General features: G+C 31.6%; 6 protein-coding genes and 1 long non-coding RNA gene across 11 annotated transcripts in view; 4 read left to right on the forward strand and 3 right to left on the reverse strand.

Moving 5' to 3' along the window:
* The window catches only part of LOC115879029, a 5,413-nt gene extending 4,074 nt beyond the window's left edge, over window positions 1-1,339 (forward strand). The window contains exon 3 of the mRNA XM_030895658.1: window positions 214-1,339. Within this exon, the coding sequence (XP_030751518.1) occupies window positions 214-315 (102 nt within the window). The 3' untranslated portion in view covers window positions 316-1,339. The remainder of the gene's footprint in view (window positions 1-213) is intronic.
* Window positions 1,340-87,020: 85,681 nt separating this feature from the next.
* On the reverse strand, window positions 87,021-88,474 carry LOC115879030 (TATA-box-binding protein 2). The gene is made up of 5 exons (XM_030895659.1): window positions 88,188-88,474; window positions 87,835-87,920; window positions 87,537-87,780; window positions 87,367-87,470; window positions 87,021-87,308 (listed from the first exon to the last, which is right to left on the reverse strand). Exons 1-5 carry the CDS (start codon window positions 88,320-88,322, stop codon window positions 87,137-87,139), a joined length of 741 nt encoding a protein of 246 aa, XP_030751519.1. The 5' UTR covers window positions 88,323-88,474; the 3' UTR covers window positions 87,021-87,136.
* A 2,856-nt stretch (window positions 88,475-91,330) lies between these two features.
* Window positions 91,331-92,065, forward strand: LOC115879028 (electron transfer flavoprotein regulatory factor 1). The gene is made up of 2 exons (XM_030895657.1): window positions 91,331-91,669; window positions 91,728-92,065. Exons 1-2 carry the CDS (start codon window positions 91,631-91,633, stop codon window positions 91,932-91,934), a joined length of 246 nt encoding a protein of 81 aa, XP_030751517.1. The 5' UTR covers window positions 91,331-91,630; the 3' UTR covers window positions 91,935-92,065.
* A 4,208-nt stretch (window positions 92,066-96,273) lies between these two features.
* LOC115879032 (synaptotagmin 1-like) lies at window positions 96,274-195,473 on the reverse strand. Of its 4 annotated transcripts, none has more exons than XM_030895663.1 (11): window positions 195,346-195,473; window positions 156,228-156,444; window positions 145,976-146,086; window positions 138,886-139,025; window positions 133,178-133,273; window positions 129,777-129,971; window positions 128,778-128,954; window positions 103,365-103,482; window positions 100,617-100,750; window positions 98,859-99,095; window positions 96,274-97,239 (listed from the first exon to the last, which is right to left on the reverse strand). In XM_030895663.1, exons 2-10 carry the CDS (start codon window positions 156,436-156,438, stop codon window positions 98,904-98,906), a joined length of 1,374 nt encoding a protein of 457 aa, XP_030751523.1. In that variant the 5' UTR covers window positions 156,439-156,444; window positions 195,346-195,473; the 3' UTR covers window positions 96,274-97,239; window positions 98,859-98,903. The 4 variants fall into 4 exon arrangements, with proteins under 4 accessions (XP_030751523.1, XP_030751525.1, XP_030751524.1 ...); XM_030895665.1 differs by lacking the exon at window positions 195,346-195,473 and adding an exon at window positions 184,265-184,411 and having other exon boundaries at window positions 156,303-156,444; XM_030895664.1 differs by lacking the exon at window positions 195,346-195,473 and adding an exon at window positions 184,265-184,411 and having other exon boundaries at window positions 103,365-103,473.
* LOC115879022 lies at window positions 156,791-157,651 on the forward strand. The gene has a single exon (XM_030895650.1). The coding sequence runs from the start codon at window positions 156,791-156,793 to the stop codon at window positions 157,649-157,651; it is 861 nt and encodes a 286-aa protein (XP_030751510.1).
* LOC115879034 lies at window positions 189,247-229,246 on the forward strand. Of its 2 annotated transcripts, XM_030895667.1 has the most exons (3): window positions 189,247-189,293; window positions 227,000-227,104; window positions 228,767-229,246. In XM_030895667.1, the coding sequence occupies exons 2-3, from the start codon at window positions 227,090-227,092 to the stop codon at window positions 229,235-229,237; spliced, it is 486 nt and encodes a 161-aa protein (XP_030751527.1). In that variant the 5' UTR covers window positions 189,247-189,293; window positions 227,000-227,089; the 3' UTR covers window positions 229,238-229,246. The 2 variants fall into 2 exon arrangements, with proteins under 2 accessions (XP_030751527.1, XP_030751526.1); XM_030895666.1 differs by lacking the exon at window positions 189,247-189,293 and having other exon boundaries at window positions 226,964-227,104.
* LOC115879035 lies at window positions 199,658-201,346 on the reverse strand. The gene is made up of 3 exons (XR_004049654.1): window positions 200,546-201,346; window positions 200,064-200,387; window positions 199,658-200,006 (listed from the first exon to the last, which is right to left on the reverse strand). It is a non-coding gene; the product is annotated as an uncharacterized LOC115879035 (long non-coding RNA).
* Window positions 229,247-288,358: the final 59,112 nt, after the last annotated feature.

The raw sequence follows: 288,358 nt of genomic DNA on the forward strand, positions 1-288,358 counted from the left end.
TGATGTAATAGACTGGCGAAAATTTGGCGCGGAGCCAAGTTTTGTCGACGCCAGTCTCCACTTATAGCGCAGTGCAGTAGGCATGAATGAAAAGGAGATGAAAAGCCTCCAGCGGTTGCAGCTACAAAACTAAAATCAATAAAAACTTTTTTTTATCTAAATCTAACATTATAATTCTCTTATTTTATTAAAACATTGCATATTATCTTCCAGGAACATCCTGACGAGGAACTTCAGGAACCAATGAAAAAGCGCATCGTTTCGAGCGAGGACAGCTTGACCAGACAATTATCCGTTTTGAAAAAAGCACAGTAAACATGCCAAATTCTTTCAAAATTCTTTAAAATTTATACTGTACAAATAGATAGGTATATTATAAAATTAGAGCGATGTTTACACTTGCAGAATTTGGAAACTTCTATATATTACTAAATATACACAAATTTAACGCTCTATTTTACTAATCAGAACGAGTTTCCAAAAATTGTAACAGAAAACATACGAGTGAATTGACTTAGATGGTTCAAAGACTGACAGAAATGAGTATTATTAATTTCTAAATTAGACAAAGAACTTTTGCCGTTCTTCTCTGCTTTTAACAGATCCTTCCATTTTAGGTAGAAACGATTGTACATAATTAGAATAGAAAGCACTTTATAGATTTAAATACAAATCATCAATAGCATAATTTGACATGTTACAATTTTATCAAATAAGATACTATTAAAGTAAATAGAGTTAGTATACTAGATAATGTCTATTTAAATGCAAAGTACCTAGAATGTGCTAAGATAGTTTTCTTGTTTATGATGTCACAGGGTATTTGGGAATGAATGGACGTGTTATGCAATTTTATTTTTATATGACGTGGATTAGAGAATCAAAATCTTACCAAGAGCTTTGTATTTAACAAATGAAGATAAGCTTTATTGAGCTCTCGAAAATTGCAGATTTAACCTGTGATATAGAGAAAAATGGACTGTGCTTGTTAGTATACATATTGGAAGTTTAACTAACTAGTTGAAACATATTAATAGAAATGTATAATGTAATTTAAAGGAACCACATCTTAATTCAAATTTAATTGTAAAATTACAGTGATTCAGTGTTACGAAATAAGATATTTATTTTCTTTATTATCATTGCAAAACTATTTAAACTAAATTTCTTTATATTTTTACATACCTATATCTTACAATCAAAATAATGGACGGTTGGCTTAAAAATAAACTATACTTCCATTTTATGTGTAAAATTACAACGTGGATGGCATCGATCGTTATTTCCAAACCAACTTAAGCCTTTTTATATATACAGGGTGTCAGAAATAAGTGCAAGCATTTTAACTGGTAGTATAGTTCAACCCCAGAAACACGCCTAGGAGGTTTTTTTCGCGATTTTTTTTAATTCAGTTTTTTTTTTGGAAATGTCTTTCAGTTTTTATTTAAAATTCATAATTTCTTGATAACATGGCAACATAGGTAGTAGATTAAATTTACAAGAAAGAAAATCCAGAAAAGATCCATTGGTTCTCAAAATTTTAGCAAAAAATCTTTTTTTTTTGAAAATTTTCAATGTAAAATAACTCTGTTATTTTGGACTTATTTGAAAAACGATAAAGAGAAAATATATTTCTTTTATTGAGATCTACAACCACTTAAAATACTTGCACTTATTTCTGAGACACCCTGTATAAGTATTAATAATAATTACTGAGACAAATATGCATCTTTTTTAATGAAATATAATAATTACACCTGTGGGTTTATTTAAATTTTACTAATACTTGTTAACCCTTTTTATACCGTATTAGTAAAATATAAATAAGCTTACAGCTATAATTATTACATTTCATTAAAAAAAGATGTATATTTGTCTCAGTAATTATAATTAGTACATATCAACGTAGATATATAGGTTTCAGAAAATGTCACCTATATGTTACTATATTTTAACTTTACTTAAAATTATGTTTTTTTAAGTTTAACTATACCAATATTTTATGTATATGTTTTCCAGAAATATATGCATTTTGCTAAATACAAAATATAAAAGTAAATAATTAAACATGCCAACTATGTAAAATTGTTATATAAATGTGCAACTTGGAAAAATATCTTGAAGCTGAAAATGTCTGCTTTAATTTAACTGACAATAAGTTGAATATAATGTATATAATTAGATTTCACCTCTATTTTGCCAATATACAATATAGAGCTGCTGCTAGCCTTTAAGAAATTGTTAAATTTTAGTGCAACACAGGAAAATACAGCACATGTGTATTTTTGTAGGTAGAAACTTAGAAGTAAGATCTTGTGCCTCTCTATTTTTTTCGTGCAGCAATTATAGAATTCTTTAGTTAACTAGGGCTGCTTTAAATTCAATTTATATTTCTTATGTGGTTTGATCTGTTATGTATTTAATAGGAAAGCAATGGTGCTTCTCTATATATCCTGAGAACTTACCATCTAACAACTGAAAGACATCGTTGCTTTCTTAGAATTCAAAATCGGTCAATTGTATTTTATCTTATTTCAAAGGGATTTTTGTAATACTGCCTATCAAATCAATGTAGAGATAAATGAGAGATATTGAAATTTATTACAAAAATCCTTTATTCTCCAGAATATAGTTTTAGCCCACATATTTATTTATTTTTGAAGTGGTTTGAACGATCAGGTAATTAACAGGAAAGCAATATTTTTCAACCAATCCTGAGCTTTATCGTAACATCTTTCAAAATTGAACAATATTGCTTTCTTAAAATTCAAAATCGTTCAAATTTAACTATTCACAACTAAGCATGGTATAGACTATTAATTTTGATTTAATAAAAGTGATATTTGTAATTTCGTCGATCATAAATATGTATAGTTAAAGTAAAGATATCGAAATTTGTTACAAAAATCACTTAATACAATTATATATCGTTTCGGCGCAAACACTATTGTACATATCTCTTCATATTTTTTTACAACAAATGTATATATTAAATATATTTTGGTAATATATTAAAAAACACTACTGAATGTAGCTGGCGTACTATAATACAATTAAGAGAAATTATTCTGTTTAAAAGAAAATGATAAAAACTCACAGTGAATCCGTGTGTATTGTATCTTACTGACTGATAATAAATGTCAATATTAACATGATCTTGTGTGTTTTATTACCTTCATATTACTTCTTCTTACAAGTTCACGGGACCTACAGTTTATCACCGAATCCGAATGGCACTATTTGAGAGGCTGTAAAAGGCAAATATACTCAAGGTGGTTTGCCATTGCCTACCTTGAGGTGCCGGTTCATTGGTTGCTTTATTTAGATAAATAAATATTTTTATTTAAATAAATAAAGCGACAGTACTGGCTGGTGATCGAACCCAGTACCTACCGACACATTACCGCTGGAGCTACGGCCGGCTACAATTCATATTACTGCTGCTACGTTAATGTGAAGTAAAAAAAGAATAAATTTTATTCAAATAGATTCTACATCTTAAAAAATATACAGAGTGAGTTTTAAATAAGTGCAAATATTTTCACTAAAATAATAAGTTTTTTATTTCTCTAAGTATTGCCTCTGTTTCCATATCATAAAAATTTTATGTTTTTGAACTTAAAATTAGAAAGAAAATTCTCACACTCACCGTCTGTAATTCAAATATAAAATTATTTTCTAAAATGAAAAAGTCAAAACTTTTTTTAATAAAATTTTTCCATTTACAGTCCAATAACTCAAATTATATCAAATTGAAGTAACCTTTCCAAACCTAATATAAACTTGGTGATAATATTTGATTTTAGTATTTTTTTAGTATAAGAGGAATTTTAGATAAATAATACATTATATCAAATTTTCAGGTCTGGTAGATCTCGATAAAAGAAACATATTTTCTTTTTACCGTTTTTCAATCAATCAAAAAAAATAATCGAGTTATTTTACCTTGAAAATTAAAAAAAATATTTTTCGGTTAAATTTTCAGAACGACTAGGTTTACTTTTTTGAACATTCCACACCTGTAATTTTTAATCAATCAAAACGTGTTTTTTTGACAAATCACCATGGCAACGGATAAATTTTAGTGAAATTTTTTTCCTTGTGGGCACCTAACAGGGAATTATACTGGAAATTTTTTGACGTTTATAATGACAGAATATCTTTTTGAGAGTCTGGTTTTTATTTGTTTACATGATAATTTTGATACATTTTAATTTCAAAGCTGAGATGAAAGTTTGTAAACTGCTTCCATACGCTTGACTTCGATTTCCCAGTATTCGCGGGTGTCAACTGCTTCATCTCCTGACGAATATTTTCTTTGCTTTCATGACCGAAGCGAAACATTTTTTTTAAGCCGTGCCGCTTGACAGCTTCAGAACTGAAATAGTTTTTAGGTTTGGGTGTCACTTAGTTGTCATAGTAACTAACTAATCAATTCGACCAAAAATCGAAAAATACATTTTAATTATTTGATTTTCAAACACAATTTGGTGTGGAATTTTCTTACCGAATACCACACGAGGTCTTCGATTCGGGATAATTTTCGAAATATTCATGAGCTCGAAAAAATTTCCGGAAATAATTTGACCTCTAGGGGTATTACTAGTGAAAATTTAATCTGCTACACATGTTGCCATATTATAAATATATTATGTTTTTTTAAGTAAATATTAAAAAAATATCCAGAATTTTTTTCAAAAATTTTTTCGCAGAAAGAAAAAATTTCATAGGCATGTTCCAGGGGTCGAAATACAGGGTGTCCCAGGCTGAGCGTGCATTAGAAGTTTTTAGAGAACTAGGTACAACATCTAGCTTGGAGATTTTTTGCACATCATTGTTTTACAACGAGATCTATCGATTAAAAATATTTTCAATATGGCGGCACTTCCGGAAATACCGGAAGTTGACAGCAACTTTCTTATTTTAAATGGGGCCACAATTTTTTATTACATACTTAAATTTTCTGTAAAATTCTATGAATATTGATGTTAAACACTCTATATCTAACATTAACCGTTTTTGAGAAAAAAATTATTTAAAATTTTTTAACGAAAAAAACTACCTGTGAAGAAAATCTGTATAGCCTAAAAGTCAAATTTAGTGATTACCACAGCCACTGTGACATAAAATGAAGACCTGAACATCTATTTCAAAAATTAAATTGTTCAAATGTCATATAATAATGGCAGTAGCTGTCATAGAATTGAGTGTTTAAAAAATTATCGTTGAAATAGATAGCCATATATAGATGTTTTCTCTTTATGGCATAGTGGCTGTGGTAATCACTAAATTTGACGTTTAGGCTAGACACATATTTTTGACAGGCAAATTTTTTCCTTCAAAAATGTTAAATATTTTTTCCTCAAAAACGGTTAATGATAAATATTCAATATCAAAATTCATAAAATTTCACAGAGAACTTGCATATATAATAAAAAATGGGGGCACCCATTTAAAATAAGAAAGTTGCTGTCAACTTCCGGTATTTTCGGAAGTGCCGCCATATTTAAAACACTTTTAATCGATAGGTCTCGTTGTGAAACCATGATGTGCTAAAAGACACCCTGTATACTACCCCTAACAATATTTGTACTTATTTATGACTCACCCTGTTTATATTCCACTTTTATGGATATTAATCATACATACCACTACGTTACCCAGGTATATAGTAAACTATATGCAATATAGGCACGCATATCATGTTAAATATTAAATGTCTAAAATATTATAGGTCAAAAGACTTATGTACTTTACCTAAATATGCCTCGTAGATTAAATTTTACAATAAACTAAGCTTAGTGCATTCTTTATCAATTTACAAATACTCACTAACGAGATTCTAAATTCATCAAATTTCAGTGAAGTAATTAGAAAATTATTTAATATGTCAAATATTCAGAATACTTGAAGTGAAAATATTTCAAATTTCCTATTAGTGTTTTACACGGAAAATGCTAATAATCACAGGTATTATAAGCAAAACATCTCTACTATTTATTGCATGAATAATAGATAAATAAATTTATAGGCTGTTTCTATTTCTTTTTATATTAGTAATACTGCTAATTTAAGATATTTCATTAAATTTACTTAGAGGGTGGCTTATTAGCACAAGGAAGTCAAATATCGTCGTTGTTGAAAATATGAAAAACAAATTATACTTGTATGGTTTAAAACGTTATATCCTAAAAATCTTTTGTTTTATACGGGAAATTGGTTACGTACAAATTTATGATAAAGTTTTATATTTCTTTTAAATAGCACCCCCATTTTTATGTACAGATTTGGTTTCAGCATAAAATTCTGCATATACCACAATATTTTTGTTCAAAGCAATGTCATATTCTTTGATGTTGTTAAAATATGATGTTTTCCGGTAACTATGATCACCCTTTCCGTAGCATCAAACTAAATAGATTTTCTACTTCTTTAAGATTTCAAAAGAACAAAAATTATTACGTTAATTAAAATTCTATGAATTACAATCTATCAATGTTTTATTTTTTGCTGTTGTTAAAGTATGATATTTTCCGGTAACTACTAGCACCCTTTCCGTAGCATCAAACTAAATAGATTTTCTACTTCTTTAACATTTCAAAAGAACAAAAAATATTACGTTAATTAAAATTCTATGAATTACAATCTATCAATGTTATATTCTTTGCTGTTGTTAAAGTATGATATTTTCCGGTAACTATTATCACCCTTTCCATAGCATCAAACTGAATAGATTTTGTGCTTCTTTAACATTTTAAAACAACAAAAAACATCACGTTAATTAAAATTTTTTGAATTACAATCTATTAAGTAATGAAAAGGAAGTTATATTACCATAGAAACGCTTTTAATTTTTGAAAAAAAATTCAACCATATTTTCATGTTTTCTTAACTTTTTCTAAAACGGTATGGAAATTTGAAAAAGTATAAACGGGATTAATCATTTTAGAACAAGCAAAATTTTTTATGAAGAATGAATTTTTCTCAAAATGTCAACAATAAAAAAGTTTTTCCTCTTGTAAATATCATCTGGGGACCGGGGACATACTGTATATCTAGTACATCACTAACTTGCATTGGACATCAATAATTATTACAAATAATATATAAGCGTGTGTTGCATGAGCTGTTAGTTGCAGAGGATGGATATAATCAAACCCAAATTATTTAAAAATTAATTTTTACTAGTAATACCACTAGATGTCAGATTATTTCCGGAATTTTTTTCGAGCTCATGAATATTTTGAAAATTATTGTGATAGTTTTCTAAAAATATTCATGAGCGAGAAAAAATGTCCGGATTTAATTTGACCTCGTGTGGTATTCGGTAAGAAAATTCCACACCAAATTGTGTTTGAATATCAAATAATTAAAATGTATTTTTCGATTTATGGTGGACTTTTCAGATTCAGTTTGTCTTGTCACCAATGGATTCTTGGCTTCTGTTGATTTCTACTGATTGTAGTAGCTCAAAAGTGCCATTTTAGGACCTAAAATATTATATTCTTTCATTTTATAGTTACTTAGGCTTACTACAAGTGGTAGAAAATCATAATTTAAAAGGTTTTTCGGAACGCTGCATGAACAGATTTACAGCGCGTCACAGTTTTGGCAGCAAATTAGACATTTAAATTGCAATTTTAGCAATAGTTAGTGGTAAAAAAATTTTTTTTAGCAATTTTTTACCGCTTGTATTTACTCAAAATTATTATTATTATTATTATTATTATTGACTTCTACTTGTTGTAGTTGCACGAAAATACCATCTCAAGACACAACACAATATATTCTTTAATTTTACATAAGTTTTGAGTAAATACAAGTGGTAAAAAATTGCTTTTTTGCATTTTAATTAACTTTTCATAAACGCTTTATTGGTATGGAATTCATAACCAGCGCGCAGCGTCCGCAAGTGTCAATCATAAAAGGCTGTGATCATCGTACTTTGACAGTTCAAAATATTAGAAAAACTCGCATTTTGTTGTAATAAAGAATACTGTGCAGCTTGAAAAACCAACAAAATTCTTTGTTTCAAAAATGTATCGGTTTGAAAATCATACTATATGCAAAATATGCGTAAAATTGTCTGATGTGATGAGTGATGAAAATGATCAATCATCGTGCTATGACTTATTTACCCGCATTAATAGAGGATTGTGGCTCCTATTTGAAGAAAGAAAATTTGTTTCGAATTGTTCACGAATATTTACATTTAAACTAATCAAAATTCTAAGTATTAAATGGAAAAAAGGTGAACAAAATAGTGTCTAAATATTATATATATTTCATTAGACATAGACATTTAATTCAGTCGATTCCAAGTCCTACATTTTCATAAATTTTCATAATTACAAAACATCTCAGCTTTGTAATTGAAATGTATCAAAATTATCATGTAAACAAATAAAAACCAGACTCTCAAAAAGATATTATGTCATTATAAACAGAGTTATAAACGTCAAAAAATTTCCAGTATAATTCGCTGTTGGGTGCCCACAAGGAAAAAATTTTCACTAAAATTTCTCCGTTGCCATGATGATTTTTCAAAAAACACGTTTTGATTGGTTAAAAATTACAGGTGTGGAATTTTCTGTAGAGTCTTCTAATATTTTCATAGTTATTCTGCAATTAGGCGAGCAGACGTTTCCAACAAGTCCAGCCGTTCTTGCGTTATAAATGATGTAATTAACCCGACTTTGTTTTACTTAATTAGTTTCGCAAATATCGATTTTCACATATCCGTTCAAGTGTATGCAAGTTCAAGTTCAAGTACATGGTTGCTTACTGGAGGATCCAGTATCTTGTTTCAATTTTCGAATCCGTAATAGTTTATACAGTAATTAGGTATGTTATAAATTAATTAGAAGCTAATAATGTTATATTACATACTGAATAGGGTAATGTTTCAATACTGCGGCGGAGTTGATATTGTTCATCAAGACGTTCAAGGATGGTTAAATTAGTGCAAATTTGTGCATTAACGTGCCTAATAATCAGAGATGTGACTTATTTCAGATACAAGTATTTGAAATAGAGATGTATGATACTTATGTTCATCTTATATTTGAAATATTTTTAACTTCATCTTGTATCTTGTACTTTTTTACTAAACAAAAAAAAACTCTTGTTCTTTTGTACTAAATTTTTTTTTAGTGTCTTAGTATTTTATAAATATTTAGTTTGCTAAAATACTTTGACTAATTATTTATTACCTATGCATATTTTTAGCCGACCATACCAATAGGTATGGTAGGCTATTAGGATCGGCAAAAAAAAAGTTTTTTTAAATTCACTCAAAATGGGTTACTTGGGTCATAAATGACCTAAATACAAAATATTTTCGTGGTGTCTGTCTGTCTGTCTGTCTGTCCGTCTGTAACACGATAACTCAAAAACCGCTAAACCGATTTTAACCAAATTTGGCACAAAAATACTGTGGCACCCGAGAATCCGGCCATTAGTTTTTGGTGTGGGTTGTGGGTGGGTAAGGGGGAATAGGAGGGAGTTAAAAATTTAAAAAAATTGTAACTCCAAAATTACAGTAGTTAGCGAAACGCGGTTTTCAAATTAAGATTAGGAATAATATTTGCAACAAAATTTGTAATAACATCAAAATCAGTCAAAGTCGCAGTTTTCGAGATATTAACATATTTTAGTACGGGCGGCTATACGTGCCTCACGGCGCCAATTTTTTTATTTCCGATATTCAATCATAATATATAATAACATTATGAGGTGTGGTGAAATATCCGTAGTCATGATCTATGCAAGCGAAACCTGGACACTTAAAACGGACATTAGGTATAAGGAAACTGCAGGTCGCACAACGTACAATGGAACGAAATATTCTGCGCATAACCAAGGGAGATCTTGAAAGAATAGAGTGGATACGACAAAAGACCCAGGTTATAGATGCCATCCACAGAGTGAAATCCCCAAATGGCAATGGGTAGGACACCTGGCAAGAAGGAACAGACAACAGATGGAGCACAAAAATTAGAGCATGGTACCCACGATGAATTAAGAGACCTAGAGGAACTTGAGATGGGGGGACCCCATTAGGAAATTAGCAGGGATAACTTGGGCCCGCATAGCCAACAATAGACAACAATGAGCCCAACTACAAGGGGAGGCTACACCATAATTGGAAATGGTTGAATAAGCTGAAAATGATATTGATGATGATGATTAACATTAAACCTAAAACAGAACAAAATAAACATTTTAAAATTTACAACATGTTTATTCTTCTGTATCTATCTAGTATTAATGAATGGATTAAAGAAATGCACCCATTTCTTCCATTAAAATGAAATGGGTGCCAAAATAATTTAAAGAACTTGTCAACGTCCTGAAAAACCTAAAATGACTTGGTATAAAAAAATTGGACACTTTAAATAACAATGAAAAAGGCCAATTTTATTACATGTTTTTATAAAATTCTGATTCCTCTGTTGCAAGTGGCGGTAACATGGGGTCACCACTGGTTAGAAACACTGCAATATTTAAGTAATATATATTATGTTACGGTTAAAGTCCGATGTCCGGTTAATGTCGACATTAACAGGTTAATGTTTGGGTTTGGTTTTGTTTTTGGTTGCTTTGTTGTGTGTTATTCTCGAGATTAACCGGGTAATGTCAATATTAACCGAATATCGGAACCTATTCGTAACAATAAGCTAAATAATTCTAACAATAAAAAAATGTTTCCTTTCAAAAAATATTTTATTTTAATAAAAGTTCTTGCAAAATACGTATTTTAAATCGCGTTACTTTAAATGTTAAATACTAATTAATCCTGATAATATTTTAAACGAGATGTTAACTAAATGTACGCTAATTCACGGTCACTGATGCAAATTAATATTGTCCCTACATTTTAGAAAAATACATCCCAGTAGAAACAACGTAGTGTCTAATTAGAACCTAATTAAAATAATCATAATTACGGAGTGTCAACTGGAAAGCGAAATAAAACAATTAAAACTCTAAATTGAAGCGAGAAATTACAACAAAATATCAAAATTATGTGTTAATCCCTTATTTATTATATAGTTTAGTAAAAATACAAAAATAAAGGACGGCTCTCAACGGTCAGTTGTTAAGTGAAATAATAAGTTCAGTAGAGGCTCGGTTCATAGAATCATATTAATTTTTGACCCTTACTTGAGAAAAAGAAAAAGAAAATTTTTATAAGTGCGCTTTTATATGCTTTTTAAACCTTCTCTAAACATTTGCAAAAATACTCAAAATTAGATACGTCGTCGCGTCGTTTGCTTTCAGATTATTATATTAATATAATTTTACTTTTCCTCTGAAAATTTCACACCTCTACTTTTCAACCAATAACATGCTTTAATGTTGACTAGTTACCATGGCAACTGAAAAAATTTCCGGAAATTTTTTCGAGGCGCCACGAAACTTTAGTGGAAATTTTTTGACAGTTGAAAAGGTAAACATAAGATCTACAATCATAATGTGAATGAACTACAATGTCTATATATTGAAATATTACCCATTTGAGTTTTAGCATTTGATGTAACTAAGGTTGGTAATATTTTTTATTTAAGGGAATATGTTAGATATACCTACATATGAATTTCTTCGAAATTGCCATGTTCTAAAAAATATAGTTCTGCCGCCTTTATTTAACTAAACTGGTATTTTTCTATTTAACGAAATATGATGGATATACACTTGATTTTGATTTTCGGGTGTTATCTGGTTTTATATTTTCAATTTCTTCTTTAATGACTTGTTGGTTTACTTTTCCAAATCGCGACATTTCGCTATACACTTCTTACTCTACGTACAGACGTTTTAAAACTAGTAATAGCTTAATAACAGAATCGCAAACAAAAATGACAAAACACATAATATGTCAAAAAAATCAATACCTTGGCCAACTTAACAAATTGAAATTATTTTAAAATGTCATGTTGGATTAATATTTTTTTTTCAAATTTAGGTGTGAAATTTTCTTACCGAATACCACGCAAGCTTAAATTATTCCTGGAAATTTTCTTTCGGGCACGAATATTTTAGGAAAATTATCCCTCGTCTTCGACTCGGGATAATTTTCATGTTCTCAATTGCGATGTTTTCACATGTTGCGTTAAGTGTAAAAACAAAGCAATCATTTTAATAATAAACCAGCATGAAATTTGACATTTTTATACTTTTGAGCACTTAAATAATATAAACCAACTCAAGGCGGAACTCAAGAACTTAGAAGACTCCATCGGCAACCTGGAATGGGAATCTTGCAACGGTCTAAGACACTCGAAGAAGTTTCTGAGGGCTTACGATCAAGAAAAATCAAAGATCTTCCTGGATTTAAGTAAGAACAATCTTCGGATTGTCACGGGGTTTTTAACAGGACACTGTCTCCTCAATGAACACCTCAGTAGATTGAAACTAAGAAGAAACGGCGAATGCAGATTCTGTGGGAAAAATGGGGAAACACCAGCACACCTCATCACTGAGTGCGCCGAGATGACAACCATTCGTGCCATAAACTTTGGTACGACTGATATTGGACATGGAGAACTACCCTCTATAAAACCGTCCCAGATACTGGCTTTTGTCAAAGCCCTGGGACTGTATGATGAGTTATAACTCAAGAAAGGGGGACACAATAGATCTGTAAGGTCGCAGTGATTAACTCCCCTCCCACTCATTCTTTTTCTAATATAAAACATTTTATTTTGTAAAAAGTTATATGTAATACAACTTACACAATGTTTTAAGTATTTTTCAAGAAAATTAGGCTTCCACATCTATTGTCACACAAGAAAAATCTACCCCAAGAAAAAAAACGTTCTTCTATCACAATACGACGTTACTTTTTGCTTTAATGCAAGCAGCTTGCGTCAGATGAAAGATATTAACCAGTAATTCCATACAACAAAACGAAACAAAACTTTAAAAGGACTTTGTAAATAAGAGTTCTACAAGATAGACTTAAATAAAATCTTCATCCTTAAATCTTGGCTTTACTGTTATATAATTTTGGGGCAATCTTCAATGAAAACTCTCAAATCAGGATATTTACTCATTTATATATTATTTCTTTTTCAGTTTATTGTTACAGTCTATTTTTTTTAGTATAAATCAACAGAGAGATAACAAAAACTGTCAAATCAGAAATTTTAATAATTTATGTCGATATTTTTTTGTTAATATTACTTCATTAAAATATATATATTTTTTTTTAATTTATTTATAATATAATATAAATTGTTTTTTTTTTAGTATCCATCAACAGAGAAAAATAACGAATACTCTCAAATCAAAAATTAAAATTCATATATGTTGATATTTTTGTTTTTATTTTTTGCTCTTCGCGCTATATTTCTTTTATTTTAGAAAAGAGTGAAATACGTTTTTTCATCTGTAGACTTATTGAATTAAATTATTTCTCTATTTTTAAACACGTTTATTCACTTTAGAATTTATTTCCATACAAAAATATTTTTGTTTAATCATTTCGACCTCTTTTAAACTTGGGCTTCTTTCAAAAAGCTGTACAGGGTGGCGCCTCTCATACGCCGCGGAGGCTCCAAGGAGAACGACAGTTTGTATTGAAATGAAATTTTGTGAGCATATGTAGGTTGATTTAGAGCACTTTTTAAAAATATAAAGAGTTCTACAGGGTGTCCCCAAAAAAAATTAAATATCAAAGTTTTGTTTCTTTTGTAATGGAACACTCTATATATTAATTGATTTTCGGATTCTGGGAGAAAAATAAAGCTGAGTTTTATAAGAGAAGTATATGACTAAAATGTAAGGTTTTTGACATATTTAACATTTTCTAGAAATAAAGAACAATTTTTAAATTTCAATAAAAGCTACCTAAATTGGAATTTACCGGGTATAGCCTAATATGTAGTTAAATTAACTATTGCACTTTAAATCAAATTAGAACTTGATCCAAAAAGTTATATAGGATGAGACAAAATTAATATTGAACATTAATCACCTTTAAAAGCATGTTACTCGCTTATTTTAAATGGAACAACCAGTATATTATCCCGATATTCAATGGAGAATTCATGTCTCTTCAAAATACTATTAAGATTGCCTACCCCTAAAACAAAGATTTTCCTAGATATTTTCATTTGCATGATTTGACCTGAGTAGATCTTTATTATTTGGTAAATAAAATTTGGTAAGTAAAACTAATTTCCAATTAGTTCAACTTTAACAACTAGTTATCATTTTGTGTCAGTTAAAACAAAAAAATGTCTAAGAAATTTTCCGAAAATGCAAACTTATCCTACATCAGAGAGAAATGATATGATTCTATTAGTTGGTGAATGCACACTGCATTTACCAATTAATAGAATACTTAAATGCTCCTGATTTTATCTAGTATGGGTTTTTATGGCGATATGTTAAAGACAGTGTTTACAAAACTCAACCAACTAGTGTCGACAACATGAGAGAAATTATTGTAGCTGCTTTTCGAGGTAGAACTCCACATATGCCTTTTAAAATGGAAAGATCCTTTTGAAAAAACAATCATTTTATGCAGTTAACAAGAAAGGAAGCATTTTGAGCATTTGATTTCATCTAGCTAATGTGTCTAGCTAATTTGTCGCATAATTATAGGTTTATATATAGTTTTAATTCTGTAATAAGTAAAATATGTTTTAAACGAGTATCTTTTTATTATCCTTGAGTATTTTACTCTACAAATCTTTTATTTTTGTTAAATTAACAAAAGGTATATCACACAGCCACCTAGATTTTTTCAAATAATAAAGATTTACTGACGCAAAATCATACGCAATACGTAGTATTGAGCAATAAGAAGGATTGGAAGAGCGAAACGCTTGCCCAGCAGTTAAAAGACCATACCATAACTTGGTATACTGATGCTTCCAAAACCAATACGGGAACAGGGATCGGAGTGTTTGGGCTGACAGCTAATTACTCCGAACCAATGGGCACTTACCCTAGTATCCTACAGGCAGAAATCTACGCTATCGAGAGATGCGTACAACTTATCTTAGATAGGAACTATCGGAAACAAGAAATAGCCATCTTATCTGATAGTCAAGCAGCGTTAAAGGCGATCAACTCAGTATCAATCAATTCGAAATTGGTCAAAGAATGCATAGAGAAGCTGAATAAATTATGCAAAGAAAACAAAGTCCTCCTACACTGGGTGCCTGCTCACCAAGGGATAGAAAGCAATGAAAAAGCAAATAATCTAGCTAGGAAAGGAGCGAACACTCCACTAACTGGACCAGAACCGTTCTGCTTTCCAAGTGGTAACCAACTCAAGGCGGAACTCAAGAACTTGGAAAATTCCATCCGCAACCTGGAATGGAAATCTTGCAATGGTCTAAGACACTCGAAGAAGTTTCTGAGGGCTTATGATCAAGAAAAATCACAGATCTACCTGGGTCTGAGTAAGAACAATCTTCGGATTGTCACGGGGTTTTTAACAGGACACTGTCTCCTCAATGAACACCTCAGTAGATTGAAACTAAGAAGAAACGGCGAATGCAGATTCTGTGGGGAAGATGGTGAAACACCATTACACCTCATCACTGAGTGCGCCGAGACGACAACCATTCGTGCCATGAATTTTGGTACGACTGATATTGGAGATGGAGAACTACCCTCTATAAAACCGTCCCAAATACTGGCTTTTGTCAAAGCCCTGGGACTGTATGATGAGTTATGATTCAAGAAAGGGGGACACAATGGATCTGTAAGGTCGAAGTGATTAACCCCCCGCCCACTCATTCTAAATTCTAATTCTAATCATACAAATTAAAATATGGAAAAATCTATGTCTAAGGTGTAGGCAACCTTAATAATATTTTGAAGATATATAAATTCCCCATTGAACACCGGAAAATATACTAGGTGTTCCATTTAAAATAAAGGAGTAACTAGCTTTTAAAAGTGACTAATATTCCATATTAAGTTTGTCTCACCCCTGTATAACTTTTCGGGTCGAATTTCAATTTGGTTTAACATACAATGGTTACTGTAATTAAATATCAGGCTATACAAGGTCAACTAAAATTTAGGTAGCTGTTATCGAAATTTAAAATTTACTCTTCATTTTCGCAAAATGTGAAATATGTCAAAATCTTTAGATTTTTGGTATAATATGCTTCTTTAATAAAACTCACCTTCATTTTTTTCCTAGAATCCGAAAATTAATTAATATATAGGGTGTTCCATTAGAAAAAACACAACTTTGATGTGTAACTTTTTTTGGTGACACCCTATATAATTCTATATATTTTTATAAAATGCTTTCAGTCAACCTACATATGCTGCCAAAATTTCATTTCGATGTAAACTACCGTTATCCTTGGAGCTTCCACGGCGTATGAGAGGCGCCACCCTGTATTATAAAGATATTCGTAACTTCAATTAAGGTATTTCTTTATTACTTCTTGATTATTCAGTTCACCGTATTTTTATAACGGTGCTTTAGAAAACACATTTCGAGTATTTTTGAACATTAACATCAATATAAAATAAGACTTTATCTTGGCTTTCAGCATCAGACCTATCTGATTGAGTAAGTTATAAAATTATTATTAAATTTGAAAAAAAGATATTTTAAATTAATATTTACTGTAATTATTCTACTAATTTTTATGTTATTTTAAAACAGATAATAATATAACTTTAGTCTTTTGCAAGATGTGTTATAAATAACATGAAGAACTTTTCTATAATATTTTTCTTGTAGTTCTCTTGAGTTTTTAAATCACTGCTTTATATTATGTAATGATATCTGAGAAATATTTTATACATATAATAGAATAATACATTAAATCAAATTATTACCGACTTTTAAAAGTGTTTTCAACAGAAAAGTGGAATTTGTTGTGTGTTCATAGCACTATTCAGATCGAGTCTGAAGATTGAATGTTTTATTGATGATGGCAAACATACTATACAGGATGCTACAAATTCGAGGTACGGAACATTGCTTGACGTCATTTGTAAACGTCTTGACGTCATTTGTGAAATCAACATTTACAATAAAGAGTACAAAATGCATTCAGAAGTATAAGAGGAAAGTTCAAAGAGCTGCAAATAAAATTTAAAGAAAAATAAATTTGTGCAATAGGGAGGGTGGTAACCCTTTCGAACAAGTAGAGCATTAGAAACTAGATTGTAAAAGTTTTATTTATAAAAACTATTATTGATATTATTATGTTATTAGATCGCACACTGAGATTTCAATATTCATTGCTGACCTTGATGTTATTTATTTGAATCTTCCAATTGGCTCGATTTTCCTTATTCAATGTTAATTAGCGCTGATTAATATTGTTGTGGTGGATATAATCAGATTAGATAATTTAAAAAAACAGAGTCGGACTTGAAATTATTTTAAATAATAATTAAATAGTTTTGTTGTTGTTAAGGTTCCCAAAACGAAAAAAAAGGTAAAGTGTGGCATGTACTCAGGTGACCGAGTTCTTTCAAATCCTGAAATAAAAAAACGCAGGTCCGTATTTAAAAAAGATAAGTTGGGCTCTGTATTTCACAAATTATCAGCTAATTTGAAAATCTAAAAATACAATTAGAGAGCCTTAATAAAGTGACTATGAGAATGTGCAATTAGTTTTTTGACAGGAAAAAATAAAATTTATTTTCAAAAAAAACCGTTTTTTCCAAAAAACTCAGCAATCCTTGAAATTTTTAAAACTTTTTTGGTGGCATCTTGGTGAACATCCCAAACCGGCAACTTTGGCCCAATTTAACTATGTTCGTATCTAAAACAAAATTGTGATTCTATTTCTGCAAACTTCGAGTTTTAAAGATATAATTTAAACTTCATATAAAGGCAATATACAGGGTCCGAACTGTATTCCGGAAACTTCGGCTGCATATTCTGCAGATAAAATTAAGTTAAAATGTTCTTATAAATGTATGTCTTAAAATGCTTAGTTTCTTAGATACAGGGTGTAGAAGTTTCATTTTTATTTCGATTTTTTCCAAATAATTTCTGAAGTAACGCCAATATTCGGATGAAAATTGGTGTCTGAGAGTTTTCTGATTTGTTTTAACTGTTTTGAACCTTTTCATAAAAATATGATGCCATATTTATTTTTTATATTAACAGGGTGTGTCTTAGATAAGTACAAACATTTTTGTAGTAGTAGAAGGTAGTATATTTCGACTCCAGAAACAAAACAGATTATGATGTTTTTATTTTCGCGAAAAAAGCTTTGAAAATTTGGATTTTTTTTTAAAAGTTTTAATTAAAAAACATAATTTCTTGATAATATGACAACATATGCTGTAGATTAAATTTGCAAGAACGAAAGCCCAGAAAAATATCCAGCGTTTCTCAAAATTTAAACATTTTTTTTAATTTTCATCACTTATATTGGACTTATTTGAAAAAGTAGAACTCTACTGTTAATTTTCTTCTACACTCTAGGATGTTTGACTTTTGAGTACCGCTGATATGGTTATTGGACGTGCACTAACTTTTGACAATATTCCCATTTAGATGAGACTTATTTGGATAATAAAAATTCCTCTATGTTGCATGTTTAGTGAAGCACACTGTATAATTGTATGATATGAAACAAATTTCGAAAAAATCTATAATATACTTGGTGTTACATTTAACATAACCCATATGTTACCTTTGTTGTATGAAGCGGCAACACTGCAACGCTTATACAAAAATTCAAAATTTCAAAAAAAATCTTATCACATCTTCTCCCCTTAACATTTAACCTAAAAAGGCCGTGAGTCATCCTGGATATTAAAAATACTACCCACTTTTAATTCCACAAATGCTATATACTTTGTTCTGTAATATGTATCTCTGTCGGCGTCGTTTTAGTCGTTTATAATCTTTATTATTTGTTTAGAGACTGCAGCTATTAACGTTTTTCTATCCATTTATACACTAATTATTTGCTTGTTAAGGGGGAACCATTCTCTCTGATAAAATTACACGGCGGAACGACACATGATATTGCGGACGCCAAAGCCACTTTGTTTGTTTTGGCAAATTTTACCCCGTTTGCTTCCACGTAGGTTGTCGGTTTAAAAGCATTATTAATTAACAGCGTACACCAACGCAGTGGTTATCACATTTTACAAACTGCCACCTGTTTTCTTTCTCTAAAATTACTATGTGCCCCCGTTTAGTTGAGTAAATTAACCTTCAAAAGTGCCATTCGAATGTCACTTCCAGGTCAGTGTAGTTCTAGCACAATTACCGTAAATTTAACATTGACCTGTGTAACATTGACACCTGAAAGCTGGTGTTTGCAAAATTCGCGTTAATTAGCAAACCTCTAACAAAAGACGCAATTTGTAGGATAAAATTATAATTACGTTATCGTGGCTTTGGAAACAACACAACTTTGCTAAAACGTTTGATAAAGTGGATCACAGCGTTTTAGTTCAAAACCTTGCTGCCTTTTCAATCTCTGTAGAGTTTTGTCAACTGATTAAGTCATATATGTCAAATAGAAAGCAATATGTATCTGTAAAAAATTACCAATCAAAAACATATACAGCTTTATCAGGTGTCTCACAAGGTTCTTCATTAGGACTGTAATTTTGTTGTAATAGTATTACTTTCTATAGACATTATTATTACGCTATACTAACAGATGAATAACGAGATAGATTCTAGAATCCACAGGTTGCAACACATCTGATTTAACACCGTATAAATTTAACAATTTAAATAAAGTAATGCTACTTTTCCTATATTTTCTATAACGTTACACGCATTGTATTTTCTTTAATAGTCTTTTCATAGAACGTATTTAATATTATTTACATATATAGTTCTACTCAACAAGTAACCACTATAATAATTATATTAATTGTACAATGCTATTTACCATCAGAATTCATCACGAATAAATATAGTCATTAGTTTTAAGTATTATACAACTGTGTTTTCTTTCTCTGTACATGCCTGGCGCCCAATATCTATATATCTTTTGTTTATCATTATTGATTAATTTTCTCTCTAGTGAAATACCTTATCCACGACTGCTCTCCGATGAAAAGCTGCCGTTCGCAGTGGTAGTTGTTTAAAAAAACGCTACAGGACCACTTCTATTTCTCTTATTTATAAATGATATAACAAGTAGTGTAAAGTACTGTAAAGTTCTCTTGTTTGCTGAAGATATGAAATTGTATAAAGAAATAAAAACCATTGATGACTGCTTCCGATTTTGCTCTCCATATTGCTCCATAGAAAAAGGTCATTCGGCAAAAGACCCTGTTGTCTTTTCCTACTGTATCCCCAGTAGATGGGAATCAATGTTTTTCTTTTCTTCAACACGAAGAAGAATATGTAAGTCATTGTTGTTTTCTTCCTATTCATTATTTTTGCCTTTACACTTCCATGTGCATAATACCGTATTTATACCTTAACGCCGCCGCCGCACCGTCTCTACAGAAAAAAAAAATGGAAAATGGACTTTACGTATATTATTTATTATTATTAAGTGAATATGTTTATAGGTAGCAATTTAAGAATTTTACGCGACGGTGTGGCGTTATGTATAGTGAGAATCGCGTTATTCTCTATAAAGCTATCCGGAGAATGAGCTGCGAACATATCTAACACAGCGGGAATGCCATTTTCAGCAAAATTCCATTTAACCATCGTAACTTGTTAAATTGTGTAAACCATAATTATTTCATACTAAATTGCTCTATTTGATAGCTTCAAATTCCTGCAAACAAAATGTGAAAACGAATTTGATAATGACAAAATCACATTTTCGGTGGTATTGTAATTGTAGCTTTTTTTGTGTCGTATTATAAATCTTACTAATTTGAAGGTAAAATTTTGCAAACAACTTTTAAATTCCGATTCCAAATGAAACGAAATTCTAGATAAAAGTACAGCTTTAACGCCTCTTCAAAAAAAACCTAATATAACTTTTGCATTTTAGTTCAAAAACTTACTGCCTTTTCAATCTCTGTAGAGTTTTGTCAGCTGATTAAGTCATATCTGTCAAATAGGAAGAAATATGTATCTGTAAAATAATACCAATCAAAAACATATACAGCTTTATCAGGTGTCCCACAAGGTCCTTCATTAGGACCATTTCTATTTCTCTTATTTATAAATGTTATAACAAGTAGTGTAAAGTTCTGTAAAGTTCTCTGATTTGCTGACGATATGAAATTGTATAAAGAAATAAAAACCATTGATGACAGCTACCGAATTTGCTCCATATTGCTCCAAAGAAAAAGGTCATTCGGCAAAAGACCCTGTTGTCTTTTCCTACTGCATCCCCAGTAGATGGGAATCAATGTTTTCCTTTTCTTCAACACGAAGAAGAATATTTTGTAAGTCATTGTTGTTTTCTTCCTGTTTGTTATTTTTGCCTTTACACTTCCATGTGCATAATACAGTATTTATACCTTTACTCCGCACCGTCTCTACAGAAAAAAAAGTAAATGGAAGATGGACATTACGTATATTATATATTATTATTAAGTGAATTTGATTATTGGTGGCAATTTAAGAATTTTACGCGACGGAGACGTTATGTATAGTGAGAATCGCGTTATTCTCCTTAAAGCTATCCGGAGATTGAGCTGACACAGTATAAATATCTAACACAGCGGGAATGCTATTTTCAGCAAAATGCCATTTAACCATCGTAACTTTTTAAATTGTAAAAACCATAATTATTTCATACAAAATTACTCTATTTGATAGCTTCATATTCTTGCAAACAAAATGTGACAACGAATTTGATAATGACAAAATCATATTTTTGCGGGTATTGTCCTGTGAGGGTTCTAACAACTTTACAGAATGATCCGCGTTCAAGAGAATATATATTTTGATACAGATGAAGAAGTGGCATATATGATCTAAGTTTATTAGTTCCCTCAAGGATGTCCCATTCATTTTGAAGTATACTGAAGAACACTTTTTTGTGGAAATTCCTGAACCGACAACGGATGGAGTTCCTTCAATATTCTGTAAGAGCGTTGCCTCGTTAGCCAGTTTGTCTGCTCGGTCGTTACCAGCAATGTCCGAGTATCCAGGAATCCACATAAAGTTAACATTGTAGTTTCTTTCAGTAAGTTTATATACTAGATCTCGAATGCTGCAGGTTAGAGAGTTTTGGGGGTTTAAAGAAGCAATACTGTTGAGGGAACTAAATCATATAGTATTAATGCTTCAATCGGTGGCATGTTCCGAAGATAATATTTGATCTTTTCAAAGTAAATAACGATTGAGACAAATAGCTCTGCTATATACACTCAGCTCTTTTTCTATAGCTTATTACATTATAGCATCAATAACTGCCTGTTTTTGTTTATCAGTATCCAGAAAATTTTTACAAATGTTAGTTCCCCAAAATAAATAACGTAATAGATTAATTAGCCGTAGACATAATAATGTTCACACAAGGAAGTTTGTTACGCCAATACACACTCTCGATCCTCGCTGTTATTCTGATGCCCGGATTTGTACGACCTTTGACATTTACTTAGCGGTCCACTTAAAGCCCTAAAAATACAGGAGAGCTGTCGGTACCGGACATATAACAAAAAAATATGGCTCGTGCCAGGCAGATATTTGGGGAACAAAAGACAATACGAGAACAAAATTATAAAGAAACAAATAAAAATATCAAAGTGATTCGACATATCAGTTCCGCCATAAACCGTTAAAGTGTTTATCTGATAATTCTTTAAATACTGATTAATTAATATAATTAAACGATGTTACTATATAATTTGTAATTTTTTAAATCCTGAAATATATAATTTGACTAACAAATGTGACTGCAGAATAATGAATATAAATAAATAACTTACAAAACGTCATCAGAGGTGTTTCAAAAAGCATGTGCCATCTCATCCTCACGTAAAAATTAGATTTATTTTTTATATCAACATAAGTCCGATGCATAGTCCGATAAGTAATCTGCTCTGTTTTGTAGCTACAAGGGGTAGTCTTCATTTTATTCTCGATTTATTATAATTTCTTTCCAAGTGCTCCTAGCGATTCCAATGGAATTTTGAAGGTAAATAGTCTGTCAATTTCTGTCTCCCAGATAAGATAAACGCAGTTTTGTTAATTTGCCTTAATCTAAGTCTAATAGCAACTTTTAAAAATTGTTAATGACACTAACTGGCCAAACCGTTAAATAACTACTAATTTATTCCTCATCAAAAAATATGAAAGTAGTTTTTATAAACATTTTTGCGCAAATGCAGATTTAAATTTACAAGATGTTGAAGCTTTTAAAAATTAGGTCTTCTGAAGTCATCTTAAATAACATTATTTTTTGAATTTGCTGTAGTTATCATGTTCTATAAATTTCAATAAAATTTAATAATAAATTAGATTAATACATAATTTATTAATTTTATTTTAATTTTATTAATTGTGGGAAAGGAAGAAAATTATAATACATGAGAAAAAATGAAAACTCTAACACTCTGTAGCTACGAAGTAAAGCAGAATGGAATATATGTTGATATAAAAAATAAATCTTATTTTTACGCGAAGAATCTCCTCACGAGATATTACAGATATATTTTTTGGAACCCCCTCTATAAGTCTTTCTCTCTAAGTATCGTTTCCTTAAAATTAAATCGATATAGTTTTTTCTTGGGTATGAAGTTATAATTGAAAGATGGAAAACATTTTCTTGAGACGCGACGTTTCGTTCCAACATAGTGGTGAAAATATAAGTGTCGCCAAATTAATAGATTACTGATTATTAACAGTAAAGTGCCCGAAAAAGCCCGCTATGTTGGAGCGAAAGGTTGCATAAAAAATATTTTCCATCTTTCAATTATAAAACCTCATACCCAAGAGAGATAAAAAAACTATATGGATATAAACTAATGGGTAAAGAAAAAAGAAACAATTAAACTATTACTTAAAATTAAATATAAAGCATAAAATAATACAATGGAAAAAAACTATTATTTTAAAATCATTTTCGTCATAATTTATTGAACTATGATTTACAATATTCTACAAAAACTATATATTAGTATTCTAAATTACTTCTTTCTATAATTCTATTAAGTGTTATGTTCCACTTTTAAAAACATATCTATTGGACAAAAAAGGTAATAATTATATACCGACTTAAACTGGAGATCTTAATAAAGAAAATCGTGAAGCGTAATGCACAATCGAGATTTTATCAATGAAGACGTATAATTCAGCCTTGACGTTTTACTTCTGAAATAATTTTAATAAATTTATAAGAATTATCTACTGTTATGTAATAAAGTTTTTTAAGCTTATCTATATTTTTTAAATCAATCAACAAGTTTTTGGAAATGTTAATATCAAAATGAACATTTCGAAAAAGATTTTTATTTGTTTTTGGAAATGTTTGTACAAAATTTAATATTTCTAGACGAGATAATAAAGAATTTTCGTACAATAAACTTCCATATCTTATTTTTCGTTATCGAAAGGAAAAGAATCGACTGTTATAATAGAATATTATTTAAAGCTTATCTATAGTGATGTGTTAGACAAGTGATGTGTGAGACAATAATAATTGAGATAAGCATTCATTGTGCAAATTTTCATACTTCAGATGGCCAGAAATGTTCATACAACAAACTTTCAAACACAGTTCTACGTTCAAGGAAACAAATTTTCTAAAATTGCTTTGTCTAGCAAATAATGTCATTTAAAAGGACCTTTGTGTTTAACAATAAATTCTAACATACTAAATACTGAAAATCTCCTCTACTGAAATCCTCTCAATAGTCAATCAATATGGTCGACTCAATAGACCGCCTAAATATGACCGAAATGTGATTGTAGCTGCAACGCGCTAATAAATCTAACCACACTGCTCTCTCAATTATCAGAATTCGAAACCTCTACATTGTTGTGTGGCTTCTATTCGAAACGTGCAAAAGCAATCTTTGCTTACAGAGCTGATTGCAAGTCATTTAATTTACCAGAATATTTTATGAGAAAATAGTTGAGATAGGGTTTTCAGTGTGGTCTCAATTTTATTTAATGAATTAATTTGACGGTTATTGATATTCTCTTATAAAACATTAGTTATTTTTTATACAAGACGATAAAATGGTATTTTATCGTCAACCGAAAAGATTAATTCACGAGCGATGAAATCACGAGTGAACTAATTTCGGGGGACGATAATGCAATTTTATCGTCATGTATAAAACAATATTTTTTCCATAGCGAGTTACGTTTTAAAAAATATTCAGAAATTATTATTTCAAGGAATTAATTAGGAGTAGAAAAAATATTGTGCTGGGTTGGCGTTGGTTTCTATGTAATTTGACAAATTGTAGCGTTTTTTTATAAACATTACCACTGCGAACGGCAGCTTTTCATCGGAGAGCAGTCGTGGATAAGGTAGTTTACTAGAGAGAAAATTAATCAATAACAATAAACAAAAAAATATAGATATTGGGCGCCAGACATGTACAGAGAAAGAAAGCACAGTTGTATATTACTTAAAACTAATGACTATATTTATTCATGATGAATTCTGATGGTAAATAGCATTGTACAATTTTAATAATTATTATAGTGGTTAAATACTATTACAAGGCGTAATGTAATGAAACCTAAGATCTAAATCATATTGTAACTACTAAATCGACATAAATGTTCTTAATAATCTAACCACTAAATATAGTCTGTACGATATTATTTAAATTTTTTGTACGTTATTAAGTTAAGACTGAAAATTGACTGAAAATCTGAACCTAAATCTACACTTAGCTGTTCTTGAGGCAATCCTGTTTCGAAGAGTAGCAGCGTGAGGTGGGCTCATATCTCTGTACTGTCTGTCGGCGATCCTGTTGGCCAAAACAACAAAAGGGGCCAGAATGAGGACACCATGAATCAATACAGCCGTAGCTACTGACTAGGCTTAGAAATGGGAGCAAAGCAGCTTGGGGCTTACGCTGTATCCATACTGTGGCAATATGGGGACACTAGCCGTACCTTGGAACACTACTAGGACCTTAGATAATGTCCGTAACTTGGAATCAATACATAGATATGGGACACCTGCCCATACCTTGGACACAGTCCGTCCATAAGATAACGGTACAGGGGAACACTACCCGTACCTTGGACACAGTCCGTCCATAAGACCCTAAAAACATGAAACTCGTGTGAAACTACCGAGGTATAATAAACACAATAAACCTACCTCGAAATACTTCCGAGGGCTCAATAATAAACAAAGAAACTGTCCTTTCTTCCATGTAACATTCTGGAGGACAAAAGCAAAAGAACACCAATGTGCCAGCAAAATACAAATACGAGTTAAGGTGGGTCAATCCAAAACTCTACCCTAAAAATATTCAATAATAATAACGAATCTAATAAAGATAATATCTCATCTTTACCTGTTCCTCGAAATAGCAGCTGATTCAAATTATACAGCAAGATTTAAATAATTGCAATTTCTCTAATCAGGGACTGTTGAGATGGCCGAGGCCAAACTCAAAGTGAAGTTAAGCACGGAGAGGCGCCTTGAAGTGATGTTGACAGCGCCTCCACAGAGCAGTGAAACGATAACAGGGTTGCTGACTAGAAAACGTAAAAATTACGCCAAGCGCGTCAAATAAACTATCCGGCCTGAACGAGAGGGAATGCGGTGATGATAGGCCAGACATCATATATTATATATAAAAAAGACATGTAACGAACTAAAAACGTTACAAAATTAATAAAGCTGTCTTTTTAGTTGTCAGTTTTGAGTCAATATTTTTTAATTCTCTTTCTTGTCAGAAATGGCTCAAAACGAAAAAAGTAAATTACAAACATTCAGACTGAGGCGACAAAGACCATATCCAAACTACTTCCATTTAAATCCCAAATAACTTATGAAAAGAAATACAAAAATTTTCAAAATTGGAAGCAATTAAAAAACGTGCGAGAAGAAATAAAAATTTTAACCTATTCTCGCTGTTAAAGTATCATTTAATCTACCCTTGCAGTTAAAATACTATTTTATCTACTATTTTTGATAGATATAAGGCAATTTTAACAGTTGCTATGGAAAAAAATATATATTTGTTTAAATTTTGACAATCACTAACAGTAACATAGATAAAAATTAAAGCCAAACAAAAAACCACATAAAAAAAAACTTTTTTGTTTATACATACACAGTTTTTTAGTTTCACATCATTAAGTAATTGTGATTAGGTAATAATTGTTTGAAGTGTAATTTGAAGTCTGGTTTTTGGAATAGTTCTATTTATAATTTTTTGTGGTTTCATCTATTTGTTTTGTGCACTGTCAACGGGGGGAGGGGGGGAGTGTGGTAATATATAGGGACGGAGGGGTATCCATCCTGAAAAGATAATCATTTTTTGTCGGTTAGGCAAATTTGTTTTATTAGAAAAAAGGCAACAAGCGCAGAGACAAACTTAGTAGACCAGTTGGTTTTCGTCTGAATTCAATGGAATAATGTTTTTCAAAAAATAACGTTTTAATTTTATTGATTTTCTTCTAATGGCGAAAATCCTAGAATTCTTTTCAAGAAATAAGTTTCAATAATAGCGGCACTGACAAAAGATTGTATTATTTATTTATGATTACTTTTCGCTTCTAAATAGGTGTAAAACAATTGTTGTTAACAGAATATTCAACAGAATATTTTCGTGTTACATAATATCATAATAATATAATATAAATACCATATTATTTTATTGGAATAAAATAATTTATCTAATTAAATATTGTAGGTAATTTTTTAGCGAGGAACTCTCGAATTAAAAAAATATTACTGTACAATTTCTTTTCAGAAAACACTACAGAATGTATTTTTCTATAATGTTAGGTAATTAATACCGGCCTCTGTATATAATGGTTTGAATAATAAATCAAGTCCAAATAATTTTATAGAAGAACGTTTTCCGTTTTATTATAACAGTTATACTCTAAATAGATAAAGTACGTCTACTGGATATGTGTCTATGAAAGGAGTTTCAAGAATGCGGACACAATATTGGAGTATAATAAATTTACTAAAAAGTACATTTAAACAAACAGCAATATTATATAAATCGCTACTTACAGCTACTAAACAAGCGGCAGAGAGTCCACGTGGACCTAGACGAGTATATCACCGCAAAGGACACCTCGCCCACTCATTTCATTGGATACTAATTTGTCAATTTTTTATTGATGCGATGCGTCGCCTATTTTTTTTACAAAAAAACATGAATCAAACGGTAGCAGACCGAGCTGGGAGAACATTGCAGTTTTTATCGGTAAACTAGTTGCATGATTTTATTGATTTTTTATGGATTTTCTCCTTAATTTTAATAAAGATTATGTCTTATTTGTGTGGAAAAACATTGAAAAATAAAACTGATTGGGTATTTTTTAAATTTTTGTATAAGTAAGTAATTTTATCTAAAATATTTATGGCACGCTGAATTTCCGGCTAACAGAAAATTTTGTTTCTCTCTTTACGGATGCCCCGTAGCTACAGAAAGGATAGACGTACTGTATATAGAAATATAGGGGATAAAATTTTATTGTGTTTAAAATACTTTAAAATACACCTTTTGATAGGCTGAATGTATATAAAATCTGAATGCAACCTAACCAACTACTTCAGTATACACCAATGGCTAATGTATCAATAATATTAATTATTTGTTAAATAAGTTTTAAAGTAATAACATAAACTTTCACAACAGCTGCTTCTAAATTTAATATAGCCCATTTTCCAGATTTGAAAAAGAGATTGAGTTTTAAACTTGTGCAAAAAGCTTGTTCGGAACAGGAAGACTGGAACGCGATACTTTACTATACAGGGTGGTTCAAACTGGTATTCCGGAAACTTCGGCAGCATATTCTGTAAATAAAAATAAGTAAAAAAAATCGTATAAATGTCCTAAAATGCTTAGTTTCGGAGACACGAAGAAAAGTTGACATATAATATGTCATTGTATTCAGAGTGTTATTTTCTGTCAAATAAAGCAAAAAAATACTGAGAGTGCCATTTAAAAAAATGTTGTAGTCATTTTCGGTGAAATAAGAAGTGACCAAAAACAATTGAATACGTCAATCAATCTTAATTAATGTCATAATATACTAACATACCAAATCTCGTTTTTTTATGTGAAATAAATCAAAAAGTTATACAGATGTTCCACTTTCGAGATGCACTCGGTATATGTAAAATCTTTAATAGTTTTACCATAGAACGACAGCATTGTGGACAACAAACTGCAGGAAAGAAATACGTATGGGCAGAAATACGTATAAAATTCATCACAGAACTCCAATACGCTGATGACTGCGCTCTAGTTGCAAATACGTTACAGCAATTACAGGAAATGCTGAACACATACACCTGGGCACACGAGACTTTGGGCCTTAAACTGAACATCGATAAAACTAAAATAATGTGCACCCCCGGAAAATCATAACAGCGCTATAAAAATCGGAGAAGAACTATTGGAATATGTATCGGAATTTAATTACCTCGGCCGCGGCAGTTTGATTTCGGAAAAGGCAAATATCGACTCTCAAATTCAGAACAGCAGCACCTCAAGAGCATTCTGGAAATTAAAAGACAGGATTTGCTATAATAATTACTTGAGCACAAAAAAGAAACTTGCAGTGTATCGAGCAGTAATAATCGCCACCATATTATATGGAAGCGAAATCTGGGTGCCGTACCGCCCTGCACACGAGCGCATTAAACAAGTTTCAACAGAGACACCTTAGACAACTGTTAAAAATCAAATGGTACCACCATGTCTCAAACGTATCAGTCCTTGGAAACGTAAGCTGCGAGAGCGCTGAAGTTATGATTACTAAATCTCGCTTAAGATTGGCTGGCCACGTATGCAGGATGCAAGAAAACCGTCTACCAAAATCTCTTCTTTACGGTGAACTTGTAGAGGGTAAGAGGAAACCGGGTGGACAACTCCAAAGATACAAGGATGTTTTTACAACACGCATAGAAGTGAAGCAATACCTTCTGGCATTGCAGACGATGTCTGGCCCATAAGCAACATAACCTAAAGTGGTCGGAAGCCCGTGTTATCCACACGGAATATCATTGAAAATATCTTAAATTTAAAGAAACCATTTTTATAGCAAACAATAATAAGATATCTAGCAAAGCTCGTATGGAAATCTCCACTATACCCCAGCCACTTATAAAACACACCAATGAAACACTCTCAGTGGACAACCTTATAGTTCTGCGCACTTTTTCATGAGTGACAGCTTTGCTTTAGTATATAAGTTACAGTTGATAACATAAGAGAATCGAAGTCCGAAATTCTTCAAAAAAAGTTCGTCTCAAAAAAAGTATACCCCTAGGACTTTTTTGAAAAGATGAATCCGTCACAGAGGTATAGACAGTTTTTTCAAATAAGTCAGTTCAGTCATATTATTAATATTCGTTAAAAAAGGAACATATCAGTGATGCTGTTCTTGTATCCGTATATTAATTTAAAAATTAATGACCTATATTCTCTTTATTTCCACCAATTTTTTTTACCACAAGATTTAATATTTTATAATTGGCATGTATTTTATCTACCCATACTCATCATCTCCGACAGCTTACATACAAATGTAGGTTATTAGAGATAAAACACGCTCGAAAGAATTATTCTGCTTTTTCATTATCCTTTTTTAAGTTCTCTCCAATTGCACCAGCTCTAAAACAGGACTAATGGGTATCGACTCCAGGTAAACAACCTCATGCTGTTGACCTCGTTTCTCTCTTTGGAAACCGCTCCAGATATAGTTTCCAATAGATTTCCAGTAATTTGATCACGTGCATTTCACGCGCCTGTTGTTGCGCTCCGCGGATTATCAGTTGTTTTTTTTGTAGATATCGGCATTATTTGATTTGTTTTTGTGCGGATGGATAAAAAAATAATCGCAATGTACCAGACTATTAAATATCATGTTTACCCATTGTCATATTTTGTAAACAAATATTTATTGACCCAATGCGAGTTTATTATAATTAACTATCTTTTATAATTGCAATAGAGTGAAACATTTTCTAAAAACCAACTTAAAAATGGATTTACGAAAAATGAAAAAAACATTAACTATAAGAAATGTTTATATCTCTGTGGCAAATTTATCTATTCAAAAAAGTCCAATGGGTATTTCGCCACTTGAACTGTAAAAAAAATTACAAAATAATATAGTTACTTTTTGTTAAACACTGCTGCGTTATTCCAACGTAAACCACCTTGTCAGTAGAGATTTACTAATAAACAAATTACTTAACGTTTCGGAAAGTATCTCTTCCCGTCGTCGGAAGCAAAAGAAACACAAAGAAGAAATTTAGAAACTATTTAAATATCTGAATACAACTATTCAAAACAACACTTTAGTTTTTTTTTCAACGGATACGTCTATAAATACCGACGAAGTTTTGTTAAAATGACATTATATCAAGTTAAACTTTAAAATTAAAAATTGCTAACTAATAGTTACTTTATGAGGTCAAACCAAAAAGTTCCAAACTTTTTGTATAAAATTATTTCTTATTTGTTTTTAATTTTTACATATGTTATATTCATTAAAATCAAATAAGCGATAGCCATGCATTACTAACCTCTCCAGATGCCTCAGCGGTACATTAATTTATTTCTCTAAAAAAATCCTATATGGGTATTTCTCCACTGCAAGAAAATCTACAAAATAAGATTTGTTTTTTTTTAAACACTGCTGCGTAAATCCAACGAAAACTACTTGTCAGCAATTAGGTTTATAGATAAACAAATTTGGCTAACAACAAAAAAAAATGTTTAACGTTTCGGAAAGTTTCTTTTATCGTCGTCGGAAGCGAAAAAAATACAAAGAATAAAGAAAAATCTATTTAAAATATTTAAATGCAACTATTCGAGAACACTTTAGTTTTTTTTTAAACAGATACGTCTACAAAAACCGTTGACGTTCTGTTAACAAGTTAAGCTGATCTGTGATCAAGTTAAACTTCAAAATTTACAATTACTACCTGATAAGAATTTTATTACTTAATAAGGCAAAACAAAAAAGCCTCAAACTATCTGTATAATTATTTTTAATTTGTTTTTAATTTTTACGCTATGTTTATTTAGAAAAAAAGCGATTGCCATACATTACTAACATCTACAGATGCACGAGCAATGCATTTAATTAAGTTTACTCCAGCCTAAACAACCATCATTCTACAGCAACAATTTTCTGTGATTTTTCTAAGGCGTTCGATTGTGTAAATCATAAGATCCTAATTAATAAACTGCAGCACTATGGGTTCAGGGGATCATCTCTCGAATGGTTTAAGTCGTATCTGAGCAACAGAAGTCAACTTGTGAGGGTGGATACCACGTTGTCTTCTAGCAAACCAATAGAATGTGGAGTACCACAAGGCTCAGTACTAGGCCCTATTTTGTTTCTTCTATTTATTAACGACATTGCTAACATAAACATCAGTGGCAAAATATGTCTTTTTGCGGCCGACACTAGCTTCACTTGGAGCAACAAGGACATCACGGCACTTCATAGGATTATATCAAATGACTTAATCACCATTAAATCTTGGTGCTATTCGAACCTCCTGAGTCTCAACATTTCTAAAACTAAAGCTTTGTCGTATAAAAACTCGTTGCAGCCTTTTGTACTTAACAACACCACCATTGACGTCGTAAAATCTGTAAAATTCTTAGGGCTTGTTGTGGACAATTCTCTGAAATAGGACATACATATCGAAGCTTTGTCGAAAAAATTGAGCTCTGCCTGTTTTGCATTAAGGTCTGTTTCTAAGGAGCTTAACTTGTCAGTGGCTAGAACTGTTTATTATGTACTTTTTGAGTCGCACCTCAGGTATGCCCTTCCATTCTGGGGTACGTGTTGTGCAACTCAATTTGACCGCATTTTCAAGATCCAGAAGAGAGCTGTTCGATATTCACTGGGACTAAACAGCAGAACTCATTGCCGGGACTTTTTTAAAGAATTAAAAATATTGACTTTTCCTTTCTTATTTATATTTGAATCCGTTTGCCTAATACGTAAACATGTATCAGCTTCTCAAAAAAGGCCATCTCACACTTATCCACTCAGGAATGCGGAGCAAGATCTTTATTTTCCTACCCCACGCTCAGAGTTAGTTAAAAGTTCAATATTATACAACTCGAAAAAAATGCAAAATCACCTGCCATTTCAAATCAAATCCATAACATCATTTTTTTCATTTCGCAAAGCATTGAACTCTTATTTACTAGACAAGGCTTTCTACGCCGTAAATGAATTATATTTTGAAAATCGAATTTGATCTTGTAAACACTGGTCTAATGTTTGTTATTGCTATATTTACGAATGACATCGAAATGAATTTATTTAGAGGTCATTGATATTTTACTATAAACTAGCTAAATATTTTTGAATATAATTTTTATTTTTTTGTTCTTTGACATTGTAAACATTTATAAATGTTTATTTTAACAATAGGACTGACAATATTATTTGTATAATGTTTTGTATTATCTTTTGTTTGTTTGTGTACCTTGTTTTTTTTACTTTGTTTGTTAGTTTACCTTTGTCTACAAATTGAAAATTTTTTGACAATAAAGAGGCATTTATTTATTTATTTATTTTTATTAGATTATATTAAAAAAGACTCTTTTATTTTTCTTTTAGAGGATATCGCTTCTTTCATTATAGTTTTGGCGTTTTTAAAATATATTCTGTGCCCTGTGTCGCATGAATGTTGACAAATCTTAGATTTGTGAATATCGCCCTTTCTAAAATAATCTTTATGTTCTTTAATTCGAACATTTAAGGGATGTTTCGCCGAAGTCACATAATCATACAGAAAGTTTGAGGCTTTTTGGTTTTATCTTATTAAGTAATTGTTATCAGGTAGCAATTGTTAATTTTGAAGTTTAACTTGATATAATGTCATTTTAACAGAACGTCAACGTTTTTTGTAGACGTACCTGTTTAAAAAAACTAAAGTGTTTTCGAATAGTTGCATTTATAGTATATTAAACGAATTTTGAAAAGGACGTTTTGCACACAAGTTCGACAGTTTGTTGGTTCGAGCCGCAGCGCAGGCAAGAGCCACAAATCGAACGAGTTTTTTACGTTATTTTTTCTACTACTACAAATTAGCAGCAGACTCACTCAGTTATTGTCAGTTTTGTGGAATAATTTGCGATGTAATGATGACACTTTTCTGACGGCTACGTTGTGTTTGGCGTTTCAGCTAAACATTGGAGGTTAAAAATGTTAAAATTGACACATGTCGTGTGTACTAAGACACATGTCGTGCCCTAAATCCTTACTACACGACAGTTTGCAAAACGCCAATTTCAGATCGAGTTTTCCGTGTGTCAAACTGCATTTTCTAGGCTAGTCGTAGAAAAAATATTTTAAATAGTTTTATCTTTATTCTTCGTATTTTTTTGCTTCCAACGATTGAAAGAGATAAACTTTCGATAAACTTCCGAAACATTAAGCATTTTTTTGTTCGTTAGACAAATTTGTTTATCAGTAAACCTAACTGGTGACAAGTAATTTCCGTTGGATTATCGCATCAGTGTTTACAAAAATAACTATTCTATTTTATAGTTTTTCTTGCAGTGGCGAAATATCCATATAGGATTTTTTTGGAGAGATGAATCCGCCACATAGGTTGTAGACATTTTTTATATTAACTTATACCGTATACCGAAAAACGCAAATACCCCGGAAGCGGTAAGTAGTTAAACTACCATTGAGGAGACCTATAATCTCCCCATTTAAATAATTTGAAGATATTGTTTTTCCAAAAATTTTCCCGGCTAAAATCGAGTTTTCTTCACATATTCCGATTTGAAAGATTTTTGGGCGTGGATCGATGCAGATCGATTAGTTAAATTTTTTAGTATCAACAGTTTGCCAAAAAAGTCCATACAGGGTGAGGAAAAAAACGATTTTTTTTAATTTTCGGCAATTTTTTTTAAATAAAACATAACCTAAAAAGCGGGTCACATCCGCATTTAGAATTCTTACATTAACGTCTTCTAACTGTAACAAGTTAGAAAAGTGAAAATACTTTTGCGTTTGAAGACTATCGCTTCATTCGGGATAATTTTTACGTTGTTAAAATCTACTCTGTGCTCTGTGTCATATGAATGCTGACAAACCTTAGATATGCTAAAATTGTCCTTTCTTAAATACTCTTTATGTCCTTTAATTCGAACATTTAAGGATCGTCAAATCAATTCAAAATTTCATATAGAAATCAAAAATGATAAAAAAATTTTGAGGTAGCAAATAAGCAAACGGACATAAGTGCCAGAAAGTGAAAAGTGTTTTAAAAAAGAATGTTTACCTGGAGCTAACTACTGTAAGTAATAAGAAATAGTTCACTTTAATATTTCTCTTAAGGTATATTTTTTTACCAATGTAATATTCAATTTTTGTTCGGAGACTGAAGCCATTAACTGTCCATTTATGCACCATTTTCCTGGTCACTAATTAGGCAACAATCAGCCTGTGAAAACTACCGATACACGATATTGCCGCTGAAAAAGCAACCTGGTGTGTTTGAGCAAAATTTACAATTTCCTTCCGTGTACAATAGTTTGAAAGCAGTATTAATTAACAGCGAACACCAGCGCGCCGTTTACAGGTTTCCCACCGTATAATCGAGAAAATTAACCTTCAAATTTGCCATTGAAATGTCACTTCCAGGTCAGCTTATTTCTGGCACAATTTCCGAATATGCAGGGAATTTTAACATTGACATTGATACATTAACGCTAAGTTTCTTTTAAATACTGAATTAATTTCCTTATATAAGATATATGTATGCACAATCATACAAATTATGTATAGGATTTACATATTCCATAGATATCGGTATCGTCCTCCTTTATCTTTCACAGCATCAGGTGATCTGTTTGTACTAAATCCTGATTATACCACATATACACCACTCAAAATAGTTATCACATATTTGAATAAAGGTAAATATTACATGTTTCTAAATGAAGCATGCATTTTTCTGCCTTCCTCTTGTGAGTTTTTTTAGGATAATTAAGGTACGCACTGACATGTAATTTTTAGTTGGCCGACTAATTAGGTGCAAAAGTGAAAACAATAAATTCTATAGAGCCGATCGGCCCAATATTTTCCAACACCCGCTCACCAAATCGGTATGCTTCAGTTTATCAGTCGAAATACAATTTTTGTGGCGTGTAGTTTATTTTAGTTTGGATTAGAATTTTATAAACAATACTTAATAATTTATATAATATGAGCTCTTCATCTTCTTCTTCCCAAGCATTTTCCTTTCGTGAACTGTCATGATAATATTTACTAGCGGTGGATTTTTAGTTTACTAGTTGTGGATATTCTCTAACAGTATCAATTAAAAGTTCTTCATACATTGTAAACAATAAATAGCACACAAAATAATCAGCTACATAGTAGTACACACTGTTTACATCAAACACAACGAGAAAACTGATCGGAATTTTTTGCCGTCTCTGCCAAAAAAGACTGATTCCGAAGCCAACCGATAGCGTTGCCGAGCGGGACTGAAGCAGTGCGCGGATGTCAATCTCTTTCTACGTATTTCAAATCATTCCGACAGGACTGTTCCATGCCGATTCGATCCAATCCGATTCAATGTGCGGATGAGCGCCCTGCTTTAGGCTACGCTCTGACAGGCAATTTTTAATCGGCCTACTATTCAGTTGCAATTTGTAACCAATATATCCTCGCTCACATGCAAATAAATAGTCGACCAAGTAAAAATTACAGGTTAGCGCGTAGGCTTATTGTATCGAATTTCCATTCACTGTATCCATACATACTATTTAAAATCCTAAGTAATCAATCGTCTGTATTGTGTTTTATAGATAAAATACTAAAATGTTTACCAATTTTTTTTGTTACTTTTAATTTTTTATTTTAGTAATTATTAGTTTTTTCATTTTTAGCTGTTTTTTTTTTCATTATTTTTATTTCAAATATATTTATTGAAGTAAAAGAATCCATTACATAATCTATAAATATTCAGCTTATATTCTAATCATTGAAATTTTGATTGATACAGAATTATACAGGGGAGAGCCTCTCATTCGACACGGTGTCTCCAAAGAGAACGACAATTTGTATTGAAATGAAATCTTGTGAGATTATGTAAGTTAATTTAAAGCATTTTCTAACTTTATATACAGTTCTACAGGGTGCCCCAAAAAAAGTTACAATTCATAGTTTTGTTTTTAGTAATGGAACACCCTACAAATTAATTCGTTTTTGGATTCTAGAAAAAAAATTAAGATGAGTTTCATTAGAAAGGCATATTACTAAAATGTATAGTTTGTGACATATTGAACATTTCCTAAAAATGAAGAAAAAAGTTAAATTCCAATAAAATCTTCCTAAATTGGAATTTACTCTGTGTTACTAATATGTAGTTATATTAACAACCTGCGTTTTACCAAATTAAAACTGTTTTTAAAAATAAAGAAAATTAATACTAAAGTTCAAACGAAAATATCACAAATCGTGCCAAAGTCCGCGCCTCCAAAAGTCCATTTCTATAGATTCGAGTGGCTTCAGTTTTTTTTCTTTCAAGGCCATACTTCACTACCTAACTAAAGATGCTTTTAACTATGCTGTAATAAATTTTGTGTTTGCTTTGTTTTGATACTACTTTATCACATAAGTATATAATAATTGCTTGTCTTCCTGGTTGTTTCTGTTCTTAAGAATATAAATATAATTGCTTGTCTTCCCTGGTTATTTCTGTACTTAATTTCTTCATAAAGGCTGCCATCATGGGTAATGTGCATGCCAACATAATTATATTTTTGGCAGTATCTCTTGCTGTTCTTCTAGGATTAAGTTCTCTTGTTCGCCGCCGATACACAATTATTCCATCTTCTCGTGGTTTGAGAAGCCTCCAGCCCCCACATGTTGTACTCTTCAATTAGTTTGCGGGTCATATATTCCAAGTCCTCGTAGTCTTGAGCCAATATTATTTGATCATCAGCAAAACAAAGAGTGTAAAGTATCAAGTGGTATCCCCATCTGTTTGCATTTGGGCTTGTTCCAAATAGATTTTAAAGAGTGGTTTTATTTTTGGTATGTACAAATGGTCATAATTGAATTGAACCACTCAGTATACTTACTTTAATGTATAAAGGAAGAAAAAGTTGAAGGAAGTTTAAAAAAACTAAATTTATTATTTATTAACGAACCTCAACCCAAGAAAATATGATTTTTATAGTTAAGAAACGATTCAAAAAAACTTACGCAAATATACATTAATGTATTAAGGCATTTTTGAAACGGAAATTTTATAGCAAATCCAATGAACTAAAAAAATATACAGCATTTCATATTATTTAAAGAGAACTGAAACCTAAGTGTAAAAATATCTTGGCATGTGTATCTATGAAAATATTTTTGAAATGTGAACTGCCATTGCACACCTATTTTTTTAAATTTTTGCAGCTAAAATTTCAAATAAAAAACGTCTTATTTGATACGGAGTTTTTTCAGAAGACGAAACTATCTTTTATGTATGTACCATATGATCGAGAAAAAACGGCGTCAGCGATGGCTATGGAATGAAGATCGCTGTCATTTTATATGTAAATTTATACGGAAAATGTCATTGATGCTCATTTCCCAGCCAACTGGACGCCGCTTTTTTTCGATCATACATTTTATTGTATTTTCGATAGTAATTTTTAAAAGGATCCTATCTAAGTAATATATAATAGTATTTATAGTAATTTTTAAAAGGGTCCTATCTAAGTCTTATAGTAATTTTCGATAGTAACGATTTGATAGTAATGATCGATCGATCATTTTAGAGTATTTTTTTCTAGAAAAATCATGATTACCGTAAAAAAATTAAAAGGTTGATAATTTATGATTTCAGTCAAATAATTATCTAGTCAACATGTTTATTTTTGTCAATATGGCATCCATTGGCTATTTCTATTCGAAGGTCATAATTTACGTAAAAAGTGACGCAAATTTTCAATGATTTTAGGTATATTTTTCTGCACACTAGTTTGATACATGTCCGGACGAAAATTTATTAGTCCTCAAATCGATTAAAAACATTTCGGTGGCGCCCCCTACAGTTAGGAGTCATATTAACACCAAAAGCAAAATTCTGATATCAAAAAAGACCCCGACACAAATTTTTATCCAAATATCGACGTCAGTTCAGCCATTATGTGGAAAAGACCGAAAAAAAAATTTCTAAACCCTGTATCTCAGAAACGAACCATTTCAAGACATAAATTTTTACGAACTTTTTTACTTATGTTTATCTGCAGAATACTCTGCCAAAGTTTTACGAATACAATTCGGACCCACCCACAAATAAAATACAAAAATATAAACATTTGTAGAAATTTTAACGTACACGTATTTCATTATTTAACAATCAATTTTCCAGATAGCACTTAGATTTGCAAATCCACTGAATTGACACATTCAATACCCTCATATAGCGATTGTCAAATGCAGAGTATGTGGACAATACTTCGCGATATCTGCATTTAGGTTCTGTATGCATAGGTTTGCACAAAATGGGATTGATAGAAGTCTCCAAATTTCTATGAAAGTTTTCTATGCTTTATATGAAGCAGAATGGAAAAAAATGCAAGGTTCGACAAGAAAGAGAGTCTGAGTAGCTATAAAATAAATATAATATGGTAATTAAGTAATACAGTAATTAAAGAGATACTTATTAAATTCTAGTAATATTTGACAATCCATCAGATATCGTCATAAAATACTAATTTTAAAGGGAATTACATAGTTTGGCTTTATGTAAAATATGTAAATCAAATAGGTTTTAAAACAAGATTTTTAATTTTATAAAGAAATTAATTAACATAATTGAAAATAATAGTTATTTACTTAAGGTCCAAAATAAAGTACCTTTACTTTCATAATATTACTCGATAATTACGACTAATTATCAATTCTTTGATCATACGATTTCGGGAAACACAGATTAACTAAAATTATTTAGATTACGGATTATTATATATTATTATTACATCAAAACTACAAGGTATTTATGACAAAACTGTTTGTATATTAAATAGTTGTAATATCAGTAATTCGTAAATTTAATTACATTTTTAGAACTATTATTCGTGATTTTAATTAATTCAATTAAATTAGACTCTATAAATAAATTATTTTACTATATGTTACACTAAAATGTATTAACTAACTGACTCGTAATCAACTCGTAATAGATTCTATAGAAGATTTTCTACGAAACTCATCATAATCTTTTAGTATCTGATTCACATTTATATAATTTTTGAAGTGAAACATCTTTACGCGCGCTGGAAGCAAAAATTCCGTGACAAAAAAAGTAATTAGTAGTAACGAATAGTGGTAACGATCGAAACAGTGGTAAGGACAGTTTACAGCTTAGAAATTCTTAATAACGCGACGTGCATTTGTGAGCAGTACACGTGTTCATCACAAATATTGATATTTTAGTACAAACTTTGTGAAAATGAATCAAATTATTAATTGTAAAAAACTATTTGTTGCGCGTAAAAACTATTTGTTACATGCAAAAAACATATTTTTATGCCTAAAAAATATCTTTTTTTAATTAATTTTTTTTTCGACATTTTAAACTACACTTTTGTTCTCCAAATCCTTTATTAAAGTGAAGCTTGGTTAGTAAGAAGTTTCACTTCAAATAGGCTCACACAATCTTTTTATATTATTTTTTTTGTTAAATTTTCACTCAATAGTACATACAATAGAGACAATAGAAAAGTATTAAATTTTTACACCAATTTTGTCTTTAGTAATAGATTTTTTCGTCGTTAAAATAATCGAATATTTCTGTAGCATTATAAATTAATTACGTTTAGACATAAAAATGTTCTATCGCAAGAGCATACCTTTTTTTATTACTCTAAGGGATACGCAAAATAGTACGCCAACGCACGCTATAGATCCTCGCTCCTCTGCAGATCCCCGGATTCTGTACGACCTTTAACATTTACCCAAAACCGTAAAAACTCTTGAAAATTGTCAGTACCGAACATATAAGGGAAAAAAGGTAGGTTGTGCCAATGCTTTTAACGCAGGTAATTGGAAAACAAACAGTAACGGATGTAAAAAGTAAAGTTTATAGAGAAAAGAACAAAAATCATTGTTTTCACATATCAACGTCAACATGTGATATGTGCCATCTGTTGTATATCCAAAAGCATTCACTTATTTTGATAGAAACAAGGTATGTTTTTAATTCTAAAAAATACTATTGTATAACAAACATTACTAAATAAGACGGTGTAAGAAAGATATCAATTATTACAATAATAATAAATAATCATAAACACATGACTGCAACTTTTGATTTTTAAACTTTACCAGCGATATGCTTTTACTTTATTCCATGGGCCGGAGTGTTCATAACGAAAAGTTGATTCCAAATAGAGTGTGGTATAACATTATTATGTGAAACATTATTATATAAATAGTGTATGGTAAACTATTCGTAAAAACTATTTTTCCAAATATGCTCATGAGCTGCCTTTGATCCATTTGAAGAAATTGAATTATGATTAAAAATACGATTTAGGCATCTTTTAACCAGCCAGGTAAAATAAGGAAAACATTAGACTATCAAATCTATTTTTCCAATGCTCCTTGATTAAAAATTGGTAGTTTTATCACAGCCGTGTCACTCTTTATTAAATTTACACGAATAACTTAAATATTACTGACAAATTTGTTACAGTTACTTTGTGTTTTACAAAAGTACTATCTAGACTTAAAATTTCAGAAGAATCAAAAATTTAATCGAATATACAGGGTGGTCCGAACTTTATTTCGGAAACTTTGGCAAAATAAGTAAAAAAGTTCGTATAAGTTTATATAAATGTATGTCCCAAAATGCTTAGTTTCGGAGGTACAGGGTGTAGAAATTTCATTTTTATTTCGATTTTTTCCAAATAATATCTGAATTAAGGTCAATATTTAGATGAAAATTGGTGTCCGAGAGTCTCTTAAAATGAGAAACTTGATTTTGATGTTAATCTGACTGCTATTTGTAGGGGGCGCGTGATTTTTTACATAAAAAATCCGTGATTTTTTACGTAAAAAACTCTCTAGGTAAAACTTGCTACGAGCATCCGTTCTCAAGATATTTAGAATGGAAATAGCCAATACATGTCATTATTGACAAAAAATAAACACCTTGAGTAGATATAGTTAGGTATTTGACTGAAATAATAAATTTGGAACTTTTAATTTTTACAAATATTTCTTCAAAATAATGATGATAAAACAGTTTCTGTTGAACTTTTATCACAAAAACATTTCAAATTTATAACTTCAGTCTAAAAACTATTTAGTCAACAAGTTAAATTTATGTCAGTGACAACCAGGTACTTTTTAAAAAACGACCTTTTTTGGTTTGGTTTGGTACGTAAAAAAAACTCCGTAAATGTATATTTTTTTAATCAGTAGTTTTATGCAGGTACAGACGAAAAATTATTACACTTCAAACCTGTTAAAAAATGTAAGTGGCGCCCTCTACAAGTAGGAGTCATATTGGAGTCATCAAAATCCAATTTGTCATGTCAAAAAACTCCCAGAGATCAATTTTCATCCAAATATTAACGTTACTTCAGAAATTATTTGGAAAAAATGGAAATAATTATGAAACTTCTACACCCTGTAGGTATATCAGAAACTAAGCATTTTAGGACTTACATACGTACGAACATTTTTACATATTTTTGTAGAATATGCTGCCAAAGTTTTCAGAATACAGTTCGGATCTGTATATTTTGTTTCATTATCGAAAAATAACATATAAATTAACCAATAAGACCACACAGATAGAAAACAAAACCTAATCTGAAAATCCAAACATTGACTAAAATAATCAGTACACATATTTCAAAAGGTCAATTTAATCCCTAATTTATATATCAAATCCAGTACGTATGGCATACTAAACTGTCAAATATACCAGACCAATTTGGATAGTTTATTAGTGGATAATTTGATTTAATTTGCAAATGTAATGTTTTTCGAATAGGAGACACGTGTTTACCCTTTACAAAGCCGGCTATTTACCGGGAAATTCTATTCGCTTATTTCCATTCTACCCTTAATAACGGCACCTTTTATTAAACGAGTGTTTCTCTTGAAAATTCTAACTTGCGTTATGCAATATCTATATTAAAGTAAATAATACATTTCAAAGCTTTTTGCCTCCGATGGACTGTGGTCATTGCATTTTCTATCTTTCTATCATTGAGTGCTGCACCAATAAATTTGCAAATTTATGGTAAAATTGCAAATTTGTGGCAAATTAATGTCTTAAACGATACATCTTGAATCACCGTTCTATTATTCTCTTTCTATTTGGATCTATATTTGTATTTTTCTTAATAATAATACAATAGCTTATATACATTACTTTGTCTTAGCATATACTTAAGACTACAATAACTTATGTCTTAGCTAAGAATCGCGCTTTTTTTCCTATATCCGACAAACTCTGTATGTCCATATCATTTCTTCTTTCAGATATAGTTACACACCTTATGTTACACGCCATATGTTACACGCCATATGTTACACGCCTTGGAAAATAAAGTTGCCAGTGGTGTTTGGCCGAGGTAATCATAATGTCCTCCTCGAAAAGCTGTTTCGTGATAATTAGCTTAGTTGGTTCCATACATATAGTTCTAGAGAGATCTTCCGGTGTTCCGCAGAGCGCCTTTAGTATTTAACTTATGTATCAATGATATTGTCAGGAGTGCTAGTAATTCATGCCGACGCTAGCTGTTTGCCGACGATAAAATTTATAGAACTCTTTCTAACATTAACGATTGCCAACTTTTGCAAAGATATTTATATAGAATAAATATCTGATGTATAACAAACGGCTTTTCCTTAAACAGTAATAAATTTTCAGTTTTAATGTTTTCTAAAAAAAGATTACAAAAGATTATGACCATATTCAGTTGACACGGGTTGATTTGGTCAACGTCACTTCTGAGTCTTTAACTGAGAAATAATAGAAACCTATCAGTATGGGCTTTACAGGTATATTTACAGGTGCTCAGTAGTAAGATCAATTTTAATATATGCATCTATTATATGTAATCCTCAATACGATGTATGAAAGAAAATAGTAAAAGGGTTCAAAATATAAATACATTGTCAAAGCACAATAAAATATTAATTCACCACAATACGCCAAAACACTTAACTTTGGCACTGGACGCGCGTTTCGCTAACCATGTTCAGCAAATGATTAAAGCTTTTTAAAACTTTTCAATCATCTCCTGATGTTGCTAATATGGTTAGCGAAACACGCGTTCAGTGCAAAAGTAAAGTGTTTTAGTATATTGCGGTGAATTAGTGTCTTATTTTTCTGTTGCATTGTCAGCTTAGATCAATTAAATTTAGCTACTTTGGACAAGAGTCGTCGATATTTCTAGTGAATTTTACTGGGTATTTGGGAGGAAGACAATGGTTATTGATAGATTGCAAAATTACAACCGTTGAATGATTTTTCTATTCCATGTTACAAATAGGTTATTGATAGGTCTGTCAATTATTTTTTTAATCCTGCACCATCAGAACTTTCCCAGGTAATTGTGAATCTTGGCAATACTTAATTCTGCCGATTTTTCTTAGTAAATCGGCAGAATTTTTTCGAACCATTCATGTAGAATGTAGAATGTTTAGGAGGGGAGTTAATCACCGCGACCTGACAGATCTATTGTGTGTTCCTTTTTCTTCAGTTATCACGAGTTATAACTCATCATACAGTTTCAGGGCTTTAACACAAGCCAGTATCTGAGACGGTTCCACAGAGGCCAGCTCTCCATCCTCGACATCAGCCGTACCAAAGTTCATGGCACGAATGGTCGTCATCTCGGCGCACTCAGTGTTAAGGTGTTCTGGCGTTTCCCCATTTTCCCCACAGAATCTGCATTCGCTGCTGTTTCTTAGCTTCAACCTACTGAGGTATTTGTTGAGGAGACAGTGTTCTGGAATCATGGAAAACCTTTGATTTTTCTCGGTCGTAAGTTCTGAGGAAATTTTCCAATATCTTAGACCGTTGGAGGACACCCATTCCAAGTTACGAACTATTCATTGTTATTATTCATTCAAGCTATAGTGGCGCGCAAAGTTTATTATACTCTAATAATCTAGTTATCTTATTATTATATTAAGAACGATTAGCTCGAGATCTATCTGCTGTGTCAAAGATCAATGATTTCTCTTTAGTTATAATTACTAATAAATAATCAAAAATATTTCCACTTATTTAACACTAACCCTTTATATTATATTACTAACGAAAATTTGCTTCTAATGATTCTCACCACCTGCTAGCACTACGGACCGCACCTCTGTACAGAATTAAATAGGTTAAGAAGAATTGGACTAAGAGGATCGCTGTTTTCTAATCTCATTTCTATAAAATCGGCTGTATCATAGATATCAAATTTCTCAAAAAAATCCTATTTGCGTTGATAATAATGTATGCACAAAAATATAATCTGCTTAGGCAGATCTAACATGTATATCTTTTCTGCTCGATATTTTAAACAAGATATTTGTGTAAGTATAGGTAATAGGCTTGGTAATAGGCAATAGCAATTTTAATGAGGTCCATATAACAAAGCAGCTTTATGCTATGAAAACCAAGAAGTTACAAGTTATGGAGGTATAGGAAAATTTTTACATTTTTTTTCTAAAATTCAATAGAATATATTGTTTTAATTAAATAAATATTTTTTTATAGTAAATTTAATACCTACTTTAGCAATGGAAACTATCCGTTCATATCCTTTTTATACTTAATTAAAAATAAACAAATTAGTTTATTAAATATGCACCAAATCTATCATAAAATGTTTAAAAATCAACAGTTGAAACCATAAAAACCAACTTTGATTAATTAAGTTAAGTTTAAAGATAATGTAATTAATTCTTTATAATAAATGATCTGTGCTGTTTAATTTCTTATGCAAAGTTTGTCCAAAATCTCATTGTGTTAATATTTGCCTTAAAATTAATTTTAGTTACTAAATTAATCATATAAATACAGGGTATCCCAATATTCCGTGGACATAAAACTACTACGTATTTTTGGAATAAAAAAAAATTAGGAATGAACTTTGAATCCAATTGAATTTTAATTCCAGGAATACCTAGTAGTTCTATGTTCACGGAATATTGGGACACCCTGTATTAAATATATTTATAAGATTTGGTTGGTAGCTAAAGTCAAGTAAATTCAGTGTTTGATTTCTGCTACAACCTTTAGCAGAATGTAGAAGGTATCGAAGGGAGATTAATCACCTCGGCCTTAAAAATCTATTGTGTCCCCTTGTCTTCAGTTATACTTCATCATCATACAGTTTCAGGGCTTTAATAAAGGCCAGTATCTGAGACGGTTTTATAAAGGTGAGTTCTCCAAAATGTTCGATATGGGTCGTACCAAAGTTTACGGCACGAATAGTTTCATCAACTTCGAATTGATGGTTATTGAATTGTGACAAAACTTTCCAGATTTGTCCGTTAACATGGTAGTGTGGCCTTTATATAATTATAATTAAAATAATTTATTGAGCGGTAGGCAGAACTTGGATAATGAGAACACCGACTTTTCAGAGCGTAAATATAGTTTATCTTTTACATATAAAAACAAAATATAACCAGCTAAAAATCGAGTTACTATAAACTCTATTGCCACTTACCTTATTACGTCAACATCCATCAGCAATACATCAACAACAAGAACCTGTCGAAGATTTCATTGATCCCCTTGTAGATCTACCTCTTCGGTCTTGGACTCATTCTTTGGATTGAACCACTCGACCGGTTATCACAGTGCTCTTTCAAATAACAATATTTTAGTGATTAGGTGAAATAAAGAAATAAAATGCCGATTTTTCACAACACCTAACTATATTTTGATATAAAGAAATAAATAAATAAAAAAATAAAGAAAAAGATTTAACAACAAAACATTTATAATTAATGAAAAAGAAAGAAATTGAATCAAAAATACTTAATGACAATTAGAGAATTGAAATTAAAACTCAGAGATAATAAAGTTAAAAAAAATACAAAATATTCTTCTTATTAGTCCAATTTAAATTATCTACAATTAGCATACACTTTCAAATCTCTCTTAGAATTATCGTTGGCAGAAAATTAATATATTAAAAAAATATTCACTGAACAATTAAATTTAAATTAGAATTTAATAAAAAGAACAATTGCAAAATAATCACTTATGCAATGACATCTAAAATTTACTAAAGCCTTTAGAACAAACAGAAAGTCTTAAATCATTAATAAAGAAAAATATTAGAGAAAATCCAAAAACAACAATTAAAATACTGTAAGCATGAATAGTTTAGAATTTTCTAACTTGAGAATTTATTTGAGAAAATCTTTAGATAGAGAACTTACTAAAACAATTAAAAAAACCACTGGATAATATAAGATCTACACGGAGTAAATTCGACCGTCTAATTTAAAAGTCAGTACCGAACTAATTTTGAAGATGAAAATACTGATGCTGGTACTATCTCGGACAGGCGTTACTACACCTTCGGCACGCCCCTGTTTGAGGAACCTTCGAATACCCATCCAAATGCATATTTCGCACCTTTTTAATTGGCCGAAGGGCTCCTTCCCCGAAAGATCCCTAGACTTCCTTCACCCTTGTTTCTGGTCCTTGTCCCTAGAGGGCATCAGCATGTCCTATTTATTAATTAAATGTAATTGTTAAACCCTTCCGTGTAAATCTTACTCTTTTACCAATTTGCTGAAAAACATTCATAATCTACCTTAACTAATACAAATGATATCGTGACATAGGATTACCTTAAAAAACCGCCTAGAAATGAAATCTTTATTTCTTCATTCATTTGTGTATTTCTATTTAACTCTAGGAACGGAAAAAAGATAATCCTATTTCTATCATTTTCAGACATTCATCTCGTGAACATTTGGATTCTGATTTTAAAACATATATTTAATACATTTAATTTTCAATTTAAAACCTCTAGCGAGGGGATGATTTAATTTTACTTATTTCCTTAAGCATGCCTACGTGCTTTTTCTGCGTTGTTTATTTTGAGATATCCCTAGGGTACACAACTGGTACCACTCTGTCAAATAGAGTTTTGATAATAAGGGATGAATGTTTGTTCTACTTTACCCTCGTTTATGTGACTTTAAAATATTTAGAAGATTGTATTATTTGCTTAGTTAGTTTCTCAGGATATATGCGTACTTTTAGAGAGTTTATGTGTCTTGAATATCATTAGATTATTTGCTTAGGCCTTTTAAAATTCGTTTGCCTATGTCAACTGATAACTTCGTAAACTGAAATGGTCCCATCTTAGAATAACAAACCAAAAAGATAAAATTTTACAGAGCTTGATATTATTCTATTACAGAATGATCGCTTTTAAAGCAGTATTAAAAACGATAAGTTGGATATTTCTTGTTTTCCTTCCGTTATGTTGATATCTAGTAAATTCTTCGTATTGGATTTTATAATATTTAGAATAACCGGACGAATTATCGTATACCCGTCCACCAGATAAAAAGCAGGCGAAAAAATGCGATAAAATAAAAATAGGTCGATATGTGATAAGAATGTTTCAGAATTTGTATTTATTCGTGTTTTAATAGCCAAAGCGAATACGTAGATTCTTGCGACAGTTCTCGTGTAAAATTTATTTTTTAAGTAAAATAATGGATGTTTATGAAGTTCGTGAGAAAATTCAAGTTGTAAAATGGTATTTCCAAAATAGGTCTTATCGGGATATACAAACAATTTTTCCACAAACTTTAGTAAACAGGCCAATTCCATTTTTATCTACTATATCAAGAGTTATTAATAATTTTGAAACACATGGGTGCGTGTCCCCACAAAAACACAAAAAGCCTGATGTGTTGATTAATGAAGAACAGGAGTTAAAGCAAGTGTTCGTTTGAGCTACCGCGGATCAAAATCCCACGTTTTCAAGTAATCAAATTGCTGAGGTGGATTCATTCAAGGATATTTGAACAATACTTTTCCCGACCGTTGATTGACATGGAACTATTTTGTGGCCCGCTAGATCACCAGATCTTTCTCCCGTTGATTTCTTTTTGTGGGGTTATGTAAAATCCAAAGTGTATGGTCATAATAGGGCTAATAATCTGGATGAGCTTGAAGTAAAAATACGAGAGGCTTTCCAAACTATTAGCCCTAATATGTTAGTCAATGTCAGACGGGGATTTTACGACCGCCTAGGCTTCTGTCTAGCACAAGAAGGTGGTCTTTTTGAACACTTGTTATAACTTTGTTTTATTTAGAGTAATATTATAGGTTTTTTTTGGGTTTAGAAAATTTATTTATTTTTAGTTTTTGCTTGTAACACACTCAAATAATAAATATTTAAGTATTTTTATTTTAAATGTTACCTTAAGTGAAGGTAAACACTTAAAATGAAAATAATAAATACACGGCACTCCTCGCCTCATATTCCTAGTATCTCACGACCGACGCGTCCAAGCACAACTGGAACTGCGTACTGCTGTCCAGCCGACTAGCCGACAGTGACTCTCGAGTACGAACGCAAAACGGGTAAACGTAAATTCGTCCGGCAACTTGCTATATTACTAGTAGCCTGGTCTTCTCTGTATGTATTCGTCAAAATGTAATTAAATTAAAATATTTTCCATTTTATTTCTGTTTGCAATTGATTTTAATATAAGAGTAAACGTAAACGTTTTATTTAATGGAATTATTTTATAATAGTATCACGGGGAGGTCAAAACAAATTATAACTTAATTAATACTACTATACAAATAGTTAATCGGTGTGTAATTCCGTAAGTTAATTTAGAAAATGAATAGTGTGTTGAAAAATTAACATTTCGTTTTGGCATTAACTCTATTGATATATTACAAAACATCTGGTAATGGTTAAATATTTCTAATATTTAGAACCTATTATTGATGAAAGTTATTTGACCTAGTTGTAAAAAAATTGTTATATTTACATTTAAAATTAAAAAGAATATACACAATCTCATAAATTTATTGCATATTTATGCAATATTAAACTGACCTTTGTAAAACCGTCTCAGATACTGGCCTTTATTAAAGCCCTTCAAGACAGGAGGACACAATAGATTTGTAAGGTCGAGGGGATCAATCTCCCTTCCATATATTATACATTTTGCTAAAAGTTGTAACACAAATAAACACTGACTTAATCGACAGATTCAAGCTAAAGTCAAGTATATTTTAAGCCCCGTCTACAATTAACGTTTTACCTCTCAGTCTTACCTGTTTAGTCAAAACATATCCAGTAAAAGCTTTTTTGGTTATTTTGTCTGCACTAAGAAAAATATAAGTAGATTTACAAAAAAGAATATGCATATAGCATCTTTAATAGTCTTTTAAAAAACGTAAATACGTTCGTATAAAATTGTGTCTTAAAATGATTCGTTTTTTGAGATACAGGGTAAAAAATTTTCATTTCTATTTCTTTTTATTTCTCAATAATTTCTGAACCACTCTCGATATTTGGATGAAAATTGATGTCTGGGCGTTTTTTGACATGAGAAATTCGATTTTAATGCCCGTATGACTACTTGTAGGGTTTGGTTTGGTTTGGGGATATTTTTTAGGATATTTTTTTAACGGAAATGGTTCTATTGCTAAAAATCGCTACGAGGAATGATTCTCAAGATATTTGGAATCGAAACAGTAAAAATATATGTCATCATTGATAAAAGTTAAGCATGTTGACTAAATATTAGAGTGAAGTAATGAATTTGAAATGTTTCTGTATCAGAGGCTTAACAGAAACTGGTTTATCATATTTTATCTAGAAAAAATTATTATATAATAGTTATTTAGAGTACAAGTGTGTTTATGAACATGATTACAACAACGAATGTGAACGATTAGAACGACGAGGTCGTAGACCTAGTCGTTCTAATGACACGATGATCGCACGTGTCATGTACAACGTTTTATCTACAACCGAAAAATAAGAAAATGCTGTTTTAATTTTCGTTTATTAGTCGCCCACCTTTAACCATAGTAGAAGAAAAAGAGTAGTTGCACTCTCCCAAATATTTTCTGCCAGTTTTTATAATCTGTCGAATATCGGCAGATTGCAGGGCGTTTCAGTTGAGTTCAGCCTGTCGACCTGCGAGGTTCGAGCGTTGCGTCCCAGCACAGAGACGGATTGACAAAAAATGAGTGCTTTAGTGTGTGCTGCTATCTGTTGTAGTAATAATTCAAAAAAGTGTGCTTTGATTTTTTGTCATTGTCATTTGTAATCATGTTTGTGTGAAGGTTAATTTTCTCATGACTGATTACTACTTAATAATTTGATATTATTTTCATTTAAACCTCAATTTCTTATCGATTTTACTTTTGACAACCATCTTGTTGCTGTTAAATGAACTGCACCATCATTGAACAAAAATTTGCTAGAACCGAAAGTACCAAAAAAAAACTGGAAATCCCGGTTCCTTAGAGGCATGGTACCGAAATTACCGGTTCCGAAAAACAGCTCCGGTTCCGGAAACGCTATAACGTACCATAACCGTGAATCGCTCTATACAGGGTGAGTCTTAAATAAGTGCAAATATTTTTAGGGGTAGTATATTTTGACCCCAGAAATGTGAGGATTTTTCTGCGCAATTTTTTTTTAAGTCTGGACATTTTTTTAGTTTTTAGTTAAAAACATAATTTCTTGATAATATGGTAACTAAGGTTCAGAACCGGAAATTCCCGGTTCTTTTGAGATATCAAAGAACCGAAATTCGAAATTATTAATTCCCGGTTCTTTCGGTACCTTCGGGACTCGGTAACAATAACTAAAAAAATATTCTTTTATTACGTGAGAAAGTAGTGATGATATTTCTCATTGTTCTTGCTTCTTTTCTTTTTTGAATTTTCTGTAATAAACATTACTTTGTAAGTTTAAATATGTTAATTTATTATTTAGTACAATGTGTTATTCAAAAATTACCTAACCAATATATTACTACAAAACAAACACATTAATGTTAAAGTCAAACTTGTTTTAAATTATTAAAAAGTTGTAGAAAATCTTTGAAATAGATAATAATATAAAAATATGTCATTATATATTTTTTCCGCATTTCTTCCCATCAGAAGATTTTCAAATACAGAAGAATTGTCGCATTTCGTGTAAAATGTGAAAATATTCTGTTTTCAAGCAAATTTTTACTCGATGATCAATTATTTTTATTTTATTTTTTTGCGATCTCATATTTTCCTAAATACATATCTGTGAAACTATGGCGAGTGCCACGACTATACTTTGCCTAGTTATAGACCACGACTACACAGTTAAGTCAGTGGTCACGGGACGCGAGAACAAGGTCATATAAAGTTACAGAAAAAGAACAAAGGATTTGACAAGGAGTAAAGCTACTAATTTCCTTATACTATGCTTTAACTATGACATTTGTCACATTTTTTTAAATTATAATTGTGGGGAATTGTCATTATTATCTAAACTAGTTGTGTTATAGATTCATAACACCACTAGTTGTGTTATGAATCTCATAACGTAACTGAAATACTAAAAAAATAGTGATGTAAAAACGTTATAACTAAAGGGCTGTAGATAAAAAAAATATTATAAAATATTATAAAATATATTTTATTTTAATTTATCATTTCAGTCAAATAAATATCTAGTCAACATTTATATTTTGTTGTCAGTAATGACATGTTTTATTAATTTTCATTCTAAATATCTTGAGAACGTTTGCTCGTAGCGATAATTAGCAATAGATCTTATTACATAAGAAATTACGGAAATGTATATATTTCATTAAAATTAAATTTTTACACCACATCTTCTAAACAAAGTATTTTAGGACAAAAAATTATACGGAAATGTTTGCTTATTATTATCCTCTGCCGAAGTTTCCCGAATACAAATCGGATCACCCTGCATATCACATAACAAAATAACAGAAAAAAAATTGCTGGAACTTTGATTGCAGTCACACCGATATCTGCATAACAATGTTATATGTTTTAATATACGCATTTTGAAAAGCCCAGTGAATGTGATAGGTAGATTGAATATTAAATTTCAATCCAACGTCTACCATATTGCAATTGAGTTTATTAGGGACTATGTGAAATCGATAGCCACTTTAAACGTCATACTGATTGGGGTAATTGCCTTTACCCTACGGCAATCACATCTCTATTAAGTTTATGATTTGACCTTTTAAAATAATTAGCATGTTTACGTTTTAGCCATCCACCGTATAAATTACATTTAATTTTCAAATCGTAACTAAATATTCTACATAATAAATGTATTACTGATTTCAAAATTGTGTTATTTTATTTAATGCTACCTAACCCAGATGTAACTTCGAGATCAATTGATTTGACAGTTGCTATTATTTCAATTACTAACTCAATTCATGCATTTTCTATACAGGGTGTCCCAGAAATGTGTGTGTAAAAGTGCAAATATTTTAACTGGTACTATAGTTCAACCACAGAAACACGCCTATGAGGTTTTTTCGCATAAAAAAAATTTGAAAACTCGAAATTTTTTGAAAAAATTTTGGAAATTTTTTTAGTCTTTAGTTAAAAAACATAATTTCTTGATAATATGGCAACATAGGTATTAGATTAAATTTACAAGAAAGAAAATCCAAAAAAGATCCAGTGGTTTTGAAAATTTTAGCAAAAAATTATTTTTTTGGAAATTTTCCAATCAAATCATTTTTTTTTGGAAAGTAAAATAACTCCGTTATTTTGGACTTATTTGAAAAACGATAAAGAGAAAATATGTTTCTTTTATCGAGATCTACCACGCCTTAAAATATTTGCACTTATTTCTGGGACACCCTGTATATTTCAATATAATGATAATATTAAAGAACTTCATTTGCTCAAAATTTGCATAATATAATATTACAGTTGGAGGTTGGAAGCAAAATAAAAAACTAATTAACTACAATACACTGAAAACCTTACTTTTAAAGCTGGATGCGCGTTTCGCTAACCAAGTTAGCATCATCAGAGAGAAATTTACGCTCTTGAAAAATGCGTACAACTTATCTTAGATAGGAACTATCGAAAACAACAAACAGACATTTTATGCAATAGCCAAGCTGAATTAAAACGAGGTTTTTAACAGGTCTCCTCAACGAAAACCGCATTAGAATGAAATTAAGAAAGAACGACGAATGTAGATTCTGCGGGGAAAATGGAGAAACAGCAGAACACCTCATCGCTGATTGTGCCGAGACCTCTGCCATTCATACCATGAAGTAGAGTATATCGAAGATGGAGAAATATCCTCCCGGTAAAACCGTCTCACATACTGACTTTTGTCAAAGCCCTGAGACTGTATGATGAGTTATATCTTGTTCTAATACACGCAATAGATCCTGTAAGGCGCGGCGATTAACTCAACACTCTACATCCTACATCTTTAGCAGATATGATTAAAACTAAACTAATATATCTACAAATTAGGCGTCTGTATAGCGGCTGGGTTGGTACCGACCAAACGTGAAAAAATTAGCCAAACGAATTCAAACCAGTCAAGCGGAACAATTAATTTCCGAGACGGTCAATCAAAAACAGAGAACTTAAAAGAATTGGTTTGATTTGGTTTGGTATATATATTGGTTTGGTTTGGTTTGGTTTGGTATATATATATATCTCTGTTCACATGTCCTTTACATTTATTAATTTTAACGCTCTCATATGCATCTAATTTTCTATAATTTGAGATTTGTTTGATTAATTTTAAATTATTAAAATCTATACAATGATTTTTAACAAAAATACCTATGTTAAGCAATGCAAGATTTCCAGTTACAATGCAGACAATTACTAAGATTAAAAAAGGAATAAATCAAAGGAATGATAGGGGTAGATTGGATATACCCCTATTAACTTTAATCAAAAAATATATAACAAATTTGATAACTATATGTGCAAGTCAAGTTCTACAAGAGATCGTCAAAAAATCTTTTAGCCTGCATATGAAGTATATTTTTGTAACATTTCTAAGGCCTGCTCTAGAAGTCGTATTTTAAATTTTAAAAAAGTGTGTGTTCTTCTTACTTCTGTCTGTTTTTCTGTTCGTTTGCCAGTTTGAGGATTCCATTCGGGTACCTCTATCTACGTGCCGAGTTTGGTTCCAATCCACCCATGATTAAGAAAAATCCTGATGATTTCGTCCATTTAGAGGAATCATCGGTTCGAAACGTCGAGAGCTTCATCCTGTAAACCCGTCACCACAAAATACACTTATAGACCAAGACCAAGAGGCCGCTCGCCCATCCGAGAAAGATAAAACCTTTCTAAAAAAATATTGTAAACACTATATAAAGACAAATATGCTAAAAATATTCTCAATAAAGATCACGGAGATTCAAATTTAAATGAACTTTTAATTAATATTAATTTCACCGTCCCTCCCTTCCTAATTTATTCCCTCTCTAACAAAATTAAATAAAAACTGTTCTAATTTTAGCTCATTTTAACATTAATCATAATCAAGAATATCCAGAATAACATTTCTGTCTTGAATAAAAATTTAATTTATTCCGAGAAAGGCCAAACCCACTCATATTAAACAAATCGAAACCTTCTTGAAAATGTATATTCGTCTTGGATTTACTTTAATCAGGCGAAAAATTACAGAATAAAACTTTACGAAGAAAATTTAATTCTGTTTTTAAAGCGCGACTTATCTTGCTGTGAAAAATGAATAAATTTTGAAATGTATCTTCTTTCATTTTACGCATTTGCATGAATCCTTCACAGAATACAATTAGGTGTCTTGCCGGATAGTAATTTTTAGGTCTAATTAAGTTCTATTTTATTTTTTAATTATATTTATGTCAAACATTTCTAAGGCCTGCTTTAAAAATCGTATTTTAAATTAAAAAAAAATTAAGTAAAGTGAAACTTCTTCTTACTTCTGCCTGTTTGTCTGTCCGTCTGCCAGTTCGAGGACTCCATTCGGGTACCTCTATCTACGCGCAGAATTTGGTTCCAATCGACCCATAATTAAGAAAAATCCTCATGATTTTCGTTTTTTTTTATCGTTCATTTAGAGGCATCGGTTCGAAACGTCGACAGCTTCATCCTGTAGCCCGTCCCCAATTATGCCGAAATCGACCCACATTTTTATTCAATATCAAATTCTTAGTCCCACCCTGGCCACCCTGATGAAGATGTAAACGAAACGTCACGTCGTATCCAACTTTGCGGGGTGGGACTGTGTGCATCGTCACTTAATAGCCTACTCACCAAATTTTGTCGCGATCGGACAACATTAAATTTTGACGATTAAAGTCAAAACTAACTGTCACAGTGACATTATCCTACACGGTTAAGTTAGCCTTGGTCCAGTCTACCGACATACCAAATTTCATTTAAATCGGACGATTTTTTAATTTGATTCATTCAAAAGTTGTCTAAATATCATCAAAAGATTGGGCTCTCAAGGGCAATCTACATTCCGAATTTTAAGCCTCTAGCTCAAATAGGGCCCGAGTTACAAAACTTCAAAGACCCGTCCCAATTTCCTCATTAACTTGCTACTTTTTTGTTGATGACTCGTGCATCAAAGCCGTGTCGTTTCAAGGCCTTATATTTTTACTCCTAATACGCGTAAAAAGTTTCACTTTAAAAATACTGTCTTTTTTTAGTGCTCAAAATTTATATTAAGGTAATATGTAATACTCTGTGATGGGCAGTGGGTAAATACCCAACGTGTAGGTAAATAAATAATGGTATAGAGTAGAATAGATGTGTACAGGGTGGGCCAAATTCGACGCTTTTAAATGGAAACACCCATTTCTATAGGAGATAGGCGAAAACTAATATCGGTGTCTGGAGCTCAATTTTCATCAAAAACGTGATGGTGAAAACCGTACATCAATATCTATTACCGTTTCGGAGTTACGGGGTGTTTTTCAAAAATGTGGATTTTTAACAAATCGCTGTAACTTTTTTGATTTTTTCTATAGGAAATAGACAAAAACTAATATCGGTGTCTGGAGCTCAATTTTTGTCAAAAAAATGATGGTGATAACCGCATATCGATATCTGTTACCGTTTCGGAGTTACGGGGTGTTTTTCAAAAATATGCATTTCTAACAAATCGCTGTAACTTTTTTGCTATGGAAAACTTTGTATTTATATGAAAACATTTCCAAAGCACCTTTTTACGTAGAATTTAATGGTTTAAGTATAATTTTTTTAAAATTAATAATTTAAGAGTTATCAACAAAAAAAATTATTTTTTATTTGGGACACCCTCTATATTTTTAAATAACTGAAAAGAATTTAAAATTACCTTTCCAAAAATATAGCACACTTGATATTTTGTTATAATCCCCTTCGAAATACAGAATTTTTAAAAGTTCGCCACTTTTAACTGGTAGGCTTTGGACCCCTTATTGATGATATGCCCTTAATGGAACTCGAAAACATATTTTTCCAGCAAGGCGACGCACTGCCTCTGAATTTTTGCAGCCAATTTCAAGAATAATTGAAGAGCTAACCAAGATCCCAGCCGTTGGCCGTCGAGGCCCAATCGAGGCCGCCTGACTTAGTGCCCATGGATGTAAGCCTATGGATATATTTGCGGGAGAATAAAGGTTTCTTATTCTTACGTATAATCTAGACAAGAATTAGAAATACTTAGCAGTTATGCGAGGGTATCTTTTACCCCCACTGAGTTAATGAATTCCCCGAGAAATGTTCAAAAACTGCCCGGTCTGTCCATAACAGAAAATCTCATGTCTTGGTTTGCTATTTAATTTTATTGTTATTAGATATAGTTTAAATGTGTTGATGTTGGTTAAAATTGTTTTAAAATGTTATAAATTGTTATAGAATTCTGCGTCTCTCATAGCAAATATTATTTTCCTTTTAATTGATGCTCACAGCTAGATTTTTTTTGCGTTACAGCCGGTGCCGTTCAAAGCCTACTTAATTAAAGCGGGTGAATTTTTATATACTCTATATCTCGAAGAGGAATCGAGCAAAATATCAAGTGTGTTATATTTTTGGAAAGGTAATTTTAAATTCTTTTCAATAAACTAAAAATATACAGGGTGTCCCATATAAAAAATAAAATTTTCTGTTGATAATTCTTAAAGTATTAATTTAAAAAAAAATATACTTAAACCATTAAATTCTACGTAAAAAGGTGCTTTGGAAATGTTTTCATATAAATACAAAGTTTTCCATAGCAAAAAAGTTACAGCGATTTGTTAGAAATGCATATTTTTGAAAAACACCCCGTAACTCCGAAACGGTAACAGATATCGATATGCGGTTATCACCATCATTTTTTTGACAAAAATTGAGCTCCAGACACCGATATTAGTTTTTGTCTATTTCCTATAGAAAAGGGTGTTTCCATTTAAAAGCGTCGAATTTGACCCACCCTGTACAGAAGGTGTTTCGTTGAATATATGTTCATTGAAGAATATTGTAAATATTATACCTGGCGTCTACCAGGTATGTATCTACTGTATCTACCAGGCATAAAATGCTATAATATTCCGGGTAAAAAATGTCTATACCTATGTGGCGGATTCATCTTTCCCAAAAATTCCTGTATGAGTATTTCGCCACTGCACTGCAAGAAAATCTACAAAATAAAATAATTATTTTTTGTTTAACGCAGAAGTGTTTACAAAAAATAATTATTTTATTTTGTAGATTTTCCTGCAGTGCAGGGGCGAAATACCCATATAGGATTTTTTTGGAAATATTCCGGGTATTTAGTGATATACGATCGCCAAGGAATCCCCTTATAAAATTAGGGTATTCACCTAAATTACACCACAACATCACAAAAAACACCACAGTATTGTACTTTTCGATATAAAGTATATACAGGGTGCGTCTCAAATGTGGCTCACCCCTATAACTTTTTTATTTTTTTTAGATAAAAAAACCATATTTGGTATGTTAGTAGGTATTATACCGGGTGCGTCTCAAATGTGGCTCACCCCTATAACTTTTTTATTTTCACAGATAAAAAAACGAGATTTGGTATGTTAGTATATGCATAAATTGGGATTGATTGACGTATTCAATTGTTTTCGGTCACTTCCGGTTTCACCGAAAATGTCTACAACTTTTGATTTTTAAATGGCACCCTCGGTATTTTTTTACTTTATTCGATAGATAATGACACTCTGAATCGAATGACATATCATATGTCAAATTTTGACATAGTCATTCAAAAACAAATTCTATTTTAAATTTCAATCTAGAGTGCCACGGCTGTGTTAAAAACACTAATTTTAACCAAGAAGCCTTGGAAAAATAGATTTGATCATCTAATATTTTTAGTGTCTTGCCCTGGCGGGTTAAAAGATGCCCAAATCGTATTTTTAATAATATCTCAATTTTTTCAATTGGAACGAGGGTGGCTCAATAGCATATTTGAAAAAAGCATTTTCTTACGAATAATTTGATACCACACACTTGGTATTTTGAGTTAAGGTGTCGTTATGAACCGCATGTTACAATTTCAAATAAACCGTATGCCAAAATGTCAAAAGTTGACATATGATATGTCATTCGATTCAGAGTGTCATTATCTATCGAATAAAGTAAAAAAATACCGAGGGTGCCATTTAAAAATCAAAAGTTGTAGTCATTTCCGGTGAAACCGGAAGTGACCGATAACAATTGAATACGTCAATAAATCCCAATTTATGTCATATACTAATATACGAAATCTCGTTGTTTTATCTAAAAAAATAAAAAGTTATAGGGGTGAGCCACTTTTGAGACGCACCCGGTATATGACATAAATTAGGAATGATTCACGTATTCAATTATTGTCGATCACTTCCTATTGCACCGGAAATGACCACAACTTTTGATTTTTAAATGGTAATCTCGGTAATTTTTTTACTTTTTTCGATAGAAAATGACACTATCACTGAATAGAATGACATATCATATGTCAACTTTTGAAATTTTCACATATTGTTTATTTGAAATTGTAACATACAGTTCATAACGGCAATTTGACTCGAAATACCATGTGTGTGGTACCAAATTATTCGTAAAAAGATGCTTTTGTCAAATATGCTAATGAGCCGCCCTTGATCCATTTGAAAAAATTGAGATATGATTAAAAGTACCATTTGGGCATATTTTAGTCGGCCAGGACAAGACACGAAAAACATTAGACAATCAAATCAATTTTTTCTAGGCTCCTTGATTAAAAATTGGTGTTTTTCACACAGCATAAATACGATTTTTTTTAATCGAAGATGTCGAAAGATGAGGTATGATATGTCATTTTATTTAGAGTGTCATTTTCTATCGAATAAAAAAAATTGGCGCCGGGAGGCACGTATAGCCGCCCATACTTGATATTTTTTTTTATCTCAAAAACTGCGACTTTGATTTTGATGCTATTACAAATTTTGTTTCAAATATTATTCCTAATCTTAAATTGAAAACCGCGTTTCGCTAGCTACTGTAATTTTGGAGTTTATTTAGTGCCACAGTATTTTTGTGCCAAATTTGGTTAAAATCGGTTTAGCGGGTTTTGAGTTATCGTGCTACAGACGGACAGACAGACAGACAGACAGACGGACGGACAGACAGACAGACAGATACCATGAAAATATTTTGTATTTAGGTCATTTATGACCCAAATAACTCATTTTGAGTGAAATTAAAAAAACTTTTTCTTGCCGATCTTAATAGCCTACCATAACAGTCGCTATGGTCGGCTAAAAATACCGAAGGTGCCGTTTAAAAATCAAAAGTTGTAGTAATTTCCGGTGAAACAGGAAGTGACCGAAAAAAATTGAACACGTCAAACAATCCTAATTTATATCATATACCAAATCTTGTTTTTTTTTATCTGAACAAATAAAAAAGGTATAGAGGTGAGCGGCTTATCAGACTCACCCGGTATAATGCTATGGTACACTCTTCTGCACAGAAAAAAACAATATCTTTGATTAAGTATACAAATATCTGCAAACTTATTTGCTTCAATTAAGACCTCTGTTACACAATAAAATTTCTTTGTCAATGATCTTTCATATAAGAATTTATTATTATCTTGAACAATTTCTCTTATATTTCTTTTAACAAAAAATTAAGTGTTTTTTGTTTTTATTCTAATATTAAATTAATTAATTTTCTTTCCCAAATTGGGCACCCTGTATAAAATATCTGATTAATTTTTTTTGGTACAAAGACATTCTGTTGACATTTTCGATTTATTTTTGCAATTTTACTCTCCAGCATAAAGAGCTCAGAGAACACAAAATTTTAACTTTGTGCCCTAGACCATTTTAATATGGTTATTTAAATTAAATTAAATATACTATTTAATAAACAAATCAATTGAAATATTCCATACAATTTTCTATCTTTTTTATCCAATTTCAATAATACAATTTAACGCAACGGAATTCCAGTAAAATATCACGAGCACCCTTGTTCCCACTGACATTGTTTGCCGGAATAGAATATCAGACCCCCAAAAATCCGGAAGCCGAGCCAGCCAGCTCCCCAACGACCTACCGGTTTGTTGAACTGGTTTTTCGAATTCAGGTCATCATCCTGAGCCTCCGTCCCATCTTGCGGCTTAACAGTCAATAGAGCCTTGAAAAGTAGGCCACGGGGTGCATTTTGCAACGATTCCCGTTCAGCTCTACCCCCTCCAGCACCCCTAAACGCCATACATCTATCTGCCCCCCTTTCCCCCCACTACCCCCTACACCGGGCCGACGAATTTTGGTTCAACGACCTCAGCTATTCTGTTCCTGTCTCTTACTAAACTTCATGTCTTTTTCGTAATTTTATATGCCTCCCACCATTTTCTGATGGTAGAAGTGGAGGTGCAGTCGAATCGGATTTACGATGTGATTAGGAAGGGGAAAATTAGAGAGAATGATACTTCAACTCTATCAAATCCCATGTGTAATATTCATTTATTATTTTGCTGAAAGTTAATGTAGCTAAAAGAAAAATATAATAAAAATTATTAGTATTGATATGTGGGACAATTTATTGAAACCAAAATTTTGAGAATGATGAAACTTGGATAGTGTAGTAAAGCTAATAACAAAATATTTCGTCACCTATAATAAGAACAATCCACCTATCCATACATATATAAAAACTCAAACGGTTTTTTTGTTACATCCATCCCGCCGAAACCGCTTCACCAATCTTGATTATTCCTTTTTTAACTTTTTTTTTATTATTCCTTTTTTTAGATTTGTTATGAAGTATTTTTATATCGTTTAATCGCTATTTCTTTATGTAAATCGAATAAATATTAAAACATACCTGAAAAACACAGTACCTCCAGTTATTAAAAAAAAATATTTGATATTGTCAGTGGTGTGTCAGTTGGATTATATATCAAGTTTTTAGATATTTTAGGGGTCAGTTCATACCGGCATCGGCAGCTTTAGATACATAAATATTAGCACAAAGGTTCGTTTAAATAACATTAGTAATTAGTGAATTAGCTACGTAAAGCGATGTTAAGAAATTCATCCTCTTAGAGTGTAAAATTATGTCGAACAATTTGTAAAAAATTCCGTACTATCTGGTCTAGAAGAATAAAATTCTTTAGAAAGAATTAGAAGAGATTTTTGAAATTCATCTACCAAATGGGTAAAGTTAGTAAAAATGTATATAAACCTTTGTGACCTCTAGATTATACACATAAAAATTTGCACAAAGGATCAGTTAAAAGCCATGAGTTACTTATTTGGACAAAGCGTGGTTTTCTTGATGTTGATGTTTAAACCCATTGCTTTGCTCTGTTCTCCTATCTTGTTGACCAGTTGTTGTAGATCGCGTATATTGTCTGCTATTAAGGCCGCATCGTCGGCGTAGCGGATATTATTAATCTACTCTCCATTAACTTTGACTCCCATTTCCACGTCCTCCAGAGCCTCTTGGAAAATAGCTTCTGAGTATAAATTAAATAGGACGGAGATGAGCACGCAATCCTGTCGCACTCCCCTTCTAACTTGTATGGGTATGGAATTGGACATGGTATTGGAAAATTTTATTTGTGCTGTTTGGTTCCAGTATGACTTCTCAATGCATTGGATGTCTTTATGATCTATATCAAGTATTTTCAGGAGCTGCAATAATTTGTGGTGCTGTACGCGATCGAAAATCTTTTCGTAGTCTATGAAACACAGGCACACATCCTTTCTCTGATCGTAGCAGTTCTGGACAAGCACCTGTGTTGCAACTATCGTTTCCCTGGTGCCTAACCCTTGTCTGAACCCCATTTGTGAATCGCTTATGTCCCATTCACATTTTTTGTAAATTCTCTGGTGTATTATTACAGAAATATTTTTAGGGTATGGCTCATCAGGCTGATAAGTCTGTGATCTTCACAATTTCTGGCATTCGTCTTAGACCAAAAGTAGAACGCAACCACTGTTTGGGGTAGTGACCTGTCTCATACAAGCAGCTGCGGCAAGAAGTGGTAAGTCTTAAGGAAAAAAGTGTAAAGTCCATTAGTGAAGATAATTTTATAATCTACAATTTTAATCTGAGCTATTTTTTTGAAAAAAACTTACTAGTGGAGTGCCTAGAGACTTCTACCTCGGAATTCAATTACTGTGAATGTATTAATGGGAAACCTTCTGTATTGTATTTTATAGACAAAATACTAAAATGTTTACCCATTTTTTTTCGTTGCTTTTATTTTAGTAAATTCTTAGTTATTTCCTACTTATTTTTTTTATTTTTTTATTTCTTTTTAAGAAAATTTATTGAAATAACTGAATATAATGCATAAGCTATATTTATTCTGCTATTATTCTAATCATTAAAATTTTGATTGAAATCGAATTATACAGGGTGGCGCAACATATACGACGCGGTTTTTGCAAAGAGAACAAAAGGTTGTATTGAAGTGAAATTTTGTGAGCTTATCTAAGTCAATTTAAAGCATTTTCTAAAATGATATAGAGTTCTACAGGGTGTCCCCAAAAAAAGTTACACATCAAAGTTGTGTTTTTTTAATGGAACATGTATATTAATTGATTTTCTAAAAAAATAAAGGCGAGTTTCATTAGAAAAGTATATGACTAAAATTTATAGTTTTTGAAATACATTCACCGGCACAAAAGATGGGCTCCTTAAAACTTTGATGTATTTTAAAGTTTAATATATTTTGTTCTAGGGGGCCGATTATGATGATTTTTTAAGCAGTATGTAGCCAAATTATTTGACTTTTTAGTATTTCTTTCTAAATTAAAAATGAAACTCCCCATCTGTTAATTATACGAGGGAAAACGAAATATTGATATTTTGGTAAAAGTTTGAAACATCCTGTGGAATCTGTTAAAACACCAAGAAGTTTAAAAATCATTTTAACATCCAGATACATCCTTTCTCGATAGTTTGTTTTATGGTTCACCTCAATAGCTTTACTTTTGATGGAGATATTCGCTTTTAAATAAGACACTAACATGTTTTCGTAATTTTTACATTAAGAACATGCCTTTGCTTTTGGTCCTAGTCAACAGATCTAGTAAGTTCTGGTCCCGAAACAGACCTTCTTGACATAAAATTTGCTTCATTTAGTCTTCTTCGTATAGTCCGTTAGTTGATATGTACTTTCCTTAGGTGCAATTGATTATAAATTATAAAAGCTGGCAATAGGCCCGGCGGTTTAAGCGATAAACTTACAATAAGGATCCTAGACGTCTAAATTGACTTCCTCATGGACGTGGCCATAATTCAAAAACCACTCAGTATACTCTATGGTATTATGCTATTTTTGGAAAAACGAAAACTTTTTTTTAAAAATATATTTGACCTTTAAAAATATATTGTCACCCTGTATATCTATAAAAATATTTTCGCAACCAAACTACCATGAAACACATATTTTGTAAAAGGTTTGGAGTGAAAATCTCAAATAGGAATTCTGATACAGAGCTTTTTCGGAACACGGAGCCATCTTGTATGTATGCATTTGTGTATGTGTGTTTTTTTAAATACTAAAGTGAAAGCAACGAATTTAAATGGGTAAACTTTGTAATATATCTTATTAACAATACAATGCAGAAAGATTTATAAAAATTCGTTCACAGTAAATGAATTCCGAGGTTTGTATACTCTGTTTTTTTTTCTCAGGTAAGATTTCGACAGACGATAACAGAAGAAAAGCAGATGACGTCCCATACCAATCTATTTATTTTACTAAAAAAGTTTCTAATAATTTTTAAGTTAACTATGGATGGGTTTAAATATAAATTCGTCATGCGTCGTCACTTGTTTTTAACCAATTTTATTGGTTTATTTCAAAAATGACAGATCGTATTTCAATTTTATTGGTTTGAAGGAACGATGAACGACAAACGGATGCCGATGCGTATGAACTCGCCTTTAGATATTTGACGGTTGTCAAAGTCTTGCCAAATTATAGGTTATAATTTTGTTACAACTTTTGTCAAATACCCTGCGTTTTGGCAAAGTTTACAGTTTGGTTTTGGAAGATGATGTATTTTGATCCGTGTTATTACGTGTGTTTTGTGTCTTTTGAAGTCAAGTGGAGGAAAAATCGAGTGAAAATTAACTGTAGAACCCAGAGCACAGTTTATGGTTAATACTCGCTGCCCAGGCAGAAAGTCTCATACAGATACACCAATAAAGTTACTATCAATAAAGTTCGTATACCATCTCGTCGTAGATAAGTGCATCTCGAATATGGTAGAAGGACCATACTAAACACATACTAAAAACTGGAGTAGCTGTAAAATATCGACATCACACGATAGGTAAATAATGGATTTTAGTACTGCAGAAAAATATTGTCAAAAGGTATTGGTTTAAAAAAAAATTAAGATTAAAGTTAATTAATCAACATGTGAGGTATAAAATTTGTTAAGTGTTATTATTCATAAAATAGTTTGTTTTATTTATGTTGTTTTATTTATTCCTGCGGAATATTACAAATTTGTATTAGTACATAAGTTATATTGATAAATATAATCATAAATGCGGGAAGTTTCATAAAGCTTGTAAGTAAGAAATAGTTCTTTTTTATATTTTTTGGTATGTGGTGTCTTGTTTTTGTTTGTTTTGTATTAACACACACTGTTTTTTATTAAATAAAATAACTCGATTACATTTTTTCAGTTTTATACAGTTTTTTTCACAATATTTTGAAGTTACTTGTCAGTCAAATTTTAAATACATATATTAATTTCCTGCTATGCGATCCAGTTGTATCAACTTATTTCTTTGTAAAATAAAATAAACTACTTTGAAATTAAAATGACAGACACATCTATCACTGTCAATGATCTTCTCGTTGGACAGACTATATCCCATAAGGGCTTAAAGCACTCCACTATACTGTTTACGAGAAAAATCCAAAAAAACAAAAATTTTGACATTTGACGTTGATTAACTTTTTAAGCAGACGTGGGATCCTTGGGGACTTTTTTCTTAATTTTTATAATGACTAAGTTAATTGATTTGAATGAAAATATCAAATTTTACAAATTGAATTTAATTGTTGAAGAAATAAATTTCCTACATTGTGTTCATTCCGATGCAAACTCAACGCCACTAAATACTTGAAATTAAGTCTCTTTTATAGTATTAGAGCCATCCTAGAGGTTCCTATAGTTCTCATCAACAAAACCAATTAACCTAAGTTAATTAATATGGTAAAGGCCGCCACAATACCACCGAGGCTTAATTGTAGCTGCCACAGCCTGATAACATTATAACGAAGCCACTCTCCATTAGGTCATCCATTGTCCATTGACATCCAAACCTTGTCTACATTGTGTGGTATATTCGAAGGGAATGCTCGGATGCAGCGCTATTTGCTATTTGCAATACATCTCATTTAGTTTGCCAGAATATTGCCAGTGACAAGAACTTAGATTGATATATTCGGACACAATATGGATTTTGCTTCCATACATTTTTGGGGTCAATAAAATCGTATTTTCCTAAAAATTAATGGGGTCCATATAAATCTAATTAATTTTGTAAATTCTCTACTATGTAAAATGATCAAAATATTTGGCAGTCCAAAATTTATAATGCAAATATTATATGTTCATATAATACTGTAGCGTTTTTTAAACCACTACCACTGCGAACGGCAGCTTTTCATCGGAGAGCAGTCGTGGATAAGGTATTTCACTAGAGAGAAAATTAATCAGTAATAATTAACAAAAGATATATAGATATTGGGCGCCAGGCATGTACAGAGAAAGAAAACACAGTTGTATATTACTTAAAACTAATGACTATATTCATTCATGATGTTCGTTGCTGATACATGACATTGTAGAGTTCTAGTGAATATGTAGTGGTTATATGTCAAAGAAAGTGGTGGTAAGAGTTGTACTAAATATCTATGAAAACAACTATGATAAAATACAAGACATGTAAAGTTTAAGAGAATATATGAAATGTAGCATTACTTTAATTAATTTGATATATTTTATATGATGTTAGTGCAATAATAATATCTATAAAAAAGTAATACTATTACAAGACATAATGCAATGAAACCTAAGATCTAAATTATATTTTAACTACTAAATCGACATGAATGTTCTTAACAATCTAACCACTCAACATAGTCTATACGATATTATTTAAGATGTACGTTATTGTTTAAGACTGTAAATGTTTTGAATGTTAAATGCAAAACTATAACTTAAATCTACACTTAGCTGTTCTTTATGCAATCCTGCTTTAAACAGTAACAGCGTGAGGTGGTCTCGCATCTCTGTACTCAGCCATCCAACACAACCAAAGGGGCCAGAATGAGGACACCATGACTTGATACACCCGTAACTAACTAGCTTATAGCTGGGAACGAAGCAGCATGGGACTCAAGCTACATCCACGCTGTGGCACTTATATGTAGGAAAAAAATCATTCTTACTGGGGACACTCGTCCACAGGACATCTGTACATAAGATAATGTCTGTACATAAGACACTATCCGTACCTTGGAAATAGTCCGTACCTTGGACACAGTCCGTACCTTGGACCCTCGAAATATTTCCGAGGGCTCAATAAATAATAAACAACATGTCCTTTCTTCCATGTGACATTCTGGAGGACAAAAGAAAAGGGACGCCAACGTGCCAGTAAAACACAAATACAAGTTGGGACATCCGTAACTCTACCCTGTTGCTTTGAAATAGCAGCTGATTCAGATTATACAGCAAGATTTAAATAATCACCATTTCTAAAAGCTGGGATACAACAGAGCGTCAAAACAAAGTGAGGTTAAGCACGGAGACAGTTGCCAGAAGCGATGTTGACAGCGCGCGCCTTCACAGAATAGTAACAGGGTTGTGTCGAACGATCACAGGGTTGGCGACCAGGGAACGTAAAAATTACGCGTCAAATAATCTATCCGGCCTGAACGAGAGGGAATCCGGTAATGATAGGCCAGACATCATATATTATATATAAAAAAGACATGTAACGAACTAAAAACGTTACAATACCATATGATCAAAAAAAAACGGTGGTCAGTTGGCTTGGAAATGACGATCAGGACAGTCCCCATATAATTTTACATATAAAATGACAGCGATCTTCATTTCATAGCCATCGCTGACGCTATTTTTTTTTCGATCATATTGTAGTTTTAACGTAACGTAATTGTGAGGAAAATTGATTGTTTGTATGAAGTCAGAATGTTCCATAAGAATTTCCTATAGAATAAAGTAGAAAAATACCGAGAGTGTCATTTAAAAATCAAAAGTTGTAGTTATTTCCGGTGAAACAGGAAGTGACCAAAAACAATTGAATACATCAATCAATCCTAATTTATGTAATACATTAACATACCAAATCTGTTTTTTTTTATCGGAAAAAATAAAAAAGTAATAGGGGGGAGCCACTTTTGAGACGCACCCGGTATACTTATAACAATAAAACTTTGCTGAAAGCATATACGAAGTGCCCAGGTGGAAAATGAAGAGTATTTATTTTCATATATCCAACCGAAAGTTTCAAATTATCGTGTTCAAGCGTTAATCAATAATAATTTATGTCATACATTAACACACCAAATCTCGTTTTTTTATGGGAAAAAATAAAGAAGTTATAGGGGGAGCCACTTTTGAGACCCACCCGGTATGCTTATAACAATAAAACTTTGCTGAAAGCAAATAAGAAATGCCCAAGAGGAAAATGAAGAGTATATTATTTTCATATATTCAACCGAAACTTTCAAATAATCGTGTTCGAGCGTCCTTGTATTCGTGATCTTGTCTGCAAATGGTAAGCTCTCATCACCTTTGACCTTTAGCCAAGCTCAATTTTCGGAGGATTAAGTAAACAGAAGCAAATGTCGCGTAAACATACAATAAAATATTTTGTAGCTACCTATTGTTTGGATATTTTCTGTCATTAAAATCTGTTCTTAACTAATTAAGAACTGATTGAAACAAAACAATTCCTTTTTCTTCTGAATTTCCGTTCTGCCAACTGGGTATTAAAAATATATAATTAACTAACGTGTACCAGCGACTTCGTTCGCGTCGAATTAATCATTTGTAATGGTGGTGATAAAGCAAATCAATAATTTCCATTCACATACAAACTGGATAAAATTTTCTCACATTTATGTCAGCATGAGAAAAAACACTATGGCGATATTATTATATAACTTGGTAATATTTGAGGGGTAGTTTCATCTCGTTGGAATTTGACTTTCGAAAAATCCGTTTGCCAAAAATAAGCTTTTTACGTCAAGCAGTTTAAGCAGAATCGTGGTTAAGAAATTACCTAACTTTTTGGAACACCCTGTATGATTTTTAAAAAAAAATCAAAATAGTATGTAAAAAACCAAATAAATTATGCTTGTCCAAGCGTTTTCCCGAAAGACTAACCTTTTTTTAAATAACAAATATTGTAATATTTAAGGGGCGTTTTCACCCTCTTGGAATTTGAGATTCAAGAAACCCCTCCTTATCCAACCTCTACACCCCACAGTCAATCCGTTTGCCAGAAATCAGCTTTAAACGTCAAGCAGTTTAAGTAGAATCATGATTACTTAATGGTCATATTTTATGAAGCACCCTGTATAAATTGATAAAAAATCTTGAAATATGTAAAACAACAAACTAAAATATACGTGTTTAAGAGTTTTTCCGAAAAACTCACCGGTTTTTAAATAAAAAATATTTTAATATTTGAGGGATAGTTTCACCCCCTTAGAATTCGAGTTTCGAAAGATCCCTCCTTATCGAACCTCTACACCCTAAAGTCAATCTGTTTTCCAAAATTTAGCTTTTTATGTCAAGCTCTTTAAGCAGGATCGTGATTAATCAATGTCCAGATTTTTTGAGACACTCTGTATACATTTTTAAAATATCTTAAAATATGTAAAAAACAAAATAAAGTATACGTGTTTAAGCGTTTTTTCGGCAACTTGACCGTTTTTTAAATAAAAAATATTGTAATATTTGAGGGGTGGTTTCACCCTCTTGGAACTGGAATTTCGAAAAATCCCTTCTTATCGAACCTCTACACCCTAGAATCAACCTGTATGCCAAAATTGAGCTTCTTACGTTGAGTGGTTTGAGCAGGATCGTGATTAATCAGTATGTCAGTCACTTAAGGATTTTATATATTAGTATAGATTAATATTTTCTAGATTGATACCTACATATTCATATCAAATAAATACAATAAATTTATATCGAAAACGTTTTGACCCACGTATTTAGCTATTTCATTCAAGAACACCTGAAAATGACATTCGAAATTATTTTAGTTTTCCAAAATATTTTTAATGCTTTATATAAATTTTATCGGTTCCTTGAATATAGGGCTTATTTTAATTACTAGAAGTACTGTATTTGACATTTTATCGAATCTAATCCATAAAACCACTCTGTTGGCATTAACGTTTATGAATATTAATTAAATACCTGAATATTTTATATATTCTCCCTGTAATTCTAGTTTTAAATCATAAATAACTTGGCAGAATAGCCTCGAGAATAGCTATTAAAATATATAGAAAATATTAATTTTTAAATAAATCTTCCGCAATTCACAGTTCTTGTTTAGGCATGCTTTAGCTAATTTGTAATAATTAATGTCCACTGCAAATCAATGACTTACTGACATTATTGAATAGAAATCCAGCAGAAAATAAAGTATAGGGAACAAATGAGAACAATTATCAAACCGATTGGTCTCAATCTTCTGAATAACGGTTTAAGTAAAGCATTTAGTCTTTCATTAAAGCATTTAGCTCATTTCCTAGCTCAGAATTAGAATTATTAGAGTTAAACAACTTGCATTTTCAAAGCAATAATCAATGAGAATATTCGTATAACTAAACAAAATTACTGTAAACCACTATAAATACTATTTGTTGGTTAGGTTCCATTTTTTTTCACTTCATAAATAAATTTAAGCATTAACATTATTAGGCATTTACATAAAAAGAGTAGAAATTTGCTACAACTACACATATGCTTATTTTCGCATTATTCTAATTAATTAACATTGCTATTTCGATGTTAATCAATTAGAATGTTAATCAATGGAGAATAATTGTAAAATCAGTTAACAGCGACAACCCAAAAATAAAGAGGCAACAAAGCAATGAGATTTTTGAATGTCCGGAGTGCGGTAGGCAGATAACATCACGTATCGGGCTTTTCAGTCACAGAAAAGCTCATGAAAGAAAACGTCCTGTGTGACGACACTCTGATGAGTATCGAATACTCGTCTGCGAGTAATGGCAGTAACATTGCTAATTGGATTATAAAACTTTATTTTCGTGGATCAGGACTTTTTCGTGGTGCTTTCAATTTGATCGCAAATGGCAGTGTACGAAGTGTCTCTGAAATAACCCACCCTTTTGATTTTGTGGAATAAATTTATATGAATTTTTCTCAGCGTAGGAGTACATGAAAGATACTTGTAAAGAGATGTTCAAAACCTAGATCTATATAAAGAATATTAAAAAGATTATACCATACGCATTGGTTATCTAGACACGTTGCTCTGTTAGCTTTAAGATGGGGTACGTCGATGTACAGAAAGCGTTGAACATGATATTAACAGCCAATTAGAAAACAGAAGTCGATGAAGACAAATCTATTAAAACAATATTAGAAACGTTCAAAATAATATATTTAGAAAGTGCTATTTGAAATCTCTCCTAAAGGTCTATTTGAAACTCTCCTTGAAATCGTCACGAACCTTAGCTGTACAAGCGTGTGCAGTAGCTTGTGGGTGAGCTTTGATAGCTGGCATATCCATCGGGAATAAATAAAACGATCAAAACTAAATTTTGATGAAATCAAAATCAAAATATCTCTCGCTCTCTCTCTCTCTCTCTCTATCTTCTCAAGTTCTTCTGCAGATAGTAAAAAATTTCGTATAAATGTATGTCCTAAAATGCTTAGTTTTGCGGACACAGGGTGTAGAAATTTCTTTTTATTTCGATTTTTTCCAAATAACTTATAAAGACAATATTTGGATAAAAATTACTGTCTGGGAGTTCCTTAAGATGAGAAATTTGATTCTGATGTCAATACGACTCCTACCATAAAATAATTAAACTAGAAATCGTGGAAACACGATACGCCACCGAAAGCCTTCGTTGTCGTCTGGAGAACTAATTTTCCAATTGACAGGTTGACATGATAAGGACATGATGGCTTAATTTTCATTTCCGTTTCCGGTTATTCAATGGCGGGCCCTCTTTCAGTTCAAATGTATTTTGTATTTTTTCTTTTCACAAATAAAACAAAAAAATAATTTATTCACATATTTAATTATTTGAAATATGGAACAACGTGACTAAATAAATATAAAAATATAGAGGATTGTATTGTTTCAATTCCAATTAGTTAATTACATGTACTTTTAACGTAAATTATTTAAGGTATAAGCATGACTTACATTAATTTGTAAATAAACACACGTATTCGCAGACTTCAAGGACAGAAAACGGACACAGGAACATGAAAACGGGAGCCTTATACAAAAACCTGAAAACAGAAAAACAATTTTTTTATACAAAAATTAACAATGTAAAAATATCAATAGGTATAAAATATAAATAAACTGTTTAAAAAAAGCGTCCATTATTCCCAAAGAACCTGGCTTATAAATCAAAAAGATGCAAAAAGAGACTTTTAGTCGGATAACATAATCAGATTATCAGTCCGATTTATTGCTTTATTGACAATAAATCGCACATACTGGAGATAACTAATGTTGGCTATAGTTAAAAATGATCTTACCTTGCTGTAAATTGTTTCCATTTTCAAAAAAATCGCCGATCAAAGAGATTATAACACCATTTTCTTGCATCTAAAAAATGTAAAAACAGTGTTTATTTACTACCTATTTTTGATATACATGGGACATACCTACTACTGCAGAAACGTCATTTTCTCCAGGATTCTTCATGTAATTTATATTTTATATACTTTATTACCTTTATATTTATAAATTTCAGCCGAAATATTAAATTGAACTTCCAAAACGAAACTAAACGGAATGAATTAAAATGGCGTCGAATATTTTCGAATTTGTTCTAGAACAAATCTGAAGTTATCTCTGAAACTGAAATCTGTCAATTCTAAACTGTGAAGTTAGACAATAGTTAGACAAAAACAATGCTGTCCTTGTCTAGGCGGCCATACTTGTCGTCAGGAGAATGACAAGAATGACACTAATGACTGTTTCCAATTTTCCTATTTCACTGTCACCCCCCTGACTCCTACTTGCAAAGGGCGCCACCTACGTAATTTAAACTGGTTTGAAGAGTAATAACTTTTCGTCCGTACCTGTATAAAACTACTAAGTGAAAAAATATACATTAACGACGTTTTTTTACGTTAAAAACGTTTTTGGTAAAAATCGCTACGAGTAATGGTTTTCGAGATATTTGGAATCGAAATTATCAATACCTGTCATCATTGACATCAATTGAGCATGTTGACTAAATAGTTATTAGACTAAAGCTTCATTCGGAACCTCGCAATTAGTGGAATAAATTAGTGGTTTCAATTACACTTTATACTTTTTAGTTTCCGATCGTTCACAATGTCTAAAAAATACAATTAAAATTAATAGAATATCCTAGCAACAGCTTGGGGTAGTCAGTTGTATCCATGGTACAAAGAAAACAAGGTATAGATAGCGGCTCCAATTTCGTTAAGTTTGCGCATACCACCTGTGACGTCATACGACATACAAAAAAATATCCATATTGTTCAATTGCCACTAATAAAAACAGACCTAAAATAGGGAAGAGTTAGGACATAACCCCAAAAGTTATGTTTTGACATCGAGCTTGACATTTGAAAAATTATTTTCACATTTTGACACAATCAAATTTCACAGATGACACAATCTGTTTAACAATTTGAAATTGGCGCGCAGAGCTTGCCGACCAATAGTGCCGTTTATCACCTGTGACGTAGTGACCAACCTGCGCAATATCATACCTTGTATTCTTTGTATCATGAGTTGTATCCATAGAGAAAGCCAAATATTTAGCTTATAAAACAATAAACTTTTGATTTCTAGCCATAATATTTCTTGGCGGATGATAATCAAAGGTCAAAATGGCATTCCCTTCAAATTTTGAAGTATAATTAGTGGAAAAGTCAAAAGTTTGTTAACTTTTTCTACTAATTGAAAATGACTACCATTAATTTAGACGTTCTGAATGCCTGAAGGAACAAACTTCTGCGCTAATTATTGAAACCACTAATTTATTCCACTAATTGCGAGCTTCTGAATGAAGCTTAATATCATAAATTTGAAATGTTTTTGTGTCAAAAGTTCAACAGAAACTGTTTTATCATCATTTTTTCGCAGAAAAATTTATGATTAATTTAAAAAAAAAATTCCCAATTTTATTATTTCAGTCAAATAACTATCTACTCAACGTGTCTATTTTTTTGTCAATAATGACATGTATTGACTACTTCCGTTCTAAATATTTTAAGAACGGTTGCTTGTAGCGATTTTTACCAAGAGATATTTTCAAAAGTCACGGAAATGTATATTTTTTTACACATTAGTTTTATGCAGGTACGAACGACAAGTTATTACTCTTCAAACCAGTTAAAAATTACGTAGGTTGCGCCCTCTACAAGTAAAAGTCGTATTGACATCAGAATCAAATTTCTCATGCCAAAAATCTCCCAGACACCAATTTGCATCCAAATATTGACGTTACTTCTGAAATTATTTGGAAAAAAATCGAAATAAAAATGAAATTTCAACACCCTGTATCTCCGAAACTAATCATTTTAGGACATATATTTATTCGAACTTTTTTACTTATTTTTATATGCAAAATATGCTGTCAAAGTTTCCGGAATACCATTTCGGACCACCCTGTATATTATAATAATATAAAATGTTTCTCTTTTTTTTAAATATTTAAAAAATATATTATTTATTGCGGGGGCAAGAGGGCCAAAAATTTTTCGAACGCGGGCCCGCGACTTCCTCGCTAAGTCACTGCAGAAACTAGGGATCGGCAAAAGACAAGAAATCTTGTCTTGACAAGCAATTTCTTGTCTTGTCTTGAAATTTTTTCAAGAAATAAAAAAAAATCTTGTCTTGACCATTTCTTGAGAGTTGATTTCTGTCTTGATTCAAGAAATCTTGAAATTTCTTGATATCTTGACAAAAGGGGAACCCCCGTTTAAAATTCGTTTATTAAAGGGGAACCCCCTGTTTACAAGTCGCGGTGAGATAGGTCAATGTGATGTTTATGCTTTATGCGTAAAATCGAGGGTCAGGCATTTAATTTTCAAAAAATTCAAAAACTTTGGGCTCATTATACTACAGTAGCCAAAATCATCAGATTTACATAATTTTGTTAAATGTTATTATTATTATCTAACATTAAAATGAGCGATTGTGATGGTTCGTTGAGCAGCAAATATGAGCCATACCTAATTGAATCTGGTACAGAATACCAAGGACATAGAAGTTTAATTAGGACTTTGACAGTAGTGACGGTGATAATACTTCTACAGATAAAAACAGTCAAAACAACAATGATAAAAGCTACTCTACTTCAGTGGCGCACATTAAAATGTATTTTTTTTATTTTAAAAGATTTACCTTAATTCAAAAAATCTGTGTGCCACTGAAGTAGACCCTCTTTGCAAAATTTTTTTTATTCTAATATCGTAGGCCATAACATATCCAAAAAATTATAAAAAAAATAATTTAAAAATTAAAAAATTATTAGGCATTAAAAAAGGTTTCAATTTAATTTGGCCCACAGTATGCCAACTTTGGACATCCGACTTTGGACGTACTTATGTCAATTTTGGACACTGGGCATCCGACAAAGTGTCGCTTCGTACAAATGTTTTTTGCTTAATCATTTTTTTATCCATCAATTAATGGATATTCATATAATATACAAATACCTAAGTAAATGAGTATTTCTTTTTTATTTTATATCTTCAAGAAATTTCAAGATTTTCTTGATTTCTTGTCAAGAAATCTTGATCTTGAGAAGTAATTTTTGTCTTGAAAACCAAAAAATATTTCTTGTCTTGAAGTCAAGACAAGATCAAGAAGTTGTCAAGAAAATGACGACCCCTAGCAGAAACCAACTCGACAAAACAATGTTGTTTAGACGACTGTCTTTGTTTCAAGAAATATTACTTTCAACCTTTCGAGAAACATTATTTTCATAAAATTTCTCACGCTCTCGAGTAGGAGTGGCAACAGCGGAAGGAACAATGACGTAAATATTTTGTTTTGAATGTCTGCGTTCAGACGCCAAAAAGTCTAGCCGCCAGCGCTTCCCTCGACACTTTTATAGATTCCTTCTGGATATCCTGGATGCGGAATGAAGGCGGAAAGCGGCTGATGGCCGTATTTTTAACCAGCCATAATTTATGGTGCGCATTTGAGATACGGACCGACCTATTATAAAGTTTTATACTCGAACTCGGTTCAGATTTTATAACATTCGAAAATATATTCTTCTCTATCAAGTTTCCGTTTTTTCGATCATATTATATACCAGGCCAATAGCTATATATGAACAAAAAACCGAACAATATACAGGGTGGTTCGAACTATATTCCGGAAACTTCGGCAGCATATTCTGCAGATAAAAATAAGTAAAAAAGTTCGTATAAATATATGTCCTAAAATGCTTAGTTTCGGAGATACAGGGTGTAGACGTTTCATTTTTATTTCGATCTTTTCCAAATAATTTCTGAAGTAACGTCAATATTTGGATGAAAATTGTTGTCTGAGAGTTTTTTGACATGAGAAATTTTATTTTGATGTCAATATCACTCCTACTAGTAGATGGCGCTACCTACATGTGTTTTAACTGTTTTGAAAAGCGTAATAACTTTTTGGCCGTGCCTGTATAAAACTACCGAGCGAAAAAATATACATCTCTGACTTTTTACGTAAAAAATATCTCTTTGTAAGAATCGCTACGGGCAACCGTTCTTAAGATATTTGGAATGGAATTAGTCAATACATGTCATTATTGACGAAAAATAAGCACGTTGAATAGAATAAATTGGGAAAATTTTTATTTTTTTAAATTAATCATAAATTTTTCTACAAAAATGCTGATAAAACAGTTTCTGTTGATCTTTTGGCAAACAAATTTATGATTTCAGTCTAATAACTACTCGTATTTAGTCAACATGCATGTTTAATTTATGTCAATGATGACAGGTATTGGTAATTTCAATTTCAAATATCTCAAAAACCATTACTCGTAGCGATTTTTACCAAGAGACATTTTTCACGTAACAAATATCGTGAATGTATATTTTTTACTCGGTAGTTTTATACCAGGTACGGACGAAAAGTTATTACTCTTAAACCAGTTAAAAAATATGTAGGTGGCGCCCTCTACTAGTACGAGTCATATTGACATCAAAATCAAATTTCTCATGTCAAAAAACTCCCAGACACCAATATTTTGGAAAAAATCGAAATAAAAATGAAATTTCTACACCCTGTATCTCCGAAACTAAGCATTTAAGAGCATATATTTATACGATACTTTTTACTTATTTTTATCTGCAGAATATGCTGCCCAAATTTCCGAAATACAGTTCGGACCACCCTGTATATTTTATATACAGGGTGTTTCAAAAAACATGTGCCATCTCACGTGGGTGCCATCTCATGTGATTCCTCACGTAAAAATAATATTTATTTTTCATATCAGCATGGGACCGATTCTGCTTTGTTTCTTAGCTACAAGGTTAAAGTCTTATTGTTTTTTTTTTCGATTTATGGTAATTGTAAATGATAAATGAGTCTTTATGGAAACCTTTATAGAGGCAAAACATATTAAAAACAAAAAATTTGCAATCGAAATTGATCCGATCAGATCTTTACAAAGATCCTTTTTGGAAAAACTTTTTATCTGAAACAAAGTATACTCTTGCGAATCGAATTATTTGATATTGCTGTAACAAGGAACATCTGGAATAATATGAGTTGGACTATATCGTTCTAGTTTAATCTAGGATTTAACTATGCGGAACAATACCGTTAAAAGAGAGTTTCAAAGAACGGTGTTTAAATATCTGTAGAGTTTAGTTTCTCAAAAGAAAAATTGAACATTAAACATACTATTTTATTTAATGTATCATCTCTCTGAATGTTTCAATTAATTGAACATAAAGATTACTTAAAAAGGGAATTTCCTTAATCAATTCTAAAATATGCAGCCATTTGTGGGACAAAGGTCATAAAATGGACTTAGCAAAGCAATTATTTTGATGAAAAAACTGATATCCTCTAAACGAAAAATAAAAAAGGGGCTTTCCTAGTCTAATTATAATATATATGTTGGAGGCAGATGCCGAATTCGGCCTATGTCCGAAATAATTAGACATATGGCGATTATAATTAAATTACCTACCTATATCCACAAAGTTACGCGGAAGAGTTTTGATTGCATTGATTTCAACTTCTATACGGAGGGTGTTAATCTTTTGTTGTCATATTATACCAAAAAAAAGATTAACCCCCTCCGCAAAGAAGTTATAAAGATTATTTATAACCACGAAGTTGCACGCATCTGGCAAGTTTAGTATGGACAAATCGCCATATAAGGTAAACGTACCAATTATCGGCACCTTAAGCACCTTGCGTACCAGAAGCACCATTTAAATTAATTTAGTAAATAGAATCCCGGAAGATCCCACATTCTAATTATTAATTTGGCTAATTAAAGGTATCATACTACGAAAAAACAATTTATTTAAACCTAAAGAGAACACATAAAATTTAAAACGTATTTAAATACAAAATATGCTGTGCTTGTATTATCGGCATACTAAAATAAATCAATGTTCTAGTTTTCGGCACACATAAGACCAGTTTATCGGCACAGAAATGAATGGTTTGAATATTATTAACTAAATACTAATATTAGGTACCTATTCAGTCTTTATGATCATTTTTAACTACGGTATATCAGGGATATTTGACATTTTTTGACAAATATTCCCGATTGAAGAGTTGTTTCCAAAATAGGCGCGAAAAGGTCTTTGGTAATCTTTTCACTTTCATTTTCTTTTCTCCATCGGTGCACGCTCTTTTTCCATTCAAGTTTTAATGGCCGAAAAACTGTTACGTCCAATGGTTGTGGAATATGTGTTGCGTTTGAGCAAAGAGCTATAAGAACAATATTATTTTTACTGCAAAACTCACTGACGGCCATCGTTAGATGGGATGTATGTCCGTCCAAAAACAAAATAACGGGGAACTGAACTTTTTGGGCGACTAGCCAAGGATAAAATATATTTGCGATGTACTCAAAAAATTTTACACCGGTCATCCATCCATTTTCTGACTTTCCTATACCCCAATGTTCTGGTACTTTTTCGGCAACGATTTGGGAACTCTTTTGTAATTAAAAATGATCATTGGTGGTAAAATTTGACCGGAGACACTACAAGTTACCAAAGTCGTTAGACACTCCTTCTCATTATTACTTACAAATGAGTAAACTGTTCTATCATCCTTTCTAACTAAAACTTTGTCTCCTGTCCTCTGTTCTAACTAAAACTTTGGGACTGAGAAAAAAAGCCGTTTCGTCGCAATTAAATACGCGACCAGGGTCATTAGTTATACGAAGATAGTTTGACTCCTCTAAGAAGGCCGCTACTTCTATGAACCACTGACGAATGCGATTTTCTCTAAGGCTATTTCTTGCAGATGAGAGGTTTTGAGAAATCTTTGTAGCCAGTTCTTGATGCCTTCTAAGAAACAATTCGTACCATTTACGTCCAGGCCTATTGTCTGTAAAATTATTCGGTCTATTCAGTTCTTTAACCAATAGCTGAACACTATCTAACAACATTGTTTTTGTTGCAGGAAATCCACAGGCTGCAATCCGAAATAGCCATGCTACCAATATATTTTCTTCCTCTCTTATTAGTATGGTTTCTGGTCCACATTTCTTCTCTAAAGCCGTTCGCCTTTAACTTTGTCTTGTAGGGTCGACTTGGATACTAATAACTTACTAGCTGCTTTAAATGGCATTCCAGATCGAATGGGGCTATCAGCGTTATTTAGGTCTTCCACAGAATAGAGAATCGGTTTTTTCTTTTCCATTGTCGTGAAATTTAAATCTAAAAAAAAAATAATTTCTAATTATCGGCACGTGAGTGTATGTATTATCGGCACTACTATTATGTCAAAGTTAGGTTTAATTCCAATAAAAAAGGGATGCCGAAAATTGGTGTAAAATCTCGTAGCTTGATATTCCATAGAATGACCAAACACTTCTTTTGGTACCTTAGGGTACGAACATAGTGGAGGCAGGTTTCTGCTTTCCGGCAACCAGCGCCGTCTCTGGGGACCTATTCTTGACCACTCGCATCTTCAAATATCGCTCGCATCTCGCATCTCCTAAAAAGCCATATAACAATACACAGATGCGTAACTTTGCGTATATGCATCACGTGTATTGTATATGGCTATTTCGGAGATGCGAGAAGGATTCGGGAGTAGATAATTAAGAGGAAATTTACCTGATTAACTAACCTAACCTAACCAAACCATATTCAAACGCCGCGCCCGCCTCGCCAGGGGCCGCACATAGGTGTATTTGGTCTATAAACCTGGCCAAAAGTGATATTTTTTTATTTTCATTTTTTATCTTAACTGAATACAAATCTATAAATACTAAATGTAAGCACGTTTATTAGTTATTAGCTTTTTTAAGTCGTAAGTTGACTATCAAATAAATAATATATTTCAGTTAAAAGTATGAATTATCTTGAGTGTATTCTGAATATTTCTAAGATTATAAAAATAGTGGAATTGTTTGTAGTGCTTTTTTTGCAAATTGTTCATAATAACTGTCATGATGGATACAGAGCCAGCTTTGTTTGTTGGCTCTGTTCTGTTTTATGCCATATTTTTATTTTGAAACGTTTCCTTCTATCTATTTCTTTATAATGTTTTATATTTAAAAAATCAGAGGCATTTTTATAAGGTGTAAGACTATTCGGCAATATTCCGCATGGAAATTAGTATCCGTTCAATGCTTAAAGTCTCCAGCTTTGGAATATGTACAAAAATCTTGCCAATATTTGCCACTGCCAAAAAAAACATTGATTTAAATAGATTCTTAAAGGAAATAGTCTTTACCCTATAACACCCATCCTCGCTCAAATATCGTCTATAATATACAAATTACTTTCTTGTTCTAGCATCCTCATCCAATTGCTTGGTTTTGCACAGAATGGCCCTATTTGATCGGTGGAAAGGGTTTCAGAATAGAGGAAAAAATATTGTGTAGGAAAAACAAAATGAGGTTCCATATTAGCACCCTCTCCTCTAATAATTAATATTACTAGCAAAAAAGCAAAAAAATCATAAAACATAATTTTGGCCAACTTTTAGTTCTTAATACCCTCTGTGCGCCGTCGGCGCCTGCAAAAGCAGAAATAAATAAATTTTCGTTCCGGTAAAAGCGAGAACGCCGATGAACGCTGGTTGACGGCTCCTACCTGCTTTCACTGTGAACTAGCCGATTTGATAACACGCTTTAATTTTTCAAGGTTATAAGCGCGAGGCGGCGCGGCGCGGCGCTACTATGTAACCATATACAGGGTGTCCCAGAAATACGTGCAAGTATTTTAACTTAACTGGTAGTATAGTTCAACCCCAGAAACACGCCTATGAGGTTTTTTTCTAAATATTTTTTTTTGAAAATTCGGAATTTTTTGAAAATATTTTTGGAATTTTTTTGCAATTTTTTTTAGTTTTTATTTAAAAAAATAATTTCTTGATAATATGGCAACATAGGTAGTAGATTAAATTTATAAGAAAGAAAATCCAGAAAAGATCCAGTGGTTCTCAAACAAATCTCGAAGTATTGGAAAGAATATGTAAGGACCAAGAACTATTGACTACAATAAAACGACGAAAAGCAGCATATTTTGGTCATATTTTTCGAAATAACAAATATAGTTTCCTACAGCTGATCGTTGAGGGAAAGATTGAAGGACGACGAGGCATCGGGCGTAAACGGTTTTCCTGGTTGCGGAATTTGCGCCAGTGGTTTAATATAGGAGAGGCCAGTGCAATTATCCGTTTGGCTCAAGACAGGGAGGAATTCCAATTGATGGTCGCCAACCTCCGATGAGGAGAAGGCACATGAAGAAGAAGGTTCTCAAAATTTTAGCAAAAAATATTTTTTTTTTTGGAAATTTTCTTATTTGAAAAACGATAAAGAGAAAATATGTTTTTTTTATCGAGATCTACCACCCTTTAAAATACTTGCACTCATTTCTGGGATACCCTGTTTATAACAATACACGTGATGCGTATACGCAAAGTTGCGAACGATGTCAAGAATAGGTGCCCAGATTGGCGCTGACTACCAGTAAGCGGCAAACCTGCTTGCACTGTGTTCGCACACTTAAGGGCTAAAGACAAAATCAACCTAAATACAGTTCAATGCGTATAACCAATTATCGGCATATCTGCCGAAAATTGGATAATTCCCTAATAGGTATTTATGTACCCATTATCGGCACCCATTAAATACTCATAAAAGCTACAGAAAAGCAGTTTTTGACAAGCAATTAATAAAAATAATACATCCTAACTATATGAGACCCAATTCAACGCTTATAACAAACATTATTCAGAAATTATAACACAATATAGCTTACCTGTTTCTTAACACGTACACCAAGAAAAATTTTATACAAGAGCTTAGCGCGAACCGACCAGTATATTTTTGATAGTGACAATTACCGATTTTGACAGACAGTTGTCCGATTGTGAAGACACGTAGATAAAGGTTCGCTGAAGGTCTTGAAATACTTTTATTTAATAATCTTGCCATAGATATCTTATTTTTTGAAATTATGTAGAATTAGTGCCGATAATTGGGGTGGTGCTGATAATAGGTACGTTTACATTATCTAATTATTTCGGACATAGGCCGAATTCGGCATCTGCCTCCAACATATACATACCTAAAGCAATTTATACTCGAGCATATTTAATACAGAAATTTTTGGCTCCTTTCAGTATACAGGGTGGCGCGGTTAATTATACAAAAACAATATTATCAAGAAGGCAATGTCCATAATTTAAAATTATTTTGAAATATGTACAGGGTGTGTCATAATGAACTAAGATCCATACCAATAAGTTATATTTTGTTCTTTTAGGCCGCCCGGTATTTTTATTTCATTTTTGGATCCTTAGACATAATAAAAAAAATTAAATAAGTTCATCTTCTTCAAAATTCTGAGTAAGATCTCGAGCTTTTCTTCTCTTAGACCTATCACTACTGACAAGAAAATATTTTCTTGGTCTTCCCGATGCATGACGTGCTGGAGACGCTAACGTTGGATGTCAAAGAAGTTCTATAGTCTCATTTAACTAGTCGTTGTTCTTTCTTAAAAATCTGTTCTTATTTCGGTTACTTCTTATAACGCATTTATTATAAGGGTTTAATATGTTTCAAAATAGCTTTGGTTTTTGAGATATTCAAAGATACCGTATGATCGAATAAAAACGGCGTCAGCGATGGCTATGAAATGAAGATCGCTGTCATTTTATATGTAAATTTATATGGGAAATGTCATCGATCATCATTTCCCAGCTAACTGGACGCCGTTTTTATTCGATCATACGGTATTTAAATAAGCATATTATAATCAAAAAGTTTGTCAACACCCTGTATATTGCCTATCAGAATTAATTCTTGTGCTGAGTGTAAAGGTACAGAAATACTTTTCTAAAAAATTAGACTGCTTCTTTAGATATATACAGGGGTGCCAAAAATTGTTGGTTTATTTTATATAAGCTTCTAGTGACAGTTAGTAGCTATTTTCAAAATCGAAGTTGGTTTATAGACTTCATTTAAATTTATAACAGCTTATTTTTATTTAAAATACCTACAATAGTAAGTAATAAATTAGTATTTACTATTTTATCAAGAAAAATGAAGAAGTATATCATTGACTTGTAGAAATATTGGATTTTCTATAAAAGAGCCAATTAGCAAATTGATTTTCTTCACTTCCAACGATAGGTTTCTGTCTAATAGGTCTATCAGCTATCAAAATAGGTAAAGGGTTTTTTAAAGAAAACGCTAATCAAAAAGATTCCTATTTGAATATCTATCAGTTGGCTTGGAAATGATGATCGATCCGATCGAGGACATTCTCCAAATAACTTTATATACAAAATGACAGCGATCTTCATTTCGCAGCTATCGCTGACGCCGTTTTTTTTTTCGATCATATTGTATATGTAAATATATTGTGATTTGAACATATAGGTACCACATATGATCGAAATAAAACGGCATTCAGTTGGCTTGGAAATGATGATCGAATAAACAATTTGTAAATAAATATGTATTTTATATGTGTTTGCTTCTTGTCGCAAAATTGTTACTATATTTTAGCTGTGATTTTAGTAACAATTTAAGCGAGCCTGTGTATATTATGTAATTACAATATTATAACTTTGAATTTGTCGGGAATCATTCAATAGTTCTGTTTTAAATATCCAATGTTAGATATATTGGATATATATAAAAATATATAAATATAAACTCTCTTAACTAAATAGTAGATAGGTACTTACCAAAAGAATTACTTGATGGCGTCGATTTTTTCCGTAAAACACTTAAAAAATGGCGCACGCACACGATTCTTGCAAATGAAATAAAGTTAAGAGTACAGAAAACCGAAATAATCCCGTTGTTAACAAAAATATTGTCATCACTAGGTCTTGTTTCTTGTTATTCACTATTTATTACGTAAAATTATTGATAACGCGCGTTGATCACATCGGAAATAGTGAACAAATTTTCTAGAATTTCAAAAAGCAAACGTACGAAATGTTCCAAACTTTAAAACTGGATTGATAGATTGTGAGATTTTTTTCCAAAAAGCGCGTTTATTCAAAAAAAGCGACAGGCGCCCTGGCCAACGCCACCTAGACATAATGGAGAATGTCATGAATGATGACATTCTCCATATAACTTTATATATAAAATGACAGCGATCTCCATTTCATACACATCACTGACGCAGATCATATTTTGATCATACCTATTGTATTTTTGTTTACAGCGGAAAAAATTGGAAATGGTAGCCTTATATAGAGTTAAAATAATAAAAATCTAAACTAAATCGATCAATCAATTTTGCAAGTTCCTTGGATAATTTAGTAAAATGGAGCCAAATGTTCCTGCCTGGAATGAATAATATTTATAATGAACATTTGACAAAGAAATAAATAAAATTTAGATATACATAAACAATCCCAAGAAAACCTATAACAAACCCTATAAGTTATAGCTTATAGCTTTCAACACTTATTTACGTGTTCTTAACTTTCACTTATTTCCTTATTATATTCAATAGAAATCAAAAAATCAAATAATCACAAATCACAACCATATCACAATCACACTATAGATAGCAAACAAAAATAGTGTATAATATATAACTTCGAACGGCCATTCTGCAGATAAAAATATGTAAAACAAAAATTCACTGAATTTATGTCCTAAAATGCTTCCCCAGGAAGTTCAAAAATTATTTTAATAAATGGTGGATGCGCCAGGTAAACATAAAATTTCTAATGTTTATCTGTGTCGTCTCTACTGAAGTAACGACTTGCTCTAGAAAGTTGCTTTTTTTACTAAAAGATAGCTAATTGGCTCTTCTAAAAACTGCCGTCGCCGGTTTTTTGGTTTTCATTTAATTAAAAAAAAATAAAAAGCATTTTTTCCTAATGTCGTGGCGGATGCGCCAGTCGTCAACAACTAGTCCACAGAACTAGTCTATAATTATGTTGAATCCATGTTGAATCAGAGACCAGCACAGGAACAGTTATATCTGTGCTGTAATTTTAAAATAAATTAAGACTAATACCCATAAATACATATTATACACGGTTAGTATCAATTAAAATATGGTAGTTTTCTTATAATTACTTAAGTAAATCCTTTTTTTACAAAGTCATATTTTACCTTCACAAAAAAATACAATAATATATTAGAGTTACTTAGGTATATGCTTAGGGTATATGTCACCACACAACATACATATTATAATCTTTTTACTCCAACTTAGTTTTTCTAACTTTTTAAAGAATTAACGTTTATCCCACGGCCACACAGAAAGCGAGTAAAGCGATTTAGCAGTCTTTTTTATATTAAAAAGAGCTAAACGCTACACACTATTGGTGAGGAGATCCCTATATGTTCGTGTTATTTTGTTTCTAGTCGCAAGAGATGCTAAATAGCTTTACTTGCTTTCTGTGTGTCCAATGCCTTACAGTAAGAAATATATTTTACTTTTCATGCAGCTATGGATACTCGTATCTTGTGTCTGTCAAAGTACCTTATCACACAATTTAAAAAATACAAAATCCTATAGTAAACAAGACCATATTTATTAATAATCAAAATCTTACAAAAAAGTGCAGGTTTAAAAAGGGACATATATTATGTATAGCCAAATAATTTTGATACAAATTGATAACAATGACTAAGTTTTCCTAAAACTCCTTAATATTGGATAAATGTTTTCTATGGCCTCTTTTATTTCTTCCCGCGACTTAGCTCCAGTGAAAACTATTTTTCCGTTTACAAAAATAAGTAAAACTAACCTTGGCTTGATCATTCGGTAAATTAAACCTGGGAATAACTCAGGTTCGTAACTTAAAAATAATTTAAATATAGTTTGAAATAGAATAATACTAAACTATTTTTTACTACCTGCTGAATTGCCCATGGAGGTGATTTAAGTTTTCTAATTTTATTGGAAACCTGAGATCACATGTGGCTACCAGATTTTGTACTTTAAAATTTGCAAATTGAATCTGAAACAAATATGCACATATACCATACATTTATCTCTTAATATAACAAGAATACAAATATCTTACATTAAATCCCAACTTTTGTATTATTCTAGCAAATTTCTTAGATGCAAGAAGGGCATCATGCTCATTCCTAGCTCCAGTGCAGACTATTTTACCAGATTTAAAAATAAGAGCTGTAGACCGTGGTTCTCTTAATCGCATTATTATTCCATTAAATCTGCCTGGATTATATTCCGAATTCCTAGTCCTGGCATTAATTTTTGTTAAATCTAAATTTGTGTAAAGATCAACTGTAGCAACGCAGTTTCTGTAATGACCATTTAATACATATATAGTGTTTGTGAAATTGTTTAAATCTTACTGTAAAGTTATGTTGGTGTGTGGTTCTGCAGCAACTGCACCAGGAATTGTCACAGTTAATAAACTAGGGTTCGGTTTGCTCTGGCCCTAAAATTGTATTGGGTAAGATTGTTCAATATATAAACAAAATGTTCAATTCTCTTTTTAAAATTTCTTAAACAGTACCTGCACTTTACTGATTTATTAAAAACTGAAAATTAACAAGGACAATAGCACAATAGAATCTAAAAACTACCCAGTATTGCCCTGGTTAAAACAGTGCGTTTGGCCACCTTAAGTATGGCACATATGTATCAGTATAATTAAATATTACAATCAATAACTGTTACTGGGAAAATATACACTAATTATTACCAAATTATCTAGATTTTGATGTGAAACTGAAGGTGACGGAGTCCAATCTGGTGTGGGAACAGCTGGAAAGTATTTAACAGGAGAACTTAGTATAGATTTCAAATGCACATCTGTATCTTTACTAGTCCCTTCCATATTGTTATTCCTGTCAACTAACTATCATACTTAACTGGTAATTAATGGCTTTAGTTAAAAATCAAATTTTATATACTAATTTCTTATTTTACATACGCTTCTTTTTAAAACATAAAAACTGAGGTTAGATTACAAAAATCTTCTTCTTACTTGGTTTACCGGCCTAAGCTGTCAGGACTATACGGCTGCTTTTTCAAAAATGTCAATCTATTCCTCTGTCTATTTGAACTATTTGGCTATGAAATTAACTACTTAAAATTTTCTTAGTAAAATACCGTAAAAATATATATTTTATGTATAAAAACAAATATGATTTACGGAGATAGTTATCTACGCTTTGCAAAACCAAATCTTAATATATAAATAACATTGAATTAAGAATTTTATAGAGTCTACAGGCCGGATAGTCTTAGTAGCTTAGGTCTTACCATTCTTACCAATTAATTATATAAAATGATCTGTCTTCCAGCCAAATACGTTTAAAATAAAGTATACGGAGGGTACCGCTTAAATTCCTGTCCCGATATTGAAGGATGGCTATAGAATTTCAATGCATTTCCTACATAAGTCTATCCTTGGTTTGTAGGAGGTTCGACTAAACAAGGATGAACCTATGTTTTGAACATTCGACTCGATTTTCTATCCTCCTTCAATACTGGGACGTAAATCAGAGAAATAGAAGGGATAGAGAATGAGCGTCAACATGCGCAGAAGGTCTAATCAAGTTGGGCGCCATATTCCAGGTCTTCCTGTCATTTTGTATATAGGTGGTAATCTATAAGTAATCAAATATCAATTTGCTGTTTTCAACCATACGGGGGGCAATTTACATTTAGTGAAATTATATCATTTATTATGGTTAGTTAACATTAATATGATTTATTTAATTATCAGTTTCAAAACTGCGTACAATATTGGTATATAATACACTAAATATACGAATATTCTGACAAAAGACGCTACGGACAGATGACCTTTTCGTCGTTAAACACTCGAAATGATATTAAATAAGTATTTACAATATTTCATGTTTACTTGTACTGAATTACGCGTTTCAATTTAAAATTTTTGCAAATTTGGTAAAAATTGTTCTAAACAACTTTTTGTTCAAGTTGTATATTCATAAAAAACATTTGGTTCATAATTATTTTTGATGATTACCTACCTTGTATTTTTAATATAAACCTAGAAAAAATATGTTTTTGTTTTATTTTTTTTATTCGTCCCTTCAAATTATGTTTCAAAAACTGTTACATAACATGTCCTCTAACAAATATTTTCATAATACATAAACATCATTGATTTTATTAAGGGTATTATTATTAGTATTTATCCTGGTTTTTGTCGACAATAAAAACTCAATCTTGTAATAGAACATCAATTTTATATTTCGTAAAATTATTTTGATACAAATTCGATTTGTCAAAATTCAAGTCATTAATATATTGATAAACAACCCAAATTATTCCTAAATATTTTATTATAAACAAAAACTGTTACCGGTAAGTTTGTAAAACACATTATGGTTTGTCGTAATACTAGAAAAAATCATTTATTTTTTGCACAAAAGAAGCTTGTCGATCCTTATTTGTCCATAACAAAATTCTGTATGTACATATACCTAATTTATTATTAAGAAAATTAGATTATATGATCTCAGAATTTTAAGAAATTTTTTTTTAAGATAAAATAGTTTCTTCTCAACTGTAATATTGTCAACTTTGGCCTGTATTTTATCTATTTAAAAACATGGGATTGACAATCCCCTTACTAAAATACATACTGGAAGGTACCGATTAAGTTTCATTGCATCAAATACCTTTACTATAAATCCTGGCTCACAACTCACAATTTAAGGCCATTGCAAAATGCTTTTGAACTTCATCATAGATTTTACAAGAATAAAAGTGTAATATTGAAACAAAGTAACACTGTAAGCTTCATGACTAATAGTCTCATTTTTAACACTCTTTAAATATCATCTCGTTAACAATTATGAATATTATATGATTTTTCTCAGTGATTTGTGGCACAGATACAAATTAATATATGCCCCATAACAGTTTTTAAATAAGAAACTTCTGCCTACAGATTTAATTTTCTTATTGGCATATACCCTTTCTTTCTATATAAATCTTGCCATTTTTCCAGTCCAATGTTCCTTGTTTTTACAGTTGTAGGAATACTAAAAATGTTGACTATAGAACTCGATACTATGTTTGAAAAAGCCTTCATACCTGTAACTGTGCATAAATCTAATTAACTGAATTCTCCTCCTCTTGACACTCTGAACACAGCCGCTGCTAATGTTAGAAATATTTAGCACAAAACTACAACTACCTACAACAAACTTTACAATAAAAATGTTAAATTTTCGCTGTTCGATTAAAATACCCTATCTTATGTTTTCTTTTCCTCCAAATAATCTTCTTGTCAAGTAAGGACCAATCTTATTTGATATATTTCTGGTCACTTGAACTTGTGCTTTCATGGACACTATAAGAGTGCACTGTTTTACAGAACCACGAACATTGATTCCAAGTATCTTCTTCCTCCACACGTAATAAAAACATCCTCTTTAAATGGCCACATCATACACTTATTTTTGACCATTCCCAATTACAATCACGATTTTTACAAATCGCCTTTAGGAAAGTTAAAAATAAACAGTTTTGAATCATCTGTAAACACGATTATGTTGTATAAACTTACACATGAAAACTAATCATTATTCCCGGCGTATTAGCTTTCTAGAATGACTATGAATATACAACAGGCCTTTTTGAATTAGTGTTTAGAATAATTGAGATAATAATAAATTTTAACTAGATAACAACACAAACGAAAAAAAAAACAAAACAAACAGATGTCAATTAAAGAGGGGAAGTGACAGCGAGACCTGGAAGATGTCTGCCATCTTGCCGTCGACAAAAATTTGGATGCGCACTCGTCGAAGCTCATTCTCCCACTTCCATATCTCTGACGTAAATCCTCTCATTGCTCTTATGGGGAGGCCGTCGTATATTTTATTTAAACGTATTTGCTTCCAGCCCTTTCTACTCTAGTATATGGTTAGGTGTGGAACCAAGAAACTGAAAGAAGAAGTGTAAAGTGTATTTTGTCAAAGAGGTTAAAGTTTAAAGTCCGTAAACAAATTTATTAAACAAAATAATTTGTAAACTTATAACAAGAAATAAGGCAAAGAAATAAATACCTGTTTCTTGTGTCTGTTAAATAGTGGCATACGTTTTTATCACTGTAGTTAAATAGAATTTTAATGCAGTAGCATTTCTCCATAGCCAATAGAGATGTCTCAACGAAGCAGAGTGATAAACCTATATAAAACAGTAAGTTCATTAAAAATATAATTTTCAATTTAAAGGTAATATGCTTTGTTTGTTATAGCTTTTACATTTAGGAAAAGATTGGCCTGCCGGACATGATTATTTTAGAGGTAAACTTCATAATGCCTTTTTTAAAAATAGGAATGAAACTAATCCAGAAAAAATTGAACAAATGATTAAACATGCTGATTATATAGTTAAGGAACTTGAAGCTTTATATATGTTAAAAAAATACCGTACAATGAAAAGAAGATATTATAATGATTAGTACAATTAGTGTAAGTAGTTAAATTTTTAAGTGTTTTAACAGAAAATGAGCACAATATTTACTCTTTAATACTTAACTGAAAAGCTAGTCCCTTTAACGATATAGCTCAGATTTTATTGATTGTTAAAATATATTATATATATTTGTTATAAATATTTGTTTTATTAATAATAATATTGCTAAGAAAAACTGCAGCGGTGATCAACAGGAAAGGTGATATGGTTTATTTTTCTCTAATACTTTAACAAGAGCAAAGGATTGCCACATTTTATTTTAAATATTACAATAATATATTATCTTTTTATTATTCATTTTAAAATTAACATCTAAAACTAAAAAGTTAAACAACTAAGTTGATAGGTATATAATAATGCCATTTAAGTAGATTTTTAAACATATAGGTACAGCAGATATTTTTTAAGTCAATTATAATAGATACTGTAAACTGTAAGTCTCACTTTTGATAGTTCAGTACCAGTGATGGGCAAGTAGCCGGTATATGAAAATTTGGGTAAATACCATATATCGGGTATATATCCAAGTATACTTACTGTTTTAATTTAAGGTATGCCTACAAATTTTAATAACAATTTGTTGTTGATATTTTTGTTCTCAAGCTACTCGACAACAAAACCATAAAATCACCAAAGAAACAACCTCGGAAACAACGGAGAACGAAATGTTAAAAAACCATAAGTCAGAGAGTTCACAATAGGCAATGAATTTTATCACAAAAACTGATAGCCTAGTAGCGATGGTTGTGATGCAATTTAGGTAAATACCATAATTTTATAAGGGGGTCCCTCGAAGCCAGCTTAATAAATACCTGGTATAATACCGGGAATATAAAATACTGACTAGAACATCACATATATATCTATAATACTCAAAGGATATATACCCCACTCCAAATTTTATTACCTCCACGTTGGGTACATATACCCACCACCCATCACTGTTTAAAACTGTGAGAGAAATTTCTATAAGTAAATTGGTAAAGTTGAAACAAAATTAGGTATAATATTTTAGTTTTTAAGTTAAAAAGATTCTAAACTAAAGACCTAGACAACATGTTTCTACTTAGTACTATGCAGATTATACAGATTAGAAGAGTTCGGAAGCATTAACAAAATTCAATTTATTTAGTTCATTTGGTTCTGATGATTAAATAAGTTACATTAAAGATTTCTGTTGTAGTTAATGTTTGTCTTTTATATCTAGATAAACTCAACTCATAATTTTCCTTAGATTTTTAGTTAAAAAAAAATTCTAGCAGTATAGAAGATCTATGTCCACTCTGATAATACTTCAAGTATCTCTATAGAGTTAATGCATATGAAGGTAAAACTATGAGTTTGTTTTATTCTAATTATAGTCTCTAATTTCCACATTCCTAACAATAGTTATTTTTGTTCCATTCTGAAAACCTTACGCTAACTTTTAACTGATATTGCATTTCTTTTAATAAAGCTTGTGGTGCGTTTTCTCTAGTCAGTTCATTTTTAAATTTCTAACAAATTATATAATTTAACAAAAAAACAGCACTACCTTTTTAAGAGTTATTAAATAAAAAGTTAAACTAAAAAAAGTGTCCAAAAATTATATTCTCTTCAAATTCAAATGATAAATCCAGATATTTTTTGATTAAATCAATCATAAGAACATAAATTACCAATTTGTTAAATATACATAAACTTATATCTACATAATAATTATATATTAGGGTATATTTTATTTTGAGTAGGCTTTTCTTCTATATACAAGAGAAAAAATATCAGTTTATGTAAATGAAGAATAATAGATATATACTGCAATTAACTAAAATATTTCACTAAGTATTTACATGATATAAAAATCTGTATCAATATCTCAAAACAGTCATATAATATACTACTATACCACCTTTATTTTATTACTATTTAAAAATACGTTTTACTGTTTAACAGAAGCTTTTGTATATACACAATTAGGTACTACTTTTTTTATCAAAACAATTTAAATATAAATTTAACAACCCTCTGTCTCGTTAGTTAAAGCTATTAAGTAGGTATAATTTTTTTTATATTTATACTCGTATTTACTGGGAATTCTAAAATTTCTTAAACAGAAACATTTAATGACGCTTGTAATAAACTGTGAATTTTCAATAATTAAAGGATTTTTTAGATAATATACTTTTCTTTTTTAAATAAGGTAAATAAGTAGATTTGTTCATAATTTTTGAGATATTGATATTTTTACACGTTCTAAAGCCTTCCACACAAGACATTTAATGTATCATAGGCAATGATTATGATACAAATAATATTTTTGTGTGTTTTATAACTTAATATTTAAGAATTTCGAACCTAACATCATCAGACTGAATAGCAAATAGTATACAGGGTGCTACAAATTCGAGATACGAGCATTGGTATCTCGGTAATCGTAATAGATACTAACATGACTAAATTGGGGCAAAGTTGCGCTTTGGGATGTTCACCAAGATTCCATCAAAAAAGTTTTAAAAATTTCAAGGATTGCTGAGTTTTTTGAAAACCCGTTTGGAAAAACGGATTTTTTTTTTAAATAAATTTTATTGTTTCCTGTCTTTACTTTTTAGAAAATTTAAAAACTAATTGCACATTCTCATAGCCACTTTATTAGGGCTATCTAATGGTATTTTTAGATTTTGAAATTAGCTGATAATTTGTGAGATACAGAGGCCAACTTAATTTTTTTGTGCAACTTTGCCCCAATTTAACCTCGAATTTGTAGCACCCTGTATAATTTCCATTTTTATATTGAATTTGAAAGATATTTTTTGACTGATGATCTTAATTTCTTATCTCGTCATTTTTGTAAATGCTAAGTGATTTTTAATTTTCTAAATTAAAGAAATATATACAGTATAGTGCAGATAGTACTTACAACAAATATATATGTATAAACTATAAAATATGCAAACTGCAAACTACTAAAATATAATTATGATATGATGATGACTTTAATAAAACTATTATTTTTGGAAATATACATACATAGAATGGAGATTTCATATTTACTTCTGCAAAAAAAAACTCAAAAGAAATATGGTTTTGTACTGTATTATACATAATTGAATATAATTTTGTATATAACCGTTTTCCTTCTAGGAAAACAGTTATATTAATTGTAAAAGGTATTCTTTCAAAAAAAAATGTGTCTTAGTTTAGTTTGGTTTAGCTTGGTTTTATAAAATTTCTTGGTTGTTAAATAACAGAGAGGATATACAGGATGCCAAAAAATAGTGTATCTAACTTCTGTGGTTGATTATATAGATAAAAACAAGACAAAAAGTTTCTATGAAACTCTCTTAAATGTTTCCCGAGGAAGTTACAGCCCTAGAAAGAATTGTGAAAATAAAAATAATATATTTTGTTTTCAAATTTCAAGAAAATTGGTAAACCGTTTTTGTTGAAACTTAGTAGGTACTCTTAAACACATTTTAAAGGCAAATCGAATGGCGACAGTTTAAAATTCCCTAACATCTCTGAAAGGGTACTTTTCATTAAGGTAGTGAGTACTACTGGTGGTACTTCTTGTATTCCTATAGATATTACTAATTTTAAATAAATGACATAAAAAGCTAGGTCTTTTTTATGTAAAATAGGTGCTCTTCGCTTAGTTAGAAACGGTGAACGGATTTCAAGATATTTACGTTTTAAGGTTACAATTACAATGCATCGATTTTAGCATTAGCAAAATGATAAAATGTAAAGAAATTAATAAATATGATAATTAATTAATCTCATGATAATTAATTAATTTCATGATAATTAATTAATTTCATGATAATTAATTAATTTCATGATTATTAATTAATTTCATGATTATTAATTAATTTCATGACAATTAATTTCATGATAATTAATTAATTTCATGATAATTAATTAATTTCATGATAATTAAATAATTTCATGATAATTAATTAATTTTATGATAATTGATTAATTTCATAATAATTAATAATCTTATGATTTTGCTAATAGTAAAATCGATGCATCCTAAATTAAAACGCAAATGTCTTGAAAATCATTCACTGTTTCGAGCTAAATGAAAAGCACTTTTTTTTACGTAAAAAAGTTCTTATATAATTTGTTGAAATTACTGTATCTGTAAGGATAAAAGAAGTACCATCAGTAGTACTTTCTAATCAGGGCTGTTACGAAATTTTACACTATCGCCATTCGGTTTGGTATTAAAATTTTTCAAGGAAAGCTGTTTACTAATTTTCTTAAAAATAAACAAAACATTTTTTTAAAAAATAAACAAATAAATAAACAAAACAGTTTATTTTTGTTTACCCTTTTGAGGGCTGTAACTTCCTCGAGAAGCATTTTAGGGCATATGTTCATAGGGACTTTTTGTCTTATTTTTATCTGTAGAATCAGCCACCAAAGTTAGATACGCTATTGTTTTGACACCCTGTATATTAATTGGATGTTATAAGCTATACATTTTTGTTGTCTTTTCTCCTTTAGGAGCTAGACTACATTGATTTTATAATAGATGGTCCCATTGGATTGCAAAGTGGCATACCAACGTTTATATGTTTCTATACAGCGTTAAAAACTTTAAATTTATTGATGACACATTTTAAATATATTTGAAAAAATACTATTTACGTTATTCCTATTATGAAATCTTTACAAAATAATATTTTTTCGTGTTTTTTACTTGTGCACTTTTGCTTTCTCTACCTATACTTTAATCAAACACTTTTAAGCTAATCTAAAATAGTCCTATTGTCTTGAAAACTTACTAGTTTCAGTTTCATTAGATATAAATTCTATATTTGTGGCCAAATGCATATACATATCTACTTCAACTGCTTTTCAAATATATAGATTTGGCCAACTAAGTTCTATAATATTCGCCTTATCCAATTGTATTTTTTATTATATATATCTTAATTTAAATATACATTTTGATAGGATTATTTTTGCATTTTATATATTTTTTAGAAGCACGAAGATTCGTAGTTGTCAGACATTACCAAATATGATAAGTTATATTATTTGGTCTATTTAAGTTAAGATATCTAAAATTTACCACTTGAATTAAATTATGAATTAACTACCACAGGCGGTTTGTTGCTAACTAAAGCCTATAAAAGTTTTAATAAAAGGATTTTAAAGACTTGTCTGAAATAAATTTTGAAAAATTTATAGCTCTACACGTAATAGAAGTAGCTCTTCTTATAGTATTTTTTAGACATAGTTACATGTGGTATATGGAGTAACATCGCTTTTTGGGTAGGTATGCTGATTTTTAGGGGCACACTCTGAAAAGAACGAAACAAGATCTGAATAATTTTCACCTAAAATCCCAAAGAAAATAGGTATTTTATAAAACTAGGTAGTCTACACATATGGCCAAAATTATTGCATATAACGATATATTTATTTTATTTTGGACCTAATATGATAATTAAAAATCTAAGTGCAACTAGGCTGTTATTATAATAATTTTATTTCATAATGAGTGAAAATCAACAAAAACAAATTTCATTTTAAACAGAAAATATTGAAAACAAGTTTAATTATTTCTGACAACTAATAGTCTGTATTGCCTCCTCGAGCCTCAATGCAAGCTGTGAGACGACGTGGCATGCTCTCAATTAAGTTGTCCAGAAGATGTTGAGGTATGGCTTCCCATGTTTCGCGCGCAGCAATTTTCAATTCATTTAAGGTACGGGGGGATCATTCCTTTTAGCAATATGGCGTTTTAGCATGTCCCAAGCGTGCTCGATCACATTCATATCTGGAAACATCGGTGGCCACCACAGTTTTCTTATACCCTCTTCCTCACAAAATTCGCGAACCGCTAAAGTGCGATGGGGAGGAGCATTATCGTCCATGTAAACAAATTCATCCCCCACTGCCCGTCGAAATGGACGCACAATAGGCTCTAAAACGTCTCTAAGATATGAGACACCTGTCATTGTGCCATCAATAAAAACAAGAGGAGTTCGAACTCCGTCCATTATACCTGCCCATACCATAATGCTTCCCCCTTGGAACGGGACACGGGCTTGAGTTGCATTCAAGCGTGCTCGTCTTCCAGATGCTCTCCAGACCAAAGTTCGTCGCGAGTCTGACACTAGGCCTATTCTTGTTTCATCACTAAACATGACGAAATTCCAATTACATAGGTCCATTTGCTCTCATCTCCTCAGCCTATTGTAGTCGCGTAATTTTGTGCTGTAAATTAAGCTTCGGAACACGTAGAGGCCTCCTTAAATGTAATCCTCTGTCATGGAGTCTTCTTGCTATGGTCTTTCTTGAAACATTTACTCATTCAAGGCGAGCTAACTCATTTTTAATAGCAGTACTAGAAAGCAGGGGATTGCGTCGTGCAATTAGGGATATTTGACGGTCTTGCACAGCAACAGTAACTCCCTCTCTACCTCTTCCAGGCCGGTCTGTAACCTCGTTTCTCTCCTTGATTTTTTTTAATATTCGCGAAACATCGCTTTGCTTAACTTCTACAATTTCAGCTATTGCAACTTGCCGGTAGCCCTGTTGAGACAGTGTTGCTATTCTGACTCTATTAAACTGTGAAATAATGTTTCTAGGCATTTTAAGGCCAAAACAATGGTCAAATTTCTTCTGAAACCTAAGAGACCACAAATTGAAATGTGCAAGAATTTGTAATAATATTGGGACTGAACGATAAACATTGTTTACCATATCCATTTTAACAAAAAAATGTTTATTACAGATTGTCAAAGCTATGTATAAAAAAAGATTGTTTAAATTCCTTTCCGTATATTTTTAAACGATATATGCAATAATTTTGGCCATGTGTGTATCATATCATCACTGTAGGTATATTGGAAAGATTGTGTAAGAAAATAAAAAATAAAGTTTGATTCAATAAGAATTACTAAAATACCCTTACTATTTAACACATTGAGACCATTTTCTAGGCTTATTAACTGGACATTTAATCTTTCTTCTCGTCTTCGGGATCCTTTAGCGTATGCCATTGGGCTATGGGTCGGCGTGGTGAGGCCAACATGTCCGACCAATGACGTAGCTCCGTTCCGCTTGCATTATAACCCAGTACCACCTTTCCGATTGGTTCCGATGTGCCAATTCTGTCATAGTCCACCACCGTAACCACCAAGTTTACTTTCTGAAAATACAAAAATCTTTACTAACGGGATATATTAATCTTAGTGTGATATAACAATTGATAGATACAATATCCTATCACAATAGCATTGTGGTGGTAGATGTTTTTTACTTAAAATAGTAAGGGATAGGTTAGAACAAGATCAAAATTTAAAAGATAGAACAAAATTAAACATAGATAGTGTTTGGATTTGCTGAAACTTTGTGTTAAAACTACTCATTTTCAATTAAATAACGAATTTTTTCAACAAGATTTCGTTATGGCGATGGTATCACCTCTCCCTCCTTTGCTAAGTAATGTTTTTATGGAAGATTTTGAAAATAATACAATAAATAGTTTTTCAGAAAATCCTGTAAAATGGCTGCGTTATGTTGATGATATTTTTGCAATATGGCAACATAAGGTTTCTGAAATAGACATTTTCTTGGATTATACAATAAATACTCGCGAACCAACCATAAAATTTACTTTAGAAGTAGAGAGAGATAATCGTTTGCCATTTCTTGACGTTTTAGTGTCAAAGTTACAAAATAAACTAATTTTAGATGTTTACAGAAAACCCACAAACACAGACAGATAAAGTAAACGCCACGAATGTTTGGGAGTGATTCATCGCTTGATGAAGTTAGAATCGACACGCGCGCTATCATTTTTACATTAGAAACGTAAATTTGTACCGCAGACGTAGGTTTTTAAAGGCCCGGTCTAATCATCTGCCTGCGCTCCTCCTACTTATTCTAAAATGTTAGCGTGATTGACAAAGACGATACTATATCGCGTTTCTTTGATTGATTCGTTTTTGTGCGTCAGTCCATTGGTGTGCTTGCAGTGCGACTAATGGGGCATTCCATTTTATATTTATAACCAAATATATGTTTTGACAAGACTTTGATAGTTAAAACAACAAATTACAACAGATTGAATATTGATTATTATATGACTTGAAACACCACGGCACTGGAATTAAGTTTTTTGTGACCTTGAACAGATTAGTTCACATGGTAGCGACCGATGAATCACTCCCAAACATTCGTGGCGTTTACTATACTTAAATTTCACATCTAATCACAGTATAAGTGTAAAAAAGGTGATTTAAAAAGTTTATATGATAGGGCAAAAATAATATGTTCAGACGACAATTCACTAAGCAGAGATATAAACCACATAAAAAATACATTAATAAAAAACGACTATCCACCATTTTTTATGGACAAAACATTAAACGAAATACAAACCCCCCCCCAAAAAAACCAAAGCAGATTGATTCGGAAGCAAATAGGCAACATTTTTTAAAAAGATTAATAATGTAAGAAGTTCTTTTAGAAAAAAGAAACTAGAAAAAGTTTTATAAAACAATAATGTAGCGTAAAACAGCACATTGATCAACACAAACTGGCCTGCACCTGCTCAGAACATGTGTTAGAGAATTAAGCGTCTGTGAGGGCTTTCGTCGTTTTAGTCCATATGTTTGCTATATTTAATATAAATCTTTTATCTAACACAAATATACCAATACCCTACCTGTATTTGTTCAAAGGGTACTTCGAATGTGAACGACTCGTTATAGTATGGATTTAGCGTGCACTTTTTAATGCTGGTCTTCTTCTTTTTGAGTCTTTTTCCATTTTGCATCAGAGCAATTTTGACGTAAGGATCTGAAACATAATTTGTATTAATAACTAACCGTTCTCCAATCCAGTGTGAGTACATTTCAATCTACCCCTATCCCTGGTTAGAGGTTTTGCGATTGAATAATTTGTATTTCTTTAGAGAAGTTTATACTTGGAATTAAAGTATTGAGAAAGAGAAAGAATAAGAATATAAAGAAAATTTTAGGGAAGTAGCTTTTGAAAGATTGATTTAGAAACAAATGGTAGAAATCAAGTAGAAATGTAATTGTTCATTGATATTAAATATCTTTAAAAAACAGCAGGTCTAGTCGTGACTGACAAGTTAAGAAACAACTCAAAATTTAAGTGAGGATGCAGTCAATATTCACCACACAGGCTAATAAAACTACTTTTTCAAATTTGTAAAGGTTTCGAGAATTTTAGGGATTAGGATTTTAGAATCAGGGATCAGTCAAACTGTCCTGATGATGGGAATAAGATTCTCGAAAGCTTGACAAATTTGAAAAAGTAGTTTTATTAGCCTGTGTGGTGATTATTGACTGCATCCTCGCAAATTTTGAAGTATAATTAGCCGAAAAGCCAAAAGTTTGTTAACTTTTTCGACTAATTGAAAATTACTACCACTAATTATGACGTTCTGAATGCTTACATTAAAAATAGGTGAACAAACTTCTACGCTAATTGAAACCACTAATTTATTCCACTAATTGCGAGGTTCTGAATCAAGCTTTAGTATGTAAGCATATGACATAAATTAGACAAAACATCCCCCTTTACAACTTCATCTGTCATGTTAAGAAATGAAAGTAAATAATAAAGCGCCTCTCGTCTTTGTTCGCATACTAAAAACTTCAATTAATACCTGTATATATTTTTAATATCTCTTTTAAATTGACATTTTTTTAAAATTTTTTTGAATAAAACGAATTATAAAATTTCAATATATTTATGTATATTTGTCGTAGGTATGAAAAAAGTAAAATATATAATGGACAAACGCTTACTTACATTTCAATAAAATTTTTACTTTTAGTTTTGCAATCCAAACGCAATATTTCTATTTCACAAAAATAAAAATATCCGACAACACTAAAATCAATGAAACTTCCGCGGCTGACAACGAAAACTGAAAAATATAACAGTACTTTTTGTTTTGAACCTGCATATCAACATTACGCTGTACTATTATGTTTTTGTGAATTTTAATATTTTAACATAATTTTAACTATTTCTGACAATAACTAACTTTCATAGCTAACTTTTAGATATCAAGATGACATTTTAGGCGGTAACTGACATATATGTCATAATATTTTAATTTTAAATATGTATGTAATACAGTTTAAATTAATATAAAGCTGTATGCTAAGAAAAACATTTATACATTCACAAAATACAACAAAGTCTAATAATGTAGTTTGAAATTAATGAAAATTGAATTAAAATTAAAAAAGTTAAGCGCCCTAACCCCTTGTGTCAAAATTAGATGATTAAATTTTCGCAATTTTTACACCTTTGATGACCAGTGGCGCCTCTAGTGTTTGTTCGGGCGGTTAGTCTTTCACTCCCGCGTTTTTACTACTTTATAGCCATTAAAGAAAAAGTTCTAAAAGGGGTATATTTTGTGATAAATTAGGATCGATTCACATATTCAATTCGTTTCTATCACTTCTTGTTTCACCGGAAATTACTACAACTTTTGAATTTTAAATGACACCCTCGGTATTTTTTTACTACTTTATTCCATAGAAAATGATACTCTGAGTAGAATGCCTAGTACAATATTTAAATATTGAGATCGCAATCGCAGGTTAGAGTCTTGCGCAGCGATTTAAAAATCGCAATTTCAATTACGACTGGAGAATCGCGCAGTTTTGTTCATCTCTAATGAATGTTGTTAACCTCAGGTAATTATTGTCTAGCGGGATATAGGCATATACATATAACTTAAATTTTACTCAGTGTTCCCTATTTAACTCCGTGTGCTGTTCCCGTGCCGTAAGAAAAAGACAACATAACTCAGCTCCATATTAATGCTGCATAAGTCTATTTCACCCGGATATGGATTGAACTGCGATTGCGCCAAACTCCGATTGATTGTTGTTTTAGATCTGTTTGGATTACTTTTTATTTGTGCGCGTAAAAGAGCGATTTTGTTTAGTTTATCGTTTCCAACTATTTTTTGATATTTTTCAATTTTTTTTTTATTTTTGATATTATGATAATGTGTTATAAATAATAAAAAATAAAATTGAAGGTTAGGTGAAATGTCAGTCAACCATTTCCCTTTAAAAACACCGACCAATGAAAACTAAGAAAACTTCTTCAGGTTAGGCATGCGCAGTTAAATGAATATCCGGGTGAAGTAGATTTGTACAGAATTTCATATTTCTCTTTCACTGTTTGCGCTTCACTTTTTAGAGATTAGGCTGAGTATAGGTAGTTATATGTATATGGATATAGAGGGCTTTAGGACAGAAACTTTGACCTCGGTAATTATTAATAGTAGAGAAAAACCTTTATACATAAATATAACAATTTGTCCGCAAGCTCTATGGTTAATATTCTCCGAGTTACAGCCGAGAGCCATTCTTAGCAGGATACCTGATACATCCTCAGAACTACTTTATCGTCTTACCAGATAAGCCTCCCACGTCCATTTTCTTCAGGTTCTTAGCTTCCAGAATAACAACGGTCAATTTTCCAGCGGTGGGCACGTATCGCAAAGAAAAGCATATATCTCCCAACTTATTATCCTGTAATAGTTTATGGTAGAGTAAGCTGAATTCAACTGCCACAAGGGCTTAATCACGCCTAACTTTGCTTGCGATGTTATCCATTGAGTAGGCAAAAAATTGTTGGAATTAATGTCATCTGTTTAAAGACATTAAATATATGTTTTATTGTTTCACCAATAAACAGAATGTGCTAGAGTTTGCTAATTCTTACTGCACATATTTTGATTTTTTTTCTTATAATTTATTAATTTTAAATAGAATATTGCTGCAATTTATACGCAATGGTATGTTATTTATTTTGTAAATGATAAAAATATAATCATAAGTTTTATCGCGGGTAATTTGCTTGGTACCGTATGATCGAAAAGTTGCGTCAAAGAGAATGACAATCGATAATAATTTTGATGAGGTCAATCTCTAGACGTCATGCGTCATTTACTATAAATTGACATAAAACTTCTAAAAATTTAACAATAATTTATAGAAATATTAAAAAAGGATATAATGTTTCCAGATGCATAAGTCTATTTCAGAAAAAAAAATATTTAATTTTAAACACCATTTAAAAATCATTTTTGTTCTCTTTTGCAAGCGCCATTAAACTTGATATCTAGGGCTTGACCTCGCTAAAATTATCATCAGCCGCCTTTGACGCAGTTTTTTTTAGATCGTATGGTATTATTTCATAGTTTCTTCTTGTATTTTTTTAAAACAAGAAAAATAAAAAATTTTAAATTCTATTGGTGACTCAAAAAAGAGTGAATGGATCGGGATGATTTTTGTTAAATGGATCACTCTGTATATTGTTGTTTTTTTTTTGCTTCCTTTCTGACCATTTTTTCATAATCCTAAGATATTATTAAATATGTTTTGATTCAAAGATATTAATAAATAAATAAAAAAACATATTTTTCGGCCTTTTTTAAAAAAAATATTAAAAATACTACTATATTACTACAGTTAGGTACTACTATAGTAAACTACTTTTCTATAAATGTCATATAATCTTTAAACATACAGGGTGTTAAAAATTATTAAACAACATTATATCTCTCTCTCCAAACTTCCTAAAATATAAAATAGATTTTCTGCGTTTTTTTAAAATGGAATACCCTGTATATTATTTCTTTGTTGATTTGGGTTGGTGGAGAATTAAAAAATGATTTTTTTTTGTATTTAAAATGTTTTAACATTTTTAGCGGTTTCGCAAATATTCGCATTTTAATTACATATGGCTCCCTTAAACAGTAAAATGTAAAATACCAGACAAAAATGATTAGGTGGCTTTGTTAAAAAATTACTGTTGAAAAGCCATATTATACCCTGCTGGCAAGCGAAACCTTGGGTCGGCGTTTACATGTATAGGAGTGAATAGCTATGGTGGCAATCTAGTAAGTCGGAGAGAGCAAAAATACGAAGTATTTATTACCTAATCACTTAATCTGGCGCTAGACTCCATGCGCTTGGGAAAATACTTGCCTTCTGTCTTTATTCAGTACATCTTATTTTACTAAGCGTGTTGACCGTACTCTTCGTACACACGAAAATCGGCACCCAAGCCCAAAAATGCCGACCCTAGTATGTAATATCCTATTACGAATATTCGCAGAACCCTTAAAAGTTTTGAAATACTTTAATTACAAAAAATGCCATTTTTTAATTCACCATATAACAAAGAAATAGTATACAGGGTGTTCCGTTTAAAAAACGTAGAAAACCTATTTTATATTTTAGAAAGGTTGGCATATTATTTTGAAGTAAGGCAGACCAACTATAGTAACTATTTTATAGTATCGTTCTGATTTCAGTACATTCTTGTATTTTTAATATTTTTTTTTAAAATGCTGAAAAATATTTTTTTTATATATTTATTAATATCTCTGAAACTATCGAAACATATTTAATAATATCTTAGGATTATATGTAAAGTAATCAGAAAGGAAGCCAATAATGTAATAATATACAAGGTGTTCCATTGAAAAAAAAATCATACCACTCCACTCTACTCCGACTCTGTATTTTCTATCGGTAACAAGTTATCAGTGAAATGTGAGTTAAAAGGGAGATGTTATAAATATAAATACATAATTATTATAATCCCAACAATTTTAAAACCGTCAAACAAAAAATTGTCTGAACCATTAATTTTTTATGTTATTATTTGAAAAACACAAAAGTATTGTTAGTTTCGAACAAAGTTTCAATTAATGGATCATTTAATAATTATATTTGACTGATGTTATTCCTCATACATCTTACTATTATATTTTTTGTGCAATTATATTTTTATGAGTCGATAACGTCAAATATAATATTATGCATTAATTTAAACAATTAAACAATAAGAATTGAAACACAAGTAGATTGACACTGAAACAAATAGGTAATAATAAAGAAAATGTGGATGAAAGTACATAAAGTATAAAAAATGATAATTTAAATTAAAGAAAAAGAGATAAACTGGACACATCGCATGCGCAGTCAAGAAAAAGTTGTGATCAAGCTATGGGGAAGTGTTTTCTTCATACAACACAAGGGGGAATGGTAAACATTTTGATATATTTAGAGTTTCGAAAATCGTTTGAGAACTAAACATCTTAAGTAGGTTAAATAAATGAGTTTTTTTTAAATATGTTTTGCAGCTTGCAAATTACATTACATCATATCATACGTTACATAGATAATATAACTAAAAAAATAGAAGTGTGTGAAATAAATGTAAAATAAATAACTTAAAAAAGTAATAAACAGAATATTAAAGCATCTTCTTCTCTTAATAACATTCAAGTCGTTCTCCATATAACATCATATCTTTTTCCTAGAAATATCTGGTCAATATATAAAATTAATCTGACATACCTTGCAAGTTTCTGAAGGTCAACTTTCAGTGAATAAAACCTACACTATTCAGGATTTGTCTCTGTGAGTAACACGTGAATTTTAGACACTCTTCGAAATATTTTTATTGCGTCTTGAAAGGTTTAATCTGTGGGTTTAATCGAACTCCTGCTTCGTGGAACAATAACTAAGTCCTAAAGAATTATGTGCAGACGGGGCTTGACATAAAATGTATTATCGTTGATTGAAGAAATAGGAAGATGCGCAACCTTATGGACTATTTCGGGGCACAAAATCTGTCTGACATGTCGCTGGCGTTACCGTCAGCACAGATTATACAGATTATAATCTTTGTTTTTTCTTTATTGTTTTTCGTGGTTTGGTTTGCGAAATTTTTTTTTCGTGGTTTGGTTTGCCATTTTCGGAATAGGGCACTAGTTAGGTGACTAGTTTGCGCACATAGCACTCCCACTTATGGCCTCTAAAATTGTGCACAGCGCCTGACCGGCACAGTTATTAGAGAGATATCGGAGAACCGAATAGCGTGATCCAGTATTTACGCGTACCTTATCATGGTTACGATATGCGCGAGTCAACGCAACACCCGCTACTAACGTTACCGCCTGACGTAATTTGCGGATCAATTACACCAAGCGCTCTTTCTAAATAACCTCTGATTACGTTTAAAAATTGCTTAAATGGGCATGTGCGGTTATTTGACAACCGGAGCTGGCCGGCGCGCGGCGAGATCTTTTATTTTAGGTTATGTTTGAATTGTTTTGAATTATTGCCTTAGTTTTATTAGGTAATTTGATATTTAAGTAGCTGGGATTAGTTTTAATTAAATAAATATGGCCCAAAATATGGATTCCACCTCTTCCAATACTAAAGAACCTATAAAGAGTCTTAGGTTTACAGCAGATGGCGACTTAGCCCTTCTAAGAGAATTTGTTGCTTGTTGTCCTAAACCCATTGGCAGACGTTGAACAATAAAGCACTGGAAATAAGCACTTTAGCCCTTTTATTTCAAAATACCTAGTAAACAAAACAATTTCAAAGTTTTAAATTCAAAGTTAGCTTAAGTATAAATCTCTAAATTCTTTCCGATCCGATAACTATAAAGGAAGAGAGTTAACACCACCTCACGTAAAGGAAATAACACCTGGCCTTATTAACGTCCATGCACGCTATTCGGTTTAGCGATATCTCTCTATTACGCTGTTTATTGTTATTTTACGCGAGTTTATTTTTACGCACAGGAAATTTGACTCGTTTGCACATCGTCATAAAAAACAATTTTCGTACCACGAATTAGGGACAAGATTTTTATCTGTATACTTATAGGATACCTAATCTGTACCGTCAGCTTGTCCGAGAATTCCGAGATTTAGTATAGCTCTGCGCCGCGCCGCTGCGTGCTGATAGTCGTTTACAGCGCAGCGGATAAAGAATACTGTGCCGTAGTTCTGCTTTCAGTCGACAGGGTGAGTGGTTGCCGGAGGCATTGTTGCCAGAACTACTGATTAATCCGTAGATTTGCGGATTGTGGGTCCAGTACTACTAAATAATAATACGAATTTTCTTTCATTAAACATAATAAATTAATATAATATTATATGATTAATCAAAGAACGGCGTCCTAGTTGGATTGGAAATGTAGATCGCTATTATTTCTTATGTATAATGCTATTATTTCTTATGGTAAATGTTAATCGCTATTCCAAGGCGACTAAACGAGTTTTTTCGATCATACGACATATTCAGTACCTATAAAAGAATTATTATTTTTGTTGTTAATTCTATGTTTAACACGAATACATTTTCAATGCATAAACGTGGATTTTTCATCCAAAGATATTTTCGTCAAACGTATTATAGATATTATACATTTTAATATGGCAACTGTCGCTTTCAGATCCACGCCATCTTTGATATGCCTGCGCTAATCGAATTAGAGAAAATAAGTGTTTTATGCGTTGACCGCAGAACGATTGGTGTCTCCACCGTACAACAATTGTGACTTAAGGGGAAATCAAATCAGCTTTATCACGAATTCGCTCATTAGGTTGCGTATCTTCTCATTTCATTCAATCAACGGTATTCTGATTACCTCACAGAAAGCCTTTAGTAGACGTAAAAAAGGTAGGAAATATTTTTTTTAGTAGAACTATAATGGAACCTTTAATTACCTTGCAAACTTAAAAAAAATGAAAACAATTTTTTTAAATAAAAATAATCCTTTGATAGAAATTCCGTATAGCCGTATAGGCTTAAAACTAATATATTTTTGTTTAGTAATGCTACTTAAAATATTTAATTCTCGTTTCATATCATAATCATAGTTAGATTGAAGGATCGTTATACATAACACTATCCATCTTCAGTAAGATACTGTATGATCGAAAAAAACTGCGTCAAAGACGGCTGAGGAATGACAATCGATGATAATTTTAGCGAGGTTAATCTCTAGACATCATTTACCTATTATAAATTGACATAAAACTTGTCTATTATTATATAAAACATTTCTAGACTATTTTTTTCTCAAATTTTACACTACACCATTTAAAAATCAATTTTAGCCAATATAAAAATAAAATACAACCTTCTTAAAGTCAACTGGCAGGAAATTGAAAAATAAAGAAAAGTACGGGCCAAGTAAATCTAAGTAATCTACGGCTTGACCTCGCCAAAATTACCATCGATTATCATGCCCAGCCCTCTTTGACGCCGTTTTTTTTTTCTATCGTGTGGTATTTATTGTATAGCAAATATATTTTTGTAAGTTTTACACTGATAATTGCGATTCACAACAAATTACACATTGCGCATAATAAATACATTTATTATGAATATTTTAATGTGCAAGTCTTTGTGAAAGTTAGTAGACAAGTTGTGTTAATTGGTATGTTTGTTAGAACTAAATCGTATCTAAAATTTCTGTCTGCATTGTTATATATTCTTTGAATATAATTTGTTATTGTGTTGGTTATTGTTTTCTTCATGGACACCCAGCTCAGCCCACCTCTAATATTCCTGTACGAAAGTGATCACACTTACAGCGAATAATGTTACAGCTAATTTTGCTAATATTTGGTTAAAATTATGAATAAATAATATTTAAAATGATATAAGATTGATAATAAGTATGGTTAATTATACAATATGAACCAAACTGAATCATGAATACCTTAAAATATACAGGGTGTCCCAGTATTTCGTGGACATAGAACTACTTCGTATTTTTGGAATCAAAATGACTTCATTGAACACAATTTATCTCTATACAAAAGTGCTTCGTTTGTCCGTTAGGGGGTATCCAATTTAATAAAAAATAAACACATTTTTTCAGATACTTTAAGAACCGTTTTTCGGTTTTAAATGAGATTTTGGGCGTCTATGTTTTGCTAAGTGCTTTAACATTTCACTTCAACAAAAATCAAGAAAAATGACAAATTTGACAGAGGGACAACAAGTAAAAATTTTATTGTCATTTTTATTTTGATTCAAAGTAAAAACTGAGACCGAAGTCAGATTTCACCTAAATCAATCGAAGAAAATCTTATTGACAAGCTCTTTACAGGGTGTCCCAGAAATAAGTGCAGAACTGGTAGTCTATTTCGGCTCTACAAACACGCCTCTGAAGTTTTTTTGCGAAAAAAAATTGTTGGATATTTTATGTTTTTCTTGACATTTTCCGGGAAATTTAAAAAAACCTTTTTAGTGCCACTTGTTTATTTACCTAGAGAGATTTCTCTACGTGTATCTAAACCTTGCAGTGTTGTCACCTCCTAAGTTATCCATATTCAACATATTATTTGTTTTCACTGTAATTTTAAATTTGCACACAAAAAAATTAGGAGTATTAATTCTAATCATATCAGTTTCTATTACGAACAATTCTAGAAACAAACCACATTAGTTATTTTTACCCATACCACGTTTTTATATTTATTTTTAACTACATATACTTATATTCTTAACATTGTCATATTATGATGTAGTTTCATTAAAAAAAAATATTCTTTTAAATATTTCGTTTGTACTTACCATTTCAACCTTTCAATGAGAACCAAACTGGGTAAAATTATTTTTATGAGGTTTACGAAAATCATGGTTATACCGCTAAATATCTTTATTTAGAACTAAGTTTAATAAAATAATTCACCATATTAGTCATACCGAGATCACATAAAAGAAAACATCAACATGTTTATCGGAATTCACTATTCGGAACATCGACAAAATCAGACAAATAAACCATATGCAAACGAAACACAACAAATCACTCCAGGGATTACAGATTTCACTAATTAGGTATAGCATATACTTCTTTTTACTATCTGGCAACACAGGGCGTTAAAATATGCTAAAAAAACCTGGTCAAAACCATTAATAGCCGGTTATTGCCAGCGGTTCTCAAAATGTTGCCATTATTTTTTTAAATTTTCAAAGTTAAATAACTCCATTTATACTTTAAAAGTGGTAAAGAGAAAAAAAATCTTTTCAGCAGATCTACTGCCTCTTAAAATATCTGCACTTATTTCTGGAACACCCTGTTTCTCTATGTTTAGGTCTGTTTGATTTTGTTTATTACTTTTTCCTTTATAAAATATTATATTTTGAGATCAGTTTGGTCTATATTGTATACTATAACAGCATTTATGTATAGAAAAAGTTGTAAAGAAAAATAGTGTGACACGAAATTTAAAATTATTAAATATTTAGTACGATAACTAATATATCTAATAATATCAATTTCTAACACAGTACTCTAAGATCTATGGCAGTTTTTGAGGCAAGTTTTGTATAGAGAAAGAGCAGATATTGAGATAAAGACTAAGTAAATTTACTAATGGAAAAAACTGGTGGTAGACTAAAATCTAAGAGAAAAAATAAATTAGTATGTATAAGTACCTTTCTGGACAACGAGGGATATCCAACAATTTGTGTTTTTTTTGTTACCAACAACTAACAAGGATTATTAGTTTCAGCCAATGCAAAACCAAGACCTCATTAGATATTATTATAACTGAATATATAATTTTATACAACGTGAATTTTATTCATTATAAATTTGAAGTTTGGATTCGTAATATTACCTATTAACTCGAGCATTTGGTTTTATACCAGGTGGTCCAATTTTAACTTAACAAATTTAATAAGTGATGATAAAGAGTAACCCTTAGACTGTAAAATGTATACCGGGTTTGTGCGAGTGGAGATATAATATTATAGAGAAATTATTTTATTCAGAATTATATTTTTGGTCAATTGTAGTTTTGGCCAATAACGCTTTATAATAATATACTTAAGGTCTCTATAAAACTAGCCTTTACTCCAATAGGAGAGTTTTGCCTAATGCAATGGACAATTACAGTGCAACGTCTTATGTCGGAACAGCTAATTGTTCTATAAAGATCTATTCCGATTAGCGAATCCGGTGTTTAACCATAGTAAATTATTGTTATTTTTAATATAAAATTCAATTGAAGTGATTAAAAAGTACTCTCTCAATACAAAAAGAAATGCAACGAAGTTACAATTAAGGAATAAATAATAAATCAAATTCAATACAAATTTCACTGGTTTGAAATGACGCGTAGAAAATTGTGACGTCACCTATCAGAAATTGACTGAATAGTTGACAGAGGGCGCGGAAAAACTCTCTTAACTCAAGAAAACTTGTTCTCTTGAAAAATTCGAAAATTTCTCTTGGATCTATTTTCATTCAACCAAGTGCAAGTTACTTTGTTTTAAGATAATAACAAAAATACGCTAGGAAGTACTCCATTCAAGAAGCATGGCCATTTTTCCAATAGCTAAATACTCTTTTGATGAATAATAATAACGACACGCAAAGACGATGACGAAGGATGGTATATACAACCAGTCGGAAGTCCGATCTCTCACGTCGCATTTGATAGGTCGCACATCATATTACGCACGGGTTTTGTTGCTTGGAGTTTTCCACTTGGAATTTTGCATAATTCGCTTTTTAAACGCATATCATAATATAACAAATTAGTGATCGTTATTAACATGTATTTGTCATTTTTTATGGACAAATTTTAGGATATATGGATTCTTTAAAGGAGTTTCTAAAAAAATGGAAATTAGAGCATTTATTTGCTTTATTTGAAGGTAAGAGACATTTACCTAATACACCTGTTTAGATAATGCATGCCTGACTATAGATAGAATAAGAATATAGGTATCGATTTTTTTATGCAAACAATTACAAAAATTTTAGAATTTCAAGTCGTATTAAAAAATTGAAATATGTGACCAAAGCTTGTAATTTTAATAATTTGTATGCTTTACTTTGATTAATCGTGATTTTTTTCGTAACATTTTTTTTGTAATTTGTAGAGCTATGAACCACCCCAAAAAATACCAAGGAGTGAAGAAGCAGAAATAACTACCTACTATCGAGGAAAATAATATCACTTTACTTACTACAGACTAGGAAAACCTAATTTATCAGAAAATAATATACCTCGTAATATACCTGTATGCCTGTATATGATGTATAGACTTCTCTTAGATCAAAACAAATTTTAGTTGAGTCAATGGTATTCGCTATTGGTTTAAGAAAAGTGTCTCTTTAATCAAGAAATGTCCCTTTTCAATCAAGAATTTTTGTATGAATCAAAGAGACTATTGTTCTTGTAGCAAGAACTTCTTTGCATATTAATTTTGGGTCAAGAGTGAAATACTTTGGATAGATAGATTCTTCTATTCTCTAAAGTAATTTTTTAAAGCTTACGAAAAGAGAGTTAATGCTTTGGGCAAAGAGTTCTTGGCCCTATTGAAAAGCGCCAATCTTTTGGGTCAAAGTCATATTCATTTCGACTGATAGATCCTTTTTTTCAGTGAAGGAATGGTAAGAATTGAATCGGATCACAATGCGAGTAGTTCATTAATTAAATCGCGTGATTTGGTTCACTAAAATGAATCGTAATGCACATCACTACTTTGACAGTCAGAAATGCTCATCGTCATAACTCACATATTGGTTTTGGACTCTTTTTTTATTGACAAACTTTAAAAAACAAGTGTAATTATCTGCTGTTTTATTCTAATACGACTTTTCTACGAAGCTCTGTTAGTAGATCCCCAAGCTATAGGGGTATCAAAATCTAATATTAGTTCCCCAAGATTTGCCAGTGACAGTCATCAGATCATTCACCAGTGACAGTCAATTGAGAAATACTGAACTGCGGATTCCGATTTCTTGAAAAAAATATCCAGTATTTTTACAAGAATTGAACTTACCATAAAGGTTTAGGTTGTTTATTGAACCGTTTATGTTATAAAGTGAAACTTCCATATCCGCGCTGGAAGTAAAAATTCAAGGCCGTGGCCGTGGACCAAGGCCATCTTGTCAGAATACGATACCTGGCTAGTTTTGACGTATCAAATGTCAAAAGTTGACGTCGTCCGATCGCGACCAGATTTGGTGGGTAGGCTGTTATCGACGATGCACGCGGCCCACCCTGCAAACTTGGATACGACGCGACGTTTTGTTTACATCTTCATCAGAGTGGGACCAAGGATTTGATATTGAAGAAAAATATTGGTCGATTTCGGCATAATTGGAGACGGGCTACAGGAGGACGCAATCGAAGTTTCGAACCGATGCTTCTAAATGGACGAAATCATAAGGATTTTTCTTAATTGTGGGTTGATTGGAACCAAACTCGGCACGTTGATAGAGGTACCCGAATGGAGTTTTGTGAAAGCGAATAAAATTATTTATTAATTGAATGCTCATTGAATACTTTTTCATTGAATACTTTTTAGCATTTCAAACTACCCTACCTCAAATATGTCCTCCAGATCCTCCAATTTAATAGGTGTTAGTAAGAAGTTCCACTTCAAATATGCGCGCATAGTTGACACACATTTTTTTTATTTAAACATTTGAAGCCATCTTTGGGATGCTCGAAAATCTCTAATTTACGAATAGCTTTTGAAATGATCTCCCTTTTTAAGTGCCAACGTTCTTCTTTCTATTGAATGATGCTTGTTCTTCTTTTAATTTCTGATGAAAGTAGTGGTTCATGAAATTAAACGTAGATATTGAAGATTGGAAGTAAACTAACATACCCCGCTGGCAAGCGAACTTTTAGGTCGGCGTTTACATGTATAGGAGTGAGTCGTTATGGCAACCTAGTAAGTCGGAGTGAGCAAAAATATGAAGTATTTATTACATTACTACTTAATCTGACGCTAGATTCCATGCGCTTGGGAAAATTCTCACCTTCTGTCTTTATTCAGTACATCTTATTTTACTAAGCGTGTTGACCGTACTCTTCGTACACATGAAAACCGGCACCCAAGACTAGAAATGCCGACCCTTAGTATACATTCAAGTCCAAACGTGTTACTCACAGAGGGAGAAACGCAAAATACAGAACAAGTAGACACCATGCTATGTAATTTCATATGTCTTTAGAGAAACGTTTAGATTATAGGAGTAGCGTTCCGACTATAACATCGTAACTCTGCGGTGTTATTCTTGACATCGTTCGCATGTACATGTATTGTTATATGGCGCTCTTGAATATGCGAGCGATATTTGAAGATGTGAGTGGTCAAGAATAGGTACCCTGAGGTGTTCCGATTATTGGATGTTCCGATTAAAGAGGTTGCACTATACTTTTGACCGCAAATATCTGGAGATTTCTAAAAAGTTTGTCTATTTAATATCGGACCACCCTGTAAGACTGAATTATATTTAACGCATTTTTTAAGGCTTGGTTTCACATTTTCGGTAATATAATAATAATAATAAAATTGTACTGTGCTCTTAACTAACTAATCGGTGCTGGCATGCTGGAGAAAAATTGAAAAATTTTACATAAATCTAAAAATCATTTTAGAAGTTGAAAATGTAGAAATCTGTAAATCGAAGAGATGGAACCAGGTTACAACGATATCTAAAACAGACTGAGTAGATAGTAACAGAACGTTTATTTATTAAAATTTTTGAAAAAGTTAAACACTTAGTTTCGCATTTTTAAATTACCATTCCAAAATTCGTCACTTCTATTAAATTATATTTTTAGAGACTGAAATAACATGTAATTTTACTAAAAAAGTGTGTTTATCCGTGGTTTACATTTTGTTGGTAAAGACACAAAGCAAATTTGGAAAAAAGTTTCGTTTGATAAAAAGGTCTCGAAAGTGGCTCACCCTTATAACTTTTTTATTTTTTCAGATAAAAAAAAAACGAGATTTGATATGTTAGTATATGACGTATATTAGGAATGATTGACATATTCAATTGTTTTCAGTCACTTCTGGTTTCACCGGAAATGACTACAACTTTTGATTTTTAAATGGCGCCATCGATATTTTTTACTTAATTCGAAAGAAAATGACTCTGAATAGAATGACAGCATATGTCAACTTTTGACATTTTCGAATATGGTTTATTTGAAATTATAACATGCGGTTCATAACGATAATTTGACTTGAAATACCAATTGTGTGGTATCAAATTATTCGTAAAAAGATGCTTCTTCCGAATAGGCTAATGAGCCACCCTCGTTCCATTTGAAAAAATTGAGATATGATTAAAAATACGATATGGGCATCTTTTAACCGGCCAAGACAAGACACTAAAAACATTAGACCATCAAAACTATTTTTCCAAGGCTCCATGATTAAAAATTAGGTAGTGTTTTTAACACAGCCATGGCATTCTAGATTGAAATTTACAATACAATTTGTTTTTGAGTGAATATGTCAAAAGTTGACATGTCATATGTCATTCGATTCAGAAAGTAATTTTCTCTCGAATAAAGTAAAAAAATACGGAGGTTGCCATTTAAAAATCAAAAGTTGTAGTCATTTCCGGTGAAATAGGAAGTGACCGAAAACAGTTTAAAACCTCGTTTTTTTATACCTAACCTCGTTTTTTTATCCGCAAAAATAAAAAAAACTTATAGGGGTGAGCCACTTTTGAGACGCACCTGGTATACCTAAACAATTTTGTAAAATTGCATGGCTTTGTGAACCTATGCAAATATATTAGATATTTTAAAGTCGCTAGTTGAAGACACTGTAACATATCTATAGATATGTTACAATGGATAAAAATGGATAATACCGTTTTTACTTTTCTAAATTTCTATATTGGTTTAGAAAAAAATTGAAATATATTAAAATATTGTTGATTTTTTTCCTAAAAAAGAAAGCGTTTCTAAAATAAAAATTTATTCCAAATACCAAAACGCGTGTGTACGATAATATGAATATGATTTTGATTTTAGGTCATACTTTTTCCTCTACCATGAAGGCGCGTTTACACGAGTCAAGTGTAAAGGCGATCCGTGGACATTACTGTACCGGGTGCCGCCCAAAAGTGGCTCACCCCTATAACTTTATTATTTCAGATGAAAAAACGAGATTTGGTATATTAGTATATGACATATAGGACTTATTTGACGTACTCAATTGTTTTTGGTTACTGCCTGTTTCATCGGAAATGACTACAACTTTTGATTTTTAAATGTGACCCTCGGTATATTTCTGCTTTATTTGATAGAAAATGACACTCTGTATAGAATGGCATATCATATGTCAACTTTTGACATTTTCGCATATGATTTATTTGGAATTGTAACGTGCTGTTCATATGGACAATAATTTCACTCGAAATACTAAGTGTGTGGTACCAAGTTATTCGTAAAAATGCTTTTTGCGTAAATATGCTCATGTCTTTGAAAAAATTGAGATTTGATTAAAAATACGACGTGGGCATGTTTTAACAGGCTAGGATAAGACACAAAAAACATTAGACTATCAATTCTTTTTTTCCAAGACTCCTTGATGAAAAATTAGTGTTTCTAATACAGCCGTGACACTCTAGATTGAAATTTAAAATACGATTTTTTTTTTGAACGAAAATATCAAGAATTGACATATGATATGTCATTCTACTCAGAGTGTTATGTTCTATCGAATAAAGTAGAAATATACCAAGGGTGCCATTTAAAAATCAAAAGTTGTAGTTATTTCCGGTGAAGCAGGAAGTGACCAAAAACAATTGGATAGGTACGTCAATTCAATCCTAATAATTAATGTCATATACCTACTAACATACCAAATCTCGGTTATTTATCTGAAAAAAAAAATAGTTATAGGGGTGAGCCACTTTCGAAACGCACCCGGTATATCATGTCACCCAGTAACATCTTAAATATTCTTGTTACATTATATCGCATGATCGAATAAAAACGGCGTCAAAAACGGCCGGAGAATGTCAATCGATGGTAGTTTCGTCGAGATCAATCTCTAACTCTCATTTACTAAAAAAGGACATCAAACATATCAAAATTTAACACTGATTATAGAAAGATTAAAAAAGGATAGATCATTTGCAAAGATACAAATCTATTTCCAAAAACTATTTTTTCTAGTATTTAAACTACACCATTTAAAAATAAATTTTACTCAATCATAAAAAATTAATTACAACCTTCTTAAGGGTTTCAAAATAAAGAAAAGTACGGGCCAAGTAAATGAATATAGGGCTTGACCTCGCCAAAATTATTACTGACTGTCATTCCTCAGCCGTCTTTGACGCAGGTTTTTTTTCAATCGTATGGTATATTTCTGTCTCTAGTCTGTTTTGAATATCTACGAGTATACACTTCTAAACCGATTATCTTTGACAATTATACAGTAAAAAACGGTTTTAAAACAAGTAACCAGCCAGATGCAAACGCCAACAAAAATAAGTTCATGCATATGCATATAAAATTTGAAGAACAATAGATAAAAAAGAGAGTGAACAAGTCATAATAGAAAAAATGTATTTTAAACTACGTCATTGGTTGTATCCAAAATATTTTCTAATTGTTTTTACCGCTCAGTATTTTATTTTATCATTTAAAATGTTAGCTATATATTCGTATATGATTTTTATTATTTTACTAAAATTAATAAAAGCTTATTCTAGTAGCTAAAATATAGTTTCCTGTATTCTTTATAGAAATATAAATATTTTGTAATATTTTATTTCTTTCAAAGGTTATTTTAAACAGGGTTAATTATTGGTAATCAATATTCGAGCTAGTAGGATATATCTGTTTTATAATTTAAATATCGTCACATATTTCAATTAAATAAATATGATTAATTTCTAATTCCTAAAATCGTAATTTTACATACTTATAGTTCGTTAATGCAGACAATTAATATTTTAGATACAATTTTTCTGAAAATATAATGATAATAATGTAAATATTTGGTGGAAATGTAACTTAAGAATTTCACCAATGGAAACATCGTAAATAGTTTTAGTGTATGCAGAAAACAAAAGTATAAAATTCTTTAATAAACCATTCAAAGTTGTTTAAAGAATTTTATACAGATAAAAAGATATTTAAATATTTTATAACTACAATGTAAGATTAAAGTCAGCTATAGGCAATATTTTAACAATTAAGTATTAATTCAAGTTTAAAATGCAAAATACATAAAAATATATGTGTCTGTGACGGAATTGATATTAAATATTATAGTCAATTGAATACTATTATTTTTAGGAATCAGAGTTTTGTAAAATGTTGCCTAAGACTGATAAGAAAAAAATGATGATGTAAAGTCCACTGCATAATTAGGTAATATATTATTGGAGAGAATAAATATTTTTTTTATATAAACTAATCGAAAAAAGTTAAGGATATTGTGTTTTAGCTAGGAAGAAAGTTTTTCAGAAAAAATGTGTTGATAACTATTAATACCTATGTCGTTTGTGTTTAAAAAAAATACTGTTTGTAAACATAAAAAATTGTACCCAAACAAATAAAAAGCATTATCATCAAAAATGTACAGGGTGGGTCAAATTCGACGCTTTTAAATGGAAACATCCTTTTCTATAGGAGATAGAAGAAAACTAATACCGATGTCTGGAGCTCAATTTTTGTCAAAAACATGATGGTTAACAAAAACATCTGTTAGAGTTACGGGGTGTTTTTCAAAAATATGCACTTTTAACAAATCGCTGTAAATTATTTTTTTGCTATGGAAAATTTTGCATTTTTATGAAAACATTTCCAAAGCACCTTTTTACGTAGAATTTAATGGTTTAAGTATAATTTTTTTAAAATTAATAATTTAAGAATTATCAACAGAAAATTTGATTTTTTATATAGGACAACCTGTATATTTTTAATTTATTGAAAAGGATTTAAAATTACCTTTCCAAAAATGTAACACACTTGATATTTTGCTCGATTCCTCTTCGAGATATAGAGTATATAAAAATTCGCCCGCTTTAAATGAGTAGGCTTTGAACGGCACCGGCTGTAATGCAAAAAAATCTAGTTGTGAGCATCAATTAAAACGAAAATAATATTTGCTGTGAGAGATTCAGAATTTTATAACTATTTAAAATATACATATTTAACCACCATCAACACAATTAAACTATATCTAATAACAATAAAAATAAATAGCAAACCAAGACATGAAATTTTCTTCTGTTATGGACAGTCTTCTGTTATGGACAGACGGGGCAGTTTTTGAACATTTCTCGCGGAATTCATTAACTCAGTAGGGGTGAAAGATACCCTCTCATAACTGCTAAGTATTTCTAATTCTTGTCTAGATTATACGGAAGAATAAGGAACCTTTATTTTTCCACAAATATATCCATAGGATTAGATCCATAGGCACTAAGTCAGGCGGCCTCGACGGCCAAAGGCTGGAATCTTTGTTAGCTATTCAATTATTTTTGAAATTGGATGCAAAAATTTGCTGATAACTTCAGCGTTCAGAGGCGGTGCGTCGTCTTGCTGGAAAAATATGTTTTCGAGTTCCACTAAGGGCATATCATCAATAAGGGGTCCAGAAGCCTACTAGTTAAAAGTGGCGAACTTTTAAAAATTCTGTATTTCGAAGGCGATTATAAATATCAAGTGTGCTATATTTTTGGAAAGGTAATTTCAAATTCTTTTCAGTTAATTAAAAATATAGAGGGTGTCCCAAATAAAAAATCAATTTTTCTGTTGATAACTCTTAAATTATTAATTTAAAAAAAATATACTTAAACCATTAAATTCTACGTAAAAAGGTGCTTTGAAAATGTTTTCATAGAAATACAAAATTTTCCATAGCAAAAAAGTTACAGCGATTTGTTAAAAATGCACTTTTTTGAAAAACACCCCGTAACTCCCAAACGGTAACAGATATTGATGTACGGTTTTCGCCATCACGTTTTTGATGAAAATTGAGCCCCAGACACCGATATTAGTTTTCGTCTATCTCCTATAGAAAAGGGTGTTTCCATTTAAAAGCGTCGAATTTGACCCACCCTGTATATTTAATTTTTGTTTAAAATAGAACTTGTTTGAGTGTTGCTAAGCGGCAATTTGCGATATTGTGGTTATTCTGTCACCGATAATATGAACAGACGTCATTTAACAATAGAGGAAGCAAATCAAGCCATTGGGTTGGTTCTTAGCGATGCGCGACAGATCGATGTGGCTGATCGATTTAAAGTGACCTAAAGTGTAATTTCTAGGCTTAAAAACCAATTTAATGAGACTGGATCTGTCATGGAGGGCATAGGGAGGCATAGGGAGGGTCGACCAAGGTCGACAAATGCTAGGGAAGACCGAAGCTTACTGAGAGGAGCTAGGATGGATCCTGCAAGAAACTACACGTTGCTCAGCGAGGACCTTTTGACTGCCAGCAGAGTACGTATTACTCCTCGGACGGTCTTAAATCGATTAAAAAAAGCAGGTTTACATTGCTATATGCCTATAAGACGCCCTCCGTTGACCTCGAGAGTCAGGTTGAGGTCATAAAGTTCAACGTTTGCTCTGATGTAATGAAAGAGCTAACTGGAATGATGAGTGGCATACTGCGATGTTCAGCGATGAAAGCCGCTTTTTTCTTTGTACTGACAGACGTACAGTTCGTGTATGGAGACTAAGAAATACAAGACTTAACGACCGATATGTTCAAGAAGGGCATCCCTTTGAAGTTAGAGGTGTAGTAGTCTGGGATGAAATTTTCTACGGAGGCCGAACGGAATTGTATGTCTGTGAAGGTACAATGACAGGTGAAATTTATGCTGACATCATTGGAGGATCACAGAGGGCGTCTTATATGTCTATAGCAATGTAAACATGCTTTTTTAATCGATTTAAGACCGTCCGAGGGGCAATACGTACCCCGCTGGCAGCCAAAAGTCTTGGCTGAGCAACGTGTAGTTTCTTGCAGGATCCATCCTAGCTCCTCTCATTAAGCTTCGGTCCTCACTAGCATTTGTCGACCTTCGTCGGAGGGTCTACCCTCCCTATGCCTTCTATGACAGATCCAGTCTCATTAAATCGGGTTTTATGTCTAGAAATTACCGAAATAGATCGATTTAAAGTCACCTACTTTAGGTGACTTTAAATTGATCAGCCACATCGATCTGTCGCGCACCGCGAAGAAGCAACCCAATGACTTGATTTGCTTCCTCTACTGTTAAAGGACGTCTATTCATATTATCGATGACGATGATTGTGGTTATTCACAATATCGCAATTCTATTCTAAACAAAAATTAAACGTACATTTTTGATGATAACCCTTTCATTTGTTTGGGTACAATTTTTTATGTTTACAAACAGTATTTTTTGAACACAAACGACATAGGTATTGATAGCTATAAGAGATTTTCTTCTGAAAATTTTTCTTCTTAACGAAAACACAATATCCTTAACCTTTTCCGATCAGTTTATATTGATATATCTGGTGGATTTTACACTAAGAAAACCATATTCGATGAGGTTATACTTACGTGGACAGTAAAGTGATCGTATTGGAAGCAGATCATGCACAAATGCCGGCACAACCAGAAACACAGCCATATCAAAGCAGAACGATATAATTTTAGAGAAAAAGAAAAAAATATTTTACGTCAATATATAATGTCCACTGCTTTGAGTTTGGAGTGTGTACATGAACCATATTAAAAATTCTTTTCGTATTTTTTACTTTATTTCGTTTTATTTTGAGAGAATATTTATGATACCTATATATTTTTAATTTGGTTCAGTATAGTGTCGTAGATAGTGGAAGAAGTTCGTCTTTGTCGATTTTTGCCAGGAAATCTATCCTCCCCTGGAAATGTAGTTTAAAACAAGAAAAAAAGCACAATAATGCCATATCACTTCGAATGATGTTTTACAAAGAAGAAGATATGTACTATCATTGTAAAAATGTATTATCATTGTAAAAAATGAAAAGCTTATTATTTCTAAATTCTACAAGATATAAATATACAGGGTGGTCCGAAGTGTATTCCGGAAACTTCGGTGAAACATTCTGCAGATAAAAATAAGTAAAAAAGTTCGTATAAATATATTTCCAAAAGTTTCATATTTAGTATTTCGATTTTTTCCAAATAATTTCGGAAGTAAGTCAATATTTAGATGAAACTTGGTGTCTGAGAGATTTTTGACATGAGAAATTTAATTTTGATGTTAATATGACTCCTACTAGTAGCTGGCACCACCTAAATATTTTTTAACTGGTTTGAAGAGTAATAGCTTTTCGTTCGTACCTGCATAAAATTACTGAGTATAAAAATATACATTTACGATGTTTTTTACGTGAAAAAAGTGGTAAAAATCGCTACGAGTAATGGTTTTCGAGATATTTGGAATCGAAATTATCAATACCTGTCATCATTGACATAAATTAAACATGTTGACTAAATAGTTATAAGACTGAAACCATAAATTTGAAATGTTTTTGTACCAAAACTTGAACAAAAACTGTTTTATCATCATTTTTTGAGCAAACATATCAAATTTATCATTTCAGTGAAATAACTATCTACTCAACGTGTTTATTTTTCGTCAATAATGACATGTATTTTCTATTTCCATTCTAAATATCTTAAGAACGGTTGCTGGTAGCAATTTTTACAAAGAGATATCTTTTACGTAGAACGTCACAGAGATGTATATTTTTTCACTCGGTAGTTTTGTACAGGAACGGACAAAAAGTTATTACGCTTCAAAACAGTTAAAACCCATGTAGGTGGCGCCCTCTACTAGTAGGAGTCATATTGACACCAAAATCAAATTTCTCATGTCAAAAAACTCCCAGACACCAATTTTCATCCCAATATTGACGTTACCTCAGAAATTACTTGGAAAAAATCGAAATAAAAATGAAACTTCAAACCCCTGTATCTCCGAAACTAAGCATTTTAGGACATACATTTATACGAACCTTTTTACTTATTTTTATCTGCAGAATATGCTGCTGAAGTTTCCGGAATACAGTTCGGACCACCCTGTATATGTAGTGTAAGGGCTAAAAATTTGATATGTGCAAGAAATGATGGTCGCTGTTTCTACATGTATAATTTCTGTCATATATTTTATTTTTCCACTTTAATGATATGGTCATAGTGTATGAATAAAGATAAATGATTAGGTATAAGAAAGGATTTTTCGAGTTTAACTATTATGATTTTTACAAAATTATAAATAGTATAAAGTTACTCTGAAAAGCTTTAGGTTCTTCCGTCTATAGAAGAATTAATTGTAGAGAAAGTATTTGTAAAGCGCATATTGTAGGAGTGCTTTTTTCAAAATATGTGCGGAAATATTTAAATTTTTGGTCCGAACTGGGTGTTAGCTTAAAATTTAGAGCACTTTGCTTCAGTTAAACTCTATTGAAAAATATACACCCATCGTTTGCTCCATAATAAGCAATAAGATCCTTATTAGCAGTAAATGTTCCAAATGAAAAATAGTTCAGAACAATGCTTGTAATATAAAGATACTATACAGAGTGATTCGCGGTTATGGTAGATTAGATGTTTATGGGATTCTTTTGAAAATCTCAATTTTTGTATAAAGACACCTGGGCTCAATCTATCTAAATTGTTTTCAGCGTTACAGTGTTGCGGCTTCATATTACAAATAGTAGCATCTTTGTTATTTTAAATGGTGCGGTACTAGATTTTTCGGAACTACCTCCATTTCCCATAATTTTTCTTTAGAAAAAAAACGATACCTATCTGTCATAATTCTTCAGAAAAAAAATATTTATAAAATTTACAAGAACGTAACCTTGTATTTAGCTTGTATTAGTAGGTTAAATCATTAATACAGCAGATTGAAAGCTGCAATTTGGTTTATAGGTGAAGGAAAATAGATATATTCGACCTATCTAAATCAATGGATTGGATATGAGACAGAGAGATAAAAGAATTATATTTATTTCCATTTTTTAGGGTTCCGTACCCAAAGGGTAAAAACGGGAACCCTATTACTAAAACTTTGCTGTCCATCCGTCCGTCTGTCACAAAGCTCTATCTTATGACCCGTTATAGCTAGACGAAATTTTTACAGATAATGTATCTATGTTGCCGTTATATAAAAGAACAAATATTAAAAACAGAATTAAATAAATGTTTATAAATAAAAAAGTACTTTCACTAACCATTATCTTTCAAGTAAGAATTATACGTAGAATCTTTCAAGTCCTCGGTGGCCGCCTGGTTAAAGCCTTAGGACTTTACGCTGCTATGACGTTGGAGCCGTAGTAATTTGACAGGTTCGAATCCTAGTCAAGGCGACTTTTTTTAATCGTTTTTTTTTTAATTTTTACATATTTATTTTTACTTTTTACATATTTATTATTGACTAATACAATTTTTAGTAACGTGTTTCTTCATTTTTTTTAAAATTACTTATACGCGCATTCAAAATTTCAGCTAAATCGGAAAAAAAGTTTATAATAATATAGTGTCTAATGTTGTATAGATAACGAATGGTACGGAACCCTCCGTGCGCGAGTCCGACTCGCACTTGACCAATTTTTTATAAAATGTGTCTCAAGGTATGTTTATTTCTAAAGGTAAAAGCGAAACTAATGTTTGCTTTAAAAATGAAGGAATAGAAAAACCGGCAAAACATATTGATAGTAAAAGAATATAAATAAAAAAATAGTTAAAAGGTTAAGCGACGACGAAAAAACGAAGCCGGGACTGGAAATATAATGTATACCTATATGTATTTCCAGCATATACAGGGTTATTCCTGTAAATTGGTCATGCTTTCGGGGAATGACAAGGGACGTCGAAATATTATTTTTGATGTACACACTATGGCTCGGAAATGGCTCTTACGCAAGATACAGGGTGTTAAGTATCGTTATAAAATTTTATTATAGGAGTCTACCTATCAGAGACACTTTAAATGTAAAAAAAAGGTTTAGTTTCAACCAGTGGCGTATATGTGATACGCATCGGCAATTTTTTTGAAAAAAAGTACGCCTCTGATAAAAAATAAAAATTTCGATTTTTTTTATTTCCTCAGTTTATTTCTAAGAAAAAATGTCTCTTGTAACTTTCTCCTATCTAACACCATTTTGTCAAAATTTAAAAATAAATAATATTTTATTTTAATAATATTTTAATGAGAACCATAAATATGTGAATTATTATAACTACCTTAAAACTAAGAATTTTATTATTAACAATAAAAAACATGTAGTTTAAATTTATAATTTTTTAAAAAAATTTAAGGAGTTAATAGTAAAAAATACTAAAAAAGTTACCCAAGGTATGTAGCTCTAACCTTGGCCTATTTAAATTCATATGTTAAGTGATGAAGGGAGCTAACGATGCATATGTGTTTCTGCCCTTTAGTTATAAAAATTCGTTGTATTTAAGGTTCTTATTAAAAAAATTATTTATTTTTAAATTTTGACAAAATGGTGTTAGATAGGAGAAAGTTGCAAGATACATTTTTTCTAGGGAATAAACGGACTAAATAAAAAAACTCTATATATATGTTAGATTTATATATCTATAAAATTTTATTTTTATCAGTGGCGTACATTTTTTTTTAAATTACTCGATTCATACCACATCTGCGCCACTGGTTGAAACTAAAACCTCTTCTTTTACATTTAAAGTGTCTCTGTTAGGTAGACTCCTATAATAAAATTTTATAACGATACCTTCAACTGTTAAAAAACTATTAAAGAATATCATTAATTTTTCAAAAACTTTAACACTACTTTAACACTGTATCTTGCGTAAGAGGCATTTCCAATCCATAGTGTGCTATATCAAAATTAATATTTCGACGTCCCCTAACATTCCCCGAAAGCATGACCGATTTACAGGAATCACCCTGTATATATGTATTCAAAAAGTTTTCTTGTGGGCTTCTTAATATCTACATATGTCATTGACATTTTATAAAAAGAAATATTTTGTTTTCTAAAGTTCGCTATTTTAGTAAAACTATAACCAGATATTCTAGTTAACTAACTTGCCACAAAGTGATTACAAAAATATTTATTTGAATATAAAGTCCAATAAAGAACATATATTTGATAAACGTCTTCCATGCATCAAAACGCTTATTTTCATACACAAAAAAAATATTTCTTAATTTCCTTCCAGCTGATGCAGAAATTATTTCCACACAATAAGTCACCGCATCATATTTTTAACGATCTGACCCTGGAATAAACTGACTTATTTTTTTTTAAACAAAAGCTATGCGCCAGACGAAAAAAATGGAGAGATAAAAATGTTCAGAAATGAATGGAGATTTGGAAAATAATTTTTATTTTAAGAAAAGTCAGTGGTGTACCACTTTTTTCGCCAAAAATATTCAATGTAAAATCCGTATGGACGGCACTGGTAGAAATAAATGAAATTCGTATGAAGACGTGTATAAAGTTTCATAAAGATATCAATGATAAAACCAGAGTTATTATGAAAAAAAGTTTTTTTTTAGAAACATTTACCACCCCGTATCTCAGAAATTAAAATGTTTAGGACATATATTCACATGAAGTTTTACTCTTAGAATAGGTCCAAGAATCACGCCCTTAAATATTAGCATGACATTAAGGAACACAGTCAGAGAGTCAGTCAGAAATGAAAAAAATTGACGCAACTGAGATGTACTGTTGGCGACGAATGCTCAGAATTCCCTGGACTGCCCGGCGAACCAATGAATCCGTAATCCAAGAACTGAACATCACAGAACGCCTCTCAACTTCTATACAGTCACGTATACTTAAACATTTCGGTCACGTTATGAGGAGGGGTACTGACTGTATGGAAAAACTCATTATACAGGGCACATTCCTCTTGTAGGAATACATTCCTCTAGTACATTTCCTCTAGTACATTCCTCTTGTAGGAATAAAGACAGAGAGATAGAGAGAGAATTCCAACAGTGAGCCACCCTTCGATGAACATGGTATATCGTTGAAAATGAATATTATTCGTGTTTCAATTTATTAATAATATACATAGGGTCAACATAAGAATTAAGTTAGCATCAAGTAGTTATGAGAGAAATTCAAACATATTCAAATTCAGAATGCCACTTTATCTAAAGAAGAAAACATTCGACCGAATGTGGACTCTATCAGTCTTGACCTATGCATGCGAAACCTGGACACTTAAAACGGATATCATAAGGCTGGGAAACTGCAGGTCGCACAACGCTCAATAGGACGAAATGTGCTGGGAGTAACCAGTTATACACCGCAAATGAATAGAGTGGATACGACAAAAGACCCAGGTAATAGATGTCATCCACAGAGTCAAATCCTTCAAATGGCAATGGGCAGGACACCTAACAAGAAGAACAGACTACAGATGGACCACAAAAATTACAGTATGGTACCCACGTGAAATTTAGAAACCTAGAGGAAGACTTGGACCCGCATAGCCATAGACAACAGTGCGCCCAACTACAAAGAGAGTATTTAAACATGTAAGGGAGACTACACCCTAATTGAAAATGGTTGAATAAGCTGAGTATGATGATGATGACATTAACCATAGGTTCTTCCGTTCTTAATTCATCCCTAGATGAATTTGAAATAAACAAGATTTGAGCAATTTTATAACAAATAGAAAAAAAATATACCTGTGTGATATCCAATACGTCATTTTAAACAGATCGATTATAATATCGACTATCCTTAACTTATAACCTAAATTTCAACTTTAAATATGCTCATTTATGATTTTGCGAATGCTTATTTAAGACCATTTTTTAAATTATGCACGTGTTTTATTTTTTATCTTGAAAACTGTTATATTATATTAATAGGTATACAATATAGGATAGCACAATAGAAAAATTATGAGATATGAAAGTCGTTTGGTAATAATATACCGGGTGTTCCATTAAAAATAACCGAGATGCTACTAATTTTCAAATAAAGCGACAATACTGTAACAGTAAAACTAATTTAGATAGATGGAGCAGTTGCATTTATGTAAAAATACAAATTTTCCAAAAAAAAAAAATCAATCGCCGGTTCTTTATAAACGTCTAACTTACCATCACACTGAACCCCCTATATGGAAGGTATCTTCGTCAATAAGAGCAGGGTTTGTTTGGAAATATTAAAAATAAATCTATTAACTCCAAACTCGTAAATAGAGCAAAATGATATCACCTGGCCTCCCTCTCCTTCAACACTCTGTAGTTCGCGCCATTCCTCGATGGTTTGGGCCAGATCAATTTGACACAGTGGTACCTTGACCTCACCGATTTGGTCGTGCTTGGAGAAACGATCAAAATCGAATATGGCGAACACCAGGGTCTTGTTCATGGCTTCGGCGTATGGAATATTCTAAATAAATACAAAATAAAATGAAAAACACTCATATTATACCGATCTAGCAATAAAATTAAGAAATCCTGGTAATCAATTTTGATAATGAAAAACTACTTCGAAACACAGGTTCCCTATAAATCACCGAAGTTAAGCGACATTAGAAGATGCGAGTGGATAGAGTGGTGACCGTTTTCAAACTCTGTTGTGCTGTTGTTCTACGTTTAAAGCTTGATTTTCATGCATCCGTTGTCCGACGATACGTTGATACGATATTAATTTCATTGGTTGTATTTAAAGGCTTCAATTGGTTAACCGTTTCTAACCAATCAAAGTCTTTAAATTCAACCAATAAAATTAATATCGTATCATCCTATCGTTGGATAACGGATGCATGAAAATCAAGCTTTACACTACACTCGTATTGAAAAATAGGATTTTTTTACATTAAAAATAATGTCGATTTTACATACAACAAAGTCAGAACTTGAAAACGTTTGGGAAGATAAAGAAAAGAAAAAAATTAGACTTTTCTAAAAATTTTCGGTCGATAAGATATTTTAGTATCAGTCATAATCACTATTTCTAAAATTCTTTAACACTGTATTGCCAACTATTTCAGTCATTGCTGGTCGCTATTATATCTAGTGCCCAGTTCAGAAAAGTTTATGAAAATGAATTTCGGTTTTAATGATACATATTAAAATAAGTCAAGAATGACAAAGAAGTGAGAATTAAAAAAAATCCATTAAGATGGTTTAAACGTAAATAGAATGGTAATTAATGATGTATTGGCGATTATGATAATTGACTTGATAATGAACAATTTGTTGGTTTTACCTTAAATACAAACGTCTCGTTAAATACGGGGTTCAATGTCTTCCTGTGCACTTTGGTTTCGAACTTTTTCTTCTTGTCAGGTAAAAGATACACTTTCACGTATGGATCAGATGTGCCGCCCATGTCCAGCGCCGGTAGATCTTCTGCTTGAATTACGGTCACGGATAGACTGTTTTGATTGAAATCGTATTCCAGCTACGAAGAAAAATTCAGTTTTTGTTTTAAATATCAATATTTCTATTATATTATGTATGAAGTACTTAAATTATCATATTATAATTAATAATTAATGATATTTGATAATAAAACTAATCCAGAACAGTTTTGGAGAATTTAAAAAATATGAATATTTACTATCAGTTTCATTTTTGTAAAAATATTCTAGATAGTACATATTGAAGAAATACCGTGTGTTTTTCAAAAGTGGTCCACCCCTATAACTCGTTTAATTTTTTAGATAAAAAAACGATTTTTGGTACGTTAGTATATGACATAAATCAGGATTGATTGACGTATTCAATTGTTTTTGGTCACTTCCTGTTTCACCGGAAATGGGCACAAATTTTGATTTTTAAATGACACCCTCGATTAATCTATTCAATATAAAATGACACTCTGAATAGAATGACATATGTCAACTTTTGACATTTCCGCATATGGTTTATTTGAATTTGTAACATATGCGGTTCATAACGATAATTTGACTCGAAGTAGCAAGTGTGTGGTACCAAAAGTTATTGGTAAAAAATGCTTTTTATAAATATGCTAATGAGTCACTCTTGTTCCATTTGAAAAAACTGAGATATGATTAAAAATACGATTTTGGCAGTTGTTAACCGGCCAGGACAACACACGAAAAATATTAGACGATCAAATCTATTTTTCCGAGGCTCCTTGATTACAAATTAGTGTTTTTAACACAGCTATGGTACTCTAGATTGAAATTTAAAATACAGTAATTTTTGTAATCGAAAATATCAGAAGTTGACATGTGATATATGTCATTTTATTCAGTGTCACTTTCTATAAAATAAATTAAAAATCAAAAGTTATTGTCCCTTCTGGCAAAGTAGAAAGTGATCGAAAACAACTGAATACGTCGATCTATCTTAATTTATGTCATATGCCATCATACTAAATATCGTTTTTTATCTGAAAAAATAAAGAAGTTATAAGGGCGAGCCAGTTTTAAGAAACACCCAGTATATACAAGTGCTTTGATAATTAACAATTTATCCAATGTTTTTACCTACTCTTAGAATTAAAGTGTATTTTAATAATTCATTCATTGAGAAACTTATTGTTCATACACTGCAGAGGGTATCCCAAATTCGAGCTCTATCATTGGGATCACTGGAACTATTATAAAAGATATAATGTCCAGTTAAATGGAGGCAGAATTGCTCAACTTGGGGCTGATTAAAATGTCACCCTAAAAGTTTTAAGATTCCGAATATTTACAAGATGGTGTTTTTAGATCTTTAAACCTTCGTTTTGTCTTTGAGATGCCATCAATTTTTTTAAATACGACACTGGATTTTTATTATACAGTATGTCCCCGGATTGTCGTTACAAGAGGAAACACTTTTTTATTATTAACATTAGAGGAGAATGCGTTCTTCATAAAAATGTTTACTTGTTCTAAAATAGTTAATCCCGCTTATACTGTTCCAAATCTCCATACCGTTTTATAGGAAGTTTAAAAAAAACATGAAAAATATGGTTGAATTTTTTGAAGTCCTAAAAATCAAAAGACAATATAATTTGAAAACAGCAATATCATTTCGATTTAATTCTTTGATACATGGTTCTCATTAATTTTGATTGTCATATTTTCGTTGATGTTAAACTATTTAATTTTCCGATAACTATTATCACCCTTTCCGTAGCTTTGAACTAAATAAATTTTGTGCTTCTTTTACACTTTCGAACTGCATAAAATATGATGTTAATTAAAATTCTATCAATATAATCTATCAAAGAATGAATTCGGATTGATATTTCTATAGAAACGCATTTAGTTTTTAAGACTTCAATTAGGTATCTTTTCATGTTTTTCCTAATTTTCTCTAAAACGGTATGGAAATTTCGAAATGTATAAACCTGATTAACCATTTTAGAATAAGCAAAAAATTTTATGAAGAATACATTTATCTCAAAATGTCAATAATAAAAAACGTATTCCTTGTGTAAAGACAATTCGGGGACATACTGTATATTTTAAGAGCGTGTAAAGTTCAAAAACTAATGATTTATCTCACGTATTCGAAAGAAAAAATCATATTAGTGACATTTTCCATAGGAATTCATGTATTGTGAGAGAGACTAAAAATATATTTTTAGAAAAATATTATCAGGAAATCTTTATTAAGCATTTTTTGAATAAGGGCCAGACATTATTAGTTTTGAAACAGTTTATTAATGAAACAGCCAGGGCCAATTAAAAAAGAAAGTTGATGATGGCATCTCAGACACAAAACGTCTGTTTAAAATTCTGAAAACACAATCTTGTAGAACAAAAAATTGGCAATAAGAATGTTACATATAAAAAAATATAAATATAGACAAATAGTCATTAAAAATAAAAATGAAATCGCCAATATTCGTTTTTTTTTTCAAATATCTTCAGAAGTATGCGGAATTTTTAAACTTTTAAAGCGGTATTTTAATCAAAATCAAATTACTCAATTTTGCCTCTATTTAACTCGCATTGTAGTAATTGACTCTTCTAGTTTCCAAGATCCCATTGATAAGGCTCAAATGTTGGACACCCTGTAGAGGGTGGGCCAAATTGGACAACTTTAAAGGTAAACACCCTTTTCTATAGGAGATAGACGAAAACTAACATCGGTGTCCGGAGTTCATTTTTTACCAAGAATATGATGGTAAAAACCGCACATGGATTATCTGTTGAGAGGTTCATGGTTATGTGCATTTTTTACAAATCGCTGTAACTATTTTTTTGCCATGGAAAAGTTTGTTTGAAATGAGCTTCAGACACTGATATTAGTTTTCGTCTATCTCCTTTAAAAAAGGTGTTTCCCTTTAAAAGTGCCCAACTTGGCCCACCCTGTACATAATTTAAAACACCTTTAAGTACTTTTACAAATTATATTTTATCAAATTGTTCAGGAATTGAAGTATGAAAATATAATTTCTTTACTTAAAAATATTCATTTACCCTAAAACTATATCCAAAACATTACAAAATACAAAAATGATGGATTTATAAAAAAATCAGTACCTAATTCAAAGAAATAGAAATCTTTTCTTTATCTAGAACAAAAGCAAAACAAACACAAAGCAAAAATAAAACATTTAATATTAAAAATAAAAAAAAAATACAAAACATATAAATATAGAAAACACACTGGTCAATTCCATTATTCTTGTTTTTGTACCTTAAATTGCAATTTTCCGAGTTTCTGAACCTCAGGCTTTTCACCTTCATCGGGCTCTTCAGCGTTAGCTGTCAATTCATCCATATCCGGTTGGACCTAAACAGTTCCAATAATTTGAGTTAATTTATAACATCTAATAAAAAGTAAATAGTGGAATTTTTTCATGTTCAATGTTTTATCGTCGTTGTAGATGAAGATATGAAAAAAAATATTTATACACAATGAGTGTTAAGTAAGTGCAAATATTTTCAGAGCTGGTACATCTCGATAATAGAAACATATTTTTCCTTTATAATTTTTTTGTAAGTCCAAAATAACTGAGTTATTTTACTTTGAAAATTAAAAAAAAAATATATATTTTATACTTAAATTTTTAGATTGATCTAACAACTTGATCTTTTCTGGGTTTTCTTTCTTGTAAATTTAATCCATTACCCATATGTAGCCATATTATAAAGATGTATTTTTTTTTAAATAAAAACTTAAAAAAGGACAAAGAATTCCAAATTTTCAAATTTTTTGAAAAATCGTCTGGCGTGGAAATATATTACCCATAAAAATATTTGCACTTATTTCAGAATCCCCTGTATAATGAAGCATGGTTCGTAAAGGCGTACATCCTGAAAATATTTTGTTGTATATGTTATGCTCAATAGTCGAATTCGGGCAATGCCCGAAAAAAAAACGCAAATCTAGTTTTGAGCAAGGATTATTTCCCAAACCCGAAAAACCATCTAACCAATTAACAAACTCGCCAAATAACTAAACCAATCCAACCAAAAAGAGTGAAACCAATGCAATCAAATCACACTATAAGCAAAAAAAAATCGAATAAAATTAATTTTTCGGGTTTGGGAAATATTCCTTGCTCAAAACTAGACTTGCGTATTTTTCTCGGGCATTGCTCGAATTCGACTATTGAGCGTAATATATACAAGGTGTTTTTGTTACAAAAAAGTATTGTTAGTTTTTTTTTTAATTTCAACCTTCATATGTCTGTACAAAATTGAATTCAGAATTTATTCTGAAATTTTTATTCAAAAATTTTGCTTATGGTACTTTGCTGGGTTGAATGGTTCTTAAGTCCTATTTACTGAAACTTTGCTGAGAAACAGTATGTTCAGAAATAAAATTAACTTTACCCTCTGAGCTCATATTTTCTTATACCCCAATGATAACAGAATAAATATGTCTATTTTGTTTCAATTTTACACTCTACATATTATTTTTCTTTTACATGCGGATTTTTTTTGCATTTAAAGTATTCCTTAATTTTTAACGATTTTGCTGATTTGATGTATGATGTATGACATATAGCTCTTTTAATGGTGAAATATCACGGAAATAATATTTAAGGGTCTTATATATTAGATAAATAATTACTGTTGAATAGAAATATGTAGGTAAATCGCGAATATCTGCGAGATCTGGGCTGAAAATTTAGGAAGATTTTAACTTCGAAAATATTTCTACAGCCAAAAGAAAAATAACATACATAGAGTTCCATATAGAAAATTGAGATATATAGGTAGCGTTTGAAATATTTCGATGTAGGCAGCGCAATAAAAAATCCTTGTATAAGATAATATTTCTTTTACATCAAAAATTTATTCTGCAACTCTTAGAGTTTTATAAAATGTAGCTAAGTATTACTAAAGTTAAATTCATCTCTTGTCTTTTTTTATATGACACAAAAACTAAATGGTTTTCCATATTTGGTTACGTTCCACTAATAAAGCAGTATTTCAAAATAGTCTGCATATAATATAGTGCAGAATTTTATGCTGAAAAAGACTCGATTCTCCACAAAAAAATTGAAGTTGCATATTGAAACTAAATTTTGAACTACATTATTATCTTCTGACACATTGAATATATTACGCTCAATAGTCGAATTCGGGCAATGCCCGAAAAAATATGCAAATCTAGTTTTGAGCAAGGAATATTTCCCAAACCCGAAAAACGAACTAATCAATGAATTAGCACCCTCCAAATAACCACGCTAACCAACTCGCCAAATAACTAAACCAATCCAACCAAAAATAATGAAACCAATGCAATCAAATCACACTATAAGCAAAGAAAAAATAATCGAATAAAATAATTAATTTTTCGGGTTTGGGAAATATTCCTTGCTCAAAACTAGATTTTTTCTCGGGCATTGCCCGAATTCGACTATTGAGCCTAATATATACAACAAAATATTTTTAGGACATAGTTTATACCGGGTGCGTCGCAAAAGTGGCTCACCCCTATAACTTTTTTATTTTTTCAGATAAAACAACGAGATTTGGTATGTTAGTATATGACATAAATTGGGATTGATTGACGTATTCAATTGTCTTAGATCACTTCCGGTTTCACCGGTTGATTTTTGAATGGCACCATCGGTATTTTTTTACTTTATTCGATAGAAAATGACACTCTGAATCGAATGACATATCATATGTCAATTTTTAACGTAGTCACTCAAAAACAAATTCTATTTTAAATTTCAATCTATAGTGCTATGGCTGTGTTAAAAACACTAATTTTTAATCAAGGAGCTTTGGAAAAATAGATTTGATCGACTAATGTTTTTAGTGTCTTGTCCTGGCCGGTTAAAAAATGCCAAAATCGTATTTTTAATCATATCTCAATTTTTCAAATGGAACAAGGGTGGCTCATTAGCATATTTGGAAAAAGCATTTTTTTATACGAATAATTTGATACCACACACTTGGTATTTTGGTCAAATTGTCATTATGAACCGCATGTTACAATTTATTTCAAATAAATCATATGTCAAAAGTTGACATATGATATGTCATTGGATTCAGAGTGTCATTTTCTATCGAATAAAGTAAAAAAAATACCGAGGGTGCCATTTAAAAATCAAAAGTTGTAGTCATTTCCGGTGAAACTGACGCGACAGAAAAGAATTGAATACGTCAATCAATCCAAATTTATGTCATATACTTACATACCAAATATCGTTGTTTGGTCTGAAAAAATAAAAAATGTATAGGGGTGAGCCACTTTTGAGACGCACCCGGTATAAACCATTTATCTAACTTTTTTTCATATCTGCCAAGACGACATTATTGGAATTTCTAGTACTAATCACAAGTCACTTTATAGATATACGGTTTGCATATCTACTAATGAAATTAAATTATTAACGTGTATATAGGGTGAGTCTTAAATAAGTGCAAATATTTTCATGGGTGGTATATTTCGACTCCAGCAACAGGTCTATGAGGCAAAAAAAGATGATTAAAATCGTGCATTTTCTTCAAAATTTTCATTTATACTTCAGAAAAACTTTTTCTAACTGCCATGTTCGAGCCCTGAAAATATTTTCACTTATTTAAGACTCACCCTGTATATTAGTTGAAAACCTCACATAATAAGCGAAGAACAAAAATACCCTTATAAGGAAATAAATTACTTTGAATTCAATGTGGCAGTAAAATATAGGAAATAATTTTAAAATAATTATTTTTTAATTTCTATTTAACAAAATACAATAATTACAGTTGAATCACAATTTAGTTTAAATCAATTAAAAATATCCATTAAAAGCTCTAATAACAAAAGTTAGAAATCTGCTGAATTTAAATTAAAAGGACTGAAGCGCGCTAACAGGTTTTCGAATGGGATTTCATCCATTAGTCTGGAAAAAATTAGAGACTTAATGCGGTAATGCAAGTAAACAAACAACTGAAAATAACAGATTTTATATTATTTCATTGGACGGTGGCGCAGTTTTATAGTTTACCGACAAATGATTTAAGACTCTACATGAAGAACCAGTGCTGCTAAAAACTTCCATATTAGATTTTCTATGTTAGAATCTTAGGTAATTATTTTTATTTTTGCTGCGATTTTTATTGTTGCGGGTAGATATTTTGCAATTAAATTATTTTATGATATCTTTTTTAGGTTTTAACTCAAATACTAAAATGGGCTAAATATCTAGGTATACAGATTGTTCGAATGCGTTGCCAAATATCAGGTGGTGGTTCTTCATCAAAAATATTGGTGAACGTTGGAAAATCAAAACAGAAATTCATCAAAAAATGTGGAAAAAATGGAACCTATAAACCTAGATCCGAAAATGTGTGGTGTTAAAATTAAAAATAAGTTTATCTTGTAATTATTTAAATACCTATAATCCACTTTTTTGAAATTTGTTACTGTTATTTTTAATAATTATTTATTTACTTACAGCCATTTTAATTTTTAATAATTATTTATTTGCTTACATCCATTTTAATTTTTAATAATTACTTACGCTCTTCTGCACTTCGTGCATTCGAGAATCTCATTACTTTATTGCTTATTTAGGTTTTGGTTGACCTTGTTATGGGTATGTTTACAATTTTTCTCCATTGCGTTTTATTGTGTGCTGCTTCCTCGCACTGATTCTGATGTTTTGGTTTATTGAGGTGTATTAGTGTTTTATTTTAATGCTTATCCCATTTAAGTTTTTATGAAAAATAACCTTGTACCTTTTGAGTTGTCTACCCGGTTTCCTCTTACCGTCTGCAAGCTCACCGCAAAGAGATTTTGGTAGGCGGTTTTCTTCTATCCTATATACATGACCATCTCATCTTAAGCGGGATTTGGTAATCATGACTTCAGCTATCTCGCATAGCTTTTTCAAGGACCGTATAGGTTTCATACATACCATTTGATTTTTTACAGTTGTCTATGCTGTCTCTGTTGCAGTAAGTGTGATAAAAGTCTTTTAATTATCAGAATGCTATACTGTTCTGAATTTCACAGTCGATATTGGCCGTTTCCGACATCAAGCTGCCGAGGTAATTGAATTCCGCTAACTAACTTTTCTTCCGATAGCCAGTAGTGAAATTCCCCGGTAGTTTCTTCCATCTGATGCACTTCCTTCGTTCTTTGTTCTTAAATATATATTCACTATGTTCGCGTTGCGAAAATCTTGAGATACCTCTCCGCTTTCCCATATGACATTGAAGAGAGTCTCAAGGTTATACATTCTTTATTTGCACACTTTTAGATTTGTATGTAGATTTAATTTTTATGGTATTGGCTTAATTTAGGCTTATCTAAATTAAAATTATTAACTTTAGTTGCGTTTAACAGGTCCACTTTCGAAAGGAATTGGGAAAAATGTACCCCACTACCATTTCTTACAATTTTATTTCCTATTAAAATCCAAAAATAAAACCGAGCCGTTGCAAGTCTTTGGACTTTATTAAAAAAAAACTAAAAAAATAAATTTCAATTCCATTTGCAACTTGAGTAAGCTATCTAAATACTTGATAACAAGTTACAATTTATAACATTGCTGTTCCCTGCTCTGTAGCAAATTTAAAAAATAATGGTATTTAAGGTAACTACAAAAAAAATGTTTCAATGATTTTTTTAAGGTTTTAAAACTGTATCATTACAACTATGAATTTCCAGAGCCATATCTTTATAGGAACTTTTTTATATTTTTTTTGATGAGGAACCACCATGAGCGTGAATTTTTCGAGCATCCTGTATATAGGGTGAGTCAAAATTAGACATAGTGCTTGTCTCCAGTATTTTAATTAAAACGAACTGTGAAATTTTAAGTCATTTATCACAACTACTCGTTAAATCACGAACCGACACTTTGAAAGCCGCGGATACGAGTCTATTAGCGAAATGATTGATATAACAGCGAGACATGACCTTCTTTATTATATATATACGGCACTTACTTGCTCCTTGTAGGAGGATCCAAGCAAATTTATCGATTTGAGGTCCGCCCCCTTCATTCCCTTTTTGTCCTTTGATCTCCTTTTTCTGAAGCATCTTCTTATGCAGCAAAAACATATTCCGAGGATGACAGCGCACACAGCTACGGGACAATATAAACAATTAGGCGAGTGGAAATATTTATATATAAGGCAAGAAATGTATATTTCCAGAGCGACGCTTTATTGTTATCTTTCCTTCAAATGGATACTGTATATTTTGCCTCTTTCATAAAATGGAAATTTTCCAGGTGAAATGTTTTCTGCCAATTAGACTTCAAACAGATGTACATTTTATGTAAAAAGTAGCACTTGTGTACAGGGTGAGTTTTCTACGATTTTCTCCATGGATATCAAATATTTTAATCAATGCGACAATGATTAGAATGGTCATTGACGGAAACAGTACTGGGAGAATTGTCAGGTCGGGGGCTTGCAACACCCTCAAAAAGAAAATTCCACTTCTCCAACTCCCAGCGGACATACCAAGAAATTATAACTTTAAGGAACACCTCACTATAGTATTGAGTAATAAAAAGAATTGGAAGGAAGAAACGTTTGCTCAGCTTGTAAAAGACTGTACCATAACATGGTATACTGATGCCAGCAGAGGCAGGGATTTGAGCCGAAAACTAAATACTCCGAACCAATGAGTACCTACCCCAGCATCCTTCAAGCAAAAATCTACGATATCGAAAGATGAGTACAATTTATCTTAGATAGGAACTATCGAAAACGGGAAATAGCCATCTTATCTGATATTCAAGCAGTACTAAACGATCAACTCAGTGGGTAAGCATCAATTAGAAGTTGGTCAAAGAATGCCTAAAAAAACTCAGCAAATTAGGCAAAGAAGATAAATTCCCACTCTGGGTACCTGCTCACCAAGGGTTAGAAGGTAATGAAAAAGCAAATGATCTAGCTAGAAAAGCAGCGAACACTCCACTAACTGGACCAGAACCGTTCTGCTTCCCAAGTGGAAACCAACTTAAAGCAGAACTGAAGAACCTGGAAAACTCCACCCGTAACCTGGAGTGGGTGTCCTACAACGGTTTAAGACACTCGAAAAAGTTTGTCAGAACTTACGACCGAGAAAAATCAAAGAAAAAAACAAATTTATTATTTCAGTCAAATAACTATCTACTCGGCGTTTTTTATTTTTTGTCAATAATGACACGTACCTATTGTCTATTACTATGTATACTACCTATTGTCTATTACTATGTCTACTACTTATTGTCTATTTACATTCTACATATCTGGAGAGATATTTCTTTTTTCACTCAGTAGTTTTATACAGGTACGGACGAAAAGTTATTACTCTTCAAAGCAGTTAAAACGCATGTAGGTGAGGCCCCTTTCATATAGAAGACATATTGACACCAAAATCAAATCAAAAAACAGTCAAAAAACTCACAGACACCTATTTTCATCCACATATTGATGTTACTTCAGAAATTATTTGGAAAAAATCTAAATCAAAAAGTAAACTTCTGCACCCTCTGACTATGAAAATAAGCATTTTAGGACATATACGAACTTTTTTACTTATTGTTATCTGCAGAATAAGCTGCCGAAGTTTCCGTAATACAATTCGAACCACCCTATATATTGAATGAAACTAGTACATCATAGTTGTTTATGCTGTGCTACATCCAAGAATAAATTTGAAAATATATTCCAACGTGTTTACAACTGCAAATATCAATAGGTACATCGTAATTTGACATATGTGCGTAGGTGTTGAATTGCTTCATGTCCATAAAATGTTTGTTTACTTCTGTACTCTATAAACTCTACAGACTCCTATTTCTAGCTGTCGATTTTTTATGGTTACTTTTTAATATGCAAATCTTGTAGGCAGTGGCCATGATTGAGGTATAGGCTTTGTGCCATGGAGGAATAAGAGAGGGGCGATGCTATTACACGTATTTCTGTAGGATAAAAACAGTCTCACTTCGTTGTTTGGGCGGGGCCAAAAGTGTACCCTTTGGACAGGACCTGATTATTAAATAAAACTTCAAATAACAAAAACAAATAATGATTAAAATTTGCCTTGAGCTAATGTAAACTCATTGTGTAATATTAATTGTGTGTATCGCAATGAGCAAATTACGTGGCATTACTACACCAAACTTAAAATAGGCATAAAAGTGACATAAAATACTAACTAATGTGCATTCGTTAATTCGGTCATTACGGACCTGCGCGCTATTTGTTACCTGTGAAATGTGACGCCGCACAGTGGGGCCGATTGCCATTTTTGCGGCCAGAACCTTATAAAACAGAAGTTGATTTTTCAAAAAGTTTTGATGACCATAGAATACAGAAAAGACCTAAATATTATATTATGCACAGAAAAAATTTTTGGATGCAGATCTGTAACCAGTGAAGGGCTGTAATGTCGAAGGTTTAGTTCTACCGTGTATAATAATTGCAATTTGTAGGGCCCGAATAATAAGTAAAATTTCTTGGTTAATTTTTAAATACAATTAATTTTTTGCATTTTTTATAAAAATACAATACTACTTGACTATTTCTAGCTATATTTTGAAAAAAAAAACTTTTTCACTGATGCATACTAAATTAATTAATAAATTAGTGTAATATAAAAAATTAAATATGCTATTTAACCTTGAGTTTTGTTGAGTGCCCAAAGTTGCCCAATTTATTGGCTGATGTTTTTTGAAAGATAGGACATTACCCTTCATGTATTTGTTACCATCTTGCGCAACTTTGCGCAACTTTAAAAAAAATATTTTTAAATGTAAGTATGTCCCTGGTACTTTGAGTAATAGATACTATAGGTCTTTATGATTTATTTAGATTAAGTTCGTGTGATTTTAATAAAATCTGATACTCATGAATCGCCTGTAATCAAGCAAATAGTTCGGGGGTCCAAGGGTCCAAGACCCTTCAGTCCCACCCCACTTCAAATCTACAAATTTTGTGGGTTTTAACTGAATTAATGCTTAGATCCAGGCTTAGATAATATACAATGTCCCCACTCCTTTTTTATCTTTTTAATGGAACAACATGGAGATTTGAAGTAAGGCAATATGTTTAAAAATATTACGTTTTAGTCTAAATATGACAGTTTAAAATTTCAAGATGGCGGCTTAACTTAAAATATCCGCACGTAAATTCGAACTATGATATGTACTAAAATAATGAACCGATTTTAAAAATTTAAGCATTGAAACAAATTATTTTTAACTAACCTAACCTAACACATTACATTACGCTAAATTTCAAATCTTTTAGTTGCTCCAATCCAAAAATAGAAGGAGAAAAAAAATTCCGGCGCCCAAAACCACCCTTCCCCCGAAATGGTTATTAAAATTTTTGGAACCCCCTCATTATCCGAAATTAATTTTTAGATGCTTGCCTGTAATAGGTACTCGAAAAATCTAGCCCATACTTTCTTGATTACGTGCCGACTACTCATTTTGAGACATGTGAGACCACGATTGAAAATAATTATTTTTTTACTTCTTCAAAACTAGAATCCAAAAACAATAATTATTTTTTTATCAAAGTTGTTGGTTACATACGGATAAAAAAATATATCAAACAGACCGAAAAACAGACAGACTGACACACAGACATGCCACAAGACAACAATATTCGAAATGGCTTGCAAAGCAAAAGTGTAAAAGTTTTGTCATCCGGGTATTTTTTCTCACATTATATTGATGAGCTAATATGCTGGGTATATACGTGAAGTATAATTTAATTAACTAAAACTTTGAAGATTGACTACCTAGAAATTCAATTAAGCAAAAACTGTTAAATTCTATATATTTTTGGTTGATTCATATATATCTTTGAAGGTTTTGGCCAACGATTCTTCAATCGGCCCTACCGTGCGCCGGTGAGTTTCTTCGAGTCGATACCTTTCCTGCTCCTACAACTGCGTACAGCACAGAACACTATGATTTTTAAGGTTTTTGTAATAGAAAACACTCAAATTATCGATGAAAAACATTAAATTTTGAGAAAAATGCACAAATTACAAAAAGTACCACAATCAAATATGGCGGGCGGCTCTTTTCGCAACAGCTGTGGCGCCTCCCCTCTCTTATTCTTCCGTTTTGCTTCTAAATCCATTTTTGCTTTTGCACAAATCGGTGTGATAAAGCTGAGAAATTGTAAAATGTTGTTCCGGAAGAGTTATATTGAGCGCTATTGTACCAACAACCACGCAATTTTGCTATCCTTTTCGTATTGACATTTTTTTTCAGCAATTTAATTATCATTTGAAATTGTCCCAACATAATGCGTTGCACAGTTCCTTTTCACTTAATTTTTGCTACTCGAAACAGCGTTACATCTGAGAATTTTAGAGTTTTATAGCACTCTCCAGCATTAGTAAAAACTAAAATACTCAAAATATATGACAAAGCCAGGATTTTAATATTATTTCAATGGGATCAACACGAACGATAACCGGGACTGCGTGAATTACATAGCCGGAAAGTTCTGATTTCTGCCATACCGTGGCTGTCGAAATTTTAAAACTCAACAGAAATGTGCTCCAAGCCTATAGGTAAAAAGTAAATATTGTGACATCTTCAGAAGGTCTAACTTGTATTATAATTTATTATTCCAGTTAAAAAAAAACTTTTTAGATGAGTTAACTACTGAAATTCATGCAATACCAATTAATGTATAATATCTGAATGTTCGTATACCCGGGGTTTCCCTTTAAAGTTAAGCTCTTTATAGCCAGCACCTATAATGGCAAAAGGAGTGATTGTGTGCTTTTGAAGTAATTCTTTTAAAGGTTTTTTACTCTGTAGTGACAGTCAAGTATTGTAGTAGGTACTGTGACAAAAATGATCTTTACTCAACGATAAATATTAAAATGTGATACTTTAACATCAGTAAAAAATATGACGTTAATTAAAATTAATAATAAGCATTTACCACAGAATGAAATCGAAATGATATTAACCTCGATATTAACATAGAAATACCTTTCGATTTTTAAGGCTTAGAAAAAATTCAACCATACTTTCATTTTTTTTAGTTCTCTATAGACGGTGTGGTTTCGCTATATTAGCATCATCAGCAGATGATTAAAGATTGTTATTAAACCATTTGCTGATGATAACAACATGGTTAGCGAAACGCACGTCGAGTTTAGAAGTAAAAGTGGTTTGGTGTATTGACGTAACTTTATATAGAATTATGAGTGGTAACTTTCATAGAAACTCGAAAGGCCGTAAATTCGTTAAAAAATAAGCATAGTAAAGATATTTATAACATTAGCATTCCACTAGTTAAAAAAGTAATAAATTTATTAATATATCCTCTAACTAAATTATTTAATTGATGTATAAGAGACGGTACGTATCCCAGTTGTTTAAAAATTTCCAAAATCGTACCAGTATTTAAAAAAGGTGATCCTGAAAGTGTGAATAATTATAGACCTATAGCTTTAATACCCACACTTTCAAAAATTTTTGAATATTTATTGAAACACCAGTTAACACATTACTTTGAATCTAATAACTTGTTCATAGAGAATCAGTTTGGGTTTCGTAAAGGAAAATCTACAACAATGGCTTGCATTCGTTTGATGGAAGATATAATTGAGGGTTTTGAGAGCGGTAACTATGTTGGTTCGGTCTTCTGTGACCTTACCAAGGCCTTTGATTGTGTTGATCACAACATACTATTACAGAAAATTTCATATTATGGAGTAAATAATTTGAGTTCGAAATTATTGGCTGATTATCTTGTAAACCGATCTCAACAAACATTAGCCAACGGTACGCTTTCTGATGTGAGTGTTGTAAAATATGGGGTTCCGCAAGGCTCAGTATTAGGACCCTTATTGTTTTTAATTTACATTAATGATTTACCCGTGGCTACACTTCAGAATAATATGATTTTGTCTGACGATGACACTACTATCTTATGTGCTCGGAAATCCCCTGAAGAAATTCAAACTGATTTTGAATCGATTTTGCTAAATGTTGGTGACAACGCATAATCGGTTTCAGGCAAACCGATTATGCCTGAATGACACTAAAACAGAAAGAGTTATTTTTTCTCTTAAAATAAAATATAAAATAGATTTCTGCAGTATCCGATTTCTGGGAATAAAATTTGACACAAAACTGAGTCTTGAAAGTCACGTAGACTATGTGGCAAGGAAGGTTTCCATAGGCATGTATGCATTTCGGCGATTAGCTAGGTGTGTGGAGAGTGATGTGTTAGGAGCTGCCTATCATGCTCTCATTCACTCGGTGCTTACTTATGGAATACTTGTTTGGGGTCACTCAGCTCATGCTGACAAACTGTTTGGACTGCAAAGAAAAGCATTGAGAATTTTGTCAAATTTAAGTTATCAAGCAGATACAAAAACGCCTACAAAAGAATGGGAATACTGACACTTCCATGTTGCTATATTCTCCAGTGTCTTGTGTTTGTGAAGGATAACCTAGAACTATATACTACGCATGATGAACAACACAATTATGCAACCAGAAATAGAATAAATATAAAGCCTGTTCATATGCGCCTCGGAAGATCTTGGAACTCCAGCCTTCATTATGCTCCTGCATGCTTTAATAAATTATCTCAAAATGTCAGAAATTTACCAAAACATCAATTTAAAACGACAATTAAAAGCTACCTTCTTGATATGGCTTATTTTAGTGTTACTGATTTTTTAGAAAGCAGTGAAGGGTTATAGCGTGGTTATAGGTCAAAACATTTACATTGTGTATTTATTGTTTTTTTGTGTACTTTAAGTTACTGTTTGATAATTGTGCTTATTTTATAATTTTGCATTTTACAAAATATGACTTTGTGTAGGGATACTTGTATCTATTAACATCCAATAAATGATTTGATTTGATTTTATATTGGGTGACTTAGTGTTTTATTCTGCATTTTGGAGCAAACAAATTTTTTATGAAGAATGTATCTGAAAATGTCAATAATAAAAAAGTTTTTCCACTTTAAAGACAATCCGGGGACATTTTGTACGTATTTTTTGTTAAAATTTGTATTACATTTATATATTTTGAACATTCCTTACCGATCAAGATTGTAACCAGCACCCACTCGTCCATGTTAGTTTCCTTCTGCAATTTGTCCATGGCTTCTTGGAAAACATTTTCTTTTGCTGTCGAATTCGTGGATTTGGTTTCTATAAACATAGACAAAACATGGCTTAAGTCAAAGCAAGAAAACAACAATGCGATAAGCGAATACTGAAATAAGGGATACCACTTTAAAACATATTTTTTTTCTGTTGCACAACACTCATGATCTACGTATCGATTGTTTGTGTGTTTATGCATCGTTTTATGTGTCTTGTGAAAATGGGTACGAAACAAACATATTTGGTTAGTGTCAATTTGAATTGGTAATTAGGGCTATTAAGAACAATCAAGTGTTATTTTTTATATAATTAATTACGTCTTGAGTACAAGGCTATATAATGTATAAATGTTTTTAATGTAAACAAAAAAAGTAAAATCGAATTAAAAAAACGTAAAAAAATAATTATATTGTCTACACAAGAATTTTAATTATACTTCTTATTAATTACTTATATCGATTGATACATTCTTGAAAACTTTGTTTTCACTTAATATTTTTTTACCAATTACTCTTAGATAAAATACAGAGGGGAAAAAGTACTTTTATTTTCTTCATCAAAATGCTTGTAAAAAATTTATATTCGATTTAAAAAACGCTAATAATAACGCTAAGTTTGTGGCAATACTGGGTAACGATCTGTGCCATACGGGGCTAAGAAAATCACTATAATAAACTTAAGACTGTACCAACCTTGATTTCATGCATATTTCCATCGATAGGTTTGTGGCTTTTGAATAACGGTCTAGGTAAAAAATCTAGCTCATTTGCCAGCTCCAGAATTAGAATTTAGAGTTGGTAACTCGAATTTTCATTGGAGGACACTGTCATATTTATTTCAAACCAATAATCAACGAGAATATTCGTAAAATATAACAAAATTACTGTAAATCTCTATAAATAATTATGAATTATTTGTAATTGAGCTGTAATTTCTGTGTTATTAATCCAGTAAATGATGGAGATAAACAATGAGGAAGATACATATATTTTATTTTTCGCCAGAAACTGTTCAATTTATTAGAATAAGTATGTGTAAATGCAAAAAAGCTTTTTTCTTGAAAGCAGTACCACAATTTTATAAAACGGGCCATTAAAATACTATGGATAACGCAAACGACGCCTCGCGAATTGAAACGATATTCTATTGGTCTGACGTCACCCGCCGTTCTCGTCGACCCGCGATGGCCAGAAGCAGCCAGACCATAGCCAGACGTGTTCCATTTATGTACGTATTTAGGTGGTGTACTAAGACATTTTTGTTGCTTCTAGCGTTGATTGAAGGAGCTTTTTATGCTTTTAGTGTGCAGTTATTATTTGTGCGTGTTGTGTGTTCTGAGAATTTTTTAAGTAATGGCAGATTCCGGTTTTGTAAAAGCACAATCAGATAACTTGCCAAAAGTCGATGCTTTTATGTTGGCTGCTCTTATAAATACAAATTCCCAATTTATTGGTGCTGAATTACGAGGCAAGAAAAACAGATAGGTATGTAACATTTATTCTTTGTAGTACTGAGGCATATTTAAGTGTAAGTAGGTACCTACTGTTACGAACTTTTATAGTTATAAATATTGATGTTATAAACTTACTTTTCAGATCACGTATGGAGATAATGCTGTAGGTTATGTAGAAGTGAAAAGAGACAAAAATATTTGTTTAGTACATGGAAAAATAACTCCAGAGCATAGTGTGAAAAAGAAAGTTTTTTAACATTGAAAATGTTTCTGTTATCCTATATAAGGGAGCCCAAATCGAATTAAAATGCTACATTTCCCACACCATGACGTCATATATACAAGGGTATAGGAAATCTCGGCGCAGCGGCGGCAGTCGGCCAGCGCCCGCAAAAACCATTACATCGCTAATTGTTTATTGATATATCTTTATTAGTTTAAAAGCAAAAAATATGGGGTTTGCTTTGATACCTTGTCAAGACATAAGCGAAACTTTTAAATTGTTTCTTTTTTCATTTAGGCCTTCGTTTTCGTTAAATGAAAGTTATATTAAAAAATCTATTTTAAACCAAATTTTCGCATGATTGAAATGATTATTCATGTTTAAAGTTTTTTTTTGGTCATAAGCGCTAATGGAAATGTTTTTTCGTAAATAATTATAAAAAATTACTCCCTACGAAGACTTTATTGTGTAATGGATCAAAAAATAAGTATTTGTTTTCTCTATACGGTGGTATTAATATATCGATTTTTGATGATAGTGCCCTTTTACCCGGTCTAATTTTGTACTACTTTCGGAATAAGGTAAGTCCCCATATCATGTACTGTACTTCCATCCCTGAAAAATTCAGCTTGTGACACCGAAGTGAGAGGTAACGTCAAAATAAGCTTTAATCTACCTACATCATAGGTAGGTGTAGGTACTCTAGGTATATTCTACCTAGACAGTAGCTGAAATAGCTGACAGTAGTAATTAATTTGTTATCCGATAAGTAGTTGTCATTATATAAGTTTAATCATCTTATACCTCCTATAACGGTAGGTTTTGGATTTTTCCTGATTGGTTTTAGGAAATTCGTCCTCTTAGAGTAAAATTATCTCGGAACAGTTTGTTGTATGAAAATTCCTTACTATTTGGTCTAGAAGAATGAAATCCTACAAAAAGAATTAGAAGAAATTTTGAAATTCATCAACCAAATGGGTAAAAGTTAGTAAAAGTTTATATAAAACTTGGTGACCTCTGGAATATACACATAAAAATTGGCACAAAGGTAAAGCGAATTTATGAAATTTATACCCTTAGGGAGTAGAATAGGGAATGAAAGTTTGCTGTACGAAAATGCAATACTATAACATTATAAACCAGACAGTATAAAATTTTATACAAGGGTTTATTTAGTGACATCATAACGAAATATAGCTTCCTCAATTATCCTTCAAAGAATAAAAAATAACCTATAAAGAGAGTATTAGTGCTCTTAATAAATAAAAAAGTTGAAAAATAAAAACATCTATGCTCACTAGCTCTCTATAAAGAAGTAAAAAATCATTTAATCAATGCATGAACGATTCGAGGTGTAACGCGAACGTAGTCGCGAGAAAAAGCGAATAATTTATTAAATTATTTTATTTAACTCATTAATTTTCATTGAAAAGGAATTTTTGTAATTCGCCACTATATTAGTTAAAAACGAATTAAGAAACTCATATCAAATTTAAGTTTTGCGATTTTGACTTATACTTTTTACAAAATCTGAACACATTTTAAAAGAAAAAAAGTTTCTGATAATATTTGTGTAGATTGACTACAAGTTGTATAACATAAATTTCTACGACCGGTCTACCTAGTGGTCTGCAGCATCGCCTTGTGGTGCAAACGTGGGCCTGTTAATCTGTGACGTGACGCACAACAGCCAAGAAAAACAGAAGCGTGGCTAAGAATTTAGTAATTTAAAAAAAGTCTTTAGATACAGTAGTAGGTATTAAAAGTTTTGTGTTTAAATGGGGTTTGCCTTTAACAGTTAAAAATATATCGTAAAGTGTAACTTTCTGTAAGAATTCTTTATCTGATCATTGATCATGATCTGTCATCATGTTAACCTGATGTTTTGTATGTTATTTTGTTTTTTCGAGGTTTTTTTGCTTGCTTGTTTTACGGATAGGTGCGATCGCATAATTATTATTGATAATGTTTTATTTAATGTTAACATTACTACTTTTTCAGTGAATCTTTAAATCTGTTGTTTTTTGTTAAGTTCGTTATTTAAACATATGTATGTAATACACTCATATTAACACTAATCATATTTTTACGTTTTTATTCATCATTTTCAATGCCCCCCCGGTTGCATCTCTGTAAAGGACTGTGAATTTTTTTATATATTGACACCCCCCTTGCCCTTGTTATTTTTAAAGACTGTTTTTTTACGAAATTATAGGAAATAAATTGAATTTTTTTATCAGTAATGAACGTATTATACAAGGTGTTCCATAAGCAAACGCCAAAATTAAGTTACTTTTTTTAAGTGAAACACCCTATATATTTTTGGATTCTTCGGAAATTTCTAGATATTCTAGATATATTTCATGAATAATATCCTATACCTATCTTCAAATGTTTACGAAATATTGACAGTTGAAAAGCGGCCACTTTACTTTGACATTTTGACAAGCTCTATAATCTAAGTCAAGAGAGATCGAGGATAAAGGTTTACACATTTCTACTCTAGTTTTTCATAAGCTATCTAATAACAGTAACTTTAACTTTTGTAAGTCCCGCTTAAATTCGAAGTTGTATCATTCGGTAGCTTATGAAAAACTAGGATAGGAATATGTAAACCATTTTTCCCGATCTCATTTGGTTCAGATTTTAGAGCTTGTCAAAGTGTTAAAATGACCGCTTTTCAACTGTCAATATTTCGTAAACAGTTGAAGATAGGTATAGGAAATTATACACGAAAAATACCTACAATTTTCTGGAACAACTTTTTTGAGCCACCCTATATAACTAGAATTATTTTTAAAAGGGAGTATTTGAAAAACCATGCAACTTTTTTTGTGGGTTTCAAATTTCATATACCTATGTAAGACAATATACATAAATATATGAACTTACATCTTACATCAAAATGATCTTCACAACAATAAATCGGAGAAATAGAGGATCTCTTCTCATGGCCTTGCACCATTTTTTTCTGTTTTCGCTCATCCATTACTATTTATAAATACACTAATTATTAATTATGTATTAATTAACACAAATAACTAAAATTTTGACTCGGATTCAACAGCGTTTAAAAGCAAACTGTGTAAAATAAACACGCATCTGGCTTCACTCAACCAGAAGAACGGCGGGTGACGTCACAGCGGCAAGGCGCGGTAAAGAGCGTTTGCCCGGCCATTTAAATTAACAATATTTAATTATTTTATATTAGAGGCATTTCTTAACTGATATCAACGATTTTTCTTTGTTCAATTTGTAATTATATGAACTATTTTTAACATTTATTTAAAAACATGCATTTTCCTCATTGTGATTGATTAAAATTTTATTTTAAGTTGAAACTTTTGTTAACAACTGAGTTCTGAGTGACATCTGTCTAAAAAAGACAGCGATTTAGAGTGACCAATTGGTTATGTACAATTTAGAGTGAAAATTTTGATTATGTAAAAGAAATACATATTCTATGAGTTTACTGGTTGCCTAACGATTAACATTAATTTAAAAATAAATCAAAATTTAAACAAAACCACAGAGCACACAAACCAAATTGTTAGTTAGGTTGTAGAGCAATTAGTAGTAGTCAGATAAATGTAGAGAATATAGTTTGTAATGAAAATTAAAAAATATTATAAAATTATAAAGATAGAATAGTATACGGTTTTATATTAACTCTAGTTTCTTTGAAGTTTATAAAAAGCATTTTTACAGTTTAGTTTACAGTTTTAGTTTTTAAAAAGCATTTTAAAAATATATATCTCCTTCACAAATCCTTCAATTTAATCGCTGTTAGTAAGAAGTTTCACTTCAAATATGCGCACATAGAGCACAAATATATGTATATATTTTTTAAATTAATCACAATTTTTTCTAAAAAAAATGATTAAAAATGATGAAACAGTTTTTGTTGAACCTTTGGCATAAAATCATTTCAAATTTTTGGTTTAAGTCTAATAATGTTGTAATAATCCTGTCGGCATGTTGTAGCGAGTTTTGGCAAGAATTTTTTTTTAGGTAAAAAACCGCGGAAATGTATATTTTTTCACTCAGTAGTTTAGTTTGGTTTGATTTTATTCAGGCACTGACAAAAAATTATTACACTTCAAACCAGTTAAAAATATGTAGGTGGCGCCCCAATAAGTATTATCTGACAAACGAATCTAAAACAGCGGAAGGAATTCGGGCAAAAAAAGTCGATGTTGTCACGTTTAATTATAGAAAAGCAAAGTTGCTCGATATTACCTATAAATTGAATATATTTTAGTTCACTTCAGCATACATAATTATATATATGCTAATATGTTGACGTAGTCCTTATTATAATAATGTGTATTTATCTAATTAACAGTTTTCGTTCGTTCTGCCATTGTTAATCTAAGGTTCTGCCTATTATAAAAGGTAAAGTATTTCCTTAAGATAATGTCCGCTTAGGGTCAGCTGGCAACGCTGACAAAATTCATCATGGCATCCCGGATTCAACCAGTCTGATTGGTCGAGATTCTCGCACGTCTTGCCGCCATTACCCCCAACTTTATGCCCCTCTCTAGGAATAGTAGAAACAGTCACTACCATTGAAAAATCCAGTGGCGGTGTTATTGTATTGTGTTTTATGTCTTTAACTTGATTTGTGTTTATTGTAATTAGTACACGCGTTTTAACAAATATTACTATATTTGGCAAATGACTAAACAAAATGTAGGTACATTTAAAGTAAAATAATATTATAAACTTTACTGGATAATATTATAAAAATTCCTGATATATTTTTATGAAACACCGCACGCTCGTGGATATTTTATGAATGAAATCGGTCATGATTTTAGAAAATTGCGATCCCCTCACCGTTGCCCCGTTGTTTCAGATCCGTTTGTCAGACTGTAGGAGTAATACTGTTAAATAAGATTTTGTCTAGCTAAATGTCACAAAATATATATGTAATATTTTTATATCAATTAAATATAAATTATTTTTCGTTTTTACTTTGTTGATTGCCTCTTCTAAAGCGGCCCATACATTATCAAACAAATTGCGCAACAAAGCGATGTGCAGCTTTGCGTTGCACAATTGCGTTACCCATGCACTTGGTAAAAAAGTTGTGCATTGTTCGAGAAAAATCATGTCCTCCATTGCCATTGCGTCAATAATTATGATATATACCCTAGATGATGTCGATGATACCAAAACAGGAAAAAGAAACCTTAGAATTTGGATAAAAGAACTAAAATATTGCACAACGTAGCTCAACACACACATACACTACACAACGCGTTGCGCAGAGTCCTGTTGCATAAAAGAATTCAAACATTCTTGAAACTTATCAAACAATTGCGCAACGCATCAAACGTTATCATAGATACAACGCATCAAACGTTGCCACACATTGGCAAGTCGTTGCGCAACCAAACCAAACCAAACTTTTTATTAAAAATTGTGCATTGTTCGAGAAACAATCATGTTCTCCATTGCCATTGCGTCAATAATTATGATATATACCCTAGATGATGTCGATGATACCTAAAAACGAAAAATAAATCTTAGAATTTGGATGAAAGAACTAAAATATTGCACAACGAAGCTCAACACACACATACACTACACAACGCGTTGCGCATAGTCCTGTTGCATAAAAGAATTCAAACATTCTTGAAACTTATCAAACAATTGCGCAACGCATCAAACGTTATTATAGATACAACGCATCAAACGTTGCCACACATTGGCAAGTCATTGCGCAACCAAACCAAACCAAACTTTTTATTAAAAATTGTGCATTGTTCGAGAAACAATCATGTTCTCCATTGCCATTGCGTCAATAATTATGATATATACCCTAGATGATGTCGATGATACCAAAAAACGAAAAATAAATCTTAGAATTTGGATGAAAGAACTAAAATATTGCACAACGAAGCTCAACACACACATACACTACACAACGCGTTGCGCAGAGTCCTGTTGCATAAAGGAATTCAAACATTCTTGAAACTTATCAAAGAATTGCGCAACGCATCAAACGTTACCATACATACAACGCATCAAACGTTACCATATATTGGCAACTCGTTGCGCAACAGCCTGTGTTGCGCAATTTGTTTGATAATGTATGGGCCGCTTTATAATAATATTTCTGCGTGAAGCTGCAAAAAACAGAAAACCATTTAAATGGTCTAATAAATATTTACTAAGCTTCTTACATCGACCTAGTTACATTTGCCTCTCTTTAGCAAGTTTCTTTTCTGGTATTACATCAAATAATAATTTTTATATAAATAAAAAAATAAATTCTAATAATTTTTCCTTGATAAATACCCACTTCAAAGTAGAGAGAAAAATTTTGATTGCTCTAGCGAACAATAGTCTTTTAGGGCTTGATAGGGCTTTAAAAGCTTCTTATTATAGATTATGAGCATATGACGTTCGTTCTCAATTTGTCAGCATATTTTCTAAGCCGATGGTAAATATTTTTAATGATGTGCATGAGTATTTTTAATGAAATGTCATAATTTTTCTTGAAATTACACAAAAACAATTTTTTATTATTATAAGCGTTTAACAGCCATTAAATAATATGGCATTTTATTTAATTATCAATATACTGGGTGCGTCTCAAAAGTGACTCACCCCTATAACTGAGATTTGGTATGTTAGTATATGACATAAATTAGGATTGATTGGCGTATTCAATTGTTTTCTGTCACTTCATATTATGTCAATTTTTGACATTTTTGCTTAAAATAAAATTGTATTTTAAATTTCAATCTAGAGTGCTATAAAAACACTAATTTTTAATCAAGGAACCTTGGAAAAATAGATTTGATCGTCTAATGTTTTTAGTGTCTTGTCCGGACCGATTAAATGATGCCCAAATCGTATTTTTAATCATATCTCTATTTGTTCAAATGGAACAAGGGTCGCTCATTAGCATTTTTGGAAAAAGCATTTTTTTTACGATTAATTTTATACCACACACTTTGTATTTCGAGTCCAATTGTCGTTATGAACCGCATGTTACAATTTCAAATAAATCATATGCGAAAATGTCCAAAGTTGACACATGATATGTCATTCTATTCACAGTGATATTTTCTATCGAATAAAGTAAAAAATACCGAGTGTGCAATTTAAAAATAAAAGTTGTAGTCATTTCCGGAATCGACCGAAAACAATTGAATATGTCAATCAATCCTAATTTATGTCAGATACTAACACGGCAAATCGCATTGTTTTATCTGGAAAGATAAAAAAGTTATAGGTGTGAACCACTTTTGAGACGCACCCATAGCTAACTCGATATGCCTATCTAGAACTGTTTTAAGCATTAAAAACAACTTTAAAAGTTTTAATTTCAAGTTGAAACTAAAATATTAAAATATGCTTGATAACAGATTACAAATAAAAAAAATAATGTTATTTAAGAAAATTAAAAAAACTTTTTTAATGTTTGAACACTCTGTTTGTTTATAACACATTTACTGGAACTTTTTTTTCTTATTTTTTTATCGCCCTTGAAATTTGGTAGTACGTTTTTCGTACAAAACATCCTGTATATCTAATCGACAATCCTCTTAATAGAAATTGGCAAGCCTTATATTTTAAAGGACAGCTAAGAAATTGTAATATTTTATCATATTTGTGCACCAAATGAGAAAATAAAATATTTCTCTAATGTTAAGACGAAACTACAACTTATCAATTAAATGTAGTAAAGCTGTAGTCCCTTTAGAGACTTAGAGCTTTTCTAAAATGATTGAAGTAGAACTTACTGACCTAAATCTTAACCTACGTCGCAAAATATTTTACCTTGATCGATACAGGATGCTACGTAAAGATTTTTGAACATATAGTGCCCTTTTTAGTAAATGAAGATACGTTTTAACAGTTCAGTCAGTTTGCGTGTTGTAAAGGTATTAAATATATGGAAGAATAATGTTGGATGAAATCGATATTGAATACATGAGGGGTAGTTACAGGTAGTTCTACGACATTCATTACACTGATTTACTAAAAGCGGTTTGAAACGTATATTTATTACATGTTTTTTTTAGAAAATTATGCCATTAATAATCCATAGGGTCCCTGGTGAATATGTCGACACTTCTTTAGCTTTAAAATAACTTTTGCCTTCAAAATTTCAAAGAAATAAAAGTCATTGGAAGAAAATTATATAAAATCGAAAAAATATTAAGAGTTGAACATACTGTAGCTACGAAATAAAGAAAAATCGGACCTATGTTGATCTCCCCACGAGAGATGGCACATGTTTTTTGAGACATCCTGTCTAAGCTCAGTAGTTTTAGGATTGATATTAGTTGTGAAGTAGTCACTTGAAAACAATCTACATCTCATTTTTCTGATAGTATTTTTGTCTAAGTTATATTCCTGATTCCCAGCTTGTATTAATCAGTTAATTTTAGTAAATCAGTATTTTTTCTAACTAATATACATACTGGTGTAGTGGACAGTGTTAATTACTAATTTAAAAGTGTCTTATTAATTTAAAGATTTTTGTCTACCTGGCTCTACCGGAAATGGAGTTGGACGACCACGGTTTAAGTGGTGATATGATCGATTATTAAAAATATGAGGACCTTCGGATGGTACTGGAGCCAAGGTGGTCGTCGATTCCATGATCTTCTCCTCTAACTTCGGCGGCTCTTCCGATGTCGTTTTGATGGGCGATGGTGCCACTTCTCTCTTGAAGAGAAAACTTGCACGTGGCGCCATTATAACCTAAAAAAGAATAATAATAAAAGAAATTGTGGTGACAATGTTGAAAGCGACATTCCTACTCTATCCTTGGTGATACTCGAATATCGAGAAACGTCCATAGAGTAATAACAAAAACACGTCTGTCAACGGTCAACGATGTCACACACACACTCTCACAACACACTCTCAACAATTACTACGAATAAATTTACTCAGCCTTCTTTAAACTGTGTATTTGATTAAAGTATTTTAATAAAGTGTGTACTAATAAGTTTACATCATATTAATTGATAATCCAAACCGTTAGTACCACAATTGGTGACCCCGGAATTACCTCGAACACGCAACAATCGATTAAATTCTCGTCATGAACGACATGAACGAAGCGAACCCAACGAATACACCCGCAGAGCGAGCTCAACACGTGGATCGAGTGGCTATCAAACCACCACCGTTCTGGAAGGCCGATCCGAAACTGTGGTTTGTTCAACTGGAAGCACAATTTGCTCTATCAAGTATTACAGCAGACCTAACAAAATACAACCATGTGCTTAGTGTTGTGGACACGAGTATTTTAAGTCAAATATCAGAACTACTCCTAAACCCACCTGCGGACAATAAGTACAACGCTATCAAAGACAGATTAATCTCAATATATTCAGATTCTCAGGAGAAGAAATTAAAAACTCTCTTGTCAGACATGAATCTCGGCGACAAAAAACCTTCGCAGCTATTAAATGAGATGACACGTTTAGGAGGTTCATCAGTTTCATGTGAATTACTGAAAACCCTGTTAATGCAACATTTACCTGCACAGATGCAATCAGTATTAGCCACCAGTAATGACAATCTAGACAATTTGGCGAAAATGGCAGACAAAATCGCAGAGATTGAACAACCCCGCAACTTCGCAGTGCACAACAACGATCCTTCACTTACTGATACCATCCGAAAGCTCTACAAAGAAGTTCAAGAGTTGAAACTACAGCATCCTCGTCGTGAGCAATCACCACGGAAAAGGTCGAAAACAGTCAGCCCCAGGAGGAGGCTGGTGAAGTCTGTTGGTACCATCTTCATTTCAAGGACCGTGCAAGATCATGCAGAGCGCCTTGCAAGAAGGGCCCCATCCAGGAAAACGACACTTCACGACGTTAAGGGCGACGAACGCCGTGAACCCTACCAGTCGCCTTACCAACCCTCCTGCTACAGTCAACTCTACCTTCTCTAACAACCATCGGTTAGTTATTAAGGACCCTAAAACAGGTATATCATTTTTAATAGATTCAGGTTCTGATGTTTCCATTTTACCTAAAATGACACGTAATTATGATCAACATAATAAAACTTGTTTATATGCCGCTAATAACACCCTGATTCCCACGTTTGGTACAAAGAGTGTTACTGTCAGCTTGGGTTTAAAACGGAACTTCACCTGGCATTTCGTAATAGCTCAAACTGATACTGCCATTTTAGGAGCAGATTTTCTACATCATTTTCGACTATTAATAGACCTTCATGGGAAGAAAATTATTGATACTAGCACTAACTTATCTTATCCTGGTAAACTTAAACTTTCCTCATCTGACTCTGTATCAACAATTGACAAAAATTGTAAATATTTTAAGCTACTCGAGAAATATTCCGCCATTACAAAACTTTCGAAAACAGACTCTTATATTCCTCACCAAACTACACACATCATCCCTACAGATGGTCCACCAGTAGTGTCCAAAGCTCGTCGTCTCCCTGCTGATAAGCTTACCATTGCCAAACAAGAATTCCAAACTCTCTTAGACCAGGGAATTTGCCGTCCTTCAAACAGTAGCTGGGCAAGTCCACTGCATCTTGTTAAGAAAAAATCAGGTTCCTGGCGACCTCTTGGCGATTACCGTCGCTTAAATGCCATTACACGACCTGATAATTACCCTGTGCCTAACCTACAAGATTTCAATCACATTTTACATGGTAAAACAATTTTTAGCACCCTAGACCTTGTTAGAGCATATCATCAAATACCTGTCGATCCCGAATCTATTCCGAAAACAGCCATAATCACACCCTTTGGTTTGTTCGAATTTACTCGTATGCAATTTGGTCTACGCAACGCAGCTCAATCCTTTCAACGTTTCATTCACGAAGTCTTACGCAATCTAGACTTCTGTTTTTCCTATATTGACGACATCCTTATAGCATCCTCTAGTCCAGAGCAGCATGAAGTTCATCTTCGACAAATTTTTCAACGCCTACAACAATATGGTCTCACGATCAATCTCGAAAAATGTGTCTTTGGCGAGAGTTGCATAAAATTTTTAGGTTACGAAATATCTTCGAATGGTACTAGACCACTTCCAGATCGAGTAACAACCATTTTAGACTACCCTCTACCTAAATTCGCTTGTGATTTGAGACGGTATCTTGGAATGTTGAACTTCTACCGCCGTTTTACCCCTCATGCAGCTGATCATCAAACTATCCTTCACCAGATGCACAAGAATTGCAAAAAGTCTGATAAAACGCCATTATCATGGACTTCTGAAGCTTTATCTGCATTCGAAAAATCTAAAAATGATTTAGCCAATGCAGCCTTGCTTGTTCATCCTCATTCTTCTTTCCCACTCTCTCTTACAGTGGACGCATCTAACAGCGCTCTAGGAGCTGTTGTTGAACAATACGAAAACGGAATTTGGAAACCCCTTAGTTTTTTTTCACGTAAATTCACCCCTAGCGAAACGAAATACAGCACATACGACCGTGAACTTCTTGGAATTTATTCGGCTGTAAAATATTTCAAATATTTGTTAGAAGGCCGTAATTTCCAAATATTCACCGACCACAAACCACTCACATACGCTTTTCGACAAAAATCCGACAAAGCTTCACCACGCCAAACACGTCATCTTGATTATATTTCACAGTTTTCCACTGATATAATCCACATCAGTGGTAAAAATAATATTGTCGCAGATGCTCTTTCACGGATTAATTCTATTAATTCTCGAGATGTAATCGATTACGATGAATTTCAGAGACATCAAAAAGATGATCCTGAACTTCAACAAATTCTTCAAAACCCCAACTCAACTTCCCTATCGCTTAAAGAGTGTACCTTTGCAGACACTTCTACAATGCTCTTTTGTGATTGTAGTCAATCACACATTAGGCCATTTGTACCTTTAAGCTTCAGACAGCTTATTTTCAAAAAATTCCATAACCTTTCTCATCCAGGCATACGAGCTACTAATAAATTGATATCTTCACGCTTCGTTTGGCCTTCGATGAATAAAGACATCAAAGTATGGACACGAGCGTGTATAACATGCCAACAGTCCAAAATACATAGACATACCCTTACACCATATCAACAATTTCAAATACCCGAAGAACGATTTCAGATTGTAAATATCGACATTATTGGTCCCTTACCCTCTTCTAATGGTTATTCTTATTGCCTTACTTGTATTGACCGATTTTCTTGTTGGGCCGAAGCAATCCCTTTGAGCAATATAACTGCTGAAACTATCGCATCCGCCTTTTATTCTGGTTGGATATGCCGTTTTGGAACTCCACTAAAAATTGTTACTGACCAAGGTCGTCAATTCGAAAGTTCTCTATTTCAAAGTCTCAGCATATTAATGGGATGTAAGCGAGTTCGATCTTCACCATACAATCCCAAATGTAATGGAAAGATTGAACGATGGCATCGAACTTTAAAAGCCGCTATAATGGCGCATTCTTCTCCACAATGGACAGAAGTTTTACCTACGGTACTGTTAGGATTACGTGCTACTCTTCGCTCAGACGTGGAAGTTTCCCCTGCTGAACTAGTTTACGGTTCTTCCATACGTTTACCAGGCGAATTTTTTCAAACTTCTAACACTCATACCGATCCTTCGACATTCCTTACGCTATTAAAAAACAAAATGGAAATGTTAAGACCTGTACCTGATAGTAACCACTCTAGTTCAAAACCTTTTATATCACCCGAATTGGAGAAATGTACTCATGTATTTTTACGAAGAGATTCTGTAAGAAAACCTCTACAACCTCCTTATGATGGACCTTATCGTGTAATATCTCGACATGAGAAATATTTCAACATTGCAATTAATGGTAAAAACGTTAACATTTCTAAAGATAGACTCAAACCTGCATATTTACTTGCACCTGACAATATTTCTCATGATCACTCTTACTGTAAAGAACTGTCTTCGGTTACAGAAACTAGCAAATGTATAACATTCAAAAAAAAACAAGTTCGTTTTTATTTATAGAATAATCTTTGTATTAGTATTACACTAGTTTAAGTTAAATACATACATTTACATTTACATACAAATGTTTAGTCATAATGAATACCTTTTTATTGTATTAATGTATTATTATGTTTTGTAATATCCTATACTATTTTCTACCAACTCCGTTTTTTAGGGGGGAGTATTGTGGTGACAATGTTGAAAGCGACATTCCTACTCTATCCTTGGTGATACTCGAATATCGAGAAACGTCCATAGAGTAATAACAAAAACACGTCTGTCAACGGTCAACGATGTCACACACACACTCTAACAACACACTCTCAACAATTACTACGAATAAGTTTACTCAGCCTTCTTTAAACTGTGTATTTGATTAAAGTATTTTAATAAAGTGTGTACTAATAAGTTTACATCATATTAATTGATAACCCAAACCGTTAGTACCACAAAATTATATATTGACATTTAGAGGCGGGAAGTTTAGTTCACTTCAAAAGGCTAGTTTGTTTAGTTCATTTAGTACGAATCAAGTGCTGTTTTGCCGTCTTACGTTAGAGATGGAATCCAGCGCCGGCTAAGGATTAAGTAATTGTTGTTTATATATTAATGCTATATAAATAAAGTAATAGGCGCCAGAGTTCATAGTTGTTGAAATGAAGATCGCAGTAATTTTATACTAAGGACTGGCAAAGGTTAGTCTTGGGTCGAGATTTCCGTATGTAAGAAGAGCACAATGCGTTTATAATGTACTGAACAAAGAGAGAACAGTAAACACGTTGCCAAACGTACGAACTAAACCGAGAAACTGCGCATATTGCTAAGAGACGTGGAAGGGGATACAGCAGATTTGTCGCAGTCCACCGGTCGACCCAATCAGTACCTCTGTCAGTACATAAAGTTCAAAGGAAAGGCGTTCAGCTTAACGATTTAATTACGTCTCACGATACTTTATTTGTTTATTTATTAACGAGTCGTTGTAATTTTCCCTATAGCTTGAAAATGTTTAAGTGCAAGTTAGAAACACTTGCATTTTTGGTAAAAATAATTGTAATTGAGTTGGTGTTCGACAGTGGTCGCTCTATCTCTGAATTCAAAATGTCTCTCTGAATTCAAAATGAATCGATATCTCAAAATCTATTAAAAATAATTGATTGTAGTTTTTTCAAAAACTTTCTTAACACTTCTGCTATATTTTTTTCACAGACAGGATGTGAAAATCTTTATAAATAAAAAAGTTACACGATTGCTGAAAATGTTAATTTTTGAAAGAAAAAGAAACAACCTTATCGAATTTTTCTTATTTAATCATATTGTAAAAGATCCGATCTTCAAAATAAAAAGTTTCAATATCTAAAGTGGTTCTTAAGTTATGGCTTGTTATGTGTTAAAAAGTTGAGTTTTTAATTTATCGCGTTATATCGTTATAAAAAAAATGGGCACCCTAACGATATTCTTATAATTCCATTTCAGATGCGCAGAAACATATCTAATGATTTTATCTAGTTATCTTTTCGAAAAAAAAGTCGTTTAAAAATAATATAAGCGGTTTGCGATCGTGATTTTACTTTACCTGATAGGGAAAGGCGTACCGGTAACGCCGCAACAGCACACCGTCACATTTCTCTCATTCCGACTTAATAAGATCCCTATGCGATTTACTTCCACACATGTAAGTACCGACCCAAAAGTAACGATTGCCAGCACGGTATATAAAAATTATATAGTGATGTCATCGATCGAACCGAACCGATCATTCTAACCGAACTTGTTTTTTTATATATATTAGAGTTTTAAATTAAAATAAAATTTTAGGCTACCCACGATAAGCTATATTCTTTGTGTTCATGGCGGCAACAAACGCCGCACTCTCTGTTCGATTGAAAGAAAGACACATTCGTTTTGCTCATTTCGTTCACTGACCGATTTCCATCTTTCGGTCTCGATCACTAGAATAGTACAAAAGAAAAATTAGATCGTTTAGTTCATTTCGTTCACTGACCGATTTCCATCTTTTCGATCTCGATCAGTAGAATAAACTGGCCGTCAAATTAAATACCACAGCGATTTTTTTACTCATTTTCAGCAACAACAAGTTACAAGTCAACTTTGAAAAAAAAAATGGACCGATTTTGTTGATTTTTTAGCATATTAAAGATCGTTTTTCGTAGATTGATCAGATTTTTCTAATTTTGTACGAGATTTAGTTTTCTATGATATACAGGGTGTGAAAAAAAGGAATGTAATTTTTGTAATTTTTGTGTTGCTGCCATTTTGCCAAAAAAAATTAACTAGAATTATAAGTTCTGGGTATAGCTAAGACTAATATCTCGGGACGTATTTGGAATTTTTACGATAACTCCGTCTGGAATAAAAGATAATCAATTTTTACTCTAACTTGTATTTTTTCTACCTTTTTTAAGAGATATGTTAACAAAACTGAAATTAACTTTAAAATTGTAGGATATTCGTTACTTTTACCAATGTGAAATTAAAAAAAAAATGATTTAACCAACGCAGTTTAATACAGGATCTCTTAAAAATACAACCAGCGAAAAAGTAAAATTATTTTTTAATCTTATGGCCTGTTAAGTTCAGAATAATAAAAAAGACCAATAACAAAACTACAAATGTTATTAAACAACAAAATCAATAAAGGAATTTATGAACATTTTTAAATTATTAATATAAAGGAAAAACTTTCATTGCTCAATTGGTATATTCTTGAACGAGTCAACGGGCTGCCGATAACAATTCGCCAAGGAAAATCAAAATATGATGTAATGAATTAAAAAATACGCCCTGGGACCTGTATCCCTTCTTTGTTTCGTAGTTTAGTACAATTCAATCTTTCACGTTCAGTTCAACCATTCCCTATTTCTTAAACTTAGTGTATCAAAATAATATATCTTTAAAAGGTCTCTAAAAAATATTTTGTAGTTTGGTTTGGTTTTAGGAATATTTAAGTCTTCAGAACATAGTGTTGCTTTTTATAAAAGAACTCATTGTTTGAACGCGTTATTTTCAAATTTGCATTTTAAAAGTTTTGGGGATAAAGTTCACCTTCTATATTAGTAATTTTGTACCTAGAAATGTATATTTTGTGAAAATTAAATAATATATTAACTTTTCAATTAGCGAAGTATTTATTTTGGCATCGCTGTTAAGATCAATTTGCTTTATTTGACTCAAAACTGTCTAGTTGGCTGAGGTTTATGAGAAAGATTAAACTTAAAACGCTAGAGTTTAGAGTTAATTGGAATTATGGGAATTCTTTATGAAAGCTTGTACCGTTTAATATCCTAAAAAGGTGAATCAGTAATGTAATATAGATTCTATTACAGAGAGCTCTGTTTCTTCATTTTGTCTGTATTCTTATTTTATGAAACATTAGATAATTGTATTGTATGACGATTCTTTTTAATAACATTTTCAAGGTTGACAACTATATGACAGAAAATTAAAAATTAAATAGTTTTTAGGTAGTACATTGTGAGCTAATAATAGTTTTTGATAATGATGGTATTTTATAAAAATATCTACTTTATTTATTACTACAATCAAGTTTTACGAATAACTGATTGACTGAATGAGCTGATACGATTCATCCTCTAGGAGATGCGAGACCATGTGGTTGGTGGGGATGCTCCTAGTCAGATGATATGGGGAATTCCCTCTGCCACTTTGGTTGGATCTAAGGAGATTGTGTAAGAATGTCTTGTCCCCGGTTGGGGGGGGTTAACCGTTTAACCGACTAAAACCCTTTCCCTTGTTTTCCCTCTCAAGTGCGGTTGGAACTGCCCTGCATTACTTCAACCTCACAAAGTATCCTTTATTGACAATGTCTATACCTCTTCTATATTTTCCTTCGTTATATTTGTCATTAGTCTGCTGACACTTTTCCACTCGTTCTCACCTCTTAGAGAGGACTTCTGCTGCATTGTCTTTCTAATTTTATACCCAATTTCGTTGTACGTTTGAACCATGTAAGCTTCAAACTTGGATATACAAACAAAGTGTGTTCTGGGGTATCCACCTCTTCTGCACAAAACCAACAACATGCATATTCCTGTTTTTTTTATTCTTTGCAAGTATGAGCCAAAGACCCCATGACCAGTCATGGCATGTGATGTATAATAATTCATATCACCTCATTTTCTTTCGCACCATTTTCTAATATCATTGATAAAAGTCTTATCCCACCATTGATATTCATTCCATCTTGTTTGTCGTTGTGCGTAAGTCATCTGCTTAGCCTCCGCAGCATACTCTTTTCCTCTTTGATAAATGAGGTCTCGTTCTTTCACCAGCAGTTCTATTGAAGCCATTCCTGCAAGAACTGTAACCGCTTCTCTTGAAGCGGTTTACGAAAGCTTACGTAAAAAGCTTAGTACGAAACGAAAGCTTACGTATACCGTTAAAACAATAAAACATACGGAACGGATATGGAATGAAAAGGGAAAGTATAGTGAGAATCTACCTTTAAGGTGAGAGACATCACCGTGCTCTGACAAAACTGCATGTAAACGTGAACAGGTACGGCAGGTACATGTTCATACGGGGCTAGAGTTCATAAAGGGCTTATTGGATAAGTTGTGCTATTAGTGACTTTCTATATGAACACGTGCGTTTAGATTGTTTAATAATATTCTTTAAATTTGTTTGGTTATCTAGTACTTATTTTAATTATCTTAAAAACAACTTAAAATTCGATAAAATTCCAAGTATCTTTGTAAATTCACTTTTCTGCAATTAACAAGACATTTTAAACAATCTACATAGCTATAGTAAAACACGTTTGATGTTAATCGATAGACTAATATACTCGTAATTACAATGTAGTACAAGTCCAGGACCACTTATTTACTGTTGATCTAGAAAAATTGCCATTAAAAATTGCCTTATACACTAGCTGAACTTAAAGTGGGGCTTAGTAGAAATAACTTATTCGTAAGGAACAATGAAATGTCTTGACTGTCGCAACGTTATGAGAAAATCGATTTCCTCAAGCAGTTGAGATCATGTATTTACGCTTTAGTTTGAGGTCTAAAAATAGAATAGAGCAAATAAGACCTTATGTTGTGATTTTAGGACCTATAATAGATCTTAATGCGAGTTACGCCCACGGATTCCTGCACACCTGCTAAAAAGATCAGGCCATCCTGATGGGAAGATGCGGTCCTTGCAGTTTCCACGAAGCCTTCACCAAGCCGAGGAGACTCTTTTCTCATTGTTAAAAATCATTCCATTGTCTTTGCTCTTACAGTAAACATCTTGTACTTTATTAAATAAAATTAAAACTTTATTTTTTAAAAAGACTCTCCTGTTTTCTTGAAACGTAATTGGCGCAGTCGGTAGGATCTGTGCGGTGGAGATCCTAGAAAATCGAGTGAATATCGGGACTAGTTTTCCACTTGTGGTATCTACCCTTAAGCACGGATCGAGAAAGAACAACCCCAGAAGACAGCAGCAGAGTCCAGAACAACAACGACAGGGAATCAGGAAAAGAAAAAAGACGACGTACTTCGGCATCAAACTGTAAGTGCATTTTTCCTTTTCGCCCCATTCCGCCCTCTGGTTAAGGTGTTCGGTTGGGATAATTTAAGCTTTGCATTGCGCAACCCCTTTCGCTACTCATTGTGAGAATTTATTTTAAGAATAGTTTTAGGAAAAATCAATCAATAATCAATATTAAATAAATCTAAAATAAAAATAAATTTTTTATCATATAATAATACTAAAAGAACGTAATTTTCTTTTAATAAAAAAACGTAATATTTGATTTTAGTTATAACAATTTAACTGCTATATAAAATTAAATATATTTTATTTTCTTAGATCATAAGTTAATGACCGATTTAGACGATATTATAGGTAAATTTGACAATTTATCTTTTTCCAAAAATCCAGTGAAAAGTAGTACTATTTCTACCAAAATGACCGAATTAAAAATAAATTGGGAATTGTTTAAATCTAAATTGGACAATATAAGAAATTTTGACGGAGATAGTAACACTTTAAACAAATTTATAAAGAGATGTGAAAGTTTTATTGATAGTTATTCTTCTATGAATAGTCCAGATTTGGAAAAACATACACTGTAAAAAATCAGCCTGAGTGAACACATATTTCTCAGGGAGTGAATTTTTTGAGTGAAATAATTGAGTACATTTTTATCTAAAATAGAGTAAATTCATCATTTTACTCAAATATGATCTCTATTTAATCAATAGCTATTGAATAAGCTCATGTTCGAGTTATAACCCCTATCTTTGAGTAATGGAATAGAAAAATTCACTTAAAAACTCATGTTATAGTTTTACACAATAAAAATTTGAGTTAAATCACCCAGTTTAGAGTATTTTCGCTCATTACTAATCATACGTCATACGCGCTTCTTCGATACCGAATAAGCTATTTCCCTGTTCCTCAGTTTTTAATTATCTGTTCGAGTCGTTCGAATCAGGTTGTCTTGTCCTACAAATAGGTTGTCTTGTTCCTTCGAAGGTGCCCAGGTTACAAGTCCATAGTGTATGTGTGTGTGATGTAAAGTGTGACAGTGGCCGCGTGGCGTGGTGAAGCGAATACGAACTCATAACTCCTAAGTATGTTTTATGTTAAGAACATTTTTTTTCACATCGCAGAAATCCGCCCAACATATATTCAAATTCTACTGCATCTACTGATTGCCGCAATGCTCGGATGTTTCCTGGACTAATTAGCGTAGCGAAAATCTAGGTACTTTCCCTCAATCTGGAACTGGGAACTGGAACATTTGGCAGAATAACATTTTTTTTTAATTTTCAGGAGGAAAAGTATCTGGATTTTCCGGAGGATTTTCGTTATTAAAAGTTAGTTTAGAAATTAGAAATATTCGAGAATGTTGGTAGCCGAGCTGACGAATGCTCTTAATAAAGCGGATTTTTGCGATGTGATGCAACTTTTCTAGACATCTAGCTTAAAAAGTTCCTGTATTTTTTCCAAAAAGAGTTGAAAACTTTTTAAAATGTTTTTGATATTATAATAATAGTGTTATATTTGGTTTTATTTGTTTTTTTGTCAAATAAAAATGACAAATAAAAATATTTTTGAAGGTTCTTGAGTGAGTTCACTCATTTTAAAGTGAATAAATTATCAAAATCGATCAAAATCCTACTAAAGGTAAACAATAATGAGTAAAAAAGGAGTCTTTCGTCTAATCTCGATTGAGTGAAAACACTCAGTGCTTTTCACTCTGAGAATTGAAGATTCACTCGGTTCTGTAGAGTGGAAATTTCACTCAATCGGGTGTGGACAGAAATTGAGAAAGTATTGAGTGAAATCTGAGTGAAATTTCACTCATTTTTTTTTACAGTGTATTTTCGAATGTATACAAGAAAAATTAATAGGTAGAGCTGAGGTGATGGTCGGTAATCGCGCCGAACTCAATGATTGGGTTAGTTTAAAAAATGCTTTAATACAATGTTTTTCTGATCGTCGCGATATCGATTGTTTGGTACAAGAACTGACCAGAACTAGGCCTTTTAAAAACGAACACTTGTTAAATTTCGGGAGTAGATTACAATTGTTAAGAAGCAATGTCATACAAAGGGTTAGTAATGACACAAATTTAAATAGGGAACAAAAAATTATGTCACATTAGTTACTTTGATAAAACAGCCTTAAACACTTTCATAGCTGGTTGTACAGGGACGCTTAAAATAACATGCATATAAAAACACCAAAAAGTCTCGAAGACGCAATTGCGTACGTAACCGAATTTGAGAATTTTGAGCGACTTTATGGCTAGTGTAATAACGTTTTTGATAAACCAAAAAATAATTTTCAAAATCCAAAACATAATACGAATAATTTTGGCAACCAAAACTTTAATTCGTATAATCAAAATAATCCGAATAATTCATTTAATAATCAAAACCCCCAAAATAATTTTAATAATTATCGACAAAATAATGTACCTAATTTTAACAATACTAACTATAATCACCAAAATCACCAAAATAAACCGGCATGGCCTTGTCAGCCAATAAATATTCAAACTAGACAAGTTCCACCACAAAGGTTTCCAACAAACCGAGAAGTTTTTGGACCTCCCGTAAACGTATTTAAACCTAAGCCAATACCACCAGGACAATTACCAAAACCGGAGCCAATGTCAACAACCTCCAGGATACCCAGTTTAAATAGTAGTAGAGGATTTTCGCAGAACTCCTATAATCGGAACAGAATGTTCGATAGAAATCCGAATTTCAATTTCCAAGAATTGTACAATAATGATTGTAGTACAGAGGAAAACTATACGGATTCTACGGAAAATTATTGTGATCAGAATACGACAGATTACAATCAAGACGAAGATACTAATCAATATATTGACAATAATCAATATAATAAGTATCAATACACTCAACCAGGTACCAAAGAAATGACCCAAGAACAACATTTTCAAGATACCGGGCCAACAAATCAACAGAGCTGATTGAGATAAATATCTCATCGAATAACGCCTTACCTTATATAGAAACTATCAACCCGCCTTTGAAACTATTAATCGATACAGGAAGCACAAAATCGATAATAAAACCTTCGATTATAGAAGAAAAATTTCCAAATTGTATTTATCAAACAACAAATAATATAAAAACAGCTTTAGGTAGTAAACAAACGAAATTTCAAGCCACTGTACCGATTCTTCTCGATTACGGTATCAATCATGATATTGATTTTATACTTTTTGACTTTCACGATTACTTTGACAGGTGATTGGTTTAAATGATCTTTGCCAAATGAATCTAAATATTAACCTAGTCGATCAAAAATTGATTGGAAATAATATTCAGATACCTTTTAAATTTAGACAGCCTTATGAAGTAAATTTTTCAATTAGTGTAAATCCTTATGAAAAGTTTATTAAAAATTTACCCGTCAGTGTTTTCGAGGGAGAAATTCTTACTAAACCAGGTAAAATTAATGAACTTTATTTTCCCCAAATTTTATCTTACGCTAAGGACGGTTTTGCCCCTGTAGAAATACAAAATTACACGGATAGGACCATTTCAGTAACACTACAAGAACCAATACCTGTAGATAAATTCGAGTCAAATGTTTGTGAACTATACACATTTGAAAATGTCTCCAGAGAGATGGAACAATACCATCTAAACAGTACAAACACTGAAATAGACGAAATAATAAGGACAACTCATATGAATACCGAAGAACGAAGAGAAATATCCAAATTGTGCAGAGGATACTCCGATATATTTTATAAGCCAGGAGATAGATTAACATTCACATCAAAAGTAAAACATAATATCAGGACAGAAGATGAAATACCCGTACATTCTAAGTCATATAGATACCCATATGTACACACGAATGAAATCCAAAAAACAGATTAACGAAATGTTAGACAAGGGTATAATAAGACCTTCATCAAGCCCTTGGTCGTCGCCCATATGGATAGTTCCAAAAAGATGGATGCGTCCGGGAAACAAAAATGGAGAGTAGTTGTAGACTACCGAAAAATCAACGAAAAAAACGATAGACGACAGGTACCCTATACCAAACATTAATGACATCCTAGATAAATTAGGTAGGTGTAACTATTTTTCTACACTAGATCTTGCCAATGGTTTCCATCAGATCGAAATGGAAAAGAACTCCATTGAGAAGACCGCTTTTTCTGTAGACAGAGGATATTATGAGTACACACGTATGCCCTTTGGCTTAAAGAACGCGCCGTCTACATTTCAACGTGTGATGGACGAGATCTTGAAGGATATTCAGAATAAAATCTGTATGGTATATATGGACGATATAATTATTTTCAGCACAGGACTAGACGAACATATAAGAAACCTAAAATTAGTATTCAAAAAACTGAAAGAAGCTAGACTAAAAATACAACTAGATAAGTCGGAATTTTTGAGAAAGGAAGTGGAATTTTTAGGCCATATCATAACGGCAGAAGGAATAAAACCAAACAAGAACAAAATCGAAGCAATAAAAAATTCCCTATACCCAAGACACCAAGAGAAATAAAATCATTTCTTGGACTAGTTGGTTATTACCGTAAATTTATAAAGAGCTTCGCTAAAATTACAAAGCCTCTCACCCAATGTCCGAAGAAGAACACAAAAATAGTCCATACCAAAGGATTCATCGAAAGTATCAATTTATGTAAAAATGTTTTAACATCAGAGCCCGTACTAACATACCCAGATTTTACGAAGACCTTTGAACTAACTAAAGACGCCTCTAACTATGCTATTGGTGCTATTTTATCACAAAATAACCATCCAATATGCTATGCATCAAGAACCCTAAATTCAGCCGAAATTAATTATTCTACGATCGAAAAAGAACTGCTAGCGATTGTTTGGAGCTGCAAATATTTTCGACCATACTTATTTGGACAAAAATTTGTAATTAACACAGATCATAAACCCTTACAATGGTTATTTTCACTCAAGGAACCAAATTCAAGACTTGTACGTTGGAGATTAAAGCTCGAGGAATTTGAATACAAAATCCAGTACAAAAAGGGTAAGTTAATCAAGCAGCTGACGCTTTGTCAAGAAACCCCATACAAGATCTGAATGCACTCGAAACTCAATCAATTGCAAACAATTCGGGAGACGCAGATGATGTCATAGATACCTTCTTAAATGATTTACAACAGTATCCACAATTATACCCTTCGATAGTATCAGAAATTTTGGGACCAGAATTAACGAAACCCAAAAATAAAATCAATATAATATCTGATATACAAATTCGACCACCTTTTAAAACTCCTAGTAAAAAATCTAGTAAAAAATCGACAGACCTAGAGACAATACATACATCTCTAGAAAACCCTATTTTTAATTTACCAATATCTGAAAAATCAATAAATGTATTTAAACATCAAATTATTTTAACAACAGGTGATATCGAAAATATTAATTGTCGATATAACACAGTTTTTCAAAATACCCGACTTTATGTAACCACTAGTGTGTACCCGCGACTTCGTTCGCGTCGGATTAATCATTTGTAATGGTGATGATCAAGCAAAGCAAGAATTTCCATTAACATACAAACTAAGATAAAATTTTCTTACATTTATGTCAGCATGAAAAAAAACAATATGGCGATATTATTATATAACTTGGTATAATATTTGAGGGGCAGTTTCATCTCGTTGGAATTTGACTTTCGAAAAATCCGTTTGCCAAAAATAAGCTTTTTACGTCAAGCAGTTTAAGCAGAATCGTGATTAATCAATTACCCAACTTTTTGGAACACCCTGTATGATTTTTAAAAATTTCAAAATATGAAAAAAACAAAATCAATTATGCGTGTCCAAGTGTTTTCCCGAAAGGCTCGCCGTATTTAAATAACATATATTGTAATATTTGTGGGTCGTTTTCATCCGCTTGGAATTTGAAATTCGAAAAACCCCTCCTTATCGAACCTCTACACCCCACAGTAAATCCGTTTGCCAAAAATCAGCTTTAAAAGTCAAACAGTTTAAGTAGAATCGTGATTACTCAATGGTTATATTTTATGAAACACCCTGTATAAATTTTTAAAAAATCTTAAAATATGTAAAACAACGAAATAAAATATACATGTTTAAGAATTTTTCCGAAAAACTCACCGGTTTTTAAATAAAAAATATTCTAATATTTGAGGGGTGGTTTCACACCCTCAGAATTCGAGTTTCGAAAAATCCCTTCTTATCGAACCTCTACACCCTAAAGTCAATCCGTTTTCCAAAAATCAGCTTTTTACGTCAAGCGCTTTAAGCAGGATCGTGATTAATCAATGACCAATTAATCAATTTTTCGAAACACCCTGTATACATTTTTAAAAAATCTTAAAATATGTAAAAAAAGAAAATAAAATATACGTGTTCAAGCGTTTTTTCGGAAACTTGGCCGTTTTTTAAATAAAAATATTTTAATATTTGAGGGGCGGTTTCACCACCTTAGAATTCGAGTTTCGAAAAATCCCTTCTTATCGAACCTCTACACCCTAAAGTCAATCCGTTTTCCAAAAATCAGCTTTTTACGTCAAGCGCTTTAAGCAGGATCGTGATTAATCAATGACCAGATTTTTCGAAACACCCTGTATACATTTTTAAAAATCTTAAAATATGTAAAAAAAGAAAATAAAATATACGTGTTTAAGCGTTTTTCGGAAACTTGACCGTTTTTAAATAAAAAATATTCTAATATTTGAGGGGCGGTTTCACCCCTTAGAATTCGAGTTTCGAAAATCCCTTCTTATCGAACCTCTACACCCTAAAGTCAATCCGTTTTCCAAAAATCAGCTTTTTACGTCAAGCGCTTTAAGCAGGATCGTGATTAATCAATGACCAGATTTTTCGAAACACCCTGTATACATTTTTAAAAATCTGAAAATATGTAAAAAAGAAAATAAAATATACGTGTTTCAGCGTTTTTTCGGAAACTTGACCGTTTTTAAATAAAAAAATATTGTAATATTCCACCCCTTTTACTACCCCCTTAGGGATGAATTTTAAAAATCCTTTCTTATCTTACGTAAACATCATAAAAGGAACCCCTGTGCAAAATTTCAGCTTTCTAGGGTCAAGGGTTTGGTCTGGGCGTTGATGAGTCAGTATCAGTCAGGACAGTCAGATTTATATATATAGATATCTATTAAAAATACCACCAAAAATATTATTAAATTATTAAAAGAATTTATCGATCCAAAACAAACATACGCGTTGTATTTTAGAGACGATAATTTCGCAAAATTCTTCACTGTAACTCTTCAAAATCTATTTAAAAATTCTTCCTTTAAATTTGTTCAAGCTAATAGATTTTTACAAGACAGAGAAAAACAAGACGATCAGCTAGAGAAGTTAAACATGTACCATACCACTAAAACTTGTCACCGTGGAATAACAGAAATGAAAAACGCATTGTCAGCTAAATATTATTGGCCAAAAATGCTAAACGACATCGAAAATTTCATAAATAACTGTGAAACGTGTCAAAAGAATAAATACGACAGAAGTCCCCCTGAAATAAAATTTAATCTAACACCCACATGTTCTAAACCTTTCGAACATATCCATGTCGATACTTTTAAAATAGCTAACGAAATTTATTTAACTATTATCGATACCTTCTCGAGATACGGACAAGCCTATCACTTGAAAACTCTTTCAGGAATCGAAGTAATCGAACAATTATTTAACTTTATTACACATCACGGATTACCCTTAAAAATCACTACGGATAGTGGGACAGAATTTAAAAATAAAGAACTAGAAAACTTCTGTAAATTATATAAAATAGATCTACATTATACCACTCAAAGAATAGCAACTCAAACTCGCCCGTAGAAAGGTTTCATTCAACCCTTATTGAACACTATAGATGTTTAAAAGAAGAAAATAATAATTTTACACCAAATCAATTAATAAATCGTGCAGTTTTGGGATATAACAACGCTATACACAGTGTCACAAAATTCACACCCTTCGAAATAATCAAAGGACACATAAATACTAACAACCCCTTCGATTTAAATGACAATATAATTATATCAAACTATGTACAAAATCATAAAGAAACAACTAAGAAACTTTACGATCAAATTCAGGAAAATAAACATAATAAAAAAGAACAAATTATAAACAGAAGAAACGAAGATAGAATAGACCCACCTAAATACCTTAACGCAGATACGGCGTACATAAAAACTAAAAATCGTGGGAAAGATCTTCCAAAATTTAAAAAGCTCTCTGTTTTAAACGAAACAGATATTAAAATTGAGACAAATAAAGGGTTTTACCATAAAAACAGCGCAAGAAAGCCTAAACAAAATATTTCATTACAGGTTGAAAATGATCAAAATCACCCTGCTGATAATTGCAGCGCTGGTCCAAGTTTACAGCATGGACGACACCCAAATAACAACCCTTAATAATTACTTATTACCCCTTAAGTTAGGTGAATCTAAACTAGTTTATAGTAAACATACATTTATACATTTTATAGACTTAGGTACTATTATTAATCAATTTAATGATATAGAAAGTAAGTTTTTAACTATTAAGAATTTTATAGATCAAGAAAATAGTTCTAACCCTATTTCTTATCACGGGTTATCCCAAAATATTCTTTTAAGGACCGAAACATTAACTCAAATAACATTAAATAAATTAAAAAATCTTCATCCACATATACGAAGTAAAAGAGGTTTATTAAACATCGTAGGAAAGGCAAATAAATGGTTATTTGGTACTCTTGACTCAGACTACGGTGAACGATACGATAATATAATAAATAAACTAAAAAACGATCACAAAAACATTATAAACGAAGTAAACATGCAAATTTCGTTATCAAAAAATTTAATTAACAATTATAATAAAACTATCACAATTCTTAGTAAAAATCAAGAAAACTTAAATTATGGATTAAGACTATTTCAAAATGCAATGAATAAACAAATCAGTAATCTTCACGACTATATTAGTCTTCAAGGAATTTTAACACAAAATAAATCTAGATTGTCAAAACATTATCACCTTTCTTGACAACATCGAAGATGCAATAATGTTTGCAAAATTAAATACTTTACATAATTCGATTCTGCCTAGCTCTGAATTAGAGAACACATGTTAAATTATTTAAAATCAATCTATAATGAAAATCAAATTCCAAAATTTAAAAATATCTTGTCTTATTACCAATTCTTTGGGACACAAATATCATTCTCAAATACAAAGCTTATATTTGCAATACATGTCCCAATCGTACAATCGAATATATTTACCTTTTATCACTTATATCCTATCATCCAGAATCATAAAGTTTTTATCCCTAAATACCCCTACCTCGCACGAGCAGTCAGAAATCAATTCGAAGAAAGTATTTGCCCGAAATTAGAAGACACTTTCTACTGTATCGAAGATTTCCACCCTGAAGATCGCTGTACCCTTCAACTAATCGAAGATCATCAATTGAAAATTGCGACACCCTCAATATCAATGTCCAAGAAACCGTAGTCCAGCAGATAACACAGAACGAAGTACTAATACTACCAAATGGAAAAGATCGAATATTTTCCAAGTGTAAAATCGATCAATACATAGAAATCGATAAGCCAAGCTTAATAAAAATACCAGAGAAATGTGAAATCGAAATAAACAACAAGAAGTATTTCAATGATGTTCAAATTGATGAAGGAAAACCACTTATTTTACCATCGATCAAATTTGAACAAATCAATACATTAAATAATTACGAAACAATCAATATTTCAAGAATAAATATGGAGGAAATTTATCAACTTCGAAAAATGGCTAATCAATTGATTCCAGTATCGGAAGAAAGCTTAGCAGAGAAATCAACCCCTATTATATCCATCATCTTGTTTGTCATGATTATCCTCACCCTGGTATTCGTCTTATACAAGAAAAAGATCTTCAACCCTATTTTGGCTCGACTGAAGAAAACTGCCCCTACGAATGAAGAAAATCAACCCGAAGAGGTCCAACCAAAAGAAAGCCCCATTTTCTTTTGTCTTAAGGAGGGAGGAGTTACGCCCACGGATTCCTGCACACCTGCTAAAAAGATCAGGCCATCCTGATGGGAAGATGCGGTCCTTGCAGTTTCCACGAAGCCTTCACCAAGCCGAGGAGACTCTTTTCTCATTGTTAAAAATCATTCCATTGTCTTTGCTCTTACAGTAAACATCTTGTACTTTATTAAATAAAATTAAAACTTTATTTTTTAAAAAAAGACTCTCCTGTTTTCTTGAAACGTAATTTGCGGCTAGGCTATTATAATATTGTACAACATTGTTTTCAAATATAATGTATCTAATAAAGATATTAGTGTGATATACAAGGTGATTCACGGCGAATCGGTTAATGGATATTTTTTAAAATTTGGATTTTTGTATAAAGGTATCTGTCTAAATTATTTTCAGCATAAAAGTGTTGTCGATTCATATTAAAAGTGGTAGCATCTTTGTTATTTTAAATAGACCACCCGGTATACTTATTATTACATTTACCTAACAGAACTATTATTATTAACCTAATCTAACAGGACTCATAATTTTTCTATTATACTAACCTATTCCGATCTCTAATAGTTTTCGAGATATAAAAATAAAACATGTGTAAAATAATTTACAAAAACATGATCTTGAATATGCAATGGTTAAATTATAAATTCGGCTTTTAAAGCTGAAATGTAGTTTATAGGTTAAGGAAAGGTTAAGAGTTGATAATTTAGTCGAGATCATCAAAGTAGTTCGGGCACGAGTTGCAAATTTTTCTACAAACATTAAAATCAGGATATCCCGCCCTAAAAATTATTATTATTATATTATAGCTTCGAAAAAAAAATAAAATTAAATATTGGTTCGTGTACTGGTTGTACTATTAATGATAATATTGTAAATAATAACTAGAATATGCATTAGTGTTAACTTTGGTATTTGCTATTTGTTTATTCTTGAATATTTCGAAATAAATAATTAGTTATGATTTAGTTCTTCATTTTCCAAAAATCAAAATTCCAAAATGCTACACCGGGTGTTGCAACGTCGAGCGGGACATAGGAAATCTCATGTAAATTTTAATGGGGTCAATTTTTTTTTGACTTTCCTAATTATTTTAGAGAATAATTCTATTTAGGTTTATTGAAGAGCACTAAAACCCACATTCAAAAGAATAACTTTAGATATTTTTGATTAGCCCGTTTACGAGTTATCGCCGATTTCTTTTTAAATATGTCTCCTTTCTTATGGCCCTGTATTTACTTATGAGCACCAGTCAAGGTAAAATATAACTGTCAAATAACAGTTCAGAAATTTATCTATTTAGTGCTTTATTATTATTATTAAAAACTCATACCTACATCGAAAATATTAGCCGAAGAAAAAGTATTGATGATTAAATGGTATTATCAAGGAAATAGTTATCAAAAGGTGTCGGACATGTTTGCTGCTCTATATCCGAATAGACCGATACCTGTAAAATCTATAGCCGCAAGGAATATCCAGAGACTTGAGACCAAAGGTACCCTAATAAATAACTGCAGATGTGAAGCAAGGCAGGAACAAAGAGACGATGCAAGAAATGATACCGACTTGGAAGTTTTATTGTGCGTGGAAGAGAACGATGGAAACATCAGCACAAGGAAACTTGAGGATGAAATAGGAATAGATCACACTACAGCGTTTCGAATTTTGAAACGACATAAATACTATTCCTTCAAATATGAAAAGCACCAAGAGCTACGAGATGGGGACGAAATACGGCGGAAGGCGTTTTGTTTTGATATGATGGAAAGAGCAAACACGGATAGGGAATTTTTAAAGAACATGTTTCACTGACGAATGCACGTTTACCTTAAATAATGAACCCAATATTCAAAATTATCGATATTGGAACAAGGAAAACCAACACAGGTTTGTCGAAACAAGGACACAATATCCACAGAAATTAAATGTTTGGGCTATTCGAGATATTGGGACAAAATATTATCGGGCCATTATTTCTTAAGCGAAATTTAAATACACTACAATAGTTTTAACGTAAACGTTATTGGCGTAAATCATACAGTAAATTGGCCAGCAACGTCTCCTGATATTTCGCCAAATGATTTCTTTCTCTGGAGCTATTTAAAAAACAGGATATATACTGTAATTGTAAATGATTACTTTATTTTACTTTAATTCATATTAATTTGTATTTATAAATACATCTTTAAGATTTCCGATGTAGGGATGAGTTTTCAATAATAATAAAGCACTAAATATGTAAATTTCTGAAACGACAACTTCATTTGACAGTTATCTTTTACCTTGACTGGTAATAAGTAAATACAGGGCCATAAGAAAGGAAAAATATTTAAAAAGAAATCGGCGATAACTCGTAAACGAGCTAATCAAAAATATCTAAAGTTATTCTGTTGAATGTGGGTTTTAGTGCTCTTCAATAAACCTAAATAGAATTATTCTCTAAAATAATTAGGGAAGCCAATAATTGACCCCATTAAAATTTACATGGGATTTCCTATGTCCCGTCCAAAGATGCAACACCCGGTATATGTATATACTTTACATGCAGTGTGCGAAATAGGCATTTCGCGCATTACTTCGCGCACCGTGTCATGAAAACGTAGGAAAATGAAAAGAAGTGCCACTTCGCACATTGCTATCATTTCGCGAACCTTGCCATTTTTTGACGTTTGTAGAAAAAAATAATTATTTCCGTTTTATAAGATCGTTCAAATTATTGTTATTTTAAATTCGAACCTAGGAATATTATTTAAAAATTCGAAACAAAAATAAAATTGCTTTTCAACGATATATCATGTTCCTACATCTAAACCTTCTGGTTTGTTCAGTAAATCCATTTAAATGATATCTAAGAATTCTATTACAGTTGTTTTGTTTAAAGAAAATCGTTACCATGACAAATATTCAAACTTTTTACTCGGAAGTATCAATTATGAGTTCAAAATTACATGAAAATTACATTATTCAAATACATAAATCGATATACGTTATATAGTGTAACATCTATCTCCTTTCAACGATAACTTTAGTCTGTGTTAAAAATATCATACCATATACTATTTAATCAAATAATAGAATGTCTCTATCAGCTATCAATAACAATGTTAATGTTAACCCCCATAAACTTACTCTTTAGAAACTAAATCACCTCTAGACGTTAGATTTAATACACCAACGCAAGAAAGAAAGACATTTCAAAATGAAGGATAGCCCACCATGTTTATTTCCAATTAATGCCAGAAGAATAAGTTGTCCACAGAGATCAGTATTTGAAGAAACGAAAATATGAAAAAAGTTTTTATTCAGATTAGTGAGAATGCTATTATTTTCAGTCAAGCAGGCTTTGAAATACCTATGGTTGGAGTTGAAAACTTTCCTACACTGTCTATTTTACTTAGCAGGGCTTAATCGACTAGACTGAAACAATTGAAACAGTTTACTTAACCTGACATATGTCCACTAGAAGCCATGTTCAATTATATGTTTAATTAATCTTCAGAAACTTTACGTAAAACTTTTGGCTACAGTAACCAGTTTGAACTATGCTAAATTAAATTATTTAAAGTAGTTATTGTGTCTCTTGATATGATTTAGTACGTATTATTCCGTTTAATACAGAGATGGCAGAGGCGCTTTGCTTTTGGAGATACCAAACAAAGTACTGAAATAGTCTAATCTCTCTCTTATCTTAAAAAATACTTTTCTAAACTACTATAAAACTTTTTTAATCAAAAACCATGCGTTGGAAATGAATGGAGATTTTAAAAATAATTTTTATATTAAGAGAAGTTACTTTTTTACTGGTTAAATTAAATAAAATTCTTTGTACACCAAAAAAGGTATTTTGATGTGAATTTTGAAAATTTTACCACCCTGTATCTCAGAAATTAAGATGTTTAAGACATACATTCAAATGAGGTTTTTCTCTTAGAATAGGTCCAAGAATCACCCCCTCAAATATTAGCATGTCATTAAGGAACATCCTGTATTACAGGGTTGTTCACCACATAGACAGTATTGTAGCTAAACGATAAGATCTTTACAAATTGTAAGTTTTGAGTCCGTTGAAGGACTATTAGAGCTACAATTTAAAAATAATTATACAAGACACAGAGTGTCCCAAATAAGTAAAAATATTATAGTTGTATTTTTAAATGGAACACCCGGTATATTATCCTATTTTTAGATTATACTATTGAAATAAAGGTAAATTTGATTACGGTTTTTCACACTTAAACCTTACCGTTATTAAAATATTTTCAATTTTGTGAAATTACATTAAAAAATTTAGGGCTTTATTTCTCGAAGGGTATCAAAGTTTTTAATAATAAATATTTACTGAATATTATTTATTGATCAGACATTGTGTGGCAATAATAAAAACTATATTACCTTATACAGAGTGTCCAAAATTTATATTAAATAATTACTAGCTTTAAACGGCAATAACTTGTTTAATTTAAATGGAAGGCCCTGTATATTTTATGTGAATAAAATGCACAATTTAATTGTCTATCAAATTGTTTTATACCATTTTTTACCTATCTCTTCAAGTTTTCGTAGAAAATACATTTTCTATAATTTAGACCTCATGTTATCACTATACCCATGGAATATTATTAACATTTTAGATTATTTTTAAAGATGTAACAAATTTTCAAACTATATAGTACAGATTTCATATTAGTACAGATAGTGTCGATATAGTTCGCTTATTTCATTGAAAAAATAAAAAAAAACTGTTTAATTATTTTTTTTAAAGTGGTCCAATATCCTAGTATTGAAACTACATTAATTGACTGTTTACGTTGATTAATAATAATTGCTCCAAATACTAAAAAACTGAATTTTGTATGTGTATTAGACAATGTAGTAAAAAGTAACACCTTATACATTTTATATTTCTTTTTTGACGAATGCTTATTTATAACAGAATTTATTAACAGAGACATTCATTTTCATCTCTTATTATTATATTAATTTCTGAGTCAAATCTACATTTATTTAGAATAATTTATTAATTAAAACATATGTAATAACTAATTTTTGGGAGGAAATAATAGCAGTATATTTAATTGGTATACTATTTTACAGATTGATTGGTATACTTGGTATACTATTTTAAAGATTTACATATTTTTTTTTCTTTTTGTAAACAAATGGACATGCAATATTATTATTTTTTTATCGCCTGTTATTTTGTACATATATGTTGCTTTAAAAAAATCTAAAATGTCAATATTCCATGGGTATAAATGTTGATAAATGATGTCCAAATTATAAGAAAATATATTTTCTACGAAAACTTGAAGAGATAGGAAAAAAATGGTATAATACAATTTGATAGACTAAATTGTGCATCTGATTCACGTAAAATATACAGGGTGTTCTATTTAAATTAAACAAGTTATTGCCGTTTAAAGCTAAAGATTATTTAATATAAATTTTTGGACACTCTATATAAGATAGTATACTTTTTATTATTGCAACACGATATATAATCAATAAATAATCATCAGTAAATATTTGGTATTAAAAACTTTGATACCCTTGGAGAAATGAAGCCTTAAATTTTTTACTGCAATTTCACAAAATTGAAAATATTTCAAAAACTGTAAGTGTGATAAACCTTAATGAGTGTGATTAACCTTAAAAGTGTGATAAACCTTAATCAAATTTACCTTTATTTCAATCGTAGAATCTAAAAATGGAATAATATATAGGGTGATCCATTTAAAAAAATCGTCCTATTGCTGCCAAAAGTCACTAACATTTTTCCGAACAACCAAATTCAATCACTAACTATGTTTTGAATCGGAGAATGGATTGTAAAAGTCATTAACTACGATTTCTGGCTATTTATGTTTTATTTTAATACCGAATAGTTATTAACTATAACATCTTTATGCAATGCAATTCTTCTTTAGACGCATTTTTCTTGGAAGTAATAAAAAGTAAGTTAGTGACTTTTGGCAGCAATGGGACGAAATACAACTATAATGTTCTTTACATATTTGGGACCCTCTGTATCATGTAAACATATTTTTAAATTGTAGCTCTAATAGTCCTTCAACGAATCCAAAACTTACAATTTGTAAAAATATATTCGTTTAGCTACAATACTCCGTGTCATATGTGGTGAACAACCCTGGAGTTGTTCACCATATACGAGATATAGTATCAAAGTTTTTAATACTACATATTTACTGAAGATTATTTATTGATGAGATATCGTGTTGCAATAATAAAAATTATACTTTCTTATACAGAGTGTCAGAAATTTATGTTAAATAATGACTAGCTTTAAACGGCTGTAACATGTTTAATTTAAATGGAACATCCTGTATATTTTACTTAATTCATATGCACTATTTAATTGTCTATCAAATTATATTATACCCTGTTTTACCTATCTCTTCAAGTTTTCGTAGAAAATACCTTTTCTTATAATTTAGACCGCATTTATCACTATACCCATGGAATATTGACATTTTAGATTATTTTTAAAGATGTAACAAATTTTAAAAGAGTACAAATACTAATATTGTCGATATAGTTTGTTATTTCATTAAAAAATTAAAAAAAAATAAATATTATTTGTTAAAAAGGACCAAATTAATATGATCCTAATATTCAAACTACATTAATTGACTGTTTACGTTGATTAGTAATAATTGTTCCGAATACTAAACAACTGAATTTTGTATGTGTATTGACACTGTGGTAAAAAGTAACACCTTATAAATTTTATTTTATTTTTGGCGAATGCTTATTTATAACAGAGACGTTCATTTTCATAATTTATTATTATATTGATTTCTGAGTCAAATCCACATTTATTTAGAATAATTTATTAATTAAAACAATATGTAATTAACTAATTTTTGGGAGGAAATAATGGTTGTATATTTAATTATATAAAATTATATTTTCTACGAAAACTTGAAGAGATAGGTAAAAAATGGTATAGCACAATTTGATAGACAATTAAATTGTGCATCTGAATCAAGTAAATTATACAGGGTGTTCTATTTAAATTAGACAAGTTATTATCGTTTAAAGCTAGTAATTATTTAATATAAATTTTTAGACACTCTGTATAAGGAAGTATAATTTTCATTATTGCAACACCAATATCTGATCAATTAATAATCTTCAGTAAATATGTAGTATTAAAAACTCTGATACCCTTGGAGAAATAAAGCCTTAAATTGTTTAGTACAATTTCACAAAATTGAAAATATTTCAAAAACGGTAAGGTTTAAGTGTAATAAACCTTAATCAAATTTACCTTTATTTCAATTCCATTTAAAAAAATACAACTATAATATTTTTTACTTATTTGGGCCACTCTGTATCTTTTCAAATTGTTTTTAAATTGTAGCTCTAATAGTCCTTCAACGAATCCAAAACCTAAAATTTGTAAAAATCTAATCGTTTAGCTACAATACTCCGTGTCGTATGTGGTGAACAACCCTGTATATACTATCAGTTAATCTACTTGCACTTATTCCTGGGACACCCTGTATCATTCATATACACCGGATAATATTGAATATTATTATTTAGTATTTATCATTGAAATATAATTAATAATACTGATAAAAATTACGTATTACACAGCGTCAATAAACCTTACTGAACTATCAGTGGCAAATCAAAAAACTATTAAAAAATCAATAATATTAAATGATTTAATTGCGAGCTATTGAGTTCCCTAATAAATGAATTAAATAAAATTTATTCTTTATCTGTTTGGAATTAAGGTACTAGACTTTATATCATTGTAATTATGGGAAGTTTATTAAAAAAATTATAAATAAATTGTGAAAATAATAATGACAGAGTTTGGGAGTATAAACTTAATTATTTTTGAATAAAATCAAAAACTTAAGGGATATATAGCTACATTAGAACAGTATAAAATATTACTCAATTTTTTTCTGACCACTATGTGTTATATAAAATGTAACCCATTAAAATTCTAATTGATACTTCTATAGGATACAAAAGAAACTTACTCTTTGTCTTTCAGATCTATGTCACTTTATAATTTTTAGGAATCACGACACATTTTTTGGATTTTTTCCGATTTTTCCAGACCCGTTTTCTCAAGGGTATGACGGCAGTAGCTCTGAGCTTGTACCTCGCCAATATGGCTACCGACAGCACCCTGCCTCAATTGGGGAAATCGATAATTTTCGCGCCGCTTCACGCAGGACTGAAGCGAGGGAATTTTCCGATTTTCCACATTTTCACTGCAACGTTTTCAATGGTCAGAGTTCAGGATTACTCTGAAATGTTGCTTTTATCTCATAATTGTTAATTATGTATGGCCGTGTACGAATAATGAATGAAAAGGGGAAAATAATTGCCAATGTTAATATTTGGTCTAGTATTATGGACATTGTAGAAAGAAATTTCAAATGTTTCAATATAATTGTCAACCACGCTTAGACCACAAATGGATATCTGTAAAATATTTTACGAGTGTCCACAGAATTGAAAATAAAAGTGATTTTGTCTAAAAATGGAATTGAAACATCGGGTTAGCGATGCGAGAAACGTAGATTTCTAAAAACACATCGCCGATTTCATTCATAAAATATCCAGAGGCGTGCGGTGTTTTATGAAAATATACCAGAATATTTTATATTTTTCAGTACAGTTTATATAATATTGTTTCACTTTAAATCTATACTAATATATAAAATCCTTAAGTGACTGACATACAGATTAATCACGATTCTGCTCAAACCACTCAACGTAAGAAGCTCAATTTTGGCATACAGGTCGGGGCCGGCGGAAGGGCCGGGCGACCCGGGCGACCGCCCGGGGCGTCGAATGTGAGGGGCGCCACGCCAGCAACTAAAATATTTAAAAAAAATTGTTCGTGGTATTTTACTTATAACTGAAAAGCTATCAACTTTTTGTAAATAACTCTTCTTTCTATAATTCTTGTTTTTATAAATTTTCTCTAAACAAACTGTTTTGGGTCAAGAGCCAGCAAAATTGAAAGTTTTAGACTGCTTGTTGCTCAAAATTGCACTTTGTCTAATACCCACACCCTTTATTTGGTAATGGCGGATCTGCCCTAAACTTATATGAGACAAATATTCATTTGCAAGAAGCTAAATAGGATCCCGATATCCTTATTATCAAAAAAAAGCTTGTAAGTTTGCCTCATTAATTTATTAACAGTAGTGGGAAAAATATCAATCTTTTGGTGATTTTGATTGTTCTGGATTGAATATGTAGTAATATATGGTAAATAGTAGCAGAATCGTAGAAATTTCTCATTAAAGCAAGACAAATGAATGCATCTCAAAAGTCAAACACTGGCTGATCCTCATTTTGAAGCCGACAAAACTGTATCTGATCACACCTATACTGATTCTGCACGCAATAATTGATTGTGAAAAAGAAAAGATTTCTTTTTAAATTCTTATAGAAAAATAATGCAATTGCTTGCAACTAAATAGTAATGTTTTCAAAGATCACTTATACTTATCATTTATATACCGGGTGCGTCTCTAAACTGGCTCACTCCTATAACTTGTTTATTTTTTCAGATGAAAAAGCGAGATTTGGTATGTTAGTATACGACATAAATTAGGATTAATTGACGTATTCAATTGTTTTTTATCACTTCCTCTTTCACCGGAAATTAATAAAACTTTTGATTTTTAAATGTCAACCTCGGTATATTTCTACTTTATGCGATAGAAAATGACAATCTGAATAGAATGGCATATCATATCTCAACTTTTGACATTTTCGCATATGGATTATTTGAAATTGTAACATACGGTTCATAACGACAATTTGACTCGAAATATCAAGCGTGTGGTACAAAATTATTCGTAAAAAATTCTTTTTCCAAATATGCAAATGAGCCATTTGTTCCATTTGAAAAAATTGGCATATGATTAAAAATACGATTTGAACATTTTTTAGCCGACCAGCACAAGACACAAAAAACATTAGACGATCAAATCTATTTTTCCAAGGCTCCTTGTTTAAAAATTAGTGTTTTTAACACAGCCATGGCTCTCTAGATAAAAAAGATAAATATGCTTATTATCTGACAAACGGATCTAAAACAGCAAGAGGAATTCGGGCAAAAAAAGTCGACGTTGTCACGTTTAATAATAGAAAAGCAAAGTTGCTCAATATTACCTTTTATATATATAATAAAAATATAAAATATAAATTGAATATATTTTAGTTCTTTTCAGCATACATAATTATATATATATATATGCTAATATCTTGACGTTGTTCTTATTTTGTTAATGTATATTTATCTAATTAATTGATCTCCTTCATTCTGCCTATTATAAAAGGTAAAGTATTTCTCCTAAAAATAACGTCTGCTTAGGGCAAGCTGGCAACGCTGACAAAATTCATCATGGCATCCCGGATTCAACCAATCTGATTGGTCGAGATTGTCGCACGTCTTGCCGCCATTACCCCCAACTTTATGCCCCTCTCTAGGAATAGTAGAAACAGCCACAACTACTGAAAAATCCAGTGGCGGTGTATTATATTGTGTTTTATGCATTTAACTTGATTTCTGCTTATTGTAATTAGTACACGGGTTTTAACAAATATTACTATATTTGGCAAATGACTAAACAAAATGTAGGTACATTTAAAGTAAAATAATATTATAAACTTTACTGAAAAATATTATAAAAATTCCTGATATATTTTTATGAAACACCGCACGCTCCTGGATATTTTATCAATGAAATCGGTGATGATTTCACAAAATTGCGATCCCCTTACTGTTGCCCCGTTGTTTCAGATCCGTTTGTCAGACTGTAGTTGTTATCGTAACATGTTAACTATTGGGGGGGGGTCAGGTAGTGTATTTTCCCGGTCTCAATATATCCCTTCCGCCGGCCCTGATAGAGGTTGATTCTAGGGTGTAGAGGTTCGATAAGAAGGGATTTTTCGAAATTCCAAGAGGGTGAAACCATCCCTCAAATATTACAATATTTTTTATTTAAAAAACGGTCAAGTTTCCGAAAAAACGCTTAAACACGTATATTTTATTTTGTTTTTTTACATATTTTAAGATTTTTTAAAAATGTATACAGGGTGTTTCGAAAAATCTGGTCATTGATTAATCACGATCCTGCTTAAAGCGCTTGACGTAAAAAGCTGATTTTTGGAAAACAGATTGACTTTAGGGTGTAGAGGTTCCATAAGAAGGGATTTTTGGAAACTCGAACTCTAAGGAGGTGAAACTATCCCTCAAATATTAAAATATTTTTTATTTAAAAACCGGTGAGTTTTTCGGAAAAACTCTGAAACACGTATATTTTATTTTGTTGCTTTACATATTTTAAGATTTTTTATAAATTTATACAGGGTGTTTCATAAAATATGACCATTGAGTAATCATGATTCTGCTTAAACTGCTTGACGTTTAAAGCTGATTTTTGGCAAACGGATTGACTGTGGGGAGTAGAGGTTCGATAAGGAGGGGTTTCTCGAATCTCAAATTCCAAGAGGGTGAAAACGCCGCTCAAATATTACAATATTTGTAATTTAAAAAACGGTTAGTCTTTCGGGAAAACGCTTGGACAAGCATAATTTATTTGTTCTTTTTACATATCTTGAAATTTTTTGAAAAATCATACAGGGTGTTCCAAAAAGTTGTGTAATTGATTAACCACGATTCTGCTTAAATTGCTTGACGTAAAAAGCTTATTTTTAGCAAACGGATTTTTTGAAAGTCAAATTACAACGAGATGAAACTGCCCCTCAAATATTACCAAGTTATATAATAATATCGCCATATTGTTTTTTCTCATGCTGACATAAATGTGAGAAAATTTTATCCAGTTTGTATGTTAATGGAAATTCTTGCTGTGCTTTATCATCACCATTACAAATGATTAATTCGACGCGAACATGTCGCGTCTAGTGCTAGTACATGCTAGTATACCTATACATTTTGACTAGTTATTTTCTAGTTATAATAAATTTAGTTTCTTTTTTTAGTTAGGTTCTAAGTAGTTCTCACTCTAGCAACTTTTTTTATTTTTGTATATAGCATATAGGTATTTTTAAATTAGGACATTGCAGAAAGAAATTTCAAATGTTTCAATAAAATTTTCAACTAAGCTTAGACCACAAATGGACATTTGTAAAATATTTGTGCCCATATAGAGTGCCCACAGAATTGTACCTAACTAAAAGTGATTTTGTCTAAAAATGGATTTGAAACAAGCGATGCGGGAAACGTAGATTTCTAAAAACATCGCCGATTTCGTTCATAAAATGAGGCGTGCGGTATTTTATGAAAATATACCAGAATTTTTTATATGTTTCAGTGATGTTTATATAATATTGTTTTACTTTAAATATACCTATACATTTTGACTAGTTATTTTCTAGTTATAATAAATTTAGTTTCTTTTTTTAGTTAGGTTCTAAGTAGTTCTCACTCTAGCAACTTTTTTTATTTTTGTAGTATAGTATATAGGTATTTTTAAATTAGGACATTGCAGAAAGAAATTTCAAATGTTTCAATAAAATTTTCAACTAAGCTTAGACCACAAATGGACATTTGTAAAATATTTGTGCCCATATAGAGTGCCCACAGAATTGTACCTAACTAAAAGTGATTTTGTCTAAAAATGGATTTGAAACAAGCGATGCGGGAAACGTAGATTTCTAAAAACATCGCCGATTTCATTCATAAAATGAGGCGTGCGGTATTTTATGAAAATATACCAGAATTTTTTATATGTTTCAGTGAAGTTTATATAATATTGTTTTACTTTAAATATACCTATACATTTTGACTACTTATTTTTTAGTTATAATAAATATAGTTTTTTTCTTTTTAGTAAATTTCTAGTTATAATAAAATTTGTTCTCGCTAGTTCTCACTCTAGCAACCTTTTTTATTTTTGTAATATAGTATATAGGTATTTTAAATTTATTTATTTTTTAGAGGGTTCATTGATACATACTATCGGAAAAAAAGACCTCAGACTTGGCTTGAAAATGAACATCGCTGCCATTTTATAGGTAATATGAGACGGAGAATGGTACTGATAATTCGTCATTTCTAATATGCATTTACACCGTGTTGTGGAATTTTCCGATTTTCCACATTTTCACTGCAACGTTTTCTCGTTTTCAATGGTCAGAGTTCAGGATTAATCTGAAATGTTGCTTTTGTCTCATAATTGTGAATTAGGCCCGCCGCAAATTGAACCCAGCCCACGCCCAACTCATGCGTGGGGAATTTTGTAAAACACAGGAAAGAAGGGAGTACCGCAAATTAAACACACTCCACGCCTAGCACAGCCCTTTCGTGGATCTAGTTGCGTTCAGACACAGTTTTCGTGGGTCGTGGGTTCCTTCCCCTTCTACTTTTGCGACTTTTGCGACAAACCGCTAGTTTTTCTTCACTTCCAATAGGTTTTCGGGCGTTGCATTCCTTACCGGTAATGTCTGATTTTATTAGTTCATACACTTCAAAAAACTGTCTCCTGTTTAATCGAAAAGACTCTTTAAATAGACTGTCTGGAACTTTGCTAGACAATCTAAACTCTCCTTTGCTTGTTTTTTTTTCGCAAATATGCGTTTTTTACATTTTTTTTTCTCTATTTATTAAGCAAATGAAGTAAAATAAATACTTCTTCGTTCTCAGATCCTGATTCTAAATCAAGAAGTTGCTCGTATTCACTCATGATCGAAACTAAAAACTTGGGTCTGGGCTGTGTTCAATATGCGGTGCTAAGGAAAACGTGTGCGTGGAATCATGAATGGGTTGGGCGTGTGCTGTGCGTGGGCTGGGTTCAATTTGCGGCGGGCCTTATGTATGGCCGTGTACAAATAATGAATGAAAAGGGGAAAATAATTGCTAAGGTTACTATTTGGTCTAGTATTATGGATATTGCAGAAAGAAATTTCAAATGTTTCGATAAAATTTTCAACTAAGCTTAGACCACAAATGGACATTTGTAAAATATTTGTGCCCATATAGAGTGCCCACAGAATTGTACCTAACTAAAAGTGATTTTGTCTAAAAATGGATTTGAAACAAGCGATGAGGGAAACGTAGATTTCTAAAAACATCGCCGATTTCATTCATAAAATATCCAGAGGCGTGCGGTGTTTTATGAAAATATACAAGAATTTTTTATAATATTTTTCTGTGAACTTTATAATATTGTTTTATTTAAATTATACCTATATAGGGGATGTCAAAAAAATAATTTATTTAAGTTAGGTGGGTGATTGTACAGATTATAAGTTCCTATGCGTATATGCCCTAAAATGGTTCTGTATATATTCCCTGAAGAAAGGGACAGCCCTCGAAAAGGCAAAGAAAAATAATATATTTCTTCTACAAACGTCAAAAAATGACAAGGTTCGCGAATTGATAGCAATGTGCGAAGTGACACTTTTTTTCATTTTCCTACGTTACCATGAGAAAACTGGCGGGAAATAGGTGGGGCTGCGCCGCTAACATTTTGCGCTGGATGTATACTATGATAGTAAGACCCATGATTACTTATAGAGCAGTTGCTAGGTATACAAAACTAGAGCAACGTACAGCAAGGCAAAACCTGTGCAAAGTACAGAGACTGGCATGTATCTGCATCACAGGTGCCATGAGAACATGTCCAACAGCAGCAATGGAGGTCATTCTAGACCTAACATCACTGCACATTGTCGTCGGTAGTTATGCCAATGCGACAATGATTAGAATGGTTACTGACGGAAACAGTACTGGGAGAATTTTCAGATCAGGGGCTTGGAACACCCTCAAAAAGAAAATTCCACTTCTCCAACTCCCAGTGGATGACATACCAAGAATTTACAACTTTGAGAAACACCTCACTGTAGTATTGAGTAATAAAAATGGAAGAAAAAAACGCTTACTCAGCATATAAAAGACCATAGCATCACGTGGTATACTGATGCTTCCAAAACCAAAGCAGGGACAGGGATAGGAGTATTTGGGCCGAAAACTGAATACTCCGAACCAATGGGCACCTGCCCCAGTATCCTTCAGGCAGAGGTTTGCGCTATCGAAAGATGCGTACAATTTTTCTTAGATAGGAACTATCGAAAACAGAAAATTGCCATCCTATCCGATAGTCAAGCAGCACTTAACGCGATCAACTCAGTAACCATCAATTCGAAGTTGGTCAAAGAATGCCTAGAGAAGCTCAAGAAATTAGGCAAAGAAAATAAAGTCCTCCTACTCGGGGTGCCTGGCGAATGCAGATTTTGTGGGCAAATGCAGATTTTGTGGGGAAAATGGGGAAACACCAGAACACCTTATCACTGAGTGCGCCGAGACGACGGCCATTCGTGCCATGAACCTTAGTACGTCTGATGTCGAGGATGGAGAGCTGGCCTCTGTGAAGCCGTCTCAGATACTGGCTTTTGTTAGAGCCCTGAGACTGTGTGATGAGTTATAACTCGTTATAACTCAAGAAAGGGGAACACACAATAGATCTATAAGATCGCGGTGATTAACTCCCCTCCTAAACATTCTACATTCTACAATGCATGAAATACCTATTTCGCACACTGCATGTAAATTATATGGGATTTTGGAATTTTGATTTTTGGAAAATAAAGAACTAAAATCATAACTAATTATTTATTTCGAAATATTCAAGAATAAACAAATATCAAACTTAACACTAATGCATATTCTAGTTATTATTTACAATATTAACATTAATAGTACAACCAACTATGGATAAATTGAAAAACTAACCTAACCTACACGAACCATTATTTAATCCCAAACTAGATAGTTCTGATTTTGCTTCAGATATGGGGGTTTTGGTATAAATATCACTATCCAGTTTTGATGTAGATGTACTTGATCCCGGTATTTGACACTCCAAAATTTTATTTGATATTTGAATTTTATTGTTGATAGATAATAATAATTTTTAGGGATATCTCGATTTTAATGTTTGTAGAAAAAATGTTGTTTGCAACTCGTGCACGAACTACTTTGGTGATCTCGACTAATTTTTCAACTCGGCTACGCATCGTTAAAAAATGCAAGTATCGATCACCAAAGTAGCACTTCGCGCACTAGATACAAAAATAACTATTGTTTATTTTTAAGAACATTGGTGAACTGTTTTTCTTGAAATTTGGTACACTTACATACATTTTGATGCCAAAGCGAATGGCGATAATGTAAAATTCCGTAAAAGTCCTGAAAGAGTACTTTCCATTAGGGTAGAAAGTACTATGTTTGATTCTTTTATCTTTATAGATATAGTAATTTCAACAAATGATAATTATAGCTAGGACTTTTTTTATAAAAAAGTGCTCTTCGTTTAGTTCGAAACGGTGAACAGTTTTCAAGATTTTTGCGTTTAAAGATTCCGATGCATCGATTTTAGTATTGGTTGCTGAAATATGGTTGCTCTGATGTTACCTTTCTTCCGCACTCCGGACATTCAAAAATCTCATTACTTTGTTGTGTCTTTACTTTTTAGTTATCGTTCTTAACTGAGTTTACAATTCTTACTTCGTATTACAAATCTTACTTCGTAATTCGTATAAAATTCGTATAAATGTTGAATACCTGAAAACATATACCTGAGATATGTTTTCAGGTATTCAACATTTCTTGTAATAGCTGTAACGTTTTTCCGAGGGGTAAACCGCAGAGGGAAAAGTGTACACCGTAATTCCTTTTACTCAAATAATTCCTCAGAATTCGTCGTAATTCCTTCGGAATTCCTTGGAATTCCTGGTCTTCAAGGTCAAGGTCAATCATTCAAGGTCTTCCTTGGAATTCCTTGGTACGAACTCGGTAACTCTTTCAGTCTGAACCAGCGTTGCCACCTCGGTTTCGCAGTTCCGCTATGAATTTTCTGGTGATTTTTATAAATGTCTAATGTCTCTATAAGTACTAGATCTAACAATAAAAAGTACTATTACGAGATTTACGTTTTTTTAGTTAAATTTTAGGACTAATAGGGGATCATGAGGTAAAAATACTGGAAATATGTCGGCACTTACTTATTAAAATTAATTTTTCTCGGGATTTTTTGAAAATGATAGGTACCTAGTTATACTCGTATCTATAGGAAAGGAAATTAATAAAACTTCAGTTGCACGTCATACGATCACCTGTAAATTCCATAAGATTACGCATGGTATCATTGATGAAGTGCACCTAAAGTTGTATTAATTTCCCTATAGTATATACCTAGGTATTATTCCGAGGAAATGAAAAAATCAACTTTACACTTTCTGAGTACTGAATAAAAAATCTTATGGGGGTTTCTTTAAAATGGCGAAATCAGGGAACGTTATAAGTAGATCTCTCGGGGGTGGTTCGGCCGTACTATTGGAAAATATTTTAGATATATAATCGAGGGTACAATATTAAATTAAAAGAATATCTAACCTGTAGATATTTGATATTGGGAAATTTTGGAAGCGAAAACGAAAAACGGATAGTAAAAAATCGCATGTAAAACGTTTTTCTTTAAATTTATTACTACCTATTATTATAGTATTCATGGTTTACTAATGTTCGTTAATTTTTTATAAAGTTGCTTGTAATTCCTCTTAATTCCTGTGGAATTCCTCTAAATTTCTAAGGAATTCCTTGGAATTCATTGGAATTCTTACGGAAATAATTGGGATTCCCAGTAATTCCTATGGAATTCCTCGTAATTCCTTGGAATTCCTGTAGAATTCCTTCATAGTGTACACCATAATTCCTCTGTTCCTACTATTTATAGTATATTTGGCATTTTCTTGCAATGAAAATAATGGCCAGTTTTAGGTAAAGAATTCTCTTTAATTTCATCGTTTATTATTAAAATCATTTTAATTTTAGAGCTCAAACGCACCGATGACGCGACGCGACGGCTGGCTGGTCATATTGCGTACATTGGTGCATCCAGATGAACGACCAGTTTCAGCAGGGCTGTCAGATCTAACGATTTTTTACGTTTTACCAATTAGAAAATATTATTTTCCGAAATCCGAAAAAATATCCGAGTTAACTAAAAAGCAAAGTTCCTATCCATGAGCTTATTAAATGTTCTAATATTATATAAATGATGCATTTAAAATATAAATGGTAATTACAGTAGGGTAACTAGTATAGTTTTTACACATTGTAGAGAAAGAAAAATTAGATTATACAGGACAGATCAAAAAGGAATTAAATATGCTTTATTTATTTTTTACCATCGAAACTCGAAGGTATAATAACAAGGATCATATCAACCATAAATAGAGTATATCATATAAAAATGTTTTGAATTTTTACTAGAATCGACTCTTGATAAAAAAGACTAGATTTAAGTTTCCCTTTGATCTAGACTGTATACTAATTCTTTGGTTTTTCTGCCCGTGTGCAAAAACTACTCTAAAACACTATATCTTATAGAAGATGCGTTGAATTTGAGGGATTTCCTAAAGCGGCAACAAGAGGCAGGAAATAACAATATTTTAGTGCAGTTTACTGGTTGCAGCGACCAGCGAACGGCCAGGTCGTTAGTGCGCGTTGTATCATTTGATTTAATGCTATTGCAGGTAGCAGCTATCTGGTCATCAGTGCGTTTAAGCCCTTAAAGTTGTCAAAGGAAAAAAATTAAAATGAAAATGTCAGGTTAGAAGAAAACTTAGGGTGTATTCCGTTGTTTACCTTGGTTATGGTTTTATGCTCCGTTTCTATCGGTTTCCTAAAAGTTTTCTTATTACGGAACACGGTTCCTGAAAAATTCGGTTATAACTGTCACCAAACTAACCAGCGTGAGAAGGCTGGTTTTTCTGGTTTTGTTTGTCAATCAATGTCATTTATGTGACAGAAATCCAGCAAATATTGGAAGTTCGAGCGAAATTATCATTTAATTTCAAAAATTTGCAATAATATTTTGTATTTACATCCAAAAGCAATGGAGGTAGGCAGTAAAGGTAAATAAATTTCATTAACTAAATAGAATGACTTTTTCGGACCATTTAAACTTATCATGCAGCCATTGTTTCTTAAAGCCAGGAACATTTAATTGTTTATTTCTCTATAAACGCATTTTTTAATTAAAACACAAGCTGGTATTCTACTAACCTGACGAACTAGTTGTACATAGCCGGCAACCGTTTTTTCACGTTATAGTGGCCAAGCTTCAATGCGAAAACTATCGCGAGAACCGGTAAAAACAATAGAAACTCCACCGCCCTCTTTCCAGGCGCATGTTCCCGACGGAAACTGATTTTTTCCTACGTTTTATACATATTTCTAATTTATCAATGGGGAATCGTGGATCCACCCACCCAGAGCTACTGCTGATTTCGATTCTTCTATCTATAGCGTGGGACTTGTTTATGCTGTATTTATTTATAAGGTACCAAAGATCGTTTAAGCTATAAATTAAACAATAGAACAAGTGGAAAATCAGGACACGGATTCTATGTATTCCTTCAAACGTTGTTATTTGCCATAAAAGGCTACAGGTTTTTTATAGGGTCTGGTATTATAATGTAATTTCCCTTAGACTATCGAAATAAAATTCAATTCTCATTATGCATTAAATTGAATAAAATTATACAGGGTGGCGCACCTCATTCACCTCGGTTGATTATACGAAAACGGAAAGATGTAGAAACAAAATATTTTATGAGTATCTATATGTAGAGAGGTTAGGTTAATAAGCTTAAGTTAATTTTAAACAAAGTTATATTTTTTCTTATGGAACACCCTGTATTTTATTTCATTTTTGGATTCTTGGGCATAAAGTAAGGCATTTATTATAGGGGTTTAATATGTTCAAATGCTTTTGTTTTTGAGACACCTTGTACAGGGTGGACCATTTTGGTTGTTTTTATAGGGTATCTAGGAAACCGTGAGAAATATTCAAATTTTGTTACTGCAGTCTCGGGTTCTTTTTTTGAAAAAAATACAATGGCGCAAACGGATCGAGGCTATCTTGATCGGTTTCGAAGCTACAGGGGGACTCTCAAATTTTGTACTTTATTAAGATGTTCGATATTTTGTTTATTTCAGCAACCACGAAAAAATGAATTATACATTCTAAACCGACTGAGGACATTAATATATTGATTTTATTCATCTTCTTTCTGATAATTTTTCGGACGAGGTTTTTGAAAAGATCCAAAATTGATTAAACTATCTTCTAACCTTTTAAAAATGACTGGATTTGGTTGCTCGCGCTCTGGATACCGCTCATAATATAAATAAGCTGCCATTTGCTTATATATGTTAGACTCAATATAACATTCTAACATATTATATTTCTCAAAACTTTCAAATTTACTAATTTGTATTATTTAAAATACACACACTTCAATCTGTTGAAATGAAATGTCCCGCATCCATCAAAGGGATGTTCCGATCACCATGACAACCGTTTACTTTGTTACTCGGCGTGGCCTACTATCTGCTAAGTGGATATTTTAAGAAAAAATTGAAATGTTGATGTTAATAGTGAAAATCAATATATAGTGGTATATATTTTCGAGATGCCCATACCAAGCTGAATAAGAAAATTTAAAAACATACAGGGGGTTTAAAAAAACCTAACTATAGTTAATATCTCAAAAAATATTTTTTTCGAAAAAAGTCTGACTACGCCACTGCATTCTACACAGAAAAGTGCCTTTAGAATGTATAATTCAATTTTCCGTGGTTGCTGAAATAAACAAACTATCGAACATCTTCAAAAAGTACAAAATTTGAGAATCTCCCTGTAGCTTCGAAACCGATCAAGATAGCCACGATCTGTTCGCGCCTTTGTAATTTTTTCAAAAAAAGAACCCGAGACTGCAGTATCAAAATTTGAATATTTCTCACGGTTTCCTAGATAGCCTATAGAAACAACCAAAATGATCCACCCTGTACATTATTTTTCAGACCTTGTTTTTCAACACCCTGTACATTATTTTTCTTCGAGTTAATTCTTGTGCTGACTTTGAAGCTAGAGAAATAAACTTTACTTAAAGTTTTTTATTGCTTTCTTAAATGTATACAGGGGTATCAAAAATTGCTGGTCTATTTTAAATATGTATTTTACATAAAAAGTTCGTTATTTAAAATGCAACACTATGTATTTTTTGGGTTGGTTAGGTTGCACTTAATTTAATTTAATTTAACAATCGTAACGCTAATGGAGTTCACTACAATAATTAACAGTTATTATAAAAGGAAAATGAAGTCCTTTTATTCTTGTATAATATTAATTAACTCAATATACAGGGTGTCCCAGGAATAAGTGGAGAAATTTTTATGAACTTTATTACACACTATGTATTATTTTAAATATGTCGAAGCAGATTTAAATGCTCTTTCTAACTATGTTAGTATTTCCTATACCTATGAGGCTCATATTTTGAATAAAAATCAATTTTTCAATAAAATGGCAATCAAGATGGCTGGTGTCGCCATGGTAATTTGTTAGTAACAGTCAGTAGCTATTTTCAAAATCGACATTAGTTTACGGACTTTATCACCACCTAACCAACCCAAAAAAATACATAGTGTTGCATTTAAAATAACGAAGTTTTTATGTAAAATAAATATTTAAAATAGACAAGCAATTTTTGATAGCCCTGTATACATTTAAAGAAGCAATTAATTTTTTTAGTATAGTTTCTTTCTCTGGCTTGAAATTCAGCACAAGAATTAATTTTGAAACGTAATGTACAAGGTGTTGACAATTTTTTTTATTATAGCAGGCATATTTAAATATCTTTAAATATCTCAAAAACCAATGCTTTTAGACATATGAGACTTATAATAAGTGCCTTATTTTATGTGCATGAATCCAAAAATAAAATAAAATACCGGGTGTTCTATAAGAAAAAATATAACTTTGGTATGGTACTTAGTTCTGACACACCCTGTACATTTCAAAATAATTTAACATTATGCACATTGCCTTCCCACATATACTCATAAAATATTTTATTACTATATATCTTTCCGTTTTCGTATAATAATATAGTAATAGACATCTTTATTTTTATAATTATAATAACTTGGCCATTGTACCATAATTATAAAAGGATCTACTATTCCGATTACTAATTAATACAGTGTACGTAAATTTATACAGTGTACTTAAGAATAAAGTATTTTTAATTGGTAGAATATATTGCAGTGTAATTGCCTATTTAATATTTTAATTATTATAGAAATAAAGATGTATAATATTGATACCCTCACTTATTAACATTTATAGTGACCATATCAATAATAGGACATCTTTGTTTTGATAATAGACAGTTAAAGTACGCTTAAAGACGTAGATGTAAACGTATCGTTTGACATGTACGCTTGCGCAGTGAGAAATTCACTTGCGTTTACGGATACGTGATACCACAAGTGATACGTATCTTTACGTGCCTTTACGTACGTACACAGTAAAAAATTGAGTGTTAAAATTTACACTCAAATTACACTCAAAGGTGGTTCCTATTTGTCCACACTGGTGAGTGTAATTATTATTGTTCCTAAGTATGGTGAAATATTGGTGTGATTTAACCTTTTAGGTGGGGTTAAACTAATCCAATTTAATATCTTTTTTACCCGAGCTAAAATTAAAAAAGCCAAGAAGAGAGTGTATTTTTACCAATTGTGAGTGCGTTTTTGACTACGGATAAAATCTTTTAAAACCATTTTTAAATGTAAAAATCACCAAGCGTAATGGTAAATAATCAATTTTTAAGTGTAAAAATGGTTTTAACTGAGTGTTAAATATACATAGTTTGGGTGTTAAAATAATTTATCAGTATGGTAAAATACATTTATTACAGTGTAAATTTGATTTCAGTTCGTGTACTTACCTATATTTAAAATTTAAGGTGGGAAAACATAAAAGAAGAAAAAAATTAAAAATACAAAACGTTTTTATTATATAATATAATAAATAATACAAAAAATATACCTTAATTTAGGTAGATACATTAGGTAACAACGAAACAAAAAAATATTCCTTACACAAAAAACACAAAATAAATAAAAAATGTCTATACCTATGTGGCGGATTCATCTCTCCAAAAAAATGTTTTATGGGTATTTCGCCACTGCACTGCAAGAAAATCTACAAAATAAAATAGTTATTTTTTGTAAACACTTCTGCGTTAAACCTAAACGGACACTACTTGTCAGAAGTTATGTTTACTCTTATACAAATTTATAAATAAAATTTTCAATTTTTTTTAAATAGTTTTTTTCTTTTTCCTTTGTATTTTTTTTGCTTCCGACGACAAAAAAACGTTAAAGCATTTTTTTTTTGTTAGGCAAATTTGTTTAATTGTAAACATAACTTCTGACAAGCAGTGTCCGTTTAGGTTTAACGCAGAAGTGTTTACAAAAAATAACTATTTTATTTCGTAGATTTTCTTGCAGTGCAGTGGCGAAATACCCATAAAGGATTTTATTGGCCAAAATAAAATATATAATATACCTTATTTATTTGTAGGTAACAACGAAACAAAAAATATTCCTTACTCTAGGAAAATAAAAAAATATATGTATACCTTATTTTAGGTAGGTATAGTTACGTTTGGTGGCAACGAAACAAAAAATATTCCTTACTCTAGGGAGCTATTTATAAGTAAACGCAAAATAAAAAATAATATATATGTACCTTATTTGAGGTATGAAATTGTCGCCTCGTATATTTGTATGATATTTGCAGCCTTATTTTCAAACTTCGCCACAAAGTTATTGGCATTAGCAGGATATAGCAAGCTGACATCTTGTTCAATCTAAAATTATAAAAAAATCGGTTTTAAAGTTCACTAAATTAAAATGACGTGACATACAAGTCCTAGCGTGTCCAAAAATCTGGGATAATCGACAAATGAAAAGTCATTAATTTTTCTACATATAAAAAGGTTTTTAATTTTTTCCATGATTTCCTTTTTCTGTGTCTTGCAACAAGCATTTTGAAAAAATTCTATGTCTGCTACTTCTTGTTCTCTCAATGTTCTGGTTTTTTTAAGGTTGGTTCATCTGATGGGTCATCACTATTATATGTAACGGGTGGTGGTAACTTTCGTTTGGAGCTTGGCACCATATTGGATCTTGCTACGGTTCGGAGCCTCCAAGCCACTTGAGGTTCTTAAGCTGTCATTATAAAATATCTCCTAAAAATTTAAAACAATTTTAAGGCGCTAAATTAAAATCCAGGAAAGAAATAATTATATTATAAATATGTAGGTATCGAGTCTCGCATTTCTATAAATCCGCCATTAAAATTTACAAAGCAACAAACTACTAAGCATAATCTTAGATATTTACTTACCTAACTCGACTATTTCAGACTCACATTATCTGATGTTTCATCAATTTTGGCGTATTTAGTTTTGTTGTTTAACTGAATTTTATGCATCAGTTTGCCAAAATCATGGGCACTATAACACACAACGATCAACCCGTACAACCACCAACTTGAAATAGGCAAATAGGCGTGCAGGAACGCGAAAGCAGTGGGGATATGCCGCGCGTCACCCAATATGATGGTTTTTTTAACACTCCCGAGTGTTAAAACTGCGTTTTGCCTGTCTTTATAACACGGTATGGGTGTTTTTAAGACGTATGTAAGGCAAACAACATTTCTTGGAAGGTAACATTTACACTGATTATATGATTCTTACCAAATATAAGTGAAGTTTACACTCCACACACTAATTTCGCTTTTTTTTTTGGTAGATTTGATTTTCAAAGTTTGCGTGTTATTATTTCTGTTTAATTTTATTAACGCGAGTGTAAATATTAACACTCTGATAATTTACCACACTAAATATCTTTTCTACCACCAGGTCATTTTTTACTGTGTACAAAACGCAAACGCATCGAGCCGAAGGAGTTTCGATTTTCACCCGAATGATGCCGAACGTACAAATTCATAAACAACTCCTTTCCACAACTGGCTAGTAATTAAGTTATTTCATAAATGTTGGGGCCAGTGTAACAGAACTGGGCCTATTTTATTACAATAAATTAGTATGAAAATATTAAGCATCATAATAAACTCATTTTGGAATATATTTAATTAAATGCTAGTTCTTAGTCAAAATCCATATGAGGATTCTAAAAGATGGAATCTAATAAATAATCATAAAACTGTCTCTGTTTTCCAAAATTTTTTATTACTAAGAGCATTTTAAGTTGTAAGGACTACTTTCTGTAATAAAATAATTTCCATTTATAATTTTCTTCATGTTTCGAACTTTTATAAATTTAATGTGGAATCATTGGAATAATACAGGGTCCGGCAATAGTGCGTCAGGCATCTGTAGCTCCTAGAATAAAAAACTTGAGAATTTTGTTTAAGTGCAAACCTAAAGTATGTACCAGGATGTATTTCAGGAAAATATTTTAACTTCTATAGGGTAGCTCAAAAAAGTGTGAGTGGACCTGGATGATTTTTTTTTAAATGGAACACCCTGTATATAATTGCATTTTTGGCTTCCTTTCAGATCACTTTACATAACCCTAAGATATGAATAAATATATTTCGATAGTTTCAGAGATATTAAAAAATATATGAAAAATATGTATTTTTCAGCCCTTCTTAAAAAAATTATTAAAAATACAAGAACTGTTCTGAAATCAAAACTATATTAGGTATTTACTTTAGATAGTCTGTTCTTAGTTTGTTATAAATATGTTAATCGTATATCATGCAGAATGTTCAATATTCTACGCCAAACTTTCTAAAATATAAAATAATTTTTCTTTGTTATTTTAAATGGAACACCCTGTATATTATTTTTTTATTAGATGGAGAGTTAAAAAATGAACATTTTTTGTATTTAGAGTATTTCAAAATTTTGAACGGTTTCGCAGATACGCGCAGTATTATTTCATATTGCGCTTTCAATGGTAAAATACGAGAGAAAAATCATTAGGTGGCTTTGATAAAAATTTACTGTGGAAAATGCCATATGAAATATATAACCGCAAATATGTGCGAAACCGTTAAAAATTTTGAAATACTTTAAATTCAAAAAATGTTCATTTTTGAAGTCTCCGTCTATTGAAAAAATAATATACAGGGTGTTCCATTTAAAAAAACTAGGAAAAATTATTTTATATTTTAGAAAGTTTGGCGCAGAATTTTGAACATTCTGTATAATTTACGATTTTCATATTTATAGCAAAGTAAATACAGACCATCTAAAGTAAATAACTAATATAGTTTTGATTTCAGGACAGTTCTTGTATTTTTAATAATTTTTTTTAAGAAGGGCTGAAAAATACATATTTTTTATTTATTTTTTAATATCTCTGAAACTATCGAAATATATTTATTCATATCTTAGGGTTATGTAAAGTGATCTGAAAGAAAACCAAAAATGCAATAATATACAGGGTATTCCATTTAAAAAAAATCATCATGGTTCTCTCACACTTATTTGAGCCACCCTATAGGAGTTAAAATATTTTCTTGAAATACATCCTGGCACATACTTTAGGTTCGCACTTAAACAAAATTCTCAAGTTTTTTATTCTAGGAGCTACAGATGCCCGACGCACTATTACCGGACCCTGTAGATATCCATTTTCAGTTTTAAAATTAAATAAATTGTTTCACAAAATAATTTAGAGTTACAAATGTACCATTTGCGTTACGTACGTCAAAATACTTGCTTTAACTCTTGTTTACACGACAACGCAACGACAGACGTAACGTAGGTTTCTGCGTTACGTGTCGAGAGATACGTATACGTATTGTGCCTTGCTTTAACTGTCTAATAATTGTCATAATAACTTGAGACCATTATATCATAATTTTAAAAGGATAATTTACTATTTCGATTACTAAGTATATTTAAACAGCATAGGTACTTATGAATAAATTATTTCTAATTAGTAGAATTTGTTTTTAAGTTATTATAATATTATTATAGAAATAAAGATGTAATAATATTGATATGCTCACTATAAACATTGATAAGTCATTGTTAAAATAACAATTTGTTACAATGATATTGAATAGGTGCTTCTAAACTTATATATGGTATCTATTATGATATCTAAAATACCAAATCTATGTAATAATATATCGATTTCATACCTCCCTCAACAAAGAAAGATTTCTCTACAAATCGATTTTAGATAAATATAAATCTGCGTCACAGCACAGACATCTTTTTTATTTATTGATTATAAAGTCAAAGCTTCTCCTGATACGCACTAGATGTCGCTTTATGCATCAGATAAACAAGAAAAAATAAATTTAAACATTAACAACTGGCACAACCATTCTCTACAGGCCTTAAAGTTGACTTGTCATTAAACTTAATATATTACATCCCCCGAGAAAGCGTTTAATGCTTTCGTAGAGCTGTGCGATTGCAGTTATGTTTTTATGCACGGCTATTACTCCTATCTCTGTCACTCTAATGGTGTTTTTGAAACTTAGCGCTCTGTCGGAATTTAAATTGGCGTTAATATTTTTATGGTACGACTTGTTGGGTAATATTATTTAAGTTTAGTCGCCGTTGGTATGCTAAATAGTTTCATGGGCTGATAATACAGATTGCTTAACTTAAAGTGTTGGTAAAGGGGTGCTGGTAAAAGCGTTGTTTTAGAGATAAATGTCGTTGGAAACAGGGTGTTAAAGTTATCGTCTTTTTTCGATTTATTAAGTTCTTTTAGCGATTTGAATGAAATTTGAAGGGTAAAAGTTACTACGAGTTCTACATATTTTAATGCTAAAAAAGATAAACATATTAACCAGGGACGTGCATAGGGATTATCGTTGGAATATTTTTTCCTCGATTTTTCCAAAAAAATATGTGCATAACTGACTTTTTTCTCTTGTTAGCTAAACTGTATAGAACGTTAAATGCCGATTAAAAGTTGTCTCTTGATATTTTGTCGATTTCGGTCTACAACGTCTACAAAAACCGTTGACGTTCTGTTAAAATGACATTATATTAAGTTAAACTTCAAAATTAACAATTACTACCTGATAACAATTACTTAATAAGGTAAAACCAAAAACCCCAAACTTTCTGTATGATTATTTTTAATTTTTACGTGTGTTATGTTTGTTTATGTTATGTTCTTTAAAAGCAAAGCAGCGATTGCCATACATTACAAACATCTACAGATGCATGTAAAAAAGCCTCTTTTATTTTTATTTTAGAAGCTATCGCTTCTTTCATTATAATTTTGGCGTTATTAAAATTTATTCGGTGCCCTGGCTGACAAATCTTAGATTTGTGAAAATCTCCCTTTCTTAAATAATCTTTATGTACTTTAATTCGAACATTTAAGGGTCTTGATGTTTCACCAATGTAAAATTTATGGCTTCGCATGGTATTTTATATATTACAATTTTTGTTTGTTGTTCTGGTATTCATTGGTTTAGTATGTGATAAAATGGATCTAAGTGTATTTTGTGTTTTGAAAGATGTTCGTATGTTATATTGTTTTCCTATCCTTCTTATTTTTTCTAAACGTCTCGTATGTATGGAATTGTAAGTTGTATATATTGTGTATTGTTATCATTGTGTCTATGATTTGGGGTTTATATTTCGTTTGATGTTTTGTCAATAGGTCTGTCAACAAAATTTAGTTTTCTATTACAAATGATAAATTTGTGCGGATTGAAAGACGGTACAAAATCTGGAAACAAATACTCACATTGTTTTCAAGTTATTCATAATTCCGTTTAAATAATCGCGTCGAGGCGGGAAAACGCTGCACAGGAGGCTACCGGGTGTGTGTCACATGCTCGCTATTCGCGGCGCGTTGTATTGCCAGAGACATAACAAACGGTCTGTTTCTCCGTTTTGTTGTATCCTTGCCTAGATTTAATTAGATTTATTACATTAGTTTTAGTCAAGATTTATCTGTACTAAGTTACGCCATTGTATTCAGAATTATTTGTACCGGTTCTGTTTTACTCTTAGTCATAAACGACCCTTCAATTATTATTAGTCAATGGAAAGTCCTTATTGTAAAATTATATAGCCTTTATTCCCACACGTTTGTGTTTTACGCAAACAAAGGGTCGACTAGGTACAGTTTTAACACTTAATCACACTCTTTAATTCAATTTAGTTCCAAGATGTAGCTCTTTAGTATCTTTACTTTTCGACGCCGTACATTACTTTTTACCTCTCTAAATTCCAGACAGTTCAGAGTCGGCAATTTTTATATCTAATTTTACTTTTAAAACAATTGTTAAAGTTTTCTTTATATATTAAATTAAGTATTTAATTAGGAAGAATAAAGTGTGATTTATTAAAAACAATCAACATAAGCAAAGTGACAATTTTGATCCTCAACATTGGCAGCAGAGTCTAGTAGAGTCTACTAAATAAAGCTTGTCAGACGGTAATACTGATACTTGCTGATATGTTAATATTTGGTCTGTTTAGTGTGTTGAGCAACGACCTCTAAGGTTAGAGGTCGTTGGTGTTGAGCACTTTTTATTAGGTCAGTTGTGAGTCCGTACTGAGTTTTGAATTCAAGATGGTGGCTATAAAATGGTGTTTTGTGCCTGGATGCATAAGCACAATGACTAAGACTCCAACTAAAGTATTTGTAAGTGTTCCAAAGGAAATAACAAAAATAAAAAAATGGTTTGCGAAAGTCAGACGATTATTAAAGAAGTTTCTTCAGCATCGACTATTTACTTTACTTGCGAGGGCCATTTTAATGTAAGTTTCTGTAGAATCAGTATTCATTGCGAGAAAGTCTAATACCATATTGACATCTACTTGCGGTAAATTATGTGAATATCCTTTCTGGAAACCCTCCTTCATATTTAGCAACAAAAACAAATTCTTTTACGGTATTTTACAACAAAAACAACAATGTAACTGCTGTAAATGTCGACAGTACTTCAATAGTTCGTATAGGGAGTGTCACAGTCAAACTGAATCACGGTCTTGCCGTCGCGTCTCTATTGCAGTGCATCGTGCCGCAGGCATGTGACGTCAGGCCAATGAGGGGGCGTTTATTTAATTTGAACGAAGCGCCTAACTTCAAGAGCCTCTCATGTCAACCGAGTTTATTTTTTTGGAAAATAATGTTATTTAATTGGTATTATAATACAAAAACATTAATTTTTTACCACTTTTAGTGGAAATTTTTTTTTAGTGAACAGACCTATTAAATATGGTGGATAGTCTTTTTTTAAGTACTTATTGATTCCTCGTCAAAAATATGAAAAAAGTTTCTATTAACCTGGCTGCTAAAATGTATAATTTTAAAGATAGGGGTAGATAAAACTTTAAAAAAATCGGCTTTTTGTAATTATCCTAAATACCATTATTTTTTGTGTGAATTTACTATAGGTATCACTGTACACCAATGCTACAAATTTAGCAGTAAACCCCTTTTTAAGATTATTATTGACTCTCCAAAATGTGTGTGTGTGTGTGTATACAACTTATCTTTAATTAGTTAGTAGCTATATTGTTTTGGAAAAATAAAAAGGAATGCTAATTATAATTATTATAAAAAATATTCTTTATCCAATTATAAATATTAAATAGAAGTCTAATTTTAAATAATTTTTTTAATAAGATATTTCTTCTAAAACTTAAAAAAATGTAATTTAAAAATATTCTTCACCTTTACACTTAATTATTTTTATATAGTAATTGACGCTTTTTTCAACTTGACACTCCAAAAAAAAATCAAAAAGGAAGGGTTACAAAAATATAATGAGAAAAATCGCTCGTAGTTACAAATAATAATAGACCCATTTTGAAAAGCTTTTTAATTAGAATTAAATTAAATTGTGAAAGTAACACTAAATTAGATTGTTAAATATTGTCATTAAAGAAGCATTTAATAAAGTTTAGTGGTTTATAAATGTATTGTAAAGCTGTAGGTGTTTATAATGCTTCAAATAATTCAATAGAAAGGTGACAACAAATCAATGCAACAGAAAAATTAATGAACTCGGTATTTCAAGGTTTCTAAATTATAACTAACGTGGATCGATATTTCTGATTAATTTTGTATTATTTAGACAATGGTAATTTTTTGTGAACAGTTTATAATTGTTCTATTCATGTTTAAAAATTTGTATTGTATAAACTACTAAATTTTCTAGAGTTTAATTTAATTTGAAGTTTATCTTCTTCGTTTTAGTGTATTTAATCTTTAACCGCTAATGTGCGAAAATGGAACATAACCGCTAACGTGCGGTCTGGCATACCCTTAAGGTACGCGCACACTGACCAGCGCCGCGACCGCACTCGCTGCACGCGCCTCGCTTATTGCACTTTTCTTTTCTTGTCGCGCACACTGACCCGTACCGAACGCGCAGAACCCAATTATTCGCCCTTTTGTTTCTTTTTGTCCCTACTACACGCGTATTTGCAAATCCAATTTCGAATCAGTCGCTTCCGGAGTCCTGTCTGCAGTGATAAGCGTGTTTTTTTTATATTTCTCGACAATGAATGACAACTAACAAGAAATAATTATGAGCTCCTCGCTAATAGAAGAAGAAATCACGAGAAAGAATTGAAAGTTATGTTATTACCTCAAGGAATTCCACACATTATTTCTATATTTAATTGAGGACGAACTAAAAATTTTTCAATATTTCAAAATGTGCCATGAAAAATTTGCGAACTTTCTTAGCATATTGAATTTCTAATGTCCTCTTCGGCTAGTTCGATTCGGCTACTCTCGGACAGGGGCGCATATACGGGAGGGGTAATGGGGGTAATTACCCCTCTCAGAAAGAAATTAATTTATTTTAATTATATCTTTCGAAAATTGACAACTATGAAACTATGAACCCTTCCCGAACACAAACGGTACATTGTGAGACAGGAAATTGTAGAGAGAAACAAGCCCTATAACATAAGATACAACATTTTAATGAACAGTCCTTTCCATACAATCAATAAAATGAAAAATATACGAAATAATTATATATGTACTGATTTCTTTCGAAAATCGACAACTATGAAACTATGAACCCTTCCCGGACACAAACGGTACATTGTGAGACAGGAAATTGTAGAGAGAAACAAGGCCTATAACATAGATTACAATATTTTAATGAACAGTGCTTTCCATAAAATCAATATAATGAAAAATACACGAAATAATATACATGTACTGATTTCTTTCGAAAATCGACAACTATGAAACTATGAACCCTTCCCGGACACAAACGGTACATTGTGAAACAGAAAATTGTAGAGAGAAACAAGCCCTATACAGGGGCGTATATACGGGAGGGGTAATGGGAGTAATACCCCTCCCAGAAAGAAATTGATTAATAAGATGAAATTTGGTATAAAATAAAATTGTTACAAAGAAGTTAATAATACAAATTAAAACAGAATATCCAAACCAATCCAAGTATATTTTTTCCACAGTTACAATACCTTCCAACAAAAATTTAATTCAAATTAAGTACTTTTGTGAATATTCACACTACCCCTCCCAGACTCAATCTCTAGATGCGCCTCTGTCCTCGGAGGAATTGCGTTTGATGTCAGCAGTCAAAATCATTCTGGCCCAACAATTCTGGCCTTATTTTCGTCGATGCGATTCGTGCATTAAAAGTAACACAAACAATATTTTTGTTTGGTCAATGCGGCGCGTGCGGCTCTGGTCAATGTGCGCGTACCTTTATAGGTATACCGTCTAGTATACATGTGCTATTTTTATTATAGGATCAGGAAAATACCGAAATACGTTAAAATAATCACTATTATAACATATATATCCAGGGTTATTCACCTCATCCGACACGGAGTATGGCAGCCAAACGATTAGATTTTTTAAAATTGTATAAGTTTTAGGTACGTTTAAGGACTATTAGAGCTACAATTTAAAAATATTTTTACAAGGTACAGAATGTCCCGAATAAATATAAAATATTAAAGTTGTATTTTTTTTTAAATAGAATACCCTGTATATTATTACATTTTTAGTTTCTACAATAAAATAAGGATAGATTTGATTAAGGTTTATCTTACCAAAATTTTACCGTTTTTGAAATATTCACGGTTTTGTGAAATGCAGTTACAATCTTAATACTGCATTTCTTTAGACGTATTTAGAAGTTATTATAACTAAGTACTGATTGAAATTTTCTGCTCTCTAAATTTTGTGGTGCAATAATAATGATAACTAGATTTAAATGGCAATAACTTCTATAATTTAAATGGAACACCCTATATATTTTACGTGAATCAGATACCCAATTTAATTGTCTATACCACTAATCAAATTACGTTATACAATTTTTACGTATTTCTTCAAGTTTTTGGAGAAAATGCATTTTCTTATAATTTAAACCTCATTTATCAATATACCCATTGAACATTGGCATTTTACATTTTTTTTAAGTAACAAATTTACTAATCGTTCAAACTCGTTGTTGTAATCATGTTCATAAACACACTTGTACTGTAAATAACTATTACATTATAATAAATAAATCTTTATTTTTAACTGAGAATAAATGAGATTAATCAATAATTTTGTAATTAGAGTACTAATTCTTCTGTTAATGATGACAAAAAAGCGAAAACAGTGTCAAGAAAGTCTGTGTCATAATATCTTTCATGTACTACATTATAATTTTCTTTATTTAAAAGACGCAATAACGACACGTTTATACTAATAACGACATGTTTTTTGCTAATATCTCTAAATGGGTTCGTTTTCTTTGATCGCTTCTCAATTATTAAAATAGACGTAGAGACTTACAGAAACTAATGAATGTTTATATTAGGTTGGCAGTCATATATTTGAATTTCAAGAATTTCCATCAAACCGAATGAAAACCTCGTGCATAGCTTTTAATCGACGTTTTTTTTCTTAACCTGCCCGGAAAGTGATCATTAAATAATCTTTTTTTTTCTACAGTTCTCTTAACAGATTTTTCGGTACTTGGACTAAAATCGTTTATCCACTAAATCGTTTATCCGTATTAATTATATATTTATATTTTAATAATTTAAATACCTAAAATAGGCGTCAACTCAAAGGCAGTTGTGTATATTTTCGTGGGACCTCCTACTTAAGGCTTTCGCCATAGAGAAATGTAGAATCTATTTTGTCTCTCTTTTATTTAGTTTCTCTGTGGCTCACGTCTCCTTTGACTCGTGCTGGAGACCGTCTCTAGACCGAGAGCTCCCAAGACGAGGCGAGAGGCACCGAGGCAAGACGAGAGCCCGAAGTACACACTCGCCTTGTCTCGCCTCGGGTCCTCTCAGCGAGTGTGTACTTGGTCAAAACGTTCAGAGTGCAAGGCGAGAGGGCCCGAGAGCCAGGCGAGAGCCCCTAATAAACACTCGCTTTGTCTCGGCCTCGGGTCGTCTCGGCGAGTGAGTACTTGCACGATTACATAAAAGGTCGCGCGCGGACTGTGAGTCCGCATGCTAAATTAAAGAGGTCTTAAGCGTTGCTAGTGGTGTAAAGACATACAATAATATTATAATCAAAACAACAATTATTTATTGACTTGCTTCATTACAAATAGCAAACATAAACATAAAATATATAACATAAAACACGCAACAAAACAGATTAATAACTATATTATTGAAAAACATTAATAATAATGAAAAGATCAATCCGTTTAGCAATGATTACAGAATATTTGAGTAAAGAGTAACTAGTTAGTCTGTTTTTCCGCCTAAACAGCCTAACCAATCACAATTCTGTAGTGCCGATCCTCTAGTAATACTGTATTCAGTGCTTCAGAATCTGAATTTTATTTTTCAGTATCAAAATTTATTTTGGGCCCTTGCTTTTCTATAATATCCACTTTTCGTTCTACCTTTTTATCGTCATGTTCAGTAGTTAATTCATCATCTTCGTTTAAACAGTCTTGCATGAGTTGTTGCAATCTTTCTTGCAGAGTACATCTAAAAATAATACTTATTTAATAAAAAAAAGTCGATTATTCACTTTTTTTATCACAAATTGCTCATTTTCAATTAAAACTAATCAGTAAAATAACTTACCTTGTTCGACATTATAAAATTATTGATGTAAAAATAGTACCACAAACGGTCGCGCGTGGACTGACATTATATGATTATAAAAAGATACTAACTACAATAAACGATGTGCAAATGTACAATTCTCATAAGATATGCAAAGACAGAAAGACATATTTTCGAATTTTCGGGAAAGACAGGTAGGTACGCGCGCGGCCTCCGGAGGTTTAAATTTTAGGTCATTAGAGAACATACAACTCGGAAACTGCTCACAATAATTACCGGCTTTAGAAAAACATAGATGTATATGATTTAATTAAAATTTTTGGTTTAAATTTTAACCTGTATATGATTTATTTAATAGATTGAGAATTAAAAAATGAACAGTTTTTGTATTTAGCTGCTTCAGAATTTTTATCGGTTTAACAGATATTCGCGGTTTTATATTTCATATGGCATTTTCCACAGTAAATTTTTATCAAAGCCACCCAACCGCGAGTATCTGCGACCGTTAAAAATTTTGAAATACTCTAAATACAAAAAATGTTTACTTTAATTTTCCATCTAATAAAAAAATAACTTACAGTATGTTCCATTTAAAAAACGAAGAAAAATTATTTTATATTTTAAAAAGTTTGGCGTACAATTTTGAACACCCTGTATGATTTCAGATTCCGTTATTTATAGCAAAGTGAATACAGACCCTCTAAAGTAAGTGCGTAATATAGTTTTAATTTCAGTACAATTCTTGTATTTGTAATATATGTATTTTTTAAGAAAGACTGAAAAAATATATATTTGTGTGTGTGTGTTTATTTATTTATTAATATCTCTAATATATAGGATGTTTCATTTAAAAAAAATATACCAATCCACTCAAACTTTACCCCCAAGTTTTTTATTCTAGGAGCTACATGCAGATGCCTGACGCACTATTATCGGACCCTGTCAGTAATCCAGAAAATTTAACAGTTAATCGTTTGATTTGGAAAGTAATTTGCAATTCTAGCCAGTTCAAAAATAATTGGCGGGATGAATTTGTCTAAAATTAGAACCGAATAAATGATCTACAGGGGGATTAAACTTTGCCATTCACAAATTAATTCGATGGCGTTTCAAACCTTTCATTATTTTCAGAAATAAATCCGCCCATAACATGACCGGTTGTTTTAGTAAGCTATAAATAATATCGTCGATTGATAAACGAACATTTTAGAGTGACGATTAGCAAACGATTTTAATAGGAATAATTATTGTAGTATTCAGTTAATACGTGTATATTTACATATTATAGTATTCAGTTAATACGTGTTAATTTTATTCTATTTGTTTATTTTTGAAACTTAAAATTTATATTGAGACGTCGCAAGTTGCAAAACCCGCTTTATCCATTTTTTTTAAATGGCTTAATGACATATTGATAGTGGACCCTAAAATCTACATAAATATAATCCCAAATTGCTCTAAAAGTCACCTATTCTTATATAAAATTCACTGCAAATTACGTTACTGCAGCAAAATCCGTCTTATCTACTTATATTTGCTTTTTATTCTCATTATTTGTACAGGATGGATCAAATTCGAGGCTTTTAAATGGAAACACCCTTTTCTATAGGAGATAGACGAAAACTAATATCGGTGGCTGGAGCTCAATTTTCATCAAAAACATGATGGTGAAAACCGCACATCAATATCTGTTACCGTCTCGGAGTTACGAGGTGTTTTTCAAAAATGTGCATTTTTAAAAAATCTCTGTAACATTTTTGATATGGAAAATTTTGTATTTCTATGAAAACATTTCCAAAGCACCTTTCTATGTAGAATTTAATGGTTTAAGTATAATTTTTTTAAAATTAATAATTTAAGAGTTATCAACAGAAAAATTGGTTTTTTATTTGGGACACCCTCTATATTTTTAATTAACTGAAAAGAATTTAAAATTACCTTTTCAAAAATATAGCACACTCGATATTTTGCTTTAATCCCCTTCGAAATACAGAATTTTTAAAAGTTCTCCACTTTTAACTTGTAGGCTTTGGACCACTTATTGATGATATACCCTTAATAGAACTCGAAAACATATTTTCCAGCAAGACGACGCACCGCCTCTGAATGCTGAAGTTAGCAAATTTTTGCAGCCAACTTTGAAGCAAATGTTTGGAGCCAATTTCAAGAATAATTGAATAGCTAACCAAGATCCCAGCCGTTGGCCGTCGAAGCCGCCTGACTTAGTGCCCATGAATCTAATCCTATGGATATATTTCCGGAAGAATAAAGGTTCCTTATTCTTCCGTATAATCTAGACAAGAATTAGAAATACTTAGCAGTTATGAGAGGGTATTTTTTACCCCCACTGAATTAATGAATTCCGCGAGAAATGTTCAAAAACTGCCCCGTCTGTCCATAACAGAAGACGGTCGATATGTCGAACACCTGTAGCAAAATCTCATGTCTTGGTTTGCTATTTATTTTTATTAATTTTATTGTTATTATATATATTTTAAATGAGTTGATGTTGGTTAAATATATTTTAAATTGTTATAAAATTCTGCATCTCTCATAGCAAATATTATTTTCGTTTTAATTGATGCTCACAGCTAGAATTTTTTTGCATTACAGCCGGTGCCGTTCAAAGCCTACTTATTTTTTAAAGCGGGCGAATTTTTATATACTCTATATCTCGAAGAGGAATCGAGCAAAATATCAAGTGTGTTATATTTTTGGAACGGTAATTTTAAATTCTTTTCAATAAATTAAAAATATACAGGGTGTCCCGTATAAAAAATCAAATTTTCTGTTGATAATTCTTAAATTATTAATTTAAAAAAAATATACTTAAACCATTAAATTCCACGTAAAAAGGTGCTTTGGAAATGTTTTCATAAAAATACAAAATTTTCCTTAGCAAAAAAGTTACAGCGATTTGTTAAAAATGCATATTTTTGAAAAACACCCCGTAACTCCGAAACGGTAACAGATATCGATATACGGGTTTCACCATCATGTTTTTAACAAAAATTGAGCTTAGACAGCCTTATTAGTTTAGTTTTTGTCTATCTCCTATAGAAAAGGGTGTTTCCCTTTAAAAGCGTCCAATTTGACCCACCCTGTACAAATCTCACATTTTTTTATAAGCTTTTTACACAAGTATAATATTACTACTAACGTTTTTTCAAATCCTTACTTAATTTTAATAAAATAGTATATTTAATAAACCAAGTTAGGATACAAATACCGTATGATCGAAAAAAAAACGGCGTCCAGTTGGCTAGGAAATGACAATCGCTGATATTTCCCTTAAAAATTTACATATATAATCACAGTGTTCTTCATTTTTTTGTTTAAAGATTAAATATTAATTTTTATTTCCAGAAAAACCAGATACCAAAGAATGATTAGACTCAATCGACAAGTTTTTTTTTGTAAATTAACGCTTCAAACATTTGCTAAAACAGTTTTTGCTTATTATCTCGAAACAACGTTGGTGGGATAAGATCGGTTTCGCAACTTGACTCCTCATATACAGTACTGTCAGTGGTGAAGAATCCTGGATTTACACAACCGAAAATAAACGGCAATCGGCTGTTTGAGTGTTCCGAGATGAACAACACTAACAGAAGTTATCCGTTCTCTGGAAACACTTCTTGAAACAGATGTTGGCGATATTTGCCTCAAACGCGGGTCATGTAGTAAGAATCCCTCGGCAAGATCAAATAACTCTTAATGCTGATTGGTACATATCTATTTGTTTGCTGGAAGTAATTGTTTAGTTTCGAAATACCAACTCTTAACGACAAATAATTCTCCACCAAGATTATACAAGTTCCCACAAATTCGAAAAATAATTAATTTTTTAAAGAAAAGAAATATCGAATTGTTGATCCTCCATACAATTTCGATCTTCAGTTACTTTTTCAAAAATTAAGAATGGACTGCATGGTCAACGGTTCCAGTTACTAGAATATGCAGTCAGCACCTTCAAAAACGCAATTTTGAAGGTACCAACAAGTGAGTGGTATAACTGCTTTTAGAATTGGTTGCAAAGGATGCAAATATGCATTTCTCTTCTTGGAGAATGCTTCGAAAATCTCGAAAATCGAAAAAATCTACTGTTTTTTTTCTACCTATACATACAGGGTCCGGCAATAACGCGTCGGCGTTCCATTAAAAAAAACAAGAAAAATTATTTTATGTTTCAGAAAGTTTGGCGTAAAATTTTGAACATCCTGTATAATATTTCGATTACCATATTTATAGCAAAGTAAGTACAGACCATCTAAAGTAAATATCTTATATAGTTTTGATTTCAGAACAGTTTCTTGTATTTTTAATAATTTTTAAAGGCTGAAAAATATATCTTTTTTATTCATTAATATCTCTGAAACTATCGAAATGTATTTACTCATATCATAGGATTATGTAAAGTTATCTGAAAAGAAGTCAAAAATGTAATAATATATAGGGTGTTACATTTAAAAAAAATATCCCGATTCACACAAACTTTTTTGAGCCACCCTATAGAAGTTAAAATATTTTCCTGGAATACATCCTAAAACATACTTTAGATTTGTACTTAAATAAAATTCTTAAGTTTTTTATTCTAGGAGCTACAGATGCCCGACGCACTATTGCCGGACCCTGTATATGCCAAAATAATATTTTATATTTCCACTATTTTTTATTATTATTTTATTATGTTCCACTATTTTTTACTGAATTTCTTTCTACTATTATTTCTAAATCAGTATATCGCTGATTTGCAGTGGACATAAATTATTTCAAATTATGATGTGACAACTGCGGAAGATGGCATAGTTCTAAACATAATTCTTTATTCTTGAGTATTTTTTTCTACAACAAATCAGAGTTCATAATATATGCCCAGCAGTAGGTTGAGCCAAAATAACTAACCTATACAATTTATGGGTTAAAACACAGACTAACCTAAACAGATGCGACAAACAATGCAAATGTGAAAATTACATTTTGGCGAATGCGCCAGGCAAATTTTTCCGTTAGATTTGTCATATAGGCGAATTTTACAGCGGACCAGCAAAGTAACCTCCATTCGTTTACTAAGAAGCCACGCCTCCTTTGTGTAGAAAATAGAGAGGGAATTTTGTAGTTCGGAATCAAATAAAGATGATTTTAATTAGTTTTTTTTTCAATTTTTGATACATTCACAATCTATACCTACTAATATATAAAATTCTTAAGCGACTCACTCGCTGATTAATCACGATCCTGCTCAAACCACTCAACGTAAGAAGCTCAATTTTGGCATACAGGTTGATTCTAGGGTGTAGAGGTTCGATAAGAAGAGATTTTTCGAAATTCTAGTTCCAAGGGGGTGAAACCATCCCTCAAATATTACAATATTTTTTATTTAAAAAACGGTCAAGTTTCCGAAAATACGCTTAAACACGTATATTTTATTTTGTTTTTTTACATAATTTAAGATTTTTTAAAAATGTATACAGGGTGTTTCGAAAAATCTGGTCATTGAGTAATCACGATTCTGCTTAAACTGCTTGACGTTTAAAGCTGATGATTTTTGGCAAACGGATTGACTGTGGGGTGTAGAGATTCGATAAGGAGGGGTTTCTCGATTCCAAGAGGGTGAAAATGCCCCTCAAATATTACAATATTTGTTTTGGTTTGGTTTGGAAACGTTTGGACACGCATAATTTATTTTGTTTTTTACATATTTTGAATTTTTTTTAAAAAATCATACAGGGTGTTCCAAAAAGTTGGGTAATTGATTAACTACGATTCTGCTTAACTGCTTGACGTAAAAAAATTATTTTTGGCAAACAGATTTTTCGAAAGTCAAATTCCAACGAGATGAAACTACCCGTCAAATATTACCAAGTTATATAATAATATCGCCATATTGTTTTTTCTCAGGCTCAGGACATAAATGTGAGAACATTTTATCCAGTTTGTATGTTAATGGAAATTCTTGCTTTTCTTTATCATCACCATTACAAATGATTAATGGAAAAATGGAAAATATTTTGAAAAATATATACAACGTACAGGGTGGGTCAAACTGGACGTTTTTAAAGAGATATACCCTATTCTATAGGAGATAAAAACATGATGGTGAAAACCGCACATCGATATCTGTTACCGTTTCAGAGTTACGGGGTGTTATTCAAAAATGTGCATTTTTAACAAATCGCTGCAGCTTTTTTGCTATGGAAAATTTTGTATTTCTATGAAAACATTTCGAAAGCACCTTTTTACGTAGAATTTAATGATTTAAGTATTTTTTTTAAATTAATAATTTAAGAGTTATTATCAAAAAAATTAATTTTTTATTTTGTACACCCTGTATATTTTTAATTAACCAAAAAGAACTTAAAATTACATTTCCAAAAATATAGGACACTTGATATTTTGTTATCTATTAAGACGTATATTTCCAATCTTATTTTATTCGTTTATTTGTTAAATATAATTTAATTTTCGAAATATGACATTTATGAATTTATGATTTGCCGTCCCAAGGTATATTATCCAGAGACATTATCCGAAACTCTTTAAAAAATCGAACGTTTTTCTTTTCTCAAAGCGTCAGCTCTGTCTAGACATATTTCACTCAACGCTAAATATTTTAAACACATATTTGAATATAAAATTGTTATACATAATTAATGTAAAAAGCTATATTGATAAATACCATGGCTTTTTGCAGATAATATCAATTTATCGTGGAAAATTTATCCATATATAAGATTTTTAGAATCTTTTATTTTTGTTAAAGATTAGCTCCATTGGTATCTACCTTCTTCGTAATTAATTTTTCGTTCACTTTCTACTATACTGCTTCTAAACTCAAAAAAAAAATCCCGGTATTCCGTTAGGTTAGGTTAGGTATTCCGTTGTATGATAGAACGTCAATATCTAAAAGTTATATTTCCGTGATTATTATATTTTATATTTATTGCAAAAATAATTGGCATTTTTTTTATTTGCTAAATATGAATCGAGAGGTGTCTTACTATTGCAATTCCATGTACATTTTTTTGGTAGTCGCTGGCAGTCATTGGCCGTCTTGCGGCATCGGCAGTCGCCTATAATATTGTTACGGATTCCGTGGGTCCACTAATTTAAACTCACGATAAAATACTTAACGAATTTATTTTCTCACTTTATACACAATTACTAACTTATAACACACAACAAACTAACTATTTATAAGATTCCTTCACCAAATTGTCCGATTTTCAATTTCCACGCGGTATATTCAAATTTCAAAAACTGTCTCAGTTGTCGATGGCTCCGGCTTATATACTCTATTGACTGCTTCTCGAAATTTCCCCAATTCTCGGAAAGCGTACTTTCTTCATACCAGACAATTCCATTGTCTGATTCCCTTACTTCTCGACTTGACTAAAAGATGGCGCCTGAAAAAGTCTTTTAATTTCTGGCGTTGCGGTTGTGCACGCAACCAGTAATACATTTTTAATTTCTGGCGGATACGCCATTTTTCTTGACACATTGCGGTTGTGCAGGCAACCAGTAATACTTTTTAGCCCTTGACCTTGACATTGCCCCCTTCTCAAATTTGATCGTCCCGATCAAGGTTTCCTGTCAGGTATCTCTTCAATCGATCCAGATGAACTACTTTCATCTTACTTCTAGGGCTGCGTTGAATCCGGTACACAACATCATTTATCCTCTTGATGACTGTATAAGGACCTTCCCATGCTGGAGTTAACTTTGGGGACCTCCCTTTCTTGCGCTGTGGGTTATATAACCATACCATATCGTCCTGTTGAAATCCCGTAGAATTAGCTCTGAGGTCGTAACGAGCTTTCATCCGGTCACTGGCTAGCGTAATCTTACTTCTCACGGCCTTATGAATTCCCAATAACCTTTCCTTCAGTTCATCCGCGTAGTCCTCTACGTTCGTGGTGCTGTCGTCTGGTGATCCGAACACCAAGTCACAAGGCAACCGTAATTCTCGACCAAATAAAATCTTCGATGGTGAAAGTCCGGTGGTGTTGTGAACTGCACTTCTATATGCCATTAGGAATAGTGGTATATGCTGATCCCAATCTCTTTGATGTTCATCCACCATTTTCGAGAGATGTTCTTCAATGGTCTTATTGAATCTCTCGACCATCCCATCAGACTGCGGATGTAAAGCTGTTGTCCTAGTCTTGTGAATACCAAGCAGATCACACATCTTCTGGAACAGTCTTGACTCGAAGTTCCTTCCTTGGTCAGTGTGAAGCTCTAAAGGAATTCCAAATCTACTGAAGACATTATTGACTAATACTTCAGCTACAGTCGATGCTTCTTGGTTTGGAATGGCAAAAACTTCTGGCCATTTACTGAAATAATCCATCGCCACTAAAACGTACTTGTTGCCCTTGTGCGTTTCAGGGAATGGGCCTGCAATGTCAACAGCGATTCTTTCGAATGGCAGTCCAACGTTATATTGTTTCATTTTTCCCCTAGAGCGAGTGCTTGGTCCTTGGCTGGCTGCACAAGTTTTACATGTCGACACCATTTCTTGACATCTTCGCAATAATCCACCCAGTAAAAACGATCTCTCAGCTTGCTCAAGGTCTTGTTTACTCCAAGATGGGCTCCAGTTTTACCACCGTGAATTTCTTCCAATACCTGGGTAACTTTCTTCCTTGGTACCAGTAACTGAGTTGTTACTGTCCTGCCATCTGCACTTTCCCACGTGCGCTTTAACAATCCATTCTCAATCACCCGTGAATTCCACTGAGCCCAGAGAGCTTTGAAAACCAGCCCTCTGTCCGCAATATCCTGCCACGGTGGTCTCTCGCCGTTACCTTCCTTGAGCCGTAGTATTGCTCCGATGTCTGGATCTTCCATTTGATCTTTCCTCAATTGTGCCGTCGTCCACTGTTCATCGGTTCCAAGTTTAAAACTCCTTATCATGACAGTGTCTTCACGTTGTTCCCTTTTACAGCAGTGCTTACAATCGGTTTGACAGGGTCTTCTGGATAAACCGTCTGCGTTACCATGCATTTTTCCAGCACGATGTTGGATGGTAAAGTGATACTGTTGGAGCTTCTCGAGCCATCGTGCTATTTGACCTTCAGGTTGTTTCATCTCCATAAGCCACTTGAGAGCCGCATGATCTGTCCTAATTAAAAATTCTTGGCCGTACAGATATTTATGAAAATGATCAACTGCCTTCACAATTGCTAGCAGCTCCTTCCGGGTAACGCAATAATTCCTTTCTGGTTTGGATAGAACTCGACTGTAATATTCTATCACTCGTTCTTCGCCATCTTGCACTTGTGAAAGCACTGCACCTATGCCGATATTGCTGGCGTCGGTATCCAGGATATACCTCCCTTGTTGTTGCGGGTAGGCCGAATAGGACTTGAACATAAAGCCGCCTTGAGTCTTCCAAAATCCTACATCACAATCGGTGTTCCATTCGTAGCCGACTTCATCACCTGTAAGTCTATGTAAGGGTGCAGCTATATTGGCAAATCCCTTGACAAATCTTCTGTAATAGGTGCATAAACCCAGAAAACTTCTAAGTTCATGTTTGTCGCGAGGTTTAGGCCAATCCTTGATCGCAGCGATTTTCTTCTGGTCGGTGTAAATTCCGTCTGCCGAGACTACATGACCCAAGAATTCCACTTGTCGCTGGAATAAGCTACACTTCTTCGGGTTCAAGTACAGGTGAGCATTCCGTATGCGGCCAAAGACTTCTTCTAAATTCGCAAATGCTCCTCAAAAGTTCTTCCCATAACCAATACATCGTCGAGGTAAACCAAGCACGTTTTCCAAGTTAATCCTCTTAACACCACCTCCATGAGACGTTCGAAAGTGGCTGGAGCATTGCATAATCCAAACGGCATGACCTTGAATTGGTATAGTCCGTTTCCTGTAGAAAAAGCCGTCTTTTCTTTGTCTTCCTCGTCCAGACCAACTTGCCAGTATCCACTCTTTAAGTCGAGAGTGGAGAACCAGCACGAACCTGCCAGTGTGGTTAACGTGTCGTCTATACGTGGCAGTGGGTAGCTGTCCTTCTTAGTGACGTCATTGAGCTTCCGATAGTCCACGCAGAATCGTGTACTACCATCTTTCTTCGTCACCAAAACAACAGGAGATGACCATGGACTCGATGATTCTTCGATAACTCCATCTTCCAGCATCTTATCTACCATGGTCTCCATTTCTTGTTGTTTGGAAAGGGGCACCATTCTAGGACGTTGTCGAATAGGCTGGGCATGACCAGTATTAATCCGGTGCTTCACAAAATCCGTTCTTCCACTGTTGTTCTTTTCAAAAATACTGCCATGCCTAAACAGGAACTCCTTGGCCTTCTGTTTCTCCTCAGGTGTTAGGTGATCCAATGGCTGTTCTAGATGTTTTAGTGTTTCTTGGGATGCCTTTTGTGTAACAGCTGACGACACTTCATCACATCGGGTGACACTTCTTACAGGTTCGCAGATGGCTATCTTGTCACCTTTTTGGATCTTGACACAATTCGGGAAAACATTCGCAACTCTGATCGGTATATTCTTGTCGGTGTTAACCAATGATTTTCCTACTAAGTACCTATCCTTTTGTTGTCGCTACTTTGTACCAGTCCAACACAGCACCCAGCGATTTTCTCCACTTTACCGAATACGATTTTCTCGGTATTACCAGGTATCACCACAGTTTCCGCTGATCTTACATCCATTCTGCCTGGTCCCTCGTCTGGAGATAACATGAACTCTTCATTTCCAATATTTAAGATATTTCTCTGGTGATCGAACGAAAATCCATGTTGACGAATCACATCCATGCCCAAGATGAAGTCATCTTCAATATCTGCCACTAAGACGCTATGCTGAAACTTCAAATTTCCTAACTTCAGTTCGACGATAGCCTCTCCCCGTACAACGGCCATTTCCCCCGTAACTGTACGTAAACACACTCTTCTTCCCAGAGGCATCAGCTTCAATCCTTGCACTGAGTTAGCCCGCACCAACGATACCATAGCGCCAGTGCCACTGTCATTCGGATTCTCCTACCATTGACCTTCCCGTCGATCACTAAACTGTCAGCGGTTCTTCCCAGACTCCTAATGGAAAAAATCCTGGGGGCTCTGTTCTCCCCAGTCAATACTCGCCCCTTAGTATTGACTGATTTTAGTTTTCCTGGTGCCTACGTTCTCTGGATGGTGAACGGGATCGCATTTGAACGCGGCAATCCCGTTTGATGTGGCCATTCCTGCCACATCTAAAGCACCTTATGTCCTGTGATCTTCTATAGCTCTCTGTCTGGGTGTTGTTGCTACTCTTGTTCACTAGTAACTCACATAGTTTACTAAACATCTCCTCCAAACGTATGTGAGAACTTCCGGGCTGTTCCTCAACCGTTACCGATCTTATCTTCGGTCTAGGGATGGCGCTAAATGCAGCTTCGATTTCCAGCGCCCTGACCAGTGCTTCGCTGCTGGTAGAAAATCGGGATATTTGCAGCGCCCTCTGTAATTCGTTGTCCCTCAGTCCGCTGATAAAGCACTGAGCAGCGAGTTCCTCCCTAAATCCTTCCGGTGCTTCAGGATACGCTAGGTGTACCAGCCGACGTAAGTCTGCTTCAAATTCCTGCAGACTCTCTCGGACCTCTGCAGGCGTGACTTGATCTGGGCCTGGAAAGTTGGCGTCGATGTTGGTCGCCATATCTTCTGTCCAGTGCAGCGACCAAAGTTTGGTATTCCTGCTGTTGGGCTGCAGGAATAGTTTGCAGGAGTTCCAGGGCAGGGCCACGCAGCGCGATGACAAGTGCCGCTGCTTTCTCCTGGTCAGTCCATCCATTGGCAGCAGCCGCTGCTTCAAACTGGCGGTGGTACATCGTCCATGTCGTTTGTCCATCGTAGGTCGGGGCTTTAAGGTTCGCAGTTCCCGGAACGCCAGGTGTCCTTACTTGTACCTTGGTCTTCTGTAGGTCCATCTCCAACTTTTCTATCTTCTGCTGAAGGCGCTCCTCCAGATCTTCTACGGCTTCTTGGAAGTGGTTCTGCTGTTCCTGGCAACGTTCTTCCAACATTGCTTGTTGCTGTTCCCCCAAGCTTTTCTGAAGTCGAATTTCTTGATTTTCTAAAGTTTTCTTAAGACGGTCCTGATCTTCTTGTCTTTCTTTCTGGCGGCGCGTTTCTATATCTTCTAAAATTTCCCTCCATTCATTCTTCTGACGAATTTCTAAATTGCCTAAAATTTTCTCAAGCCGGTCCTGTTCTTCTTCTTTGTCTTGTTGTCGTTGAATTTTCAAATCTTGGAAAATTTTTTCAAGCCGGTCCTGTTCTTCCTGTTTCTCTTTCTTTTGACGGGCTTCTAAACCTTCTAACATTTTCTCTTGATTTTCCATAAGTATTTTCTGTAGATGGTCTTGTTCCTCTTCTTTCTCTTTTCGCAACCTCTCTTGTTCTTCTGCCTTTTCTCTTCTCATATTCTCCTAAAATCGCCCAATAATTTGCTTACTTCTTCCATTTTCTTCGCTTGTTCTCTTGTACCAACCATAAAAATACTCTAATTGGGTCTAAAAATCTTCCAATCCACTTAATTTCTTCTTAAAATCCTCTTGAATCGCACTTCCGACACCAATTGTTACGGATTCCGTGGGTCCACTAATTTAAACTCACAATAAAATACTTAACGAATTTATTTTTCTCACTTTATACACAATTACTAACTTATAACACACAACAAACTAACTATTTATAAGATTCCTTCACCAAATTGTCCGATTTTCAATTTCCACGCGGTATATTCAAATTTCAAAAACTTTCTCAGTTGTCGATGGCTCCGGCTTATATACTCTATTGACTGCTTCTCGAAATTTCCCCAATTCTCGGAAAGCGTACTTCTTCATACCAGACAATTCCATTGTCTGATTCCCTTACTTCTCGACTTGACTAAAAGATGGCGCCTGAAAAAGTCTTTTAATTTCTGGCGTTGCGGTTGTGCACGCAACCAGTAATACATTTTTAATTTCTGGCGGATACGCCATTTTTCTTGACACATTGCGGTTGTGCAGGCAACCAGTAATACTTTTTAGCCCTTGACCTTGACAATATTTACATGGCTGTCATAGGCAGTCTTCTTCTCAGTCATTGGCAGTCGCTTGGCAGTAAAATAATATTTTGGCAATACGTGTACATTTTTTACCCAAGCGAGACACTCCTCGATATGACTATTTGTCTATTACAGACATTTTCTTTTTTTTTATAAATAAATGGAAACCTTAATGATATCCTTATAATTGAATTTCAGATGGGCAGAAACCTATAATAATTTTCTAATAATTTTATCTAGTTATCTTTTGGAAAAAAATCTTTTAAAAATAAGCGGTTGAAAATAGTTACTAACTGTCACTAAAAAATTGCCATGGCAATACCAGCCATCTAGATTGCCATTTTATTTAAAAATCGCTTTTTATTCAAAATCTGAGATAGATATGTATAGGAAACCCTAATATAGTTTGAAAGAGCATTTGAATCTGCTTCTATTTATTTAAAAAAATACAGGGTGTTGTATATGAAATAACAAAGTTTTTATGTAAAATAAATTCTTAAAATAGATCACCAATTTTTGGTACCTCTGTATAAATTTAAGGAAGCAATAACATTTTAAGTAAAGTTTATTTCTTTACCTTTAAACTCAGCACAAGAATTAATTCTGAAAAGTAATGTACCGAGTGTTAATAATCAATTCTTTTGTAGCTTGCGTATTTAAATATCTTTAAATATCTGAAAAACAAAGATTTTAAACATATTTAACCCTTATAATAAATGCCTTTTTTGAGCCCAAGAATCCAAAAATGAAATAAAATACCGGGTGTTCCTTAAGAAAAAATATAACTTTGGTATGGATATTAGTTCTGAGACACCCTGTAAACATATACCTATAAAATATTTTGTTTCTACATCTTTCCGTTTTCGTATAATCAACAGAGGGGAATGAAGTGCGCCGCCCTGTATAACATTATTTCACATTTGACATATCTACCTTTATACCACAGAAAAAAAAATCTCCCAGGTTTAACAGTACTCTTTCTTAAACCACAATTCAATTTTGGAAAATATCTGGATTACTTTTTGGAAAGCAACGTTTTACCCTACTAATGTTTTTTTTTCGTTGTTTGCTGTTGTTCTTAGCAACCGCTATAGCAACGCCAATTACAATGTATGCGATCCAAAAGAGTTTTAAGTTTAGGCGGGAAGACGAGCATTCATATCTGAATTTATTTCATTTTTCTATAATCAAAATCTTTACAAGAGATGTCAAAAAATCTTGAATATTTTTTGACATTACTTGTCAAAAATGAAGTTTGTTCAACCTGGTATACAGACGGAAATTATCAATATTTTATTTTTATTTTAAATCCTTAGAAATACGTCAAATTATTAAAACTAGAAAAAACCAACGAAAAATGATTATATACGAGGTGTTTCAAAAAACATGTGTCATTCCTCGTGTAAAAATAAGGTTCATTTTTTTCATATCAACATAGGTCCGAGTCTGGTTTGTTTCGTAGCTACAGGGTGTTAAAGTCTTAATATTTTTCAATTTATTATAATTTTCTTCCAAGCACTTTTAGCGTTTCGAATGAAATTTTGATGATAAAAGCGATAAAATTGATAAATTTTGGTGATAAATGTGACTTATTTTAAAGCTAAAAAAGTATCTACATATTCACCAGGGACGTGCATATGGGTTATCACTGGAATATTTTTCTAAAAAAACATGTACCTTTTTTTTCTCTTGTTAGCGAAATAGTGTAAGCAGTTTAATGCCGATTAAAAGTTGTCTAAAGATATTATGTGGATTTCGGCCTGCTTGATGAGATAAACGCAATTTTATGAATCTGCCTTGATCCAAGTCTAATAGCAACCTTTAAAAAAATGTAATATCATTAACTTGCAAAAGTTTTAAATAAGTACTCATTGATTCCTCATTCCTCATAAAAAATGTGAAAAAATGTTTCTATAGGTATGGAAATGGACAGTTTTAAAGTTACAGGACTTTTTAAAATTAGTTTTTTTTGTAATTATCTTTATTTTATTATTTTTTATTTGAAATCGATGTAGGTTGGACTAATAGAAATAATATCTAATAGTAACAACATTTAATAATAAATTAGGTAAACTATACAATTTATTAATTTTATTTTAATTTTAATTTTATTAATTGTGATTAATATAAGTGCGTTTGTCATCAAGGAGGCCGAATTCGACAAAATATCAAGAGATAATTTTTAATTGGCCTACACAATTTTGATATCAAAAGAAAAAAAAGTCAGTGGCGCACATGATTTTTTTTAATATTCCAGTGTTAATCCATACGCACGTCCCTAATGAATTTATCCACACTTTTTTAGCCTTAAAATATGTAGCACTTATAGTAACTTTTACCTTCCAAATTTCATTCGAATCACTAAAAGTACATGGAAGAAAATTATAATAAATCGAAATATCATTAAAACTTAAACACCCTGTAGCTACGAAACAAAGCAGAATCGGACCTATGTTGATATGAAAAATAAACCTTATTTTTACGTGAGGAATCTCCCACGAGAGATGGCACATCTTTTTTGAAACAACCTGTATAGTAATGGGAATAAAGGCAATGTTCTAAGCAACAGAATTCGGATATTTTTCACTAAATTCCGATAAGAAGACACTTGACATCTATCATTATATTTCAATTTATTTTCGCCTTGGGCCGGAAATTCCATACAGGAAGGCTGGCTGCTTTCAGTTAGTTAGGTTAGCCGGTTAGTACTTAATTTTAAAACAGCGCTTTCTACTTTAGGTATAAAAGCTTTTGCAAGCTCCGTCTCAAGCATACTACTCTATCAGTTTCCAAGTTGACTGGTGTAAATTGAGCTGCATCAACTGAAAAATGAATAAGTTTTTGGTACGTAGCATTATAGTAGAAAATTTATCATACAACTTTTACTCGGCGACCAGCATCTTATAAACTAACTCATATTTTCATTGATTATTCATCATCCATTCTTTATATGATTTTTATTATTTAATCTTTATATTATTTAAATTTTCGAATCAACTCGATTTGCTATTGTATGTTGAGCAACGCTCATGTGTTTAGTTCTTAGTATCTAAGACTAATTTAGAAAAATAATGTGTGTTAATTTTATTGTGATCATTTTCTAAGCCATTATTACACAGGGTGGTCCGAACTGTATTCGGGAAACTTCGTCGTCATATATATAAATGCTTAGTTTAGAGATACAGGGTGTAGAAGTTTTATTTTTATTTCGATTTTTTCTAAATAATAACTGAAGTAGGGTCAATATTTAAATGAAAATTGGAGTTTATTGACATGAGAAACTTGATTTTGATGTTAATCTGACTCTTACTTGTAGAAGACACCACCTACACATTTTTTAACTTGTTTGAAGAATAATAACTTTTCGTCGGTACGTGTATAAAACTACTGAGTAAAAAAATATACATTTACGATGTTTTTTTACTTAAAAAGTTCTCTAGGTAAAAATCGCTACGAGTAATGGTTCTCGAGATATTTGGAATCAAAATTATCAATACCTGTCATCATTGACATAAATTAAACATGTTGACTAAATAGTTATTAGAATGAAATCATAAATTTTAAATGTTTTTGTGCAAGACGTTTATCAGAAACTGTTTTATCATCATTTGTTCGCAGAAAAATTTATGATAATATAAAAAAATTAAAAATTTCTAAATTAATTATTTCACTCAAATAACTATGTATTAACGTGTTTATTTTTTGTCAATAATTACCATGTATTGACTATTTCCGTTTCAGATATCATCATAACGGTTGCCCCAAGCGATTTTCATCAAGAGACATTTTAAATGCCAGGAAAATGTATATTTTTTTACTCAGTATAATTTTATACACGTACGGAGGAAAATTTATTAACTCCCAGACACCAATATTGACGTTACTTCAGAAATTATTTGGAAAAAATCGTGATAAAACTGAAACTTCTACACCCTGTATCTCCAAATAGGACTCTCCTATTTTAGGACATCGATTTATACGATCTTTTTTACTTATTTTTATCCGAAGAATATGCTGTCGAAATTTCCGGAATACAGTTCGGACCACCCTGTATACAAAGTCAGTCTTAAATAAGTGCGAAGGTTTTCAGGGCTGGCAGACCTCAATAAAAGAAACATATTTTCCCTTTACCGTTTTTTCAAATAAGTTCAAAATAACCGAGTTATTTTACTTTGAAAATAAAAAAAAAATTAAAAAACAAATTTTCCTTAAATTTTGAACTACTGGATCTTTTCTGGGTCGTATTTCTTGTAAATTTAATCTACAATCTATGTTGCCATTTTATCAAGAAATTATGATTTTTTAAATTAAAAATTCGAAAAAATATCAAATTTTCAAAAAATTGCCCGAGGCTTGGGTCCGAAATATACTGTATGTACAATGTAGTGAACAAAAGTATGAAGTAGTGTACAAATATATGTGATAAATAATTCCCATTTTTCTTTCTCCCACCCAAATCTGTTTCTTACCGATAGGGTATATTGTAAATACTATTTTTTATTGCAGGTATTCGCTTCTTTCTTGGCTGTTGCCTTTGCTCGTCCAGGTCTATTAGAAGACCAAGATGGACTTGTATCCGTATCTCAAAGCTCTCTAGGAACATACAAATACAGCGTCCAACTCAGAGACTCGTCCAGACTGGAGGAACGTCTTCCTGACGGCACTGTCATCGGAGAATACACTGTCCCGAACGAACTCGGCGTATTGCAAACCTTCAAATACGTTGCCGGAATCGATGGCTTCAGAATTATCGAAGGACCTCTGCCTGTAGCTCCAGTTGATAATGGTATCGCCCCGTTGCCGGTTCAAGAAACACCCGAAGTTTTCGCTGCTCGTAATGCCCTGCTTCAACCTGTTGCGCCTGTTATCATCAACCCAGAATTGCCACTACCCGTAACGGACACTCCCGAGGTGAGAGCTGCTAGGGAGGAATTCTTAGCCCTTCACAGAGCTGCTGCTCTTAGCAATATTGTTTAACTTGTAACGATGTGATTTATTAGAAGATGTAAAAATATATATTTTTAAAATATAAAATGTCTTTTTATGGTCTGAATTAAAGGTAGAGGCTATGGTTCAGCTGTAGCATTGAAATAAAGCTATACAGGGTGGTCCGAACTGTATTCCGGAAACTTCGGCAGCATAATCTGGAGGTAAAAATAAGTAAAAAAGTTCGTATAAATGTATGTCTTAAAATGCTTAGTTTCGGCGATACAGGGTGTAGAAGTTTCATTTTTATTTCAATTTTTTCCGAATAATTTCTGAACTAACCTCAATATTTCGATGAAAATTGGTGTCTGAGAGTTTTTTGACATGAGAAATTTGATTTTGATGTCAATATGACTCCCATTTGTAGAGGGCGCCACCTACCTGTGCTTTAACTCATTTGAAGAGTAATAACTTTTCGTTCGTACCTGTATAAAATTATTGAGTGGAAAAATATACATTTCCCTGACTTTCTACGTAAAAAATATCTCTTGGCAAAAATCGCTACGAGCAACCGTTCTCAAGATATTTAGAACGGAAATGCTCAATACACGTCATTTTTTGACAAAAAATAAACATATCTTGAGTAGATAGTTATTTGATTGGATCCGAATGATAAATTTGGGAACTTTTTATTTTTTTAAATAAATCATATTTTTTTTTGGAAAAATTAACCTAACCTAAAACAATTTCTGTTCAACTTTTGACACAAAAACATTTCAAATTTATGATTTCGGTCTACTATTAGTCAATATGTTTAATTTATGTCAATGATGATAGGTATTGATAATTTATATTCCAAATATCTCGGGAACCAGTACTCGTAGCGATTTTTACCAACAGGTCTTTTTTACCTAGAAAAAGTCATAAATGTATATTTGTTTACTCAGTAGTTTTATACAGGTAGGGATGAAGAGTTGTTACTCTTCAAACCAGTTAGAAAATATGTAGGTTGAGGAAAATATGAGGGTTGGCGCCCTCTACAAGTAGGAGTCATATTGACATAAAATTCAAATTTCTCATGTCAAAAAACTCCTAGATACCAATTATCACGCCGTTACTTCAGAAATTATTAGGAACAAATCGAAATAAAAATGAAACTTCTACACCCTGCATCTCCGAAACGAAGCATTTTAGGACAAACATTTATACGAACTATTTTACTTATTTTATCTGGAAAATATGCTGCCGGAGTTTCCGGAATACAGTTTGGACCGCCCTGTATAACCCGACTCTGGGGTCTGAGGATGACAGAAACAAACCGATTCTGTCGACGCCTACAATTGCCGCGCTAAATTCAAAATAAATAATTCCTTTTAGATAAATAGTTATAAATAATTTCGTTGGTCAGATCGAGAGTTACAGCAAAGTCGGCCTGACGATGGAGAAAAATCTCCGAAACCGGTCGTCGAATGGCTGTTCCATTCGGTCTGATGAACTTAATGCAGAGAATAAGCATAATATGTAGGGTATTTTGGCCCCTTTTTCCGCTACTCGTATTTTGTTTATTTATATATACCCTATCTAAGCCTTTTTAGCTCCATCTACGGTAACGTGGATGAAGCAAGCATGTTTGTCCAGTAGGCCGCTGGTTTTAATTTTGGCGGTACGATCTGTGATTGTCACAGCTGCCGCTAGATGGCGCAGAGCGTCTAGCACTCTCGCCATAGTAGTACGTTTTGTACTCAAATGCTGTTCTCTGCTTTTCGTTGGTCAGATCGAGGGTTACAGCAAAGTCGGCCTGACGATGGAGAAAAATCTCCGAAACCGGTCGTCGAATGGCTGTTCCCTTCGGTCTGATGGACTTAATGCAGAGAATAAGCATATATGTAGGGTATTTTGGCCCCTTTTTCCGCTACTCGTATTTTATTTATTTATTTCTATAGTATATACCCTACCTAAGCCTTCTTAGCTCCATCTACGGTAACGTGGATGAAGGAAGCAAAGTTATAAATAAGTTTGTAAATAGTTTCTCTTCTTTAAGTCTTTTATTGCTGTTTTGTTACTTAATGTAAAATAAATTGTGTTTAAATAAATTAGACTTTTTATCCACACCGAACCGACAAAAAATGTAACATTATTTTAATAAATTTATCAGCCCGTATACAGGGTTGTTCACCACATACGAGACGGAGTATTGTAGCTAAACGATGAGATTTTTACAAGTTGTAAGTTTGGGGTTCGTTGAAGGACTATTAGAGCTACAATTTAAAAATATTTTTACAAGATACATAGTGTCCCAAATAAATAAAAAATATCAAAGTTGTATTTTTTTAAATGGAACACCCTGTATATTATTACATTTTTAGTTTCTACGATTCAATTAAAGGTAAATTTGATTAAGGTGTATTATACTTAAACCTTACGTTTTTGAAATATTTTCAATTTTGTTAAATTGCAGTAAAAATTTTAAAGCTTCATTTCTCCAAGGGTATCAATGTTTTTAATACTAAATATTTAATGAAGTTTATTTATTGATCAGTTATTGTATTGCAATAATAAAAATAATACTACCTTATACAGAGTATCTAAAAATTTATTTTAAATAATTATTAGCTTCAAACGGCAATAACTTCTTTAATTTAAATGGAATGCTCTGTATATTTTAGGAGAATGAGATGCACAATTAAATTGTCTCTCAAATTGTATTATACCATTTTTTACCTATCCCTTCAAGTTTTCGTAGAAAATGCATTTTCTTATAATTTAGACCTCATTTATCAATATATCCATGGAATATTGACATTTTAGATTATTTTTAAAGCATCAAATGTACAAAGTGTACAGACTAGTAATATTATCGTTTTTAGCAAAACGATAATATTACTAGCCCATTTGTATGCAAAAAGAAAACTATTTAAATCTTTATAAAAGAGTATACCATTAATTAAATATAACACCATTATTTCCGCCCATATACTAATTAATGACATACTTAATTGTGTTCGTTAATAAATTATTATAAATAAATGTGGATTTTTGAGTCAGAAATCAATATAATAACAAGTTATCAAATTAAAGTCTTTGTTGTTATAAATAAGCATTTATTAAAAAATGAAATATCATTTTTAAGGTGTTACTTTTTATCACACTGTCTAATGCCCATACAAAATTCAGTTTTTTAGTATTTGGAGCAATTATTATTAATCAACGCAAACAGTCAGTTAATGTAGTTTGAATACTGGAATCATATTAATTGGTCCTCTTTAACAAATATTTAAACATTTTTTTTTTATTTTTTAATGAAATAAACGAATTATATCGACAATATTAGTATCTGTACTCTTTAAAAATTTGGTACATCTTTAAAAATAATCTAAAATGTCAATAGTCCATGGGTATATTGATAAATAAGTTCTAAATTACAAGAAAATGCATTTTCTACGCAAACTTAAAGAGATAGATAAAAAATGGTATAATATAATTTGATAGACAATTAAATTGTGCATTTGATTCTCGTAAAATATACAGGGTGTTCCATTTAAATTAAAAAAGTTATTGCCGTTTGAAGCTAATAATTATTTAAAATAAATTTTTAGACACTCTGTATAAGGTAGTATTATTCTTATTATTGCAACACAATAACTGATCAGTAAATAAACTTCAGTAAATATTTAGTATTAAAAACTTTGATACCCTTGGAGAAATGAAGCCTTAAAATTTTTACTGCAATTTCACAAAATTGAAGATATTTCAAAAACGGTAAGGTTTAAGTATAATAAATCTTAATCAAATTTACCTTTATTTTAATCGTAGAAACTAAAAATGTAATAATATACAGGGTGTTCCATTTAAAAAAATACAACTTTGATATTTTTTACTTATTTGGGACACTCTGTATCTTGTAAAATTATTTTTAAATTGTACCTCTAATAGTCCTTCATCGAACCCAAAACTTACAATTTGTAAAAATCTCATCGTTTAGCTACAATACTCCGTGTCGTATGTGGTGAACAACCCTGTATATGAAACCTAAAGCCTATAAACCACTTTAAAATTACATGTAGATAATAAGTTTTTAGGAGAACGAAAGGCAGCTCGCATTATTCTGTAAAGTTTGATGGTAGTTTACTCTTCGAGAGATATTGCCACTAAAACAATATAATCGCTGGCAAACCTATTTGCTAGGCAAATAAGTATGTCAGCAATTATGCAGGCGTATCTGTTCGAAGTTTTCTCGACATTATTACTTTTTGTACTGACGTTTCCTTCTTTAGCTCATATATTGTTTCTGACGTTAAATTTTTTTGTGTGCTTGTAATAAATAATTATCTTTGAATAAGAAGACTAAGAAAGGAGCATATTAAAAATCTTAGGTACACCGCGATGGGCCTCAAATATGGCCGACTTAAATTCCGGTTTATCAGTGTCGCTGTAATTTTATTTAAAAAATGTAAAACTATGATGTAGGGTAGACGTGGGGTAGATTCAATAATTTGTTGTTTTATTTTACGTTGTGAATAAGTGTTGGTAGTTATTAAAATTGTTATAAAAATATATAATTCTAATAAAAATAGATAAGTTATAATAATTATTTATTACAACAAACATCCGATACGCTACTGAAGCAGGTAAGTCAAATTAACGTATCTAAATTCTTTGACATCTAATCTTTGACAAGTAATAAATAAAAGCTAAAATGCAAGAAAAATATATAATTTAGTTAATTTAAGTGAATTTCATAAATTATCGGTTTACTACACGTATGTATATTATATAGTCACTTACTAGCGAAAAGTTGTTCATCCAATTTTCATTATTTCACCCATTTTTTTGCCGAGATCTACCGCATGCTACACAACCAACTATTTTAGAGTCTTTTTCGATAAATCGCGATAGTGTCACTGTTAATTTAAGTTCTGCCACAATTTCCATCTAGATTTACTACCTTTATACAACTATCAGTAGTAGAATAAATAATAAATAACATAAAATAAGCTCCATAAAGACTGACAAAGCCACAAAATTTGAAATCAAATTCAAATGTGTCAAATGAATCGTCAAACAGAACTGTCAAGGATCCCCACCCTAGAGAGCTTTTATGGTGCCTTTTCCGCCCACCATGCATGAATACATGGATAGCATTATGCTCCTTCCTTAGTCTTCTTATTCAAAGATAATTATTAATAATTAACTCTGAGCTTATTCTAGGAATATTGTCAAAATGTTAAAAGAAATGATTTAAAAAAAAAAAAACTAAAACTGTATTCAAGAAGAAATTGAATGCAAAAAACGGCAAAAACATTGGTCAAAATTTTTGTTTTAAAATTTAGAATCATGTGTCTCATAGATTTCAACACCAGATAGCATTTGCAACGATATTGAAAAACGCCAATCAAACAGACTAAAAACTGTATTCATTTTTGTACAGATAAAACATTTTTCTGATTTTATCTTCGCTTGTCAAAAAAACTAAATCCCACAATACCGAAAAATATGAGCCATTCCGCGCGCCGATCTGCCATTTCTCTTATTCCGCATATTGTTTTGTCGCGCGATGGCCCAGACGACAAATAAATAATCTGCAGAGGAAATCTTACGCGAGTAACTTTTCTTCAAGGGCGACAGTTTTGCAGGAAACGTTTCCCATTCTCGCGATCTGGATGTGGGCCTTCCTTCCTTGAAATATAGCGCGGACGTGCATTATACGGCTGGTATTGTGGCCCTGGAATAATATATTTTGTATTTATCCGGAACTGCACAGCACTTGTCAGCGGCAGCGATCTCTCTTCGCATCCTCGTCTTTGCCAGAAACAGTTCTTCAGTCTTTTTATAGAAGCGAAATTGTACACGAAATGAGGCTTATTACTGTCTGTAACTTATAAAATACAAGAAAGGACAAGAAGTAATAATTGGAATTAAAACGATACAGGGCGATTCACCGCGATGGTGGGTTAGACGTTTATGGGGAATTTTCCATTTATTTTAATCCTTTGTTGGTCCAGTCCAGTTGACGGAAAATTTCTTCTAGTGTTCCTGTAAAGCTTTGGGAATATAATTCAGATTATGTTGGTACCTTATTGATTAAAATCTAGAATAAGATTAAATCACAAAAATTCAAACCGCAAATTAAAAAAACAAAACAGAACTAATTCTTATTATTATCATTTGAAAAACGTCAATAAATCGTAAACAAAATTCTATGCATTTTTGTACAAATAAACCTTTGTTTGAATTTATTTTTCATATCTTCTATTTTGTCTTGTTCAAAAACTAAACAGCGATGAACCATTCCATGCGCCGATCTGCCATTTTTCATATTCCGCATATTGTTTTGTCGAGCGATGGCCCAGACGACAAATAAATAATCTGCAGAGGAAATCTTACTCAAGCAACTTTTCTTCGAAGGCAACAGTTTTCCAGGAAACGGGGCTTCCCGTTCTCGTGATCTGGATGTGGGGCTTGCTGGCTGTTGGATTGCCTCCTTTGAAATATTGCGCGAACGTGCATTATACGGCTGGCATGATCGCCCAGGAATAATATATTTTGTATTTATCCGGAACTGGCACAGCACTTGTCAGCGACAGCGATCGCTCGTCGCTTCCTCGTCTTTGCTGGAAACAGATTTGCCTTTCTTTGGGACGAGGATTTACTAAAATAGAACCCCTAATGAGGCTTATTACTGTTGGCTTGTAGCATAAAAGAAAGAACAAATAATTGCGACTAAAACTATAGTACGCATCTTGCTCTCCTCAAATAGTTCTGTATTGTTTGCCGTTTTGAAGTATTTTGAATGAATTTTATTTTCAATACTTAGAAATATGGTTAATAATACCTATATTATAAGAGTACCTTTTTAATGTACAGGGTGTCTCATTTTGGTTGAAATCATAGGGTATATCCGTTATTAGTGAAGATAGAAGGGTGCAAGGAGGTTTGTTTATGAACTGGAGATCTCCCGATCTTTGTTTGAGTTTTGCTGTATCACTCACATCCGTAATAAATCCTTATTAGAAAACTTCAGCACAGCAAAAAGGCCAAGGAGAATATTACTTTTGTAAAAAATTAAATCACTGAAGTTACAAAATAAACCATTTATTCAAATCTATATGCTTTTCAATATTCTAACACCACGCATTTATATTTTTTCACTATCATAAGTAAATTATGTCGTGTTGAAGCATGTTTGGTAAGACCAATAAACCTATAATTGTGTAGATTTTGGGAACGGAAGCAAACGGGTCTCACTGATGGGACTTAGCCCACGTCTATATTAGTCCACGCTACGCCACTGTTGGACACCCTGTACACATATTATAATGTAAATTAAATAAATTAAGATACTGTTCCTCATATTGTGAGCATATATTTTTGTCTATAGACAAATGTGTGTAGCATGTTTAGTTTCATAAAAAGTAGTATGTTTATGTAAAATTTATGTAAAAGCCCCATCTTTGTATCTCTATTTATAAACGAGAAACCTTGTAAAATAAACGAAAATGGTACGCCCTGTAGTTATAGAAATCGAAATTCAGTTAATGATTACAGATAGATTTATTGTAAAATCGAGTAGACTGTGTGTGTGGAGACAATATATCCAATTTTGTTCGTCCGAACGTTAGGTCAACCAAGTGGGACGTCTGTAGGCCGCATTAGCCAAAATGTTTTCATAAAATATAAATAGGTCAAACATTATTTCTTTATCCAAAAATAATTGTATGAATTTGCTAAAATTATTTATCATTTTTGCCACTTTGGAAAGTGGCTCTCTATGAGTTACCTAATTTACAAAGCGTTAGAAACTGATGTTACTAATATTCTTTCAGTACCATTAACATCAGTTTCTAACGTTCTTGTGTGTCCGAGATTGATGATAGAGTCTTAACATTTAATGGCTATATTACTAACGATACTAGTATAAAGCGCTAATAACAATTCAGATTAAACTCACAAAGTTCTTAGAGATATATTTCTTTTTAATGAATAGTGTAAAGAAAGATACTTTTTATATCAAAGTATGATCCAAGATAAGCTTAAATATGAAATACCCTATTTATGCAAATTAACATCTCATTTCCTACATTTAAATGATAGCAAACGTTCAAGTTTTTACACCAAATTATCGTTAGTGGCGAATTTGCGTCACATGCTTCGTATACAGGGTGCTACAAATTCGGAGTACGAGCATTGGTATCTGGGAAACCGTAATAGATTCAATTGGGGAGAAATTGTGCCTTGGGATGCTCACCAAGTTGTCATAAAAAAGGTTCAAAAATGTCAAGAATTATTACGTTATGTGGAAAAAGATATTTTTTAAAAAATACATTTAATTTTTTCCTGTAGTTACTTTTTAGAAAATTCAAAGACTAATTATTGTACATTCTCATAGCTACTTCATCATGGCCAGCGAGGTTCCTGGACGTGTCGCCAAGGGATACTTTGTTTTCTGGGGCATTAGAATTAGAATGAGTAGCAAGGAGGTTAGGTCACTGCGACCTTACAGATCTATTGTGTCCCCCTTTCTTGAGTTATAACTCATCAAACAGTCCCAGGGCTTTGACAAAAGCCAGTATCTGGGATGGTTTTATAGAGGGTAGTTCTTCATCTCCAATAACAGTCGTACCAAAGTTCATGGCACGAATGGTTGTCGTCTCGGCCCACTCAGTGATGAGGTGTACTGCTGTTTCCTCATTTTCCCCGCAGAATTTGCATTCGCCGTTTCTTCTTAGTTTCAATCTACTGAGGTGTTTATTGAGGAGACAGTGTCCTGTTAAAAACCCCGTGACAATCCGAAGATTGTTTTTACTTAAATCCAGGAAGATCTTTGATTTTTCTTGATCGTAAGCCCTCAGAAACTTCTTCGAGTGTCTTAGACCGTTGCAAGAATCCCATTCCAGATTGCGGATGGAGTCTTCCAAGTTCTTGAGTTCCGCCTTGAGTTGGTTACCACTTGGAAAGCAGAACGGTTCTGGTCCAGTTAGTGGAGTGTTCGCTCCTTTTCTAGCTATATCATTTGCTTTTTCATTATCTTCTATCCCTTGGTAAGCAGGCACCCAGAGTAGGAGGACTTTGTTTTCTGAGGCATTACCTTGCCGTAATTCTAAAAGTGAAATTAATACACCTCAACATTTACAGCAAAGAGTACAAAATGCATTCGGATGTATAAGAAGAACATCTGTTGAAAGAGCATGACATAAAATTGAATTGTGCATTAGAGGGCGTGGTAATCCTTTCAAACATGTAGAGCATTAGAAACTAATTTGTAGAAGTTGATTTATTTATAACAATTACGATTAATATTATACATATTATTAGATCGTATATTGATATTTCAAATTCATAATACAAACAGTTAAAAATAATATCTTTAAATTGCTGACCTGGATATTATTTATTTGTTATTGTATTGTGTCTTTTAATTGGCTCGATTTTTCTTTTTCTTTGTTAATTAGCGCTCATCAATATTGTTACGCTTAAAATAATGAGGTTTTTCTAAAAAACCAGAGCCGGACTTGAATTAGTGTAAATAGTGCTGTTCCAAATACAATTCAAAATAAGTGTGGCATATCGTTGTACAGGGTGGGTCAAATTGGATGCATTTAAAGGAAAACAGCCTTTTCTATAGGAGAAAGTATTGAGAATATTAATTAATTACGTAATAAATTTCTGCAAATTGTGTCCCCTTAAAATACAGAATTTTTAAAAGTTCGCCACTTTAACTAGTAGGCTTTGGACCCCTTTTTGATGATCTGCTCCTAATTGAACTAAATAGAAAAAATATTTTTCCAGCAAGAAGAGGCACCGCATCAGAACTCTGAAGCTATCAGCAAATTTTTGTAGCCAATTTCGAGAATAATTGCATAACTAACCAAGATTCCAGCCGTTGACCGTCCAGGCCGCCCAAGTACCTTTGGATTTTTATCCTTGCGGAAGAATAGAGGTTCTTATTTTTATATTGCCTGTATGATCTAGACAAGAATTTGAAGTACTTAGCGGTTACAAATAGCTTCGTCTGTCAATCCCATCAGCTTTAGATGCCTATTTAGCTTACAATGCCCTATTAGTAGACCTACTACAGCTTTGACTGTCTTTCTGTCCTTGCTTATCAAGTCTACCGTGAATTTTGGCGAATGTTCTACAATGAACCTTTTTGCCTGTCTGCCCTGGTGAGTTTCTCCACCATTCTAGAGATTTTTTGGCCACCCATCGTTCCGTTGCCATTCTCGTGACCGCCTTTGCAACGCCGCAGAAGGGTTATGGGCCTATGAATGGCATTGATGAGCCTTGCTTGGCCCTTTCATCTGCCTTTTCGTCGCTTGGCTGTCTGTGAAGATGGCCACAGAACGATTTGTTCTTTGTTGCCTTATTATTTCTTCTACACAATAGTGGATTGCTGTTATTTATGCCTGGAAAATTGTGACATCCTTAGAGATCTTACGTGGAAGGATCTCCCTTGTTTCGGCCCTACTATCCCAGCTCCTACGCCTTCTGACGTTTTTGAGCCGTCTGTATACCAGGTTGCCTCAGGTTGAATGGGTACACCTTTACTCCAGTCTTCCCTTCCTGGTATGGTTTACTACTACTTGGCGAGTAGTATGGTTTACTACTACGCGAGGGTATCTTTCACCCCTATTAATAAACAAGTAGTACAAAAACGGTCCTCTCTGTCCATAACTGAAAACATATGTCGAACACCTGTAGCAAAATCTTATCTCTCGGTTTGTTGTTTATTTTCTTTTTGTTAACATTTATTATCTATTATATATAATAAGTATTAACAATATAATTTAACAAAAAATTAAATTTTTTTTTGTTAAATTTTTGGAACTTTTTTGTTGGCGAACATCCCAAGGCGCAACTTTGCCACAATTTAATCCGCAATGTTATCTATTACGGTTTCCGAGATACCAATTCTCGTACCACGAATTTATAGCATCCTGTATACTTAAAACCTCCATCTTCTTTAGTATTTAAAGTGCCATTTTTAGCTCCATCCCGCAAAAGTTATATTACCTTCTATTAGGATAAACCCGGATTTTGTCGTACAAAATTGCACTACGTTTGCCTCCACTTCCACCTCCAACGCCTCTTGCTGGCGCTTAACATTTTGGATTTTAATCTAACCGGTACGTACTAGGTCTTCGTACAATACGTACAAACGTGTTTGCCTAGATGAGATTAAGCTTAAACATTCATGAGCTGTCGCATTCATATATGAGCAATTTAAGCCGTGCAGCGGCGGGATTTCTTGCTAAAGAGTGGATTTGACGGAATTCCAGATATTTATTTTCGGTTAGAGCCGATTAGGCAGTCCGTTACGTTAATGACACGTTTACGTAATGGCAGCAGATATAGTACAGGGTCCCGTAATAGTGCGTCGGGCATCTGTAGCTCCTAGAATAAAAAACTTGGAAATTTTGTTTAAGTGCAAACCTAAAGTATGTACTAGGATGTATTTCGGGAACACATTTTAACTTCTTCAGGATGGCTCAAAAAATGTGAGTGGATCGGGATGATTTTTTTAAATGGAACACCCTGTACATTATTGCGTTTTTGGCTTCCCTTCAAATCACTTTACATTATTCTAAAATATGAGTAGACATATGTATTTCGATTTTTTAGAAATATTAATAAATAAATAAAAAATATATATTTTTCAGCATTTCTTAAAAAATTAATAAAAATACAAGAACTGTCCTAAATCTAAAACTATATTATTTATTTACGTTAGATAGTCTGTACTTTAAATTTTTTTTTAATCTTACTTTTCTATAAATATCGTAATCTTAAATCTTACGGGATGTTCAAAATTCTACGCCAAACTTTCTAAAATATAAAATAAATTATTTCTTTTTTTAAATGAAACACCCTGTATCTTATTTTTTTAACAGATGGAGAATTAAAAAATAAACATTTTCTGTATTTAGAGTATTTCAAAATGTATATCGGTTTCTCAGATATTTGGGGTTTTATATTTTATATGGCATTTTCCATAGTAAACTTTTATCAAAGTCACCCAGTGATTTTTCTCTCGGATTTTAGTGTTGAAAGAGCCATATAAAATAATACTGCGGGTTACTGCGAAGCCGTTAAAAATTTTGAAATACGCTAAATACAAAAAATGTTAATACCTTAATAAGTTTGGCGTAAAATTTTGAACACCCTGTATGATTTAAGATTACGATATTTATAGCAAAGTAAGACTATATAAAATAAATAAAAATAAAATATACAGACTATCTAAAATAAACAAATAATGTAGTTTTGATTTGAGGACAGTTCTTGTATTTTTATATTGTTTTAAAAAAGGCTAAAAAAATATTTTTTTTTTTTTTATTTATTAATACCTCTGAAACTATCAAAACTTATTTAAAAATATCTTAAGAATATGTAAAGTGATTAGAAAGGAAGCCAAAAATGTAATAATATATAGGGCGGTCCGTTTAAAAAAATCATCCTGATCCACTCACACTTTTTTGAGTCACACTGTTGAGGTTAAATTATTTTCCTGAAATACATCCTAATACATACTTTAGGTTTGCATTTAAACAAAATTGCTAAGTTTTTTTTTTATTTTAGGAGCTACAGATGTCCGACGTACTTCTGCCGGACCCTGTATAAATTTAGATTTGTGGTGATTTGGTTAATTAAATCATCATAATAACAAACTTAAAAAGAAAACTGTATAAGAAATGTTAACTACATAGTTCAATTATAAATAATAGTCCGTATACCATAAATAGTCCAGTAAATGAAGGTTGATCGTGACTTTTCAGGCGGATTGTATACCTTTTGGGGAGTAGTTTAAGGGTACCTGCATAGTGAGGCATCTCGATGCGATGCTCGCCGCGATGCATCGTACGCGCACGTTTTAAAACGGCGAGTAAGTGCGCGTTGGCGGATGCATAGCGGCGAGCAGCGCATCGAGATGTCTCACTATGTAGGTACCCTTATGGAAAAAAATTGTAACACGGTGCTCGGCAGTGGCGATACCCAGCCATCTTTGTTGCCGTTTTTTTCTCTCGATCTTATGGTATTTTAAATTCGGCAATTAAATCAAACTTTAAATGCAATTACTTACCTACTTAATGTTCAGTACTAGTAAACAATTTGAAAAATATTTTCGTAATGGCCCTTTCTCAGTGTTTTAATAAATAAGTATAGTACTTTGAAGGACGCCCTGCAAATTTTCTATCTACCCATTAATATAAATTGATGGGCACTTTGTAGTGATATCATTTCGTATTACATAGTGTTAAGTAAAACATCAAAATGAATCAAATTGTAAGTATACTCGTATATATTTATCTGTATTTTTTTAATTTATTTATTCTTCATTATTGTTTTTTAAATTCAATAAAATTATAGAATTGATTGTATACAGGGTGTTCCTTAATGACATGCTAATATTTAAGGGGATAACTCCTGGACCTAATCTAAGAAAAAAACTTCATATGAATGTATGTTCTAAACATCTTAACTTCTGAGATACAGGGTGCTAAAAAATTTTCTAAAAAAAAATATTTCCATAATAACCCTGATATATATAGACGTATATCAAATATAACATCAGAGATATTTAGAAAAAAAAAATAGAAAAATTTAACACCCTGTATCTGAAAAGTTAAGATGTTTAGGACATAATATATTCATATGAAGTTTTTTTCTTAGAATAGGCCTAAGAATCACTTCCTTAAATATTAACATGTCAATAACGAACGCCCTGTATAATATTCTCATTCTATGTAGTTAATAGAGTATGTATAATATACAATATGTCCCAAGAACGATTTTAGAAGAGAAAAAAACTATTTTATTATTTACATTTTGAGAAAAATTTATTTTTTACAAAAATGTTGCGTATTATTCTAAAGTAAATCCTGTTTATGATTTTCCAAATTTCCATATCGTTTTAGGGAATAATACTCGTCGATGATATTCATTCTCTGATAGATAGTTATAAGAACACCATAATTAGTGGTAGTACTTTTCAATTATTGGAAAAAGTTAACAAACTTTTAACTTTTCCACTAATTATACTGCAAAACTTGCCAGGAATGTTATTTTGTCCTTTGATTGTCACCCGTCAAGAAAAAATTCGGTTAGAAATCGAAAGTTTATTGTTTTGTAAGCTAAATATTATGCTTTCTCTATGAATACAACAGACTACCGTAAGCTGTTGCTAAGATATTTTATTAATTTTAATTGTGTTTTTTGACATTGTGAATGATCGTAAACTTGTCGTAAACTAAAAAGTATAGAGTGTAATTGAAACCACAAATTTATTCCACTAATTGGGAGGTTCTGAATGAATGCTTTAAAGTTGCTTTAACGAACTTATAACGTAAATATCTATTGCTAAAATATTACAATTTCTTTTTTATGGAACGAACCAGCAGATGTTTGAACAACTTATGTTTTAAAAGAGTAATGAGATCATAATACAATAATAACATTTGCTTGGGATTTTCTACCAGGATAACTTTTCTAATATATTGTTCAAAATTTTCAGATTATTTTGGTTGGATTAGCTTCATTGGCTTACGCCCAGTTTCCCAATTTAAATATACCCGGAGTAACACCTCCACCATGGAGAGGACCCATCTCCGATCACGTACTTGGGGTACAGCCTAAAGACACACCGGAAGTAGCAGCAGCTAAAGAAGCTCTAAGTAACGCCTATTCGCAGGTATTTATTTTTTTTATTTTAATAAAACTACAGCTTATTCAGTACCAGCTGTTCATCATCCCTTGTCTTTAACTGTTTAAATTCACCTGTTGATCTTATTTCTCACACATCAAGTAGGTAGAAGTCAAGACACCAGTCTTGATCGTTTTATTACACAAAGTTTCAACAAAAACTAAAAATGTGTACATAAGTAAATTTAATACAAAATATTATACGTACTAAACACTAATCTACTTCGCACATGTGGCTTTTGTGTTTATATATTTTGTTAAACAATGGATGTTAAATAGATTATGTTGTAGTGATTTTATTTCTTAAGTTGTAGCATAAAAGGTAAAATCTTATAAATATTTTTACTTAAAAAATATTTTTAAGAATTAAATAAAATAATAATGAACATTTTTACAGATTATTATGTCAAAAATAGGCACTGTTTTTCCCAAACTTACCTATTATAACTTATGTACAAAATGCCTTATACAGGGTGTTTATTAAGTAGTCTAAAAAATTGGGTTGTGATTTTTCATAAATTGTAAGAAAAACAGTTTATATGAACACGGGGTCTAAAATACTTGCTTTGATCTAAACGGTCTTAAACATTTAAAATAATCGAATTTAATTGTTTTAAGTACGCCACTGCAATGTCTCGAGAAAACCATTATTTTTTTTGATTATTTTTATTTGATATACTTTTTTTTAACAAAACTAATGCCTTGATTTTTTATTGTGCAGTGAACGTTTTTTCGTTCAATATACAACACGTCTAGAAAAATTCAGGAGATTGATGTTGATAAAAAAGGATGGACAATCAAGAACATATTTTTTCTGAAAAAAAATTAATAGCATATTATCTATTTTATTCAAATAATACTGGGGTGTGTGAACAGTTAATGGAAATTAACTCCCTTTATACTTGAATACTGAAGTTCTTTAGACCCATATTTATATAAACTTTTTTCAAAAAAACATGAGAATCGCACTCTAAAAATTTACTGGCTACTTAAGAAATTTTTTTAACTGCTCTATATTATCTACAAATACAAGTAGAGTCAATTTTGAAAGTACACATGAAGAACCTAATAGAAATGAAACAAAACTGTTTTCCGTGTTGGCTCAATGTGAATTATCAAACCATTTTCTGTATATATTCTGAGAAATTAATTAACTATTGCGACAATTTTATATTTCAAAACCATCTGTGTTTAATAGATAAAAATATACTTATTAAAGGTGAGTTCTTAAATAAGTGCCCCCTCCCCCCAAATATTTTAAGGATAGTATATATCGATTCCAGAAGAATTATCATGAAGATTTTTCTTGAAAAAGAAATTTTTGAGAATTTGAAATTTTTTGAAAAAATGCTTGGATTTTTTTTTAGTTTTTAGTTAAAAAACATAATATCTTAACAATATGGCAACATTGGTAGTAGATTGAATTTACAAGAAAGAAAATCCAGCAAAAAATCTAATGGTTCTCTAAATTTTAGCAAAAAACATTTTTTTTACATTTTTAAAGGAAGATACCTCAGTTATTTTGGATTTATTTGAAAACGATAAAGAAAAAATATGTTTATTTTATATAGATCTATCAGCCCTGAAAATATTTGTACTTATTTAAGACTCACCCTGTATATTCTGTTTACACTTTGTCAGAAAGCTTATTTTTTATTTAAAGAAATAGTGTATTCAATTTTCTAATATACAATATTTTTTTATAAAGGTATTGGCTGTTTTGCCTACACTTTCTCCAGAGGAACGCTTTAAAACTGAAAACGTTCATCATCTACCTCAAATACCTCAACTACCTCAAATTCCCCAACTGCCACAAATACCACAATTGCAATTTACACCACCTCAACCGATTGTCCAATACCAAAAGCCAGTTCAGGCCTTTACTCTGCCAATTATACCAACTACAACATCAGTTCCAGTTGTACCAAAAGTTTTAGCGGAGGATATTCCAAGAAGCCCTACTGGAGAAGTGCCAGAAGTATATGCTGCGCGTTTGGCTCACTTAAAAGCCTATCAAGATACCTTAGCAAATTTACCAAAACTAGTCGAAACTAGAAAGAGGTTAGTGCAATAGAAGTAGCCAGTGATGTGTCTAAAGTAATTCACTCTATAACTGAACATACTGGCATCATGTTACAACGTATTGGTGACTGCAATATTAAACAACTTTTAACATTATAACAAAACAAGATTGTAAATAAAGTATAACATTTAAGTAAATGTTTTTTTTTCTTAAAATTCTTAGAACTTTATTAAACAAAAATGAAAAAAATATATTTTTTTGTTACCTATATTAATTCTTACACTTCTGTATGATATCAGAGCTACAAGTCAGTTTCAAAATGACTTACATCTTAAGTCTAAAGTAATTTCTAAAATCAAAATGATTTAAATCTTACGCCAATTTCAACTAAAGTTTAATTTATTTGAATCTTAAGTTTTTGACTTAAACCATTTTCGTTCAAGTCAAGTCATTTTCGAAAAGACTTAAATAAATAAATGCCTTTATTGTCAAAAATTTTTACAATTTGTAGACAAAGGTAAAGTAAACAAACAAAATAGAATACAAAACAAGTATACAAATTACATTGTCAGTCTTATTGTTTAAAATAAACATTTATAAATGTTTACAATGTCAAAGAATAAAAAAAAATAAGATTCAAAAATATTTAGTAACTTTTATAGTAAATATAGTAATAGCAAATAATATTAGACCAGTGTTTACAAGATCAAATTCGATTATCAAAATGTAAGTCATTTACGGCGTAGAAAGCCTTGTCTAGTAAATAAGATTTCAATGCTTTGCGAAATGAAGAAAATTATATTATGGATTTGATTTCAAATGGCAGGTGATTGTGCATTTTTTCGTGTTCTGTAATATTGAACTTTTAACTAACCTCTGAGCGTGGGGTAGGTAGATAAAGATCCTGCTCCGCGTTCCTGAGTGGATAAGTGTGAGAAGAGCTTTTCTGAAAAGCTGATACATGCTTACGTATTAGGCAAACGAATTCAAATATAAATAAAAAAGGAAGAGTTAATATTTTTAATTTTTTAAAAAAGTCCTGGCAATGAGTTCTGCTGTTTAGTCCCAGTGAATATCGAACAGCTCTCTTCTGGAGCTTGAAAATGCGGTCAAATTGAGTCGCACATCACGTACCCCAGAATGGAAGGGCATATCTGAGGTGCGACTCAAAAAGTGCATAATAAACAGTTCTAGCGTAAGATCTTAATGCAAAACAGGCAGAGCATAATTTTTTCGGCAAAGCGCCGATATGCATGTCCCATTTCAGAGAATTGTCTACAACAAGCCCTAAGAATTTATAGATTTTACGACGTCAATAGTGGTGTTGTTAAGTACAAAAGGCTGCAGTGAGTTTTTATACGACAAAGCTTTAGTTTTAGAAATGTTGAGACTCAGGAGGTTCAAATCGCACCAAGATTTAGTGGTGATTAAGTCATTTGATATAATCCTATGAAGTGCCGTGACGTCCTTCTTGCTCCAAGTAAAGCTAGTGGCGTCCGTAAAAAGACATATTTTACCACTAATGTTTATGTTAGCAATGCCGTTAATAAAAAGAAAAAACAAAATAGGGCCTGGTACTGAGCCTTGAGGTACTCCACATTCTATTGGCTTGGTAGAAGACAACGTGGTATCCACCCTCATAAGTTGACTTCTGTTGCTCAGATACGACTTAAACCATTCGAGAGATGTTCCCCTGAACCCATAGTGCTGCAGTTTATTAATTGGGATCTTATGATTTACACAGTTGAACGCCTTCGAAAAATTACAGAAAATTGTTGCTGTAGAATGATGGTTATTTAGGCTGGAGCAAACTTTATTAAAGAGGAAAAACATAGCGTCATTTGTGGACTTGTTGCTTAGAAATCCCAATTGATATTCGGTAAGTGTTTTGTACTTAAACAAAAAAGATTCCAGCTATCTTTTAACCAAACTTTCTAAGATCTTAGATAGCGTTGGAAGGAGTGCAATTGGGCGATAGTTAGAAACTTGATCTTTGTCTCCTCCTTTATGCAGAGGAATGAGTATTGCTGTCCTAAATGTTTTGAAAAAATACCATTTTGGAATGACATGTTTATTAAAGTAGTAAGGTGATTCAGAGTGCTTTCTGGCAGATTCGAAAACATTTTTAAAGTTAGCCCGTCGCGTCGGTCCTAGATGAGGATTTATTTTTGATGGTATTAATTGAACTGCGAAGCTCTTCTAAAACTACGGGCGAAAAAAAGAAACTGTGTAAGTTTACATTATCATTAGAGAGATATGAAAGTGGATCATGAGAAGGAAATATGGTATTAGTTAAACTTTTGGCTACATTTACAAAGTAATCGTTAAGGTTCTCAGGCGAGGTAGAGATATTCTAAAAAAAAAGTCTTAAGTCTTTAATTAGATTTAAGTCGTTTTTATGACTTAAGTATATATTTTTTTATTTAAATCATGATGATCTGCGAGTTAAGTGGCAAAATAATATTGTAGCGTTTTTATTTATCATCTAATAAAATTAAATTTAAATATTTAGATTTTCAATATTTATTCTAACGCCATCTATTCGCTACATGTCGAAGTTGTCAAACTTCATACATATATTACAGTTCACTTTTCTCGGTGATGTCACTTGTCATTCTATTTTCCATTTTCTATTTACAAATACGAGAAGGGAGGTGAAAAACAAGTAGGCTTTTCTTCCCTTTTGCTGGGAGATCGGATCTGGAGAGACGCGTTGTTCGGCGTCCATACGATTCTTTCAGTAAAAAGCACTCTGAATCCGCTTTTTGTTTCTAATTGCATGGGTATCCGATCTGGAGATTTGAAGACCTTGTGAAAATATGCAGTTCAGAGTATAGTTCGCATTTGTTGGGTTTTTCTTGGAATATATCACCTTATTCCCGTTTTTTTATTTGTTTTGAAGGTTTTGATTAATATTTAATTCCTGGTTTGGATAACCATATGGTTTGAATATATTTTGGTTTATGTAAAGCTGCAATTCAGACCAGTAATTGTGCGGACCTGAGTAATTATATGGTCTTCAGTACCTAATTATACGGAGATAAGTAATTATTAGGACCTTAGTAATTATACGGATTTAAGTAATTTTATGGACATAAGTAATTATATATCGTCTTTTCATTCTCTAAACAGCTACTCTATTTGTGTTCCTTTTATGTAGTACGGAGGACAAAACTGAGAAGTGTATTAACAGATCAAATGACTTACCTGTAGGAAATTTGATCCTAATTACACGATCAGTTTTGTCCGAAGTAGTACATAACCCACGCCATCTTATAAAATAATAACAGTGATAATTAATATTATGTATGAACCACATTACAGCTATACCTAAGGCCTTGGTCACTCCCAGCCCTCACAAGCCGATCTCTTATCAAAACTTATAATGACATTGGTGGGGCGTAGTGATGGGTTGTTATTTAACTATCTGTTATTTTATAACAATTATTTAGAAATAACATAACGCAACAGTTACTGCTTTTAAAAAATAACAGATATAAAATAACGACACGCAGAGATCGAGTGTTCGTGAAACAAAGTCGGCGCTCTGCACCGCCACGAAATTCGATGCTGCTCAAAGCAATTCCAAAAAACAACTAGTATGGATGGAAAACCTATTATTTCAACAAACATCGATACAGGCGGCGAGATACAACGGACAACGGAGTGGGGTATGCGCTACGGCGCGGCGCGTCGTGTTGGGCTGACAACAGCTTAAAAATAATAGGATATAAAAGAAGCAGCTTTTTTGAAACAGTTGCGGGCATAACGCCTGGCTGTCGAGATAACAGGAGTGGGAAAGGAGCGCTGCTGCATCGGTCGATTGTCGATGGAGGCTCGCAACGGGTTGGAGAATAACGCATCAGTTGTTTTAGCTATGTTGTTTTTTTACCTGTTACGAGCATAACAGAACGGCGTTCGAGATAATCGGAGGTTTGAAACAGGTTGGAGAATAACGCATCAGTTGTTTTAGATACATATTGTTTTTCAACCTGTTACGAGCATAACGGGCGGAGGTCGAGATATTATGGCGCTGTATGTTTCAATACTTTGTTATTAAGTTTCAATATTTAAGTATTTATTTATTCTGAAAAATTTTCAGAATAATATTTTAAGATTTTTTAAAAATGTATACAGGGTGTTTTGAAAAATCTGGTCATTGATTAATCACGATCCTGCTTAAAGCCCTTGACGTAAAAAGCTGATTTTTGGAAAACGGATTGACTTTAGGGTGTAGAGGTGCGATAAGAAGGGATTTTTCGAAACTCAAATTCTAAGGGGGTGAAACCACCCTCAAATATTAGAATATTTTTTATTTAAAAACTGGTGAGTTTTTCGAAAAAACTCTTAAACACGTATATTTTATTTTGTTGTTTTACATATTTTGAGATTTTTACAAAATATATACAGGGTGTTTCATAAAATATGACCACTGAGTAATCACTATTCTGCTTAAACTGCTTGACGTTTAAAGCTGATTTTTGGTAAACGGATTGACTGTGGGGTGTAGAGGTGCGATAAGGAGGGGTTTCTCGAATCTCAAATTCCAAGAGGGTGAAAACGCCCCTCAAATATTACAATATTTATTATTTAAAAAACGGTTAGTCTTTCGGGAAAACGATTGGACACGCATAATTTATTTTGTTTTTTTACATATTTTGAAATTTTTTAAAAAATAATACAGGGTGTTCCAAAAAGTTGAGTAATTGATTAACCACGATTCTGCTTAAACTGCTCGACGTTTAAAGCATATTTTTGGCAAATGTGAGAAAATTTTATCCAGTTTGTATGTTAATGGAAATTCTTGCTTTGCTTTATCATCACCATTACAAATTAATAATTCGATGCGAACGAAGTCGCGGGTACAACTTAACAAGTATAGCTAGAGACGTGAGAAATATAAAATAAGAGACGCCCCCCGATGCGCAGTGGACATCCCACAAATTTGCTTCAATCAGATTTTTCGTAGCGTAACTGCATCTCTCTTCCGCCGAATGCGTTCTCTCTCTATCGTGTGCGCGACCGGTGCTATCCCCAAGTCTCTTCCTATATTTGTCAAACTGTACATGCTAGTTTAAGTGTAAAATTAATTCGAACTCTAGTGTGTAGTTGGTTTACTTATGAAGAATATACTACACATTTTCTTATATTGCTATTTTTTGACCGCAAATGGTAAAATCATAACGAAGAGCTTCTCGCCCGTCGAGTGAGATGCACCCTGTACACTGCTACGCAATTCAGAATCTACGCGGATCGAGGGGTAGGGCGTAGGTAGATCGGAATTTATAGATATAGACGAGTGGCGGCATTTTGGCTTTTTTATATCGCAATTTGTAAACAGCGCTTATTTGTAAACAACCCCCGTTTTTAGAGAGGTATTTTAGATAACAATCGATATTTAGAAATGTTATGACACCCTGGAAATACTACCACCGAGCACGTCATTGTTGCAACTGCGTTAATACGCCTGGCGGTGACCGCCTCATATTCTTTCAGATATTTAGCAATAAAATAAAGAAACCTGTTATTTTTAAGCTGTTATTTTAAGCTGTTTTTTATAAATAACTATAACAGTTTCAACTGTTATCTAAAAATAACAGTTTTGCCCATCACTAGTGGGGCGAGTCGTAGCGAGAACGGTGCGGAGCGGCGCGGCGTTGCCACGTTTATTTTTGTATTGTCGCACGGATTTCAGCAAGACAAGACCTACTCTATTTGTGTTCCTTTTATGTAGTACGAGGACAAAACTGAGAAGTGTAATTAGGATCAAATTTCCTACAGGTAAGTCATTTGATCTGTTAATAATATAGTAAAATTTTTCATTTTATTTTATTTTATTAAAGTAATAGGTATACTAACAAGCAAAATCAAGTCCACTTGTAGAAGTTACGTCACATTATTTTATAACGGCTTTATGCATTGTTGGCGCGTTAATAAAGTAAAATGCGAGGGTTCTTTGTATTCTAAACTGCTTTTATTAGTCGTCTTAAAATTACAATGCCCGGGCATAAAACCACTTATTTGCGAAAAATATTACCTCACTAAACTTTATCCGCATTATAAAAATTTAATATTAAACTTGCATCTTCTGTTCCAAACCGAGATAAGAGACTGCAAAGCGAGCCCTTTATATCTAGAAAGAAAATTAGTAGTTTCAGATTTTTTATCTGTTTGTTTATAAAAGCAGCACAAAGCCGCATAACGCTTTTTGTATTAATTTAACAAGTAAATATGTAGCAATTTTATTAAAGTTGTTTTTTCAGTTTATATATTTCAGTCCTGTCAATATTTACGGTGTGTTATATAGATTTTTGATTAAAATGTATAAAAATCAATAGTTACAAATAAAAACCCCTGATATCTCGCAACCGAAGTAAAAATATAAAAAATAAAAAACAGTGTGTGCACTATATACGCATATTTGAAGTGAAACTTCTTACTAACATGCATTAAATTGAATGATTAGATGAACAGGGTGATTCCTGTAAGTCGGTCATGCTTTTGGGGAATGATAGAGGACGTCGAAATATTAATTTTGATATAGATACATTTAGTTTCATTGCTTGATGTCCAATCTTCGAAGAGCCAGATGCTCCAGTACTTAAATTTATCTACTCTATCTATGGTTCTTCTGTTAGATGTCAGGATGTAATTTTTAAATATATCTCGGTTTCCGGATATTATCATAAATTTTGTTTTTTTGATGTTGATATTTAAACTCATTGCTTTGAATTGGACTACCTTGTTGATCAGTTGTTGTAGATCGTGTATATTATCAGCAATTAAGTCCGTATCGTCGGCGTACCGGATATTCTTAATGCACTCTGGTGTCTATCGCCTGTACTTTATTGCTTATTGCCTGTTGCCTCAGATGTGCAACTCACATTAAAGGTAAACAGAACACTTGATCTATAATTCAGGTAAAGTATCTAACAGGAAACTAGATTTGAGATGCAGTTTGAGTGAGTTTCCTTGATAATAATTTAATATTGCGACCGCGAGCTCAATACGGGGATACAAATAAGAGGCACCGAATAAAAAAAATGTTTTTTTTTCAATAGATCTGTCAGACATAAACTTTCCATATCAAACGGTTTAATTAAAATGCAAATTTTCAAGGTGAGCTAATATTTTGTTGTCTGGAGTTGATTCTAATTTTTCGTATAGAGTACAGGACAAGATTATATTTTATAAAATTATATACACTATATTATATTTTCGGTAAACTTTAAAAGAAAAACATTGTTATGAACATTAGATTTTATTTATGTTACATATAGACAGATTAAGTAGTTTTAGAACTAAAAATATTTAATTTTTTGCTAATGTATAAATATACAGTGTCGGTAAGATTGGGCTTTGAGTACCAATTTTCGTGTGTGCGTAGGGTACAGTCAATACGTCCAGTAAAATATACAATGTAGAATATAGAATGAGTGAATAATAGAATGGAGAATGAGTGAGAGGGGTGTTAATCTACTGCTACCTTAAAGATTTATCGTGCCCCCCTTCCTTGAGTTATAACTCATCATACAGTCTATAGCTCATCATGCATAAGGATTTTCCTGTTGTAGGGGGGACAGGGTATTTCCCATCCTCCTCTGATAACAGATATTCTTCCTCCAGGGGTATACACTCTTCCAAGGTTGTGGTTTGGCCCTCCGTACCCGTGAGGTGGAGACTGGAGTATCTGCTTCCATTTTCTCCATCTCTTTAACCTGATCTCTCCTTAGACCTTATACAGGTGTTGTCTCTGATCTATAATAGAGGTATATTCCTCTATCACTATTCCCTCCTAGGATTTGAGGTCAATTCCTATTGTGAGGACCTGACCATGACCCTCCTCCTTCGAGTTGATGACTCGCCAACTGGATATCTTTACATTGGAGTTGTGAACCTGGACGCTCAGCAGGTAGGCGGTGTCTTTCCCCTTGCTTCTCAACAGAAAGACCATGAGGGTCAACCAGTCCAGGCGGCATATTTGTAAACAACGTCCATTATCGCGAACAGCATATGATATCTCAAATCTGTCTTGTAAATAGCATCCGTGATTGCAAATTTTAACTGCCTTAATACCTTTTATAAACACCAGACGATATCGCGAAATTTATTAATGGGTTGCTTGTAATCAGCATTCAGGATCGCAAATTTTGTTTGTCAACACAAATTAAACGAGCCAAAAATCAAAGAGGGGTGTTTTCAACCAGCCATCCCTTCCAATAACAACCACGCATATTGCTGCTAAACTTTGATGATCGTACGAAAAAATACACGTCAGCGTGCTGTTGATTCATAAAAAATTCGATTATTATAGAGAATTATAAAGTAAAATCGTGTCGAGAAATCAACAGAAAATAAATTCCCAGATGAGATTATTTTATGTTCATTAAAATTACATAAGTATGCAAATTACTTAAAACAAAATAGAGATAAAGTATATTTTTTATAGAACTCAATATAAACTTCTAATACCTAACTTTTCTTAAAAAATGTGTCCTTAACTATAAAAAATATTATTATTTGTAGTTTTTGTTTTAAATTTTTGAAGTAAAGCTGGTCATTTTCTAAACTTTTGGTAAAATGTCCTGGAAATTTAAAACATTCTGTAACTTTATTCATTTCAGCATGCATTTTTTGATTTCGATTTATAATCTGTATTTTTAAGTTAATTCATCTTGGGTAATTACTCTTGTTAATTTCTGTAACTTACTTCAATTTCTTCCTTTTTAGGGAAACTTGTTCTAATAATTTCTTTATCTATTAACTTATACCTATACTCGTGGTTTGGGGGCAAATTAATTTGTTTGCAAAATATTATTTAGTACTATATTCTTTGGTAGACATCCTGCATTTGCGAATTTTGCGATCTTGAATGCTGATTACGAGCAACCAATCAACACATTTCGCGATATCGTCTGCTGTTTATAAGAGGAGTTAAGGCAGATAAAATTTGGAATCACGGATGCTATTTACCAGACGGCATAGTTTTGACATTCTTTATGTTTTTGCTTATTTCATTTACATAATAATGGATTACCGTTATTTAAATTTAAAAAATTCTGACAACCAACATAAAGAAAAAAAAGAACATGTTTATAACTAACTGATTGAAAATATATGAAAAAAAAACAAATTTCCAACAATGTTTTCAAAATATGTACTTACAGAAAATACATAGATATGTTATTCAGATTAGTTTTCAAACTGATTGAATTTTCCATTCGTATTTCCACGGCATTGATAAAAACTCATAAGAATAACATGAAAGAAAAGCAGCCTTTCCACGACTTTTCGACAAAGTGAAAAATATTTCCAATCTAAATATTTCATGAAACCGAGATTCAAACAATATGTATATAAATTTCTTATTAGAAAGTTTTCGCTTTTCCCCAACTTCTGAGAGTTTTACCACAAACTCTGCGGTATATAGAGTAGAGTAGATGTGCACTATTTTTTGATAAATTATCATATATATTAAACAAAACAAGACAGAATACAGATTTGTGACATATACAAGATATTCCAATATTTCGTGGGTAGAGATCTACATATATTGGTAATCAAAATATAATTGGACATAGTTTACCTCTATACAGAAGTTCATTTTGATTCTAAAAATACGTAGTAATTCTATGTCCATGGTATATTGAAACACTTCATGGAGAATTAGAATTCTAATTCGATAATCAGAATTAATATTTGTTTAAAACCTACGCTTAAGAATTGGTAGAGGCCGGGACGCATATTTGTAAACAACGTCCATGATCGCGATTCGGTTCTGGCCGAACGATGCCGCGTAAACAGCATACGGTATCGTAAAACCGTACTGTTTTATTACCCATTCTCTATATATGTGTTTTCACACCGTATTTAGACAGGGTTGTTCACCACATACTACACGGAGTATTGTAGCTAAACGATTGGATTTTTATGTTTTTAATTTTTATCTTGAAAACGAAAAGAGATAGATTAATGAAATTTTATGGAAGTATTACTGTTATGAAAACACACTTTTTGGTAATTTTTTCACTTTTTTAAAATGAGTGGAAGGTGTTGAAATAAACTACCCCTATCGTTCTTGTTAACGAAATTTAAAGAAAAATATCATCAAACACATGCAAAAAAATTAATTTGGATAGTTTAGTTTGTTTAGAAACTTTTTTAACTCTTGTGTTTTTTTTATAAAACGCACCGATTTGAAATTAAAAAATAAAATATAAAGCCATGTCAGGATCAAAAAAAATTAGATAAAGAATCTAGTGGGATGCTGTCAAACAGTTTTATTTCGTAATAATATAGTCTTTTGCAGGAGTAATTGAATAGATCATAAAAAGGCTTCGGAATAATTAATTGGTCGTAAGATAATAACGTATTGCAGTAGAGTAATGTCAAATAAAATATTAGAAACATCTTAAAAAGTGACAGCGGCCGACTAGATTTTTTCCTAAAAAAATTACAGCAGCCCGCTAGATTCTTTATCTAAAAATATTTCTTGTCCTGACATGTAATGCTTACATTTTATTTTTCGGTGAGTTTTATCATAATCGGTGAGTTTTATCAAAAAAACCGAAGAGATAAAAAAGTTTCTAAACAAACTAAACTATCCAAATTAATTTTTTTGCATGTGTTTGATGATATTTTTCTTTAAATTTCGTTAACAAGAATGATAGGGGCAGTTTATTTCAACACCTTCCACTTATTTCAAAAAAGTAAGAAAATTACCAGAAAGTATGTTTTCATAACAGTAATGCTTCCTTAAAATCTCATTAGTCTATCGCTTTTCGTTTTCAAGATAAAACATAAAATCATTATTTTTCCGCCATCTTTGTATCGCGATATCTCCCTAATGGTTGACTTTTGACCCAACGTTATAAAGCAAACTACCCTTTATTTTGAACAAGGAATCACTCCCTGAAGTTTTTCGCATTTGTTTTGAAACACACATACGACACGGAGTATTGTAGCTAAACGATTAGATTTTTACAAATTGTAAGTTTTGGGTTCGTTGAAGGACTATTAGAGCTACAATTTAAATATATTTTACAAGATACAGACTGTCCCAAATAAGTAAGAAATATCATAGTTGTATTTTTTTAAATGGAACACCCTGTATACTATTCTATTTTTGGATTCTACGATTGAAATAAAGGTAAATTTGATTAAGGTTTATCACACTTAAACCTTACCGTTTTTGAAATATTTTCAATTTTAAGAAATTGCAGTAAAAATTTTAATGTTTTATTTCTCCAAGGGTATCAAAGTTTTTAATACTAAATATTTACTGAAGATTATTTATTGATCAGATATTGTGTTGCCATAATAAAAATTTTACTACCTTATACAGAGTGTCCAAAAATTTATATTAAATAATTACTAGCTTTAAACGGCAATAACGTGTTTAAGTTAAATGGAACACCCTGTATATTTTACGTGAATCATATGCACTATTTAATTGTCTAGACCTCATTTATCACTATACCCATGGAATATTGACATTTCAGATTTTTTTTAAGCAACATATATGCAGAAAATGTACAAGTGGTAAATATTGCAAGCCTATTGGTATACCAAAAAAACTATTTAAATCTTTATAAAAGAGTATACGAATTAAATATACAACCATTATTTCCGACCAAAATTAGTTAATTACATACTTTTTAAATTGTTTTAATTAATAAAGTATTCTAAATAAATGTGGATTTGGCTCAGAAATCAATATAATAATAAATTATGAAAATAAACGTCTCTGTTTTTATAAATCAGCATTCGTCAAAAAATGAAATAAAATTTATAAGGCGTTACTTTTTACCACACTGATTAATACACACACAAAATTAAGTTTTTTAGTATTTGGAGGAATTATTATTAATCAACATAAACAGTCAATTAATGTAGTCTGAATACTGGGATCATATTAATTGGTCCTTTTTAACAAAAATATTTAAACAGTTTTTTTATTTTTTTTTATGAAATCAGCTAGCTATATCGACAAGATTAATATCTGTACTCTTGGAAAATTTGTTACATCTTTAAAAATAATCTAAAATGTCAATATTAGATTATATTATATTATTAATAAATTATAAGAAAATGCTACTTCTACGAAAACTTGAATAGATAGGTAAAAAATGGTATAATACAATTTGATAAACAATTAAATTGTGCATCTGATTCTCGTAAAATATACAGGGTATTCCATTTAAATTAAACAAGTTATTGTCGTTTAAAGATAGTAATATTTAATATAAATTGTACACACCCTGTATAAGGTTGTATTTTGTTTATTATTGCAACACAATATCTGCTCAATAAATAAACTTCAGTAATTTTTTAGTATTAAAAACTTCGATACCCTTAGAGAAATGAAACCTTAAAATTCTTAATTGAAAATATTCCAAAAACGCTAAGGTTTAAGTGTGATAAACCTTAATCAAATTTACCTTTATTTTAATCGTAGAATCTAAAAATATAATAATATACAGGGTGTTCCATTTAAAAAAAATATAACTATAATATTTTTTTCTCTGTACCTCGTAAAATTATTTTTAAATTGTAGCTCTTATAGTCCCTCAACAAACCCAAAACTTACAATTTGTAAAAATCTAATCATTTAGCTACAATACTCCGTGTCGTATGTGGTGAACAACCCTGTATAAACCACAGTCAATAGAATTGACTCACAATATAAGCCCTAATCCTAATCCACCGAAAAATAAGGGGAACTAAAGTAAAAAAATATGACTTCGTCAAATGTGAAATCAAAATTTATCAGATTTTCAGATTTTATATATTTTTCTTCAGATTTTATCTCGGATTTTATATATAATATTTTTTGGAGTAAAAAAACTTTTTGTCATTTGTATTTTTTCATTATTTTTTACTGCTAAATATTTTACAAAATAGCGTATGCAGTTTTAGTATAACATGTTCAATTCTCTTTGTAGTCTATTGCCACTGTCGAAATGATTTAGAACTAACAATCTTACACTGGAAAAACCTATGGTCTATTTTGTAACAAAAGATAGAGCCTATAAAGTACTGTTTTATTACCCATTCCAAAGTCCATTCTCTATATATGTGTGCACACCGTATTTACATAAACCACAGTCAATAAAATTGACTCACAATATAAACCCTAATCCTAATCCACCGAAAAATAAGGGGAACTAAAGTAAAAAATATGACCTCGTCAAATGCAAAATCAAAATTTATTATGATCGAAAGCGTATAAACTCCAACGGACGTCTCGCTTTAAAGCTTTTTTATTGACAGCGGTGCCCGAATATTTGCTTTCCGGGAGGCTGTATCAAAATGTTTTGACGGAATGCAAAATGTTCGGTCTATATCTGTGTCTCGGCGGTCGATCATCTCCCCCGCATCAGAGCTTTTTCTCATAACGTTTCCCGTGTTTTCTTTGGGATCGTAATCCCCAAAAGCTAAGTGCTCTTTGAGACGGTTTTTTTTCCAGTTCTTAAAGTTTTTTTGACGGCTAACGGTCGTGTTGATGCGGCCATTAAAAAAATGCGCATATGTCGTCCATTAAACCCCTATTTTTCTTTTTTTTTTTTTGATAAATGTTAAGAACAGTTTTAATGATCAAGATTAAATTTCTTTTTAGGTAGCGTCACTAATACAGATTTTTTAAATAATATTTGTTCTTTTTTGTGCAAATCTATTGGCTCAAAAAAAAATCTTTATCCAAAAATCTGCAAACCAAACCTTTGCAGATCTCACTAGCTTATCCTTCTCTAATACAAAGAACCGCAGATTTGGCAGGCAGTCATACTGTACAGAGATACAGGGTGGTTCGAATTGTATTCGGGAATTTTCTGCAGCATATACTGCAGATAAAAATAAGTAAAAAGTTCGTATAAATTTATATCCTAAAATGCTTCGTTTATAAAGAGTGTATAAGTTTCTTTATAGTATTTTTTGTAAATAATTTCTGAATTAGAGTATACAGGGTAGTCCGAACTGTATTTCGGAAACTTCGGCAGCATATTCTGCAGATAAAAATAAGTAAAAAAGTTCATATAAATGTATGTCCTAAAATCAGGCCTAAAAATAAACTAAACTAACGTCAATATTTGGATGAAAATTGGTGTTTGAGAGTTTTTTGACATGAGAAATTTGATTTTGATGTGAGTATATAGCATTTTAAATATTATTTTGTTGGTGACGCCATAAATTATTATTATGTATAAAATCATGTAAATTATACTTTGCGAGTTGATTCTGTTATACCTGAAGTTTAAGAAAATATAGCAATAATAAGTATTAATAAAGTTAAATTTACTACTTAAATATGAAACAGAGTAGCAACGCCGCATAGTGCTGGAATATTTTATGCTGAATCCAAATCTGTAATTGAACATGTTTAAAATAAAAATATTAGTAAAAACGAGAGGCGCCACGACAGCAACTAAAATATTTAAAAACAGTAACCTAAACAAATAGTAACGAATATCCAGTTCAATAATTAATCGGTACTGTCAATTTCCACATTAACACATTAGCTATTACCACACCACATATCTAACTAAACCTTATAAACACTATACTATATCCTAGATGTATCCTATTATAGTTTACTGAAATTATGCTCAAAAAAATCCTTATCACGAAAGCTTTGGGGTAGTTTTGATTTCTTTTATTCTATATGTTTTTTGAGTGCTCTATCCGAAACTGGGATTTGCGAATTCATTTTCGTGGAAGAATATTAAACAAAATTAAATAAAAAAATATAAATCGGATTTTTGTTCGTGGCATTTTCATAACTCAAAAGCTAAAAACTTTTTGTAAATAATCCTTCTATCTATAATTCTCGTTTTTATAAATTTCTAAACAAACTGTTTTGGGTCAAGAGCCAGCAAAATTAACAGTTTTAGACTGACCGCTCAAAATTGCACTTTTTCTACACCCTTTATTTGTTATTAGTGGCTGATATGCCCTAAAGTAAAATGCGGCAAATATTCATTCGCAAGAGGCTGAAGAGGATCCCGATATCCTTATTATAAAAAAAAACTGATAAGTTTGTCTCATTAATTAAATTAATTTATTAATTAGTAGTGGGAAAGATATCAATCTTTTCATGGTTTTGATTGTTCCGGATTGAATATGTAGTAATACACTGAAAATGGTAGCAACATCATAAAATTTTCTCATTAGAGGAATCACACAAAGAAATGCATCTCAAACATTGGCTGATCCTCATTTTGCAGCCGACAAAACTGTCTGATCATAATACATAATCATAATGTAATTGTTTGTGAAATGTAATTGATCATAATGTAATTGTTTGTGAAAAAAAAGGGAAAATTTTCTTAAATTCTTAATAATAAAATATAATAAAAAATAATGCAATTGCTTGCAATTAAATACTGTTATGTTTTCAAAGATCACTTATACCAGAACGAGACTGCCGAAGTTGGAATTCTATTTCTTATGCTTTATATACCGAGTGCGTCTCAGAAGTTTCTCCCCCTATAATTTGTTTATTTTTAACACAGCCCTGGCACTATAGATTAAAATTTAAAATACGATTTTTTAAACGAAAATGTCAAAAGTTGACATATGATATGCCATTCTACTCAGAATGTCATTTTCTTTTGAAATAAAGTAGAAATATACCGAGGATGCATTTCAAAATTAAAAGTTTTAGTCATTTCCGGTCAAACAGGAAGTGACTAAAAACCATTGAATACGTCAATCAAACCTAACTCGTTTTTTTATCTAAAAAAATAAAAAAATTATAAGAGTGATTTTCATGACCGGTGTAGAAAAAACAACAATCGCAGACTAAGATTGAACGAAGAGAAGAATTTTGAAGTATCTTTAAGTGAAAATGTATTGCTAAAGTAGCATAAATATGCTTAGTTTGTAGTTACAGTATAGGACTGAAGGAAAAACAGAATTATAATAACTGTTAAGGAGGGGGGGGGGGCGCCAAATAGGGTACTCGCCCGGTCTCAATATTTTCCTTCCGCCGGCCCTGCATATAACTGCCATTTTGTAAAATCCTTCAGGTTTCAAAAATAACGAAAAACTGAAAATAATAAAAAGTTATGTTTGTTTGCCGTTTTACCCCATAACCAACCATCTTCTGGTTACCGGTTTCAAGCCTCATTTTCAAATCCAGCACGGGGAGCCCGTCTGATGATGAATTTTTCATTTTAAACTTCGCACTTGAATTTTAATATACAAGTTGATTTCAATTGAGACTCTATATGAGAAAAAATATTTATATTAATAAAATAAAAATAAAAATATAAAATATTTTTACTTCATTTTCTTTAAATGAAGTAAGCGTTATCTCAGTTAGAGTAATTAGTTACTTGAACCAAAAAATCAGAACATAGATATAATATATGAAAATCATATGGTTTTGCGATGAGGGTATACTCTTGATTCAAGAAAATAGTTTTATCAGGGTAGCCATGGGATAGAGCAAATACATACTGTGATGGTAAAGATTATACAGCCATGGACAGTCCTCTACTTCGAATTGGCCCAAAGATGAATCCCAATCGACATCTAACTGGTTTGGTCGAAATTATATGCACCTCTGCAAACTCCAACATGCTATTGTTGATTACGGAAGATATCTCCAAGTGGTATTATCAATGAAACTTATAGTTATATGTATAAAGTCTGTCTAACAAGGAGTTTCTTGACAGTAACGGTTCTTGTCGTTTTTATTCACGGGTAAATGATATTTCTAGTAATTTTTTGGATATGCCGAAATTTTCCTTCACTCATTAGACAGGCTCTATCTTTTCGAATTGTCCTCTTTCCAACAACTAGATCTGGGATATATTTATCAGTTATTTTCTGAGGTATGCAGAAACAAGAAATCAATAACAGCCATAATTACCAATCAAGTTTTATTAGAAAATAGGAAACATAAATTAACAAGGTCTCAAACTGTCATCTATCTTTATATCACAAAATTTTCATACAATCCCATAAAAGAAGTAATTAGTCACAGTGGGGTTTAATAATTAGAACAATTGATGTTTGACAGAGTGACATTAAACATTTATTTGTTTACAACACCTTTATAATGGGTATGTTATTTTACTTAACACCACAGATTTTCTGACAAAAAATCTGCGCATTCTTTATAACGCCCAGTACATTTTGACATGAGAGTTTATACATAAATTATATTCTATAAGTATCATAATTTTATTTACACTGAAAACATTTACTAGATAACGTTATACTATTGCATTTTACACCATGTTATAAATTGTTAATGTACAGGAATGACAAAGTTTTTTAGTGTAACTGCTTATATCAATTTGGACATTAATATCATCAAACCTAGATCATAATATATTATTGTGGATCTCTGTACAATGTTTCTAATATCAATATACTCTCTACATCTTCAACATGACAATAACTGACTACATTTTTTGTAAGAAAAAGTATGAATTTTCTGCCTTTCTTCATTTTAGAGAATTAATAGACGAATATTTCTAACATGGAGACAGATGAATTATTGAGGTTATAGTTATATCCACAAAAGTACCTATATGATCTAGAATTGATCTAGAATTGTAGTTAGGAGCGAGTTTTTTAATACAGCAAATAATGTTCGATACTTTTTAGACAGCAATATACTATTAAATATAGTAGAAATAAGTGAAATATAACCAATTGTAATTTAACCAATTAGATATTAAATGCTACTGTACTTAGTATGAATATATTCTTACAAGATACAACGATTTTATTTTCTCCTAATTTCAAAATAATTAAAACTCATTTCACATTAAGATTAGTGAAGATTTCAAAAAACAGGATAGCTACTGAAGGTTTAATTTTAAATTCCGGTAATCACTCATTTCTAATATACAACATGTTTTATATTAGACATCCAGAAACTTATCAAACGTTTATTATTTAATCCATATAATACTTTTTGTACATTTTTATTTGTTACTGTTAAAATTACGTATAATGAGAGGGTCCGCCAATAGTGCGTCGAGCATCTGTAGAATAAAAAACTTTTATTTTAGTGACAACGTAAAGATCCGTTTACATTTTTCTGATCCAACCTGTAGAAGTAAAATAATTTCCTGAAATAGATCCTAATACATACTTAATGTTTGCATTTAAATAAACATTTTAAGATTTTTATTCTAGGAGCTATACAGACGGTCGTCACACTATTGCCGGGCCCTGCATTTTTGTATGCAACAATAATTACACTCAGATGCAAAAAAGAAACGCAACGGAGAAATTTTTGTTCAAATTTCAAGTGCTATATTTTTGTTATTTTTAGCCCTATTTTCGTGAATTTTTTAGCAAGCTCTATATATTTATATCAACTTTAATTAGCATATTCAGTTTTTTATAATCTTTAGTATTTGGCATATTATACAGGGTTAATCGAGGGGTTGTTTTTTTACCTTAACTTTGAAACACCCTGTGCAAGATTTTGTGTGTAAATTTTCCTAAAATAAAATTTTACGGTCAGATCCATGTCTCGTGAGCATTTTGTTTTTTTAGATCATGTCAATACATGCCTTGGTTAATTTTTAAGGGCGAAATGAAGTCGCCATCAATAATTTGCAATTTTTTCAATTATCATTTCTTTTTGAAGTTGGTTTTCAATATGACAAGGCGGCTTTGGGGATTACTGTGAACTATAAACCACTATGAACTGTTCATCATGTTCGACGTTTGGGAAGTGCTTGGCAAGAGGGTTAGAGGTCACGAAGCCCTACCAGCTTAATTAAATGATCTTCGCTTGGTCCTTAAAGAAGAATGAGGAAACATATCGCAATATGTATATGCAGCCTCAATGACAGCATGAACGGATGTATACAGGCAACTATAACAGCCAAGGGAGGCAATACAATGTATTAGCGTTCTAATCTAACCTAACCTAACCCAGTTCTTTCAATCAACGGTATTAGGTTATTTTTTACAATTTTTTTTCTGTTTGTATAATTGATTATTAAAGATGTATTCTTTAATATCGTTAGTTTGCAGTTATCGTTATTAATGTTTATTAAAACCAGGACTGTATCTTAAGTATTTAACGTTTATTTTTAATTTGGTATAGAGTATCCTTCTATTTCTTAAGGTGCCGTGCAGATTTCTGCGTAGGCGTTCATCTCTTTCTTCCTCATCAGATGGTTCTGTTAACTGCCGCGACTTGGAGTGCTTGGAAGTCCTGTATGCCTGTCCAATGACGAATATTTCTCAACCAGGATAGCTTCCTTCGTCCTATCCCCCTTTTGCCCCCCTCTATTTTACCCTGGAGAATCAGACGCTGAAAGTGATAGCGTTCTCCACGTAGTATGTGTCCCAAATAGGCTATTTTCCTCTTCTTGATGATTTCGAAGAGTTCACGTTGTTCCAGACCAGCTCTTCTGAGAATGTCTTCATTCCTAACACGGTCGACCCAGGGCACTCTTAGCATTCGTCGTAGGGTCCACATTTCGAAGGCTTCAATTCGGTTTATTGTTGCTACCTTCAGTGTCCATGCTTCCACACCATATAACAAAACGGACCAGACATAGCACTTCACCATTCTGTATCTAAGGCCGAAGTTCAAATTCCTATCTGTGAGAAATCTTCGCAGTCTCAGAAAAGTAGATCTTGCTTGTTCGATCCTGCATTTGATCTCCTGATCCGGATCCCACGTTTCGTTAACCATGCATCCCAAATATTTAAATTGTGTGACCTACTTGATGACCTCTCCATTTAAGTAAATTCTGGTGTTCGGAATATTGTTTCTGCTAACAGCCATAAATTTAGTTTTTGTAGTATTTATGTTTAAACCAATTCTTTGACTTTCACTGTTAACCTTATTTAGAAGGATTTGGAGATCATTTGCATTGTCTGCCAATATCACTGTGTCATCCGCATATCGAATATTATTAATTGGAATACCATTTATTTTCAAACCAATAGGACTATCGGAGATTGACTCAGTGAATGCTCTTTCCACATATAAATTGAACAACATTGGAGATAGAATACACCCTTTCCTTACCCCCTTTTTTATTTCAAAATCTTCTGTTACTCCCACGCTATGTATACGAATTTCAGCTTTTTAGTTCCAATACAAATTACTGATGAGCCTTATATCTTTTCCATCACGTCCCAAGTCTCTGAGGTATGATATAAGGAGGTTATGTTTAAAGTTATCGAACACCTTTTCATAGTCTATAAAGCACAAAGTCTTTTCTCTGATCTTGGCAATTCTGTACTAAAGTTTGAAGACTGAATATGGCTTTTAAGTTTTGTTCATTAATTAAGTGGAACGTTTCCGAATACATATCATCAGGCCCTGGAGTTTTGTCGTTTTTCATTAATCTAATCGCATGAATAATTTCACTTTCCAATATGCTTGGTCCTGATGGCATGGGAATCTCAGTTGCAGGGTTTTCTGATCTTTCGTCGTTGAAAAGATTAATGGTATAATTTCTCCAAGTTTGCAATAGTTCTTCTGTTTCCGTTATAATTTTATTTTCATCAGTTTTAATTAGGGTTATTGATTTATTATGGTGTAACCTAGCTATCTCATTCACTTTCTTGTGAAGATGGAAACTGTCTCCAAGGTGACTGAGATTTTCGGCCTCTATACATCTCTCCTTCAACCATGTCTCTTTTGCCGTTCTTATTTTATTACGAATTTTTTTTTGCATAGATTTATATTCGTCGTGTTTATTCTGGATTTTAAATTGTCTTCGTTGTTCCATCATTTTTAAAATATCTTCACTCATCCACTCGTTTTTCGCTGTTGTTCGATTAGCCGTGAGGAGGTTTTCATTTGTGTTCTTGAAAGCTTGCTTAATAAAGGTCATTTGTACTGACAATACTTTCCAATTCTCTATTTATATGGCTTTCATACATTGATCTTGTCTGCTGGTCTCTGAGAAGTTTTGGATCCAAGTTCTTTCTCAAGCTTTTTAGTTTAGGTTTGGCAAAACGCAATAGGATGTTTGCACGTAATGGATTATGGTCCGATTCAATATCGGCACCTGGCATTGTAGTTACTTTTGTGATCAGGTTTTTAAATCTATTATTAATTAGTATATAATCTATTTGATTACGAACAATACGGTAATCATGGTCTTGTGGAGACTTCCAGGTATAAAGTCGTCTAGATGGGAGTTTGTACCATGTATTTTTGATTGTAAGATTATATAGAGTATCCAATGCAGTGTAATATGACGTTATGTCTATAGTCACAAAAACCATCTCGTCATATTAAAAAATTACATCAAAATGTAATAATAATTTAAAAAAATTTTAAATTGAACGTAATCAGTTCATTTCGCTCTTAAAAATTAACCAAAGCATGTATTGACATGAATCAAAAAACAAAATGATCAGGAGTCATGGTTCTGACCGTGAAATTATAATGTAGGAAAATTCAAACACGAAATTATTGCACAGGGTGTTTTAAGGCTAAGGTAAAAAAACAACACTTCGATTAACCCTGTATAATAGCCAAATACTAAAGTTTGTAAAAAACTTAGTTTACGAATTAAAGTTGATATAATTATTTACAGCTTGCTAAAAATTCATAAAAATAGGGCTAAAAATAACAGAAATGTAACAATTTAAAATTGACCAAAAATTTCTCCGTTGCGTTTTTTTTGCCTCTGAGTGTACATGTTGGACAGTGTTATTTTAAGTAAAAAAAAATAATAATTTGTTTCTACAACACGATCGAAAAACAAAGCCAAAGATGGCTTGGAAATTAAAATGCTGATATTTTGCAAGTTAAATTATTATATGAAGGATGAATCCTCATTTCCAAGGCAACCGGATGCAGGTTTTTCGATCATACGGTATTTAGACATTATAAATAATACATTTTATCTCAAAATAGAATGGCTTACATTAAATATACATTTATTTATATATAACATCATTAATTGTAAACAAATAACATATTTTCTTCTTTTCAAAAATTGTTTAGTTAGCCTTAAAGACTGTCTGTCGTCCTGTGTTTGTAATTTAGAACCCAGTACACCACATACACGGTATCGTTATATTACGATTAATTACATGTACATTTTTTAAAGCTATGAGGTTAAGGATACTGAGAAATACATAGCAACCATTTTATTCATGTAAGAGAACTCTTCGGTTGATTTTTGGTCAGAAAACAGTTCACTTTATATTTACAAGATCACAAAAGTAAAATGTAGAAGCAAGTTTTTTTATTTACTTTTGTTTCATATTTTCATATAATGCCGGAACCGCACATGTGGCATTTAGCGAACTCCGAGCGCTCGTCAACTACTGAGCGCTCGTGATCGGACTTCGCCTTTCCATCCACGCATGCGGGCTCTGATAGCAACAACATTGAGACGAGCGCTCGTTCTCGTCGCCGATCGAGTCGCCGAACTCCGACTTCCCCATCCACACACATAGAAAATCGGCGAAACCCCGTTCGGAGATCGCCAAATGCCGCATGTGCGGTTGCAGCATAAAGTAATTTCAATATAAAGTAATATAACGTATTTTTTTTCTTATTTTTTATAAGAACACGCTGTATATTAAGTTTGTTTTAGTCTAGCAAAATTAAAAAAATAATATTCTATCTTCTATTAGTTTGGTAATAATAATAATTTCGTAGATATACAGGATGTTTCAAAAAACATTTGCCATCTCTCATGGTGAGACTCCTCATGTAAAAATATGATTTATTATTTATTATTCATCAATATAGGTCTGACTCTGCTTCATTTCGTAGGTACGGGGGGTAAAAGTGTTTATTATAACTTTCTTCCAAACGCTTATAGCGATTCGAATGAAATTTTAAGGGTAAAAGTTATATACAGGGCGTTTCTTAATTACATGCTAATAGTTAAGGGCGTGATTCTTGGACCTATTCTAAGGGACAAAGTTCATAATTAATTTCAAGTGCATAACTTAATTCCTGAGATAGAGGGTGGTAAATTTTTCTAAAAAAATTTTTTTTTTTCATAATAACTCTGATTTCATTACAGATTGAAACTTGATACACATCTTCTATGCATCAAAATACTTTTTAGTGTAAAAAGAATGTTATTTATTTCAACTAGTGCCGTCCATACGGATTTTACATTGAATATTTTTGGAGAAAAAAGTGACACACTGACTTCTCTTAAAACAAAAGTTATTTTCCAAATCTCAATTTATTTCTAAACATTTACTTACTTTTTTTTCGTCCGACAAATAGTTTTTGCTTAAAAAAATTAAAGTCAGCTTATTTCAGGGTCAAATCGCTGAAAATATGATGTGTTGTCTGTTGTGTGGAAATTATTTCTGCATCGGCTGGAAGGAAATTAAGAAATAAAACAATTTTTTTGTATATCAAAATAAACATTTTGATGCATGGAAGACGTGTATCAAATATACCATTAGAGATATTTGAAAAAAAATATTAGAAAATTTTACCACCCTGTACCTGAAAAGTTAAGACGTTTAGGACATATATTCATATGATTTTTTTATCACCTCCTTAAATAATAGCGTGTCATTAAGGAACACCCTGTATATAAATGTGATACTTTAGCAACAGAAAAAAATATGACCTTAATCAAAATTACTATAACTATCTATCAACGAATGATATCAAAATTATATTATCATAGAAACGCGTTTTGGTTTTAAGGACTTCAATTTAGGCGTGTTCCTGGGATCGAAATACCGTGCTGGCAACTGTTACTTTTGGGTCGGTACTTACATGTGTGGAAGTAAATCGCATAGGAATCTTATTAAGTCGGAGTGAGAGAAATGCGACGTGTTTTTTTCCACCTTAAGGAATTTTTGTTTTTGTTTCTATGCCACAATACAAAACAAGCATATTTATTTGAGGTATTAAGACAAAGTTTGAAATTCGATACCTTTTTTAGTAGCTACTTTTCTTGAAAACGTTAATATGGATATTGATGAAGCAGGTAAATACTACAAATTATTAATATGTTGTTCAATATATTCGATGTAACTGTTCTTAAAAGTAAATCTAAAAGATTTGACGTTTTAAATTTTAAGTAAAGCTAGGTTTTTGTTATAGTTCCGTGTATTTCCGGCCTATTTTTTTTTAAATTGTATAGATGGTAGTGTCTAGTACACGAATTTAAAAAGTTTAGACCCGATAATATCCGATTTTCCAAGATTTTTCTTTTTAAAAAATCATGTAATTTCACACAATTATAAAACTTGTTAATTTTTATTTCGTTATTTAATGTTAGGACCCTCTGGCGTGAAGATATTCACCAAACAGCAATTATTTGATATATAATGAACGAATAAGAATTGTGTGCCAAATATAACAGAAAAACTGTGTTTTTTAGAAAACTTTTTACTTTCTTACGATGATTTCTCGGATGACTGTAAAAAAGAAATAAAATATAAATTTTCAAGATTTAGGGCCGAGTTTAAAAAAAATGAACAGAAGCAAGTTTTCAGAAAAATTATTTTTCCAAAAAAATGCTACGTGGCTTGAAACATCTTTTTGTTTGCCAAAAGCAGTGCCAAACATGGAAGACCTAAAAGTCGTTTTTGAGTTGAGTGAGAGAAGTAAAAAGAAGAAAGGCCAAGGAAGTTCTTACTAAAACAGATGCCAAGTTACTTACATACGCGACTCAAATGCAATTGCATGCAGAAGGACATCAAACTGCATCAAAGTTAGTAACTTTGATGCAATTCTTTGATAACAACAGAAGATCCCTCTGACCATGACGATCCATCTAATACGTTTTTAGTATTGAAAATACTTCTGGCCGCGTTTATATGGGACCCATCTTCGAAAAAACGACATGCTCCAGCCAACATGGGTTCGATAACCTGCCTGTCAACACGTCGATAGTTTAGCCGGCGTTAGGAAAATGTAATAGGGCAAGGACATTCGAAGGCCGAAATGAGGTAGAGGTCGTAAATAAAATGATCCATAATGTTAAAATACGATTCGAAGTTTTAAAAGTGTTGAAAATTAATTAAAATCTGTTTGGTTTAAGATATTGGTGGGTACTTTTTGAGTTTTAAGTCAAGTGTGTATGTGAGAGAAATATTATGTGATTTATTCGATTGTATAAGCCGTGAAGCTAATAGGGTGTGTGTTATATTTCATGAATATTTCATTTTATTTTGTTCGTTTCCGACGATAGGTACGTGTTAAATAAAACAACCAAAAATAAAAGTAAGAAGGGTTGCGTATGTTAAAATAAACCGAAAAACCTGTGTATTGGAAAATGAAAGTGTGTTTCAATTAGCGATACAAGAATTACAAACAAGGGTTATCTTTAATAAAACAAGTGAAAAAAAAAAAAAAAGGTAAGTACCTACTTAGTGAAGTAATGGAGCTTTTCCTACTCGTATATGTATAATAATAGAGTATAGGTGCAGTGCGTTTTTATCGCGGGTCATAAGATTTTACGTGCCAAAGTTTCAGTCCCATCTTAAAGCTTCTTCTATTGCAGTGATAGGGCTGAAATTTATAACAGGTTTAGGAAAACTACCATCTCAGCAAAAAGATTTTTTTTTTGAAATTTTTAAAAATTTTTTTTTGATAGAAAATTTATATTTTTCTTTACCCTGTAATCGTTGTCTATTTACTTTAAAACATTTAGAGGCAACGTAATGTCTTAGTCTATGTCAAAAAATAATAATTTTGATTTGTCTATGGGACCTAATGTTATTGCTCTTCTGTGACGAAAACTGATGGCAATTTCTATATATTTCTGGAACAACAATTAATTAATTATTATTATTTTGTTTGAGTTAGTGATAAATTAGTATGACATTAAGTTCTCTCTGTACGTGTTCTAAAAAACATTACAGGGTGTAAAATGTATATACTTTCTATCATAAAGTGAGAGAAGTAAGGAATATATCGGCTTCCATAAAAACACATAAATTCGCTAGTCAAACTTATTAAATTTACCTGTACATTATTTATTTCTGTTAAAGATGAAAATGTGAATGAGCAACAAATCCAAACACAAACTAACCAATTATACAGAGTATAACAAAAGTCTGGAACGCATTGAATATCTGACGAATTACCCATCAATTTTTAAAAATTGATTCAAGTTCGAAATGACGACGGATTGTGTGAGTAATATCGCGACAGCGACGCCGACGTTACCAAGTCTACAGTTTTCAGCGGCGCACAGAGACCAGCGGACCCTATTTTATGGAAAAATTATTTTGCTCATAGATATTATTTAGTATTATTTATTATGAATTAGTGTTAAAATCACAAAATCAATTCAAAATATGAAAAAATTAACAATTATTAGCCCATAGGAAATGGTTTATACAGGGTGTTACAATATTAACGCACTTATGTAAAAACATATTTTCATGAGATTCAGAGTTAAAGGCACACCTTAACTAGTGTCCAAAAACGTATGAGCCTAGAAGCATCAAAAATGAGAAAATTTTTATTATACAGGGTGTCCCAAAGTAAGAAAGTAATCAACTTTTTTATAAAACTAGTTTTTCTTAAAAATCGTTTTTAAGACTTTTGAGGCGATTGCTTAAAAATATGATAACAGCTGTACCTTAATTTTTATTTGTAATTATTTTGGAAATACAATATTTTATCAACTTACGTTGTAACTTATTGAAAAATATATATTTTTTTATTTATTTATTAATATCTCTAAAACTATCCAAATATATTTACATCTTATCTTAGGATTATGTAAAGTAATCAGAAAGGAAGCCAAAAATGCAATAATACAGAGTGTTCCTTTAAAAAAATCATCCCGGTCCACTCACACTTTTTTGAGCCACCCTATAGAAGTTAAAATATTTTCTTGAAATACATTCTCGTAAATACTTTAGGTATGCATTTAAACAAACTCCCCAAGTTTTTATATTCTAGGAGCTATAGATTCCTGACGCACTATTGCCGGACTGTGGGACTGTGTATCCACCAGAACAATACCACACAGGGTGATGGCAGTTTGGGACATATTTTTTTTTGCGCGACATAAAAGTATAAAGACCACCTAAGCTAATGACATGTATAAAAAAAATAAGATATTACTACATTTCTTTTAAAATCGTTCATAAATTTAAAAGTTTTTTTTTTTTTGAAAAATATATTTTAACAAAAACAACCCTAATACAACGTTTTGCAAGGTTTTTGCAACGTTTTGCAATTGCAATTGAAACTTTGCAACGTTTTGTTTTGTGATGCTCCCAAAGCCTACTTGTTGTAAATTGATAATAAGATTTATAAAATAATAATATATTTTTTCGGATATATTTAATGTTTTCAGTGACACAGTGGCTCTCACTTATAGACCGAGGAATGGTGTCAGATTTTGGGACACGATTATAGGCATGCAGGCCGGATATGCCTTGCAGAGGATAGTATTATACGTATCAGTGGCGGATACAGAGTGGGGGCCCATGGCGGCAAGGCCCTTCTAAAAAATAAAACTATCTAAAAATAAAAACTAACCTTCTAAACTATAAATTGGGTTAAATATTAGGCTTTTGCCGTGTATTCATTTTTATATGGGACCCCCTAAATAAATTCCTGTATCCGCCCTGATACGTACAGCCTTGTTAGTAATGTATGAATCAAAGTGTTATCATGATTGTGTTCTTCATATTAAAACTGATTCGTCATTGTTGTTCGAAAAATATGTCTTTGATAGACTTTATCTGGCTATCCTGTGTTTTGTAATGAAATTCAAACTAAAAATCCTGACAAACCATAGGCATACCATTTATGTGAACTTATGTTTGAATAAGGGAATATTTCGCGTTTTAAACAGGTTGCCAATGTTGTTTCAGGAATTTTGATTTTGAATTTCAGCCAAAAATCAAATTCCTGGTCGGATTATAATCGTATTAAATACATAATTTTCCGAAAAAATGAAGAGGATCGTTTGTTAATATGAAAAGAACAAATGACTAACTCTTTGATTCATGCGATGTCTTCTAAGGAAATATTAATAATATGTATAATATTATCCCTAAAAAAGCATGCTGCACCTCAAATCGTGGCCTAAAATCTGTCACCTATCTGTCAGATCGGTCTGTTAGATAAAAAACACCATTTATTGTTTAAATGTTAATGTTTGCGAATACTTCGAAAATTATGAAGTTTAAATTAAAAAGCATGTTTAATAAAAGTAGAGTTTTTCTCAGAATCCAAATATCGAATAAATCCCAGAGCGTTTCATAACAAAAACAAAAAGTTGCTATCAGATTCTCTCAAAAACTGTAGACCACAGCAACGTCAATATATCTAATGGATCCGCCAATAATTTACTTATTTTACCTACTACAAGCAGGAATATAATTAAATTTTGATTACTAAAATTAAAAAAAGTAATGTTATCGGAGTGTTATGTTAAAACTCAATGCATCAAATTAGAAAACATCATTGTTTTAATTGAACAATAAAGGTCGCTGCTTATATTAATTTCAACAATTTTAGCTGATTTAACCCATTTGCCCAAACTATAAGCTGTAAACTTTGCTATAAGGTGATATTTAACCCAAATAAACTGTGGTGTTATGCAAGTCCATATTTCCCAAATCCAAATTTTTAAAATCATGCATAGGTATAATGTTCTATATTAATTGGGCATACTGAATGTAAACTAGGTATAGTTGCTGTAATCGATAATATATTTTGTTGCTTTTTCATATCACACAACATTTTCATCATAACAAACAATGTCAATACCGCTACTCATATTATGGGCACCTATGGCTTAAATATCATAATGATGTTTAAAAATACGCCGGTATACTTACTATGAGTAGTGGTTTGTGTTTCAAGGATTTTACAAATTATGATGAAAAAGAAGCGCTGCAAACTAAATTATCGTCGAACTATATTTTAATTTGCCACTCGGAATAGTTTCATTAAAAATAGATATATAAATAATATATATATATATATATATATATATATATATATATATATATATATATATATATATATATATATATATATATATATATATATATATATATATATATATATATATATATATATATATATATATATATCTATATATATATATATATATATATATATAGAATTGGTCCGAACTGTATTCCGGAAACTTCGGCGGCAAATTAAAATATAGTTCCCTATATATTCCCAGTATATTATCACACATTACATAGAAAAAATTAATTGTTTATAATAAAATTCGCAAACTCAATACACACCGAGTCCGTTTCTTGTTGAGATTATGATAAACAAAAAATGCAAGGAAAAGATTTGTGATAAGAAACAATTTAGCTATATACCGAATTGTGCATAGTTGCATAGTACGGGCGTATTGCTATGTAGGCACCTACTTATTTTACCTACTACAAGCAGGAATATAATTAAATTTTGATTACTAAAAATTAAAAAAGTAATGTTATCGGAGATGTTATGTTAAAACTCAATGCATCAAATTAGAAAACATCATTGTTTTAATTGAACAATAAAGGTCGCTACTTATATTAATTTCAACAATTTTAGCTGATTTAACCCATTTGCCCAAACTATAAGCTGTAAACTTTGCTATAAGGTGATATTTAACCCAAATAAACTGTGGTGTTATGCAAGTCCATATTTCGGTGGTGTTTACTATAATAAACTGATTTATTTATTATTAAGTATACAGGCTGATTCACGGTCGGTGCCAGGTTAGACGTTTATGGAAAACGGGATGCAGGATTTTTCTGAAATTTTGTCGTCATAGATTTTCCCTACGTGTTCTATCGATCTAAAATACTTTCAGCATTGCGACGTTGCCGCTTATATCAAAATGTCTAGCGAAAACTATATGTAAAAAAAAAACTCAAAATTTTAGTGAGGATGCAGTCAATAATCACCACACAGGCTAATAAAACTACTTTTTCAAATTTGTAAGTTTGACTAAGTCAATTGGCAAAAACAACATCCTCTGCACAAAAGGCCTTAAAACTAGCATCATATGACATTTGGAATACAAAGAAATTTCCTTTATATAATATTAAAATACATATCCAACGACATTACTTTTTAAACAAAAAAAAATAAAATTTACTAAGACAATTTCTACATTGTTGTTTTGACTGAGTCACTGTTTGATTAAATAGTGACTGAGTAAAAAAGTAATGTCGTTGGATATGTATATTAATATTTTATAAAGGGCCCTACAACAATCAATGTCTGTGAACTACTAGACTAAAACACTCACATGTGAATGTTGTTTACTAATTGATTCAGTCAAACACAAATTGAAAAATATGGCTAATATGCACAATGATTGATGACTTTCGTTCACCTTAACTTCGTCAGTCACGACTAAACCTGCTATTTTTAGTATTGAAAATACTTCTGGCCGCGTTTATATGGGACCCATCTTTGAAAAAACGACATGCTAGAGGCGACATGGAGTTCAATAACCTGCCTAATCAACTTGTCAACACGTAAGTCGATAGCTGAATAGACCAAAGGTCGTCCTAGGGCCGAAATGAGGTCTTATTAGTGTGAGCCAACTATTTTATGGATATGGATGATTAGTCTGGGAAAGCCGATATTATTATAAAAGAATATGCGTCAAGGCATGCATGGGTTGTTAGGTACAGTGGGACTATTTTAATCTAACTCTTTCCGTATGAAAAGCAGAGGGCACATTATACGTGAAAGAGCGGAATAACATAAATAATAAATTTAGACTAATGCAATATTTTTTCTTGGCGCGTAGGATAATGCGCACAATGGATGCATTAAAGGGAATGATTAATTAAATCATTAAGTTCCAAAACATATAATAATTCGGGTCTCATCGGATCTGCTGATATATTTTGATAAAATTTAGGCTATTAGGACCTATATTTTTTATATGATACTAATTTTTTTAATTAACAACTTAGGACAAAGAAAAAGCTTGCATGGTTTCCACCGTCAACAGTAAAAACAAATGAATTCAAGGCGGTGCCAAATATTTATTGGGATAAGTTTTTATCGTTTAAATATTGTTGTAAATAATAATTATCATTTAATTAGTGCTAACTTATTAAATTTTACAACATGGCGAAATTTCAACAAAATCAGCCAACAACAAAATCTTTGAGATATTAATAGGTCTATTAGAAAACACCTTGACACCCCTGTATCTTTAAAATTATACATTTCCGGGCACATGTTTATATGAACTTTTTACCTTAAAAACATTCAAAGGATCACCTCCTGAAGTTTGGCCAGATACTTAATTAACATCCTGTATTTAAAAATGGCTATCTAGTGATTTAGTAAGCTTTGTTTATTTTAATAGGCAAAAAATTCATTTCATAAAAAATAAACAAACCCATAATACAAATACTATACACCAATTAATTAATTTTAATTGTATCTAAAGGCACTTTAATAATTGAAAAATGGACAGGAGCACTTAAAAATAACTTCATAGAGTATATCAAATATGCTAAAAATAATAATTCCAATAAAAAAACACAAATGGCACATTAAAATCTGCATTATCTGAAATCAAACTATAGCTAAACGGCTAATAAAATAATAGAGACAAGACGCCGACATCTATAACAAGATGAGCAGTTTTTAATAATTATTCCGAGTTATTATTACATACTTGTTTTACAATTATTGTAATACAATAGCATTCCTTCAAATAAATTTTGATTTAAGTATTGTTAATATAGTCATATTAATGATTATAGCCCGTACGATTTCTAAAATAAATAATCAAGAGTGTTTTTATCAGAATTATTGTATGATTAAGTAGAAATAGTTAATATTTAGTAACTTCGTAAGTGTTATATTTTAATATAATTATGAATTTAATAATTAAATAATTATCTTAAGTTTAAATTGTGGTAAACTTGTATGAGTTTCAATCATTTATATTTAAAATCTTAGGGAAGGCAATATAGATTTTAGGCAGGAGAACTCAAGAGAACGACTGTGCAATTAGTAATTAAGACTACAATTTTTTTTTACTTGCCATTTTCTTCTCGTTCACGTTGCACGTTGACTCTTCGTTGTGTCACACACAATCTGAATTTCGGATATGATGCAGAACTGATAAATTGGACCAAATATATTAATTGCAGGTAATCAAAGACATGTTTTTGTTAACTTTGCAAACATTTAAGGCATGCAATAATTTTAAAAAATTTTGACATGAGATTACTTTATAATTCTTGGAAGTCTTGGATGATAAAGATTTGAATTATTATGGGTCTGTTTTGTTTAAGAAGCTAACAAATAATTTCAAAAACTCAACTATCAAAATATAATGGTAGCAAATTTTTAAAATCATGCATAGGTATAATGTTCTATATTAATTGGGCATACTGAATGTAAACTAGGTATAGTTGCTGTAATCGATAATATATTTTGTTGCTTTTTCATATCACACACATTTTCATCATAACAAAAACCGTCAATACCGCTACTCATATTATGGGCACCTATGACTTAAATATCATAATGATGTTTAAAATACATAGAGTATATTTTACTATGAGTAGTGGTTTGGAACACAGATTTTACCAGGTATGATGAAAAGAACCTACAATACATAAATATATCGTCGAACTATATATTTAATTTGGTTGGTTATATATATATATATATATATATATATATATATATATATATATATATATATATATATATATATATATATATATATATATATATATATATATCCGAACTGTATTCCGGAAACTCGGCGGCAAATCAGCGAACAGTTCATTTGTTCACTATACCTATCTGGAATATATTTGCGAATGGCAGTGTGATACGTTAGACTGCCAGGTGCTGACGTCACGAATGTCAAACAGTGCCAAACATGGGAAGACCTAAAAAGTTGTTTTTTGAATTGAGTGAGAGAAGTAAAAGAAGAAAGGCCAAGGAAGTTCTTACTAAAACAGATGCCAAGTTACTTACATACGCGACTCAAATGCAATTGCATGCAGAAGGACATCAAACTGCATCAAAGTAACTTTGATGCAGTTCTTTGATAACAATAGAAGATCCCTCTGACCATGATCCATCTAATACGTTTTTTTCTGACGGGGAATCATTATCTAACTAAAAATGGACAAGGTTTTTGGGAATTTATAATTATTTTGTATTTTTTTAGAGTTAATAATTAAATTTCCATATTTTCCTCTTTCTGTTATTCTTATATTGTATTCTTTACCCATACAAATCGTCTAAATTACATAATTTCACATTGGTTTGCTATTATTCCAAATTAAAATCAATAAAATACATTTGACCGCCTAATTTTTAAAAATATCCCTCTGTGCGGCGTTGCCAGTATACCTTTCCCTATCAAGTAAAGTAAAATCACGATCGAAAACCGCTTATTTTTAAAAGACTTTCTTTAGAAACGATAACATAAAATCATTAGATATGTTTCTGAGCATCTGAAATGGAATTATAAGCATATACTTAGACTCAACTTTTTAACACATAACACGCCATAACTTAAGAACCTCTTTAGATATTGGAACTTTTTTTGTTTTGAAGATCGAATCTTTTAAAATATGTTTGAATAAGAAAAATTCGATAAGGTTGTATTTCTCCATTCAAAAATTTTAAACAACCCATCCACTTACTTGCATAGCATTAGTGCATAGCAATTTTCAGCAATCGTATACCTTTTTAATTTATAAAGATTTTCACATACTGTCTGCAAAGAAAATATAGCAGAAATATTAAGAAAGTTTTTGAAAAAACTACAATCAATTATTGTTAATAGATTTCGAGATATCGATTTTTGAATTCAGAGTTCTAATAGCGCGACCACTGCCGAACACCAACTCAATTCCATTTATTTTTACTGAAACTGCAAATGTTTCTAACTTGCACTTAAAATTTTCAAGCTATAGGGTAAATTACAACGACTCGTTAATAAATCAATAAACAAATAAACAATATCACGAGACGCAATTAAATCGTGAAGCTGAACGCATGATGTACATGTTTCCCTAGAACTTTAAGTACTAACAAAGGCACTGAGGTACTGATTGGGTCGACCAGTCGACTGCGACAAATCTGCTATATCCCCTTCCACATCTCTTAGCAATGTGCACAGTTTCTCGGTTTATTTTATGCGTATGGCAACGTGTTTATTGTTTTCTCTTTGTTCAGTACATTATAAACGCATTGTACTCTTCTTACATACGGAAATTTCGACCCAAGACTAACCTTTGCCAGCTCTTAGTATACAGCCCCTAAAAATATTTGCACTTATTTAAGACACCCTCAATTGTATATCTGCTATATATATTATAGTTATACAATTTTATACAAAATAATAACTCACATAACTCAATCAACTATAAAAACGATCAAACGAATATGAATTTTCCACTCATACGAATTCTCTCTCTATCGTTGGCCTGAAATAATTAATTTTTCCTTGGCAATTGATTATTAATTTCATTTTGAATGAATGATTCGACATGAAAAAATATGGTCCGACAGCCCTGTCGAAAATTAATTTAAAATTTAATTAAATTAAACCCAAGCGACTAAACTGACTGAATTGCTGTGCAACTGTACAAATAAGAATAATTTTGTTGTATTTAATATCGGAATATTGGAAACGGTTTGGCGATGTGTGAAAAGTTTAGGTTGTCACCGGACAATGCGACTCATTAATTTCCATTATTATTACCATGGGCGGGGTTAAATTTCAATTAAACATCTATAAATAGAAATTAATAACGATAGTTTAACGATAGACAGAACGCATTTATTACTACAATATCGTTTGAAATTGTTATATTACCAGTATACCCGGATGCGTCTCAAAAACGGCTCACCCCTATAACTTTTTTATTTTTTTTTATATAAAAAGTGATATTTGATATGTTAGTATATGACATCAATTAGGATTGTTTGACGTATTCAATTGTTTTTGGTTACTTCCTGTTTCACCGGAAACGACTACAAGTTCTGATTTTTAAATGACACTCTCGGTATTTTTTTACCTTAATCGATAGAAAATGGCACTCTGAATAGAATGACTTTGATATTTTCGGATATGGTTTATTTAAAATTGTAACATGCGGTTCATAACGTCGATTTGACTAGAAATACCAAGTATGTGGTACCAAATTATTCCTAAAAGAATACTTTTTCCAAATATACTAATGAGCCACACTTGTTCCATTTGAAAAAAAAATGAGATATGACTAAAAATACGATTTGGGCATTTTTTAACCGGCCAGGATAAGACACGAAAAACATTAGAGGATCAAGTCTATTTTTCCAAGGCTCCTTGATTAAAAATTAGTGTTTTTAACACAGTCATGGCACTCATGATTTAAGATACGATTTTGTTTTAAGCGAAAATGTCAAAAGTTGACATATGATATGCTATTCTATTCAGAGTGTCATTTTCTATCGAACAACGTAAAAATATACCGAGGGTGCCATTTAAATATCAAAAGTTGTAGTAATTTCCGGTGAAACAGGAAGTGACCAAAAACAATTGAATACGACAATCAATCCTAATTTATGTCATAAACTAACATACCAAATCTCTTTTTTTATCTAAAAAAAAATAAAAAAAATATAGGAGTAAGCCACTTTTAAGACGCACATTATTACCAGGAATATATCTACAATATTCCTCCAGTGAGGTATACACAGAGATGTGCCACCTATTTAAAAATAAACATATTTCTTTAAATTCAGTACATTCAATATTACGATACTCTGTATACATAAATAATTACTGATCTTTTAAAATATTTATTGGCAAACTAGGGACTCTAGGGAGACGGAAATCAGACAATGAACAGAGATGATGTAATTATTATTAATTAATTTTATTTAATTTAATTATTATAGCTTCTAGACTACCGTTCGAGACATTGATGTTACTTTTGTTTGTAAATCTTGGTTGTTGTGACAAAGAAAGTTATTAAAGATAATATAAAAAATGTTTTCTCATTATTTAACTGATATTAATTAAAACATAATATATTTTATATTTTTCTGTTTAATGTTCTGTGCTAAGGGTTTTCCGTATTTATTTATTACTCTTACATAGTGTTAACTTGATCTGCAAGGCAGACCTGATGCATTGAGCATATTTTAAAAAATCTTAATTTCCTAGAGATTTTACATATTAATATTCCAAAATTGGATATGACCCTATATATATTTTTTCGCTCTATCTAATGTCATAAAAATTCAAAATGGCGGCCATAAGAAAACAAGAACTTGACGGTTGTTATGCGAAATCTAGAAGACTTAGAAAATTTCCTTAAAGCGGCATTTAATTGGCCGATGGTAGTAAAATTACCAACTTACGTTCCAATAGATACAATAGTTCTCAACAAAAAATCCTTTATGTGTATTTTGCCACTACACTGCAAGAAAATCTATAAAATTATAGAGTTATTTTTTGTAAACACTTCTGCGTTAAACCTAAACGGACACTGCTTGTCAGAAGTTATGTTTACAAGATAATATAATTTAAAGATATTATCATTTAAAGATATTATCATTTAAAGATATTATCATTTAAAGTATCCAAGAGAAAAACTTGATAAGCGCCAATTTCTTTATTTTGGGATTTTACAATAGTATAGTAGATCTAAGTGGTCCCTACAACATGTCTAAACTCTGCAGAGCAATAAGTTGTTAAATGCTATGATTATGCTTAGTAAAAATATCGAATACACAGAAAGAACCTAATCGAAACCAGCCGTCCAGTGCTCTCATGTAAAATTAATAAAATTCATTTACTATTATATACAGGGTGGTCCGAGCTGTATTCCGGAAACTTCGGCAGTATATTCTGCAGATAAAAATAAGTAAAAAAGTCCGTATATATATATGTCCTAAAATGCTTAGTTTAGGAGATACAGGGTGTAGAAATTTCATTTGTATTTAGATTTTTTCCAAATAATTTATGAACTAACGTCAATATTTGAATAAAAATTGGTGTCTGGTAGTTTTTTAACATGAGAAAGCTGATTTTGATGTAAATATGACTCCTATTTGTAGGGGGGCGCCACCTGCATGTGGTTTAACTGTTTTGAAGAATAATTACCTTTCGCCTGTACCTGTATAAAACTACAAAGTTCAAGAGTATAAAACTGTATACCTGTATAAAACTACAAAGCTACAAGAGTTCAAAAGTATACATTTCAGTGACTTCTTACATAAAAAATGTCTCCTGGTAAAAATCGCTAGGAGCAACCGTTCTCAAGATATTTAGAACGGAAATTGTCAATACATGTCATTATTGACAAAAAATAAACACGTTGAGTCAATAGTTATTTGACTGAAATAGTAAAATTGGGATTTTTTTCAATTAATCATAATTTTTTTCTGCAAAAAATTATGATAAAACAGTTTTCTGATGAACTTTTGGCACAAACACATTTCAAATTTATAATTTCAGTCTAATCGAATTATTTCAGTCTTAGTCGACATGTTCAATTTATGTCAATGATGACAGGTATTGATAATTTTGATTCTAAATATCTGGATAAACATGACTCGTAACAACCAAACCAAGAGACCTTTTACGTAAAAAAGGTCGTAAAAACGTCGTAAATGTATATTTTTTTACTCAGTAGTTTTATACAAGTACTGACGAAAAGTTATTACTCTTCGAACCAGTTAAAAATATATAGGCGGCGCCCTCTACAAGTAGGAATCATATTGACATCAAAATCAAATTTCTCATGCCAAACAACACCCAGACACCAATTTTCATTCAAATATAGACTATAGTTCAGAAATTATTTGAAAAAAAAACAAAATAAAAATGAAACTTCTACATCCTGTATCTCCGAAACTAAGCATTTTAGGACATACATTTATACGAACGTTTTTAATTATTGTTATCTTGAGAATATGCTGCAGAAGTTTCCGGAATACAGTTCGGGCCACCCTATATATTATATACTTATTGTTTACATTTCGATAGTTCCAAACCTAATTCATTTAAAAATTAATTTTTTGTATAATTTTTTTCCAACAAATCAGATATTATTAAAATCGTTCCAGGTAGGTAAAAATCATGTAATTAATACGACTATGTTTTATTTGTTTTGATATAAAGGATTGAAAATTATATTTCCTTGATGTTACGTGTGGGCTTTTATTCTGTAATGCAGAGAACAGTATTTGTGTGTTATATGTAATATTGTTAAAATATATTATATTACTGAAAAGGTTCTATTAAAATATTACATTCGTTTGAGGTTTAACAGTGATTCTCATAATATAAAATAATTTGATATACGAATAATGTATTTAATAAATATATAATAAATAAATAATATTTTATTTTTGATATGGTAAATGATTGTTATCCTGGAACTTATTTTTTTTTACTCGAAAAAAATATATAAGATATTTTTACTATCAAGAAGGCTTTCAGATTAAATCCATTTATTTTTCATTTTGTTTTGATTAGTGTCATATTATTATGGAAAAGGGATTTAAATATTGTCAAAAAATAAGCATACAGTATGTTCCTCGATTGTATTTTCAAGAGGAAAAAAAACCTTTTTTATTATTGATAGTTTGAGAAAAATGCAACTTCTTCATATAAAAATTTTACTTGTTCTAAATGGTTAATCCCGTTTATACTTATCCAAATTTCCATACCGTTTTAAGGAAAATTAAGAAAAACATGAAAATTCCTAAATATATTGTTGAAATGTCCTAAAAATCAAAACGCGTTTCTATGGTAATTTAACTTCACTTCACTTTTTCGTTTTCATTCTTTGAAAAATTGAATAATTAAACTGATTCATATAATTTTAATTAACGGCATATTTTTGGTAGTTTCAAAATGTTAAAGAACCCCAAAATTTATTTAGTTCAATACTACGGAAAGGGTGATGATAGTTATCGGAAAATTTGATATTTTTATAACAGCAAAGAATATGACGTTAATCAAAATTTGATGAAAATTATTAATTATCACTACTACCATCAATAAAAGAATGAAATGGATTGCTATTACCATAGAAACGCCTTTTAAATTTTAGGAAAAAATTCAACAATATTTTCATGATTTCCTTAACTTCCTCTAAAACGGTATGGAAATTTGGAAAAGTATAAACAGGATTAAACTATTTTAGAACAAGCATAAATGCATTTTTCTCACAATGTCAATAATAAAAAAGTTTTTCCTCTTGTAAAAATAATCCGGGGACATACCGTATAATAATTCAATTTTCGTTTTTTTTTCGATGTTGGTAATAACTGCCGCTATTTACAGGGTGTCTCTTAAATAAGCGGATATTTTTTAGAGCTGGTAGATCTCGGTAAAATAAACGTATTTTCTCTTTACCGTTTTTCAAATGAGTTCAAAATAACCGAGATATTTTACTTTGAAAATTAAAAAAAAAATGTTTTTTTTTGCTTAAATTTTGAGAATCACTAGGTCTTCTCTGCATTTTCTTTTTTGTATTGTCACCTATATTGCCATTTTGTTAAGAGGTGATGATTTTTTTTAATTAAAAAATAAAAAAGCATTCCAAAACATTTTTCAAAAAATTCCAAATTTTCAATTTTTGTATATAATATTCGAATTTATCGCATTCGCCTGTTATTTCATATATTACATTTTTTATTCCGAATCAAAACCTACCCTAGCATTCTACAGGCAGAAATACACTTAGATTCATTTTATCACATACTAAACCAATGAATACAGAACAACAAGAAAAAAATGTAATATACCAAATACCATGAAAATGCGATAAATTTTACATTCGTGAAACATCTAGACCTTTAAATGTTCGAATTAAATAACATAAAGATTATTTAAGAAAGGGAGATTTTCACAAATCTAAGATTTGTCAGCATTCATGGGACACATGGCACAGAATAAATTTTAATAACGTCAAAATTATAATGAAAGAAGCGATAGCCTCTAAAAAATAAAGGAGGATTTATTAATACAATTTAATAAAAATAAATGTATTGCTCATGCATCTGTAGAAGTTAGTATTGTCGCTTCGTTAATTTTAAAGAACATAACATAAATAAACATAACATACCTACGTAAAAATTAAAAATAATCATACAAAAAGTTTGGGGCTTTTTGGTTTTACCTTATTAAGTAATTGTTATCAGGTAGTAATTGTTAATTTTGAAGTTTAATTTGATATATAATGTCATTTTAACAGAACGTCAACGGTTTTTGTAGACGTATCTGTGTTAAAAAACTAAACTGTTCTCGAATAGTTGAATTTAAATATTTTAAATAGTTTTTTTTTCTTTATTCTCTGTTTTTTTTTGCTTCCGACGACGGAAAGAGTAAACTTTCCAAGCATTTTTTTGTTCGTTAGGCAAATTTGTATATCTGTAAATCTAACTTCTGACAAGTAGTTTCCTTTTGGGATTAACGCAGAAGTGTTTACAAAAAATAACTATTTTATTTTGTAAATTTTCTTGCAGTGGCGAAATACCCATATAGGATTTTTTGGAGGGATGAATCCGCCACATAGGTATAGATATTTTTTATATTCGAATTTCTTGAAGTTATTACTAACCAAACGATCAAAATCACAATAGCCAACTGTTTCCGTGGCTGTTGATGGCTCCGTACTTTCCTTTATAACTAACTGTCATTTTAGCTGCAATTTATTACCATGTAATTTTCATATTATTCGATGCGTTCACCATAGACTTATTATAAATTGATATTTCCACAATAATGCCAAAGTTAAAAATCGCATTATTGAAAGACGGGGGTTCGAAAACTTTCCTACTTCGAGCATAAAACAAGTCTACACAAAAGAAAAGGTCTTAAGTATAAAGTGGCCGGTTCTCTCTTGGCGGGTTTTATATTCTAAGCGGTTATTGAAAAGGGTTTTCCGGTCTCGTGTGTTTTTGGCTCGATAAATTTTCCATAAACAGTTACTTTTTTGGCAGGTCCCTTCTGTGTATTAATCTCAATCAGGGCTTTTTTGAGGAATGTTTTAGACGCAAATTTGTTTTTTTTTTCTTGTTTTTTGTATACTATGATTTATGTATGCAATAAAGACGAAAATATGTGTTTGACTGTGCGACTAGTCAAAACACAAACTCGATAGATTTGTAAGCTAACAGCGCTTTCAGATGGAGCGGACCGTCCGCGATATATAATACCGTCCGCGATATATAATATAAAGTTAAACTTTATATTATATATATACTTTATTCATTTATAAGTTTAATTTGTAATCCAATTGTTATATTTCATGGAAGTTGCTACGCAAAATAACGTATCAGTTTGCCCTTTTTATTACAGTAATATTTTTTATTAAACAATTATTTTATATTTTCGTTCATATTTTACAAAATTTATATTGACATAAAGTCGAAACGTAATCGTTTTAATAAAATTGTAGAGCAGAGATATAAATTTTACAAATGCACAACGATATTTAGTAATATTAATTTTACATAATACTAACAAGATTATATTATTAGAGGTATAAATTTAATCAATTGCCGAAAATACCCCGGCGGCAGATTGTAAAATTAATACAGCGTACCTAATTTTATAGAAAATCTCATTTGAATCGGACTAGCCGAATTTCAATTACGGTAAATAGGGAAACTCACTCGCTGTATAGAAATAAAATTGATATAGCAAATCAAAAAATTAATCGAATGAAAATTAATATTTTGAAGTAGGTACCTATATGTTGTAAGTAATTGAGGAATACTAATACCGTTGAGAATGAAGAAATAAGAAGACGCAATCTTATGAGCGATTTCGTGCCTCACCACTAAACATGAAGAAGAATGCTAACTACCGTGTATTTTTAGTTTCAAATTTTTAGTGGCGCCACCTAGCGTGTTAAGAATGCACTAGACATGGCGGAAAATTTGAATATACCATATTTTATTTTTTATAATATAAGTTGTTTGAAATGTACATACAAAACAATCAGAAACAAACAGATTTTCAGAAATCGGTATAAAAACTTATTTTCTTACATCTAATTGTCGCTGACTGGTTCGCACCTACTCTAGGAACAAAGAAAATAATCAATAAAGTATTATATGAAAAGAAGTTCAAATATTGTAGTGTCAAATAGTTCCATCACACATTTAACAATACAGGTAAAAATCAATTCAAACTATAATATAGGTATTAATAAAATTAATATAAATAACCCCCTTTGAAATATTTTCTTCGAAAAAACTTCCTCGAAATAGTTTTATAAGTACATTATTTTTCAAAAAACTTAAGAGAAAGGTAACTTAAATATTCATAAAAATAGAAGTTTTTACAAAAATTATTGTAACACAAAATTGGGCAAATCTTGTAATAAAGTACGTAGGTACTTGAAACACTTTAATTTTAAATAAACAATGTTTTCAAAAATTAATACCTCGGTTTATAAAGATAGTGTTTTTATTAGAAACTACTTCCTTATCTGTCGCGATAAAAATAAATCTGAAATCACAAATCCAGTGGAAAAATACATTAATTACAACAATGAAGATCGAAAGTTCC

Source organism: Sitophilus oryzae, unplaced genomic scaffold (genome assembly GCF_002938485.1).
Source record: "Sitophilus oryzae breed Bouriz unplaced genomic scaffold, Soryzae_2.0 scaffold_1559_pilon_pilon, whole genome shotgun sequence".
Classification (NCBI taxonomy): domain Eukaryota; kingdom Metazoa; phylum Arthropoda; class Insecta; order Coleoptera; family Curculionidae; genus Sitophilus; species Sitophilus oryzae.

Excerpts from the sequence above, each read along its gene's own strand:
- LOC115879030 (XM_030895659.1), bottom strand. The coding sequence starts at position 88,322 with ATGGAAGGGACTAGTAAAGATACAGATGTGCATTTGAAATCTATACTA. Across the intron at positions 87,921-88,187 it reads ATCAAAATCTAGATAATTTG|GGCCAGAGCAAACCGAACCC; the intron begins GTAATAATTAGT and ends ATACAATTTTAG. Across the intron at positions 87,471-87,536 it reads TACAAAAGTTGGGATTTAAT|ATTCAATTTGCAAATTTTAA; the intron begins GTAAGATATTTG and ends TATTTGTTTCAG.
- LOC115879032 (XM_030895663.1), bottom strand. The coding sequence starts at position 156,438 with ATGGCGCCACGTGCAAGTTTTCTCTTCAAGAGAGAAGTGGCACCATCG. Across the intron at positions 129,972-133,177 it reads TCGGAAAATTGCAATTTAAG|CTGGAATACGATTTCAATCA; the intron begins GTACAAAAACAA and ends TTTTCTTCGTAG. Across the intron at positions 128,955-129,776 it reads ACGAGACGTTTGTATTTAAG|AATATTCCATACGCCGAAGC; the intron begins GTAAAACCAACA and ends GTATTTATTTAG.
- LOC115879028 (XM_030895657.1), top strand. The coding sequence starts at position 91,631 with ATGTCTCAACGAAGCAGAGTGATAAACCTATATAAAACA. Across the intron at positions 91,670-91,727 it reads TGATAAACCTATATAAAACA|CTTTTACATTTAGGAAAAGA; the intron begins GTAAGTTCATTA and ends TGTTTGTTATAG.
- LOC115879022 (XM_030895650.1), top strand. The coding sequence starts at position 156,791 with ATGAACGACATGAACGAAGCGAACCCAACGAATACACCCGCAGAGCGA.